The sequence below is a fragment of the Ochotona curzoniae genome, unplaced genomic scaffold, assembly GCF_017591425.1.
Source record: "Ochotona curzoniae isolate NIBS_2020 unplaced genomic scaffold, NIBS_Ocur_1.0 contig_2404, whole genome shotgun sequence".
In the NCBI taxonomy this organism is placed as follows: Eukaryota; Metazoa; Chordata; class Mammalia; order Lagomorpha; family Ochotonidae; genus Ochotona; species Ochotona curzoniae.
The window spans coordinates 2945889-3177085 of record NW_024465451.1 but is presented as its reverse complement, the minus strand read 5'-3'; the positions used below and the strand labels follow the sequence as shown (position 1 = coordinate 3177085).

The window sequence follows — 231197 nt, the reverse complement described above, 5'->3', positions numbered from 1 at the left end:
TTTGTTTTTGAAAAGCTCAGGATTACCTCCAATGTTGCTATCACATACCCTCCAACTTCCCCTCATGCCGAGGGACACCTGCTTTGTCCCCTGCTGCTGGCCTGGCCTCCTCCCACGCAGACTCCTTACTTGGCCTGGGTAGCCAGGTCAAGGTGTGGCAGATCCTGCGTCTCCTTACATGGGAAACTAGGCACAGTTCTCAGCCTGATGGTGTTGGGAGGAGAGTGGAACAGTCCTACAAGGTTGAAGACCCCCAGGCACCCTGGAGGTGTGGGGAGGGAGAGGGCATGCAGATCCCCTCCCCACAGCCAGCCTGCATTCCTGTGTCCCCTAATCTGTGACTCCTGGCATCTACAGCAGCCTGGTTCAAGTTTCAAACAACCTCCCAACCCAGGGCGTCTTTGATCCTCCCAGCATCTTTTAGAATCAAGCCCTGAGCCTAATTCCACCCATTTGCCTGCCTGCTGGGCTGAGAGGTGCAGTTCTCCCCCAGGGTCAGTGGCCTGTGGCCAAGCTGGAATCTCATGGCTCCTGGCTCTGAGTTGGTGCCAACTTCCAGGGAGCTGGAGTAGAGGAGATGGGAGGGGAGGGGGAAGCAGCGTGTGTTGGGGGCCGGTGGCTGTGATCCTGCCCAGGCTGCCCCAGGAAAACGGGTCAATTCCATGCATTGTTTGTCCCAGTGTCTCTGAGCACAGCTGCGTGTGCTGGGCACACACAACACAACCACCCACCAAAATGGACCTCAGATTGCCATGGGTCACACTATCACTCCCTGAGTTGTACTCTGGGTAGGAACGTGGTGTTCAAACTTCTCCTTTTAGAGCTGGAACTTGTTTTTTTCTCTCCCTCAAACCAAATCTACCCAAAGTTCACATGGAGAAAAGCAGTATTGCAGAGGTACAAATGGGTCTTCTCCATCCGAACTCACTATTCTGACTTAGGGGAACTATCAGTGGAAAGAGTGATGCAGTTCTGATGGACTCCGATTGGAAGCCCTTCCAAGGGACGCTAGGGGTGTCTGAGCCAGTGCCAGCGCCCCTTCGGTGACTGCACCAGTTTGTTGTGGTTACAGAGCTACTGGAAAACCCGGAGTCCCTAAACACGCAGGGACAAGTGGAACAAGTTGATGGAGATGTCACCACCCGGGGGAAGTAGCTTCTCCAGCTACCTCTGCTGTGTGACAGGTCACAAGTTAGCCCAGCCGTTTTTCATTCCTTTGAGACGGGAGTTCCAGAGGAAGGAGACCAAGTGATGAAAAAGAAGCCTGTGGCTCACCAGGTTCTGCCACAACCCGCTGGTTGTCCTTGGCCGATGCACTCACGCTCTCTGAACAGCCACTCTTCCTGTCTCAACATCATCCACTTTTCCCTAGGAAAGGAGTGTATATGCAGGGGTACTGCAGTGTGTTGGGGTGTGAGGGTGCAGAATCCATACATAGACACCTCCTTAACATCCTCACCACCCACCCCCATCTCAGCGCTGGGTCCAAAAAGGGCCAGGCAAAAACCACCGCAGAGGAGGTTGTCATGGAGACTGGCTTTGTTTCCCTAACTGTTGGGCTGCCTCTGACAAGCACACAAAGCTCAACCAGATGGACACTGACCTAGGCTGCGAGAGAGGGGTTTCCTGACCTTGTGGTTCAGTGGGCTGACTGCCGTGCAAGCAGAGGGCTTCCGGTCTCCTCAACAGGGTTATCTGCAGCCTGGTGCTGGTTTGCCCGCACTAGGAGGCTTCAGGCAGGGGCTACAGACTCCTTCCTACAGACCTCACTCCACCACAGCTGGCCCTGTGCCCAAGAGTGGGGCTAGGAGATCCACACTTACCCTTTGGGCCTCCTGGAAGCAAAGGGAAGGCCCAGGAGGTGTGAGCAGCACTCCCTGCCCATTGCCTGAGGGAAACAGCTGGATGTGGATTCTCAGAGCTCTCCACCTCCCATGGCTACACAAGCACATGTTAGCACACCCAATAGACACCGAGATCCACTGGCACCTCAAGACACATGGATACATACACTGAAACACAAATGCAGATACACATGGACACAGCTGGATACCCCCATCTGGAGGTTAATACCCTGCTTGGGGTACCCATGTCTCTTATCTAGGACTTGGCTTCTGATTCCAGCATTCCTGCCAGTGGGCACCCACCCGGTGAGGGCGGACCCTGTGCTTGGGTTCCTGCCACCTGCGTGGGAGACTTCAGATTGAGTTTCTGGTGTCTGGCATGAGCCTGGCCCATCCCAGACTATTAAGAGCATTTGAGGGATAAACCAAAGCATGGGAGATCTCTCTACGGTTCTCGTTTTCTGACCTTTTGCCTTAGAGAGAGAGAGGGAGGGATATCCACAGGCCTGGCACCTTGGTACAGCAGGTAAAGCCACAGCTTGCAATGCTGGTATCTCATAGGGGTGTTGATTTGAGTCCCAGCTGCTCCACTTCTGATCCAGCTTCCTACCAATGGCCTGGGAAAAACAGCACAAGGTGACCCAGGCACTTGGGCCCCTGACACCCATGTAGGAGACCTGGAAGAAACTCCTGGCTCCTGGTTTCCACCTAGATCAGCCATGACCAATGCAACAATTCAGGGAGTGAACCAGTGGGTAGAAAATGTTTGTCTCTTAGACTCTATAACTTTAATTTTTCTTTCTTTTTCTTCCTTTCTTCTTTCTTCTTTGCTTGCTTTCTTCTTTTCCTTTTTTATTTTTAAAATTTATTAATTTCCATTGTAAAGACAGATTTACAGAGTGAAGGAGATACAGAAAGATTTTCCATCCACTGGTTTATTTCCTAAGTTGCTACAATGGCCAGTGCTGAGCCGATCCAAAGCCAGGAGCCAGGAGCTTCTTCTGGGTCTCCCACATGAGTACAAGGTCCCAAGGCTTTGAACCGTCCTCAACTGCTTTCCCAGGCCACAAGCAGGGAGTTGGATGGGAAGTGGAGCAGCTGGGACACAAAGCACAACCCACATGGGATCCCGTCACTTGAAGGGGAAGGATTAGCCAGTTGAGCCATTGCATCGGCCCCTCCTTCCCTTTCCTTCCTTTCTCTCTCTCTCTCTTTCTTTTCTTTCTTTTTAATTTTATTGTTAATGTTGTTTTCCAACCCTAAATTACAAATAAATAAATATGAAGAAGACACAGGCGCAGCATGGTAACCTAGTGGCTAAAGTCCTCACCTTGCATGTGCCAGGATCCCCAAAAGGCGATGGTTTGTATTCCAGGTGCTCCACTTCCCATCCAGCTCCCTGCCTGTGGCCTGGGAAAGCAGTCGAGGACGGCCCAAAGCCTTGGGACCCTGAACTCACATGGGAGACACAGCAGCTCCTGGCTTCTGACTTTGGACTGGCTCAGTGCTGGCCATTGTAGCCACTTGTGGAGTGAACCAGCAGATGGAAAATCTTTTTTTCTATCTCTTCTTCTCTCTGTAAATCTGCATTTCCAAAAAAAAAAAAGAAGAAGAAATAAATCTTTAAAAAAAAGACATCTGAGCATTAGTGAACAAACATAAATACTGCAACATACACACCAACACATAAGAATCTATTCCCACCCCTACAGACACACACAGACACATGCACACACATTCCCAGATACACAAACATTCACTGACACAGAAACAGAATACACACAGGTGGTCAGCAGTCCTTACACGACAGAGAGGGACACACAGGCTGGTGACACAAATACGGAGCCCCAGAGACAAACAGTGGGTGTGGAAAACACAGATGCAGGCCAGGGGAGGGGAAGCAAAGTGAACCAGCAGCACCTGCTGAGCGCGGACTCCATGGCAGGCAGCGGGAAGGTGTTTATCTGGAGTATCTTTCTAAGACCCTTGAAGTTATCCATGTGAAGGTGGTGGTATCACACTTGCTTTTGGCAAATAGGATCATGTCAAACACGCACACTTATAAAAGATCCACATGGGGCACAAGTCTACAAGGTTGGCACCCACATCTGCCCTGCCCTGTTCCCATCACTGCAGCCTTTGGCCTTTTTTTTTTTTATTTGTGGGTTGTCTCCTTGCTAAGCTCCTGGAGATGCACCCCCTCCTTGCCCACCCAATACTTGCCCCAGACTGACTCAGGGAGGACCGAGACATCTGCTCAAGGTCAGACTGCTAGTTTGCAACAGAACAGAATGGGCCTGTGGAATTGGCTCTGACTCAGCCCACGGACAAGCTGAGACACAGGCCCAAAGGGGAGGCCCGGGGCGGGGGCGGGGCGGCACCACGGGCTGCAAAGGAAAGGAAGTGACAGCCTGGCGCTAGGGCCCTGACAGTCCCCAAGGCGTTGTCCCTGTACATTCCTATCAGAGAAAGGGCACATTCCGGGCACTGGGACCTTTGGATCCTGGATGTACAGGTGAGCAGCCAGCAGGTGAGAAAATGTGAAAACACGGGACCAGAGTACCTGCTCCCCCCAGTCCCTTCTACCCTCCTTCTGTCCCCCACGCTGTCCCAGGGGGCTCCTGTCTCAGGCTAAATCTGAGCCCAGTTTTCTACCATGGAACTCTCTTCCCTAGGGGCCATAGCTGCTCAAGTTGCAGCCTGTGATACCAGCACCCTCTTGGATCCCCCAGTTTGTCTCCCAGCTGTTCCACTTTCCATCCAGTGCCCTGCTAATGGCCTACACACAGCAGCAAGAGATGACTCAACTGTTTGCACTCATGCGGGAGACCTGGATGAATCTCCTGACTCCTGGCTTCACCTTGGCGTAGCCCTGAGCCACCTGTGGCTATTGCAGCCATCTGGGGAATAAACCAGCCGATGGGAGATCTCTTTCTCACACATTCTCTCTCACAGTATCAAATAAATATAATAAATTATTTGTTTAAAATTCCTTCCTGCCACTTCTAGGATAAGTCTGAGTTCTTGGGCCTGACGCATCCTTCACTGTCCTTCTGAGCCTATCTGCTCCTTGGCGGAATGTTGCTGGGCAGTCAGCAGTTGTCCACCAGGGACTTCAAAGTCACCACACCTGCTGCCAGGCCCTGTTGCACGTGCGTTATCTACTCCTCCCCTTCAATTTCACAATAGCTCTAAGGAGGGAAGAGCTCTCGCTCCCATTTCACAGATGGTTAAGTGGCAGTTCAGTGAGTTGAAGTCCATGCCTAGAGGCCTGAGTTTTCCTGGAAAGTCAGCCCTTGGCCAATCCACATAGAATCACATTGTAGCAAATGTATTGTCCATGGCTCTTCCAGCCAGCCTTGGGGTGGGGAGCATCTTGGAGGGCAGGGCTACCCCATGTCCTTTCTGATAAACCCCTGGTGCTGACATAGGCTTGGCAAGGCAGGGAGAGGCTCAGAGAATGGTTGTGGAGTGAGGGTGTCTGTTTGTCCCTGAGTAGCAGAACGAGAGAGGATAGGAGACATAAGCGTGTGTGTGTGTAAGGAGGGGCAGGGGTGGGGTGGCTGCTGGTCACTGGAGGACAGCGTCCCCTCCCCAGCTGGCTGGGGAAGGCTGTGCAACCCTGCCACAGGTATCCCTGGCTCCAGCATGTCTCCCTTCACTCAGAAGCGCTCAGTCAGATGGCTACCTCTCCCCTCTGCTCTGTTCCATGCTAGACCCTAGAGGAGGGGACAAGCCGCTGGTCTCCCCATGGCCATCACTCTGCAAGGATCCAGGATCAAGTGTGTGTCTGCATCCCCTGGCTGGGAGGACGGGTGGGCCCAGCAGGCAGGAGGCTCCAGGAGGCTGTGTTTGAGGTGGGGCTGGAGCTGGAACGCTGCCGGCCCTGGTGGATTCTCTGCAACAACAACAGCTTGCGGCTCCCAGGCACTTCCCCTCCCATTAGCTGTCAGCCCCATGGGTGCCTCTTATTGTCTTCATTTGACAGGGCCAGGGAGGGGCGGGGAGAAGGGGCCGGAAGTAATTCTGCCAAGGTTGCATAGGCTGGGCCTGGCAGGACGGGAGCAAACATTCAGACCCTGATCTTCCTCCTGGTCTTGCCGCTGTCTCCACTTCCGCTCCGGAACATCCTTCACGTTGCCCTAAGGAAGCTCTGTGAGGCTGGCTGTGAGCATCCAGTCCTGGCCCTCGGGATCTCACACTGCCATACTTTTGCCTCTCTGTGATGACTCCTCCTCCCTCGCTCTGACTTGTCCACTTTCCAAGCTCCTACTCAGCCTGCAAGTGCCACCCTAAATGCCACAGCCTCCAGGAAGGCTTCTAGGGTTGAGCCTGTCAAACTGAAACACTCACCTAATGTCTTCAGGACAAACCTCTGTGAGTGATTATTTTTAAAGGTTAATTTGTTTTCACCTGGAAGGCAGATTTACAGAGAGAGAAGAGGAGACACAGAGGTACAGGTCTTTCATCTGCTGGTTCACTCCCCAGATGACCTCAATAGCAGAAACTGGGCCACTTCAGAGCCAGGAGCCAGAAGCTTCTTTTGGGTCTCCCATGTGGATCCAGGGACCCAAGGGATTGGACATTTTTTCCCAGACATATCAGCAAGGAGCTGGATAGGAAGTGGAGCAGCCAGGACTTGAACCAGCACCCATATGAGATGTCAGCACCATAGCAGGAAGCTTAAATTGTACGCCACAGCACCAGCCCATTTTATTGTGTTACATGTAACTCTTCTCTTTCACCAGACTGAGCTGTTCAAGGGCAAAGTCTGTGATTTTTCAAGTTCTGCCAGAGTATCAGCTGAGTACTTACCCTGTGGCCGACCAAGTGCCAAGCACCCTGGGCATCATCACATTTGCTCCCCGGGAGGTGGTGAGTACCAGTCCATCAGAAGGAGCAGTAGTCTGAGACTCACAGAAGTAGGCTAACTGACCCACGGTCATACAGCTGGTAAAAGGCAGGGCCAGGGTTTGAACCCAGGTCTGTGTGATGCTCAAGTCTGTTTTGGAAGCTAGGAAATACTGATCAGACAGAACACATAGCGCTAAGAAGAAAGATCCAGGAGCTAGAAGGGCAACGGCCAGGTGATGACTGAGGACTGTGAAAGGCCTGGAAGAAGGGCCAGGTTGGAGGCGCGCTCATCAGACTGGAGAATGGGCTTGGCAAGCTGAACGGAATCTTCCAGAGAGCTGTCTCCACCTGCTTGAAGGCGTCTGCAACCGGCTGTGGAGTGGGAGGGGGGTGGTGCAGGTGGTTGGCTGGGAAGAGGAGGAGAGAAAGGGGAAGGAAGAAGGGAGGGCCCAGGAGGGCAGGACAAACAGGTTTGGACCGGCCTAGAAATATTGGGGATGCCAGCAGGTGGAAGGTGGGGCATGCATTTGAGCAGGTGGACAGAGACCCTCCAACTCCACCTCTAACGGAATGTGGCTGTCCCACCTCCTCTGTCCTTCCCCACCCTGCAGGTCAGGCCACACTCTTCCCCTCCCCCTCCCAAGGCTGCCCGCAGGTTGTTCAGCACCAACCACCCCGCCCCCAGTCCCTGGCCAGCCTGGAGAGGCAGCAGGGAGGAGACTCCAGAAAGGAAAGCGCTGAGTCACCCCGGGCACATCTACTCTCAGATCTCCCAGCTGCAAGGAAAGGGGCTCCTTCCTGCCTGCCTGCTCTCCTGGACTGTCCCAGACTCACCAGCTGTGTGTGTGTGTGTGTGTGTCTCCAGGCTGCAGAGAGGACAGCCTCTGTGGTGTCAACAAGCAGTCCATGCTGGGCTCTGTACCCACCCAGCGGGGGACTTTTCCCACTCTGCTCTCCCTTGGTGCCCAGCACAGCCCTGGGACATGGCCACCTGATCTTCACAGGTGAGGTACCCAGGGATGATAGGTGGCTGATGAGCTGGCACATATCCCCTGGGACTCAGGAGCAAGAAGTCATTCAGAAATTGTGCGAAAGGCCCTGAGGGGCTTGGGTACTCCAGTAGTGATCATCACAAAAACTGGGGGACAGGCATGAGGCACTAGGCCTGTGCTGTTACCCAGCCCCCACAAAGGCCCAAGGAGGGGGAGCCTGCCCTGCTCCCCCACTCCTGCTCTGCCAGCTCTGCTCTGAGCCGCACCGCCTTCCTCAGCATCTTTCATCTTCTCCCGGTGGCTCCACGCTGAGCAAAACTGAGAGGAGCAGCAGGTGCCTTGGCTGGAGCTGCACTGCTGTCCTCCAACACACTATTCCCATTGTCTCAGAGAGGTGTCCAGGACCTGGGGAGGGGCAGGCAAATCAAAGCAGGCCTCTGCAGCCATCTCTGGGAGCCAAGCTGTTTGGTTTGGTTAAAAAAAAAAAAAGATTATATTTTTGAAATATTTAGTTCTAGAGGAAGAGGGAGAAGACAGAGCCTCCATCTGCTGGCTCACTCCCCAGATGGTTGCAGTGGCCCAGGTTGGGCCAGCCAAAGCCAAAGAAAGAGCCAGGATCTGGGTCTCCCAGTGGGAGGAGGGACCGTAATACTTGGACCGTCCTCTGCTGCTTTCCCAAGCACATTAGGAAGAACAAAATCTAGATAATGTAGCAGCTGTGTCCAGGGCTGGAACTCCTATGGGATGCTGGAGTTGAAGTCAGGGTCTTAATCCGTGTGCCACAATGCTGGCCCTGTTCTTGCTTAACTTTTTTTTTTTTTAAGATTTATTTTATTTTCATTACAAAGTCAGATATACAGAGAGGAGGAAAGACAGAGAGGAAGATCTTCCATCTGATGATTCATTCTCCAAGTGAGCGCAATGACCAGTCTGTGCCGATCTGAAGCCCGGAGCCAGGAACTTCTCCAGGTCTCCCACACAGGTGCAGAGTCCCAAGGCCTTGGACTGTCCTCAACTGCTTTCCCAGGCCTCAGGTAGGGAGCTGGATGGGAAGTGGAGCTTCTGGGACTAGAACCGGTGCCCATATGGGCTCCCAGCATATTCAAGGCGAGGACTTTAACCACTATGCTATCACGTCAGGCCCCTTGTTTAACTTTACTTTTATTTGAAGACAGAGTTACACAGAGAGGAGAAACACAGTGAGAGATCTTCTACCAGCTGATTCATTTTCCAAATGGCCATGATGGCCAGAGCAGGGCCAGTCCGAAACCAGGAGCCAAGACCTTCTCCAAGATTTCTCACATGGGTGCAGGGGCCCAAGAACTTAGGCCATGACTCACTGCCTTCCTAGACTATCAGAGGGAACAGGATCACAGTAGAGCAGCCAGGGCTTGATGGTGCCCATATAGGATGCTGACAAGGCAGGTCAGAGGTTTAGCTTGCTAAGCTGCAGGACCAGCCCGTGTTGCTGTTTGGGAGGCCAGTGCCGTGGTATAGCACGTGCAGCCACTGGCTGCAACGCTGTTATCCTGTATCATGCCAGTTTGAGTCCCAGCTGCTCCACTTTCAATCCAATTCTCAGTTAAAACACTCACACAGGCAAGAGAAGATGGTCTTAGTGCTTGGGCCCCTGTGTTCTCTTGAAAAATCAGGAAGAAGCTCCTGGCTCCTGGCTTCAGACCAACCCAGTTCAAGCCATGGTGGCCAGCTGGAGACTAAACCAGAGGATGGAAGGTCTTTTCCTCTGTTCTCTCTGTAACTCTGCCTTCTCAAATAAGTAGACGAATCTTAAAACAAAAATAGCTTTTTTGGGGGGTGGAGGGTTCAGGTGTTTATGTTAACAGTTAAGAACTCACACTGGAGTGCCTGGGTTCAAGTCCCGGCTCTGGCCTGCTTCCAGCTTCCTGCTAAAGCAGCAGCAGCGATGAATCCCTGCCTCCATGTGGGAGACCTGGACCGGACCGGGTACCGGTTCCTGACTGAGGCCAGCCCGATTCTGCCTGTACAGGCATCTAGTGGGGGGAAGCAGCAGGTGGAAACTCTGTCTCACTTTTCTCTCTCTCAAAAAAAAATAATAATAACAATAAAAAAGGTGTAGGCTATTACTGAGGGGTTTCTGATTCTGCGGAATTTCTCTTTATAAAATAGATTCATGTTCAAAGAGAATGTGTGGAATGCAAAACAAAGCCTAAGGTTATTGGCAAAAATTCCGGGTAAATCCACCCAGAAATACCTTCTCCTGGTGATCTTCTAGCATGGAGTACAGACCCCCCCGCACCCTCAGGGGCTCCCAACCTGGGTGGGAGTGGTATTGGTCACGGACATAATCTCCACTGCATGTATCTGCTCCCTGCCTCAGTTTCTCCATCTGGAGAGGAAAGGGTTGAACTCCCCACGGCAGACATATTTCCCCTCTCTGCTCACTACAGTGACTTGCCAGTAGGCCCAGCGGGAAGGCGTACCGTGACTGGCTCATCCTGTCTGCTGTGGGTATAGAAAGCAGAGGTGAGAGCAAAGGTCTAAAACACCCTTTGACACCGTTGACCCCCAAAGTACCTCCAGCCTGCACCCCTTCTTATTCTAGCTTTTGTTCCAGGGCCTGCCCTCCTCTGGGCAATGGGAGGGGGATTCTTACCTCTCTCCCCCTCCCCCTGCTGGTACTGTCCTAAGTGTATTTCTGGAATCTTTGCACCCACCCAACCTAACTCCGGTTTAACATTCCTCATCCTTGAACCCTCTCCTGCAGAGCCCAGCCCAGGCTCTCTGACAGCAGACTCCATACAGGGTGACCTTGGGATGGGCATGGCAGTGAGGGAGGGTGTTGGAGGAGGTTCGGATAGTTTCTTCTACAAAAGGACGATATGCAAACAGTATGCAGGGGTGCAGCCAGCGCTCAGGGGTGCAGGCTCAGAGATTTGAATATTAAATGTCACCTGCAAATACGTTCAGCCCAGCCAGAGTGGAGGGGGCCAGGGTCAAGACAGAACTTCCCAGAGATGAAACTGGGTGATGGCTGAATAGCCCAGCCTGAAAGCAATCCCCGGATCTGGTGAGAGAGCTCTGTGTGGGGGCAGGCTCAGAAAGGGGAAGGGGAAGAGTGGGCCCAGCCCTGGAGGAGGAGGAGCTGCTGGGCAGGGAGCTCTAGTCTCCTGTCGTATCCTGACGCTTCTCCGTCCCAGGAATCCGAGGCATGGACTGGGTGCCCACGCCTTCTCCCCATCCTGGGCACAGAGGCTCGTCAAGGACAGCAACCTCAGAGTACCAGGGTGGGGCGTCACAGCCCTTGCCCTGGGCTGCCTGGTTCCCAGGGCTCCAGGTGCCTTGCTGGAAGTCACCTCCAGCCTCCAGCTCCCCTGAGGCAGCAGGCAGCTCCTAGGAGATGGGAGAATTGGGCAGAGCCTCACTTGCCCGCCTGCTTGGCCCGGGCTGGGCCTCTCTCTCTCTCTCCAGAGACAAAAGGCTTGCTCTCTGCCCCAGCCCCTGAGGCCTCACAGCTCAGCACTAAGCAGTCCTTCCCATGTGGGAATAGGAGCCTACTTTCCACCAGTGATCTAGAGGGCCAAGTGGACACCAGGAGGCCCAGTCCTGTCCCTCACAGACAAACTGGGGTAGGAATGTGTCATTATGTTTATTTGCCCCAGGGCAGGTGTTATGGTACAGCGGGTGAAACTGCCGCTTGCTCCTCCTGTGTAGGAATGCTGGTTCGCAACCTGATTGCTCTGCCACCTAGCCAGCTCTCTGCTTATGCACGTGGGAGGGACAGCCTTGCTGTCCCTGTGGCAGATGCAGATGGAGATGCTGGCCCCTGGCTGTGGCCAGATCCAGACCTCACTGTTGTAGCCTTTTGGGGACTGAACAAGCAGATGGAAGACCTCTTGGGGCTTTCCCTCTCTCTGTATCTGTCAAATAAATAAGCGAATATCTTTTAATATTTGTAAGTTAACTTGCTGGGCTGGTATTGTGGTCCAGCAATTTAAGCTGGTGCCTGCAACATCAACATCTTGAATGTGCGTTTGTTAAGATCCCAGCTGCTCCGCTTCTAATCCAGTTCCTTGCCAACGTGCCTGGGAGAGCAGAAGAGGCCCAAAGTGTTAGGGCCTCTGTCACCCACATGGAAGATCCAGAAAAGGCTCCTGGCTCCTGGCAACAGCCTGGCCTGGTCCCAGTTGTGGCCATTTGGGAAGTGAACCAAAGAATGGAAGATCTTTCTCCCCTTTCTCTGTAGCTCTGCCTTTCAGGTAAATCAGAAGAACCACAGAGGAGGAAAAAGAGTTTCCATTTGCTAGTTCACTCTGTACATGGCCACAATGGCTAGGGGCAGGAAACCAGGAGCCAGGAGCTTCTTAGAGATCTCCCATGTGGGAGGCAGAAGCTCAAACACTTGGGCCATTTTTTAAAAAAGATTTAATTATTTTTTATTGGAACGGCAGATATACAGACAGAGGGAGATACAGAGAAAAGATCTTCCATCCACTGGTTCACTCCCCAAGAGGCTGCAATGTCCAGAGTTGAGCCAATCCGAAGCCAGGAGCAAGAGCTTCTTCCAGGTCTCCCACGTGGTTGCAGGGTCCCAAGACTTTGGGCCGTCCTTGACTGCTTTCCCAGACCACAAGCAGGGAGCTGGGTGGGAAGTGGAGCAGCTGGGATACGAACCAACTCCCATATGGGATTCCTATGCATTCAAGGTGAGATCTTCAGTCACTAGGCTATGGCACCAGGCCCAGGCCATTTTTTTAAAGATTTATTTTTTTATTGGAAAGACAGATCAGAATTATATACAAAAGGATAAACAGGGCCCGGCGCAATGGCGCAGTGGTTAAGGTCCTCGCCTTGCACACCCGGGATCCCATATGGGCGCCGGTTCTAATCCCGGCGGCCCCGCTTCCCATCCAGCTCCCTGCCTGTGTCCTGGGAAAGCAGTCAAGGATGGCCCAAAGCCTTGGGACCCTGCACCTGTGTGGGAGACCTGGAGAAGCTCCTGGCTCCTGGCTTCGGATCGGCATAGCATCGGTCGTTGCGCTCACTTGGGGAGTGAACCATCAGACGGAAGATCTTCCTCTCTGTCTCTCCTCTCTGTATATCCACCTTTCCAACACAAATAAAATAAATCTTTTATTAAAAAAAAAAAGGATAAATAGAGAGAAAGAGATCTTCCAACTACTGGTTCACTCTCTAAATGGTTGTAATGGCTAGAACTGAGCCAATACAAAGCCAGGAGCCCAGAGCCTCTTCCAGGTGCAGATTCCCAAAGCTTTGGGCCGTCCTCGACTGCTTTCCCGGGCCACAGGCAGGGAGCTGGAAGGGAAGCGGGGCTGCCGGGATTAGAACCGGTGCCCATATGGGATCCCGGGCGTGCAAAGCGAGGACCTTTAACCACTTGCGCCACCGCGCCGGGCCCAAGAAATTTTTTATAAATAAGCTAACTTGGGTCAGATGCAATGACCCAATGGCAAAATCCTCATCTTGCAAGCACTGGAATCCCACATAGGAACCAGTTCATATCCTGGCTGCTCTACTTCCCATCTAGCTCCTGGCGTGTGGCCTGTAAATATAGCAGAGTATGACTCAAAGCCTTGAGTCCCTGTACCCATGTAGGAGACCTGGAAGGAGCTCCTGGCTCCTGGCTCCTGGCTTTGGATTGGCTCAACTCAGGCCGTTGTGGCCATTTGGAGAGTGAGCCAGCAGATAGAAGATCTCTCTACAAATCTGATCTGGCTTTCTAATAAAAATAAGTAAATCTTAATATATATATATATGTAAAGGAAGTTAAGTTGTCCCAAATCCTGTGTACCCAATTATTCTCACTTCAAACCTAAACTGAGCCCCGCCCTTGCCTGAGCCCCACTCCTACTGAGCCCCACTCACTGGTGTCAGCCTCTGGCTCCCAGAGGGAGTATTTTTCACTGCACTCCCGAGCCTGGGCTGTACTCAGCTAGTCTCAGGCCAGAACCATGCCAGACACATGCTTGTCTTCCTGGTGGGTGGAGCATGGCTGTGAGACAGAGGAGCTGGACCAAGGCAGAGGGGTCAGTCATGTGCTGGGAGGGGTGCCCAGCTAAGGGCTCTCTCTGGCACCTTCCACCTGGGCTCTCTTTCAGCCTGCTCTGCCAGCAGCATGAATGTTGGGTATACGCTGCAGGCGACTCACCTCCAGGCTGCCAAGTGTCCTGCCAGGGGTTGGGGCCTTGAGCAGGCACTGGCCTCACCCTGATACCCTGAACAAGGGTTGCACTGTACAACCCCCACACCCCAAGCTGTCAGGCCATGCCAAGCTTGGAGCCTGGAAACAGGACACCCAAGCCGGGAGGGGTCATAAGGGGCTGGGAGATGGGGGGCAGGCGGCTGGAGCTACAGAATGAGGAGGATGTGGTGGGACCTGTGAGCACACAGAGGTTGTGGATGCACCCTGCCCCTTGAGTGGCGGCGATGGTGGCAGGGAGCCGCAGGACACAGGGGAGCCGCCCCCTGTGAAGAAGCCCAGGCCAGGGGCACAGAGGGTTCAAGGTGAAGGTGGCCCTGGAGAGCTGGGCATGAGGAACAGCAATCCCTGGCCCTAGGTTGTGGCCTTCGACAGAGCCCAGGGTAGAGTGACGAGCAGGTATTGGGCCCAGCACCATGGAGTTGGCTACAATGGACTGGAGTCATGAGAGCAGTTTAGTTTGTGCTTGGAGAGCCTCCTTGTCCACAGTGCTAAGGGCTTTAAACAGGAAGCATGACAAAGACAGGGAGAAAAATTTTTTTAATTAATTTATTTTGGTGGGCTGGGTGCGGTGGCCTAGCAGCTAAAGTCCTTGCCTTGAATGTGCCAGGATCCCATATGGTTGCCGGTTCTAATCCCGGCTGACCTGCTTCCCATCCAGCTCCCTGCTAGTGGCCTGGGAAAGCATTCGAGGACAGCCAAAACACCTGAGACCCTGCACCCGCATGGGAGAACCAGAAGAGCTCCTGGCTCCCGGCTTCAGATTGGCATAGTACTGGCTGTGTGGTCACTTGGAGAGTGAATCATCGGATGGAAGATCTTCCTCTCTGTCTCTCCTCCTCTCTAAATATCTGATTTTACAATGAAAATAAATAAGTCTTTAAAAAAAAAAAGTAGAGCTGGCTAGGAAGTGAGGGGTGCAGGAATGGTGGGGAGGGCAGTGCGATGGCTCACTGGCTAAATCCTCGCCTTACAAGCGCCAGGATCCCATGTGGACGTCAGTTGGTGTCTTAGCTGAGGTCATCAGCCCTCTGGAAATCAGATTCACTGAGCCAAAGGAATCCTGTCCTGGGGAGGAATGGAGCATGCCGAGGAAGGTTATAGGTGGGCTCAGGAGGCGGGAGGAATCAAGGGTGGCAGGCAGGATGTGTAGCCTGGTACTTCAGGGCCTCCGTGACCTCAGCACCTGCAGACAGGCAAAGAGGAAGTGGCTGCCACCCCGTGCCCCAAGCCAAAGGCACAAGGAGGCCTGCCCATGAGGGCCTCCAGCCCTGCCTTCCTGCAGCGCCCCAGTCAGCATGGCTTTTTTTGGTCCTCATCATTACACAGCCCTGGGAGCCAGAGGCAGTTGGGGGGGGGGGGGCGGGTGCGGATGGCACAAGCCCAAAGGCCTCAGTGTTCTCATCAACAGCATGGGCACCACGCCCCCTGGCCCCAAAGGAAAGGGGCAGAAGGAAGCAGTGGGTGACGGAGCACGCTGCAGCCTTCCCTGCACACTTCCTTCCACCCGCATCCCGAAGGCCAGCCCGCACTGTCAGCAGCTCCCACACCTTCTGCTCCACGCAGAACCTGGCCATCCAGGCTGGCTCAGGGATGCCGGACACAGCCCTGGGAGGCTGGCGTGCCAGGCTGGAGCTGCAGATCCTCATGTCCGTACCAGTGCTGAACCTGCTCAAGCTGGGGCCCACTGAGTCACCCCGCCTCCCCTACCAGCTCAGTCCCCTTGGCGTGGGGGCAGGGAGCGGGCTCCAGTGAACAGGAAGTGCTGCCCCAGCTGTGCGGGGGGGGGTGGGGAACTCACATGAGACTGTGTCACCTCAGCTCAGGCGGACACACACACACCATCACATGTTCATCTGTGTTCTGTTTTCCTTCTGTCTCTCTCAGTCCGTCCCTCACGGCGTGAGCTCCAGAGCCGGGCCTGGCTTCACCCACTGGCTCAGCTGTTTCCTGGCTGGGTGACCCTAGGCAAGCTGCCTGGCGTCTCCAGTGAGACTGAAGAAGAATGGCACCCCCGGGGGAAGGGCTGCACGAGGGGCTGGGAGCTCCCTAAGGGGCAGTTCTGCCTCTTTCTGGAGTCCAGCGCCCTGGCCGGGACTGCTGGCGGGGTTGGTTGGAGCTGGGACTCCACCAGCAGCCCTGAGAGCCAGGAGCTCAGGAGCTTCCTCTGGGTCTGCCAGGTGCGTGTGGGGTCCCAGGGCTTTCCAGGCCACAGGCAGGGAGCTGGATGGGGAGTAGAGCAAACAGGACAAGAACAGTCAGCCATATCACTCCAGGCTTTTTTTTTTTTTTTTTTTTGATACATTAAAAAATTGAAACAGGGCTGGAAACAGAACCAACCCAGCAATTGCAACCACCAGCTGATAGGGGCGATGGACTGTACCGGGCCCTGTACTTGCAAGTACATACAAGAATCTGGTTTGGGAACACCTCAGACAAAGTTTCTTTGGGGATCTCCCCAATCGAACTGTTCGACTTAGAACCCACGGTCTGCCATGGAGAGCGAGTGCCAGAGCCGAGCCTCAGACGGAGCAGTGGAGAGCATACCCAGGTGCACATGAAGGATATGGCAGTCCATCAGAACTTGCAGGGGACACCTGGTACCACAACAGAGGACAGAACAAATCAATCAACTACCCCAGCCATGTGTTGGCAGTGAAAATCTAGGCAAACAGAGACTCTCAGGTGGACTATGTCAATCAGCGGATCCTGCAGCGACCTCATAGTGCTTGGAGTGGCAAGATTGGCAGCAACTCATAACTGGTGAACTATCAAAACCACTTGAGCGAGACCCTCGGAGCATGGCCCCCATCGAGGACCTGGGATGGGTGGGAGACTGGATGAGGCTTCTCCGTTTATCTCCCCCTTCACCCCAGATACAGAAAAAAAGAATGTGGAAATAATAGTCTTACCCACTTTCCTATAGCCTTTGAAACTTTGTGCCCTAACTATGTAGAGATTGTCAAAAATAAAGAAAAAGAAAAAAATGCCAATTAATTAGCATAAGAAATCAAACCCAGGGGCCCAGCGTGATAGCATAGTGGTTAAAGTCCTCACCTTGCACGCACCAGGATCCCATATGGTCGCCAGTTCTAATCCCAGCCACTCTGCTTCCCATCCAGCTCCCAACTTGTGGCCTGGGAAAGCAGTTGAGGATGGCCCAAAACCTTGGGAGCCTGCACCAGCGTGTGGGAGACCAGGAAGAAGCTCCTGGCTCCTTGTTTTGGATTGGCTCAGCTCCAGCCGTTGTGGTCACTTGGGGAGTGAACCATCAGACAGAAGATCTTCCTCTCTGTCTCTCCCCTCCTCTCTGTATATCTGACTTTCCAATAAAAAAGGAAGGAAGGAAGAGAGAGAGAGAGACGGAGGGAGGGAGGCAGGCAGGCAGGTAGGAAGGAGGAAGTCGAGCCCAGGAGGGTCGGCACCATGACAGGCTAACCCTCCACCCTATGTTACTGGCATCTCCTAGCAGTGCTGGTTCACGTCCTGGCTGTTTGACTTCCAATCAAACTCGCTGCTCATGGCCTGGAAAAGCAGTGAAAAATGGTCCAAATCCTTGGGACCCTGCCCCCATGTGGGAGACCGGAAGAAGCTCCCGGCTCCCTGCTTGGATTCGCTCAGCTCTAGCAGCCATTTGGTGAATGGAAGGTCTTTTTGTCTCTCCTCTCTATAAATCTGCCTTTCCAGTAAAAATAAATAAATATTAAAAAGACATCTGGGCCAACATTGTAGCGTAAGGAGTTGAACATCACTTACGATGCCAGCATCCCACATGGCTGGTCTGACTCCAAGTACCGGCGCCCCTGCTGTTCACGTGGTCTCTGCCTGGCTCTGGCCCGGCCCAGCCTTGGCTTGTTGTGGCCATTTAGAAGGCGAATCAGCTGAGGACGGAAGAGCTCACCCCTTTCTCTCCCTGTAACCCTACCTTTCAACAAACTCGATCTCAAAAATCAATTTTCAAAACTCACCGACATTCCCATCCCCTCCATACATGTTCACACTTCAACAATTGCCTCACAAGGACACACACCAGCCACTCACACCTGCTCCTGCACACAGAATCGCAACACAAGACCAAGGGCAGACACACACACACACACACACACACACTCAAGTAAGGCACAGTCCCTGCCATTCTCTCAGGGTATCCTTACACACGTTTTCCCACCTACATAACTGCTCAGGCCTGCCTTCTGCGCACACTGGGAGCTTGGGTTGTTTTTTCACGCCGCCTGCACACCCTGCCACGTGCAGCGATGCTTGCTCAGAGACACAGGTGGCCGGGACTCCGGGGTACACATAGCCCCCCTTTTCGACCCCTGCACCGCCTCGCTGCAGCCAGCCTGACTCGTTCTCCCTGCTCACTTCCCCTGCTGTGATAAACTGGGGGTGGGGTTCCTCCAGAGCTGGAGAGGGGACAGCTGGGCCAGGATGGGGCTTGCTCTGATGACGTGGCGCCGGCTCACCTGCAGGCTGGCCACGCCCTCTGCTGGAGAAAGCTTAAAGGAGCCGACGATGCTGACCTCACCAGGGCGGGACCTTCCCTGCTCCTCTGGTGGTGAGTGGGGCTGAGTGGGGCTGAGTGGGGCTGAGTGGGGCTGAGTGGGGCTGAGTGGGGCTGGGAGGGAGACCACCTATTCCAGGCCCCAAATCCTGAGCCAGTCTCCCTAACAGTTGCTCACCCAGACAGCAGGTGAGGGACCTGGGTGTCCCCTGCACACCTCTCTCTCCTGGAACATCACCCTAGCATTTTGCGAGCTGGGCAGAAGGCCCAGCTCTGATTCAGCCTAGTTGTCCCTCCTCTCCAGGTCTCCCAGTCCTTATCTCTACCTGGCTGGTTCACACCTAGCTCCCCCAAGGGTGAGAGAACTAAGGGACATGGTGGGGGCAGAAAGCTGAGGGGGGACGGCAGAGAGTCAGGTCCAGGGAGTTCCAGCTGACTTCCTGGGTGGGGCCAGGCACCCCCTGCTCCAACCTCTCCAATCTTGTCATCTCCCAGAGGACCATACAGAATCAACCCATCCCTGACCACTGTATCGAAGTGGGCTGGACGTCACCATGGTGGGCAGGTGGCAGGAATGGAGGGGATCGGGGAGGCCCCGCGACATCTGCAGGAGCCGCAGTCTGACAGAGAGCTCTGGCTGCGCAGTGGGGCATTCAACTCAGGGCTCCAAGACTAGTTCCTGGGAGAGGCACAGCCAAGCCACCAGGGCTCCAAGTCAGAAGAGGGCACAGTTCCTAGGCTGCAGGGGAGACTCTCCCGGCCTGGGCCACCACACATCCGTCAGCCCTGGGCGTGTGCCTGCCACCTGACTGTCACTCTGCATGTGTGTGCATGCCGGTGCGTACCTGGGTTGGCCTCGAGCCGCTGTTGACGTGACCGTGTGTGTAGCTGAGGGTGTGGGCAATGCTCAGGGAGCAGCCAGGGTAAGTCTCTCCACTTTGTTGCTGGACCGGAATGCCACGGATCTGCAAACTGCAGAGGTAGTGCAGGTGTGGCCGGGTTAAGCAGCATCTTGTGACACTGGCGTCCCACAGTGGAGTTCTGTTCAAATCCCAGCTATTCCACATCTGGTCTCGCTCCCCGACACTGCATCTGGGAAGGCAGCAGTGGTGGGTCCCTGTCACCCATGGAGGAGACTTGAATGGGGTTCCAGGCTCTCGGCCTCAGCCTGGTCCAGCTCTGGCTGTTTCGGGGCCTTTGGGAGTGAACTAGTGGATGGAAGATACTTTTTCTCTATGCTACTTTTCAAATAAATTAATTAATAAGCTTTGAAATGTTTAATTAATTTTATTAATTAATTCAACTGATGTTTAGAGTGAGAGAAACAAGGAGTGGTCTTCCATCTGCTGGCTCACACCTCAGATGCTTGTAACAGCCAGAGCTGGGCCAGTCCAAAGCCAGAAGCCTGGAGCTTCTTCCAGGTCTTCCACATTGGTGCAGGGGCCATTAGCAGGGAGCTGGAATCAAGAACAGCAGAGTGGGCCCAGCGCCTTGGCCTAGGGGTTAAAGTCCTCACCTTGCACAGGCCAGAATCCCATATGGGCTCCACTTCCCATCCAGCTCCCTGCTTGTGGCCTGGGAAAGCAATTGAGGATGGCCCAAGGCCTTGGGACCCTGCACCCACATGGGAGACCTGAAAGAGGCTCAAGGCTCCTGGCTTCAGGTCCGCCCAGCTCCAGTCATTGCTTGCAGCCACTTAAAGAGCGAATTAACGGATGGAAGATCTTCCTCTCTATCTTTCCTCCTCTGTGTATATCTGACTTCCCAATAAAAACAAACAAAAAAACAGAGCCAGGTGCCCCAGTGCAGGATGCAAGGGTCCCTGACCTGGGGCTGACAGCGAGGCAAGGTGCAGGCGGGGACTCTGGGGCCGAGGTCAGGCTCCTGGGGCCTCCAGGCGTGAAGCCGCCCGTGGCCTGGCCACAACCAGCAGCAGCCGGTAGCGGGCGGATGGCGCTGTCATCCTTGCGAAGATCAGGGTGCACTGGAATCCAGCTCTGCTGTGCACACGCCCTCGGTCCCGAAAACTCAGAGCCTGAGCGGCCCCGCGCGGCCGCGGATGGAACTAAATCCCTGGGGCGCCGCGGGGTTGCGGAGGATGGGCGTGGCGGCGCCCCCTGGGGGCAGCACTCGGCATTGCCGGAGGACTCCACCTGTGCAGAGGCAGTGTCCTGCGCTCTAGGGGTTCAGCACCCCAGACTGCGACCCCAGAGGTGGATAGAGAATAACACTTTCCAAATGCTTCTTGTCCAGAACAGAACCTGAGGTTCAGGGAGACTGAGTCAGTAGCTGTGTGACAGTAACCCAAGTGTGTCCTCGCCTAGACCCATGGGAGTGTAAGTCTGGAGAACCTGCTATAAGCCCATTACCACAGGATGCCCACTGGGCTCGGCGCTGTGGGAAGCAGGTGAAGCCACATCCTTTAGCACCTGTGTCACTTATAGATGCCAGTTCAAGTCTTACCTGCTCCAATTCCAATCAGGCTCCCGGCTAATGTGCCTGGGAACCCAGCAGAAGATGGCCCACGTGCTTGGGCCCCTGCACCCACTTGAGAAATTCAGATGAAGCTCCTGACTCCAGCTTGGCCCAGCTTTGGCTGGTAGGGCCACCTGGAGAGTGACCCAGTAGATGGAAAACTGCTCTCCCTGACTTTAAGTCTGCCTTTGAAATACATAAATTGTTAAAAGAAAACCCACAGAAACAAAACCTGAAGCTCATGATAAAACACCATGCATTAATGCAGGCAATGTACTTAATCTTTTTATTTATTTATTTTTTAAAGATTTAGTTATTTTTATTGCAAAGTCGGATAAAAAGAGAGGATGAGAGACAGAGAGGAAGATCTTCCGTCCGGTGATTCACTCCCCAAGTGAGCGCAATGGCTGATGCTATGCCGATCCGAAGCTGGGAGCCAGGAACTTCCTCCAGATCTCCCACATGAGTGCAGAGTCCCAAGGCTTTGGGCCGTCCTCAATGCTTTCCCAGGCCACTGGTAGGAAGCTGGATGGGAAGCAGGACTGCTTGAATTAGAACCAGAACCCATATGGGATCCTGGCATGTGCAAAATGAGGACTTTAACCACTAGGCTACTGCACTTGATCCTTAAGTCTTTTCTTTTTTTTTACAAGATTCATTTATTGGAAAAACAGATCTACAGAGAGAAGGAGAGGCAAAGAGAAAGCTCTTCAATCTGCTGGTTCACTCCCCAAGTGGCAACATGGCCAGAGCTGAGCTGATCCAAACCTAGGAGCCAGGAGTTTCTTCTGGGTCTCTGAAGCAAAACACCAGCTGGAGCAGCCATGCCCCAGTGCCTCCCCAGCCCCAGCCATGCTGACAATACACACAAGGGGCCTTGTTTGCCGGGTCACCTGTGGTGGCATACAGGAGAGGGCTGCACAGCTCCTGTTTCTCACTGAAGAATTCAGATCTGGGGACGGTGTGGTGGCATAGGAAGCTAAGCCGCCATTTGCAATGATGGCAGCCCTCATGAGCACCGGTTTGAGTCCTGGCTGCTTCATTTTATTTTTTTAAGACTTATTTTTTTATTGGAAAGTTAGATATACAGAGAGGAAGATCTTCTGTCCATTGGATGGGAACCGGAGTCACTGGGATTAGAACCGACACTCCATGGGATCTCCCGGTGCATACAAAACGAGGATTCCAGCCGCTAGGCTACTGTGCCAGGTACCTAGGCTACTTCAGTTTCTTTCTTTCTTTTTTTAAGACTTTTTTTTTTTAATTGGGAAGGCAGATATACAGAGAGGAGGGGAGAGACAGAGAGGAAGATCTTCTGTCTGATGGTTCACTTCCTGAGTGAGCGCAACAACCGATGCTATGCCAATCCGAAACCAGGAGCTTCTTCCGGGTCTCCCACATGCTGGAGCAGGATCCCAAGACCCTGGGCTGTCCTCCACTGCTTTCCCAGACCACAAGTAGGGAGCTGGATTGGAAGCAGGTCGGCCGGGATTAGAATCGGCAACAATATGGAATCCTGGCATTCAAGGCAAGGACTTTAACCGCTATGCTATCTCGCCAGGCCCAGTACTTCAGTTTCTATCCAGTTCCCTGCTAATGACGTGGGAAAAGCAGCAGAGAATGGCCCAAGTGCCTGAGCCCTTGCATCCACATAGAAGACTAAGCAGAAGCTCCTGGCTTCAGCTGGCCCAGTCTTGGTTGTTGTGGCCTTTTGGGGTTTGGCCCTGCAGATGGAAGACCCTGCTCTTTCTGTCTCTATTCCTCTTTCTGTAGCTCTGTCTTTCAAATAAAGTAATTTTAAAAAGAAAAGAAAGGACCCAGAGCAATGGCTCAGTGGCTAAATCCTCTTGCCTTTTACACACTGGGATCTCATATAGGTGCCAGTTCCGAGTGCCAGCTGCTCCACTTCCCATCCAGCTCCCTGCTTGTGGCTTGGGAAAGCAGTCGAGGATGGCCCAAAGCCTTGGGACCCTGCACCTGCATGACAGACCACGTTTGCCCAGTTCCCAGATCGCCTATGTGCTGGTTGAAGAGGCTCCTGGCTTCAGATCAGCTCAGCTCCAGCCTTTGTGGCAACTTGGAGAGTGAACCAGTAGATGGATGATCTTTCCGTTTGTCCTCTCTGTAAATCTACCTTTCCAATAAGAATAAATGTATCTTTTAAAAAAAAAAATAAGAAGAACCCTCAGATCAGAGAGAGAGAATGCTTGCTGAGTAGCCAAGTTGACTGAAGAGAGTACACGTGAGTCCGGCTGCCGGCCCTTAGGAACACTAGCTCACGTTCCAGCTGCTCCCCTCCGAATCTAGCTCTGCTTGTGGCCCGAGAAGGCAGTGGAAGATGGCCCAAGCCCCCTGCACCAGGGGGAGACCCAGAAGCTCCTGGCTCCCGGCTTTAGATCAACTCCCCTCTGACTTTTGCGGCCATTTGGGGAATCAACCAGCACATAGGAGATCTCAGTCTCTCTCTGCAAAAATCTGGGTGCAAGTCATGCCAGGCTCGACCACAGTATTCCTCGGCAGGTGTAAGATTGGGACTGGGTGCAGGTTTGGTAGGGGAGTTGTGGGATTAGAACTGGTGGCCATATGGGATCCCGGAGCATGCAAGACGAGGACTTTAACCACTAGGCTACCATGCCGGGCATTCTTTTTATTTATTTATTTATTTATTTATTTTTATTTTATTAATTTTATTGCAAAGGCAAATGTACAGAGAGGAGAGACACCCACTGTCTCATTCCCCAGATGGATGCAACAGAAGATGTGAGCGCCAGCATGCCTGGCAGAGCAGGGACCCACAGACCAGAGAGGCTGCGCTTCGCCGCCTGGCTTGGTGGGGAGGCTGACAGCCTGGCTGTCCTTGGCCTTGATGGAGCAGCCTGTGCCTTTCTCATCCATGCGGCACAGGCTGCTCAGTCCCCCCTCCCCCAGCCTCGGCTGCCTCAAGGCCGGAGCTAAGCTCTCCCTCGCTGCTGCTTCGCCGTGCTCATCGCACCACTCAGCCTGGTGGGGGGATGGCATCATATTCTACTTCAGCTCTCTCCCCGGGAGACGCTTCTAGCCTCCTCTGCACCATGAGTTTCTTGTGGGCCTGGGCCAAATAAGGCCATTTGCTCTGACAAAGGCCTGGCACTGACCCAGCGGGGACTTGCCAAATGATCTGAGTCCTGGCCCTTGCTTAGCTCACCCTGCCTGGAAGATGTCATTGGGGCCCAGGCAGAGGTCGGCTTCCCTGAGCCAACTGGACTGCCTGGTGGTGGGTAGCCCTGCTGGTCCTGTGCTCAGAGGGCATCTACTGTTGCCTGAGCTGGCCTGGGTGAGTTGGGGTAGGACCATTCTTCTTTCCTTCCTTAATTCATTCATGCAATGATTTGCCCCACATGCTAGTCCCTGCCAGCCTCTAGGGACCCTGCAATGAATTAAACACACAAAATCCCTTTCTCTGGAAGGGTTCCCTATTCTGGTGGGGAAAGCAGAGGAGGAAGGAATTGAAACAAAACAAAACAATATTGTGGCCAAACATTGCTGTACAGAGAATACACGATTGAGGGGGCAAAATAGGTAATACAGGCCTGTGGCACAGCGGGCTAAGCCACCGCTTGAGATACTGTCATCCCCCAGTAGAATGCCCATTGGAGTCTGCGATACTGCCTGCTTCTGATCTAGCTTCCTGCTTATGCGCTTAGAGGATGGCCCAGGGACTTGGACACTGCCATCCACATGAGAGACCTTGCTTCGGCCTGGCCCAGCCCCAGCTGTTGGGGCCACTAGGAGGACGATCCAGTGGAGAGACAATCTCTCACCCTATCTCTCTTTGTAACTCTGCCGTAAAGAAATATATGTTAGGGTCTGGTGTGATGGCCCAGAAGCTAAGTCCTGGCCTTGCAAGGGCTGGAAGCCCATGTGGGCACTGATTCATGTCCTGTCTGCTCTACTTCCCATTCAGCTCACTGCTTATGGCCTGAAAACAGTAAAGGATGGCTCAAGACCTTGGGAGCCTGCAGCTGCATGAGAGACCTGGAAGAAGCTCCTTGCTCCTGGCTACAGGTTGGTTCAATTCCGGCCGTTGCTTCTACTTGGGGAGTGAACCAACAGACAGAAGATCTTCCTCTCTGTCTCTTCTTCTCTCTAGAAATCTTTCCAGTAAAAATAAATAAATCTTTAAAAGGAGGAATATATATTGATTTATTTGAAGGCAGAGTGGTGTGGGTGGCAGGGGTGCAGGCACTTGGGCCATCTTCTGCTGCCTTCCAGGCACTCTCACAGGGGGCTGGATCTGCAGTGGAGCATCTGGGACTCAAATCTGTGCTTACAGGGGATGCTAGCATCATAGACAGTGGCTTAAACTGCTGCACTATGATGCTGGACCTCAGGCACTCTGTCTTTTGAATAAATAAATACTTCTTTAAAAAAGGTGGGGCTTGGCATCATAGCATAGCAGGCTAAGCCTTGGCCTGTGGTGCTAGGATCCATATGGGTTCATACCCATATGTTGCTCTGTTTCCAATCCAGTTCCCTGCTAATTGCCTGGAAAAGCAGCAGATCATGACCCAAGTGCTTGGGCCATTGCACCCGCATGGGGGACTTGGAACAAGCTTCTGGCTCCTGGCTTCAGACCAGCTTAGCTCCACTGGGGAAATGAACCAGTGGATGGAAGGCCTCTATCTATCTATCTAAAACTCTGCCTTTCAAATTAAAATAAATCAATATTAAAAAAATCCAAGAAAGGAAAAGCAGACATCCGGGGCAGGGACCTGCTGAGCCAATGAAGCTGGCTGAGAACTGAAGGGAAAAGGAGAGAAGCAGGGACAGGATGAGCTGAGCTGGGTGATCCAGGCTCAGCCAACAGCAGGAACAGAAGCCTAGAGGCGTAGGAGCATCTGGGCTTGGGAACTGAGGTCTAGAACTCAGAGTCAGAGCTTGCTGGGGTGGGGTGGTTAGGAGGGAGCAGTCAGGAGCTGGGGCTGCCCATGGTCTTGGGGAACTGCCCAGGGTCAGCTCCGGGGCTGTGCTGGGGGGCACGGTCAGGCTGACCCTTCCCAGTGCTGTCCTTGCTGCCCCGTTGCCTGGCACCCACAGCAAACAGTGCTGCAGGCAGGCGGGCCCTGCTCCCTCCCTTCCTCCCTCCCTCCCTCCCTCCGGGCTTCTTGTACTGGCAGCAGCTGTCAGAGGACCAGCAGCTGAGGCGCTGCCAACCTCCTCTGGGGTGAGGGGGAGGGAGAATATTTTGGGGGCTAAGTCAGAAAATGACCAACAGCCTCAGAAACCCGAGGTTTTCTTGTGCCTACCTTACAAGGGCGTACTGAGTCCCGGGGGTGTTAGTCTCCCACTCCCTTCTGAGAGCTGAAAATACATAGCCACACGCACAGGCTGATGAATGAAACCGGGCACAGGCCCCAGCCACACGCAGAGGACACCACACACAGCTGCTTGGGAGCACCACCCAGTTCCCTGCAGCTCCCATCGCCCCATCCCACCCCCGCCCGTGGGGTACCCACTCTCATCACACACAGGTCTGTGGGCCAGTCACTGTAGTCCCCAGCTTCCACCGCACAACAGGGGCCACCCTGAGACCCCCCCAGCCACACAGCCCATCCCCTGCCAGCCAGAGTCTCACATGGGCATACAACCCCCTCTACCCACCAGACTCAAAACCATGTTCCTGGGACCCGGATCACACAAGCCCACCTACATCCCACAGCCCTGCTCCCAGCCCACCTGCCAGGCCTCCTGGATCAAACAGTCGGATCCAGTCGCAGCGTTCTTCCACACAGAATAAAAGGCCACCCTGGACGCACAGCACCAAGTGGAGAAAATAAATCAGGTTAGGGGAAGACTGATTTGATCTGGCAGAAGGCGGGCCAAGAACCTGGGAATGGAGTTCTGTCTGGAAGCTGAGAGAACCTCAGCAGGGTAGGGGTAACAGGTGGACCCCCAACGAGAGTCCCCAGGGAAGACAGCGGGAAGCAAGGCTCAAGTTTACATGTCTAACGCCCTCAGTGGGCCTCTCATCATCTTTTCTGAACCCCGCCCCACCAGGGGACCCCAGATTTGTCTCCAGGGACACGAGGGGTGGCCTCTATGCCTCCCCCCCAGCCCCGCCCTCCCAAGGCCGCCTGCGTCCAGCCCCTCCCCTCCGCGACAGCTGCCGGGCACAGCGCTCTTCTGGGAGTCGGCAGTGTGGCCGTGCGCCAACCCCCCTGCACCGGCCGGGGTCCGAGGGCGCCCACCTAGCCAGTCGCCTGCGGGAAGGCGGGTCCCTGGAGACCCCCTTCCTGAAGTCCTGTCCCCCAGGGCTGGAGATGCTCTAAGGGTCCCCGGACCCGAGGGAAGGGAGAGGAGCGAGGTACGGGAGATCTCCGGCCTGGGCGCGTCTCCGAGATGTGGTTCACCGCCCCCTATCCTCCATCCCTCCTGGGTGAGGAGGGGAGAGGAGAGGAGGGGCAGCCTCTTCCCGCCCCTAGGGCCGCCTTCCCCTCACCCCCACACTCCCCTGCGGCCAGGAGCCCTGGCCAAGTGGGCGCGCCCGGCCCGGGGCCGGCGGGATCCGGTGTCGGCTGCAGCTGGCAGTGCGGCGGACGAGGGCGCGCCGGGCGAGCGCCACCGGGCCGCTATTAATAACGCGGCCGCGCAGCCCCGGGGTCGCACAGCCATGGCCAGCCCGGAGCCGGGGCGCACCGGGGAGGGCGCCGCCCAGGCCGCGAGGTAGGACCGTCCAGTGGGAGAGAGGGGTCCCCTCTGTCGGGAGCGGGTCCTGGGCGCATCCACACCCCTCGCCGCGGGCGCCCCCTCTGCTCGCCGGTGGGTGGGGTGGTGGTCCAACCTGGGTAAGGCTGGGGCGGAGCCGCGGGGAGCTGCTAAGGGTCCCCGGCACCTCCGCCCCCCTCCCCCAGCGGGGTGTCTACGTCCCTCCCCCTCCAACGGGGAGCGTGAAAATTAACCATTTAGGGCCTGTGGCATCTGTCCCTCCCCTGCCACTAGGCCCATGGACACTAACTACCAGGTTCCCTTCGTCCTTCTTGGCCAAAGGTGCCTGGTGCTGAGGTCACCAGCTGCCGGATCCGCCCTGTGGAAGCCACTTGGTGTGAGGCTGGGCACCTGCCTGCCTTAAGGCCTTAAATGAAGTGTCTGCTGAGACAGCCGGCTCTCTCCTGGGAGTGGAGTGCAGGGTGATCGGCTGTCCAAACCAGCTTCATTCCCCAGCTTAGTAGGGAGGCACCTGTGGCCCAGGAACTGGGGGGAGAGCTTTTCCTTGTCTTCAGATCAGACAGAGGTGCTGAGAGCTCCTAGCATACCAACAGAGGTGGAGGTACAAAGATCTAGTGACACTAGGTCACTATGATACAAGGGGACACAGGGGTACGCGACAATCACCCCGATAGCTGAAGGGGCAGTCGTGGACACACATAAGTAGACACAGCCCAGCCATGGTCCTCATGGACCGCGCTGGGGAGCCACTGGTGTCCTCTGGGGACAGGGACAGAGTGGCAGAGGTCAGGAGCCCCAACTAAACAGGTCCCGCCTTCCCTGGTCCTGGCTGGAGAGGCAGCTGTCAGGAGGGGGTGGCCTGCAGCTCCAGCTGACGCCCCAGGTGGCTGACACAGGGGCAGCTGGATGGTCAGCGCCCTGCTTTCCACCTCCACCCAGTGTGGCCACTCAACCTTGGGCCAACTTTCAGCCTGCAGCGCAGCGGGCATGCATCTGCCTGCCTTCTGTAAACCCCACCCTGGGGTGCCCTGAGACCGGAGACAGGAGGCCTGGGAGACACTGCAGAGCAGGGCTGGAGGAATAGTAGGCATTGCTGGGTCAACAGACATGCTGAGCTGTGTATATTTTTTTAAGGATGTATTTATTTGTTGCAGTGAGAGAGGGAGGGAGAGCAAGCTTTTTGTCACCTGCTGGTTCATTCCCCAACAGCCCCAATGGCAAGAAAGTGGGAACCTGGTATTTTCCTTTTTCTAAAATATAGATTTATTTTATTTATTTTTAAATGTTGTTTACATACTTGAGAGGGAGTCTCAAACAGCCCACTGATTAGAGTGGGGAGGGTTGAGGTTATATAGGAAGGTGGATGGGACAAATGCTTCCTTTTTTTTCTCTCTCTCTCTCTTTTTCTTCTATATCTGCAGGGCGAGAGGTACAAGGGGAGAAGGGAGAGAAGAGGAGGGGACTGCTGTCAAACTACATCAGCACCTGGGGATGGGGGACAGTCATGTGATGACGCCCTAGAGACCCCGAGAACGGGGAGTGTTCCGAGGGTGTTATTTGAATGGCTTTTGCAATTCTGAGATGTTGTTGGTTTCTTTGCTTGAGGGTTGAGAAAATCTTTCCAAGGTGTGTTGGCTGACAACGTCCATCCAGTGCGTCCACATTGCAAAGCTTGGCCAGGATAACGATCCAACCTGTTCTACTGTCCGTCCTCTGATGAGAAACTTGACGTCCTTTGCTGGCGTAGATGAGCTGGCCGTCATGTCCTCTGTGAGGAACCTAGAATTGTATCCGGGTCTCCCACATGTATGACAGGTGCCCAAACACTTGGCTCAGCTCCTGTTGCTTTCCCTGCTAATGTACCTGAGAAGGCAGCAAAAGAGGGGCCCGTCTGTTGGATCTCTCCATGTAGGAGGTCCAGGTGGAATTCCTGGCTTTGACCTGCTGATGTTGGTCATTTGGGGAAGTGAACCAGAGGATGAAGTTTCTGTTTCTCCCAATTTCTGTCACTCTACGTTTCAATTAAATGAAGAACGCCAGAGAAAGAGGGAGAGGAGTCTTTTCTAAGTGAGAATCCTGTGAAGTGCTTGGAGCAGTGCCCAGGTGGGGGCCTGGGCTGGAACAGGACCCCAGGGAGTGTGGGGTGTGGGGTGAGGGTCTGATGCAGGGAGCTTCACCTTCTTGGCCAGCGCAGGGCTGTTTTCCAGCCAAGTGGTGCTCCAGTGGCTGGAGCATTGAGACACAGAACTCAAGAGTTGCAGGTGTAAAATGCGAGCAGATGAGTCTGCCACAGTGCCATGGCAAGCTAACCCTCTGTGGCTCTACATCCCATGTGAGCTCTGGTTCATGTTCCAGGTGCTCCACTTCCCATTCAACTCCCTGTTAATGGCCTGGGAAAACCTCAGAGGATGGCCCAAGGCCTTAGGATGCTGCACCCACATGATGGAAGACCTGGAAAAAGCTCCTGGCTCCCAGCTTTGGCAGCTCCTGGCCATCTATGGCCATTGCAGCCATTTGGGGACTCAACCAGTGAATGGAGATCTCTCTATGTCTCCTCCCATACCTTGTAACTCTGAATTTCAAGTAAGTTGAACTGAATCTTAAAAGAAGAAGCTAGCAGGTGTACTGCGGTAGCAAGCCTTGGGTGGGCTCCAGGAGTAACACACAGGCTGAGGTTAGGGAAAATGGGCTGGAGTCACACATCCGAGGGAGGCGGCAAGTGGAACCCCATGATTTGCTTTATGCCGCAACAAGCCACTGGGGGCACTGCAGAGAGAAATGGACCAGGAAAAGAAACAAAGTGTCTCATTCGTGGGCTGGTACGAGAGTGCCAGGGAGAGCTGATGGCTTGGACGAGGGCCCTGGCAGTGCCCTGGAGAAGGCCGGCATGGAGCCTGGAGGCGTTTTGAGAGCAGTTCTGTTCTCAGTGCGTTGGCGCTATAGGAGAGGGGAGGAGCCGCTGAGGGCTTTCTGGCCTCATCTGGGGAGCTTGGCGCTTGTTTCCTCGAGCTGCAGATTGCAGATCCTGGCAGCGGCTGGGGCGGCAGAGAGAACAGAGCCTGGCAGCCCTGGAGCTCGTGGTGATGACCCCCTTTTGTTTGTCTTTAATATTTATTTTTATTTAAAAGGCAAAATTTACAGAAAAGGAGAGGCAGAGTGGTCGTCCATCTGGTGGTTTACTCTCCAAATAGCTACAAGGGCCAGAGCTGTGCTGGTCTGAAGCCAGGAGCCGCGAGCTTTCTCAGGGTGTCCCACATAGGTAGCAGGAACTCGAGTACTTGGGTAATCTTCTGTTGCTATCTCAGACACATCAGCAGGAAGTTGGGTCAGAAGTCAGGACTTGAACCAGCACCCACATGAGATGTTGGCACTGTAGGCAGAGGCTCAGCTGGCTACGCCACTGCACTGGCCCCTAACACTCTCTTCAATTGGAAAAGCTGAGAAGATAGAGAATGTTCTAGTCTGTTGGTTCACTTGTCAAATGCCCTTAATGGGCAGGTCTGGGCCAAAGTGTGGAACGTATAATTCAGTAAGGATGGAAGCACCTGTAGCTTCTGGCACCCACACAGGAGCCAGTGCCACACGGATACCGGAAGGATGAAAATGTTTCTTGAAAACCATGCTAGAGGCTGGCACCATGCTTGGTTAAGTCTCTGTATGCCGCACTGCCATCCCATTGGGGCGCCAGTCCAAATCCTGATTGTTCCCTCCCTTCCTTCCTCCTTGCCCCTTCTTCCTTCCTTCCTTCCTTCATTCTTCCTTCTTTTTTCTTTCTTTTAAAAAGTGCATTTTTATTGGAAAGGCAGATCAGATTTATGGAAAGGGGAGACAAAGATCTTCCATCTACAGTTTCCCTCCCCAGATGGCCACAGTGGCCAGAGCTGAGTCAATCCAAAACCAATAGATTTTTCCAGGTCTCCCACCCAGGTGCAGGGGCCCAAGGCCTTGGTCCATCCTCTGTTGCTTTCCTAGGCCACAAGCAGAGAGCTAGATGGGAAGGCAAACGTTGGGAACAGGAACAGGTGCACATTGAGGATCCTGGCACTTGCAAGGTGAGGATTTTTTTTTTTTTTAAGATATATTTATTTCTTGGAAAGTCAGATATACAGAGAGGAGGAGAGACAGAGAGGAAGACCCTCCGTCTGATGATTCACTCCCCAAGTGAGCACAACGGCCGATGCTATGCCGATCCGAAGCCAGGAGCCAGGAACTTCTTCCAGGTATCCCATGGGTGCAGGCTCCCAAGGCTTTGGGCCATTCTCAACTGCTTTCCCAGGCCATAAGCAGGGAGCTGGATGGGAAGTGGAGCTGCCGGGATTAGAACCAGCGCCCATATGGGATCCCGGGATGTTCAAGGCGAGAACTTTAGCTGCTAGGCCTCGCCGCCAGGCCCAAGGTGAGGATTTAGTCATTGAGCCATCACACCAGACCCAGCCTGCTCCATTTCTAATTCAGGTCTCTGCTAAGGGCCTAAGAAAAAGCAGAGGAGGGTCTGACATGGTAGCCTAGTGGCTAAAGTCCTAGCCTTGCATATGCCAGGATCCCATATGGGTGCTTTTTCATATCCCAAAGCAGTTGAGGACAACTCAAAGCTTTGGGACCTTGTACCACGTGGGAGACCTGGAAGAAACTTCTTGCTCCTGGCTTCAGATCAGTTCAGCTCTGGCCATCATGGTCACTTGGGGAGTGAATCAGCAGATAGAAGATCTTTCTGTCTCTCCTCCTCTCTGTATATCTGACTTTCCAATAAAAATAAATAAATAAAAAGAAAAGAAAAAACAGAGGAATGTGGCCTGAGTGCTTGGACCTCTGAGCCCACATGAGAAACCCAGAAGGTGTTCGTGGCTCCTGGCTTCAGCCTGGTCTACCCCGGCTGCTGTGGCTATCTGGAGAGTGAACCTGCAGAAGCAAGATTCTCTCCCTCTCTCTCCCTCACTCTGCCTTCCCTCTCTTTCCAATAAAAAATAAATCCTTAAAGTAAACGAAGACCCTGCTACACTCATGTTTAGTCTCTTTTATAAGTGATGCACCCTGAATGTCTGAATACCTTGAGCAACTTAATTCCTTTTTGATTGTTATTTATAGTTTATTTGAAAGGTGAGTACAGCACAGACACACCCGGGCCATATGTAGGATGGAGTGGGCAGGAAGGGAAAGGCGGGAGAATTTTTTTTTTAAAGATTTATTTTTATTATTTTTTATTGGAAAGGCGGATATACAGAGAGGAGAGAGAGAGGGGAAGATCTTCCGTCCGATGATTCACTCCCCAAGTGAGCGCAACGGGCCGATACTATGCCGATCCGAAGCCAGGAGCCTCTTCCGGGTCTCCCACGCGGGTGCAGGGTCCCAAAGCTTTGGGCCGACTGCCTTTCCGGGCCACAGGCAGGGAGCTGGAAGGGAAGTGGGGCTGCCGGGATAGAACCGGCGCCTATATGGGATCACGGGCGTGCAAGGCGAGGACCTTAACCACTTGCGCCACCGTGCTGGGCCCATGGGAAAATTTTTTCTGCCTGTGCCTGGGAAGGGGAGCTATTAAACAGTACTGCCCCCAGGGAAGAACTTCCTGGGGTAGGGGTCATTTAACTGATAGATTAGGCAGGTAGAATTCCAATCAGGAGGTGTGGCTTCCGGCTCAGGACTCTAAGCTGGCTAAACCTGGTTACCCGGCTGTCTCATTTCATTTATTCCTCCGAGATTTCTGACCCTTAACTTTTTCCTATTGGAAAGTCAGATATACAGAGAGAAGGAGAGACAGAGAGGAAGATCTTTCGTCTGATGGTTCACGCCCCAAGTGACCGCAACAGCCGGAGCTAAGCTGAACTGAAGCCAGGAGCCGAGAGCTTCTCTTGGGTCTCTCATACAGGTGCAGGGTCCCAAGGCTGTGAACCATCCTTGACTGCTTTCCCGGGCCACAATCAGGGAGCTGGATGGGAAGTGGGGCTGCCGGGATTAGAACTGGAGCCCATATGGGATCCTGGCATGTTCAAGTCAAGGTGAGGACTTTAGCCACTAGGCTATTGTGCTGGACTCTGGTTTGTTTTTTTTTTTTTTTAAGATTTATTTATTTTTATTGGAGAGTCAGATATACAGAGAGGAGGAGAGACAGAGAGGAAGATCTTCCATCTGATGATTCACTCCCCAAGTGACCATGATCGCCGGTACTAGCCGATCCAGAGTCAGGAGCCAGGAACTTCTTCTAGGTCTCCCACATGGGTGCAGGGTCCCAAGGCTTTGGTCTGTCCTCGACTGCTTTCCCAGGCCATAAGCAGGAGCTGGATGGGAAGTGGAGCTGCCTGGACTAGAACCAGCTCCCATATGGGATCCTGGCGTGTTCAAGGTGAGGACTTTAGCTGCTTAGGCCACACCGCCGGGCCCCGGACTCTGTTTTTAATTTTTAACTTTCCTTTTAATATTTTTTACATTGTTGAGAAGGCTGCACACCCATGTGGGCTAGGCCTCTGTTAGGGTGGGAAGGATCAAAGGATGGAATAAAATGGGTAGGTCAAATGATTCGGTAAGGAAAAGGGGTTCTTCCTTGCTGTCAAACTACATCAGCACCCCGGGGATGGGGGACAGTCATATGATGACACCCTAGAGACCCCGATATGGGGAAGAATGTTCCAAGGGTGTTACTGGAGTGATTTTGATAGTTCTGAGATGTTGTTGGCTTCATTGCACCAGGGTTGAGGAAATCTCTCCAAGGTCTATTGGCTGGCCAAGTCCATCTCAGTGCATCTCCAGCCCCACGAGGAACATGTGGCAAAGCTTGACCAGGAGAGTGATCCAACCTGTTTTGCTTTCCTTGACATCCCCTGCAGGTGTAGATGAGTTAATTGGCATGTCTCCTGTGTGCATCTGGGTATGCTGTCCCCCTCACAGGCATCAGTAACTCAGGAGGCCCATGCCATCCAAGGTTGGACCACGTATATTGTGATTTTCCCTGTGGCCAGGGTTTGAGTCCGGTGATCTAGTTGAAGAGTCCCCTAGAAAACCTCACCTGGAGTGACCTCAGACTTTACCCATGTGTGCCAGCCAACTAGTGCAGTGTCAGGTTCAATCTGACATCTACACCAGCCAATACACATACTGGTGGATGCAGCTGCCTGGTCAGCTCTGCTCCAGCCCATCTCTTACACGAACTGATGGGTGCTGCATCTTAGCTCAACCCAACCCACCCCAAGTCCTGGCCCTCCAATATGCCAATGGGTACTGCTGTCCTGTCCAACCTGGCCTGCCCCCAGACCTGGTTCTCATGCTCACCAGCAGGAATAGGGCAGTGCCTACAGTTCCCTTACCAGGCTTGTTCCCAGTCCCAAATCTTGCACCTGCCATGGCTCACGTCTAGTCCCAGCACTTGCCAGCTGTTGCAGCAGCCTAGCCCAGCCTAACCTGCCCCAAACCAGCCCAGATGCCACCTGATGGGTTCTGTAGCCCTGCCCAGACCAAACCACCCTTAGTCTCAGCTCTCCTGCTCACTAGTAGAAGCAGCTTCCTAGCAGGGGATTCTGAAATTCTCTCCCAGCCCTGGGTATTATGAGCACTGAGAGGTACTGCAGCCCAGTCTGACAGAGCCGGCCCCCAGGCGTGGCACTTACCAGAGGGTACTGAGGCTAGTCTAACTGGCCTGCACCCATTCTGACTCTCGCCAGTGGGTGGTACAGCCTAACCAAACTTGCCCACCCTCAGATCCGGCTCTCATGTAACCTGGCAGGTGCTGCAGCCTAATCTGGCCTGTTCCACACCCATTCTGGGTTTTGCAAGTGCCAGTGGCCCCCAGGATTGGTTTCGAGGTCATCATGAGATGCAATCATAGGCTGCTTGCTGACACGAGAAGTCAATAGTGTTCCGGGCCTGGCGCGATGGCGCAGTGGTTAAGGTCCTCACCTTGCACGCCCGGGATCCCATATGGGCGCCGGTTCTAATCCCGGCAGCCCCACTTCCCTTCCAGCTCCCTGCCTGTGGCCTGGGAAAGCAGTCGAGGACAGCCCAAAGCTTTGGGACCCTGCACCCGTGTGGGAGACCCGGAAGAGGCTCCTGGCTTCGGATCGGCATAGTATCGGCCGCTGCGCTCACTTGGGGAGTGAATCATCGGACGGAAGATCTTCCTCTCTGTCTCTCCTCTCTGTATATCCACCTTTCCAATAAAAATAAAATAAATCTAAGAAAAAAAAAAAGAAAGCCCAAAACCTTGGGACCCTGCACGCTTGTGGGGACCCAGAAGAAGCTCCTGGCTCCTGGCTTTGGATTGGCTTAGTAAAGCATTTACCATAGGGTCTGGCACAAGGTGAGCCCTTCATAGATGCGATTCAGGGCTGGCATTGTGTGGAGTGAGCTGAGCCATCACTTAGGACACAGGCCTCCCTTGTCGGAGCACCAGCCTGAGTCTCCGCTGCTCTGCTTCCTGCTGTGTGCCTGCTAAAACTGCAGAAGACAGCCCAAGTGCACAGGGCCCTGCCACTCACATGGGAACTTCTAGCTACTGGCTTCCGCCCGACCCGGCTCAGAAGTTGGGACCATTTAGGGAACGAACCAGCAGAGGCAAGCTCTCTCCTACTGTGTCTTTCACTTTGTCTTTCAAATCAATAAATGCACAGATTGTTTTAAATACATACATTTTTAAAATATTTATTTATTTTTATTGGAAAGTCAGATATACAGAGAAGAGGAGAGACAGAGAAGAAGATCTTTCATCTGATGATTCACTCCCCAAGTGAACGCAATGGCTGGTTCTGTGTTGATCTGAAGCCAGGAGCCAGGAATCTCTTCCAGGTCTCCCACATGGGTCCAGGGTCCCAAGGCTTTGGGCCGTCCTTGACTGCTTTCCCGGGCCACAAGCAGGGAGCTGGATGGGAAGCGGAGCTGCCAGGATTAGAATCGGCACTCAAATGGGATCCCAGTGCATGCAAGGCAAGGACTTTAGCCACTAGGCTACCATGCCGGGCCCACATTGGCTTCCAACAAGAGAACATTTCATAGGAGTGAGAGATGTGGTTTAACAGCACTTGATGTGAAAAGGCCTGAAGAATTTTAGCTAAAATTAGCACTTGTCAAGAATAAGATGGGGTTGGGAGGGGTCGGTGTTGTGGCACAATTGTAGTGTCCGCATCCAATATCAGAGTGTCTGGGATGAAGTTCTTCCTCTATTTCTAATCCAGGGTGTTTTTTTTGTTAATTCACCTGGTAGTCAGCAGCACGTGAAGGCTCAAGTGCTTGGTCCCCTGCCACCTACATGAAGACTGGAATGGAGTTCCTGGCTTGTGACCTTGGCTTGGCCCAGCCCTGGCTGTTGCAGCCATTTAGGGAGTGGACCCAGGATGAAAATGTCTCTGTCTCTCCCTCTCTCTCTCTTTTTCATAAGAATAAAGTCAATGGGACTCCCAGGCAGCCTGCAGGGGAGCCCTGGGCGCCTCAGTGGAAAACAGCACCCCAGGTTTTTGCCAAGGTACCACTTTTCACTGCTCATCACCAAGAGACAGTGATGACCTGGAGACTTCTGGAGGCATTGGACAGTGTGTCGTGTGTGGAGCACCTGGAGGATAAGCTTGGTACCTGGAGGTTGGCTCCCTGGTGATGCTGTCAGGACTGGGGGCGTCTAGAAGGGAGCACGGAGCCCAGCAGGTGGTCATTGCAAGGAAGGCTTTACTTCAGCGGCAGAATCTTATCAGGACCTGGCACACAGGGGCACGACTGCCAGTGTGTGCGTGGTGGGGGAGGTTCCTGTCCTGGAAGGCAGGCCAGTGACCCATGGGGATGCTGTCAGCATGTCGGGGTGCACTCTTGGGTTTGCGCCAGGCCTCTGGCTGCCATAACCAGTGCCAGCCGGTGGTTGCCCTTTTCACTTGGAATCTTCTCTCTTGTAGGACAACAGGAGCAGGGGAGACTCCCGGATCCCTCAACAAGATAGAGGCCTCGAACCCAGAAGCTTCTCTCTCCCTGAACCTAGGTTCCGTGAACCTAGAAGACAGTCTCTACCTGGGGGACTCGGTTGACTGGGATGAACCCCTCCTTGGGGAAGACACTGAGAGGCCAACCGCACCCCTGTTCATTGAGGAGGCACCAAATGGGGAAGAGCGTGAGGGCGCAGAGACCGCGCTGCCTGAGGAGACTCTGAGGCCCAACGATGAAGTGCAGCTGCCGGAGGTGCCGGAGGAGCCGGAGGTGCCGGAGGAGCCGGAGGAGCCGGAGGAGCCGGAGGAGCCGGAGGTGCCCGAGGTGCCCGAGGTGCCAATGGAGTCCGGAGAGAGGCCATCTCAGGCTGTCGAGGAAGCAGAGGCAGAAGCAGAGGTCACCGTGGAGGGAGAGCCCAATTCCGAGCAGAGCGAGGCAGCCGCGCAGCAGCCCAGCGGGGCGCAGAACCTGGGCGCGGAGGAGCTGGAGGTGTTGGAGCAGCGCTTCCAGGAGTGTGTGCAGGCCGTGGCCCAGCTGGAAGAGGAGAGGGACCAGCTCATCCACGAGCTGGTGCTGCTCCGGGAACCAGCCCTGCGTGAGGTGCAGCAGGTGCACGGGGACATTTTAGCCGCCTACAAGCTGCACGCGCAGGCCGAGCTGCAGCGGGACGGGCTCCGGGAGGAGGTGCGGCTGGTCAAGCAGAAGCTGTTCAAGGTGACTAAGGAGTGCGTTGCCTATCAGTACCAGCTGGAATGCCGCCAGCAAGACGTGGCGCATTTTGCCGACTGTCAGCAGGTGCTGACTACGCGGGCGGCCCAGCTCTCGGAGGAGCTGGCACAGCTCCGGGACACCCACCGAAAGCAGAAGGAGGAATTGCAGCAACAGCTCGAAGCGCCCCCGAGCCAGAGCGACGGGCACTTCCTCCAGGAGAGCCGGCGGCTCTCTGCGCGGTTTGAAAGTCTGATGGCGGAGAGCCGCCAGGGCCTGGAGGACGAGTACGAACCACAGCTGCTGCGGCTGCTGGAGAGGAAAGAAGCCGGGGCCAAGGCGCTACGGCAAACGCAGGCTGAAATCCAGGAGATGAAGGAGGCTCTGCGGCCCCTGCAGGCCGAGGCCCGGCAGCTGCACCTGCAGAACAGGAGCCTGGAGGACCAGATCATGCTGGCGAGGCAGAAGCGAGACGAGGAGGTGCAGCAGTACAGGGTAGGTGCGGGGCTGTGCGGGGCCATGCGGGGCTGAGTTCTCATAGTGGGGGAGGACGGATGCATCAGGTTTCTGCCCTGGGTCGGAAGCACTGTGTGCGCTGCGCTCTGCACTTGTTTTATTTTAAAGCTGATTTATTGGGGCTCAATGTGCTAATCTGCTGTCTGCAACTCTGGCATCTCATGTGAGCACCACTTGGAGTCCCAGCTGCTTCGCTTTTCACCCTGCTAATATTCCTGGGAAAGCAGCAAAGGATGGCCAAATTCCTTGCGCTCTTGCACCCACGTGGGAGGTCTAGATGAAGCTCCTGGCTTTGGCCTGACCCAATGCTGGCTGTTGCCATTTGGGGAGTCACCCAGGGCATGGAATCTCTCTCTCTCTCTCTCTCCTTTTCTCCCTCTCTTGGTCTCACTTTCCAATAAATAAATAGAAGTAAAATATTTGGGGGCCCGGAGCTAGCACGCACTGGGATCCCATATGGGCGCCAGTTCTCTCAGCTACTCCACTTCCCATCCAGCTCCCTGCCTGTGGCCTGGGAAGGCAGTCGAGGACGGCCCAAAGCCTTGGGACCCTGCATTCGTATGAGAGACTCAGAAGAAACTCCTGGATTTGGATCAGCTCAGCTCTGGCCATTGCAGCTGCTTGGGGAATGAACCAGTGGATGGAAGATCATTCTTCCTGTCTCTCCTCCTCTCTGTATATCTGACTTTCCATTAAAAATAAGAACATCTTTTAAAAAAACTAAAATATTTTATAAATAAAGTATTTAATTATTGGAAAGGCAGAGTGACAGGTTTGGGAGAGAGGGAAAGAGAGAGAGACATCTTCCATCCAGAGGTTCAGTCCCCAAGTTGACTGCCACTGCCTCTTGTTTCCAGGTCCTTGGCAGGGAGCTGCAAGTGGAGCGGCTGGCATGCAAACGGATGCTTGATATGGGATACCCATGTTAGCTTCCTCTGTGGCACGCCACCACCCATCCTCTGCTCTCCTGTCTTCCCTTTTTCCCTTGCTTCACTCATTCAGGCCTGTGGCAGGGGCCGGAAGTGATCCATCCATAACCTTTACTTTTGCACAATATCAATATTTGGATACGAGTGATCTCATTTGATCTTCATATTAATCCTATTAATCCTTCCAGTCTTTTTTTTTTTTTTTTTTAAAGCAGGTACACCTCTGAGGCTCAGGAGGCGGGGAGCTTTTTGCGGCCCCAGGTCCTCCAACCTTCTTTCTTGGCACCGTGTCTGCCTGAGTGGTGACTCACACTGGGGCAGTTGGAGAGGCGGGGCTGGCTGGCAGGACGCCAGCCCCATCCCCCACCTTCCCAGTCCCTCTCAGCACCCTCCTAGCCCATCTCCATCTTAAAGGTTCCCAGACTTGAGCCTGGCTGAAATCTATCAACCTCTTCTTCACTTTCCTTTTTTGTGCATTCCTCACCATCTCCTTCGTATTCAAGTTACTGGTAATTAAGTGTGAGCCGGTTCTAATCCCTTTTCAGAACACAGTAGGATATAAATACTAAGTGAATAAACAATGACGTCTGACCCAGACAGGAGCTCCCAGAAGTGGGCCGCGCATTGTTCTCCCGCACCCAGGGCCCAGGCCCTTTCCAGCAGTATTTCTCTTTTGAGACTTGTGTTCCTTGTGGAGAAACTTAAAAAATTCATGCCTTCTGTTCTTTTCTCTTTTAAGATGTATTGATTTATTTGAGAGAGAGAGAGAGAGAGAATGCTAGATCTTTCATCTGCTGGCTCACTCCCCAGATGGTCCCAACAGCTGGGGCTGGGCAGGCTGAAGCCAAAGTCAGGAGCTTCCTCCAGGTCTCCCACATGGGCGCAGGGCCCAAGGATTTGGGTGGTCCTCTGCTGCTTTCCCAGATGCATTACAAAGCAGGACAGCTGGATGACAACTGGAGCGTTGAGATATGAGCCTGCACTCACGGGAGAAACTGCCTTTACATCACAATGCCAGCCCTAAGTTAGGTTTTTTTGAAGATTTTTAAAAAGATTTATTTATTTTTTTATTGGAAAAAATAAATTCTCAGTTCTACAGAGAGGAGAGACAAAGAAAGATCTTCCATCCACTGGTTCACTCCCCAAGTGACTGCAACAGCCGGAAATGAGCTGATCTGAAGCCAGTGCCAACAGCTTCTTCCAGGTTTTCCACGTGGGTACAGAGTCCAAAGACCTTTGGGCCACCCTCAACTGCTTTCCCAGCCCACAAGATCTCTTGACTGGGGTAGTTGATCAATTTGTTCTGTCCTCTGTTCTCTGTTGTGGTACCAGGCATCCTCTGCAGGTTCCAGTGGACTGCCATATCCTCCATGTGCACCTGGATATGCTGTCCACTGCTCCATCTGAGACTCTGAGGAGGCTCAGCTTTGACACATGCACTCCATGGTCAGACCATAGAACCTGCACTTCTCTTCATGATTGGGGTTCTGAGATCAGCAGCTCAATTGGAGGGATCCCCAAAGAAACTTCTTCTGAGGTGATCCCAGACCTGATTCTTGTATGTGCGTGCCAGTACAAGGTCCAACACAGTCTGTCGTCGCAATCAACTTACGCACATGCTGGTAGTTGCAATTGCTGGGTCAGTTCTCTTTCCAGCCCTGTCTTCCACATAAACCAATGGATATTGCAGTCCAGCCTGATCCTGCCCACTTCACGCTCAGCCCTCACATAAACCAGTGGGAGCTGCAGCCTAGTAGGAGTGACCTGCAGTAACTCCCACCAGGCCCTCCCCCTGCCCCTGGTTCCTGTGCTTGCCAGTGTGTGCAGCAGACTGGTCCAGTCTGTCCCACATCCCATTCAGCTCTCCTACACGTCAATGGGTATTGAAGCCTAGTTCAACTCAACCAGCCCCATTATCCAGGCCGCACACATGCTTCTGGGTGCTGTTCTGTCTAGCCACGTCTGCTCCTGTCCTAGTTTTCGTGCTCTCCAGTGTAAGTGGTAACCCAAGAGGGAGGAGCCCACTATCTCCCTCCTGGGCCCACTTCCACTCCTGGACCATGTACTTTCTAGGCAGTTCTGCAGTTTAACTTGACAAAATTAGCCCCCGGTGCCAGCCTCTGCCAGCTGATGCTGCGGCAAAACCCAACCATCCCTCACCCTCTCTGATTTATGTTTGCACCAATAGGGACAGTCAGCCCAGCCTGGCTTTTCTCTGATCTAGCTCACATGAGGCCAATAGGTGTTGTAGCCCTGCCCAGTATGTTCTGTCTGTATCACATCTAATGCTCTCCAGTAGTCCAGCAGGGGAGCCCTCCACATTCCCCTTACCAGCTTTGCCCCCTGCCCCCCAGTTCTCTCATGCGTGCTGCAGCCCAGTCTGTCATGGCCTGCCTTTCCTCGGCATTTGCCAGTGGGTGCTGTAGCCTGGTCTGGCACAACCCACCCCTAATTTCAGCTCATGCTGGTGAGGGAACCCAGCCTAGCCCGATTCAGCTGGTACCCAGTCCCAGCCCTTATGTGTACTGGTATATGTTATGGCCAAACCCGACCTGACCCACACTCTATTCTGGTGCTCGGATTCTCCAGCAGGTGATGTGAACTGGTTCAGTCTGGTCTGCCCCCGACCTATGCCAAATGTATGCCAGTGACTACCATTCCCTGGCCTGGTCTGAGCTGCTCCCTTTCTTGGTTCTTGTGCTCACCTTCAGGGACTGTGTCCCAACAGAGGAGTTTCCTCAGCTCCTCCATCAGATTCTTTTTCAATGTCAGATCTCATGTGGGTGCATGGGCCAGCCCTACTTACTCCACCTTCTGTCCTAGCAAGAACAGTGGCCTTTCCTGACTGACCTTCAGCCCATTTCGGTTCTTTCTGTTGGATGTTTCAGCCCAGCCAAGGCTGGTCCACACCCAGACACAGCTCACACATGGCTCAGTAGGGGCAGAGACCTAGCCTAGCCTTTCCTACACTTACCCTGGTCCTCCAGAGCACTAGTTGGTGCTGGAGTCTAGCCCAACTCGGTGTGCTCAACCTGTCCACACTTGTGCCAAGGGACACTTCAGCCATATCCAGACCAGATAGCAACCCCCACTCCAGCCCCCACACTCACCCATTGGTGGGAACCCCAACCCAGCCAGGGTGTCCCCTTAGATCCCCAACCAGGCCTATTCCCAGACATAGATAATGCATGTGCCAGTGGTTGCTCTGACTCAGCTTGGAATAGACCCTCATCTGTCTTGGCCTTTGTCTTAGATGCTGTAGCCTGGCATCCCTGGCTCATACAAACCAGTCAGTATAAGAGCCTAGCTTGGCATGATCTGTGCTCCAGCCTGATTTCTGTTCTCGCTTGACCCTAAGGTTTGCTCGGCCCTGTCCGGTCCACCCCCTTCCATAATCAACCAACACCTTAGCCAACAGTTGGAACTACTTTGCCCAGCTTGCCCCCCAGCCTGGACCATGTGATCATCAGTGAGAGTTATGACCCATTAGGGGAGTTTTCCAAGTTCCCCCACTCTATCCTATGAGACCCAGATCTCATAGATGCCAGCAGGTGTTAGGCCAGTGCCCGGCTTAGCCTGCCCTTCCATCTTTGCCTTGTATGAGCTGATGAACGTTGTGGCCTGGCCTGCCCCATATCCTAAAAGGATGCACATGCGGGTGCTGCAGCCTGGACCTGCCCAGACTATTGTTGTTCCCTTTACCCATGTCTGATGGCAGGTTCCATGATCACACTTAGCTCAGCCCATCACTACCCCAACACTTGAGCTAACCAGAGGGACTTGTATTTTCACAAGGTTGGGTCCTCACATCTACCACAGAATCTACCCCCAGATGGCCCTGCCTAATGTGATCTGTCCCCTGATCTGACATTCTGTCAGATACTAGGATCCAGCCCTGCCAGACAGGCCCCCAGCCATAGCTTTTGCATGGACTGGCATGTGGTGGTCAGCATTGTTTGGTGGTTACATGTCCTACACAGGACTCACAAATGGGCTGGTGTATCAGTCTGACCCATCAGATCTTCTGATCTCTCCCCTCCAAACCACCAGGTCTCAGTAACCTCGCTTATCTTCAAGGAAAAGTTACCCTGTCATTGGGCGTCCCTCAGGATTGATTCCTCACCAACACACACAGTTGCCTCATTTATGGATTTATCTTGGCAGCAATTCCACCCCCCTAGGCTCCAGAGCTCTCTATTGGGTGGCCAGAAGATGGAGCTTGGCACCAAATGGCGACAAGCTGCCCAGGACTTGCTCACCACATGGCAGTGGTGGCTACAGGCAGGGACCCAAGCATTGAGTCCGACCTGGCTTGGGTGCTCCTAGCAGCCACCAAGCTGCTGGAAGTCCTCTCCACCCAGGCCCCAAGGTCGCACTCCCCACCACCATGTGGCTAGGCCTGCCTTGTTCCCAAGAGATTCCCCTCCCAGCCCACTCACCAGGAAGGGAGAAGCCTTTTGAGTCCAGGCAGGCCTAGGACTCCCTCTCGGCGTGGCAGTAGCGCTACAAGCCTCTGGTTTGAGTCGTAACTGCTTTGTTTCCAGCCCAGCTTCCTGCTACCGGCGGAGGGAGGGGGGAGGGCGGGGGGCGGCAGAAAATGGCCCAAGTACTTGGGCTCCTCCCATGTTCATGGGAGACCTGGATGGAGTTGTGGGCACCTATCACTCTGCCTTTTAAACTTCTAAATCTTTTTTTTTTTTTTTTGTATCTAAGGCAGAGTGACACAGAATGAGAGAGAGAGAGAGCTTCCATTGACTCCCCAAAGCCCACAACAGCTGGGCCTGGACTAAGCTGAAGCCAGCAGACAGGAATTCCAATCATCTCACGTGGTGGCAGAGACCCAAGCATTCGGGCTGTCAACCGCTGCTCTGGGGGTGGGGGGATCACTAGGAAGAATGTTGAAGTGGAGCAGGACTGGCTCCCAGGCACTGTGACTGGGGGTGACTGTGCAACTGGCAGCTCAGCCCTGCAGCTCGCAATGCAGTCCTTTTAGTATTTTAAGATTTATTTATTTTTTATTTGAGATTTATTCATTTTTATTGGAAAGGTGGATTTAGAGAGAAGGAGAGACAGGGAGAAATATCTTCCATCCTCTGGCTCATTCCCCAAGTGGCCATTATGGCCAGAGTTGAGCCAATCTAAAGCTAAGCTAAGAGCTAGGAGCTTCTTCGGGGTCTCCCACACAGGTGCAGGGTGTCAAGGCCTTAGGCCGTCCTCAACTGCTTTCCCAGGCCACAAGCAGGGAGCTGGATGGGAAGTGGGGCTGCTGGGACAGGAACCAGAGCACATGTGGGATTCTGGTGGCTGCAAGGTGAGGATTTTAGCCACTGAGCCACAGCAGCCACAGCAGCCACAGCACTGAGCCCTATTTTATTTTTTTTTTCAAAGGCAGATTTACAGAGATTAGGAGACACAGATCTTTGCTGGAGTCCAGCTCCAGCTGAGTTCAGAACTTGGGAAGGATGCGTGGATGAGGCGCAAAGTGGAAAGAAAGAAGGACCGCTAGGGTTTCATGATCATAATGCACAATGTGGGAAAGCTGTCCCCTTGATTTATACAAAATCAGTCCAACTCTGGCTCAGACTCTGGCTCATGGTCAAGTGGGTATTTCTAAGGATAATTCTGCCATTTGTTTTACCTAGAAACAATAGAAGTTCCTGCTACAATTCTTATTCTACAACTTAATCTTGTATCACAAAGAAAAGGAGAACTTAAAGAATGAGGAAAGAATGAAAGCCTAAATATAGCTCCCTTGATTAGCATAAGGTCAATGGGGACAGCCAAGACAGTAGAAGGCCCTTTTGCAAGACGCTGTCACCGACATTAACCTCCAAGCTCACACTGAGCAAAAGGCCAGCCTCACAGTAGCAAACAATGCCTGGATGGATTAGAGTTCTTCCGCAGGGTGGTCCAGTGTCCATGCAAAAGAAGGCGGAGCTGCATTCAGTGGGAAGTTCCTTGTGGCCCTGCCTGCAATGCAACAATACTCTTCACACCTTCGTGTCCCCCACATCCACTGCACCCAACAGATCTTCCATCTGCTGGTTCACTTCCCAAATAACCCCAATGGCAAGAGCTGGTTCAAAGCCAAGACACGGAACTCCATGTAGGTTTTTAAGATTTATTTATTTTTATTGGAAAGTCAGATATACAAGAAAAGGAGAGAGAGAGAGAAAGATCCTCAATGGTTTACTTCCCAGGCAGCCGCAACGGCCAAAGCTAACTGATCCAAAGCCAGGAATCTGGAATCTCCTCCAGGTCTCCCACACAGGTGCGGGAGCCCAAGGCTTTGGGCCGTCCTTGGTTGCTTTCCCAGGCCACAAGCAGGGAGCTGGATGGGAAGCGGGGCTGCTGGGACATGAACCAGTGTGCATATGGGATCCTGCTGCGTTCACGGCAAAGACATTAACCTCTAGGCCATCGAACCAGGCCCAGGGGCCAAACTCTTAAGCCCACCCTCTGATGCTTTCCCAGGCCAAAAATAGGGAGCTGAGTTGGAGGTGGATCAGCCACAACTCAAATCGGTGCCAATATGGGGTGCCAGTACCATAGTCATAGACTTAATCCACTATGCCACAGCACTAGTTATTTTATTTCTTTATTGGAAAGGCAAATATACAGATAGAAGGATCTTCCATCCTTTGATTCACTCCCCAAAAGGCTGCAATGGCTGGAGCTGAGCTAATCTGAATCCAGGAGTCAGAAGCCTCTTCCAGGTCTCCCATGCAGGCTCAGGGTCCCAAGTTTTGGGCCATCCTCTACTGCTTTCTCAAGCCACAAGCAAGAAGCTGGATGAGAAGTAGAGCACCTTGGACATGAACTGGTGCCCATATGGGATCCCAGAGGATGCAAGGCAATTATATAACCACTAGGCTACTGCACTGGACCCCTGAATCCTCAGGTTGTTTTTTTTTTTTTGAGATTTATTTATTTCTTTTATTGGAAAGTCAGATATACAGAGAGGAAGATCTTCTACCCATTGATTCACTCCCCAAGTGACCCCAACACCAAGTGCTACACTGATCTGAAGCCAGGAGCCAGGAACTTCCTCTTCTGGTGCAGGGTCCCAAGGCTTTGGACCATCCTCAACTACTTTCCCAGGCCGCAAGCAGGGAGCTGTATGGGGAGTGAGGATACTGGGATTAGAACTAGTGCCCATATAGGATCCCAGTGTGTGCAAGGCGAGGACTTTAGCCACTAGGCTATCACACTCAGTGTGAACCCTCACTCTTATGAGAACATGTTCTTGTTGAAAGTGACTGCATGGCCATCACTTCAGATTTTTCAATCTCATTGTTAGGAAAGCCTGAGGGTTTGGTTGATACTGAACATCTTCAAACTGTGTATGCCACTCTTACCCACCCTCTTATATTCCTATTCTTCTTCTTCTTCTTTAAGACATTTATTTTATCTATCTGAAAGACAGAGTTAGTGGGTCTGGTGCAGTAGCCTAGTGGCTTAAGTCTGCCTTGCATGTGCCAAGATTCCATATGGGCTGTTCATATCCTGGCTGCTCCACTTCCTTCCAGCTCCCTTTTGAGGCCTGAGGAACGAAGCTCTTTCTTCTCTGTCTCTCGTTCTCTCTGTAAATCTGACTTTCCAATAAAAAAAATATAATAATAAATCTGGGCCCAGCCCTGTGGCCTAGCAGCTAAAGTCCTTGTCTTGAATGTGCCGGGATCCCATATTGGCGCCGGTTCTAATCCTGGAAGCTCCACTTCCCATCCAGCTCCCTGCCTGTGGCCTGGGAAAGCAGTCAAGGATGGCCCAATGCTTTGGGACCCTGCACTCGTGTGGGAGACCTGGAAGAGGTTCCTGGCTCCTGGCTTTGGATCAGCACAGCACCAGCCGTTGTGGTCACATGGGGAGTGAATCATCAGATGGAAGATCTTCCTCTCTGTCTCTTCTCCTCTCTGTATATCTGACTTTGTCATAAAAATAAAATAAATGTAAATTTTTTTTTAATCTTAAAAAAAAAAAAGGAGCGGGAGAGACATCGAGACAGACACACAGAGACCTTGCACCTGCTGGCTGATTCCCCGGATGCCACAGAGTGTGAGGGGCTGGACCAGATAGAAGCTGGAACTTCATGTAGGTCTCCCACATGAATGCAGGGCCCAAACACTTGGGGCATCTTGTGCTATTCTCTCAGGCATATTAGGGAGCTGGGTTGGCAGTGCAGCAGCCGGGACTGGTACAAGTGCCCATATAGGATGCCAGCATGGCAAGCAGGAGCTCTACCTACCTGCTACAGCACAACACTGGCCCCTCATGCTTTTATGCGTGTGTGTGTGTGTGTGTGTGTTTGATTGGCCCACAATCTTATGAAAGGGCCGTTACTTATTTAACATAAACAGTGTCCTTCACAGCTAATTCTCAAGTAAACCTTACGTTAGCAACTGTGACTCAGGGTAGAAAGTAATGTGTGATTTAAGAAGTGCGGGTGAGGGGGGAGTTTTGGGAAAACAAGATTATTTCTAGCCACGTGGTAAATCCAAGAACACTAGCAATGGAAAAAGAGGTGGAATTTGACTTCGGTATTATGGGCAGGCTGCTGGCCCTGCAGGTGGCTGCGCTCGGTCCCTGTCGCCCTGTCTTCTTGTAAGAGCCCCAGATGGGAGGCCGCACTTGGCAGTGTCACCGAGACTTCCTGCAGATCACGCCCCCCGACCCGCCGAGGTGGGGGTCTCGCACAGAGGGCGCAGGCTGCATTCAGACTGGCGTTCTGCTGGGGCATTCTCTTCCCACTTCTCTTGGGGCATTGCTGTGTTCATGGGCAACTTAGTTCACGGGGGCCCCCCCCGCCGGGCAGCTCTCCCTGTGGTGTGCTCAGGGGAGGACACGACTTGTGCCATGCCAACAACTGGCTGCTCCCAGTGCCTGCTTCTACGTTGCTTTCTTCTTTCAGCCACACAGACTTTCCGTGTTTGTCCTTGGGCCCTTGTACACACAGAGGTGACTGTCTACCTTCCTGTGTGTCAAGTCTACATCAGTGTTGGCCAACAAAAAAATGAGAGTACTTCTGACAGCTTGTGGGAAATGGGATTACAACATTGATTTGGGTGCCAAAATCTTTTTAACTTATTTGAAAGAAAAAAAAAACAATAGGAAAGAAGGAAACAAGGGTTAGAGTGAGAGAGAAAGAGATCTTCTATCTGCTGGTTCACTCTCCACGTGGCCCCAATGGGTAGCGCAGCGCTGGCTGAAGCCTGGAGCTTCTGGGTTGCCCGAATGGATGCAGGACCCCAAGCACTTGGGCCATCTTTTGCTGCCTTCCCAGGTACACTAGTACGGGACTGAATTGGAAGTGGAAAAGTCAGGACATGAACCAGGGCCCATATGGGATGCTGGGAGTTACAGGCAGCATTTTTTTTTAACCCACTATGCCAAATGGTCCTGGTTCAAAACTGTTTGAAAATCCATACATGGGCCTGGCGCAGTGGCCTAGCGGCTAAAGTCCTTACCTTGAACGCGCCAGGATCACATATGGGCACTAGTTCTAATCTCGGCGGCCCCACTTCCCATCCAGCTCCCTGCTTGTGGCCTGGGAAAGCAGTCAAGGACAGCCCAAAGCCTTGGGACCCTGCACCTGTGTGGGAGACCTGGCGGAAATTCCTGGATCCTGGCTTCAGATCGGCACAGCACTGGCTGTTGTGGTCACTTGGGGAGTGAATCCTTGGACAGAAGATCTTCCTCTCTGTCTCTCCTCCTCTCTGTATATTTGACTTTCCAATAAGAATAAATAAATCTTTAAAAAAAATGAAAGAAAATCCATACATAGGAGGTGTTCTTCAAGATGTTCTTGAAAAATGCATGCTGTGCGAAAATGATACATGATCTAAATCAATTTCCATGAATATTTTGAAGTACCCTTGCATTTTAACACAACATTATCAGAAATACAGTTGGTATCTTGGCTGCAGATAAAAAGCTGCTGCCTGGGATTCATGCATCCCAGATCAATGTGCTAATATGAGACTCAGCTGTTCTGCTGGGTACCTGGTACTCACATGGGAGATGCAGACGGAGTCCCGGGCTCCTTACCTTGCCTTGGCCCAGACTGGCTGCTGCAAAGTTACAGACTGGAAATTCTGTGCTTCATTGTGCCTTTCAAGTAAATGAAAATAAGTGAGACAATATGTTTTTAAACATTACATTGAACTGTAAAAGTAGGTTGGAGGTGAATCACACTGAAGGCTCATTCCCAACCCATGCTGAGTTTGGACTTGATTCAGTAGTCCTTTAGCCTCAGGGAAGGAATTTCACCAGGGGGAGTGATGTGATTGGCTGTCTACTTTTAGAATGCACTGGTGGCAGGTATGAAAAAGGACCACAGGCCCAGGGGCAAATGAGACGAATTAGGAAACTGAAGTGGGTTAGTGGGCAGGAGAGGCAAGCCCGAGGAGGATGGTAATGCCATAAATAGGGCGTTTCTGGGTTAGTTTTCTGATTTGGGACCAGAGTTGTGGAACTCTTTGCCCCAGTGATTTCCATCACAGTGCTGGGCATAGTTCAGAGCTGATGATTTTGTGACACCCAAGTCAGGTGGTCTCCTCCTATCCCCACACCCTGGGAGCCAAGGGCTGAAGGACCCCCTTCTTCTGTCTGAAATGGCTCCCTAAACGGTGCTTGCCGAATTCCTGAGGACTTGCCTGCAATGCTCCTTTTGTCCTTAGGCCAGGCTCCATTCTTTTTTCTTTTTAAGATTTTATTTATTTGAACCATTCCAGAGAGAGGGTTCATCCCCCAAATGGCCACATTGCCTGGATTTGGGAGTGTCCAAAGAGAGCAGTCAGGAACTTCTCCATCTCCAAGGGCCAAACGCTTGAGCCATCTTCCACTGCTGTCCCAGCACATTTGCAGGGAGCTAGATTGAAACTGGAGCAGCCAGGACTTGAACCAGTGCCCATACGGGATGCTGCTGCCACAGCTTCAGGCTGCTCTCTTTTAAAATATTTTTCTATTTTTTATTTGAATGGTAGTTAGAGAAGGGAAGACTAAGAGATCTTCTCATAACAAACAAGGAAACAAAGGCAGAGTTAGAGAGAGGGAGATAGAGATTTTCCATCTGCTGGTTCATTCCCCAAATGACCCCAATGATAGGAGCTGGGTTAGTCTGAAGCCAGGAGCCAGGAACTTCTGGTTCTCCTACATAGGTGCAAGATCCCAAGGCTTTGGGCCATCCTCGACTGCTTTCCCAGGCCACAAGCAGGGAGCTGGATGGGAAGTGGAGCTTCCGGGATTAGAACCGGCGCCCATATGGGATCCCAGTGTGTTCAAGGCGAGGACTTTAGCCACTAGGCCACAGTGGCAGGCCCTAAAAATAAATCTTAAAAGAAAAAAAACAGCCAGGGCTGTGTCTTGCCAAAACCAGGACCAGAACTCCATTCTGTTTTCCCACCTGGGTGGCAGACTGGAATGCTGACATTTAAGATGCAGGCACCCCAAGCAGCGCTGATGGTGAACGTGCCACATCATGGTCATGACAGCCCTGGACTAGCCAGGTGCCCAGCGGTTTCCACAGTGGACAGTGCAACGCTGTCAGAAAATGTAAGACCAGGTAGGGAGATTGAAGTTGTGGGAAGTGGTCCAACTCAAAGAGGAGGAAAGCTTTGGAGATTTTGAGTTAACTGAAGTTTTTCATGCCTAACCTAGCTGTGTCCTTGCTGTCTCTCCACTGCAGTGAGGCTGGGCTGTCCTTTCAGGGGCCGCAGGCTGCTTCCGCAGATGTGTAGCTAGTGGAGTTTGGCAAAGTGGGACAACAGGGAGCACCTGTTTACCTTCAGATGTGATTATGGTATCAACACATGGCTGGGCACTAGTTAAAAAAAAAAAAGACACCTTTAGACAACATTGATTAAAGTTGAGAGTCAACCAGTTATTAAACCTTGCAGATTAATGTGCTCCAGGTACAAGACCAAGAATGACTCAGAGAACACATTTAGATGCTTCTAATAATAGCATGTACCCGGACTGGATGGATTCTTCTTGGCATCCAAAATCTGAAGTGAAGTCATCGCCCCTCTAAATGTACTCCCCACCCCACCTCACGCATCCCTCCCCACTCCTGGCAACTAAGCCAGAGGCTGACTTGAGTCTTACCTCATTCCTCAGGCATTAGCCTTAGATAAGAACAATTTAGAGGATGTATGCTAGCTAGTTTTGAACCATTATTTACCAGCTCAAAGGGCCTGCTGTGCAGAGCATCCCATCTTCCAACTTGCAGCTGCTGAACATGTCTGGGGTTTCTGGGTAATGAGTAAACGCGGTGGGAAACTAACCATTAGGACAGTGACTGCCCTGACGAATAAAGCATCTATCTGCACCAAGTATGGACGAAGCAGAGGTATTAGGACATGGGAAATTCGTTTTCCTATAAACCACCCAGGTATTTTCTGAATATAGTTCATTAACTGTCCTTCCAGAATTCCAGTATATATTATATATATAAAACCAAGATTTATTTTTTTATTGGAAAGTCAGAAATACAGAGGAGAGACTAACAGGAAGATCTTCCATCTGATGGTTCACTTCCCAAGTGGCTGCAACAGCTGGAGTTGAGCGAATCCAAAGCCAGGAGCCCAGAGTCTCTTCGGGGTCTTCCACATGGTGCAGGTTCCCAAGGCTTTGGGCCATCCTCAACTGCTTTCCCAGGCCACAAGCAGGGAGTTGGATGGGAAATGGGGCTGTCAGGATTAGAGCTAGCACCCATATGGAATCCTGGTGTGTACTAGGTGAGAACTTTAGCCACTAGGATGCTGTGCTGGGCCCTTCAGTCAATATTGTGTTCAATGAAGACTGACTTTTCTTGTCTTCAATTTACCTGTTAGGATAAAAACTAGCAGTATCTTAATGGAAATGAACTTTGCACAAGGGGCTGTGTGGGAAACAAGGCATCAAGTAAAGGACCAAAGTCCTTGGCAACAGCATGACGCTGAAGGGGTGAAACTAAACAGTCCTTTGAGGACCTGTTTATTCTTGACAAGATCTGTTTTGCATCACCACTTTCAAAAGCAGCATCCGTTTGTCAGGGGCGGCCTCCCCAAACCTCCATTTCCTAGCATGAAGTCATAGTGGCCTCAGGATTGCCATGAAGACTAAACACTGTCTAAGGAGGTGCTTTATGAACTAGTGGATGTGAGGTCTGTGTGCTGCTGGGCTCATCAGCAATGTTCTTGGACATCTCATGCAGGAACAGCTGGAGGAAATGGAGGAACGACAGAGGCAACTGAAGAGTGGAGTCCAACTCCAGGAGCAGAAGAACAAAGAGATGGAGCAGCTAAGGACCAGCCTCGCCCAAGAGCTCTCAACTTACAAGTCAGTTTTAACTGCTATTCAAACCTCTATTCCTAGCAACAAGGATGACAGGGCGGGTTTAGAAAAACTGCCTTAACAGTGATGAACAAAATAATGATTTGGGAAATGCTCTTCTGGACAGATGGAAAATGCTCTGTTTTCCCCCAAAGGGCTATGCTCCCCAAGAGTCTGGAACAGGCCGCTGCTTCCACTTCTCAGGCAGGTGGGATCCAGACACATCCTCAAGGTGACCTTGAAGGGCACAAAAGTGGTATTTGCTATTGTTTCTGCCTTCGTAACAAACTAACACCTACCGCTTAGTGTAACCCTTACCTCCAAAATGCTTCGGCTAAGCACATCGAGCTCATTTGGAGTGTTTCATTTTCTAACTAATATTCACAGTATGCCCCAGTTATCACCAAGAATTCTGTAACTGGATAGAACACCTAGGCTCTGGGCAATCTTACTTTCCTGACCTTACACTACCTTCACTGCCATTTAACCTCTGGTATAGCAGAAGTAGTTCTGTCATCAAATTCAGACTGACAAGAGGTCAACAAGGCAGCTAAATGACTATGCAACATCATTAAAAGCAAAATATCCTGAGAAGGGATGATGTTTAGGCTGGGGAAAACAAATTAATGTTTTTTAAGTATAAAGTACTCAAAAAACAAAAAAGCAAGCTGTGTTGGGACTAGAGAATCTCCTCCTGACCAGTGTGCTACAAGATCCCCCAGTCCTAAAACTATTATACTCTTTATACATGAGCTCTTCACAAATTATAGATGTACATTAAACATATACTCCCCCCCCCCTTTTTTTGGCACCACATGATTTTTTTCTTGTGAAACAGAGAAAGAACTCCTATCTTCTGGCTTATTCACTAAATACTTGCAAAGGGGGCTGGCCATCTGTGGTGCTGGATTCCATGTGGGCATCAGTTTCTTGACTCAGTTACTCTTATTCTAAATCCAGTTCCCTGCTAATGGCCTGGGAAAGCAGTGGAAGACAGGCCAAGTGCTTGGGCCCCTGAATCCACATTTGAAACAAAAAACCCCCCTGGGCTCCTGGCTGTAGGCGGGCCAGGGCCAGTCCACTTTTTTCCCTTTTTCTGTAACTATACCTTTCAAATAAATAAATCTTTAAAAAAAATTTGTATTGGGCCCAGTGGCCAAAGTTCTCGCCTTGAATGCACCAGGATCCCATATGGGCGCTGGTTCTAATCTCGGTGGCCCCACTTCCCATCCAGCTCCCTGCCTGTGACCTGGGAAAGCAGTCAAGGATGGCCCAAAGTCTTGGGACCTTGTACCCGTGTGGGAGACCTAGAAGTTCCTGGCTCCTGGCTTTGGATTGGCACAGCACCAGCTGTTGTGGCCACTTGGGGAAGAGAATCATCAGATGGAAAACCTTCCTCTCTCCTCCTCTCTGTAGATCTGAATCTGTAATGAAGATAAATCTAAAAACAAAAAAGTATTGAGACCTAGCACATTAGCCTAGTGGCTAAAGTCCTCACCTTGCATCCCCCTGGGATCCCATATGGGCACTGGTTTGTATCCTGGCTGCTCTACTTCCCTTCCAGCTCCCTGCTTATGGCCTGGGAAAGCAAGTGAGGACAGCCCAAAGCTGTGGGACCCTGCACCTGTGTGGGAGACCCGGAATGGGCTCCTGATCGGCTTGGCTTTGGCCATTGCAGCCACTTGGGGAGTGAACCAGCATTTAGAAGATCACTGTCTCTCCTTCTCTCTGTAAAAATAAATCTTAAAACAAGAACCAAACCAACAAACCACCCATGTACTTATTTGAAAGGCATAGTGGCAGAAAGGGGAACAGACACCTTCTAACTACTACTGGTTCATTCAAATTATTGTGAAAGCTGGGGCTGGGCCAGGCAAAGCTGGAACAGAAAACTCTACCCAGATCATCAGAGGCAGGACATGATCCCAAGCACTGACACAGGATGCAGGATCCAAGCTAGCAGCCTAAGTCCTGGCCCACATGCTGGCTCCAGCATTGCTGTTCTTTGAATGCTATTACATTCCCCTCTTAGGATTTATTTTATTGGAAAGGCAGATCAAATCTACAGAGAGGAGAGACAGAAAGATATTCTGTCCACTGGTTCACTCCCCAAATGCCTACAACAAAAGGAGCTGAGCCAATCTGAAACCAGGAACCAGGAGCTTCTTGCAGGACTTCCATGCTGGTGCAGGGTCCAAAGGCTTTGGGCCGTCCTCGACTGCTTTCCCGGGCTACAAACAGGAGCTGGATGGGAAATGGAGCAACTGGGACAGGAACCATCACCCATATGGGATCCAAGTGTTCCAAGTTGAAGATTTAGCTACTAAGTCATTGGCCATGCCTGCTGTTAACTTTCTGAAGTACTCTCATGAATTTTTTAGATAAATAAATCCGACTACAGAATCTGAGGCACTTCAATTCTTGTTCAAGTTAACCTGGTCAGGGATAGTTTCATTCCTTCACATCAACTAGATTGCCTTTCAGTTCTGCAAACACGAGGCATCTAAGTGCTTGCCAACAGAAAGCAATCCTTTACCAGATGGATGTCAATTGCCCTGCTGCAAGCTTTTTTAAATACAGTCGTGTGCACCTTTGAAACTTCACTATTACAAACCTTCTACTGTATTATTTAAAGTTTCAGTAAGTGTAAACTATTTTTCCTTTCAACCTTACAGGGGCTGTTTAGAACTGTACTGCAGAATCTGTAATCCAGAAACAACAGATAAACCATCTTAGCAAAAGATCACCAAGTATTCTTTTGGAGATACTCTTCCAAACAGACACGTGATTGTCAGACTTGGCAAGCCACTTGCCCAGTTGCAAACACTGGCTGACTATTTACAGAACATCAGTCCACTCCGAGCTGGATTCTGTCTCACTGGCTGCTGGTTCTGATGTCAGTGCACTGAGGACTAGAAGATGGGTGTGAATGTATGGACACATCTGGTGGTACCTATGATCAATGTATCTTTCCTGGTGTTGATCCAAAGGGGGGAAAAAATCTGGGAAGGCAGAGGTGGGATCCCCAAAGGAGCCTACTTCCACTAAGTGGACTTATTTTGTGCTGTTTAGTGTTATCCACTCCTCTTGCAAAGTTTACTTTTTCCTAAAATTGTGTCAAGATAATTTTTAGGATGTTCTAACACTAGATATGGAAGAACCAATACTGTTTTGAACCCAGTGTTAAGACTGCAGATTTCCAGAAAGATCTTAAGTGGTTTCAAAGTGTCAGAGCAAACTACCGAGTTTGAAAAACCAAAACAAGAATGGAAAGATCCAGGCTTTTTATCTGGTTCTAGTATTTGGTGGGAAAGGCCCTCAGAGCTGATTCCTTCTAGCCTCTAGGTAAGAGCCCAGGGAAGACACTGGGGACCCAGCTTCTCTGAGAAAAAAGGTCCCAGTGCCTTTTCCAAATTAAGCTACGCCTTAAATTCTACCACACTGCCTTGGACACTCCTGAAAACCTATGTAACTCTCTAAGGATAGATTTTAAGATGTTATTTTACCAAAGACTGATCTATGCACTTCCAATTCAGTATTTCATGTCTTTCACTTTTCTGGAAGAGTAAAACTCTTTTCTAGAGATCTGAGTCTATTATATTTAATTTTATTTTTAATAGTCAAAGACCATGGGAAAGAACTCATTTAAACTACTCTTCTTAAATACAGATTCATGTTTGATGGATGTTATGTATTAAATAAAACCCACAGCATGGGGTTATATAGAAAAGCCATTTATTACATTATAAGCACTTACACAGTTAGTCATGGAGAGTACAGGCCTGCTGGTAAAACAGGTCACTCAAAATGGAGATGGTATTAAACTAGTGGTCAAGGACTAACCCCTAAAAAAAGAAAAAAGCAACTTTTATCAAGGATTAATTTAATTTTAAAAACAAATACAAGCTATCAATTCACTCTTTTTCAACCTGACAGTCTACCTACAGTACAACTGCCAGGAAAAAACATACATCTTTACAACTTGGTGGTCCCAAGTTAAAACAAAACAAAATAAAACCATTTCACAGAAAGGAAAGGAATAATATGAAAAACAGCTCAAGAAATACACTAATGAGCAAAAATATACGGAGAAAGAGGAACATGTAATTTCGACTTAAATGAAGAAACCAAGAGGAGACTGGTCTATGCAGGAAAATGTGCATCCTGGAAAGTCAGTGTGAAGATCTGAGCAGGAACCTGTGACTCGAACCTCCCCTATTTCCTGAATAAAAATGACACCTTGCATTATTTAAACTTCATGGCTCAGACACCTAACTCAGTTGGCTCTATTCCTTGCTCATTCTAATATTAAATCAATCTGAAAAATGTGGGGATATAGCATTAAGAAGGAAACACACCTAATATTCCCCTCTGTAGCCACTTTAGACCTGGACTTGTTACTAGAAAATTCCTGAAGAAAATTTAAATATATGTTTGTGACTTTACTGAATCAAGTCCGGCAGTTACTATTTAGAAAACACCCCTGTTTGGGCTAATAGCATTGTTGGTGGTACCTAGTACAGAGGCTAGCAGAACAAAGTCTGTGTGTCTCAAAAACAGTGTTAAAGTCAATCTTGGGGTTGAGAGGGAAAAAGGGGAGCCTAAAGTCACGAGAAGTGCAGACATGTCTAGGATCCTTGTCCTTCTGGATCCACACTTCCTTCAGGATCTTCATCATTGTAAATGTTCTCGGCCTGCCCAAAAACAAGAGAAAGAGAAAGTATTTAGTAAAATAGAAAAAGGGAATTTATTTTCAAGTCAGCATTCCCACAACAGAACTGGGAACCAGATTAACAAACACTTTCAGCCTGTGGGCCATTTATTCTCTGTTGCAACTATACAACAATGGTGATACTGGATAAAGGCAGCAAGATATGAATTATAATGGGCACGAATCATAAATGAATGGGGACAGCTGTGTTTCAATAAAAAGTAGGCATCTGTCCCACAGGCCCTTCTGAGGACACCCATAAAACTGTAGTCACAATTTTGATAGACAACATCCCTGAGCCTTTTAATCCAACAGTAATAATATTCAACTGCAATCAACTTATCAATGGATACATGATTTATGCATACAATGGAGTATATGCCAATCAATAAGAAGCCCACAGCATCCAGTATAATTTCATTGTTTAAAGTGTCCAGAACAAGCAAATCCATAGGAAAGTAGACTGAGAGTTTACTAGGAGTTTGGGGCTAGGGCAGGCTACGAGTCAAACAGTGATAACTTATGGGTATAGATTTTTTTTTAGAAAGCCAGCGTGGTGTTACAGCAAGACCAAGCCTATGTCTGTGGCACTGGCATCCCTTACAGGAATTGGCTCAAGTCCTGGCTGCTCCATTTCCAATCCAACTCCCTGCTAACAGCCCATGAAACCAGCGGAGGATGGCCACTGGGGCCATTTGGGGACTGACCTAGCAGATCTTAACACTGCCTTAATCAAACAAACAAAAAACAAAACCTTAAAGACCCAAAAGCTTATTGTTAGGAATTGTTACAATTTGTTGCAGAATGCTAGTCAGACACTCAAAATACAGCACATGGACATCCTTAAGCAGTGACTTAACATGATGTGCCATTAACACCTGGCTAGGATTTTTTTTTTTAATGTTTAGAGAGGTTTCCATCTTCTTGTTCTCTCCCAGATAAATGCCACACAGGGCCACCCAAATACTTATAACAACAATAATGGACTACACAAAACTATCAATTTAAAAATCACATCTAGGCCCGGCGGCGTGGCCTAGCGGCTGAAGTCCTTGCCTTGAGCATGCCGGGATCCCATATGAATGCCGGTTCTGCTCCCGGCAGCCCCACTTCCCATCCAGCTCCCTGCTTGTGGCCTGGGAAAGCAGTAGAGGATGGCCCAATGCTCTGGGACCCTGCACCCGCATGGGAGACCCAGAAGGAGGTTCCTAGCTCTTGTTTCTGGATCGGAACAGCACTGGCCTTTGCGCTCACTTGGGGAGTGAATCATCGGACGGAAGATCTTTCTCTCTGTCTCTCCTCCTCTGACTTTGTAATAAAATATAAAAATATATCTGACTTTGTAATAAAAATAAATATAGCAGCTAAAGTTCTTGCCTTGCATGAGCTGGGATCCCATAGAGATGGTGGTTCTAATCCCAGCAGCCCCACTTCCCATCTAGCTCCCTGCTTATGGCCTGGGAAAGCACTGGAAGACAGCCCAAAGCCTTGGGACCCTGCACCCAAGTGGGAGACCCAGTAGAGGCTCGTGGCTTTGGATTGGCTCAGCTCTGGCCATTGCGGTCACTTGGGGAGTGAACCATCAGACAGAAGATCTTCCTCTCTGTCTCTCCAGTAAAAATAAATAAAACTAAAAAACTGAAAAAGTAGAGGTGCTGGGACTCAAATCAGCATGCCTGCATTCTAAGGAGTATCCGAACCTGCTGCTCCACAAACACCAACCAGCTTCCAGAGGTTTACTCTGAAGTCATCCAGGGGGTTCACTGAGTAACTCAGAGGTGGCCCATAGATCATTATGAAGAACCAGTCACTGGGCTTGGTGCAATGGCCAAGTGGATAAATCCTTACCGTGCAAGCACTGTGATTCCACATGGTCACTGGTTTATGCCCTAGCTGCTGCGTTTCCCACCCAGTGCCCTGCTTGTGGCCCAAAGCCTTGAGACCAGTGTGGGAGACACAGAAAAGGCTCCCGATTAGCTCAGTTCTGGCCATTATGGCCACTTCGGGAGTGAACAAGCAGACAGAAGATCTTTTTGTCTCTCCTCCCCCTCTGTAAATCTGCCTTTCCAATTAAAAACAAAAACAGTTATCATTCCAGAAGTTTTGCTCTTTAAAAAAAAAAACAAACCGGGATGAAGTAAAAACTAGAATAAGAGGTGATGGCCTTGCAAGGCTTGTGCACATTCCGACCACAGCCCCTCAGCAATTGCGGGCAGCGGTAGCCTGATACTAAGACAGCCATGTCCTCCAGCAATAGTGCTTGAGTTTTGGCTCTGTTCTAATTCCAGTTTTCTGCTAATGCTTAACCTGGAAGGCGGTAATAATGACTCAAGTAACTGCATTCCCACAATCTATGTAGGAGACCTCTACTGGGCCTGCAACTCAAATTTTGGAGTTTTGGCCTGACCCAGCCTGGGTCATTGTGGAAATGTGAGGAATAAACTAGCAGATGTGACCTTGGTTTTTTTCAAATTCATGATTTTAACATTTTAGCCTTCTGTTTATATTACACTATTCTAAGCATTCTGACAACATGAAGGGCAAGAACCTAAACTTGGGGCAGAGTACAGTGTAATGTTTTCAATGTCCAGGCATGCGGCACAAACTAGCACTGATGCTGTGAGATGCCATCTACCTCCTCTGGTATGTGTGCTTACATCTGTTCAAAGAAGGCAAGGGAGAAACCTGCAGAGAAGAGTATGCACAAAGTGACAAGTGAAGTAGATCTCAACATGAACAGACACAAACTCTTCGGGGCAGGTTTTATGGCACAGTGGGTTAACCTGCTACCCGCAATGCCGAGTCCTGGCTGCTCTACTTCTGACCCAGCTTCCTGTTAAAATGAAGTGTATGAAGCTCCTGGATTCTGCCTCAGTCATCAGGGGAGTGAACCAGTGAATGTAAACCAATCAACTAGTTGATCTCTGTTTAACTCTCTCAAATAAAATAAAATGTTAAAAACTTCCACAAATAAATGGCCCAACACTCACCATCTGCCACACTTGCATGATATTATCCTCTGACACAGAACAAATCACCCATGGTTCATTGGGATTCCAGGAAAAATCAGATATCTTAGCAGTGTGACCACCATGAATGAACTGAAAAGGAAAAACAAGGATGTAAAATGCAGACCTAGGACACTAACTTACAAGCTATTTCAGTAGGATTCAAAGATCTCAACATACCAACAACTCTGGTGGCCCATCTTCTGCATCTTCTGGAGATTGCTCTTCTCCAATTTTACTAGCATAAAAAGAGAACAATGTCAAAACAGTTGATTTAACTACCTGTGCAAATAAAACTAAACAGAAATGAGGTGATACAAGACTGACCTTAAGTCCCAGACATTCAGTCGGCGATCAGTACCACTGGAAGCCAAAATGGTCTCGTTATGAGGTGACCACTGGACCTACACAGACATGAAAAGAGGAAAGCCATGAATTGGACAAATCAAGGGAAAATATAAAAAAACCTAGTAATTTTGAAATTTTGTAAATAAATAAACACTACAGTTTAAACTGACAGCTCTTTAAATGAAACGAACTTGTATTTATTTGAAAGGAAAGATAGTATATACAGAAAGAGATCTCTCATCAGCCAGTTCACTCTTTAAAAGCCTGCAGGTTTCAGAGCCAGAAGCTCCATCTGTATTTCCTAAGTGGAACATATCGCACATTTGGAGAAAGTGGCTCATATCTTTACAGACTACATCTTACCTATTATTATGGTGTCTGGCCAAATGTAATCTAATTCTGAACGAAGAACTATAATCATACAGATGGCATATATGTGATAAGTACTTTTCCAATTACTTATGGATGAATTCCACATCACACACAAAGATCAAAAGTGGTTCCTACTGGGGCCAGGGCTGGGGCACAGCAGCTAAGCTGCTGCTGGCGATGTCAGTGCCCCATGTCAGAGCACTGGGTGAGGTACTGACTACACTATGAGCTTCCTAAGAATGGGCCTAGGGAACAGAAGGTGGCCCGAGTACCTGCACAGCTGCCCCTCCAGTGGGAGACTAGGATAGAATTCCTGGCTCCAGGCTTCATCCTGGTCTAGTTTGTGGCTGCTGTGACCATTTGCACAGTCAACTGGTGGACAGAGATTCTTTCTTCTCTCTGATGCTCTGCCCTCAAATTAGTAGTTAAAGAGGATGAATATTCTTCAGGCAAGGACATGATTATGAGCAAAGGGTGAAGATGAGCATACTAAAGTAAAAATAAGGCAGCAGGCTCAAGTTCCCTGAAGTCCAGATCAGATGCCATATTCAGCAACCTGATCACATGACAGGTTTTATTATAACAAATGTTTAATGTCAGTATCAAATTTAAAACAAGGTAAAAACTAATGTTATCTCCCTCAGAGTATCTGAACAATAAACTTCAAACATAGTAAAACAATGAATTTGTTGAACTGAGCCATATAAGAGAAGCAGGGACTGGCAATGTGGCACAGATCATTAAGTGCTTGGTACAAGGCACTCACATGCAGTGTCAACATAGGTCCTATTTACTCTATGCTTCTGGCTCAGCTTCCTGTTAATGCACATGGGAGATACTGGATTACAGCCCATATAGTTGGATTCCTGTAACTTTTGGGGAAGCCTATATGAAGTTCCTGGCTCTTGGTTTTTCCTAGATCTGACAGCAGTGGGAATTCAGGGAGTGAAACAAAAGTTGAAAAATCCCTCCCTGTCATTCTGCCTTTCTAATTAAGTACTTTGACATATGTTGTGGTGCAACATGGGAAAGCTTTCACCTGACGCCAGCATCCTGTTCGGCTGCTGGTTTGTGTCCTGACTTCCGCTTCTGACCCAGCTCCCTGCTAAAGGCCTGGGAAGAGCAACAGAAGATTGCCCAAACATCTGGGATCCTACCACAGACGCAAAAAACCTGATGAAGCTTCTTAGTGCTCGTTGTTGTTGTGGCCATTTGGGGAGTGAAGCAGAGGGTGCAAGACTCTTCCACCAACTCTATGACTCTAATTTTCAAATAAATAAATCTTAAAACACATACACACACACAAATACTATTGAAGCACAAAACAAGAAGTTATAACAGAAAAATGGCCAGTCTGAAACAGTAATGGGGCGGTGGAGATGTGAGAAAGCAGTGGACAATGGCCCAAGTGCTTGGGCACTTGCTATTCATGTAAGAGACCCGGAAAAACCTCCCAGCTTTGATCTGGCCAGTCCTGCCCATTGCAGCCCATTGCAACTGACAACTGAACCAGCAGCTGGAAGATCTCTCTCTCCTCAATACAACTCCGACTTTCAAATAAATAACCCATTTTTAGAAAAGGATTTATTTATTTCCTTGAAAATCAGAGTTACTCACAGAGATGGGAAAAAAAACAGAGAGAGCACCTTCCATTAGTTGGCTGACTCTGAAGCCAGGAGTTTCTTACACACGGACAGAAAAGCCCAAGTACCTGGGCTATTCACTGCTTTACTAGGTGTGTTAGTACGGAGCAGGATTGAAAGTACAGCCACAAAACAAATGAAAAATATTTCCTTACTAAAAAGAAAAAGGAAACACAGTAGAGAAAAACAACACAGTTTCCACAGAAGTTAGCTCTAGCTTACAGAAAGACCCCTATTATTTTAAGCAATGGATAAAGCACAAATGTGCCCAATTACACATGCAAGTCATCCTTTAAGAAAAAATGAGTACCACTGATTTTTCTTACCTGGAATATCTCATCTTTGTGTGATTCAAAGGAATGCAACTTCAGTTTTAGATTTCTCAAATCCCACAAGGCAACAGTCTACATACAAAGCAAAAGGAAAGACCAACACATTTTTTTTTAAAGTAAGAAAAATTCATATAACTGAAAGATCCATTCCACCAAAATGGAGAAACACATCCTACATATTCTATTAAAATAAACAAAACTGAGCCCGGCGCAGTGGCGCAAGTGGTTAAGGTCCTCACCTAGCACGCCCAGGATCCCATATGGGCGCCGGTTCTAATCCCGGCAGCCCCGCTTCCCTTCCAGTGGCCTGGGAAAGCAGTCGACGACGGCCCAAAGCTTTGGGAGCCTGCACCCGCGTGGGAGACCCAGAAGAGGCTCCTGGCTTCGGATCGGCATAGTATCGGCCGTTGTGCTCACTTGGGGAGTGAATCATCGGATGGAAGATCTTCCTCTCTGTCTCTCCTCTCTGTATATCTGCCTTTCTAATAAAAACATAATAAAAAAAAATAAAATCTTAAAAAAAAATAAAAAAAATAAATAAATAAACAAAACTGGGCCCGGCACGGTGGCGCAAGTGGTTAAGGTCCTCGCCTTGCACACCTGGGATCCCATATGGGCGCCGGTTCTATCCCGGCAGCCCCACTTCCCTTCCAGCTCCCTGCCTGTGGCCCGGGAAAGCAGTCGAGGACGGCCCAAAGCTTTGGGACCCTGCACCCGTGTGGGAGACCCAGAAGAGGCTCCTGGCTTCGGACCGGCATAGCATCGGCCGTTGCGCTCACTTGGGGAGTGCATCATCGGACGGAAAACCTTCCCCTCTGTCTCTCCTCTCTGTATATCTGCCTTTCCAATAAAAACATAATAAAAATCTTTAAAAAAAAGAAAAAAAAATAAACGAAACTGACCTTGTCAGCTGATCCCGTGGCAAGGATGAACTCACTATATGGATTGAAAGACAGGCAATTCACTTCAGCAGTGTGAGCATCCACTGAGTGGCTTGGCTTGGAAGTGTTGTTTGAACGAGTATCCCAGCTTTAGTTAAAAAGCAAAAAGAAGAAGAAAAAAAATAAGTTAGTAAAACCTTGAAATTGTAAATGCATGATTTAGATAGTACACAAAGAAAAAAACAAACAACGAATTCCACTTACATCATTAGTTTCTGATCATCAGCAACTGACCCAAACAGAGACTCATGCAGCAGATGCCAGGAAACATCCTCTACTACGGCCGTATGTCCCGTAAAGATGGTCTTCGCATCCACTACCTTCCCTTCCTTTGGAACGGCACTGATGTCCCACAGGCAGATAGTCTTAAATGTGAAAGCAAGCATTACATGCAAGATGTCCACCTCCTCACAAATCCCCCAGAGAAACCCAGCCAGTGCTTAGCCCAACGAGGAAGGATACGCACATGGTCATCAGAAGCACTCAGTAAGTGTCCACTGAGATTTGGGTTCCAAGAAAGCCCATAGCCTTCCTTCTGATGTCCACGGAGACGTAAGTCTGGGTTGCACTCACCAGAAGGGTCTGCAGATGTAAGACACGTGTGGGCTATTTACTCTATTGTCTCTCTGGGTCTACTCAGCATAACAGAACTCGATTAACCAAATACCTATATTCAAAGTTACTAACATTTATAAATTACTCACGATCAGATAAAATTACATATTAATATAAATCACAAAACGTGAATTATACAAACAGTAACAAGTAATGAGTGGTACTAAGTATTTCCATTTTGACTCATTACCTATTTGACAAGAAAAGGGCAAGTACCTGGCTTAGAAGGATGTTTTGTATAGTCAAAGACTAGAACATCGCTGGATGGAGTCTTTGTTGCAATGATGCAAGGATTCTGGGGCATGTAACGAGCCCTGTTTACTTCTCCTTCATGGTTGATCTTGATTTCTATTTCAATTTTCCCACTAACTGAACCAAAACCTCCAAATTCTGTAAATAAAATAAAAAGCAAATGAGGAAAAAGCAGGAAGCACTCCAGATCTGTCATTCAGAGCACACAGACTTTTATCAACAAGCTGGTGCAGAGGTTAAGTTAGAAATGTTAGCTCTTCATATAAAGTGCTTTCAGTCTTCTGACTATATACATAAACACTTAACAGACATCATATCACTATTTGAAATTACTGAAGATTAGCGATTCCACCGGAAAAGGAGCTTCTCAGTAACTTTAAAGTATTATTTACACTACAAGCATGTTGAATAAATAAAACTAAAGTCATTATTGAAACAGCCTCCCACAACTATTTTCTAACATGAGGTTGGCACTGTGGTACAATGGGTTAAGCCATGGCTTCCCACATAGGACTAGTCCTAGCTGCTCTGCTTCTGATCAAGCTCCTGCTAATACGCCTAGGAAAGCAGCACAAGATGACTCACGTGAACCCCTTTCACCTATGTGAGAAACTGGATGGAGTTCCAGGCTCCTGGCCTTGGCCCAGACTAATCCCTGCAAGTATGGACATTTTGGGAGTGAACTGCTTTTCAAATAAACAAATATTTAAGAATACAAATCCTGTATTAACAACAACAAAAATACTAATTAAAAAAAAATTGGGACCCAGTACAGCAGACTTTACTCCTCGCCTTGCACGTGCTGGGAAGCCATATGGGTGCCATCTGTATCCTGGCCACTCCACCTCTTTTCCAGCTCCCTGCTTTGTGGCCTGGGATAGCAGTTGAGGATGGCCCAAACCCTTGGGACCCCTTATCCACGTGAGAGACAAGGAAGAGAGAGGCTTCTGGCTCCCAGGTACAGATCGATCAGCTCCAGCCATTGAGGCCACTTGGGGAGTGAACCAGCAGATGGGAGCTCTCTGTCTCTATAAACCTAACTTTCCAATAAAAAGAAATCTTTTTAAAAAAGTATATATTAGAAAGGTAGAGTAACAAGAAGTAGATACAGAGATAGCTTTCATGGCTGGGCCACTCCCCAAAACCCTGCAACAGTCAGGACCAGGCCAGGCTAAAGCTAAGGCCTCCATCCAGGTCTTCCACATGGGTGGCAGGAACTCAAGTCCTTGGGTCATCACTGCTGCCCCGCAGGTACATTAGCAGGAGTGCTGGAGAACAAAGACATGCCAGCAGGCTTGAACCAGACACCCCAGTACGGGGCGCAGATGTCCCAAACAGCAGCTTAAACTAGCTGTGCCACAATGCCTGCTGTGGTGTGCCCTTTCTGGAACACCGTCACACTGATCTCCCGACAGCATTTCTATTAGCCCAATGAGGAAAAGCAGAGCCCCAACAGCTAATTCCATTTTCTTAACTTCACTTACACTTGCCAACCAATTTTCCTGGTTGAAATAAACCAGGTAAGAAAGGACTACACAAAAGCATTTTATATTCACATTTTACTACTATACGCATTCAAGAGCTCACCTAAGCATCATTGTAAAGTGCTTAACAATACAATTTGTGATTGTGTAAATGTTGGCAAAGCAATATAAAAACAAAGGCGAAGTTAATGCCAAAGGATTACAGAAGCCAACATGAACTAAGTCCCATAAGTGTTAGACGAGGCCTTGACGCCTAAGAGAAAGGTTTCCGAGCCTGAAATACCTTCTCCACCAGGCAAAGATGCTCTGACAGTACCATGTAAATAAAAATGCTCTGTCAGCATTGCTAAAAAAGTGTTATTTCCTGAAGGACAATGTTCTCAGAACACAAAGATGTAGATAATAACAGTTTTGTATTAGATAAAACTTTGAACTCCAAAACTTTTACAAGCAGAAAAAACATGTTTTAAACAGGCCAAAACTCTAAAAACAAAAGTTAAAGAATGTAAGGGAGGAAAAAAAAAAGTTAATCCCACTCCCATTGTGTCAAATGCCAGGACACTAGCCACTAGCCACAAACATGAACAACCTCCTACCAATCAAGCAGGAGCACTTTCTGGTGAAGCCCCAGAACACCTGCACACACGACTGTTAAAGAGGACATGCCTGCCGGGAGACACACCAGCACGGTGCGAAGCAGCACACAGCAAGAGGTTTCATTACTGAATGTGGGTCACTGAAGCACCGGGCATATTTTAAATGTGCTCCTTCCTTTACTATAAGGCACAGTAGTAAGAATTCAGCATAGAGGTATCAAAATCAAGTTTTAACACAGAGAAAGATCTAGCTATTGAAAATATAAACTGGGAGGGCTCCCAAGTTCAAGTTAGTAGCACTGGCTGAAAACAGTTAAGGGGCCAGGCATGGTAGCCTAGTGGCTAAAACCCTTGCCTTACATGAGCTGGGAATCCCACATGGGCGCCGGTTCCAATTCTGGCAGGCTCACTTCCCTTCCAGCTCCCTGCTTGCGGCCTGGGAAGGCAGGTGAGGATGGCCCAAGGCCTTGGGATCCTGCACCTGTGTGGGAGACCCGGGAGAGGTTCCTGGCTTTGCAACAGCTCAGTTCCAGCCACTGCAGCCGCTTTGGGAACAACTCATCAGACAGAAGATCTTCTTCTCTGTCTCTCCTTCTCTCTGTGTATCTGACTTTGCAATAATAATAAAAAAGGGATATGTGTAACAATGCACAATATTTTGAATGAAAACCAACATCCAACTTCCCTATTCTGTTAGCTTCTCTCCACATAAAACACTACTGAAACAAACATGAGATACAACATTGTGGTGGAAGTGTAGAGATCTGTAGCTTGATGAATTTTTACATATGTGAGCAACAGATAGACCACACAGCTGAAAACATACTCATGAAAGAAATTAATGTGTATTTTGTATCAAGAACAGCACCACAGTCTGATGCAATAGCCTAGTGTCTAAATCCTTGCCTTGCTTGCATTTGCACAGGGATCCCATATGGGCACCATTCTGTGTCCTGGCTATTCCACTTCCCTTCTATACGCCTAACCCCCCCCCCCCCCAATTGTGGCCTGGGAAAGCAGTGCAGGATGGCCCAAAGCCTTGGACCCTGTATCCGGCAGAAGCTCCTGGATCCCTGATTGGCTCAGCTTGGCTGTTATGGCAACTTGGGGAGTGAACTAGCAGACGGAAGATCTTTGTCTCTCCTCTCTGAAAATCTACCTTTCCAGTAAAAATAAATCTTACCAAAAAAATATATAGCACCACAAAGAACCACCATTTTGATTTCCAAGAATGAGATGTTTTTGAGTCTATAAGCCTCCAAATTCTAACATTCTATTTGATCATGCTTCAGTAAGAACAGAGATTTTTTTCCAAGGGTAAAGTCAGGGTTGGCACTAGTGGTCCAGTAGTGAAGACACTGGCTGGGAGGCTAGTGTTCTGTTGAAGAGGACCTGGGCTTGAATCTGGCTCTGCTCCAAACCCCAGATTCTTGCCACCAGAGGCCCTGGGAAGCAGCATGGCTAGAGCAGCTGGATCCCTGCCAGTCAGATTTGGCTCTCGTGGGCATTCAGGGAATGAACTAACTGGCAATCACTATCTGCCTCTCAAAATACAAAACTTCACAAACAAGCTGTTAAAAAACTTGGTCTTGGTAACAGAATATGAGGTACAATTTTACATCTTTGGGTATAATACTTGACCACAGCCAACCTAAATTTAACACACACACAAATTCTTTTTAATGTTGCAGCAGAAGCAGCCTTAGTTCTTTGCACTTCGGAAAGTTCAAGAGTCTGAACTGTCTAACAGCAATTACCTTAAACCAAAGGAGATTAAATAGTATGTAAGATGGTTTTACCTTCCAGGTAGGAAGGTGTCTACCTAATCCTGGCAGCCCCACTTCTCATCTAGCTCCCTGCTTGTAGCCTGGGAAAGCAGTCAAGGACAACCCAAGGCCTCGGGATCTTGCATCCATGTGGGGGACCCAGAAGAGGCTCCGGGCTTTGGATCTGCTCAACTCCAGCCATTGCAACCACCTGGGGAGTGAATCAGTGGATAGAACATCTTCCTCTCTGTCTATCTGAAGAATGGGGGGATAATAACCTGCAATTCTGGGATGAATTACAAAATCTGAGCCATAGGAAATTTTGTGAGGATCTAACAGGGTGATTTACATACTCATTATCACATTACTTTTCACTGCTCTGCTATGAAAAATCACAAGGAAGATAAAGCTCTTGTGTGTTTGTGCCTGTGTGTATATGCACACCTGTGCATGTGAACCCTGTGGCCAGCCCAGCCAGGGGTCCTCCTCACCCACAGCCTGTTTGTTCACCTGTCCTAAGCACCTCCACCCGTGTTGGGCAGCGGTGTGGGGCTGCATGTTCCCACAGCGTGTATCTTAGAGAGTGCTGGGTGTGAGCAAGTGTGCAACTATAGGCGGCACTGCCCCTGCTGACCACAATTCAGGAACTCCCCAGCCCGCCAGGATGCCCTGCTATAGAAGAGTTGGGCCGCTATCCTCAACCACTTAGTTTTGACGATAAAAAGCTCTGAAAAACGCCCAAAAAAACAAAGATCAAGGTGTTCCTGGTGCCTGAAATACAACTGGTTTCATGTCATACATTTCGTACTCCATACCTAACTCCAAAACAAATACTCGGAAGAAAAAAAAAGGTTTTAATGGTTAATAAACCAAGGCACAATGTGTATGGGTGACTACTGTGAAATCTTGGAATTGGAAGCGCTTTCACAGAGTGACAAAATGTAGAGGAAATGAATGGAAAGCTGGACAATTTCAAATGTATAGTTTTTAAGCAATTACTTAAAGGCCAAACGATTGACTTGAAACTACACAACTAGGGGCTAGTACTATGGTCTAGCAGATTAAGCTACCTAGCTAGTTGAGTCCTGGCTGATCTGTTTCTCATCCAGCTCCCTGCTAATGTACCTGGGAAAGCAGCTGGGTCCCTGCCTCCCACACCAAATCTGGAAAGATTTTTCCAGACTCTTTCCTGGCATCAGCCATATGGCAGTGTGAACCAGCAGAAAGGTCTTGACCCTTCTTTCCCGCTCTAATAAATCAATTTATTTTTTAAAAAAGATTTATTTTTATCACAAAATCAGATACACAGAGAGGAAGATCTTCCCTCTGCTGATTCACCCCCCAAGTAAGCTCAATGGCCAGTGCTGCGCTGATCTAGAGCCAGGAACTTCCTCCAGGTCTCCCACATGGGTGCAGGATCCCAAGGCTTTGGGCCATCCTTGACTGCTTTCCCAGGCCATAGGCAGGGAGCTGGATGGGAAGTGGAGCTACTGGGATTAGAACTGGCGCTCATATGGGATCCCGGCATGTTCAAGGTGACAACTTTAGTGCTAGGCCACAGCGCCAGGCCTCAAATAAATCAATTTAAATACAAATAAACAAAGCACAGCTGAATACAGGTGCAATAAGCAGGAACCAATCTCAAGTCAGTTTAGTACTTTCCCCCCCTCTAAGACTTTATTCTTTCCCACTTGGATTCAGGGTCCCAAGGATTTGGGCTATCCTCTTCTGTTTTCCCAGACTACAATCCAGGAGCTAGAAGGGAAGTGGAGCAGCTGGAGCACAAGCTTACACAAGATCCTGGAGCTTGTGAGTGGAGGATTAGCCAATTGAGCCGTGCTGCCGGGCCCAGTTTAGTATTTTTAGTTCCCCCAGATAACTACCTAGAATCATTTCACATCCTCCCCAAATGGCCTAAGTCTGAATGGATTCTTAAAACTGTATATGAAATACATGAAATTCACTGCCTTTATAAGAAAAACAAAGGAGAAAAAATGTTTGAGACAATAGCATTCTTTATTAAGAGTGCCTGTGTCAGCCTCTGTTCTGTTTCCAACTCCAGCTTCCTGCTAATCCTCATGCTGAGAGACAGCCAGCGCTGACTAAATGGCTCTTTCCTAATACTCATGGACAGACCTGAATTTGAGTTTGGCCCAAGCCCCAGCTGTTGCAGGCATGTGTGTAGTGAAATATTGGATGAAAGATTCTCTTGCAGCCTGGTGTTCAAATAAATAAATTTGTAAATAAATAAATAAACAAAACCATACAAACACAAAAAGACACATTAAGCCAAGATCACCACAGACTAAAATTACAATCATGATAAGTAACTTAAACATAAAAATGCATTCTACTGGAACCAGTGAGGTGGCTTATCATGCTAATCCTGGATTGGCACCAGAAGCCCAGAGTGTTGACTGACGCCCAGCTACTGCACTTCCAAGGCGGCTTCCCAACAGCCTAGTACAGCTGAGGGTGGTGGCCCAAGTTTCCAGGCCCCTTCACCCACATGGGAGATCTGGCAGTTGTGGCCATTTGAGGAGCAAACCAACAGATGGAAGAAGACTTCTCAAACTCTTGAGTAAAACAAACCAATCTTTAAAAAAGATTAAGACAATGTTGTCACATTCTAATCAAATAGATAAAAATCAAAAATATGACAACATGGGAACTTGCACCTGATCTAGTCTCTTGGATGCATCCCTAACTTCCCTGCCATGCTCAACTCTGCATCTTATCTTACCTGTGATCTATAATGAAAATTTTTCCTCAGGAAACGGTTGTGAACAATTTACTGTGGTACAGCTGTAACTATCCAAAACACCTGACCATAAAAACAATTTCACAGCAAAAGAAAGACAGTGTGAAGAAAGTAACGGATACAGGGATTTACCTTCCAGCTGCTGGTTCACCCTTCAAGTGCCCTCAACAGCCAACAGCAAACCAGGCTGCAGGCAGGAGCCATGACCTTCACCTGTGTCTCCCTAGTTTGGTGGCAGAATCCCAAATACTTCGGCCATCATTGGCTGCCTCTCAGGCACGCTGGTAAGAAGCTAAATTGGAAGTACAGGTAGCCAGGAGTTCCACTACTATAGAATGGAAGGGGTATTCCAAGCCATGGCTTAACACATCATACCACATGCCTGCCTCTGTATTATGCTTGATGCATTCAAAGAATAACAAGGCTTACACCTACTCACACCTGCAAACCAACCTCCATCATTTCAGGGACAATCGCATCTGTTGAACAGCCACAGGTGATATTTGCTTCTTTTAATTATTCAAATACTGCCCCCTCCCATCTACAGCAAAGGCACAAATCCAAATATAGCAAACTTTTTAAAAGCTTAAGCATTGCTTCTATCTTGAAATAAAAAATTGCACATCTCTTTAATGATAATTCAGATATGAAAAGATAAAGCCTGTACACTGCTTCTCTTTCACCTTTCAGATTCCTACCTCCCTTCTCACTGTCGTAGTGCGACGCATCAAACTGAGCATCATCATTGGGAAGCTGCACACTGGCTATCACAAGGTGGTTCTGCTCATCCGACGTATGCGTTCCCAGGACAAGTCGATGAATGCTGAAATCTTTGCCTTCTGGTCTGTAAATTGATACACAGTTATGATGCAAACATTAAAACCAAGGAACTCACACAGCCAGGTTTTTAGGAGAAAGTGTCATAAAGAGACTTGTTTTCAACTTTTCAAGTTTAGAAAAGGTCAGGATACAAAGGGAAGGAGGAATGGGATGGGGTAGGGTGAGGGAGCAAAAAGCATCCCCCCCCCCACGCTAATTCACGACCTCAATAACTGGGGCTGGGCAGGGCTGACACCAAGTTGGAAACCCAATCACTAGCGCCATTGCCACTGCTTCCCAATCCATGTATCAGCAGGAAGCTGGAGTCAGGAACTGAATTCATGCACTTCCCATCTGCCAATTTATTCAACAAATGCCCACAACAGCCAGGTTAAGGTAAGCCAAAGCCAGTAAACAACTCAAGCCAAATTACTGACCTGGGGATATGGTACCCAACTACTTAAGCTCTCACGTATTATGTTCCAAGGTGCATATTAGCAGGAAGCTGGAACACGAACTCAGACACTGTGACACTGTGCTGTGGCCTAGAGTTCGAAACTCATTCTATGTCTCCCCCATGGGTGACAGGAATCCAACCACTTGAGCTGCCACTGCTGCTTCTCCCCCAAAGTCTGCACCAGCAGAAGCTGGAGCCAGGGTTGAGAAGCTCATCGTGTCTTTATGCCTGCCTTTATTTTCCACTTGTGATGTGTTATCTACAGGCCAAATATAAGAATTACATGAAAATAAAATTTCCAAGTACTTCTAAACATCTCATCAATGGGCCAGTGGTGTGGTACAGTAGACTACATGGCTCATAGCCATCCATATGGGGGCCAGTTTGAGTCCCAGCTATTTCACTTTCAATCCAGTTCCCAACTACCTTTCCTGGTAAAGCTGTGAAAAGTGGCCCAAGTCCCTGTGCCCTTATGTCCACACTGGAGTCTGGAATGAAGCTCCTGGCTTTGGTCTGGCCTAGCCTATGCATTATGGCAATTTGGGGAGTGAACCAGCAGATGAACACCTCTGTCTCTACTTCTCTAACTTTGCCTTTCAAATAAAAGATAAATCTCTGAAAAATCTCATCAGCACAGCTCCGGCCGTTGCGGTCACTTGGGGAGTGAATCATCGGACAGAAGATCTTCCTTTCTATATATCTGACTTTCCAATAAAAACAAGTAATTCTATAAAAAACACAATAAAATTAAAAATCTGATCAAAAAATAAGACCCAGAAGAAAAGGTAAAGCCCATGGGATCATGCTGTGGTACAACAAGTTAAGCTGCTGCTTGCAGCTCTCATACTGCAGTGCCAGTCTATGTCCCGGCTATTTTGCTTCTGACCCAGCTTCTTGCTAAGACTGCTGATGGTCCAAGCACATAGGCCCTGCCACACTGTACACTTTCGCACACGCCCTCCCTGTGCTAGTTCACTCCCTCAATACTCAGGTCTGGGATAGACTGAAGTCAGGAGCTCAGAACTACACCCAGGTCTCCCACAGGCATAGAAGGCGCTCAGTCACTTAAGCCATGATTCACTGCTTCCTACGGTGCATTAGCTGGATGCCAAGTGGCAGGACTGGAAACGAAAGCAATATAGGGTTAGACAACAACTGGCAGCTTAACCTCCAGCACAGCTTGTCCTGGGACCAATACCACCAGCATTATCTGGGGACTGATTAAAAATACTGAGGGGCCCGGGGCAGTAGTCTAGTGTCTGGAATCCTCGCCTTGCATTCTCCAGGATCCCATATGGGCACTGGTTCTAATCGCCTTGCATTCTCCAGGATCCCATATGGGCACTGGTTCTAATCGCCTTGCATTCTCCAGGATCCCATATGGGCACTGGTTCTAATCCCATAGCCCTGCTTTCCATCCAGCTCCCTGCTGCTTGTGGCTTGGGAAAGCACTGGAGGATAGGCCGAAGCCTTGGGACCCTGCACCCATGTGGGAGACCCAGAAGAAGCTTCTGGCTTTGGATTGGCTCAGCTCCGGCCATTGCAGCCACCTGGGGAGTGAATCAGCAGATGGAAGCTCTACCCCCTCCTACATCTGACTTTGCAAAAAGTAAATAAGTAAATCTTTAAAAAACAAGACAAAACCAAAAAGCAACAACAACAAAAAAAACCAGAGCACAACAATCCCACTCCTGGGAGTAGGTCCAAGTAAAGCGAAATCAGCATGAGAAAGTGAACCAGGACCACGTTTATAGCAGCAGAATGCATGATGGTAAGGACCTGGAAACAATCCAGATGCCCGACAAAACAAACAGTGGTGCAACTATCTGTGGACTAATACACAGCTATTAAAAAGAATAAAATTTTACCATTTTCAACAAAATGGTCCCAACTAGAGACCATTATGTGAAATAAGAAAATCCTCAGAGGGTAAACGGTATTCATTCTGATAGATGACAACCTTCGTGCGAAATACAAAACAAATACATTTCTAAGTGCACAAGTCTATTCATACATTGACAGCTGGAATGTGTAATGGAGACCAGCATTCCAAGGAGTAAAGATGCAAATCAGAGGACTCCCAACGAAACAGCTCAACACACTTGGACAATAGGATACTAGATTTTCTACTTATGCTTACAATGTCATGACACACAAACAGAATGTTAAACCAGTAACTATCACTAAAGAATTATATTATTATAATATGGGGGGAAATGAAGGGGAGTGTGGAGAAAAGGGAAGGAAAGGGAAGAATCCCTGTAAATGCAGAACTGTATCATGGAAAATAATAATAAAAAAATATGGGGTAGCAGGTCTGATGCTGTAACATCGTGAGTTAAAACTGTTGCCTGCAGCGCCAGAATCCCACACAGGCACCAGCTTGTGTCCTGGCTGCTCCACCTTCGATCCAGCTATCTGCTTATGATCTGGGAAAGCAGCAAGATGCCCTGGGTCCTTGGGACCCTGAACCCATGTCAAGAGACTTCTGGCAACATTGTTGAGTGGTCCTGCAGGTAGACACCTTCTCTGTGTGGGATCTGCCTTTTAAAACCAACCAACCAACAAAACTCCATGGGCATGCACTGGTGAAGCTTTTACCCTATCAAGATGCTGAAGTTCCACCTGGAATACAGTGCCTTCTTCTTACAGTTTTTTGCTAATGTGCACCCAAGGAGACAGAAGGCAATAGAAGTTCAAGGACTTGGGCCCAGCTGGGGTAGCCTTGCAGCTAAAGTACTCAACTTGCGCATGCTGGGATCCCATAGGGGTGCAAGTTCTAATCCCAGTGGTCCCGCTTCCCATCCATCTCCCTGCTTGTGGCCTGGGAAAGCAGTCAAGGATGACCGGGGGCCTGTGGCCCCGCACCTGTGTGGAAGACCTGGAAGAGGCTCCTGGGCTCAGACTGGCTCAGTTCCGGCCCATACGGCTGCTTTTGGGGAGTGATTCTACAGATCGAAGATTTTCATCTCTCCTCCTCTCTGTATATCTGACTTTCCAATAAAAACAAGTTCAAGGACTCAGGTCCATGGCACTGACGTGGCAGAACTGGACCAAGTTCCTGTTTCTTGGCTGCAGCCTGGTCTACTCCCCACTATTCACAGGCATCTGGTACACCAGCAGATAGGAACTCTCTTTGTCACTTTCTGTGCCAATTAAAACAAGAACAAGGGCACAGTGCAGTGGCCCCAGTGGCTAATCCTCCCCCTTTACGTGCTGGGACTCACAGAGGTGCTGGTTTGTGTCCTCACTGCTTCAATTCCCATCCATTGCTTATAGAATGGTCCACCGCCTTGGGATCCTGCACCTGTGTGGGAGACCCGGAAGAAGCTCTGGGCTTCAATCAGCTCAGCTCCAGCTATTGTAGCCACTTGGGGAATAAACCAGCAGATAGAAAACCTGTGTCTCCTCTCTATAAATCTGTATTTCCAGCAAAAATCAATAATCTTAGATCCATGACAGATTTTGCAAATAAACTTAGGTGTGGGGCACAGCAATGTTTTATAACATCTTCAACTGATCTTGATAAACACTAACATTTGCAAATCTTTACTATAAATACTGTAGAAAAATACTGTAGGGAAAAATATTGTAGAAGTATTATGGCTCTGAAATCAACTGCTTGTCAAGCAGATAACAAATGTTCAAACTATGACACAGACAACTTGGGAGTGGGACCTCTTTGGAACCAATTATTCAGTGTGGACACAGCCAAGTTAGACAAACCAATTCCAGAGGAAATAAGACTCAAGAATTAAGAGCTCAGAAGTTGGGTTCAGAAACACCAATAGGAACTCTTCCACGCAGAAGTGACAGGCAATCCTAAGCCTGTGTCTTGCACAGAAAGGGGGCTGGCATTCGACACAGCAGTTAAGACATGACTCAGGACACTGGTGTATTTAGCAAGCAAGAAAGCTTGGGTTTGCGTTCTAGCTCTGCCAAGTCTGCACAGCCTAGCAGACAGTGGGGATGGCTCAAGGGACTGGGTTCCAGCCACCTGTACAGCAGACCTGGCTGCTGGCTGCTGCCTGCTCCAGTCCTGGCTGCCAGAGGCATTTAGGGGACAAGCCAGTACATGGAATGCCTTGGTGTAGCTACACCTTTCAAATAAACAAATCAAAGTTTAAGAGAAAAACTTTTATTACTGAGTTGAATCATCGTCTACTTAGCCACATGTTCAACTATTTCTCCACTCATTTCTGACAATCTCGCTTTTTACACCGTGTTCACAGGCTTGGTACACTTTAATTTACAAAGGTTTATTTTGAAGAGTTTTGTACAAAATAACTTCGGAGCATAACTGTAGGCTCTAAGTGAAGGCATCCTACAATAGAAACCTCATCATTCCAAGAGGGCATGGCCGGGTCACCTGCCATCCCTTCACCGGGCCCAGTCCCGTACAGGAAGGCGACTCTTGCTTTCCTAGGATCCTAAATGCTCTTGCCACATCAAATAACCAGTCTCTCCGGGGAGGCCTATTCCACAGGACTCACAATGTTGTGTTGCGACACTAAACCCGTCCTATCGTGTTTTGAAAAGCTGACAAGGCTGACATTAAGCGCACTCTGGTCCCTCGGAACAGGGCTCCACAGCTGTTATCAGAGAACAACAAAAGGCCGGTTTGTGTCCTCTATCTGCAACAGGACCCAACAATGTTGCCTCTTGCCTTTTTTTTTTTTCTGGGAGGGAGAGGGTGAAGGAGGGGGAGAGACCCGAGGGTTAAAAAAAAAAAACCCCACCGGCTCTGGCTCACGTGTCCAGTCCGGCTGACCCGAGCCAAATGAGAAACATCCCCGGCAGCGAAAAGCGAGAACCCGTGCAAGGGCCCCTGGTCACCTGGTGACATCTGGAAGCCACTGTGCGGTGAGGCTGGGCCACTCGAGCGCGTGGGTCATCACCAGGTCGTACAGAAAAGGCGTGTTCTTCTTCCATATCTTGTACTCTTCGTTGATCACGCGTTCTTCCACCGCGTCGTCAAAGGCGGCTGCCATTCGGGATCAACACACGCCCGTTAGCCGAGCGAGGAGGCCGCTCCCCCCTCCCACCCAGGACTGGACTGAAATGGAGGCCAAGTCGCCTCCACCTCCCCGCCGGGGCCTCCACCTCCCCGCCGGGGTCCTCGGCCGCCGTTTGCCGCTCCGCCCGCGGCCGGAAGTCTCCGGCTCCCTCCGGCCCCGGGCTCCCGGGTCGGGGCGCTGCGGGGAGGCCCGAGAAAGGGAGGCAGACAGGCAGGCAGAGGCAGGCAGAGGCCGGCAGAGGCCGAGCCGGAGCTCGAGCGGCCCGCGCAAGCCGCCGCTGGCACCGGCGGGCATCACACCTGAAGAACCGGCGCGCCGGGGCACGGCCGCTCGCCTCCCGCCACCCGGAGCCGCGGGCTGCGCGCAGCCGAGCCGAGCCGGGCCTGCCTCGTCCGCTAAGCCATATCCAAGCCACGACACCCAGCCCAGTCCCGCCATCCGTCCGAGGCGGCCCCAGCAGCCTCACCTTCCTTGTCGGCCATGGCGGGCAGCAGAACCAGGGGTAGATCCTGGGGTCGAGCGCGGCGGGAGGGGCGGGGAGGCAGCGAGCGCTCACTCGGCGCGCGCGGCCTCTATTGTTTCCTGCGGCCCCTGCGAAGAGTCCCGACTCGCGCCCCTTCGCGCCAACAGCAGCCAATCAGAGCGCGCCGATCGGCGGCGTGGGCGGGGAAAGGCCGCCGGTAGCCTATCGGCTCGCGCGGAGTCGTTCCTCGCGGGGCCGAAGAGCGCTCTCCACCGCTGTCCCCCACCGCCCGGGGGAGATTTTTACCATTGCGCGCGCGCGCATAGTTGCGGGGGGGAGCGGGTTGTACTCGTCTTTAGTCACGTGAGAATCTCAGCTCGCGCCCGCCCGGGGCCGCCATTTTCTTTAATGCTGTTAAGCGTAAGACCCCTTGAGAAAAGCATTGAGATGAGAAATTTAAGGGACTTTGACGTCTTCTTATCAACTCGGGGGACCGAGGCGGAAAGAAAGGCCCGGCCGTCACACCTAGAGGTGTCTAAGGTGTCCGTCAACTAGTTTCCTTCGTATTTAGAAAACACTTAGTGAAAAGCGCCGAAGACTAGGCCGTGGCTTTGATACGGGGATCCGGGCAGCAGGGCCCTGGGTCAGCACACCACGAGCTTAGGGACGCCCATGAATTCTGAGAATTGGAGTCCTGGTTCTTTAAGGATGCGGGCCAAGGGGGCGGGGTGTAAAGCGGAAGTTGTAATGTAAGGGTCGAAGCCGGCAGGTTTTGGGCGGAAGGAGTGTGTCCAAATCTGGCAGTCATGGCGCAGGGCGAGGAAGATGTTAGAGATTACAATTTGACTGAAGAGCAGAAGGCGATCAAGGCCAAGTATCCTCCAGTCAATCGGAAGTACGAGTGTGAGTAGGCGGCTCATTTCCCTCTCCAGAGCCAGGCACACGGGCGCCCCCTTCCTCCCTGCGCCTTTGCCCTGTGGGTGCCTCAGGCGTGTGCCCGTTGCCCTCAGGAGCGTCTCTTTTCTGCTCTTCCCAGCATATGCTGGAGAAAAACAGAACAAAACAAAAAACCTTGCAGGCTTTTGAGAGTCGGGAAGCTTTGGGATCCCGCATACTGGTGCCCGATCCCATGCTCCTGGTGGATGTTAGCTGTGTTAGAGTGGGGTTTAGCCGGGTTCGAGGACCCGGGGAGCTGAGTAGTTTCTCACTTGGAGGTGTCCCCGGCCTATCTATAGACAGCCTTAGTCTTTGCCATTTACTGTTTCAGTGATTCTAAGTAAATGTAACTGTATTTGTGTCTCAGTTACTGTATTAGATGACTAAGTAATGGATGTGAAGGTGTAGTGCAGACTTGTAGCGCAGCTAATCAAGCTGCTTCCTGCCGCGCGGGCGTTTCCCGCGATTGCTCTGCTTTGGAGCCTGCCCCTTGCTCAGCACCGGGAAAGCACGTCCCGCCTTCCCTGAGGGTGACTCCCCTGGAGTCCCTGGCTCCCGGCCTGCTCCTCGCCCAGCTCTGTCCCATCTCCCTCCTTCACTCCGCCTCCCCCTCTTTCTAACTGCCTACCTAAATACATAAATCATAAAAGCAAAACAAGAGTTAAGGTCATCTCTAAAAGTGCCTGTTACCTGGGAAGCAAGAATCTGTCTTTATTTTCTCTGAATTTTGATTTCCTGGTGTCAGGGTGGTGGCAGCGGGTACAAGGTAATTCACCTGTGGCGTTGGCATCCCATCAGGGTGCCGGTTTGTGTCCCGGCTGCTCCACTTCTAATCCAGGGTGCTGCTTGTGGCCTGGGAAAGCAGTGAAGGATGATCCAGGGCCTTGGACCCTACGCTTCCATGGGAGACCCGGAAGAAGCTCCTGGCTCCTGGCTTTGGATCAGCTCAGTTCCAGCTGTTGTGGCCACTTGGGGAGTGAACCAGTGGACGGAAGATCTTTCTGTTTCTCCTCTGTAAAATCTAACCTGCCTTTCCAATTAAAACAAAACAAAACAAAACAGAAGCCAGGAATCAGGAGCTTCTTCCAGGTCTTCCATGTGGATGAAGGGATCCAAGCTCTTAGACCATTGGCAGGGAGCTGGACTGTAAGAGGAGCATCCGGGACTCAAATTGGCTCCCATATGAATGCGGTTGTCACAGACAGCGGCTTTACCTGCTACAGCACAGCACCAGCCTGTTCGCAGTACAGTTTTATTATTATAAGTTAAGTTGAATGGAGTTCAGTATCTTTAGAGCTTTTTCTATTTCTCCTTTTGGGGTGTATATGTTCCTGTTTTTAATACTTTCTTGTCTTTTGTTGTTTTTTTAATATGTAGAAGTTAGTATTTATATTTTGTAATGTATTATCCCTGTCTGTGGTATGTAGGATGTTAATTGAGGAAGGCCTTGCAGACTCAGAGATGGTAAACTCTCACGTGCTTTCTTCTATATGTTTGGCCATAACATTTCTTTTTTTTTTTTTTTAAAGATTTATTTTTATTAGAAAGGCGGATATACAGAGAGGAGAGACAGAGAGGAAGATCTTCCGTCTGATGATTTACTCCCCAAGTGAGCGCAACGGGCCGATACTATGCCGATCCGAAGCCAGGAGCCTCTTCCGGGTCTCCCACGCGGGTGCAGGTTCCCAAAGCTTGGGGCCGTCCTCGACTGCTTTCCCAGGCCACAGGCAGGGAACTGGAAGGGAAGCGGGGCTGCCGGGATTAGAACCGGCGCCCATATGGGATCCTGGGCGTGCAAGGCGAGGACCTTTAACCACTTGCGCCACCGCGCCAGGCCCCCATAACATTTCTTTTAAAATTTTTATTTATTTTTGTTGCAAAGGTAAATATACAGAAAGTAGGAGACACAGAGAAAAAGATCTTCTGTCTGCTGGTTCACTCTCCAAATGGCTGCAAGGGCTGGTTCTAAGCCAATCTGAAGCCAGGAGCTTCTTCCAGGTCTCCCACTTGGGTGCAGGATCCCAAGGCTTTGGGCCATCTTCAACTGCTTTCCCAGACTGTAAGCAGGAACTGGATGGGAAGTGGAGCATCTGGGACTCGAACCAGTGTCCATGTGGGATCCTGGTGCTTCTGAGTGGAGGATTAGCTGATGGAGCCATTATGTTGGGCCCTGAACTAGTTAGTCTTATGAAATGCCAGCTTTTCCTCGAAAGGCTGGCTGAAAGCCATCCTGTGGTTACTAAGTTATTTAGCAGGTATTTTCTTGAAAATAATCAAAGTAATCTATCACATCAAGGAAGTAACTTATAGGATTTGCTGGTTATGATAAAATTTAGGCTTTTAAGTGTAATCAGACATAGATAAGATCCATTCTGAGATTATAATAGATTGATGACTTTTAATATATGGCGTATGAAAAGTTCATTGTTGTGGCATCCAAGACCACATTGCAACTAATCTTTAAATAAACACCCTGTTTAATCTCTTTTTAAAAAGATTTATTATTTATTTGAAAGTCAGAATTACACAGAGAGGCAGAGAGGGAGAGAGGGAGAGAGAGCTCTTGTATTGACTGGTTTGCTCCTGTTGTAGCCAGAACTGATCCAGACTTTAGCCAGGAGCCAGGAGCTTCCCTGTGGGTGGCAGAGCTCGGCGCTTGCAGCATCTTCCACTGCTTTTCCCAGAGCATTAGCAGGGAGCTGGATGTGCATGACTCGCTCCCACGTGAGATGCTGGCATTGCACATGGAAATTTTACCTGCAAAACCCTAACACTGGCCCTGGGGCTTATTCTCTTTAAATGAGCTAATAAGTGTTCAAAATTTTTTTTTCAGTTAAATATTCTAATCTGATTAATAACAGTTGTAACCCTGTGAACAAAGGCTCACTGTGATCCTCAATAATTTTTAAGAGAAATAGATTCCTGAAGCCAGAAATAAAAAATGAGAATCACTGTCCTACATCAATGTCATTTGAAAAGGTATTGTCTTTTTAACCTGATTTTAAAGATGTAAACGTCCCTAAGTGCCCAATGTTTTTTCTTCTTGTTCTTGTTTTATAAAGATTTATTTTAAAAATTTACTTATTTTTGTTGGAAAGTCAGATTTACAGAGAGAAAAATCTTCCACCTGTTGATTGATTCACTCCCCAAATAACTACAACAGCCAGAGCTGAGCCAACCTGAAGCCAGGAGCCAGGAGCTTCTTCCGGGTCTCCCATGTGGGTGCAGGGTCTGGAATCATTGAGCCGTCCTCAGCTACTTTCCCAGGTCAAAAGCAGGGAGCTGGAAGGGAAGTAGAGCAGCTGGCTTACATACGGCACCCATATGCGATCCCAGTGCGTGCAAGGTGAGGATTTTAGGCACTAGGCCACTGCCCCAGGTCCAACTTATTTATTTATTTTTTTGAAAGTCAGATTTTATAGAGAGAAGGAGAGACGGAGAGATCTTCCGTCCACTGACTGACTTCCCAAGTGGCCACAATGACTGCAACTGATCTGATGCATAGCCAGGAGCCTCTTCCGGGTCTCCCACGTGGGTGCAGGGTCCCAAGGTCTTGAGGCATCCTCTACTACTTTCCCAGGCCACAAGCAGGGAGCTGGAAGGGAAGTAGAGCAGCCAGGACAGGAACCAGTGCCCATATGGGATCCTGCTCCATACAAGGTGAGGACTTCAGCCAGTAGGCTATAGCGCTGAGCCCGTTTTTGATTTGTTTTGTTTAAGTTTATTTATTTTTGTTGGAAAGGCATATTTTACGGAGAGAAGGAGAGGCAAAAAGATCTTCTGTCTACTGCTTCATTCCCCAAGTGGCTGCAGTGACTGAAGCTGAGCTGTTTTGAATCCAGAACCTAGGAGTTTCTTCCGGGTCTCCCACATGGATACAGGGTCCCAAGGCTTTGGGCCATCCTCGACTGCTTTCCTAGGGCATAGATAGGGAGCTGGATGGGAAATGGGGCAGCTGGAACAATAACCGGTGCCCATATGGGACCTCAGTGTGTTCAAGATAAGAATTTAGCCACTGGGTCATTGCACCAGACCCTAAGTGCACAGTGTTAAGAGGTAAAGTCCAGTGAGTTTTGATAGAAGATAGATGTTTGCCAATCCTCAGAGCATTCCCACCGTCCCAGACAAGTCTGTTTTGTACTTTACAGCCAACTCCCCATACCTTGAAATCAACACTGCTGTATTTTCTGTTGTGACAGTTTAATTTTGCCTGTTTTAGAACTTCGGCGAAGTGAAATCACACAGTGTTGATTCTTTAGTTCTAAGGTTTTTTTTTCCCCCCTGTATTTGAATTGATTTGAAAGAGAAGGAGAGGGCCCTGTGCCATAGCCTGGTGGCTAAAATCCTCGCCTTGCATACTCTGGGATCCCATGTGGGTGCTGATTCTAATCCTGGTGGCCCGCTTCCCATCCAGCTCCCTGCTGTGGCCTGGGAAAGCAGTCAAGGATGGCCCAAAGCCTTGGGATTCTGCAACTGAGTTGGAGACCCAGAAAAGGCTCTGCCTCCTGGCTTCAGATCAGCTCAGCTCCTTCCGTTGTGCTTACTTGGAAAGTGAATTAATGGACGGAAGATTTTCCTCTCTGTCTCTCCTCCTCTTTGCATATCCGATTTTCCAATAACAAATAAAATAAATATTTGTTAAAAAATGGAGGAATGTTCTATCTGCTGGTTCGTTCTCCTGATGCCTGTAACAGTCAGATGCCGGTAACAGACCAGGGCCGCCAGGTCTCCTATATGAGTGACAGGACCCGAGCATTTGAACCATCATCTGCTGCCTCCCAGGATGCATTAGTAGGTGGCTTGACTGGAATCAAAGATAGGATTCGGTCCCAGATGCTTGAATATGGGCTGAGCCTTGACCAGCTGCAGTAACTGGAGATTCTATTTGTCTGAATTCTTTAGTCCTATTAAGGACGCACATAACTGGATATTGGTTGGAGAGATGAAAAGATATATAACTTTTTCCGTGATTACCAACAAGAGGAAAGAGCCGAGCTTCATTCTGACTTACCTATAGATGACTGAGCGTTTTATAGGGATGATAAAGGAGGAGAGCTCGCAGGGAGGGGCTCATTGGAGAGGTGGGAGGGTCAGGGTGAATGCTCTGAGGCCGGCTGTGTCTGTAACTAAGTGTTTTCTGAGTGAGGTTTCTCTCCTCTTACATAGCAGGAGACAAAAGTCCCCTTTCCACAGGACCATATCTCAGGGCCTTGAAAAAGACACTCTTGAGTTAGAAGAGATACATGGTCACAGTCCATGCTGTGAGAATGGGAAGCTGGCAGCCCATGCCAGGTGTTGACTGGAACACACAGAACGTTCTGGTCCCCAGAGAGCTATTTCAAGAAGTCGTATTCACGGGGTGGACTGCTGTCATCCTGGAACCAGGACTTCCCTTGCTAGGAAGCCAGGGTTGGGGATGGTCAGGTGCATGGGTGTAAATAAATAGTTGCTTTGTGCTGAGAATTCTGCAGTCTCCACCCAGCAAAATGTTTTCTTGTTCATGTTTATGCATGTAGTCATAGTTGATGCTTTTCTTTCCTTTTTTTTTTTTTGGATGGACATTGAATTCTTAATTTTTGTAAAGTTGTCCTGAACACTCTATGTCTTTTATGCACATGTGCTTTCATTTCTCCAGAGTTCATTCCTGTCATAGTTTTAGTTTGTCAACTCCACTGATCATGTCTCCTTAATGCCTGAAACTTGCTCAGTCCTAAGAAATATTTCTGAGCGAATTAGAGATGAATGAGAACCTTGAGTGCCACCAGAATATGATAGGTCATGGTGCAACGCATCAAACTCTTCATCAGAAAACCTCAATCCTGTCCCATCACTACCTCTAATCAACACGCCACACAACCCTCCACATTTCAGGTGTCTTCCTGAAATGATGTAAAACGACATCCAAGATGCCTTCTAACTCTGATAGTCTATAATCCTCAGTGGGAAGAAGTGATGGAGGTCATGATACGAGGCGAGGAATGGACAGTGGGAATGTTACAAGTCCAGTGGGAGCACGCAACAGTCACAGTCACAGCTCCGTCTTCTCCAATGAGGATATCAGGGAAAAGCGCTTTCTAAACTATTTTTATCTAGTTAAGCCACCTGTGTATGAAAACGTAAGGGAAGTCCAGAACTGCTCATGTTTGATGATGACATAGTTCCTAGAATTGGTCACCCACACAACAGATATTTAGAAGAGAGATGGATCTGTTTTGTTGAAGGAAAGTGTTTACAGGAGATGATGTTTGTTTATGGAGAACTGGCTGCACATTTTGTAGATCATCTAGAAGACCCTGACCCTACTGCCTTCTAGAATTGTCACTCACTTAAACATAAACTTTGGCTTTAAAAATAATAACCCCGGGGGCCCAGCCAGTCTGATGTGCTGGCATCCCATATAAGTACCAGTGCATGCCCCAGCTGCTCCCTCTGTGATCTGGGTTCCTGCTTTTGACCTGAGAAAGCAGTGGAAGAAGGCCTATGTTCTCAGGCCGCTGCACCCATGTGGGAGATGTCGGAGAAGCCCCAAGCTCCTGGCTTTACTTCGGCTCATTTCCAGCCTTTGTGGCCACTAGGGGAGTGAATCAGCAATGGGAGATGCAAAGTCTCACTGTCTCTTCATCTCTCTGTAAATGTGCCGTTTAAATATGAAATATTTTTTTAAAATAATAATAACAACCCTCTAAAAGCAGTTAACTTCTTTGGATAAATGGATAACGAAACCTTGAGGATGCCCTCTCCTCCCCCCTAACTCCCTCTTTCTTGTTCTTTAGGGATGACATTCTAAAAGATGAGCTAGAATTGTGATTTTAGACTCAAGTTTAGCAACTTAAAAGTGTTTTTCCTTCTCTCCCCCAGATCTGGATCATACAGCAGATGTCCAGTGAGTACAGCCAGATTGGCTCCTTTCGAGAGGAACACTTAGTGTTTAAGTCTTGGTGTCCCTGACTTAATTCTTTTTCTCTCATTTTGATTCCTTTGAATGTGAAAATGATGATCTAAAAAAACACCCAGTCCCAGTGCCATTGACTTGACTGGGGCCTTTAGTTTTGTGTTTATCATGCTCCTTTTGTTTTGACCTTGATGTTGAGTTTTCTCTCTTGGACTGAATGTATTTTTCTAGGCTACACGCGTGGGGCGACACTCTGGAAGAAGCATTTGAGCAGTGTGCGATGGCCATGTTTGGTTACATGACCGACACTGGCACTGTGGAGCCCCTCCAGACAGTGGAAGTGGAAACCCAAGGTAACTTCTTCAGTGCCAAGGGGGGAGCTGGTACTCCCGTGTGTTCTGAGTGCATTTTTCCAAAAACAATGGCAAAATCGATGATGAGCCTGTTCTCCCTGTTTCAGCTAGCCTATGAAATTCGCTACACTTTAAAATTCAAACCAGTTGTTAGAGAGCAGAATTACTGAACAGCCTCTAATCATGGCTCTTTGTGTTCCTGTGTAGGAGACGACTTGCAGTCTCTTCTCTTCCACTTCTTGGATGAATGGCTTTATAAGTTTAGTGCCGATACATTCTTTATACCCCGGGTAAGCAAGGTTTTTTCTTTTTTCACTGAACAAATGGGTTCTCTGTGTTTTAAAGTGAAATGCCTGACTTGAAACAGAACACAAGCTGTAGAACAACCATGCAAATTTGTGCAATGATTCTGATTTGTAGAAACTGTGACAGCTGTATGACCGTAGCCATTTCTCGGTAATCCTGGGTTCTGGGTGTGTACATTTTGTGTTTAGGTCTTTGTTCACAGCTTCTCAGTCTTGGCTAAGCTCAGGTATAGATCTGTGTTCACTTACTTGTCACTCTTAGGATTCTAGGAGAAGGATGCACCTGCTGTCTTCTTCCACACTGGCTGCGTCTCCCAAGTTTGAGCTGTATTTGTGCTCATCCACATGTTCCTTTTGTTCCATTTGCAGTTTAGTTGCTCTGTCCTGTGACTTCAGGGATTCTCCCAATCCTTCCCCTGCCAGCTCCACTGCCTATGTTCCACCCACTGAGTCAAGTAACCTATAGGGTATCCTATAGGTTTAAGTGTCTGCAGCACTTTATGAAAATGGTCTGGATGGATTGAAGTTCTGTTTCTATCTTCTCTAACAGGTATACAGAAATTCTTTGAAAAAAATTCTTTAGATGCATATTCTTCGACTACGTTTTTTTAAAAAAGATTTATTTTTATTTTGGTTGGAAAGGAAGATTTACAGAGAAAAGGAGAGACAGAAAGGTCTTTCGTCCACTGGTTCACTCTACAAGTGGTCACAATGGCTGGAGCTAAGCTGATCCAAAGCCAGGAGCCAGGAGCATCTTCTGGGTTTTCCATGCAGGTGCAGGGTCCCAAGTCCTTGGACCATCCTTTGCTGCTTTCCCAGGCCACAAGCAAGGAGCTTGATGGGAAGTAGAGCAGCTAGCTGGGACACGGACTGTTGCCTGTATGGGATCCTGGTGTGTACAAGGGGAGGATTTAACCACTGAGCCATTGTGCTGTGCCCTCTTTGACTACTTTTTTGTTTATTTTTAGTTTTTTCACTACATTTTAAAAGATTTCTTTGATAATGTTTATTAAAAGCATTATTTGCCTAAAATATATTTATTATTTTTTTTGACAATCTTTACATAGTTAATTAGGATAAAAAGGTTCAAGGGCTACAGGAAAGTTGGTAAGACTTTTATTTTTTCCATATTGTTTCCTTCATATTTAAAGGAGGGTATTAAGGGAGAAGGCCCACCCAATTTCCCACCATCCCCAGGTCCTGGATGGTAGGGTATGCTCTGAGGTTTTTGCTCAAGTGGTTTTGATAGTTCAACAGCTATGAATTGCTGCCAATCTTGCCACTCCAAGCATGATGAGGTCCTTGAAATATCCACTGATTGACATAGTCCATCTTAGACTCTCTGTTTGCCCAGTTTTTCACTGCCAACATGTAGCTGAAGTGGTTGGTTGACCTGTTCTGTATTCTGTCTTTTCTTGGTTAGGGTTCTGAGTCCAACATTTTGATTGGAGAGAATCCCGAAGAAACTTTGTCTGAGGTGTTCTCAGACCAGATTCTTGTATGTACTCGCAAGTACAGGGCTGGCACAGTCCATCTCCCCGATCAGCTGGTGGTTGCAATTGCTGGGTTGGATCTGTTTGCAGTGCTGTCTTCCAATGGAACCAATGTGTGTTGCAGTCCAGCCTGGTTCTGCCTAGTACATACTCGGCCCTCACATAAACCAGTGGGAGCTGTAGCCTAGTTGAAGCGACCCACAATAACCCCCACCAGGCCCACCCCCTATCCTGTTTTGCCAGTATGTGCAGCAGACTAGTCCAGTCTGTCCCACATCCCATTCCACTCAGCCGCTGTCCTAGTTTTATGCCCTCCCGTGGAAGTGGTAACCCAAGAGGGAGGAGCCCATTATTTCCCTCCCAGGCCACTCCCACTCCCAGATTATGTACTCTCCAGGTGGTTCTGTGGTTTGACTTGACAGAATTAGCCCCCAGTGCCAGCCTCTGCCAGCTGATGCTATGGCTAAGCCAAATCAACCCTCACCCACTCTGATTTATGCTTGCAGTTGCCCAGCCTGGCTTTTCCCTGATTTAGCTCACATGAGGCCAACAGGTGTTGTAGTCTTGCCTAGTCTGGTCTGCCCGCATCCCAGCTCACACTCTCCAGCAGAGTAGCCGTCCAGCAAAGGAACCCTCCCTTATTCCCCTGCCGGCTCCACCCGCTCCCTTACTGGTTCTCATGCTTGCTGGTTGGGCACTGTGGTCCCTTCCGGTACAGGCAACCTGACCTTGGCAGTCTGTATTGTGCACTAGTCTTTGTTGCGAACGAACCTGGCTCGACCCACACTGTTCTGGTGCTTGGGTTTGCCAGTGGATGACGTGGACAGATTCAGCCTGGTCTTCTCCCAACCCCTGCCAATTGTATGCCAGTGGTTAACTTTCCATGACCTGTTCTGGGCTGTTTCCTTTCATGTTTCTTGAGCTTACCTGCTGGGTTCTGTGTCCTGCCAGAGGAGTTGTCCATCAGAACCTCTCCCAATGCCAGGCTCCTCCATCAGAACCTCTCCCAATGCCAGGTTTCACGCTTACAGGTGGGTCGATGAGCCAGCCCTACTCAGTTCACCTCCTGTCATAGCAGGAACAGTGGCTTTTCCTGACTGGCTTTCAACCCAAACTGGTCCTTGCTGTTGGATATTTTAGCCCAGCTATGGTTTGTCCATACCCACACATGGCTCACACATGGTTCAGTAGGGGTTTGAGACCATTGCACATCTATCTGGGTCCTCCAGGACACCAGATGGTGTTGGTGTCTGGACCGGTTCAGTGCATCCAATCCCAGTCCATACTTGTGCGAAGAGAGACTACAGCCGTTTCCCGAACAGAACACAGCCCCCATTCCAGGTCACTCGCCCCTTGGTGGGAACTTCAACTCAGCTAGTATTGTCCCCTTAGCTCCCCAACCAGGCCGGTTCCCAGCCATAGATCACGCGCATGCCAGTGGTTGCTCTGATTCAGCTTGGCACACACCCTTGCCTGTCCTGACCTCTGCCTTAGACACTGTGGTTTAGTGTTCCTGGCTCATGCAGACCCGTAGGTGCGAGAGCCTAGCTCGGCATGACCTCTGCTCCCTCCTGGTCTCTTGTTTCGCTTGTTGACTAAGGTTTGCTAGGCCCTGCCTGATCTACCCTGTTCATTACCAATTGACACATTTGCCAGCTGTTGGAGCTACTTTGCCCAGCTTATCCAACCCCCAGGTCTGCACCACATGTTCACCAGCGGGAGCTATGACTCGCCAGGGGAGTTTCCCAAGTTCCTCCATTTAATCCACTCCCAGACCCAGTTCTCATACATGCCATTGGGTTTAGGCCAGTGCCTGGCACAATCTGGCCTTCCATGTGGCTTTCTATAAGCTGGTGAACGTTACAGCCCGGCCCACCCCACAACTTAATCAGGATGCACATTCGGGTGCTGCTGCCCTGACCAGTCTAGAGTATTGGGAATTCCTTTACCTGTGATTGATGGCAGGGTCCTTGGTCACACCTACCTTTTCCATCACCACCCCAACTCTTGAGATAACCAGTGTGGCTAGAATTTTCACAGGATGTAGCCCACACATCCCTCACAGAATTTACCGCCGGTTTTGGTTCTTGAGTGCTGGTTAATGTAATGGCTTGCGTAATGTGACCCTTCTCCTGATCCAGGATATGATTCTGCAGGACAAGCCCCAAGCCATAGTTTTTGCATGGACTGGTATTTGGTGGTCAACATTGTTCAGTGATTACAAGTTTTACAAAGGAAGAGTTACTGCCAATAGGAATCTTTACGAATGCTTCACGTCCTAGAAGCACAATGGATTCAACCTGGAGCTAACTAAGCAGCGATTCAAAGAACCAAAACCCCAGAGATTCCCGGCGGGTGGCCAGCAGGCAGAGCCTGGCATCAAATGGCACACTGGCTGCTGGGGGACAGCTCACCACGTGCACATGGTGGCTGGCGTCTGGGATCCAGGCATGAGACGCCCCGTCTTGAGACCCACCAGCAGCCAGGAGGCTGCTGGAAGTTTAAACTCCCAGGCCCAAGGTCACGCCCCTCCCCAGTCCCGTTCACTGCCCAATGAAGGCTGCGGAGACCTCCCCCTCGGTGTACTCACCCCGAAGGAAGCAGCCCCCGAGAGCCCAGGCAGGCCCAGGGACAGCTCACCATGTGAGCGTCTGGGATCCTGGCATGAGACGCCCTGTCCTGAGACCCACAGCAGTCAGGAGGAGCCTAAAATATATTTATTGTTCTATTTTAGTTAAGTTTAATTTTCTTTGCTTCACAGAAATTGTAGCAAGTTAATCTGTTTCAGTAATCCATTTCGATCATTTTTTAAATTAAAGTCTTTTTTTCTCTTTCTTTAGGAAGTAAAAGTACTTAATATTGATCAAAGAAATTTTAAAATACGGTCAATTGGGTAAGTTCCACAATTTTTGTTAAGTAGCAGGTCCTAAAAGGTATCCAGGTGGAAGCTTTCCTGAAGACAGTGAGGTGGGCAGGAAGGTTCAGCCGTGTCAAGGCCAAGGACTGCTTGCTTTCAGAGGGGCTCTGCAGGATGAGCTTTGAGAGACGCCCCGGGGGAGGCAGGATCCTCAGAGCCTAGTCACAGCAGAGCTGATTCTGGCTGTCATACCCTGTCTCCAGTTTATTGAGCTTCAGTGGGAGTGAGGTGTGTATGTGTATGTTCTCAGATACACTCACCTAGCAATAGATAATTCTGTTGTAGATGGGAAATGCATATCCTTTGTCATAGATATGCACTTTAAAAAATCTGTTCATTTGTTAAATTAATTTATTTACTGATAAGTCAGAATTAGAGAGAGATCTTCCATGTGCCATTTCATGGCTGCAACAGCCAGAGCAGAGCTGGTCTGAGCCAGAAGCCAGGAGTGTTTTCCAGGTCCTCCACAGGGGAGTAGGATCCAAGGGCTTGGGCCATGATTTGCTGTTTCTCAAGCCATAAGCAGGAAGCTGGTTGGGAAGTGGAGCCCATCAGGACACAAACCAGTGCCCATATGGGATGCTGGAGCTTGCAGATGTAAGATAAGCCTGTAAGACCACTGTGGTGGCCCTTCCTAAGTTTGTTTTTATTTTTTAAGATTTACTTTTTGTTGGAAAGGCAGATCTACACAGAGAAGGAGAGACAGAGAGCAAGATATTCCATCTGCTAGTTCACTCCCTAAGTGACTGCAATGGCTGAATCCGAGCCGATCTGAAGCCAGGAGGAAGCAGCTTCTTCAGGATCTCCCACATGGGTACCAGGTCACAAGGTTTTGGGCCACCATTGACTGCTTTCCCAGGCCACAAGCAGGACGCTGGAAGGGAAGTGGGATAGGAACCAGTGCTCATATGGGATCCCTGCACATGTAAGGCAAGGAATTTAGTCACTAAGCTACTGTGCTGGGTCCTCCAAGTTTCTTTTTCTTTTTAGAGATTTATTTATTTGTAATGCAAATTCAGAAATACAGAGAGATACGGAGAGAGAGAACAAGATATTCCAACTGTTAGTTCACTCCCCAGGTGGCCGCAATGGCTGAATCTGAGCTGATCCAAAGCTGGAAGCCAGGAGCTTCTTCCAAGTATCCAATGAAGGTGCAGGGTCCCAAGGCTTTGGTCTGTTCTTGATTGCCTTCCCAGGCCACAAGCAGGGAGCTGGATGGGAAATGGGACTGCTGGGATTAGAATGGGTGCTGATCTGGGATCCTGGCACGTGCAAAGTGAGGACTGTAGCCGCTAGGCCACTGCGCCGGGCTCCTCTAAGTTTCTTAATTACCTAATAGCTTATAGGTTATTTTTATTATTGGCTTATTCTTTCCACTTTATATTGAATTTCATTAGTTTCTTTTTGTCAAGTGAAGTCTTCTGTTTTCTTGGCCTGCTTTTTTTCCATTTTTTTAAATTATGTTTTTGACAGTATTTACATAGTTAATTAAGTAAAAAGGTTCAAGGGCTACAGGAAAGTGGGTGAGACTATTATTTCCACATTGTTTTTGTCATGTATTTAGGGCAAAGGGGGATATTAAGGGAGAAGCCCCACCCAGTCTCCCTCCCATCCCAGGTCCCCAATGTGGCACATGCTCTGAGGGTCTTGCTCAAGTGGTTTTGATAGTTCAACAGTTATGAATCGCTGCCAATCTTGCCACTCCAAGCACGATGAGGTCCTTGAAATATCCACTGATTGACATAGTCCATCTTAGACTCTCTGTTTGCCCAGTTTTTCACTGCCAACATGTAGCTGAAGTGGTTGGTTGACCTGTTCTGTATTCTGTCTTTTCTTGGTTAGGGTTCTGAGTCCAGCATTTCAATTGGGGAGCTCCCCAAAGAGACTTTGTCTGAGGTGTTCTCAGACCAGATTCTTGTTTGTACTAGCAAGTACAGGGCTGGCACAGTCCATCTCCCCGATCAGCTGGTGGTTGCAATTGCTGGGTTGGATCTGTTTGCAGTGCTGTCTTCCAATGGAACCAATGTGTGTTGCAGTCCAGCCTGGTTCTGCCTAGTACATACTCGGCCCTCACATAAACCAGTGGGAGCTGTAGCCTAGTTGAAGCGACCCACAATAACCCCCACCAGGCCCACCCCCTATCCTGTTTTGCCAGTATGTGCAGCAGACTAGTCCATATCGCATTCAGCTCTCACACATGTCAATGGGCATTGAAGCCTAGTTCAACCCAACGAGCCCAACTATCCAGCCCACACATGCTGTTGGGTGCCTTTCTGTCTAGCCACCCCTGCTCTTGTCCTGTTTTTTTGTGCCATGCAGTGGGAGTGGTAACCCAAGAGGGAGGAGCCCACAATTTCGCTTCTAGGCCACTCCCACTCCCAGATCATGCACTCTGCAGGTGGTTCTGTGGTTTGACTTGACAGAATTAGCCCCCAGTGCCAGCCTCTGCCAGCTGATACTATGGCTAAGCCAAATCAACCCTCACCCACTCTGATTTATGCTTGCACTACTAGGGACAGTCAGCCCAGCCTGGCTTTTCCCTGATTTAGCTCACATGAGGCCAACAGGTGTTGTAGTCTTGCCTAGTCTGGTCTGCCCGCATCCCAGCTCACACTCTCCAGCAGAGTAGCCGTCCAGCAAAGGAACCCTCCCTTATTCCCCTGCCGGCTCCACCCGCTCCCTTACTGGATTTCACGCTTGCTGGTTGGGCACTGCGATCCCTTCCGGTACGTGTAACCTGACCTTGGCATTCCGTATTGTGCACTGGTTTTTGTCACAACTGAACCTGGCTCGACCCACACTCTGTTCTGGTGCTTGGGTTTGCCAGTGGATGACGTGGACAGATTCAGCCTGGTCTTCTCCCAACCCCTGCCAATTGTATGCCAGTGGTTAACTTTCCATGACCTGTTCTGGGCTGTTTCCTTTCATGCTTCTTGCGCTTACCTGCAGGGACTGTGTCCTGCCAGAGGAGTTGCCCAGGCTCCTCCATCAGAACCTCTCCCAATGCCAGGTTTCACGCTTACAGGTGGGTCGATGAGCCAGCCCTACTCAGTTCACCTCCTGTCATAGCAGGAACAGTGGATTTGCTGACTGACCTTCAACCCAAACTGGTCCTTGCTGTTGGATATTTTAGCCCAGCTATGGTTTGTCCATACCCACACATGGCTCACACATGGTTCAGTAGGGGCTGAGACCTTGCCTAGTCCATCGCACATCTACCCTGGTCCTCCAGAGTACCAGATGGTGTTGGAGTCTAGCCCGGTTCAGTGCATCCAATCCCAGTCCATACTTGTGCCAAGGGAGACTATAGCCGTTTCCCGAACAGAACATAGCCCCCATTCTAGGTCATTCGCCCCTTGGTGGGAACTTCAACTCAGCTAGTGTTGTCCTCTTAGCTCCCCATCCAGGTCTATTCCTAGCTGTAGATCATGCGCACGCCAGTGGTTGCTCTGATTCAGCTTGGCACAGCCCCTCACCTGTCCCTGCCCCTGCCTTAGATGCTGTGGCTAAGCGTCCCTGACTCACTCAGAGCCTAGCTCGGCATAACCTGTGCTCCTTCCTATTTCTAATTTTGCTTGTGGGTTAAGGTTTGCCTGCTCTTTTTTCTTATGAGTAAGGAGAAAAGCTTTTGCAAAAGGTACTTAATAAATAGTTAAACAGAATTTTTAAACTGTACCCTTTCTACTAAAACACATTGTGGTCTTCAGCCACATTAATGTTAAGGAGTAAAGCACACTTATCCCAGATTCTAGGAGAGTACCTAGTATACAGATCATGGATGTTTTGGGGAAGTTAATGTGATCCAAGTTCATACCATATTACACAATTGAGTATTTTGCATTTGTGACACTCACACTTGTCTTTTCCCTGGGAAGATATTATTAATTTTCTAGCCATAGTATATTGAAAAAAATTTTTTTATAAGATCTTTTATTTTCAAAGGAAATACAGATACACAGAGAGAAGGAGAGAGAGAGAAAGATCCTCCTTCTATGGGTTCATTCCCCAAATGGCTGCAACAGTTGAAGCTGATCCGATCCAAAGCCAGGAGCCAAAAGCCTCCTCCAGGTTTCCCACATTGGTGCAGGGTCCCAAGGATTTCCCAGGTCACAAGCAGGGAACTGGAAGGGAGGTGGAACAGCTGGAATTAGAACTGATGCTGATATGGGCTCCCAGCTCATGCAAAGCAAGGAATTTAGCTACCAGTCTACAGGCTCCAGGCCCGTATTATAAAACATTTAAACATGGTACTCTATTATGCAATAATACTCATTAAGCAGTGCTTATGGAAAATCCACCTTATGCACATGGTCAGTCTTGAGAGCTCCCAGTAGCTATTGTGTGTAAGTCCCTTAGCACCTGTACCTGCTGGAAAACAAAAATGAGATTTGTGGGGCCTGGCGTGGTGGCGCAAGTGGTTAAGGTCCTCGCCTTGCACACCCAGAATCCCATATGGGCGCCAGTTCTATCCCGGCAGCCCCGCTTCCCTTCCAGCTCCCTGCCTGTGCCCCAGGAAAGCAGTCGAGGATGGCCCAAAGCTTTGGGACCCTGCACCCACGTGGGAGACCGGGAAGAGGCTCCTGGCTTCGGATCAGCCCAGTACTGGCCGTTGCACTCACTTGGGGAGTGAATCATCGGACGGAAGATCTTCCTCTCTGTCTCTCCTCTCTGCATATCCGCCTTTCCAATAAAAATATAATAAAAATAAATCTTTAAAAAAAATGAGATTTGTTTACAACCCCATCCCTCCTACCTCTTGTAGTTTTCAAGCATCTTTACCATGATTGTAAGATTGTACAATCTTTAATTTTAATTTTAAATAATGTAGAGCAAAAATATTAAGTCTTAATCCTTAATTTTGTTTCTTAAGGTGGGGAGAAGAATTTTCATTATCCAAGCACCCTCAGGTATGTTTCTAATCCAGACATCAAAAATATTTTATGTTTCTATGCTATAAAGTCCACAAATGTGCTAATAAACATCAGCTCGTACTGTTAAGTGATATGTGGTAAGCTTTGCTCAGATTTCTTTGATGTGTTGGATATATTGTGTTCAGACATTAGATACTTTTTTACAGAAAGTTTATGGAAAATAGAATTAAAAGATGAACTTATTTTGTCATATTAAGACAGAAGCTTCCTAATTTGACGGTGAGGCTGGAGTGTACGACCTTGAGAATCAAAATTTTTTAAATATTCATTTGAAATAAAAGAAATGATACATTTCAAAGGCAGTGTGACAGAAAGAGAGAGAGGGAGATTATCACTCATCCTCAGTTTCATTTTCCACATGCTGCAGTGGCTGGGGCTAGGCCAGGCGGGGCCAAGGGCCTGGGAGTCCCGCTAGATCTCCCACGTGAGTGGCACGGCCCCAAGCACTTGAGCCATAGTCTACCGCCTTCCCAGGCACGTACGCAGGAAGCTGGATTGGAAGGAGGGCCACTGGGACTCAAAGCACTCTGATGAGATACTGATGTAGGGCTAAACCCACTGAGCCACAAAGCAGCCCTTAAAAATATATTTTTGTATAGATACAATGTTTGCTTTGAATGTATCAGACAATATCTTAAGCCCTTTAGAGGTAGAGAAATAATAGGACATGCAGGATTGCCACCCTCCCTGGGCTTCAGATTCTCTGACAAGCATGGAGACAACTGAACAACCTAATTTGAGTTGGTAAACAGTTTGCTAGTGGGTCAACAGAGAGTAGTGGGGAGAGAGAGGAGAGGGAGATCAGAAAAGACAGTCTGGAGGTCATGTCTGAGGAGCGGGCAAGGAGAGGAACTCTGCCAGGCGGAACAAACAGGTGCGAAGATGCCAGAGAGAGCCGGACGATGTTGCTGTTGGAGCTGAGAGCAAGGGGGAGACCAGGAGATGAGCTTGCACAGGGCCAAAGTGGCGCGTTTACTCCATGTAAGGGGGACCCAGGAGAGAAATTTAACCACAGGGGTTAAATGATCTAATTTGAGTTTGTAAATGACCAAGAATAGACCACAAAGGGATAAGAATGGCATCAGAGAAGCCATTTAGAAGCTTTTTTTTTTTTAAGATTTATTTAGTTTTATTGCAAAGTCAGATATATACAGAGAAGAGGAGAGACAAGAGAGGAAGATCTTCCATCTGATGATTCACTCCGCAAGTGATTGCAACAGCCAGTGCTGCGCCAATCCGAAGCCAGGAGCCCAGATCTTCTTCTGGGTCTCCCACGTGGGTGCAGGGTCCCAAGGCTTTGTGCCATATTCAACTGCTTTCTCAGGCCACTGGCAGGGAGCTAAATGGGAAGCAAGGCTGCTGGGATTAGAACCGGCGCCCATATGGGATCATGGCGCGTTCAAGGTGAGGACTTTAGCCACTAGGCCACAGTGCTGGGACCCACTTAGAAGCTTTTACAGCTATCTACATGGGAAATAGATGATAACATGGATTAAGATTTTGCTGGTAGAGATGATGAGTGGTTAGATTTTTTGTAGAAAAAAATATTTCTTTTTATTTAAAAGCTCAATTACAGAGAAATGGAGAGAAAGAGATCTTGCATTTGCTGGTTCACACCCAAATGGCCACTAAGGCCAGAGCTGAGCTGACCCAAAGCCAGGAACCAGGAGCTTCTGAGTTTCCCACACAGGTGCAGGGTCCCAAGGCTTTGGGCCATCCTTCCTTGCTTACCCAGGTCACAAACAGGGAGCTGGATTAGGAAGTGGAGCAATCAGGATACAAACGCACCCATTTGGGATGCTGGCACTGGCAGGTGGAAGATTAGCTGTTATACTACTGTACCAGCCTCAGGAGTAGTTTAATAGTTTTATTTTGTTTTATTCCGTCCCATCCCCTCCCATTCCCTTCCCTTCCCTTCCTTCCCATTCCCTTCCCTTCCCTGCCCTTCCGCTCCCTTCCCTTTCCTTCCATTCCATTCTATTCCCTTCCCCTCCCTGTCATGGCAGATTCTCAGAGAGGAGAAACGTAGTGATCTTCCATCCTCTGGTTCACTTTCCAAATGGCCGCAATGGCTGGGTCTGAGCTAGGTTGTATCCGGGTCTTTCATGTAGGAGCTCAAGCACTTGAGTCATCCTTTGCTGCTTTTCCAAGTGCATCTGCAGAGAGACAGAAGTAGAACAGGAAGTAGAGCATCTGGGACTTAAAGTGAAGCTGCTTTGCTGGCTGTACCACAACTCTGGCCCCTAAATTTAAGATTTATTTTGAAGATACACACTACTCTTACTGTGTAAGGAGTTAAGAGTATCGCCTAGATCTGAGATCTGAGACTCAACAGCTGAATGAGTCGTAGTCCCGTTGCTCAGTAGCTAAGACTAAGGAAAGGCATACTTTTGAACGTGTGTCTAAATTTGTATTTGTTGTTTAGTGTTTAAATTTTCATTTGTTGGGCCTGGTATAATAGCCTAGGCTAAATCTTCATCTTGCTTGCAGCCGTATTCCATATGTGTGTCAGCTCCTGTCCTGGCTGCTTCACTTTCTATCTAGCTCTCTGCCTGTGGCCTGGGAAAGCAACAAAGTTTGGTCCAAAACCTTGGAACCCTGTATCTGTGTGGGAGACTTGGAGGAAGCTCCCGACTCCTGGTTTTGGATTGGCTCAGCTCCAGCCAGTACACCCAGATGAAAGATCTTGCTCTCTCTGTCTGCTTCTCTCTTTAGATCTGCCTTTCCAATAAAAACAAACAGACAGACAAATAAAAAAAAGAGAGAGAAAGAAACTTTATTTTTATTTTTTTAAAGATTTATTTTTATTTATTGGAAAGTCAGATATACAGAGAGGAGGAGAAACAGAGAGGAAGATCTTCTATCCGATGATTCACTCCCCAAGTGAGTGCAATGGCCGATGCTATGCCGATCCGAAGCCTGGATCCAGGAACTTCTTTCGGGTCTCCCACATGGCTGCAGGGTCCCAAAGCTTTGGGCCGTCTTCTATTGCTTTCCCAGGCCACAAGCAGGGAGCTGGATGGGAAGTGGAGCTGCCGGGATTAGAACCGGCGCCCATATGGGATGCTGGCGCTTTCAAGGTGAGGACTATAGCCGCTAGACCATGCTGCCGGGCTCTGAAACATTATTTTTAATAATGTCATATGTTTATTTGAAAGGTAGATACAGGCAGAGATCTCCTATCTACTGGTTCCTTGCAAATACCCACAATGGCACAGGCTGTGCAAGCCGCTGCCAAGAGCCAGGAAGCAGATTGCAGTCTCCCTCGTGAACATCAGGGACCCACTGTGTGAACTGGTACTTGCTATTCCCAAGGGTAAACATCAGCAGGAAAGGAAGCCAGAATGGAATCCGGACTTGAACCCAGGCCTCTGATACAGACTGCAGGCATTCCCTGTGGTCATTACCCAGCTGTGCCAAACACCCAATGCAACATGTTACACACTACATGGAGAAGGTAGTTAATAGACAGGCTTTGCGCTACAGGATGATTTTGTTCAGGGACAGATGTAACAGAGAATATAAATTTGGAAACTGAATAAACAATTTATAGCTGTAGAATTATACGAGATTGGGCCCGGTGGCATGGCCTAGTGGCTAAAGTCCTCAAACCTTAAATGCGCCCCGGATCCCATATGGGCGCTGGTTCTAATCCAGGCAGCTCCACTTCCCATCTAGCTTCCTGCCTGTGTCCCAGAAAGGCAGTGAGGACAGCCCAAAGCCTTGGGACCCTGCGCCCGTGTGGCAGACCCGGAGGAGGTTCCTGGATCCTGGCTTCGGATTGGCGCAGCACCGGCTGTTGCAGTCACTTGAGGAGTGAATCATCGGACAGAAGATCTTCCTCTCTGTGTGTCCTCCTCTCTGTATATCTGACTTTGCAATAAAGATAGATAAATCTTAAAAAAAAAAAAGAGAGAGACAAGATTGCCAATGAGGAAGTGTAAATGCAGTAAGCCTGGCATACCTGTTGTTGACTTTGCTTCATGGCTTCTCAGTTTAGGGAATGTAGAGTGATGGCATATAGAGTCTGCCATATCCAAATGTGAACACAGAGTAAAGTGCATCCCTTCTTCCAAGTCACAGATGGACTCCCAGTGAAACTGCTGGACACATCTAGACGATGGGATGATGGATTGTCTGACATTGTGTGTGCCAGCAGTGTCGGGGCACACATAAAAATACAGGCTGATGGAATCGTGACTCCTTATGAAGGACTATACTATTGTGATCAAATGGGAAAAATCATTCGGGGGTGTTAATCTGGGGGAGTGGGATCCCAGAGCCTATTTAATTGCACCATAAAATTTAAAAAGAATAATAAGCTCAGGAGAAACAGCTGAGCCCTTGGGTGCTAGGCTTGAAAGAGGAGAAGCCGAAAGGGAAAAAGGAGCAGATGGGGGTGTCCCAGCTGGCACACACTACTGGGGCTAGTAGTGTGTGCATTTGCTAACCAACAGCCTGGTATTTGTAAATATTTGGATTCAGTTAAAGGAGGAATGAGGAGTGGTAGAAGGAGAGGCAGCATATACATAGTTTTCTGGAAGCAATTGCAGAAAACTTGAACAGGTGGATAGAACAGTAGTAACTAGCAGGAGCTGTGCTCAAATGGGAGAAGGTTTTTGTCTTATTTTGTTTGGGAGATTGTGTTGTCCCATTGCATGCTAAGTGGAAATGATGCCAGAAGAAGGAAAACTGATAATGCTGAAGAGAGAGGATAGTATTTTTTTTTAACATTTAAAAGAATGACCTGTTGGTCATTTTAAATATACAGTGCAGGGAGAAAAGAGAGGAGCGTTTAAGAGCAAGAGCGGGTCTGGGATCAAGTGCTCCACTAGGAAAGTGAGCTTTCTGGTAGATGCAGGGCTAGGTCCTTGGTTGTAAGCCCATGGAAAGCTATTTTGAGTACAGATAGAGCAGATTTGCGATTGGGTGGTGGAAAGAGTCACTTCCTGGTTGTGCCTGTGTCTCCAAGAAGCACAATCGAAAGAATGAAAAGGGATGATGCCAGAAGAAATGATAAGAAATCATCTCATAGATGAAGACAGGGACTTTAGTGGTGAGTGTAGGATTACTGTTCAGTTCTGAATGCCTGCTAACCCATTTGGCAGACAGCTAGCTTTGATGTAAGCTGTGGGCTTACTAAGTGATTGATTATCGCAGAGGGAAAGAGGCCTGGGAAATCTTGGAATTTCTTTTGCATTGTAGAGCTAGCAAATGCTGTTTGGTTCTCGCCTTGTTTTGTTTTGTGGCCATGTTGTTGTAGATTGTTTTTAGAGCCCACTGGATTCAAGGGAACATCTAATCCTTGCTTCTAAACTGGAGCAGGGTGGGGGAGTGTCAAGTATCAGAAGGCTGGGGAGAGAGTTTTTGACCTGAGAAGTGATAGGTTATTTTCCAGCTAGACTTGGAAAAAACCAGAATCACAAGAGGTGAAGTGAGTGTTGTCAGCTAAGTAGCATTGAATGAGATCCTGGGGCCTGGGACGCACACAGTGTAAGGAGGAAGTTTGGGCTTGAGAAGGGGGCCTGGGCCCAACAGTGGGGAAATGTGTGTGCCTTGATTCAACCTGCTTCATAAAGGAAGAAATTGAGACAGTGTTCTGAGCCAGGCGAAAGCTGAGCTCCGTCTTCCAGCTCTAATTCAGGGCTCTTCCTACTGGGCACCTGGTCATTTTTATTACATCAGTGTATAATACTGTGCTGATTTGGTAGCTAATTGTTTCATGAGGGTTTTTAGTTTTTCAAGATGATGTTAAACATTTGACTGTCTTAGGAATTGCTGCTAGAGTCACGAATTCTGATTTCATGGTTCTTTCTCCCTATTTTTTCTCTTCCCCAACTTTAGGGAACTGAAGTCAAAGCAATCACGTATTCAGCAATGCAGGTTTATAATGAAGAGAAGCCAGAAGTTTTTGTAATCATTGACATTTAAGACACCAAAAAAAAAAAAAAAAAGAAGAAGAAGAAGAAAAAGACTCCTGCAAAGAACTATTTTTCCTCCCTTTTGGGAAGATACTGTGATTTAAATTGTGTGGTGCCTTTTGATACTTGGAAACTTAACAGAAGCTTTTTTATCTGAAGTAGCTTTCAGAAATGGCCAGTCAGAGCACAGGAGTGATGTGTGTTCCTCTGAATATTGAGCTCTTCATGTGTCACAGGTGCCTGTGGTCCCTCTTGTTCATTTGTTGCTGGGGTCACCGGCGCCTTCTGTCTTCCAGTGGGATGTAAACCTTCTTGCTGGTCCCCAAGGAGCCACGGATGGAAACAGCTGCCTTGGGATGAATCCAGTTTGAAAAAAATGATTTGAGAAAACACATTCCTACACCTAAAATTTTTCTTTTATTTCAAATTAGTCAAACTGTTTTTTTTTTTCCCTTTTCTTTTCTTTTTGAAAGATGTATTTACTTATTTTAAAGGCACAGGGCCTCCCACATGGGTGACAGGGATTCAAGGCCTTAAGCCAACACCTGCCTCCCAGGCACATTACCAGGGAGCTGGATCCAAAGCTGAGTAGCCAGGAATGCAACTGACAGTCCATGTGGGATGCAGACTTCAAAAGCAGCAAATTACTGCCAGCATTACAAGACCTGCCCCAAGTCATGCTTTATCTGTGCACATTAAAGGAGATCGTGGTTTAGAATACTATGGGCAGAGCTATCTTTTATTGTAGTTGATTTTCTTAAATGAGATAAAATTAGAAAACTCACCTAGAAGCAACCCTGATTTTCTGTATTTTTTCCAGTACTGATATTTCTGCATATTCTCACAAGAAACATTTGATACTCTTCCTTACAAATGGGCTCTTTAAAAAATTTTTCTTTCTTTTTTTTTAATTTGCGAGGTACAGTTACAGAGAGAGGGAGAGACAGAGAAAGAAGTCTTCCATCCGCTGGTTCACTCCCCAGATGGCTGCAGCACCCAGGGTTGAAGCTGAAGCCGTGGGTGCGAGGGCCTGAGCCCTCGGGAATCCCCTGTGGCCTTCAGGGGCCTTTGCAGCAGCTGGATTGGGAGTGGAGCAGCTGACTCTCCAACCGGCGCCCACGCAGGATCCTGGTGTGGTCGCTTAACTTGCTATACCACAGGGCCCTCCTGACAAATGGACCCCTCCTTCTGCATGCAACTTTTCTTCTTAATGCCAGGTGTATATTCAGTTAGCAAATAAAGGAAAACAATTTTTTTAAAAAATGGTAAATAAAATAAAAGACATATGTATTTATTTGAAAGGCAGAATTGCAGAGAGAGGGAGAGAGAGTTCTGTCCTCTGCTGGTTCACTTCCTGAATTGCTGCAGTGACCAGAGTTGGGGGCCAGGCTAAAGCCAGGAGAAATTTTTACAAACCTTCTTGGGCCCGGCAGCATGGCCTAGCGGCTAAAGTCCTCGCCTTGGACACGCCGGGATCCCATATGGGCGCCGGTTCTAATCCCGGCAGCTCCACTTCCCATCTAGCTTCCTGCTTGTGGCCTAGGAAAGCAATAGAGGACAGCCCAAAGCCTTGGGACCCTGCACCTATGTGGGAGGCCTGGAAGAGGTTCCTGGATCCTGGCTTCGGATTAGCATCGGCCGTTGCACTCACTTGGGGAGTGAATCATCGGACGGAAGATCTTCCTCTCTGTATATCTGCCTTTCCAATAAAAACAAGTGTTCGATGGAATCAAAGTGTGAGTTAGCAGTACTTTTCAGCAGACTTTTTAAAATGTAGTAAAAATAAGTCAAATGTGATTGTCTAGTATAAATTAGAATACATTCATAATTATATTTAAATTTCAAAATTTATGCCAAAATAAAAATGGATGGAAAATGAGTGTATCACCCTTCTGCGTGGGACTGACATATCCACTCATGTCTATGGCAGTCTCCTTCATGCGCTACTTTGCCCATGCCTTGTAAACAAGGGGCACAGATCCCCACCCAGACCGTCACCGGGTAATGGCGTTGGCTGGGAGTGCTGAGCCAAGGGTTTGGACAGTGCCAGCCGTGACTCTTGCTAGCAATGATTTCATAAGCCTGGTGTCACAATTGCTCATGAAATTCCAGAAATAGAGATTTTTATGTGAAAGTTCTCAGCGTTTTAGAAAACAACACCATGGGCCGTCACAAGAAAGGGTGCTCCTCCAGAGTGGTGTCTGAGTCAGGGCCACAAGCGCGTCAAGCCTGCTCTGCGTTAGCATCCACGCGTGAGCCTCCGCAAGCCCAGATGGCCGATCCCATTGCCACAGGCTCTGATCATTGCCTGTCTAGTTAGTTAGTTTTAAGATCTGCCATCTTCAAGGTTTTATAATTGCTTAAATGCTTGTTAATCTTGTCCTCCTAAATAGGAAGCTAGCTCCCACATGTTGTGTGGTAGGTGTGGTACTTGGTAATAAGTGGATTAAGCACTTTGGGAGTTATGCAATACTCAGAGTCTCTAGATCAACTTCTTGAGCAAAACTTAACAGCCTATGAATTTCAAGTCACAAGACTTCATTTCTTCTTTTTTTTTCCTCCTGCAGCCTTGATTTCTAACTTCTGCTCTGCTGACCTTGGGCCCACTTCCTTATCTCAGTTCCTTTTTGGCTGGAAGTTTCCCTTAACTTTTTTTTTGAAAAAATATTTATTTATTTGCATTGGAAACACAGATCAGATTTGTGGAAGGGAGAGACAGAAAGATTTTCCATTAGATGGTTCACTCCCCAAATGGTCACAACAGCATGAGCTGGTCCATCTGAAGCCAGGAGCCAGGAGTTTCCTCCGGGTCTCCCACGCGGATGCAGGGTCCCAAGGCTTTGGGCCGTCCTCCACTGCATTCCCAGGCCCCAAGCAGGGAGCTGAATGGTAAGTTGAGCAGCTGGGACATGAACCTTTACCCATATGGAATCCTGACACTTGCAAGGTGAGGATTTAGCCGTTGAGCCATTGCACTGTGCCCATGTTTCCCCCATTTTTTAAAATTAATTTTATTTTGGTGTTGTTTATATAGTTGACAGTAATGTAGGTTCATGAGGACCATCGAATAGGGAGTGGAGGGTCACAGGCTGAGGGAAGGTGGGTGGAGCAAATGCTTCCAATTTTCCCCATCTTCCCTTTTCTCCCCTATTTGGGGGGTGGAGTAGGGAGAAGAGGGGCCTGCTTCCTGCTGCCAAGCTACTTCAGCACCAGGGGATGCAGATGTAAACCCAAGCTTGTTTCAACCCCAAGCAGCCTGTATCTAATGCAATATTGTGAAGTAACCAGTGAACCAACAATCGATATGAGTCAGATTGCTTATGATCTACATCAAAGAATTGCAAAACCTAATATACTTGTAAGGCCCTATGCTACTCAGAAATGGGGAGGGAGAGCAGAGAAATCTTACATCACCCTAGAAGGTGTGAGGAAGATGGGGAGTATAACCTATAAGGATCATTACTGGTAACTCATAGACAACAGACTCGAATCAGCATCAGACAATAGCAAAACTACAAAGGCATATGGGGGGAATCAGGAGCGATCCCAACAACCTTTTAACAGGAGGTCATATGCACAGAGCAGGGGGGGACCCCAGAGTGGAGCAGGCAGACAGGAGGAGGCTTGTATCCCAACCCTGAAGACTCCCAGATCCTCACCAAGGACTATCAGAACGAGCACCGAGGACTATATCCCAACTGCCAAGGAGACCATGGAGAATTGGAGTGTCTTTAGAGGTTGAGAACTCTGAGGTCACCCACACCCATTTGGATCTACCACATGGGATGGAAGAAGCCAAAACCCTGCCTTGCAGGATCTAAGGTCATTGGAACGACAACCAGGAGCACTGAGCTGTCCACAGACAGAAGAACAGAAAGCTTCCTTCGGAACTAGAGAGAGGAGCTTTCTCTGGTCCTTGCCTGGTTCCAACTCTGGGTCCCCACCCTCACTGGCAATGACCATCAGGATCGCTCTGGAAACCCCTCAAAACTAACAAACAAACAAACAAATAAACAAAACCTAGAACAGACAGAGAACAACAAGGAAAGCTTGGAAAGAGACAGGAAACGGTCAGCGGGGATGCACTTATAACACACTGGGTGGGACACAAAGATTAGTTACTCCTCACTAGGGTATTGAAGATTTCTCTGCAAACCCCTCCTAAAACTGTTCACCTAAATTGTTGACATATGTCTTGTTAGAGTTATAGAGTTAGACTACCTGAAAAACAGCCAGGTTCTGCAAAATCATACTTCAATGCTATAAACTGCTAAATACTAAAATTAAAATAGACATGAGACAGCTGAATAGTAATCTATAGCCATTTTAAGGTGTATAGAACCCAGCTGTATATAAACTAATAATTGTAATGTCAATATAGAAGTCATAGGATGTGGTTCAGAACTTGCACTCTTTTTTTTTTTCTCTCTTTTAACGTGCTGGTTACACAATACCATGTCAACTAATTCCATTACGTTATAAATTGTTACTGATGTCATGTCGGGGCTTTTAATTGATTGGGATGATACTCTATCAGCTCTACCTTCAGACCAGAGATGGTCTCCCCAAGAAACTGTTGAATTTATCTGGACAATAAGATGCTGGACTCTATGCTTTGTAGATGCTTGCAAGGAAAGAATCTCAACTGAATTTGAACTGTGGTAACGCAACAAGGTGGAAGAATCCATCATGGGGCAGGGTAGGCTTTGGGGAGGAGAGGGGGGAATCCCAGTGCCTATAAAACTGTGTCATACGGCCCAAAGCTTTGGGACCCTGCACCCGCGTGGGAGACCCGGAAGAGGCTCCTGGCTTCGGATTGGCATAGTATCGGCCCGTTGCGCTCACTTGGGGAGTGAATCATCGGACGGAAGATCTTCCTCTCTGTCTCTCCTCTCTGTATATCTGCCTTTCCAATAAAAAAATAATAAAAATAAATCTTTTAAAAAAAAACTGTGTCATATAATGCAATGTAATCAATCAATCAATCCCATTTTCCATTAAAAAAAAAAAGATTTATTTATTTTCATTGGAAAGGCAGATACACAGAGAGGAGGAGAGAGAGGAAGTTCTTCCATCCAGTGGTTCACTCTCCAAGCAGCTGCAATGGCTGGAGCTGAGCCAATCTGAAGCCAGGAGCCTGGAGCTTCCTCCAGGTCTCCCATGTGGGTGGAGGGTCCCAAAGCTTTGGGCCTTCAGCTGCTTTCCCAGGCCACAAGCAGGGAGCTGGATGGGAAGCATGACCGCTGGGATTAGAACTGGCGACCACATGGGATCCTGGCACATTCAAGACGAGGACTTTAACTGCTAGGCTATCATGCCAGGATACATTTTTAACGTAAAAAAACATTTTGGTAATGTAAGTTGCAACTTAAAAAAAATAGGTGGCTTGAGCCTGACACAGTAGTCTAGTGGCTAAAGTCTACCTTTCCAATAAAAACAAATAAATCTTGGGCCCGGCGCGGTGGCACAAGTGGTTAAGGTCCTCGCCTTGCACGCCCAGGATCCCATATGGGCGCCAGTTCTATCCCGGCAGCCCCGCTTCCCATCCAGCTCCCTGCCTGTGGCCTGGGAAAGCAGTAGAGGACGGCCCAAAGCTTTGGGACCCTGCACCTGCGTGGGAGACCCGGAAGAGGCTCCTGGCTTCGGACCGGCATAGCATCGGCCTGTTGCGCTCACTTGGGGAGTGAATCATCGGACGGAAGATCTTCCTCTCTGTCTCTCCTCTCTGTATATCCGCCTTTCCAATAAAATGTAATAATAAAAAAAAATCTTTAAAAAAAAAAACTTGCCTTTTAAAAAAAAATAAATAAATCTTTAAAAAAAGAAAAGAAGGTGGCTTGCAAAGACTATAAATTTTCTTAACATTTATTCTAAACATTCAAAGGCTAATTTATCCAGCAAAGCTATATATATATATAGTCTCTCTCTCTATATATATATATATATATTCTATATATATTCTAAGCACTTTTCAAAAATGTTAATTTTAAATATTTTTATTATTTTTATTTTTATTAGAAAGTCAGCTACACAGAGAGAAGGAGAGACAGAAAGGAAGATCTTCAATCTGTTGACACTCCCCAAGCAGTCACAACTGCTGGAGCTGAGCCGATCTGAAGCTAGGAGCCCCAGACTTTTCGGGTCTCCCACGTGGGTCCAGGGTCCCAAGGTTTTGGGCTGTCCTCGATTGCTTTCCCAGGCCACAGGCAGGGAGTTGAATGGGAAGCAGGGCCGCTGGGGTTAGAACTGGTGCCCATATGTTATCCTGGCATTTGCAAGGCAAAGTCTTTAGCCACTAGGCTACCATGCTGGGCCTAAAAATAGTTATTTTTTTATTGGAAAGACAGATATACAGAGAAAAGGAGAGACAGACAGAAATAATTCTGACAGTTTAACTTACCAAGCAGCTGCAACAGATGGAGCTGAGTGGATCCGAAGCCAGGAGCTAGGAGGTTCTTCTGGGTCTCTTATGTGGGTATAGGGGCCTAAGGATTTGAACTGTCCTCAACTGCTTTTCCAGGCCACAAGCAGGAAGCTTTTGGGAAGCAAGGCAGTTGGGACACAAACTGATGGCTATATGGGATTCTGGCACGGTTAAGACGAGGACTTCAGCCAGTATGCTACTGTGCCAGGCCCACAACTTGGTAATTTTAAATTGCTTCCAAGTGTAAACATTAAGGACATTACAGTCATGGATCGTAATCCTGACCCTGCATTAATTGGCTGCCTGGGTTTAGGAAATTTTCTTAAACTCTCTGCAACTCTGTTTTCTCATCTCTAAAATGGGAATTATAAATACAAACCAAGAGGCTGCTAAGATTTTTATTTGCTAAGACAGAGGGAATAATTTTGGAGTTACAATTGGAGTTTGGGTGTTTTGTTTTTTACTTGTTTGAGAGGTAGAGACCAAGATCAATCCATCTGTTGGTTCATTCTTCAAATGCCCACAATGGCCCGATGTAAGCCAGGCTGAAGCCAGACACCAGCAACTAACAGGTCTTACCTGGTGGCCAGGTCCATGGCCGCCACCTGCTGCTCACACGGTCTGCAATAGCAGGAAGCTGGAATTGAAAACAGTGTTGGTACGTGAACTAAGGCACAGTGATTAGCAAAAGTGGCCATCCCGAATGGCATCTTGACCTATCCTGGATTTAGGGAATTTAAACATGACAGTGATAACATTTTTGTAATAAGGGTATCGGATAGGTACTAGTTGTAGCACCAATTTCAGCCCTTTTGCTGGCGGTTTAATCTTGATTCTACCTGTTGAGCATTTTTACTACAGCTTTGGCCCCAGCCAGGCTTCAGTAAGGAAAGATCTGAGTAGGCCACTGTGCGTCCTACACAAGCCTTGTTGAGTAAAATTGTGTTCCTTTTCACTATGGTTAATTATGGGAACAAGATAAGGGTGGCAGAATGCCTCTCTGGTGGGGCCCCTCTTTGTATTGTACGCACGTGCTGGTGAGAGCTGGGACTTGGGGCATGGCCAGTCTGGGACAGGCCATGCCAGATCGGGCTGCAGTGCCCCCTGGCAAGTGTAAGATCTGTAGCTGGGAGGGGCCTGATAGCGGAACTGTGGGGCACTGTCCTATTAGGTTGTAGCTGCTGCTGGTGAGCATGAGAGCCAATGCTGGGGGCAGGCAAGACTGGGTAAGGTGACAGCACCTCTTGGCATACATGTGGGCCAGGCTGAGCCAAGCCACACCACCCATGGATGTGCATGACAGCCAGAGGGAATGCAGAACAACTTGGGCAATAATACATGCCAGCACACACAAAAACCAGGGTTGGTGGCAGGTTTGGTGGGAGCTTTGGGATCACCCCAACTAGGCCAAGGCACCTACTGGTGTGTAATGACCGGGCCTGTGGAAAGGTGAGCTGGGCCAGGCTACAGCACCCATCAGTTCATGTGAGATGGGGCTGGAGGCAGAGCTGACCAGCCAGCTGAACCTATCAGTATACACATTTGCTGATGTAGGTAATAGGTCAAACCTCACCCTGCACTGGCTGGCACCAGATCAATGGACTCAAACCCTGGCCACAGGGAAAAATCACAAAATATGTGGTCCCACCTTGGAGTGTATGTATCAGGACAGGACCTCCTCAGCTGGTGATGCCTGTGCAATGGACAGCATGGCCAAAAGAACACAGAAGACGTGACAGTCAACTCGTCTAGGCCAGCAGGGGAAGTCAAGGGCATCATCACAGGATGGACAGTAGAACAGGTAGGGCTACTCTCCTGGCCAAGCTTTGCAACATGTTCCTGGGTCTGTAGATGTACTAAGGTGGACTTGGTCAGCCAATGGACCTTGGAAAGATTTTCTCAAGCCCGGTGCAATGAAGCACCAAAACATCTGAAAACCATCAAAATCACTACATCTCAGAACCACCAAAATCACTCCAGTAAAACCCTTGGAACATTCTTCCCCATATCTGGGTCTCTAGGGTGTCATCAAATGACTGACCACCATTCCTGGGTGCTGTTGTGGTTTGACAGCAAAGAGCAACCTCTCTTCCTCCTGCTGTGGAGGCAGAAAAGGGAAAAACCCCCCGAAGCATCTGTCCCACCTACCTTTCTCCATGCCTAGACCCTCTCCACCCTAACCAGAGGCCAGATGGGCGTGTATTCCTCTCAACTATGTAAATAATATTAAAAATAAAACGGGAATGAGAATGGTCCTCTTAAAAATATATTTATTATTTTTATTGGAAAGATTTACAGAGAGGAGAGACAGAAAGATCTTCCAACTGTTAGTTCACTTCTCAAGTGGACACAACAGCTGGAGCTGAGCCAATCCGAAGCCAGGAACCAGGAGCTTCTTCTGGGTCTCCCACAGGCTGGTGCAGGGTCCCAAGGCTTTGGGCCATCCTTGCCTGCTTTCCCAGGCCACAAGCAGGAAGTGGAGCAGCCAGAACATGAACTGGCGTCCACCTGGGACCCCAGTGCCTGTAAGGTGAAGGTTTAGCCACTGGCCTACCACACAGGGCCCGAGAATGATATTCTTTACAAAAATCATATTTTACTATATGTTGCTTTCAAAGGTTTTGCTTTTTTATTTATATATATATATATTTTTTTTAAGATTTCCTTTATTTGAAAAGCATGGTTCTAGAGAGGGAAGGCTAGACAGAAAGAGATTTCCATCTGCTGGTTCACTCCCCAAGTAGCTACAGTGGTTGGGACTGGACCAGGCAAAAGCCAGGAACTTGGAACTCCATCTGGGTCTCCGGCATGGGTGGCTGGAAGGGCTGTCTTCTGCTTTCCTTGGCACATTAGCAATGGGCTGCATGGGAAATGAAGCAGGGGCAACTCCAACTGTCTCATGATATGTCACAACACAAGTCCCTCAAAGCTTTTTTTTCTTGAAGAAGTAAAACAAAGATGATATTTGCTTCCAGTTCTAAACTTCTCTAAAGATTTCTTTAAATAACACATCTTAGTACTGTTCCACTCATACTGAATTGGAATTTCAAAAAATGTTTGGATTTTGAGAATTCTTATGTATGGTAACTGAGCTTCCTACTGTTAAAGTGTTTTGGTTCCTTTATTACTGTTAAAGTGTTTGGTTCCTTTATTAGGGGTCTAATGCAGTAGCCTGGTGGCTAAAGTCCTCTCTTTGCATGTGGCAGAATCCCATGTTCCTATTCATATGTCAGTTCCTATTCTGGCTGCTCCACTTCCATCCAGCTCCCTGCCTGTAGCCTGGGAAAGCAGTCAAGGATGGCTCAAGGCCTTGGAGTCCTGCACTGTCATGGGAGACCTGGAAGAGGTTCCTGGCTTCGGACGGCTCAGCAATGGCTATGATAAGGTCACTTGGGGAGTGAATCATCACACGGAAGATCTTCCTTTCTGTCTCTCCTCCTCTCTGTATATCTGACTTTCCAATAAAAAAAAAAACAAGTCTAAAAAAAATTACACCTGCCAAATTCTAATTTGGGGGGAACACCGAGTTTCCTAAAGCTCTGTGCTGATTTTCGTGTGTAGATACTGTTGAGAGCCCCTGCTCAAGGCAAAAATATTATACCACCTTTTTTTTTCCCTTTATAGGTTGAATAAAAACAAGCGACTGTTTAACAAAGGAATTAAGTAGTGATACGTAATATCAGTAAGGAATGAAAAGATTTTTCTCAACGGGAAGTCAGGCACAATGGGATGGAATTGTGGCTCTAGAAATCAGAGTCCAACAGGACAATCCGAGAGGCCCTCTCAGCTGTCCTCAGTGTAGCCCTGCTTACCCACCGACTCATCAAGACGGAAGGCGGACAGCGGCTGGCATTGCACTAGCGGTTGTTTTCCTATTTGGAGGTGATAAGACAGGTATGCAATTGTTCCTGCTGATGTGAAAGAAGAAGTTTGTCGTGCTACTAAAGTAATTTCAGAGTAATTGTTTTCCAGGAGTCCCTCTGCTTCTCTTGCTCTGTACGTTTATTACCTGGTAACTTTAGGCTCATAGTTGATTGTTGGTGGATTTAATGCATTCCTGTGGGGAGAAGGCTGACATACTTAAAAGTAAAGTTTATAGATCCTCTGTGGATTTTAGTTTTTTGGTAAATTAATATCTCCTTTAGAGTAGATAGCTTTTTTTTTTTTTAAGCTTTATTTTTATTGGAATGACAGATTTACAGAGAGGAGAGACAGAGAAAGATCTTCTGTCTGCTGGTTCACTCCCTAAACGGCCGTAACAGCCGGAACTGCACTGATCTGTAGGCAGGTGACAGGAGCTTCTCTGTGGTCTCTCACATGGATGCAGGGTCCCAAGACTTTGGGCCACCCTCTCCTGCTTTTCCAGGCCATAAACATTGAGCTTGGTGGGAAGTGGAACAGCAAGGACACGAACCGGCACCTATAAGGATCCTGATGCTTGCAAGGTGAGGATTTAGCCACTGAGCCATTGTGCCAGGTCCTAGCATGGATAGTTAAGAAATTCCTGTCAAAAAAATTCATTCTGCATCATAGTGTATAATACAGCTCTCATTTCTGTGAATTACCTGAGTTTTATCATCAAAACTCTTAAAACTAAAATCACAACATTTATGTAACATTTATTTTGTATGGCATTTAGCTATAAAGAATGCTTGAAACAGTTGTTACTTATATAAAATCATTTTATAAAACAAAATCATACACAATAATCCTCAATGAATTTAGCTTACATTGCAAAATTCAGAATATCTGATATTCTACTTCCCAGTTCACTGCTATCTCCCTGGGCTGTCTTAGGTAGAATGATATACATTTCTGTGCCTCAGTTTCTTTAACTCTCACTTGGGATAACTATTCCATAGAGATGTAATGAACAACAGAAATGTATTAAATACTTTGCAAATATAAAGTGCTATATGAGTGATAAGTAGTAATATCCAATCTATCCTAGTGTAACACACAACCTTCCTTTACCATGTCCAGCGTGGTGTCCTGCTCCTATTATTACTGTGAGCTATCCCAGTTGGGCATCTCTTACGGAGCTCTACTGCCTCAGTGATTGTCCATACTGTTACCCGGAGGATTGGAAACTTATCGTCTAAAACCAATATAAGTGGAAATTTCAGTATTTCTTAGCACAACTTGGCAAATGACTTTCACGAATTGATTTCTAAACACATAAATAATGAAGCCACCGAAGTGTTTTCACCCACTGAGCAGCAGCTTGGCCACGTAAAAAGCAGCAACATGATTGTCAATTGTACCTCTTCATCAAAATGTGAAAGATTATTTCTCCAAAGGTCTTGACAGCTTGATAACTACAGAAGGAACATCTTATGCTAAGAGCGTGATTCCCTCACCTTCGGTGATCGGCTCGCCAGCGCAGGCCCAGGCGGGAGACTGCTGAAACTCTGAAAAGGAATTCAAGGTGGCTAGTGCCATGGTTTTCAAGGTCCTGCGGAAGTATCTGGGGACAGCCTGATCCAGAGCAGCTCTGATTTTACAGTTTCTCTCTTGGATGTTGAACAATCATTTGAAGACTTCTGGGGCTGAGAAAGAATCCCTTCGGCTGCTGACTGGTCCATGTTGCCTCCTCCGGAGACCAGACTTGGCTGCACAGTACTTTCTTTTTGTAAAACTTCAGCACACTGCCTCATTCTCTTGAGGACCACAGAGTCAGAAGGGTATTCTGAAGCTGATAAAAAAAAGCATTCTGTAGGAGCAAAATTTGGTCTAACCAACTATTACATCCTTGATGTAAATGAAGAAACAAACAAAAAATGCTTTTGCATAAATGAAGCTTATTTAAACAGATTATACCCAATAGGCTGCACTTTTCCCACAATCACAAGTCAAAGAATTCTATCTTTTCAGGAATCATCAGTAGACAATGACTGGTTTCTCAAGTCTTAGACATGACATGATGACCGGCGTCATTATTTACAACTTACAAGTACATCTTTAAGTACTCTTCTATGATGCTAGCATGGTAAAACACATAGCTGTCTGTCTCAGGCTTGCTGGATACTTTGTTGTGTCAACAATTACAAGGAAGTTCTGAAAAGGTAATTGCAAGAGCCAGCTTGGCATCGAGTTGAGCGGACTTTGCTGATGCTCATGTTGATGTGTGCATGGTTTGCATGCAGAGGAGAACAGCATCGAAACACCCAGACAGCCTAGAGCATCAGAAAGCACACGAGCAAGCAGCGCTTGATTTCTATGAATAAAGCTCGAATCAGGTGGTTCTGACAATTAAAAATCAAGTTATCTTTTTGAAAGGTGTATCACTCTAGTAGGACTGCAGAATGGCAAATATTTCCTCCATTATTTGGATACAGCTTAATTCAGAATCCTGATTTAGGGAATGCTCGTGTTGGGAGAACAATGAACTCAACGCATACCAGGTAGGCTTGAGACAACTTGGAAACGTGGCATCGAGGGGAACTTGAGAAAAAGTCCTTGCAGTATTGTAAAAGTCAGTGATTATTCATCTATTTACAATAAAATTTAGAACAGTATTAACCATTTTAGACCAATTCAGACTAATAAGAGAAAATATTAAAACAAAGGTGTCCTTATGCTGTGACATTGCAAGGTACAGATTAATACAGGGTAGGGAGTCTGTATCACAAATTACGTCAAATTCATTGCAATAACTTGCAGAGACCTTCATGAAGTTCATTCTTGGTACTTTGTCATCTTTAGAAATAAATAACACCTTTCCAATTTAGCTGTAAGTTTGGAATGTGTCATAATTCATACAGGGAAGGAGTTTAAACTTTATATCCTGAGGAAAAAGTTGGTTTGGAAAAGATAAATAAGCAAAAATGCTTAATGTATTTTAAAGAATAATTTATTCAAACAGTTTTATATTTAAAGTTAACATATAAATAATGTCATGTAATATGTATCAATAGGTAGAAGAACATTACTTAACAATATCTGAATAACTCTAGATCAGACATTATATATTGTTTATGAATAAATTCTTTCTGACTTTCTGATTCAGGTTGGCTTATTTTTGTAATTATTGCAGATTTGTGACTTTAATTCTTTGCCATTTTAGGAGATATTCATGGGATAGACATTTGAAAAAGGATTATTTAAAATCAGAAACTGCTTTGGGCTTTCACTGTGCAACAATAAATTAAGCCAGAGCCCACCCTGCTGACATTCTTTAAGGGTGCTGGTTCAAGTCTTGGCTGTTGCACTTCCAATCCTGCTTCCTGCTTATTCACCTGGGAAGGCAGCATAAGATGGCCTGTGTCCTTGGGCCCCTGACACCCATGTGGGAAGGTGTTCCTGACTCCTGGTTTCAGCCTGGTGCAGCCCTGGCTACTGTGGCCATTTGCGAATTGTACCAGTGGATGGAAGATCTCTGAATCTCCCTCTCCTGGTAATCCTGCCTTCCAAATAAGCACACAAATCTCAAAAAACCCAGAATCTGTCTAGCCATCAATTTTGCTGCTCAAACCTTCTGATTTCAATTTTTTGTTTGTAAATCAGAGGATATCTACCTCACTGATAACTGAAAAAAATACACGAGAGTACTAGTACTTCATAAATAACAGAGTACTGCACAAATGTCAAAAACTATGCTTAGAAACTAGTATAAATCTTTTCCCCCTCTGGAGAGCAAGGGAAATATCAGACAGATCCTCACAAGCTACCTGGAGTTCTAAAAGGCAGTATTGGTTTCTGGATTTAGCAAAGTGATATGTGTATACAATGTGTGGTCAACCTCCACTTTTTTTTTTTTCTAACGATACTGTCCACATCACAGTAACTTTTAAATTAATGACAACAATTCAAATCTGTGTGATACAGGACATTTTAGATCTTCTGCCATAATTCTGAAACATTTAGGATACAGGAATAATGCTTTATTGTTTCAAATCTGATACTAATAGGAAAACATAGTAGTTGAGGCAGGTGGGCTGCCAGATCCTTAGAAGTACTCTTTCCTGGCTCCTTGTAGAATTCAGCCTTGATGTGATATATATTTTTGAAATACCCTGAAGTTATGTTACATGAAATCCAGGTATGATAAACTTATTGAAAATATTTTCTTAAAAAAAAATGTTTGCTTAATGGATCTTTCAATAATAAATGAAAAAAAAGCTATCTTTGTGATAAAAGCAAAATAAGAAAAGTAAGAGGCTAACCCATCATCCATCATGCCAACTCAAAGTAGGTCTTTCTTCTCAGTGCAGCAACATATTGTAGGGCAACAAAGTTCAGAATGGATACAACGGTCTGTTCAGAAAGCATGCAAGTTACATCATCAGATCATTCCTTTTGAAGTCAGTGAGATACACTTGTTCACTCCACTCTGACCCTGGGAAGAGAGAGATACACAGAGTCGGCGTGGTGGCACACATGCCCAGCTCTGCTGGTGCCCACGATGGCTACCTAATGTTGGGCTTGACTTCCTTTTCTTCCTCTTCTTCTTCACTATCATCAACCTGCTGGATGACCAGATCTGCCGACCCATCCTCCACGATCTCCACATAGGACTTGTTCTCCTCTTCGCCCAGGTGCCACCTGCCCTCCTTCTCTCCCTCTGCTGTGGACAGCAGATGCTGCTCCGTCTCCAGATCCATGGGGAGGCTGTCTATACCCACGTCAGCCAGGCACTCATTACACAGTCTGTAACGCCGGGTTCCTTCCTGCACCACCTGTCCTGTCACTTCAGTCACATGGCGCTTGCATTTTCTGCAGATGAGTTTGCAGGCCTGGTGGATCTGTGCGGAAATTGAAATGGGAGTTAAGAAAAAAAAAAAAAAGGACAATTCAAAAGCAGGAGTTTGATACATCAGGTATCAGTACCAATTTAAGATGTTCAAAGCTGTGCATTAAACTCAACATCTAATTATTACAGAAAGATCATAGGTTTTATAAACATGTCTATACTGGTTTTATTATTTATTTTCATAAGATTTATTAATTTATCTATTTGAACGGCTTAGAGATAAAGAGAAATCTCCCATCTGCTTGTTCACTTCCTAGAGGGCTGTAACAGTCATGCCTGGGTAAGGCCAGAGCCAGAAGCCAGGAACTACATCCTCGGATCACCCACGGGGGTGGGAGGGATCCACAAACAATCATCTGCTAACTCTCAGCTGTGTTAGCAGGGGACTGGATAGAAAGAGAGTAGCAGGGACTTGAGCTGGCACCAAGCTTTGGAATGCCAGTGTCACAACACTGGTCTGTGATTTTATCATTAATATCATAGACTATGTAATTTCATATAACCTTTAGCCCAACAGTATTTTTAAAAGAGATTTATTTTTATTTTAAAGGTCAGAGTTACAAAGAGAGAAGAGAAGGAAAGGTATCGTCCATCTACTGGTTCATCCCTCAAACTGCCACAACAGCCTTAGCTGACCTGATCCAAAGCCAGGAGCCAGAAGCATCTTCTGGGGCTCCCGCATGGGTGTAGGGGCCTAAGGACTTGAGCCATCTTCCGCTGCATTCACAGGCCATAACCTGGGAGATGGATTGGAAGTGGAGCAACTGGGACTCAAACCAGCACCCATATGGGATTCTGGTGCCACAGGCAGAAGCTCAGCCTTCTAGGTCATAGTGCCAGCCCCAATCCAATAGTATTTGGATATATGAAGTACCTAATGGTTACATTCCCAAGACAATAATAATTACAAACACTTTCTCTGTACCATGAACTACTGTGCTAAGAACTTCATGTATTTTAGTTTGAGGGGGAAAAAAAATCTCTTGCTTGCAAGGCAGGGGAATTTTCTTATTTCATCAGAGAAAGAAAATATATTATCAGAAATCATAATTTACCACAAATATTTATTAAAAGTCACAAATAAAGGGAGAGAGCAAAACCTATCCCTGGTTCACTTCCCAAATGGCTGCATCAAGTGAGGCTGGGCCAATCCTAAGCCAAGAGCCTGGAATTCTATCTGGGTTTCCTAACACATGAGCCATCTTTTGTTGCTTTTTTGGGTGCATTAGCTGAGAACTGGACTGGAAGTGGAGCAGCTGAGACTTGAACAGGCATTCACATGGGATGCTGGTGTCTCAGCTAGGGACTTCCACTGGCTGGCCCTTCTCTGTATTTATGGATGGAAGGATCACTCGTCATCTTTATTAACATATGGTCTGATAGAAAGAGGACCATAGGGCACATGCTTCTTGGACTGCCCTATCCCATATCAAAGGGCCTACTTTTGAGTCCTGGCTGTGTTTCCCATTCCAGCTTCCAGTGGGAGACAATAGTGATGGGTTGAGTATCTGAGTTCCTGCCATCCCCGTGGAAGACAAGGATGGAGTCGTCTGGGCTCTTAGCTTTGGCCTGGCCCAGACCCAACTACTATGAACATTTGGTGAGGGCAATCAGTAGATGAATGCTCACTCTCTTTTTCTTTTCCTCTGTTTCTCCCCTTTGTCTGTTACATATTGTATTCTTACTTTTACCTCTATTTTTAAAAAAGATTTATTTATTTTTATTTAAAAGTCATCTTTGGTGCTGGCACAAAAGCTCAACAGGACAATCCTCTACCCTGAGGCACTGGAGTCCCATGTGGGCACTGGTTCATGTCCTGACTGCTCCACTTCTGATACAGCTCCTTGCTTGTGGACTGGGAAAACAGTGGAGGATGCATCAAGTCCTTGGGCCCACGTACCTACATGGGAGACCTGGAGGAAGCTCCTGGCTCCTGGCTTTGCATTCGCTAAGTTCTAGTCATTGTGGCTATTTGGGGAATGTACCAGTGGATAGAAGATCTTTCTCTCTGTCCTTCTCTCTTTAAGTCTGCCTTTCCAATAAAAACATGAAATAGATTTGGAAAAATACCAGTTTTATGACATTAGCAAAGGCAGAGAGTTTGTCTTTTGGGCTCACTACCATATACCTATCCATACAGAAAAGGATCTGGCCCATGGTAGCTGCTCAATATGTACTTATTCTATTAGTAACTGTAAATCAGTGCATGAAACACCACTAAAATAATTCTTTTGTTTTTAAAGATTTATTTATTTTTATTACAAAGTCAGATATACAGAGAGGAGGAGAGACAGAGAGGAAGATCTTCCGTCTGATGATTCACTCCCCAAGTGAGTGCAATGACCAGTGCTGTGCCGATCCGAAGTCAGGAACCAGGAACTTCTTCCAGGTCTCCCACACGGGTGCAGGGTCCCAAAGCTTTGGGCCATCCTCCACTGCTTTCCCAGGCCACAAGCAGGGAGCTGGATGGGAAGTGGAGCTGCCAGGACTAGAACGGGTGCCCATATGGGATTTCGGTGCATTCAAGGCGAGGACTTTAGCCACTAGGCCACCGTGCCGGGCCCCTAAAATAATTTTTATCAATAGGATAGACTTTGGAAAAAATTTTGCAGCAAGGTGCACAGCAAAACAATTCATTTCATGGTCTTACGAAACCACCAGGGCACTGAGTAGCAAGCACCCTGAAGCTTGTCTGATGGCTGACAGTCCGGGAGAGGAGTGGTTCAATGGCTCATCAAAAGTCCCTTCCCCTTGGGGACCAGAGATAAATATGAGAGAAACCAGGCGGGATGCAGTGGAGAAAGGCCAGAGAGCAGCAACTGGAATGAAATGCTACCAGAGAAAGATGCACTAATCCCTGGTAGGGGGTTGGTGACTGTGGCAGAGCCGGTAAAGCCGCTGCCTGGGATGCCAGCCTCCCATATGTGCTGGGGTCCGTGCAGTAGGTGTGAATAAGACAAAGGTGTGAGGAGAACAGCTCCCTGCTTAGCAGGGCCTGGGGAGCTTCCAGCTGTTGGGCAGGGCCTGGTGGATTTCTCTCTGACCACCGTGACACAGTTTCACCCTTTTTCGCATGGACACTCAACCACCCCACTACGAATTTTGTAATCTATTGAGGCATTGTTTGCTCCTGGGAGATGGCTTTTACAACCAACATGAGCTTAGGAGTTAATGTTACTGATAATGTCTTGGTGAGTGGGCCTTTAACTGCACACAGGAATACAATTAAGCCCATGCTGTTTCTGGACACCTTATTGTGTGCCTACCCATTGCTCTGAAATCTGGCCCAAACATTTAGCATGCTTTCTGGGAAATGGTTTGATAAGAATTTTACAAACTAATGGAAGTGATGAGAGTATGGGCTGAAACTGCTATGACAAAAAATATAGCTACTGGGACCCTAAAAGCTATCCTGTTACTGTGACCCTAAAGGCTATCCTGCTATGGCAAAAATATAGTTACTGTGACCTTAAAGGTTAGCCTGTCCTTGCAACTCTTTAGAACAGAGTAAATGTAGTTGCTTTGGCTGCCTTCATAATTTTTTAACTAGAGGAAATATAGGGTGATTTTACTAACATCATGTATACTTTTGATTATTGTTTAATCATTTATGAGGTTGTAGAACCTGCAGTTGTAGAGGGATTTAATGTTTGAAAGTTTTTGTCTTAAATCTTTATGTTTTTTTCTCTTTTGATGTATTTCTCTCATTAAGTGATGGATAAGTTGTAGAGTAAGAATTGTAGTAGGAATATATTACTGAATAAGATGTGTCATCTACTGAGAAATTTTTGGCTGCAACATCAGAATGGATAACGCCCTGTCTTAAAGTGAAACTATTTGTAGAATTATCTTTGGAAGCATTCACTTGCCCATTGTAGAGTTGAAACTTAAATGGAGTAAACATGGCTCACTGCTAATTACAATTCTTTCCATTGTCATATCTCATGCTTTACTTGTTTAGTTAACAAACTGTGTGAGCTTGCAGGCCTAATGGCCTTTAGTGCCAGTGGCCCCTAATCCCCATAAACCAAGACCCCAGACTTACTAACCCATACATAATTCAAAGCAGGGGTCTGGTTGTCACAGGTGTGCCAAGGATAGAACCCAGACTTGAGGAGAGCAGGTGGGAGCTGGCAAGCTGAGATAAGCAAGGAATGTGGAATCCTTCCTCACTCACCTCTCAAGCTGTTGTAAATTGTGCCCCTTCTTGAAGCTATGTGAAATTGCCCTAAAAGAAAACCATGTACTGTTTCTGTATAAATAAAGCAGACAGCTTCTCGCATGGTCCACAATGATCATGGAATCCTAGTGGTCCGTCTCTCTTCTTTCTACGCCTATTTCATGCACCCTTCTCGAGCTCCGAACTCAGCTGCAGCTGGACTCCAGCACATAGGAGTGCTACTGCTGCTCCACTTCTGATCCAGCTCTATGCTAATGGTCTGGGAAAAGCAGAGGATGGTGGTCCACGTATTTAGGCCCTGCTACCTCTGTGGGAATGGGGATTCTCCTGGCTCCCGCTTTGGCCTGGCCCACCTCTGGGCACTATGGCCATCTGGAGAATGATCCAGCGGATAGGAGATCTTTCTCTGTCTCACACTTTCTTTCTGTAACTGACTTTGAAAATAAAAAAATCTTAAAAAAAAATTCCTAATAGATGCTGACCTAGACTAAAACCTGTGTAGCTAAGGCTCTGAACAGACCAATACCTAAGAATTCAGTAGGTTTTGTGTGAATTAAATTGGAAACATAAAATGATTTATCATTGGGAAACTATTCCTGACTTCACATTCTCAAAGGAGAACTTAGAATACCTATGTCATATTCAAATACACACATGAGATGTGCTATGTGCAAGGCAAGTATCTAGAGTCGTATGAAAAGCATTCACTCAGAAAGCTAGATTATCCTAAAGCAGATGAATGGATGTGTTTCTAAAGAAATGCAATGATGACAAATTGCATACGCACTGTTCGAAAATGGCTACTCAGATGGTCCAGCCGGCTGAATCTTTTCCCACAAGCTTGGCACGGATAGGGCCTCTCCCCTGTGTGGCAGCGAAGGTGGCGCTTGAGGTCTGCTTTCCGCTTGACCACGTGAGTGCAGTAGGAGCACTTGAACCGCATCCGGGGCAGGTCATCTGTCAGGAGACAGTTCAGTTAAGTCACTGGAACCCTCAAAGGGACTACTCTAACCACAGGAAGAATCCAAAAGGAGCTGGATTCTTGGCCACTTTTGGTAAGGAAGGAGAAAAGGAGGAGACAGGTATTTAAGATAAGATTGTCCGTGGGCCCGGCGCGGTGGCGCAAGTGGTTAAAGGTCCTCGCCTTGCACACCCGGGATCCCATATGGGCGCCGGTTCTAATCCCGGCAGCCCCGCTTCCCTTCCAGCTCCCTGCCTGTGGCCTGGGAAAGCAGTCGAGGACAGCCCAAAGCTTTGGGAACCTGCACCCATGTGGGAGACCCGGAAGAGGCTCCTGGCTTCGGACCAGCATAGTATCGGCCCGTTGCGCTCACTTGGGGAGTGAATCATCAGATGGAAGATCTTCCTCTCTGTCTATCCGCCTTTCCAATGAAAAAATAATAAAAATAAAAATCTTTAATAAAAAAAATTTAAAAAAAGATAAGATTGTCCGTGAATCCAGGGAGTAGAACAGTCACTTTAGTTTTTCATGTCAAGTCTGGTGAATTCTGACCTCCATACTTACCTGTTCCCCCAAAGCAGTAGGGACAGTCCAATGGCTCAATTGGTGCATCCTCCCTTAAAAGAACCAGGATCCCATGTGGGTGCCGGTTCATGTCCCAGCTGCTAAGCTTCCTGTCTAGCTCCCTGTTTATGGCCCAAAGCCTTGCGACCCTGCACCCGTTGGGAGAACTGCAAGAAGCTCAGATAAGCACAACCCCGGCCGTTGTGGCCAATTAGGGAGTGAATCAGCAGATGAATGATTTTTCTCTCTGCCTTTCCAAAAAAAAAAAAGTATTTTTACAAAATAATACTAAATTTTAAGACTGTAGATATTATCTAACATAAAAGCATTAATATTCAGAAAAAAATAATTTATTTGAAAGACAGAATGAAAGCCAGAGAGGAAGAGACATTTGGTTTACCCTTCAGACGGCTGTAACAGCCAGGGCTATGATGTCTGCAGCCAGCAACTGCACTGGGTGTCCCATGCGAGTGGCCAGAGCCCAAGCACTTGGGCCATCATCTGCTGCTTCCAAGGAGCTTAAGCAGGACGCTGGGTCAGAATAGCCAGGTCTCGGGCCTGGCATGATAGCCTAGTGGCTAAATCCTCATCTTGCATGCACCAGGATCCCATATAAGTACCGGTTCGTGTCTTGGCTGCTCTGCTTTCCATCCAGCTCCCTGCTTACGGTCTGGGAAAGTAGTGGAGGATGGACGCTGTACCCATGTGCAAGCCAGGAGAACTCCTGGCTTCAGGTCAGCTCAGCTCTGGCCATTGTGGCCACTTGGGGAGTGAACCAGCATTACTATTGTTTTTTTTTTTTAAGAATAAGAATGGCAGGGCCCAGCACGATGGCGCAGTGGTTGGGGTCCTCACCTTGCACGCCAGGGATCCCATATGGGCGCCGGTTCTAATCCCGGCAGCCCCGCTTCCCATCCAGCTCTCTGCCTGCGGCCCGGGAAAGCAGTCGAGGATGGCCCAAGGCTTTGGGACCCTGCACCCGCGTGGGAGACCCAGAAGAGCACCTGACTCCTGGCTTTGGATTGGCTCAGCTCCAGCTGTTGTGGTCACTTGGGGAGTAAACATCAGATGGAGGATTTTCCTCTGTATTTCCTTCTCTCTGTATATCTGCCTTTCCAGTAAAAATAGATAAATCTTTAAAAAAAAAAAAAAAAGGATGGAGAGACACAGAAAGATCTTTCAACTACTATTCACTCCCCAAATGGCTACAATACACCCACATGGGTGCAAGATCCCAAGGACGTGTACTTGGGGCACCTTCTACTCTTTTCCCAGGCTACAAGAAGCAAGCTTGATGGGGGCTGGAATAGCTGGGACATGAACCAGAGCCCATATGGGATGCTGGCACTTGCAAGGGCAGGATTAGCCAACTGAGCCATTGTACCAGGCGCACAAGCAATATTATTTTAAAATGATCAAGCTACATCATCGTCATTTTACTACTATCCTAAGTAAAACATCTTATCTCATATTGTTGCACACTGGCTCACTGTAGAATTAAAGAATCAGTGTTAGAGATTGTTTATTACATTTTTCAGGTTCTAAATTTCTCAATAAACATTCTCCTTTAGGGAATACTTACAAAACTAAGATGCAAATACATGTGTTTTACATTGGACCATTTAGAAAAGAGCTCTAAACTCTTATGAGTATCCAATCACCCACACACAGAGGTTCGGAAAATCATGGATCTTGAGCTTCAGTACTCTATTATTACTATTATTATTATAGATTTATTTATTTTTATTGCAAAGTCAAATTTACAGAGAGGAGAGACAGAAAGATAGATCTTCCATCTACTGGTTTATTCTCCAAGTGGCCACAGGCTTTGGGCCGTCCTCATCTCCTTTCCCAGGCCACAAGCAGGAAGCTGGAAGGGAAATGGAACAGCCAGGATATGATCCAGCGCCCGTATGGGATCCTGGTGCGTGCAAGGTGAGGACTTTAGCTGCTAGAATACTGTGCCAGACCCAGGACTCTGTTATTTTGACTGTTGTTACATTTATCCGTTGTTGTTTTTAATTAAAATGCCCCAGAAACACAAGGAGGAAACAGAAAATTTGGAAAGAATGATCATACCCACTTTTCCCTAACTCTCAATCTTTCCCACCCTGATAACTAAGTAAACATCATCAAAGATAAAACAAAACAAAAAAAATCACAAAAATTTGTTCAAGTTCTATGAAACTAAACTTACTACGAAAGCAGAAATTAAAAAAAAAATCGCCACTGTTGCGGTATTCAGGTTAAGTTGCCGCCTCCATATCAGTGCTGGCTCAAGTCCCAGTAGATCCAATTCCTCCTCTTTTTTTTTTAAAAAAAAAGATCAATTTATTTTTTATTTGAAAGACAAATTTTACAGAGAAAGAGGGAAAGACGGAGAGAGAGAAAGATCTTCTATCCAGTAGTTCACTTCCCCAAATGACAGCAGCAGTCAGAGCTGCACTGATTCAGAGGTGAGAGCCAGGAATTTCTTCTGGGTCTCCCAAATGGCTACAGGGTCCCAAGGACTTAATCCATTCTCTACTGCTTTCTGAGGCTACAAGCAGGAAACTGCATGGGAAGCAGAACAGCTGGGACGCAAACCAGGACAAAAGATGAGATGCCAGTGCCACAGCACACAGGAGTAGCTTGATGTGCCACCATGCCCAGCTGATCCACTTTTGATCCAGCTACCTGCTAATGTGCCTGGAAAGCAGCAGAGGATGGCCCAAGTCCATGGGTCCCTGTACTCATGTGGGAGACCCAGAGGAAAATTCTGGCTCCTGATTTTGATCTGACCATTGTGGACATTTATGGAGTGGACTGAAAATATCGCTCTGCTTCCTCTTTGTAACTCTGCCTTTCAAATAAAATAAATCTTTAAAAAAAAATTACGTGGTTCAATTGCTGATAATATCTAAATTTGAGAGTATTTTGAGCCAGGATTGATTTTATGGCTACTTAAAAAGTTCATGGAAAGAATATACCCTGAAAGGGCTATGCATAGATTTTCAATTACTTTTCAATTAGCTATCTTCTAATTCCATTTTGCCAAAACCATTTTGAACAACCACTGTGGAGAAGTGTGGAACCTGGTTGAGAGGTGTTAGGCTTTTTAGGTACCTGAAAAACTTCTGGATATGACATCAGATCCTTGACCGTACTGATAGCCAACAGGAGTAGTGTCCAGTTCAGCATCAATTGGTGCTTGTTCTTCTGACTGGGAAACATGACTGGCAGAATCGGAGGTCCGGGTTTCTTGATTGCTTGACTTAAAATGAGCAACGTCAGAGGGCTGTGACAGTCGCAAATGTTTGCTCTTTTTAATGGCATCTTTCCTTTGTTCATGCTTGGCCAATGGTGGCTGAGTATTCCTTTGGGATACTGGGTGGTAATTATACGGACTCCAAGGTTTTCCACCTACCGTGCCTGCTCCTTGCTCTGGGGTTAGATGAGTGTGTGGAGAAGTGCTTTCTTCTTGCCAGCCACTGCTATAGAAAGAAGACCGCTCTGTGCCGTTGGATTGGGCATCTTTATCTGAGAGGCTGAAATAGCGATCTTTTTCCTTCTCACTGATGTCCAGGGAAGATTTAATAAAAGTCTTGCACACACTAATGACGTCGGTCATCTGAAGGAAGCTGGCGGCCGACATCACCTCTATGACGTTCTGCCCTGTAAGAGACAATCTGCCCGAATAGACGAAGTCCAGGATGACCGTGAAAGTGTCTGGGGAGAAGGCCTGGAAGGTGGCGGTGGTCGGCTGGCTCGTCTCCTTGGAGTTCTGAGAAAGCAGCATCTTGAAATAGCCGCTGCTGGCAAACAGCACGTTGCGATGAGCTTTGAAGACTTTCCCTTCCACGAGGATGTTGCAGTCACAAAACACATCCTGTCTGCGCTGCTCATTCAGCTGCTGCAGGAGGTGAGACTGGTGCGAGGAGATCTCCATCCTGAAAAGGGAAAGACACGGGTTTTACCACAGGCAGAAACAACGCTTTCCTAAGGAGCAAACGAGGTTCCGCAACAATTATGATTCTCACCCTTGTCCAGGGGCCATCGCCTTACACCTCTGTGTATTCTCGCAGGAGAACACAGTCCCCAGGACGCATTAGGCAGCAAGTTTCATGATGCTATTTAATGCCATGTTGTAGGAAATAGTCAGCAAGCCTCATTGAGCAGCTTCAACCAATCAGGCCTGCCATTTGTTTGAACTAAAACTTTTGACTTTGACTTTCACATAGTTTAAGCTAGAGGGGCTATTAGGTCTTACAATAGCATTCATATCAACTTATGACGACAGCAGCTAAGTGAGAAAAAGGGTGGGAAAGAGTAAATTCATTCAGACTGGGAAGGAGATAGAGAATACCTCTCTGAAATGTAACATTTAAGCTGAAACCTCGAAAGTGAGCAGGAATTAGCAGGTGAACAGTGAGGCTGGGGGGGGGCACGGTGGATTTCTGCTTCCAACAAAGTGAGGGTATAGATGATATAGAAACTCTCCTGGCACAGCATCCCTAGAGATGCTGGGAAACTAGAGCCAAACTGAAAAATGTATGGTTGGGCTCGCAAGGAAAACCAGGAGATCCCAAGATGTCAGTGGAAAGGGAGCTGAGCTGCAACAGCCAGCACAGGCACGTGGCCAGGGATGGTGCTGAGCAGATTTTCATCCACAGCAAGCCCCAGGCTACGAGGACGGAAGCTGGGAGCCACTAGGGAATGAAACTTTAGGGAAAAGGGATTGTTACCTTGCTTGTTCACACCTGAAAAAGGAGGAAAGTTTGTCTTTGCAGGGCCTTGCGTGGGGAGACAGTCCATGGAAGATGTTCAAATCCAACACTGTGTCTTATGAGATGCCAGAGTTCAAATTTATTTAATCTACCTGCCCACGCTGTAAATCTAACAGAAATTCATTCTGCACTGCTGGTACTCCTAGAGTAAATGTAAAACTGCCCACTAGGGATGCTATGTTCTTGGAATCCGAAACAGGCAGGACAGAAGCTATGGCTATCCTGCCTTCAAAAGCATTCTCCTCTTCATACAAAGTGGATTGCTTCCAATGTCACACAAACATGACACCTAATATATACTGTCTTAAAAAACAAAACAAAACTTCCCCCCTTTTTTTACATGTGTCTGTGGCTACTGTTTTCTCTGCTCCTTTATATAGAATTTATAGACAGATTTGTTTTGTGCTTTCTATATACTGTCTTGATCATCAAAATCATTCCTTCAAAAGTTATTAGTAACTCCCATGTTGTCAAAGCCAGTGGTCTTTTTTTTTTTAAGATTTAGTTTTTTTTTTTTTATTGGCAAGGTAGTTTTACAAAGAAAAGGAGAGGGCCCGGCAGCGTGGCCTAGTGGCTAAAGTCCTCGCCTTGCACGCACTGGGATCCCATGTGGGCGCCGGTTCTAATCCCAGCAGCTCCACTTCCCTTCCAGCTCCCTGCTTGTGGCCTGGGAAAGCAGTCGAGGACGGCCCAAAGCCTTGGAACCCTGCACCCGTGTGGGATACCCGGAAGGAGGTTCCTGGATCCTGGCTTTGGATCGGCATAGCATCGTCCATTGCGCTCACTTGGGGAGTGAAACATCGGATGAAAGATCTTCCTCTCTGTCTCTCCTCCTCTCTGTATATCTGACTTTCCAATAAAATAAAATAAATCTTAAAAACAAAAACAAAGAAAAGGAGAGATGAAAAGATCTTCCATTCACTAGTTCATTCCCCAAATGGCCACAATGGTCAGAGCTGAGCTGACCTGAAGCCAGGAACCAGGAGTTTTCTTCAGGTCTCCTATATGAGTGCAGGGTCCCAGTACTTGAGCAACCCTACACTGCTTTTCCAGGCCATATGCAGGGAGCTGGACTGGAAGTGGACAGCTGGGACATGAACTGATGCCCCATGGGATGCGGGTGGTTGGAGGTGGAGGATTAGCCAGTTAGGCATTTGTGCCAGTCCTGCTGCCAATGGCCATTTCTGTGTCCTCATTTTATTGACACAGTTAACTGCTTTCTTCACTGGACTGCCGGGCCACCAACCCTTTGTGGTTTTCCTCCTATCTCACTGACCACTCCTTCCCTGTTTCTTAGACTGGCTTTTTCCATTGTCCTAACCCCTCAGTGTTGGAATGTCCCCAAGCCTCTGATTCCCAATGGGAGTGATAGAAAAGACTGTTGTGTATCCCACCCAGTCTCATTGTTTTGTTTTGAAACATTTATTTATCTGAGAGTCAGAGTGACAGAGAGAGAAAGGGTCTTCCATCCACTGATTCACTACCCAGATGGTTGTAACAGTGAGGGCCAGTCCAGGTCAAAGCAAGAAGCAGGAACGCCAGTCCTGGTCTCCTACACGGCTGGCAGGGGTCTAAGCACTTGAGCTGTCTTTTGCTGCCTTTCCCGTGCATTGGTAGGGATCTGGAGTGGAAGCAGAACAGCCAGGACACAAACCCGCACTCTGATAAGGAATATTAATGTTGCAAGTGGTAGTTTTACAACAAGTCTTGATGTATCCTGACCACGATTTGGTACACTGCTTGCTCACTATGATATTGTTAGCTAATACTGCAGAACTAACGACAAAAACAGTGCTATGCAATAATCAGCATCTATTTAGTTCACATGCCTGCGGATGGCCTGAATTAGGATGGACTTGTCAGGGCAGCTCTGGTTAAATCCTGCCGGAGCCCACTCAACATATCTAGGCGTCAGCTAATTCGGACTGGACATAGGGCTGTTTGTCTGAGGTCATTGTGTTATATATGTCTCCCAACTTTCTCCAGCATCAGCTGTCTAGCTGGACAATTTCTTCCAGTGACAATGATAAAAGTGCAAAAGACCAAGCGGAAATTTGCATATGTGAGATTTTATACAGCTTAGGCTTAGAATTGGCGTATAGTCGTGTCTACAATGTTCTACAAATTAAAAAAAAATAGTCAAATCTAGAACCAAAGGAAGGGGAAACATCTTTCCATTTAATTTAACAGTGGTGATTTTTCTTATTGACTCATAGGAATCCTTCAATATCTTAGTTATTAATCCTTTGTAACTTAACTGCCTTGCAAATAATTTCTCCCAATCTGTACTTTGCTTTAAAAAAAAAAAGATTTATTTTATTGGAAAGTCAGATATACAGAGGAGGAAAGGCAGAGAGGAAGATCCTCCATCCGCTGATTCACTCCCCAAGCCAAGTTAAGGGCCTGGTACGATGACTTAGTGCCTAAATCCTAAATCCTCACCTTGTATGCAGTCGGACCAATTATGGGTGCCAGTTTGTGTCCTGGCTGGTCCATGTCCCATCCAGCTCCCTGCTGAAGGCTTGGGAAAGCAGCAGAGGATGGCCCAAAGCCTTGGGACCCTGCATCTGCATGTAGGAGACCTGGAAGAAGCTCCTGGCTCCTGGTTTTGAATTAGCTCAGCACCAGTTGTTGCAGCCGCTGGGGAGGGAACCAGTGTATCTCTCTGTATTTCCTTCTCTGTAAATTTGCCTTTCCAATAAAAATAAATAAATCTTGAGAGGGAGGGAGGGAGGAAGGAAGGAAAGAAGAAGGAAGGAAGGAAAGAAGGAAGGAAAGAAATGTAAAAAGTCACACTGCAGGAGCAGGTGCAATGGCATAGCAGGCTAAATATCCCCTACAGTGTTGGTATCCCATATGGATGCCAGTTTGAATCCCGACTGCTTCATTTCTGATCCAGCTCCCCGTTAATGTGCCTGGGAAAGCCGTGGAGGATGAACCAAGTCATTGGACCTTAAACTCACATGGGAGGCCTGGAGAAGCTCCTGGCTCCTGTATTAGCAGCAGCCCAGTTCCGGCTGTTACAGCCATTTGGAGAATGAACCAGTGGATAGAAGATCCCTGTGTCTTTCTTTCTCTCTCTGTAACTTTGCCTTGTCACAGTGCTGCCCGCATTTCACCTATTTCTACAAAGCATTTCTTGTATTTGTCCTAACACATAGGCTTAGGACCACCTACAAAATGTAGAATAAACATGATAGTAAGTGTTAGTGGCTAAATAGAAACCCTGCTAAAATTTCAGGAAAGCACTGGAGGATAGACTAAATTCTTGTGCCCTACACCACATGAGAGACCTGGAAGAAGCTCTGGGCTCCTGGCTCAGCTAGACACAGGTCTGGTTATTGCAGTCATTTGAGAAATTAACCAGTAGATAGAAGATTTCTCTCATTTTTTCTGCCTTTCCTTCTCTACAACTCACCTTAAAATACATTTTAAAATCTTTAAAAAACATTTCTCAATGAAGAATGATATTTAGGGTTTGGCCTAGTGGTGCAGCCAGTTAAGCTGCAACCTGTTATAGTGGCATTCAATATGAGCATTGGTTGGAGTCCCAGCTGTTCCACTTCTGATCCAGCTCCCTGCCAATGCGCCTGAGAAAGCAGGCTTTGCACCTGATTCCAGCCTCCTACTGAGATACAACATGGGAGGCAGCAGGTGGTGGCTCCCATAGAGTTGAGACCCTGTCACCTACATGGACTGAGTCTGAGTTCCTGGTTCTGGCTTTTGACTAGAACAATTCCTGCCACTGCAAGGATTTGGGGAGCTCGCTCTGTCACTTTGGCTTTCATAGAAATATAATTTTCAAAAAAATTGAATAATGGGCACTAGCATGGTGGTATAGCAAGCTAATATGCCTGCTGTGCTGGCAGCCCATGTGGGTACCAGTTCAAGTCCTGGCTGCTCCACGTCCCACCCTGCTCCTTTTCTTATGGCCTGGACAAGCAAAAGAAGACAGATTAAGTCTTTGGGCATCTGCACCCACGTGGTAGACCCAGAAGAAGCTCCTGTCTCCCAGCACTGGATCAGCTCAACTCTGGCTGTTGCAACCATTTGAAGAGTGAACCAGTACCTACAAGATCTCTCTCTCTCTGTCTCCCCCTGCTCCATAATTCTCTCAAGTAAAATAAATAAAACTACAAAAAAAAAATTTAAAGAATATTTAGTGTGAGTTTGGCAGTCTTGTGTTTCCAATTTGGTAAATGACTGATAATCAAAAATAAGTGCTAAATTTTCTACATGTTTATTCCTCGTTTCCATAGTTTGAATATGGTTTACCCCCTCACTCTCAGATTTGTGCAGATTAGTCCCCAGAGTGACACGGTAATGGCATGAAGAGGGTAGAAACCTAAGCTGACTACAGTGTGTGAAGTGTCTCTCCTATATTTTCACATTATCCTCTTACAAGACCAACAGTCAAATGGATAAAGGAGCGCCCCATCCCAGTATGATCTCATTTTAAGTAATTACATCTACAATGACCCTATTTCCACATAAATTGCTATAGATCAGGACTTCAATATATCTTGGTGGCAGCGGAAATTCAATCCATAATAATAGGTCAAAATGGCATATTATTGGAGCAGATGTTTGCCACAGCACTTTAAGTCACTACTTGGGACACTCATATCTTATGCCTTGTTAAAATTCCACTCCTGTGAGGCAGCAAATAGCAGTGCAAGTGTTGAGCCCCTGTAATTCACATGGGGGAGTTTCTGGTTCCTAGCTTCAGCGTGTTCTAGGTCCAGCTGCTATGGGCATTTGGGGAATAAACCAGGAGATGGAAGATCTCCTTCCTGATGCTTTTCTAGGTGCCCTAGTAGGACGCTGGACCAGAGGCAATGGAGCTAGACTTGAACTGGCAGTCCAAAATAGGATGTGTTCAATACAGAATATCTCAGGTTGTGGCCTAAAACTGCTATACCATAATATCCCCACTCCTTTTTTTTTTTTTTTTTAAAGGCAGAGAGATAGGGAGAGAAAGATCTGCCATTTGCTGGTTCACTTCCCAAATACCCATCACAGCTGGGGCTGGCCCAAGCTGAAGTCAAGAACCCAGAAATCAGTCTGGGTCTTCCACAAGGGTAAAGGGACCAAGTACTTAAGTACTTACATTATCGCTGACTGCCTCCCAGGTGTATTAGCAGAAAGACAGATCACAAGAAGAGGAGCCAGGACTGGAACCAGGCACTTTGATATCAGATGTAGGCATCCCAACAGCGTCTTAACCACTGTGCCTGCTTCTCTCTCTCTTTCTCTCTCTCTCTCTCTCTCACACACACACAAATTTTATGTACTTTTTATAAAAGCTTTATTTATTTGGAAGGCATAGGAAAAGAGAGAGAGAGGCAGAGGTTGAGAGACTGAAAGCAAAGCCAAAATTGATTTCAATCCCTCCTTCATTCCTCAAATAGCAGCAACAGCTGGGATGGGGCCACAGATGTGAAGATGGAAGCTTGGGGCGGTTGTTGATGTCCTTTCCCCACAAGGAAGGCATCTACAAGATAAGACCAATGCAAAGGAAAGCAATGCCAAGAGATAACCCAGATCCTACTGGTGGCATTTTGCTCCCTAGAGTAAGAGTCGGTCTTTTAAAAATTATTTTTTCTTCCTATGAAGTGCCAGATGGGAATTATTTTAGGCTCAGTGGGCCAGAAGACTCTTTCATCATTACACAACTCAATCCTTGTGTCACTCCACCTTGGCACTGTGGGGCAACAGCAGACATAGACTACATATAAAGGAACACACTTGATTGTCTTCTTGAAAAGCTTTCTTTTCTTTCTTTCTTCTTTTTTAATATAAGACCTAAGTTTGTAATTGGAGTAGATTAATCATTAACATGGGCTCTCATATTAGAATTTTATGATTTTTTTTGTTAGGATTTATTTTTATTGGAAGGGCAGATTTACAAAGTGAAAGACAGAGAGAAAGATCTTTCATTCACTGATTCCTTCCCCAAGTAGCCGCAGTGGCCGGAGCTGAGCCGATCCAAAGCCAGGAGCTTTTTCTGGGTCTCCCACATGGGTGCAGGGTCCCCAAACCTTGGGCATCCTCTGTTGTTTTCCCAGGTCACAAGTAGGGGACTGGAAGGGCAGTGAGGCAGCCGGGATACAAATCGGCGCCCATAGAGAATCCCAGGCATGCAAGGTGAGGACTTTAGCCACTAGGCTACTGCACCTGGCCCAAAGCTGTGTTTGCAAAACAAGTACATGTTACGATCCCAAGCCCTACACCCAACCTCACCATAATCTATATCTGTCCTTGTATCTTTCAGTTACTTGAGCCAATTTGCTCTATTGCTTAAGCCAGTTAGAGTTCATTTTCTTTTTACTTTTAACCAGCAAATCCTGATGGAGAGATACAGTCATTTTTGAAGAGTCTAGATTTTGTGGCTTATTTTTATCTATTAATGCAATTTTTTCTTGAAAATCTAACTCTGAAAGCACGTCCAAGTCATTGTCAGTTCTTTTTCTGCCATCAAGTGCTGCATAATCATTTTAACTCCACTCTTAAAAGCTTAGTAAAATGTTAATTCTGTAAGGGGAAGCATGGCCCTTTTTCTAGTTTCAGCTGCAATGACAATTTGTTTCCTCATGCAATTTGCAGAAGTTGAAAGTGAGCATTAGTTCTGTTGATGTCTCAAACACTAGTCCCTGTGTGTGAATTCTTTCAACAGGCCCCTAATTGGAGTTGACAGTGAGTGGGAGGGTCACATTAGATGTAAAGTGGAATGTTATCTTCTCCTGATTGGCAGATGAGTGGCGGGAGCAGCTCCTGGGCAGGTGCCTGAAAGGAAGGCCTGAGAGCTGTGCACAGTGACTCCATCAGCCGACCATGTCAAGGGCAGCGCAAGTCCTCTTCCCCGATGTGAAATACCTCCACGCTGGCAGATGAATTCTTAGGGTTACACTCTTTGGTTTTGAAAGGGCAGATATATTTCATGACAGGACGAGGAATTTAAGGAGCTTAAGGGGAAAAGGTAAGTAGCACACACCAAGAACTACAACCGGATAACACATGGACAGCAAGGAGAAGAGCAAGATCCACCAAGGATGACTTCAGTGCTCGTGGGTGCTGGCATAACAGAGTCATCCTGTATGGCCTGAAAGCAGCCTGGGAGAGGAACTGACATCTGGAACTTGATTTTGGACAGGTGCCATGTATGCGTCCTGCTATTCATTCAGGAAGAGAAAGCATGTACAGCTGGATTCATGAGTGCAGTGGGAAAGCAGTCCAGGCTGGGAGCTGTCAGCATCAGGATTAAGCCAGTGAACATGGGCGATCCCAGAGAAGCCTCTAGCACTGTCACACTGGAAGGTCGTGGAGCTGAGGAAGAGCAAGCCAAGGTACTTCAGAGGAGAGACAGAAAGAGAAGAAAGAAACAGTGTTTCAGGGAAGAGGGGCTCATCAATTGCACGTGTTTCCATAAAAGGAGGACTAGCGGCTGGCTACTGTTTTATCACTCTGTGTGAGTATGTGTGTGTGCAACGCCTATGTGGAAAGGCAGGTTTGGGGACCACTGGCTAAATGGGTGAGCAGAAATCACAGCAAGTACATATAACTCTTTTCCAAGAGTTTTTCTTTGAAGGTAAAGGGAGCATTGATAAGGTGGTTATAACAGACAGTGGGGGTCGAGAGTGAAAAGTTTATATAAGAGGTGCTTTTTTCCTGTTTATTTTTCATGCTTTTTTGCTTGTTTGGAAAAAATAAACAAACAAATTGCCAGATAAAGTAGGAAGGGATGACACAGACAGCACAATTAACATGGTAAGTCAGGGGCAGGCATTTGGTGTCATGGACAACATGCTGCTTGGGATCCCAGCATCCCCTATCAGTGTGCCTGCGAGTATGTCCCAGCTCCACCAGGGATTCCAGCTTCCTGCTGCTGCACGCCCCGGAGAGGCTCAAGGAGTGGGGTTGCTATCACCCATGTGGAAACTCAGACCGGATTCTCAGCTCCTGGCTTCAGCGTGACCCATCGCAAGTATTCTGGGAAATGGACTAAGGGATGGATGTGTTTCAAGTCAATAAATAACTAACGTTTTATAAATGGTAAGTTATCATTAGAGAGAATTGGTGAAGGTGACGGAAGAGGTACCTTCTTTGAAACAGGAGACTGAAGAAGCATGTACAGACGGCTTTCATAGCTTCATAAAATACCAGTATTGGGAGAAATGTGTAATTACAGCAGTAAGCATGAAAACGTGCATCTCCCTTTCAATCTACTGATCTATTCCTTTCACTTAAATCACAAGATTAAAGCATTTTGGCACAAGCTAAATTTGAACCACAGTAGGCACTCCATGAATTGGCAGTGAGTTTCTATTGGTGACTATTTCATTGACAGAGGAGGGTGAGTGGCAGTTAGGAGAAATTTCCTCTGGCTTTCATCTACCCAGCTGTGGCAGAACAAGTTTACTGCTTGTCCCCGTAGCAAAGCACAGGCCTGATTAGTAAAGCATGTGCTTTTGATGTCTCTACTGATTATTGATCTTTGGTTGCTAGGCCCCACACTGCCTTTTTTCTTTTTACAGATTTATTTCTTTTTACTGGAAAGGCAGAGAGAGGTCTTCCATCTATTGGCTCACTTCACAATGGCCAAAGTTCAGCTGATTCAAAGTTGGGAGCCAGGAGCTTCTTCTGGGTTTCCCATGTGGGTGCAGGGTCCCAAGATTTGGGCCATCCTCTACTGCTTGCCTGGGCTACTGGATGGGAAGTGGAGCAGCTAGAACATGAAGCAGCACTCATAGGGAATGCCAGCCCAATGGATAGAGGATTAACTTGCTATACCACCACACTGGCCCCACAACTGCCTTCTTACAGTCTGCTCTGTTCAGATGGAGCAGGGAGCCTGCAAATTATGGCTCTCAGGCTCTCTTGTCAATTGGCTTCCAAAGGATATGCCCGTAGGTCTTTGGTGGGCCATGTGAAGAAGAGAGGAAAAGGGAAATTTCCTGTTTCTAGCTCTGCCAGTGGCTGCAGCAGCAGCAGCAGATCACCGCGGGCTACAGCAGCTCTGCAGGTACGGGATCCTCGGTGGCTCCGGTTCTGATCCAGCTGGCACCTTTCTGGCAGACCCAAGCCTGATGGTGTCTACAGTAGGGCAGCAGTAGGTAGAGGCTCATGCAGCTTCACAGGGCATCAGCAGTTGGTGATCTCTGAGTAGCATTTACTCCCTTCATTTTATCTCACCAACCCCTGCCCACCTTTTTGCTCTTTTAGGACTTGCTATACTTTGCTACTCCTGTAGCAAATTATTTATGCCTGCAATGGCTCCTCTTTTCTGGATAGGACTTTTACTGTGTAATCTGGTCAAAAAGAAAAGAGCCTAGGAAACAGGATTTGGGGGCTTGGTTCTTTGAACTCGTCTGGACTGGAAATCTCACTGACAGTGGGAAACAGATTGGTGAACTGCAACACCACGCAGTGGCATTGTGATGTCTCTTTAGGAGGAGGTTTTACTGAAAGCAGGGCTATGGGAGACCAACTGGCTGCTGCATTTCACCACAGCGGCAGTGACAGTGACTGCAAAGCCTCTGGGGAGGTTAGTGATTTCTGGCTGTACTGAGCATTCTTTTTTTTTTTTTTTTAAGATTTATTTATTTTTATAACAAAGTCAGATATACAGAGAGGAAGATCTTCCGTCCAGTGATTCACTCCCCAAGTGACCTCAACGGCCGATGCTGTGCCAATCCGGAGCCAGGAGCCAGGAACCCCATGCAGCTGCAGGGTCCAAAGCTTTCCCAGGCCACAAGCAGGGAGCTGGACAGGAATTACAACCAGATTACAACCAGCACCCATATGGGATCCCGGCGTGTTCAAGGCGAGGACTTTAGCCGCTAGGCCACACAGCCGGGCCCTGTACTGAGCCTTCTTACGAAGGAAAAGAGCCAAGTTGTAGGATCTAAACTTTCAGCTCAAGTCACCAACACGGAAGAGAACTTTCAACAGTGGCCCTGAAGGAGACTCTGTGTGAACCCACAGGGTAGATACAGCTAAAAAGTACTCAGACGTAATAGTGAGGTCTGCAAAATGAGAACACTGTTGATTTTGTATCCTGACCACGTTTCTTATGTGATGAACAATGACCATGAAGGACAGGCAACCAGAGGCCTGGAATGTGGGAACATTTGAAAAGATTCAGACAATCCAAGAAACTTGAACTATTAAATTCCTTTTCTTCCCTTTCTTTCTATTAATGATTTACTTATTTATTCGAAAGGTAGAGTTACAGAGAGAGAAGGAGAGAAACACAAAGAGAGATCCTCCATCCACTGGCTCAGGTCCTCAAATGGCTGCATTAGCCAGGACAGGAGCCAGGAGCTTTATAAGGGTCTTTCATGTGCATAACGAAGCCCGAGTACCTGGGCTTTCCCAGTCACATGTTCAAGGACACCCGTATGAGATGGTAGGGTTGCAGGTGGCCACTTAACCAGTGATGCCACGACACTGGCCCCTAGTCTTCCCTGGTTTGACACCTCTATAATAACTCACCTGAAACAACTACCCTGCAGGTGGCTGCCTATCTTCCTCCAGGCGTACCTCACCACCCCTCATTACCACCTAACTACAATTAGAGCACAGCACAGCACAGCCTGGCATGGTCCATACCCCTGTCCTAGCTCTCGTGTGTGCCAATGGATGCTGCAGCCTGGCCCCACCCAGTCTTCTCCTAGCCCTAGTGTCTGATGGTTTCCTGTCAGTTGAGTTCTGTGGTCCAGGTTGGCTCGGTCTGTCACCATCTTCAGCTCTCCATGACAGTTACTGCAGTCACACAGAGGTGAGCCCATAATTCCTCTACAGAATCTGTCCCCAGATCTGGTTTTCTCACATTCTGGTGGGTACCATAGCCCAGCCAAATATAATCCATCCCCTGCTCCAACACTCACAGTGGCTATTATGCCTAGTCCAGCTAGACATGCCCCCTACCACCCAAGTTACAGCTTTCATAAGTGCCAGTGGGCAACAGGGGATGCTATTTGGCCCAACCTAGGTCTTCCATGTGGGAGGGTGCCTTGTCCTGACCCAGACATGCCCTCCAGCTTCCCCCCTCTAAATCACTCCATCTTAGCTCCCTTGCCTACCTGTAAGCACAGTTGGCCTGATCCGTAGAAGACCCCAGAAGTAATTCCTTCCCTGTCAAACAAACCCTCACTTCAATATGTGCCCAGACCCATTTCCCAGGCAATTCCTAGCCCTCTCACCTGAGGGATAGGGTGGCATGCCCCAGCCTAGAGTTCCTGCACTTTCCCAATTACTTTTTTTTAAAGATTTATTTATTTATTGGAAAGTCAGATATACAGAGAGGAGGAGAAACAGAAAAGAAAATCTTCCGTCCGACGATTCACTCCCCAAGTGAGCAAAATGGCCAATGCTATGCCGGTCCGAAGCCAGGAGCCAGGAATTTCTTCCGGGTATCCCACGCGGGTGCAGGGTCCCAAAGCTTTGGGCCATCCTCGACTGCTTTCCCAGGCCACAAGCAGGGAGCTGGATGGGAAGTGGAGCTGCTGGGATTAGAACCGGCACCCATATGGAATCCTGGTGCGTTCAATGCAAGGACTTTAGCTGCTAGGCCATGCCGCTCGGCCCCTTCCAAATTATTTTTTAAAAAGTAAAAGAATGAGGAACTCTCCTGGCATATTATATAGTTAACACAAATTTGGCCCAGAATTCCAGCCAGCTACTGGCTGCTTTTCCCAGCAGTGTAACATATGCCTGGGTACAAGGCAACCTAGGCAGTTGCCTATGGCTGGGATATAAGTTTGTCTTTAACTTCTATTTTCCTTAAACTTATGAAGCATCCTCAGATGATGCTTCTTTATTTCATAGCTAGAACATTCAATTATAGAAATCCACAGATGAAAAAGATGGTGCCTATCACTTTTACATGGAATTAAAAGATAAATTTATATCGATGCAAAAATGTTGCAATCCATGCAGTTTTACATAATGCCCATTCCCAAGAATTTTCTGAAAATCGCTCATTACTCAGCTTCCACACTGAGCAGTTTTGGCTAGTTTTATCTTCTGCCTACACTATTTTTAAAAAGGGCTTATGTATGTATTTGAAAGAGTGAACAGAAAAGTGGCAAGGGGACAAGAGAAAGAAAGAAAAAAAGAGAAAGAATGGGAAAAGAGAGATTTATCCACTGGCTTATTCTCCAAATGACTGCTCATATCCCCTTCCCCTTCCTTGGCTCAGCACAAGATTCCTCTCGTTCTGGAAACTTCCACAGTTTATTTAAGAGCCAGAATAAAGGTTCATCCCTCGAAGGGCACATGACCCAGGCTAGTCAATTGGAGTCCTTTCTGGAGGTATCAGAGATGCTAGAGAATGAGGGTCTTCCGTGAGTGTGGGCTTTATGAGTCACATCCATAACTGCAAAGTTACCTTCAACAAAGGAGAAAGCCCACGTGGGAATGAAGTGAACACAGAAGAAAACCTCATGAAACTATGTAGAAAGAGGTTTCACGACATTTTAGCTCCTGGCTCCAAATGGGCTTAAAGCCAGTTTACTTTGGAATGTTAGTCCAATGAGCTAATACACTTTTCTTTTCTGCTTAAATTTAAGTTGGATTTTCTTTATTTGTGAGCAAGAGTTACTTATTCCTAATTTGTGACACTATTGAGGGTGCAACTAAAGCTTATTCAAGAATACTGTATTTAGTTTGAAGAACACATTTTTATAAAAGGGAAAATTAATGAATCAGTGCAATTAAGGCTACAATGCCACTGAACAAATCTGAGCGCTGTTACCCTGTGAGTTTGCCCCTCCTCCCAAGGCTTGGCATCAAGTTTCTTTCAACTATGCTCATTCAAAGTTGTGAGTCATTTCTTCCCAGGATACAATGACATTTATGATACTTTTCATGATGTCAGAAGTTTTCCACTCATCTCTAATTTTCTGAAGGTGTTTCTGCAGCTCACTCCACTGTGAAAAAAAAAATCCACCTTCATATCAAAGTAATATCGTCATTGAGTGCAGTAATTTTAGGCTTAACCCTTGCACACCTGTGTTAATTCATGCAGGTCAGAATCATTCAGTAGACCATGAAACAACAGCAGAAAGCGATACTGTAGTCTCAAAATAGGAAGACACCCACGAGGCCTCTTCAAATTAGGAACACAGAATCGGCCTGCTTGTGCAGCGGCTCACTGCACTGAAGTGGCTGAACAGTTTTTCTCATAAGACACTAACTGCAGTTCAGTACTACATCAAGTTGCTAAATCTGAGCATCTGTTGACAAGAGGCGCACTACGATACGTGAGTGCCCAAGGACATCTGTTCATAATGAAGTTTCTTCAGGGTTTAATGTGGTTCAGTTTCCAGCTAATCACGGGCTTCAATATTCCAAACCTCTTGGAGATTATGGTATTAAAAACACTGAGTCCCCTGGAATTCACATGACAGATGAGGACTCCCACATGTTCACAGTGCACCCAGAGCTGCAGCTTTTGCCGAGTCCTTGGACCAGCTCTGGATGCAGCAAACCAGGGCTACTGTGTTAACACGTCAGACAAGTGCAGAAACAAGACATCTGGGAATATGGCTAGAGAAGCAGCAAATCAATAACCAATCTTGTTCCATCATAGCTTGTCAGTTAAAACCTAATCATCCTTCAGTTCTCATTCGAAACAAGGCAGTTGGGTCAGGGTTTTACTTTTTTTGGAGATTGATTTACAAGGCCAATGGTGAGGCTGTCCCCTGTGACAACAGCATCCCCGGACTTGAACTGTCACCACCCACGTTGGATGTTAGTATTGCAGGAGGCAGCCGAATCCACTGTACCACAGCGCCCCCGCCCCTCTCCTCCATTTTTAAGGTTTACATTTGCTTGAGAGCCAGTTACTGGTTCATACCTCAAATGCCAGCAATGGCCAGTGCAGGAGTAGGCTGCTTCCCAATCGCTTCCTGGGAGCTGAGGACTCAGTCCCAGGCTCCTCCGGGAGCCATCACTTGGTGCCTCCCCAGGGTGCACAGTAACAAGAAGCTGGATGCAGGAGCAGACAAGAAACAAACCCAGGTGCTCAGATAGGACACGTCGCTGTCTTGGCCATTGGTTAAGCTATTAGGCCACACAGCTGAATTATTTAAAATAATTCAGGTAGGGGCAGGAAGGGAATGGCATTGTGGTATAGCAAGTGAAGCAACCGATGACATCTCACATGGGTGCTAGGTTCAAGACCCAGCTGTTGCACCTCCCATAAAGCTTCCCATTAAAATATGTCTGGGAAAGCAGCTGAAGATGTTCCAAGTGTTTGGGACCCTGCAACCCATGTGAGACCTGGAAGAAACTTCTGCCTCCTGGCTTCTGCCTGGCCCAGCTCTGGCAACTGTAGCCATCTGGGTAGTGAAACAGCAGATGGAAGACCTTTCTCTCTCTTTCTCCCTCTGCTTCCCATAATCCTGCTTTTCAAATAAATATAAAAATCTTTAAAGATATAAAAACTGTGCAAAAGTCCTTTTGCACACAAATCTTTGAGGATTTGTGAGACAACTAGGTCCCTAGAAGTGGTTTTGCTATGATGGTACTGACAGATTACCTTCCCAGAACATTCTAGCAATTTATATCTCTACCACTACCATTTGATACTACCCTTTCCCCCAACACTTTCCATTAATACTGTATAACTTCTCTTTTCCCTATCTTCAAAAAAAGATACCAAATTGGGTGGCCTAGCGGCTAAAGTCCTCGCCTTGAACGCCCCGGGATTCCATATGGGCGCCAGTTCTAATCCCTGCAGCTCCACTTCCCATCCAGCTCTCTGCTTGTGGCCTGGGAAGGCAGTCGAGGATGGCCCAAGGCTTTGGGACCCTGCACCCGTGTGGGAGACCCAGAGGAGGTTCCTGGTTCCCGGCTTCATATTGGCGTAGCACCGGCCGTTACGGCTCGCTTGGGGAGTGGATCATCGGACGGAGGATCTTCCTCTCTGTCTCTTCTCCTCTCTGTATATCTGACTTTGTAATGAAAATGAACAAATCTTTAAAAAAAAAGATACCAAATTGACAAAAAAAAAAAAAAAAGGAAAGATACCAGGAAATACTAATACTATTGTTGAATATTATGCTGATAACTAAATAGGAATCATGAATATTGCAAGATATGGATATTATTGTTATTGCAAGTGATACGGTATGCCTTTAAAATGCAAAAGTAAAATTACAAAACTATTCAAATGAAGTCCTGGGGGTTTTGCCATGGTAGGTGAGCCTGTAGCAGAGTTGGCCTGCTTCCTTACACAGTGACAAAACACTCCCATGAAGGAAGGCCTACTGTCACTTTGGGTTTTTGCATTGGGTGAAGGCAAGGGAAATCAAATTGGATTGAGGAAAAATTAATGTTTAGGAAGCACAAGGGGCCTGGATGTTGTGGGCAAAGCTCCACAGAGGAGGCCACTATGAGGGTGCGGTGATGTTGACACCTGCACAGGAGCCTGCCAGAGCCTGTACCAAACACCATCATGAGTGTGTGTCTACAGGACGGGACTCCTGATGCCTCACTTCAGATCCAGCACCCTCCTAACGTGCCCGAGAAAGCAATAGCAGATGGCTCAAATGCTTGGGTCCCTGCCAGCCATATGTGAGGCCTAGATGGAGTTCCAGGTTCCTGGCTTCAGCCTGGCCCAGCCCTTGCTGTGTGGCCATCTGGGTAGAGAGTTAACAGATAGAAGATCTTTAAACCTTTCTGTCCCTCTCAGTCATTCTGCCTTTCAAATGAATGGAATTTTTTAAAGGGACATTTCTGGAATAGTACAACAGCAGCAAATATAGTTTCCTTTTTAATGCATATCAACATTTACTAAGATAGACTAAATGTTGGGTCATTAATTAACTTCTTAATATATTTAAAGAAAGAAAATCCTACAGAGTATGTTCTTTGATGATATGGAATCAAAATTTTTTTTAAAAGATTTATTTTATTTTTATTGGAAAGGCAGATATACAGAGAGGAGAGACAGAGAGGAAGATCTTCCGTCTGATGATTCACTCCCCAAGTGAGCACAACGGCCCATGCTATGCTGATCTGAAGCTAGGAGCCAGGAACTTCTTCCGGGTATCCCACATGGGTGCAGGGTCCTAAAGCCTTGGCCCATCCTTGACTGCTTTCTGGGCCACAGGCAAGGAGCTAGATGGGAAGTGGGGCTGCTGGGACCAGAACTGGCGCCCGTATGGGATCCCGGCGTGTGCAAGGCGAGGACCTTAACCACTGCGCCATTGCGCCGGGCCCTATGGAATCAAATTTTTAAAAAATCAATGAAAACTGGGCCAGTATGATAGCCTAGCAACTAAAGTCCTTGCCTTGCATGCACCAAGATCCCATATGGTACCATTATGTACCCTGGTGGCCTCACTTTCTATCCAACTCCCTGCTTGTGGCCTGGGAAAGCAGTTAAGAAAGGCCCAAAGCCTTGGGAACCTGCACCCATGTGGGAGACCTGAAAGAGGCTCTGGGCTTCTGGCTTTGGGTCAGCTCAGCTCCAACCATAGCAGACACTTGGGGAGTGAATCATGGATGGAAGGTCTTCCTCTCTGTCTTTCTTCCTCTCTGTATATCTGACCTTTGAAATAAAAATAAAATAAAATTCTAAAACAAACAAACAAACAAAATCAATGAAAACAAAAGCTTACTCTCTTCCTTAATGTTACTGATACATATCAACAAAACTGGTAAACTTCTAGCTAGATAATTCAAAGGAGAAAGAATCTTTCAAAGGAAAGAAGAGACTCACCTAATTTAGGGAAGCAGTTAACATGTGGTTAAGATGCCTGTGATCCATGCCATCATACCTGGTTTCAAAAATTTGCTTCATCTCTAATATATGAAAATAAATTCTATTTCTATATGTTGGGTAATGAACAATCAGATGATATTTTTAAAATAATGCAAATAAATATGATCTTTATAAAAGGCAGCAGTGGCGGTTGGGGGTTCTGGCACTGTGTTGTAGTAAGTTAAGCTGCTGCCCATAGTGTTAGCATTCCATATGGACACCATTCCAGTACCAGCTGTTTCACCTCAGACCCAGCCCTCTGCTAATGGCCTGGAAGTTGGCTCAAGAACTTTGGGCCCCAGCATCCATGGGAGGGACCTGGATGGAGTTTTACGTTCTTGGCTTTGGGCTGATCCAGCACTGGCTATTGTGGTCATTTGGGGACTCTCTAGAACTATTTTTCAAATAAACAAACAAATAAATAAAATTTAAAATGCATTCATAAGGGCATCAAAACAAAACATGAAAAATCTAGGAACTGAGTTAACAAAATTTGAGCAGAAAGCATCATTGTGGTATAGTAGGTTAAGCAGCAGCCTGTGATGCCAGCATTACATATTGGTGCTGGATAAAGTCTCAGTTGCTCCACTTTTGGTCCAGTTCCCTGATAATGTGCCTAAGAAAGCAAGAGAAGATGGCCCAGGTATTTAAGCCCCTGCCATCCATATGGGAAACCCAGATGGAGTTTCTGGATTCTGGCTTCAGGCTGGTCCAGCCCTGGCCATTGCATCCATTTGGAGAATGAGGCAGCAGATAGAAGATCTTTTTATTCCTCTCCCTCTCTCCTCCCCAACTCTGCCTTTCAAACAAATAAATAAATCTTTTTTTAATAAGCTAATCTTGTGCACTTAAAATCACAACATGGTTTGAGAGAAATGTAAAAGGTTAAAATAAGTTGAGAGAAACAATATGCAAGTGCATGAATTGAAGACTGAAACAGTTAACTTAGCAACTGATTTCAAGGTGACCCACAAGGCAATCTCCATCAGAATTTAAGAACATTTCTTTGGGTAGCAATTACCAGATGACTCTAAAACTCATGACAGGCAACAAATATAAATTAGACAAAACATTGAAAAAGAATAAGAGGGGTTCACCTAGTTTCAAAACTTCCTGTATCTATGGTAACCAAGACACTGTGGTCCTGGAAATTTTGAGAGGCACACAGAGCAGTGGGACAGGCAGTGTCAGAAACAGGCACACAAATATATGATCAATTGGTTTTATCAGTTAGGTTCATTTTAAATTATCTTGACAAAGGTGCCACAGTGATGCAAGTGGGGAAAAGGCTAATATATTCAAACAAATGCTGCTGGAATAACTGGATGTCCATTGCAGAAGGAAAAAGCACCTTGACTCTTTACACCACATGTAAACTGTAACTCGAAAAGGATCTCAGAATTGAGTAAGTTTCTGGAAGAAAACAAGGCAAACCTTCAGGACGTTGGGGCAGTCAGATTTCTTTAGACACAAGAAGCACTGATCATTAAGAGGAAAACTGACAAATCACTTCATCAAAGTTCTCTTTAGGGGCGGGCGCCGTGGCTGCCTCCGGCATAGGCATCCCACCTGGGTGCGAGTTCTCTCTTGTTTCATTTTGCTCCAGCTCCCTGTTTACTGCCAGGGAAAGCAACAAGATGGCTCAAGTCCTGGGTCTCCTGCACCAACCTGGGAGACTCAGAAGCAACTCCAGGCTCCTGGCTCTGGATCAGCTCAGCTCTAGCAGTTGTGGCCATTTGGAGAATGATCTGTCTGTCTGTCCATCTGTCTCTCCTTCTTTCTGTAACCCTGCCGTTCAAGATTTTTTAAAAATCTGTTCTTTGGGCCCGGCGCGGTGGCGCAAGTGGTTAAAGGTCCTCGCCTTGCACGCCCGGGATCCCATATGGGCGCCGGTTCTAATCCTGGCAGCCCCGCTTCCCATCCAGCTCCTTGCCTGTGGCCTGGGAAAGCAGGACGGCCCAAAGCTTTGGGACCCTGCACCCACGTGGGAGACCCGGAAGAGGCTCCTGGCTTCGGATCGGCATAGTATCGGCCCGTTGTGCTCACTTGGGGAGTGAATCATCGGACGGAAGATCTTCCTCTCTGTCTCTCCTCTCTGTATATCCGCCTTTCCAATAAAAAAATAATAAAAATAAATCTTTAGAAAAAAAATCTGTTCTTTGCAGATAAGAGGAGGTCTATATCCTGATCACAGACACATCCAGAAACCTCCAAGTGCTTTTGCCACAGAAGCAGTGGATACGTCATCAGGGATTGTCAGTATGGGCACCAAGGACCATCTCCCGACTGCCAAGATCACAGGGAATTTGAATGCCCTCGTAGGCCCACGTGGGATTGAAGCAGCCCAGAACCCTCCACATAGGGTCTGATAACATTAGAGCAACAGACAGGAGCCCTGGGAGGTTCTCAAAGATAGAAGAATTGTAATTTTCCGTCTGGACTCAGGAGAGGAGCTTTCTCTGGTCCTTACTTAGTTCCAACTTTGGCAATGACCAGAGAGGATTACCTCAGATAGACAGAGAGAGAGACTAATACAGAAAGATTTGAACAGACAGGAAAAAGTCAGCTGGCCTATAATTGCTCAGCCTGTACCTTACTGGTCAGGCTCCCGACCTGGCCTTTCCAAGAACTCACTAGGTAGGATGCAGAGTTCAGTTATTCCTCAGCAGCTAAGATATTGGAGATTTCTCTGTGCACCTGCCTAAGACTGTTCCACTCCTCAATTGTTAATATGTGGCTTGTTAGAATTATAAATCTGTTTTGATTATCCTAAAATGCACGGAGTTCTGTAAAATCTCACTTGAATACTATAAACTGCTAAATATAATCATTAAAATAAGAAAGAAATAGCACTCATCAAAGCCAAAGGCAAATGTGAAGATCATCCCAGTAAAATAACAGAAGACTAAATCAAACAATGAACAACCCTAAAATGGCAGGACCAAAATGTCACCTATTCATATTAACCCTGAATGTAAATGGCTTAAACTCATCAATTCAATGGCATAAATTAGTAACTGGATTAAAAATACAAAACCCATCTGTCTGTTGCCTACAGGAGACACATCGCACCAAAAAAGATCAACAGAAATGATATCTCATGATATATATCTCACTATATCTTTGATGTTTTTGTTTTTATTTTCATTTCTTCAAGGCAGTTTTTTTCTCATTAATTTCTTCACAGACTCATAAGTCATACCATGTCTTCAAGAAGGTTCCTGATATTCTTCTTCATTGTTTCAGTTATGTATTAGTCACTCAGTACCACGTTATTTAACTTCATTGTAAATTTGTTTTTCTTCCTGTTGTTGATTTTGTATTGTGGCTTTTCATTTAAGGGGATGTGTAGTAACTGTGTAATGGACACTATCATATCCAGATGTGAGGATACAATACAGTATGCATCTCTACTTCCACATCAAAGATGGACTCCCAATGAAATTGTTGACTATATCTTGACAATAGGATGCTGGACTCTGCCATTGTCCATGCCCACAATGATGGATTTATGATTGTTTATAAGAACTATACTACTGTATTAATATAGGGGAAATCAGTGGGAAGGGGGTAGGATTCTTGGGGATGGAGAAAGGGAAATCCCAAAACCTATGGAACTGCATCATAAAATAATAATAGTAAAAACATCTGCTCTTTGAAAGAGAGAGGGGAAAAAAATCATTAAGGAAACAAAATGGTAAGTCAATAACTAGAATAAAATATTTGTAATCCACACATCTGACAAAAGACTTACATCCAGATTTCAAGAACCTGAAATAACTTAATGTTAGGACAAACAACCCACGGACCAGTGATTTGAATAGACAAGTCCCAAAAGGAGGTAACAAACAAGCACATGAAGAGAGGCTTCAAATCATTAGTCATCAGGGCAATGCAAATTCAAACTGTAATGAGACGCCACATACACCCATCACAACGGCTCAGACTACAAAGACTGACACTGCCCCGCACGGCCAAGGATCTTATTCATTGCCGCTGGGGACGTCAGATATAACAATCACCTTGAAAACTTTATAGCAGTTCAAACAAAGCTAAACCAACTCTATATTACCTAGCAAATCTCCTGGGTAAACAACAGAAATGAAAACATATATCTACAGAAAGACTTGTACAAGAATTTTCATTTGTAGCCTCCATGGAAAGGAAAGGAAAATGTCCACGAATTGGCAGAAAGATATATTGTGGTACATCCATGCCATCTTACAATAATGAGTAATAACAAGAAACGAGCCTATGATACACACAATGGTGCAAATGAATCACAAAAGCATTAGGCTCAATGAACAAGCCAGACCCAACGGACAACCAACGCAGGTTCCAGAGAGGACATTCCAGCACAGCCGAACAAATCTGTCATGACAAAACTAGCCTAGTAACTGCCTCAGGCTGGGGGTACGACAGCAGTGGTTTTCTACATAAACATTTCTGTAGGAAAGGCATGAGGGAAATTCAGGGCAACAGAAATATTCTAGATTTTACTTATGGTGACTGATACACATGAGTATATGTCAGAGCAATCATCCATTTGAAATGAATACATTTTGTACATTTTGTAAAAATTAGACATTAATAAAGTCAACTAAATAACACTTGAATAAACTACTGTATTAGCCTCTTAAAACTGCTTTTTAGAGGTATCTGTAAAATGTGAATGCATTATTTTATATGTGTGTGTATGTGTATGTGTGCATATATATATATATATGTATAAATATTTTTTTTTTGAGAGAGAGACAGAAGAGATCTTGCCTGTTGGTTCTCTCATGAAACACCCACAAGTTGGAAGGTGGGAACTCAATTCCAGGTCTCCCAAGTGGGGGACAGGAACCTAAATACTCACTGTGTAATCTGCTGCCTTCCACTGTCTTCCTCAGCAGGAAATTAGAGACAAGCCAACTTCCTGTATTTAGCCCAAGTACTCTAACATAACATGCAGCGGTTCCAACCAGAAACCCAACTGCTAGGCCAAATACCTCCTCCTCTAGTCTAACCAGACAGTTCTCCACAGAACCTCGTAAGGCTTCCATCTTATTTGGAAAGATACCCCAAGTTGTACCCCAGGTCCAAACAGGCTGCACAATCTCCCCAAGATCTCTACCACTTACAAGGACTTTGATGCTGCCCAAGGTGCAAATGCACTCCTGTGTTTGGAACATTACCCATGAGTCAAAGATTTCCACATAATCTCTACTGTCACTTTACTAAGGGTTTACTTGGTAAAATTCTATTCATTTATTTGAAGAGCAGAGTGATACAGATCTTTTTCATCTACTGATCCACCTCCCGAATAGCTGCAACAGCCAGCTTTGGGCCAGGCCAAAACCAGGAGTCAGGAACTCCACTGGGTCTCCTACTGCCTCCTCTCCAGTTGCACTAGCAGCAAGCTGGATGGAAAACAAACAGCCAGGCTTTGCACTCATATTCTGTTTAAAGTGCTGTGCCACAACCCCAGCTTAACATCAGCTTTTTTTCTTTCTGTTAAAGATTTATTTATTTGAAAGAATTACAGAGAAAGAGAGAGACACAGAGAGATTTTTCCATCACTGATTCACTCCCCAGGTAGTCTTAACAGCCAGGGCTGGACCAAACTGAAACCAAGAGCTAGGAGCTTCATCTGGTCTTCCCCCATGTGGGGGGCAGGGGCCCAGACACATGGGCCAATCTGTGTTGCTTTTCCTAGGCCATTAGCAGGGAGCAGTGGCCGGGATAGGAAGCAGTACCTATATGGGATGCTGACATTGCAGGCAGTGCCTTTACCTGCTGTTTCGCAACACCAGCTCCTAATAACTTCATCTTTACTATGCGAAGTTTTAGTTGATCACTATCTCAAAAGTGATTGTCAAGGAAACCCCCTCACATGAGGCACATCTGAGGAAACAGAGGTGGGGTGGGGGAAGAAATAGTTGTCTTCCAATACTGGAGTATGGGAGATCACCCCTGGATCTCTGCCTCCCTAGCCCTTACGGGAGGCCACAGGCCACATGGAACACTGTTGCCTTGGCTAACAGACCCCAACACGGCCTGTTCACTGGCATGCAATAAGAGCAAGGGGCAGCACCCAAGTCTCTCTTCCTTACTCTGCTAGGATTTCGTTTTTAAACACCTCTAGGAAGTCCAATGTTACATTCATCCTGCTTTTCAGCACATAAACAGCCTGCCCTAACATACAATTTCCTGTGCTTCCTGTGTTAGCCAGTCCCAATATTGTTGTACTGTCAGTACAGCCATTGCCTGCCCCCTTTTCCTATATAAGCTTGTGACTTCTCTCAAATGAATGGACATTCTTTACCACCAGCTTGTTTCCAGCATCTCTGATGCAGAAGAGCACTGCTGCCTCACTCCTTGGTGGTCTCGGGGCCTGCTGGACAGAAGACTCCCGAGACTGGAGGGCAGTGACACAGAAGAGGAACTATACATTTATTTTTTTAGGAGCTGGAGTGGACTCCTACTCTACACTGATCCCTACAATCTAATTCCAAAAAAGTTGTATGACTGTTTCTTACTAACCCTGGCGTCCCTGGCACAGGGCATTTTGTGTACCATGTGGGTGCACAATCAGAATCTGTTCAATGAATAAATATTCAGTCTAGTTCACACAAGCAAAATGGGACAACATATGAGACTAAAGAAAGATTTTAGCGGGCCCGGCGCGGTGGCACAAGTGGTTAAGGTCCTCGCCTTGCACGCGCCAGGATCCCATATGGCTGCCGGTTCTAATCCTGGCAGCCCCGCTTCCCTTCCAGCTCCCTGCCTGTGGCCTGGGAAAGCAGTCAAGGACGGCCCAAAGCTTTGGGACCCTGCACCCGCATGGGAGACCCAGAGGAGGCTCCTGGCTTCGGATCGGCATAGTATCGGCCGTTGCACTCACTTGGGGAGTGAGTCATCGGATGGAAGATCTTCCTCTCTGTCTCTCCTCTCTGTATATCCGCCTTTCCAATAAAAAAAGAATAAAAATAAATCTTTAAAAAAAAAAAAAGAAAGATTTTAGTTCAGTAAGAACTGGCTTTTTTTTTTTTTTTTGGTTATTGTTGTTGTGTTTTTTAAGATTTATTTATTTAATTGAAAGGCAGTTAACAGGGGCATTGTGGCACAGCAGGTTAAGCCATGGCCCATGTCCACATTCCTTATCAGAGCCTCAGCTCCAGACCCAACTGCCCCACATTCCATCCAAACTTCTGCTAATGCTCCTGAAGGCAGTAGCTGATGGCGCAAATACTTAGGGTTCCTGCCACCCACCCAGAAGACCCTTATGGAGTCCCTACCACCTGGGTTCAGCCTGACCTACTGGTGTAGAAATTTGGAAAGTAAACCAGGGAATGAAAGAGGGGTGTGTGTGTGTGTTTCTCCCTGTCTCTTTACCTTTCAAAGAAAATAAATCATTCTTTGAATTCTCTTTCCCAAAGAGGTATAGGTTAAAGGTCTGGTTAGAGAGAGATGATTTGTCAGTTGTCTCTGAAAGAGAGGGAATTTCATTCTGCTTCTGTCTAAAACCAAGCCATTTGCCTCAATTACCCAGACATCCGTGTTACAGCTCCACTTAGCTATCAGAGCTGCAGACTTAGAAATGGCCCAAGAGTTATCATGGCTGTTATCACTGCTGATAAAACAAACTCTAACCTATCCACCACAATTTAGAAAAGCAGTGAGAGCTCAGCTCCGGGATGCAGTAAGCATGGTAAGGCATCACTTATTCCCATGTTTAGGAATGAATCACTTGGCTGGCACTGCCTTCTAGGGAAAGGGAGCGACTCAAAGCAATCAAGTCCTTTGCAGCTACAGAGGGACAAAGCTGAAGAAACCTCGCCTACGCTTGTCAGAGCCCTGTCAACTTGTCACACTTCTACGGGGATAGGGTGTGCTCCTTCGGGGCCAACAGCTTCCTGTGCCCTTCGACCCCTTCCTTTGTCTTAGGCTCACAGTTTGCACATCGGTCTTGCCACACACATTCATCAGCATCCATCAGTGTCCACTGATTCAGGATGAGCTCCCACTGGCAGCACACATGCTAGGACTGGACACATGACGGTCACAAACAAAGCTCAAGAGGGTGGAGTATTTGTTTGCCACTGATCAGAAGTGACCTGGAAAGTCAATTATCAGGAGCTGGTTTTGTGACTCAGTGGGTTAAACTGATTTTAAAATCCTAGCTGCTCCACTTCCAAACCAGCCTCCCACTAATCTGCATGGGAAGCTGGTGGAAGTGCCTGGGCCCTTGCTGCATATCTGGAAGATCCAGATGGAGTTCCCGGCTCCCAGCTTTGGCCTGACCCACTGCTATGGCCATTTAGGGAGTGAACCAAGGATGCAAGATCTCCCAGTCTGTCTCTCCCTGTCACTCTGGCTTTCAAATCAGCACATGAAAAAAATAAAACTTAGGAAGGAAGAAAGCAAATCATCCAGCACTGTAGCATACTAAGGTAAATCTCTGCCTGCAGTGCTACCATTCAATCTAAATCCCAACTGCTCCACTTTCTGATCCAATTCCCGGCCAACGTGTGCCTACAAAAGCAACAGAAGGCCCAAGGGCTTGGGCCCCTGTAACCCACATGAGAGACTTGGAAAAAGCTCCTGGCTTCAGATCAGCTCGGCTCTGGCTACGGTGGCCATGTGGGGACCGAACCAGAGGACGTATCTTTCTCTGTCTCTCCTTCTCTCTGTAAATCTGACTTTCCATTTTAAAAAGTCTTGAAAAAATTTATAAATAAGCTTTCTATTTTTAAAAAAAAGAAACTAAAAACGAATTTTTCTGAAAGCAGAGTCACAGAGAGAAAGAGGGAGAGACAGAGACCTATGCACTGGCTTATTCCTCAAATGAATGCAACAGGTGGGGCTGCACCAGACTAAAGCCAAGAGCCAGGAACTTCATCCAGGTCTGCCAGGGCTGTGCTAGGGACCCAAGCACTTGGGCTATCATCTGCTGCTTTGTCAGGGCCTTTGGCAGAGGAGTGGACAGGAAGCAGAGCAGCTGGGACTCATATTAGATGCCGGTATTACAGAGACTGAACCCATTCTGTTACAACTCTAGTCCTACAAATATTGTTTCAAGTCTGGCATGGAAGCCTAGTGGCTAAAGTACTCACCTTGTGCACGGCAGGATCTCATATGGCTGTGGTTCTAATCCTAGCAGCTCCACTATCTATCCAGTTTGTGGCCTGGGAAAGCCTTGGGACCCTGCACCCACATGGGAGACCAGAAGTAGCTCCAGGCTCTTAGCTTCAGATCAGCTCAGCTCTGACCATTGTGACCACTTGGGGAATGAATCATCGGACAGAAGATCTTCCTTTCTGTCTCTCCTCCTCTCTGTATATCTCACTTTCCAATAAAAATAAAGAAATCTTAGAAATAAAAAAAGAAAGTATATAGTATCTACAATGGAAACAAGCATGTTTTCCAACTAAGGAGGGGGAATCTGCCCTGTGAATTCTTACTATGAGTACATTAAATATCATCATAGAGAATATTTGAACTGATAGAATTTCCTAATTGGTCTCCCTAACTTCTTTCACCTTTCTTCCTTCAACCTACACTGGAGAAATTCTGTTTAGATGTGCTTTTTGAAATTTTGCATCTCCTTCCTGCCCACTGAGTAAAGCTCATGTTAAATGCCTTCTGGGACCAGCTGTATCCACCTCTGCACTGATTCTGACCACCTACCTTGCCTTACATTCTCAAGGTATATGGCAGTGCCTGGGTACAGGACGCCAGATGCTGTCGAGATTCTGTGCGCACAGTAGGAATGCTCATCTTCTTATTCCTGCTGTTGTTATTTGAAAGGCAGAGAGACAGAGAACTCCCATGTGCTGGTTCATTCCCCCAAGATGCCTGCAAAGGCAGGGACTGGGGACAAAGCCAGAAGCCAGGAGAATAATCACAAATCATGTGGATGGCAGGGATTCAAGCTCTTGGGCCAATACCACTGCCTCTCACAGTCCGCCTTGGTAGGAAGCTGGAGTCCCGAAGGCAGGGACGGAACTAAAGCTTCTAACAAGGGACGCAGGAATCTTGACCTAACACGGACCACCTTTCTCAATCTGATGAACTCTACTCCTCCATCACAGTGCAGATGGAGACTTGCTCGGGAAGCTTTCTTCCTGTGACTTCAGGTAGATGGTATTATCTCCTCAAAGCCGCACTCTTCCTTATTCTGTGCTTCTTGGCTGTTACACTGCATTTATGTGCCAATTTTAACATATGTTCCCTTATTACACTGCAATACCCTAACGAATGGAGAGTGCATCCATTCAGTATATAACGTTGGGTACAAAGGAAGCACTCAATATCTTCACCAGAGTCCTCACCAGTTAATAGCCCTTTATGATTCTTCTTATGTATTTTCTCTATAGCAGGAGCATCCTATAATTAATTTAATAAAAATACTTCCACAGCAAAACAAGGTAAGGTTTGAATACTTCGATTTGGAATTTTATTAGGATATATAGGGCGCTAGCCTTTTTTCTATCACCATTTCCCCAATACATAACTTGACTGTGATAACCATGACACTAATTTACTGTCTGTCTATTCCAATAGGCATTTTTAAGTCAGGAGGAATCGAAGTCATCTTATTTTATTTTTTTAAGATTTATTTATTTTTGGGGCCTGGCACAATGGTGTAGTGGTTAAAGTCCTCACCTTGCACATACCCGGGATCCCATATGGCCGCCGGTTCTAATCCCGGTGGCCCTGCTTCCCTTCCAGCTCCCTGCCTGTGGCCCGGGAAAGCAGTCGAGGACGGCCCAAGGCTTTGGGACCCTGCACCCGTGTGGGATACCTGGAAGAGGCTCTTGGCTTCGGATCAGCATAGCATCGGCTGTTGCGCTCACTTGGGGAGTGAATCATCGGACGGAAGTGAGATATACAGAGAGGAGGAGAGACAGAGAGGGAGATCTTCTGTCTGATGATTCACTCCCCAAGTGAGCACAATGGCCGGTGCTGTGCTGATCTGAAGCCAGGAGCCAGAAACTTCTTCCAGGTCTCCCACACGGATGCAGGATTCCCAGGCTTTGGGCTGTCCTCTACTGCTTTCCAAGGCTACAAGCAGGGAGCTGGATGGGAAGTAGAGCAGTGGGTATTAAAACCAGTGCCCATATGGGATCCCGGCACATTCAAGTTGAGAACTTTAGCCTCTGGGCCACCACACTGGGTCCAAGTCATTTTTTTTTAAACATCAGCACTCTGTAGGACACAGAGGCTGGTTCATGATCTGTTCAAGAAAAGCTTCTTGAGTGTCTAAAGCATGAGCCTAGTGGCTAAAGTCCTTGCCTTGCACATGCTAGGATCCCATATGGGTGCTGGTTTGTGTCCCGGCCACCCGGCTTCCCATCCAGCGCCCTGCTTGTTGTGGCCTGGGAAAATCTTGAGGATTCCCCAAAGCCTTAGGACCCTGCACCCACGTGGGAGACGCAGAGAAAGCTCCTGGCTGCTGGCTTCAGATCGGCTCAGCTCTGGCCCTTGTGGCCACTTGGGGAGCGAATCAGCAGACAGAAGATCTTCCTCTCTGTCTCTCCTGTATGTCTGACTTTGTAATAAAAATAAATAACTCTTAAAAAAAAGAAGCTTTTTCTTTTTTTAAAGAGTTATTTATTTTTATTGGAAAGTAAGATATACAGAAAGGAGGAGAGACAGAGAGGAAGATCTTCCATCCGATGACTCACTCCCCAAGTGTCCGCAACGGCCGGTAAGGCGCCGATCCGAAGCCGGGAACCCGGAACCTCCTCCAGGTTTCCCATGTGGGTGCAGGATCCCAAAGTTTTGGGCTGTCCTTAACTGCCTTCCCAGGCCACAAGCAGGGGACTGAATGGGAAGTGGAGCTGCCGGGATTAGAACCAGCGCTCATATGGGATCCCAGCGCGTTCAAGGCAAGGACTTTAGCTGCTAGGCCATGCCGCCAGGCCCAGAAAAGCTTCCTGATAATGAACTACACAATAAACTTTCAGTAAAGCCAGCCACAGGACAAGGAGACTCACTGTTACTGTCACTTCTTATCACAGATCTGAGGCATTATCTGATGCAGTTAGGCTAGAAAGAGAAAGTAGAGATAGGATACTGGAAAATGGTAAAATCATTTGCAAAATCAAGTAAAATGTTCTTATAAATGGTTTCACAGGGGAAGAGGACCATAAAATTAAAATTAGAAATCAGTAACTGTCAGATATAAAAACATCTCTGACATTAGAAAGAGGGATGAGAGATTCTCACAAAAGCATCAAAAACATAAACTAGAAATAAATCTAGCAAGAAATGACTGGGATCCCCAGGAAGAAAACTAAGGGACACAACAGAGAACTACAGGAAAGTAAGCCTTCTGAGGAGGAAGACAATATACCAAGATTTCAGTTCTCAAGTTAGCTTATAACGTGATCAAATAATAGTGCCAGTGGATGCTAATGTGCTATGGAAAAAAAATAAGGACAGCAAGGTTAGCTGAATAAGAAAAGAAAAAAACGCTACTGTTAGTAGATATCCAGTTATACTATACTGCCTCAATCATTCAAACAGCGATGCTGGTGTACCACTACATAGGGATATAGGATGAACCACTGATGAAAACATGAGCAAGTTAAGAAATCACATTGTAGGCACGGCGCAGTAGCCTAGCAGCTAAAGTCCTCGCCTTGGGATCGTATATGGGATCCTATATGGGCGCCGGTTCTAATCTCGGTGGGCCTGCTTCCCATCCAGCTCCCTGCTTGTGGCCTGGGAAAGCAGACGAGTACGGCCCAAAGTTTTGGGACCCTGCACCTGGGAGACCCAGATGGAGCTCCTGGCTTCAGATTGGCGCAGCACTGGCTGTTGTGGTCACTTGGGGAGTGAATCATTGGAGGGAAGATCTTCCTCTCTGTCTCTCCTCCTCTCTGTATATCTGACTTTGTAATAAAAATAAATAAATCTTAAAAAAAAAAAAAAAAGAAAAGACATTGCACTGCGATTAGAAACCTTTTCACCATGATGGCCGTGATGATGAAGAAGGAAGCTCCTGCCCGGCCTGAAGCCGAACCAAGGCAAAGGCTTTGAAGGTTAAGAATACTGCTGAAAGTCGTCCACGGCCACAAAGAAAGGAGGAGTCACACGTCACCACGTTCCCGTGGCCCAAGACACTACACCTCCAGCAGCTCAAATACCCTCAGAGGAGCACCGCCTAGAGAAACAAGCTTCACCATCTTGCCATCATCAGGTTCCCCTTAGACACTGAGTCACTGTGAAGATGTCAGAAGACAACACACACTCGGGCTCACTGTGAATGTCAAGGCCAACAGCATCAGATCAGACTGGCTGGGACGCAGTTCTATGACATTGACCTGGCTGGGGTCAGTATCCTCATCGGGCCTGAGAGAGGAAGGAATGCGTACGTCCCACGGGCTCCTGATCATGATGCTTTGGATGTTGTAACCAAACTGGGATCCTCTAAACTGAGTCCTAAACATAAGCTTTTCAACCAAAACAAAAGAAACAAATAAAAGAATAATTCACATTGGGGCAATACTTAGCTGAATGGGAAAAAAATATTAACTTAGCTTTATATCTGAAATTTCTTTTCAAAAAATGTATTTATTTTTATTTTATTGCAAAGGCAGATTTACAGAAAGAAGGAAAGATAGGGAGAAATATCCTCCATCTGCTGATTCATTCCCTAAATGGACCCAATTGCCAGAGCTGAACCAATTGGAAACTAAGAGCCAGAAACTTTCTCTGGGTCTTCTTCATGGTGCAGGGTCCCAAGGCTTTGGGCTACCTCTACTCCTTTCCCAGGCTATAAGCAGAGAGCTGGATCATAAGTGGAGCAGCCAGGACTATACTATTGTAATAAGTTGAAATAAGTTGTAATAAGTTGAAATAAGTTGAGGGGAAGGAACTTGGGGAGGGGGGAAAATCCCAGAGTCTATGGAATTGCATCATAAAATTAAAAATAAAATACAATAAAAAAAAGAACTGTATTAGACCATGTTATTAGGACACACAAAAAATAAATAAATAAAAAGTAAGTGAACAGCCAGAGCATGAACTCGTGCCACAGGTGGAAGATTAGCCATCATGCAGGCCCTTACACCTACAACTTTGTATGAGACTAAATTCCATATGGCTCAGAGTTAAACAGGAAAACAAAAACATAAACATGTTTAAAGAAAATATGGAAGACTTTTAGAGTGGAAGATTTGACAACCCTGAATCAAAATACATGAAACATAAAAGACTGGTACTTGGATAACAAAAAGACAAAACTTCTGAAGGGCAACAAATATCATAGGTAAAGGCAAAAGGCAAATGACAAAATGACGGAATCATTTGTGAGAGAAGAGGGTAATCTTCACAACATAAACTAAGCTTTAAGAAATCGGTAAAATGCACACACACACACAAACACACATATATACACACACAAACACACATATACACACACACAAACACATATATACATACACACATACACACACATACACTCATACACATATATATACATACACACACAAACACATATACACATACACACACTCACACAAACACACATATATACACACACACACAGAAAAACAGGACAAAGAGGACTCTATAGGAAAAGAAGCAAGGCCTTTTAGTCACACAAAAGGACACGCAACCTCACTTATAAATGCACGTTAAAACCATACTCACAATGCTGGCATCCCCATTCAGACTGCCAGTCCTGGCTCCTCTTTCTGATCTAGCTTCCTCCTGTGCACCTGGGGAGGCAGTGGAAGATGGCCCAAATGTTTTTGGAGCTCCAGATGGAGTTCCTGGCTCCTAGTTTCAGCTTGGCCCAGCCATGGCTGTCACAGTCATTTGGTAAGAGAATCAGCAGCTGAAAGGTCTCTCTCTGATTTTCTGTCTTTCAAATAAATAAATAAATCTTTAAAATGAATTTATTTTTTCTTTTCAGTTCCTCAGTACCTCAAAATTTGATAACACTGTTAAGACTGTAAAAAAAAAATGCTCTTAGTCAATGCACTCAAAATCACTTTGGGGATAAAAATTGATACAATTCTTAAGAGGGCAAGGTGGCAATAACTCTCACAAAATAAAAAATACATACAATCCTGGCCCAGCAGTTTCATTCCTGAGCATTTATTCTACAGGTATACATATGTACATGATCAAAACAACACATTTCGGGTCTGGTAGAGGATCTCTGGGGATGCCCTGTTAGGCTGCAGCACCCCTTGGCGTGTGCAGCATCCTTTGGCGTGTGCAGGCTAGGCTGGACTAGGCTGCAGCATCCACTGACACACACACTAACCAGCACTGGGGGCAGGACAGGCTGGACTAGGCTGCAGTACCTGGCAGCAAACATGAGAGCTGAGTCTGGGGACAAGCCAAACAAGGGTCCTCAGGGGTCTTCTCAGCTAGGCTGCAGAACACACCAGTATAAGAGCTGGGTCTGAGGGTGGGCTGGGCCAGGCAGCAGCACCTACAGGTGCACACAAGAGCTGAGTCTGGGAGAGGGACTATAAGAGATCCTCAGGGGCTGGCTTGCAGCATCCACACACCAGCACACTTGACAGCCAGTTTTGGGAGTGAGCCTGGAAGGGGTCTTTGGCGTCTCTTGATTATACCACAGCATCAGCTGGTACACGTGAGGGTCAGGTCTGGAGGCAGACCAAGCTGGGCCACAGCACTGGCATGTGTGGGGTTCAGGTCTGAGCACGAGCTTGGTTGGGGTTCTGGGAGGTGGTAATCCCAACCAGGCCGCATTACCTGCTGACACACAAGGCTGGGTCTGGGGGTAAGCTGGGTTGGGCTGCAGCAACTGCTGTCTCACGCAAGCAGGACTTAGGGACCAATTCAATAGGGAACTCTTTGGAGTTGGCCCGATGGTCCACTTCACTGGATTCCCAACCTCAAGGAATACCACACAGACGTCTGGTTTGGCCTCAAAGCACATGTTAGGAGACCAGGTTGCCCCTCTTGCTGACTCTGAGTAAGGAGAGACAACTTTCTGTCATGTACATGAAACACAGGACAGCCAGCCTCTCTGATTAAACAGGGAACGTTGAGAACCTCACCAAGAGATGGAAAGAAGAGCAGGCTAAACAACACTACAGGCCAAATCCTCCATCAAGCATCTAAGGCTATGGGACATCCCGAAACAGACATAGCCAGCAAGAATGAGAAGTGGTACCTCATGCCTGGCACCCGATGCCAACACCATGTCAGAACAACCAAGACTACTCAAATAACACCCTCAAGATATTCTTCCCCTCCTCTGGGTCCCTGGGCTGAAACCAGCGGACCAACTCTATCCCCTGGTCTGATGTGATCTGGCAGAGGAAACAGTACATCTCCCCCTCCCCCTGCAAAAGGGTGGGATCTTTCCCTCATCCACCTTGCCCCCACCTCACCCCTTTCCATCCCATCCAGAGACCTACACGGGTTTGCAATCCCTTTATTTAGGTAACGAACATTCAAATATAAATAAATTTAAATTAAAACACACACACACACACGCCCGGTTCTCCACTGTAGCACTGTTTGTGAAGTAAAAATTAGAAGTACATCAATAAGGTATAGTTAGAGAATCACACTCCAGCCACAGAGTGGAGTATTCTCTGTAAATAAAGATAAGGAACCAATATCAATAGAAAGAGGGATATGATACATAATTAAGTTAAAAAAAAAAAGAAACCAGCAGATTGCAGCACAATATATAATCAGAAACTGGGAGGATGAATAAAAACCTAGATCAGTGGTGCCAATTAGATATGAAATGAGCTCCAGGAGACAGCACAGTGACGGGAAGCAGACCTGACATGACACACTTAGTGTTTCTTGAGTTTTCAATCATACTAACATATTCAGAAATAAATTTTTTAAAGTTTGTCAAACAAGTGAGAAATTTTAACAATCAGTGTCACATTTAGCCAGCCCCAGGCTGCCATTCAAGATTAAAATATCTCGGGAGCTGGAATTTGATCCTGGAATGATCAAACTTCATTTCTTAAGTCGAGATCTACGCATTGCATGAGATCACACTGATTTTCTGTAGGACAAGTCAAGACCTTGCTTTTTTTTTTTTTTTTAATTAGGAGAGAGACAAAGAAAGGGAGACAAACCAGACACTTCCAAGTGGACAGCTCTTCTACTGCCACTGTCAGTCTGGTTAAGGGCTTGAACTTGGTGATGACGGCAGGGATGGAAAGGAAGGAACACATCCAAATATGTGAATGAGAACCAAACCCATGCTTTGCTGTCTGATTGGCTGAGGGAGGCTAGAGGGAAACAAAGAAATGATACGGCTGTTTAAAATGGAGGTGTCTGGTGGTGTTACTAAGATACACGGGAAACAGGAAGGAGGAATTGGTTCAGAGGAAAACCAATGACTTCAGTTCCAGGTAGATTGCATCTGAGGGAATGGGAACAAAAGGCTGCTGGGAACGCTGATGCAGAGTTCAGAGGGACACCGGACAAGACAAGAGATGCAGGAGACTACAATGAGGGACAATTAGCCCGTGAGCAGGGAACAAGGGCAAGCGTGAGAGTCAGGGGGAGCACTCAGGACTGTGCAGCAGGATGAGGAGGGAAAGCCCCACAGCGAGGAAATTCCAGTACCGCAGTATAGCCGGTTAAGTGGCTGCTTCTGACGCTGGCACCCCATATCAGAGTGCCAGGTCAAGTCCTGGCCGTTCTGCTTCTGACCTAGCTGCTTGTCAATACATCTGGGAAAGCTCCAGAAGATGGCCTGAGCACTTGGGTCCCTGCCGCCCCCATGGGAGTCTTGAGATGGAGTCCCTGGCTACTGCCTTCAGCCTGGCTATTAAGGATATTTGGACCATGATATTTGGAAAATGAACCGACAGATGAAAGATTTATACCTATCTCTCCCTCTTTGCCTGACACTTTGCCTTTCAAATACATAAATAAATCTTCAAATTAAATTAAATCGCAGGGGAATCAGGAGAGCCTAGTGAGAGGTGACCAAGGCCAGGAGTTTGAGAGGCACCGATAGCAGCAGCCACACACATTAGCTCCTTTGATCCTCACAGGCCACCAGCTCGCAGGGAGGCACTCTCAGATGACAGAAAAGGGTGTTGACCCTGACAGCAACTCCAAAGCTGACCCTGGGAGGTCAGAATCCTGAAGCTGGTTCTACCACTTGATCGGCAATGCAGCGTCCACGGGCAAGCAGGCCACCTTCTCCTCTGAGACCTCATTCCCTTCCTGCAAAGTGAAGTGGGTAGTGCCAAAGCTCTCCAGACACTTGGTCATACATGACTTTATTTTATGGTTGTATAAAGATGTGTTTATTTGTTTGAAAGTCAGAGTGAGAGAGAAGGAAAGACAGAGAGATCTTCCATTTTCTGGTTTACTACCCAGGGGCCCACTTGGCCAACATCGGAGCAGGTGAAAGCCAGGAGCCTCTCCCGGGTCTCCTGTGTCAATGGTAGGGGCCCAAGCACTGGGCTGTCTCCCACTGCTTTCCCTAGGCCATTAGCAGAAAGCTGGATCAGAAGTGGAGCAGCTGGGACATTAGATGCTGACATCTCAGATGGTAGCTCTACCCACTATACTACAACGCTATGCCTAATATGAATCATTCAGTGAAGGAAAACTGAGCCCACACTCAGAAAGATATACTTTTCTTTAAGAGATTAATCAAAATAAAGGGACCATTAAAAAAAAATTAGCAGTAACAACTTGGTGTGATGGCCTGGTGACTAAATCCTTGCTTTGCAACAGCTGGGATACCATATGGGTGCTGCTTCATATCCCATCTGCTTCTCTTCTTATCCAGCTCCCGGCTTGTGGCCTAGGAAAGCAGTAGAGGATGGCTCAAAGCCTTGGAACCCTGCACCTGTGTGGGAGACCTAGAGGAGACTCCTGGCTCCTGGCTTCAGACCAGCTCAACTCCGGCCACTATAGCTGCACGGGGAGTGAACCAGCAGATGGAAGAGCTTTCTCTCTGTCTCTCCTTTTCTCTGTATATCTGCCTTTCCAATAAAGATAAATAAATCTTTAAAAACATACATAGCTGGGCCCAGTGGCTTGGCCTAGTGGTTAAAGTCCTCACCTTGAACACGCCAGGATCCCATATGGGTGCCGGTTCTAATCCTGGCAGCTCCACTTCCTATTCAGCTCCCTGCTTGTGGCCTGGGAAAGCAGTCAAGGACGGCCCAAAGCCTTAGGACCCTGCACCCGTGTGGCAGACTTAGAAGAAGCTCCTGGTTCCCGGCTCTGGATCGGCGCAGCACCGGCCGTTGCAGTCACTTGGGGAGTGAATCACTGGATGGAAGATCTTCCTCTCTGTCTCTCCTGCTTTCTGTATATCTGACTTTGTAATGAAAATAAAACAAATCTTTCAAATATATATATATTTGAAATATATATATATTTGAATATATATATATTGTGTATATACATATATATATATATATACACACATAGCAATAAGTGAACAGGGACACCTGGCCTAGATAGGATTACTGTATGTTTTACAAGGACATGTTAAGCAATCCATCCATCTTCTGAGATATAAAATAAACAGTAACAAAATCCCACACTTTATTTAAAGGTACACAGGTAAAATGTCAAGAATTAAAATTCTTCATACCTGGAAACTGATGAATGATGTTCTTGAAACCCTCTTAACTTGACTGAGGGGAGTAAAAGAGGGAAGGTTCCAAGTGAGACAGGCTGTGTTTGGAAGACTGTCCTGCAGAAAAGGAAAATAGCTATTTTCAATGTGTTTTGTAGTAAGAAACATCTGCTAAGTACAATAAATATTTCTAAATAAATTACTTTGGCGGGGCAACATGCATCATGGTGTCCCGTTCAGATATGCCAATCCAAGTCCCACCTAGTCTACTTCCAATCCAGCTTACAGTCAACACACGTGAGAAAGGAGACAAAGACCCAGGGCTTGGGTCCCTGCCACCCATGGGGGCCCCGGATGCAATTCCAGTCTTCAGACTGGCTCAGCAACGCTGGCTAGTACGGCCATTAGAGCAGTGAATCAGCAGGTGGCAGATCTTGCTCTCTTCTCTTTGTTTCAAATAAATAAACAACTTAAGCAACATATCTTTTAAAGAATGCTTCAGGGCCTGGCGCAGTAGTCTATGGCCAAAGTCCTCATCTTGCATGCTCCTGGATCCCATATGGGCACCAGTTCATACCCTGGTTGCTCCACTTCCCTTCCAGTTCCCTGCCTGTGGCCTGGGAAAGCAGTTGAGGTCGGCCCAAAGCCTTGGGTCCCTGCACTGGCATGGAAGACCCGGAGAAGCTCCAGGCTCCTGGCTTCGGATCCGCACAGCACTGACTGTTGTGGTCACTTGGGGAGTGACTCATCAGATGGAAGATCTTTCTGTCTCTCCTTCTCTCTATAAATACAACTTTTCAATCAAAAAAAAAACTTAAAAAAAAAGTGTTAAAAATTAATTATAAGGGACCCAGAGCAAAGGACTAGTGGCTAAGTCCTCACCTTGTGAGAGCTGGCATCTCATACGGGCACCAGTTGGTATCCCAAGTGTTCTACTTCCCATCTAGCTCCCTGCTTTGTGGCCTAGTAGAGCAGTAGAGGATGGTTCAAACCTTGGGACACTGTGCATGCATGGGAGACCTGGAAGAGGCTCCTGGCTCTTGGCTTTGGATCAGCTCAGTTCTGGCTGTTGCAGCCACTAAAGGAAGTGCACCAGCAGAGGGAGGATCTTCCTCTCTCTCTCTCTCTTTGTAAATCTTTCCAGTAATAAATACATAAGTAAATAAATCTTTAAAAAATAAATTATTCTCTCTGATAGGCTGCAACTCCCACTGGTAAGCATGAGAACCAGGACTGGGGGCTGGCTGGCTGGCTGGACAGGTAGTGGCACCCACTGGCATGAGTGTGGGCTGGAGGGTGGAGTCAGTTGGGCTGAGTTAGGCTTCAATGGCCAGTGAAGTTTATGAGACCTCAATGGGATGTGGGGCAAATTGGACCAGTCCACTGCACATGCTGGCAGGCACAGGAACCAGAGCTGAGGGCTGTCCAATGGGGTAGCTGGGGGTCTGCCCTGGGGCTGAAGCTCCTAATGGTGTACATGAGGGCCAACTTTGCGTTGGGCAGGGTTGGGCTGCGCCACAGCACCCATTGGATTGCTGAAGATGGAGGGCAGAACTACCCCAGTGAAGCTTGACAGCAAATTTCTGGTCCAATGAAGACTCGGAGGTAGATTATGACGGCCACATCAACCCCAGAAGAATTTCTGCATCCTCAGAGTGGTGATATTAACAGCATCTCAGAACTACTAGAGACACATGAGCAGAACCCTTGGAAAATGCTCTACAGTGGGGACCCTGGGTAATGCTGTGGTTGGGAGGCTGGGCGTGGTTTCCCCTCTCCCCCATATACAGGAAGAAGCAAAAGTAAATGTGTAGCAATAATCTCACCCCACTATCCCCTGATCCTTGATCTTTCCCACCCTGATCAGCTATGTAAACATCATCAAAAATAAAATTTAAAAAACAACAAAAACTAACAAAATCTTTAAAAAGAAAAAAATTATATGGAGGCATTTATCAGGTATCATTTTTATACATTAAAGGTATTATTATCTGATACCAATTTTTATTATAATAAAAAATCATTGTTTTACAAGTCACAAATAGGAACCAGCACTGTGAGGCAGGTGAAACTGCCACCTGCAATACTGGCTTATGGGCACCAGATCAAGCACCAGCTGCCCCACTTCCAATCTCACTCCCTGCTACTGGGTATGGGAAAGCAGAAGTTAGTTCAAGTCCCTGGGCCTCTGACTCCAGCACGGAAGAGGAAGGTGGAGTTTCAGGTTCCTAGTTTTGGCAATCCTGGTCATTGCAACTATTTAGAGAGTGAACCAGCAGATGGAGAATCTGTCTCTCTGCCTCTTTCAAATAAATACTTTTATGTCAACTGTGTGGACAACATCAAAAACAAAAGTAAAAATAAATAATTTTTAAATGATACACAAAATATAACACATAAATAACATATACATAACATTTTTTACCTCAATTAGTATTCATGTCCAAAAGAAAAGATTTCAAATACAAACATGCATGACAGCAAATTAAAAGCAAGCCAACTTTTTACCTTTGACAATACAATAAACTTCCTCTGATAGCACACTAATCAAAGGCAGGCCAACAGGTATCTAAAATAGCTACAGAAGTCCAATCTGTGGGATTAGCACGAAGCCCATACAATGGGAGTGAGCACTTTGCCTAGCAGCTAAGACGTCTGCATTCCACACCGGTGTACCTGGGTTCAAGTCCAGCTCCAGCTCTGACTCTGGCTTCCCACCAATGGAGAGGCAGCAGTGCTAGTCCCAGGAATTAAGGCTCCCTCCTTCCACAGGGAAGACACCTGGCTGCTTCTGGCATTTGGAGAGTGAACCAGCAGATGGGAACTCTTTCTGTCTGTCCCCCACTGTCTCTCAAAAACAAAGCAAAGCAAAACAAAACAGGATGGACGATACGGCATCAAAGCAAGTTAACTCACACCTACCAATGCCCACATTCCATATCATAATTCAGATCTCCATAAATTTGCCTCTCCAATAAAAATGAAAGTTTTTCTAAAAATTGTAACAGCAATTAATATACATTCAAATTGTAAAAAATGATCAACATGCATCATGAATGCAGTGAATAATTAAATCAACAAATTAACATATTAATCGTGTCAAATATTTATCATTTTATGCAGTGAGAACACTTCATTTATTCCGAAACGTGCAATGCTCTATGAATAAATACACTATATATATCCTATATTAATGATTTCAAAAGGAAAGAACCAACAAAACACCCAATTCCTCCTGTCTAATGGAGCCTTTCTACCCTTGACCATCCCATCCCCTAGCCTACATTCTACCCCTTACCTCTATGACTTTGCTGGCCTTGGCTTCCACACAATGGGAGAACAGGCTGTGTTTGTCTCCCTGTGCCTGGCTTATCTCATTTAGTATACTGTTTCTCAGTTCCATCTATGCTGCAAATGACACAATTCCCTTCTTTTGAAAAGTTGATGGGGCTGGCACAGAAGTGCAGACTAATCCTTCATCCTGTGGTGGTGGCACCCCATAATAGAGCCACTTCATGTCCCAATCTAACTTTCTGCTTATGGCCTGGGAAAGCAGTGGAGGATGGCCCAAGTCCCTGGAACCCTGTACCCACCCAGAAGAAGCTGAGCTCCTGCCTTTTTCTTGAATTCTAATCTCTATAGGGGCAAGAACCAGGAATAAAGATTAAGATACATAGGCTTAGGGCTGGCACAATGGCCCAACTCCTAACCTTCCACCTCCGGATGTCGGCATCCCATATGCCTGCTGATTTATTATCCATGTTCCACCCAGTTTCCTGCTTATGGCCTAGGAAAGCAGTAGAAGATAGTTCAAAACCCTGGGACCCCCAAACCCACATGGGAAACCTGGAAGGAACTCCTGGTTTCAGATTGGCTCAAGCTCTGGCCATTGTGGCCATTTGAGAAGTGAACCAGCCGATGCAAGTATTTTCTCTCTGTGTTTCCTGCTCTCTGTACATCCTCTTAAAAAAAAAAATCTTTTAAAAATCTTTAAAAAAGAAAATAAAAAACTTCTGGGTAGTAAACAATGGAAAAAATAGCCATAGTGATATGAGTATTTAAAAAAATGCAATGTGGGGCCCGGCGCGGTGGCGCAAGTGGTTGAGTCCTCGCCTTGCACGCCCGGGATCCCATATGGGCACCGGTTCTAATCCCGGCAGCCCCGCTTCCCTTCCAGCTCCCTGCCTGTGGCCCGGGAAAGCAGTCGAGGACGGCCCAAAGCTTTGGGAACCTGCACCCGCATGGGAGACCCGGAAGAGGCTCCTGGCTTCGGATCGGCATAGTATCGGCCCGTTGCGCTCACTTGGGGAGTGAATCATCGGATGGAAGATCTTCCTCTCTGTCTCTCCTCTCTGTATATCCGCCTTTCCAATGAAAAAATAATAAAAATAAATCTTTAAAAAAAAAAAATGCAATGTGATTCCTTTTCACAATTGGTAAAGGTTATTTAAAAAAAAAAAAGGCATAGAGTTTCTATAGCTGAAAAGAATGGGCGAGATAAAAAGGAACTTTTTAAATAAAGGAACGAAAGCTAACTGAGAGCCAAAGGGTACAAAGGTGGGAGGCAGCAAACCTCTGTCAGTGATCAGACAGTTTTCAGTGCTACATTTAAAGCAAAGAATAGAACTGGCTATGAAAAGGAGTTTTAAGAAATACCAGTAATTAAAACAGCAGGATAGAATTTAGGAATAAACTAGGATTTTTGCCACTGAGGGAATAAAATGAATAGTCTTCAGGAGCCACTCATGGCCACATGAAGAGCTCATCTACCACCCACTGACTGAGATGGCTTCCCAGCTTCGCCAGGGCCACGCGCTATCTGACCACTGCGATCACCCGCACAGGGCCGAGCGGAAGGAAGTTCTGCGGCTTTTTATGAGAACTCATTTCCAGACTCAGTGTGCATCCTAAACTGTTTCTACTGACTGATGAAATATCGTTTTTCAGAGACAACCACCAAGTTCCACCCTGGGCAGACATTAAAGCAGATGTGTGGATTCATTCGGTGTCCTTCCCAACTTCCTTCTAGAAAACTAGCAAGCAGTCTGGACTCTTCCGGTTCCATTCCCCTATCAATGATTCCCAGAAGGCAAAAATGAGACGGAAACTGTTCTTCCATGGTTCTGGCTGTTGTGCCGGCAGGCACAGTCATAGCAACCCAGTGTGTCCTCACAGTGGCCTTCAGGAGTCAAGAGACAGTTGTGGGGTCCGGTGGGTGGGATCACAGTCATTGCCAGAGTAGCTGAGAGGTAGTGGTGGGACCAGTACTGTAGCACAGCTGGTAAAGCCGCTCATATGGGCAGCAGAGCATGACGGCTCAAGTGCTTGCACCCACCATGGAGCAGACCTGGAAAAAGCTTTGGGCTCCTGACTTCGCATGGGCCCAGTAACATCATTCGGGGAGTGAACCAGAGATTGGAAGTTTTTTTTCTCTCTCTCCTCTTCTCCATGACTCTTTCAAATAAATAAATAAATCTCCTAAAGAAAGAGATGAAGTAGTAGCTTGCCTTTCTTCCTTCTTTTTTCTCTCACCCCTTTCTTATTTATAGCAGAGGAAAAGAGACAGATAAAACAGAGCTCCCCCATACTGTTTTGCTTCCCCAATACAAGGAACAGCTGGAGCCAGCAACTCCACCCAAGTCTCCCCTGGGGGTAGCAGGAACCATCACCTGGGTAACAGTTGCTCGATCCTCACCCTGCGGCCAGCACTGCCACTGACAGCCTCCTGCTTGCCTCCCTGGTGGGCCTGCTGGGTGGTCTAGTTCTGGGAATAATTTCTCAAGGTCTGACCTGGAATACATGCCTCCTTTTATTTCCTCCAAGTACCCAGTTCCCTTGATTAAACCTTTTCCTTCTTAAAATACAAAAGTTCTCTGTCCTAGCTAGATCCTTACGAGATATTAGGACATCATTTGTCCGAATATTGAAGCAGAAAGATGAGCTGCCTGTCCATGATTGGCAGTATCAAGCAGTGTGCCCAGAGGAACACACACTCAGATCAGACTACTGATATGCACTGTACGAATTCCCTGTGCCTAAATGTTCTCATTTTGTCTTTTTACATCTACTGATCTATTTCAAAGGCAGAGTGGCTTAGTGGGTGCAGCTACCACCTTTGAGGCAGGCATCTCATGTAGGTGCCAGTCTGAGACTCAGCTGCTCTGCTTCCAATCCAGCTCCCTGATGGTATGCCTGGGAAAGCAGCAGCAGATGACCCAACTGCTTGGGCTCCTGCAGCCACAGGGAAGCCTTGAGTGAAGCTCTAGGCTCCTGGCTTCAGCCTCACCCAGCTCCAGCCATTGCAGCCATTTGGGAAACAAACCAATAGATGAAGATTCTCTCTACCCACTCTCTAATGTTGCCTTTCAAATAAATAAATAAATATTTTTAAAAAGGCATTTTTCCAAGAAAATGCCACGTGGTACCTAATGCAGTGCAGCAGGTAGGCCTTGGAACAGGAAGCCAAGGAAACTTCCACAGAGGCTTTGATGGTCAGGTACTATCACGACCAGAGTCAGAGTCGGGGCTGGGGTTGGGGCTGCAGAGACCGCAGATGTGAGGCCAAGCATGAGGAATGGCTCCCATCTCCAAGCACTGACGCCTCAGAGAGAACATGAGAATCAAGGCCCTGGAGAGAGCCACCTCTTCTTACTGCTCATCAGGGAGTCTGAGATTGACTATTTCCTGGGAAAATCCCTCAAGTATATGGTTTGGACCCCCCATTGGCCAGCGGACCAGGTTCAAGGTATTTGTTGCCATGAGAAACCACATGTTGCTTGGATGGTAAGTGCTCAAGAAGCAGCCATCCCTATCCACAGGCCATTATTCTAGCCATTGTCCATTGTGCCCATGCAGAGGCTACTGAGGGAATAAGATAGGCAAGCTGTTTGGGTACCCTGTAAGATGACAGATGATGGTGGCTGTGGGCTGGTACACATCATCCCCATTCCCAAAGATACTGGCATCCTACTGCTGGCCATGATGACCGCTACACCTCAGCCAGGAGCTGCACGGTCACCCTGGGCAATTTTGCCAAGGCTGCCTGTAATACCATTTCCAAGTGCTACAGCGATCTGACCCACAATGTCTGGAAGGAGACTGTGCTCACCAAGTCTCCCTATCAGGATTTCTGGAACCATCTTGTGCAGATGCACACCACAGAAGACCAGTTTCTAGCTGTGGCTACAGCACAGTTTTATACAAGAAAATAACAGAGGCTGGCACCGTGGTGAAGAACTGTACTGGCATCCCATACATGTGTTGGTTTAAAACATAGATGCTCCACTTCTCATCCACTTCTCATCAGCTCCTTGCTAATGCACCCAGTAAAACAGAGGCAGATAGACGAAGTCCTTGGGGCCTTGCCACTCACATGAATAACTGAGGGGAAGCTCCCGGCTCCTGGCTCTGGCCTGGCCCAGCTTAAGATGCTGCGACCATTTGGGGAGTGAACTAGCAAATGGAAGATTTCTGTCTTCTTTATCTGTTACTCTGCCTTTCAAATAAATAAAAACTGAAGTGAATTCAACCTGGGTTTCTTTTTTTTAAGTTAACAAATGGTGAAAAATAAACTAAATGATGACATGGAAAGAAAAAGAAAAAGCCAGAAACCTTTTCTAGAAAATAGAAACTGTCCTATAAATCAGGACCAGTTACAACTTGGTAACATTTACATCTACATGACTGTATTTTAACAGTCCTTTTAAATTTTTTCTAAAAAAAAAAAAAAAGCGGGGGAGGGGAGGTGACTGGCATAGGTGTGGACAGCTAGTTGGCGTGACTCCCTGGGTGAGGGAAGGCCCTGAGCAAATCCCTTGGGCCACTAGCTGTGTGCTTTGGAAATTTGGTGGTACTTACATTTGGTATGCCATCCCCTGGGGATGACACAGGTGGGGGCAAGCAAGGACCTGAGGGTTCATGCCCAGGTGAGGAATGACTTCTGTGGGTCCTCCATGGACAAAACCATTGTACTTGCACTGCTAGACCACGGAACCCAACAGTGAGAGTCAGAACAGGGGAATGTGAGGCTGGTCCTTGACATTAACCATCCCATGAGTGAATCAGGTCTGGGGGCAGAATCTGTGGGGGAGGATGTGGGCTCACCCATGTGGAACAACAATCTCTGTTGACATGCTCAAGAACTGTGGCTGGGAACAGGCCTGGTTGGGAAGCTAAGGGGACACCTGGTTGGGTTGGGATTCCCACTGGTGAATGTGAGAGCTGGAAGTGGGTAACGGGCTGGGATGGATATGGCTGCAGACTCCCTCAGCATGGTTGGGGACTGGATCTGGGGAGTACCAGACTGAGCTAGACTCCAGCACACAGTGGTACTGGTGAGAGACAGATAGGTATAGACAGGCTGGGCTAGGTCTCATTCCCAGCTACACAAGGGCGGCGTCTGGGTGTGGACCAGGTGTGGCTAGGCTACAACACTCAACAGTAAGAGCCAGATTGGGTATGGGCCAATTGGGCAAGGACACTGTTCCTGCCAGAACAAGAGGTGCACAAAGTCAACCTGGGCCAAGGACCCACTGGTGTGCACAAGATCTGCCACAGGGAGGTGACCTGATAGAGGAGCTTGGGGAATTCCTTTGTCAGGACACAGTCCCCTGCAGGTGAGCACAAGAACTAAGGCAAGGAGCATTCCAAACTAGACCAGGCTACAGTACCAGCCAGCACACGTGTGGGTCAGGTCTGGGGTGCACGCCATTACATCCACTGGCAGGATCTGAGGACCAGGATGGGTTGCAGGAGGTCAGGCAGCAACCAGCCAGTTCACACTGATGCTGGGAAAAGGAGTTGGCTAGGCTAGGATAGGCTGCAGCATCTACAAGCAGGAGCTAGAAATGGAGGTAGGCTGGACTGAGCCAGGTTGAAGCACCTGCTGGTAGATGCCAAGATGAGGCAAACCACGCGAGTCTGGGGGCAGCTGGTGACAGGGACTGAGCCCTGGGGTTGAGTGGTCCAGCGGAATCCAGGTGGCCTAGCTTGGGTCCTTGGGCCTGCCTATGTGGTGGGTGTCAAGTTTGTGAACCCCAGGGGTGGGGTCTAGGTTGCCAAGCTCGGGTCCTTGGGTTCACCTGTGAGAACTGGTCCTCCTCAGAGGGCATATGGCAGCCCACTGGGACCTCCAGAAGGCATGTGCTACCATAGCAGAGGAAGGAAAACAGAACAAATTGGACAACTACCTCTGCCCAAATATGACAGCAAATATCTAGGTGAATGAAGACTCTAAGACTCTAAGACTCATTGGACTATGTCAGCCAACGGACATTAAAAGTGTTCCTTCATCCTTGGATTGGCAAGATCGACAACATTCCAGAACTATTGAAACTACCTTGGCAGAACCCTTGAAGCATATGCCACATCAGGACCGTGGGTCAATATTGGGTAGCCGTTCCTCATGCCTAGGTGCTGGGGCGGTTAGGAAGCTGAGTGTAGCTTACTTCCTGGTCTCCCCGCTGCCCCCAGATACAGGAAAAAGAAATGGAAAACTTGCAATCCTTCCTACGCTGATCAACTATATATGCATCATTTCAAATAAAAATTAAAAAGAAAAAAAGAGGGATTGCTTATTTATTTGAAAGGTAAAGTCAAAGAGTGAAAGGTAAACACACACACACACACACACACACACACACACACACACACACACACAGATCTTCCTTCTTCCATCCACTGGTTCATTCTCTAAATGACCATACAATAGCTGAAACTAGGGCAGGCCAAAGCCAGGAGCCAGGAACTCCAGCAGCTCTGCTATGCAGGTAGAAAAGACTCAATTACTTGTGTTATTACTTGCTGCCTCACAAGGTATGCACTAGCAGGCAATGGTTTGAAAGAAGAGTAGCCAAGACTTGAACCAGTGGGCACTCAAGCAGCAATTTCACTTGTGACAATACTCTCTCCCATAGTAGTAGTCTTTAAAAAAAAACTATTATTTTTATTTGAAAGGCAGATGTATAAGAGAAGCAGATGAGAGAAGGATATTGCAACCACTGGTTGACTCCCTAAATGGCTGCATCTGCCAGAGCTGGGCCAGTTGAAAGCCAGAAACCTGGAGCTTTTTCCAGGTCTTCCACATGGGTGCAGGGGCCCAAGCAGCTGGCCATCCTCCACTGCTTTCCAAGGCTATAGGTAGGGAGCTGGATGAGAAGTGGAGCAGCCAGGACTTGATGCCATATGAGATGCCAGCACTGCAAGTGGAGGCTTAAACTATGAAGTCACGCTTCTGACCCCCAGAGCAGTGCTCCTGAGTCACCAAAACAGGTTTAAAATATTTGCAGAATATGTGACTTTTAAACAAGATTTACTTATTTGGAAGGCAGAGTGAAAGAGAGAGAGATCTTCTGTCTGTTGCTTCACTCCCCACGTGACTGTCACTGGGAACCAGGAGCCTAGACTCCCATCCTGGAGTCTTTCATATGAGCAGTGGAGGCCCAATCACCTGGGCCATCTTCAGCTGCGTTTCCAGATGCTTCAGTGAGAAGCTGGATCAGAAGCAAAAGCATTGGGACTTGAACCAGTATTCTGATACAGGATGCAAGTGCTGTAAGCAGAGGGTTACTGTGTTGCCCCACAAAGTCAGTCCCCAGCGTACACGGTTAAATTTTTGGCAGGGGAGATGGATGCTGCTATGTTTCAGATTTTTTTTTCTCTCAGTAGACTGACTTTTTAAACTGAAACAGCAAGTTAGACTAATATATGTGGGACATGCAAAAATGAATTAGAAACAATTTAAGTTTCTGCAAGAATTAAATATCTATAAAAGTCCTAAGAATATTACAAAGTTCAAGATTTCCATCAAGTTCAATGATCTTTTAAAAGGTGGATAGAAAAGACAATTACTTATTTTAGAAACCATTAAGTTTGAAGGTCTTTGGAAAATGGAAAAGACATGTATTTTTACAAGCAGACTGAAGATTTAGGTAACAAGTGTAACCTGAATTAAGGTTGTGAGCTAAAACATGATCTCATCAAAAATATCACTGCAACACCCATAGGTGTACATGAGAGCACAATTGGGATGCAGTACAGACTAGAATAGTCTGCGGTACATACTAGCATTACAGGAACCACAGCTGAGAGCGGATCTGGTGAGGGTTATTGTGGGTTGCCCCAACGAGGCTGTCATTTCCGCTGCTGTGCATGAAGACCAGGTCTGTGGCAGGCTGGGTTGTGCTGGGCCATAGCACCCACGGGTTTGCAAAGGACATAGGGCCAGGGACAGAAATGACCTGACAATTACAAACACTAGTGTGCATAGTCTGAAGTGAGTGATGGACTAAATTAGACCCTGTGCTGGCTGGCACATGCAAGAATCAGGTCCCAGGTATAGTCTAGACCACTGGACTAAAAACTCTGGCCACAGGGAGGTTCATAGGAATCTATAGTCCAACCTTGGGAAGCATGGGTTGTGAGTGGGCCTGCTCAATTGCTGATGCCTGTGCAGTATACAGCATGCCCGGGTACGTATCGGGGACAAGACGGACAGCTCTTTAGGGCCTGCAGAAGATGGTGAATGCCATGTTAGAAGATGGAAAACAGAACAAGTTGACAACAAGCTTCTGGGTGAGTGGATGAGCTGGGGTGGACTCTCAACCTTGGAGCAACGAAACCAACTGAGTCTCAGAACTATCAATACTATTCAAGCAATACCTTTGGAACATTTTCCCCCACATCAGGGTTTCAAATGGACATCTCCCATCCCCAGGTATTAATGTAGTTTGGCAGACAGGAGCAACTCCCCTCATCATCCTCCTAGGAATAGGAGAAAAGGGAAGGAAAGAAAAATTGGAAGCTTCGGTTCCACAATTATGCCCCATGCCTCAACCCTCTCCACCCTAATCAGTGGTTCTCATGCGTGTGTATCCTTGGGGGGAAAAAATAGGATACGGCCCTCTCTGTTCTACCTTTCAAACAAATACATCTTTGAAACACTGCTCAACATGTCTGCATCTCTTATCCAAGTTCTAAGATTCAAGTCCTGGCTCCATTCCCAATCCCAGCTTCCTACTAATGTGCACTCTAGGGAAGAGCAGGTGCTAGCCAGCACAAGGGCTCTGTCTCTATGCCTTCAAAAAAATTAAAAACACAAATGCGAGGGCCTGGCTGATAGCCTAGTGACTAAAATCCTTCCTAGCATGTGCCGGGATCCCATATCGGTGCCTGTTCTAATCCTGGTGGCCCCACTTCCCATCCACCGCTCTGCTTGTGCCCTAGGAAAGCATTTGAAAACAGCCCAAAGCCCTAGAACTCTACCCACGGAGACCCAGGGGAGGTTTCTGGCTTCTGGTTTTGCATCCGCTCAACTCTGATCGTTGTGGCACTAGAGGAGTGAATCACTGGATGGAGGAGCTTTCTCTCTGTCCTTCTTTCTCTATCTACGAACCTGCCTTTGCAAAAAAAAAAAAAAAAAAAAAAAAAAAGGACTAATGTTGGGCCAGGCACAGCAACCTAGTGGCTAAAGTTCTAGCCTTGTACATGCCAGAATCCCATATGGCATTGGTTCTAATTCTGGCAGTCCCGCCTCCCATCCAGCTCCCTGCCAGTGGCCTGGGAAAGCAGTGGAGGACGGCCCAAAGCCTTGGGACCCTGCACCCACGTAGTAGACCTGGAATAAGTTCCTGGCTCCTGATTTCAGATCAGCTCAGCTCTAGCCACTACTTGGGTAGTTAGCCAGCAGACATAAGATCCTCTTCTCTGTCTCTCTTCCTCTCTGTATATCTGACTTTCTACTAAAAAGAAATAAATCATGGCAAAAAAAAAAAGAGAAATGCTTCTTTTTTAAAAAAGATTTATTTTTTCTATTTTTATTGGAAAGACAGACTTACAACAACTCTTCTGGCTGAGCTTTGAGAGCAGATACAGAGAGGAAGATCTTCCATCCACTGGTTCACTCCCCACGTGGCCACAACAGCCAGAGTTGAGCCAACCCGAAGCCAGTAGCCAGAAGTTTCTTCCAGATCTCCCCCATAGGTATAGGGTCCTAAGGTTTTGGGTCATTCTTTACTGCTTTCCCAGGCCACAAGCAGCGAGATATATGGGAAACAGCACTCACATGGGATCCTAGTGCATTTAAATTAAGGATTTAACCACTGAGCCATCACACTGGACCTAAGAAAAATACTTCTAATCATACTTAGTTGGGGTCGGCTCTTGGTCTAGCAGTCAATATTAGGATGCCCACATTCCACACTAGAATGCCTGGGTTCAGATCACAACTCCACTCTGATTCTAATTCCTAACAATGCACACAGCAAGAGGTCCTAAGTACTAAGGTGGGTTCAGCACTGGGGTACAGTCAGTTAAGCTGTTGGTTCTAGTGCCAGCTGCTCCATTTCTGATTCAGTTCCCCTGCTAATACTCCTGGGAAAGCAGCAGAGAATGGCCAACGTGCTTGGGCCACTGTCACTCCTGTGGGAGACCCATACGGAGTTCTAGGTTTTGGTCCTCTACATACTCAGCCCCAGTCATTGCAGCTATTTGGGGAGTGAATCAGAAGAGAGAAGATTTTCTCTCTCTGTCTCAGTAACTCTGCCTTTCAAATAATAAATAAATAGATAAATAAATAAAATATGCTTCAGTTCTTGCCACCTGTGCAAGAAGCCTGACCCAGCCCCAGCCACATTATAGGTGTTCACAGAGTAAGCCAGCAGAGAGGAGCTTTCAAATAAATACATTATATGTAGCAATTAATTTAGAATTGAATGTGTCCCATCAGGGTCACCAAATGAATCTCATTAATCTCCATAAAAATCCCTACATCATGGGAGGCAAGGGTTGTGGCAAAGCAAATGAAGCCACACAGTGATACTGACATCCTATAGGGGAGCCAGCTCAGGTCCTAGCTGCTCTGCTTCTAACCCTGCTCCCTGCCAATGCAGCTGGGAAAGTAGCAGAAGACAGCCAGAACCCATGGGCCCCTGTACCCACATGGGAGACCTAAATGGAATTCCAGGCTCCTGGCATCAGCCTGGCCCAAGTCCAGTCATTGTGGTTAACTGCAGAGTGAACCAGCGGATGCTAAGATCAATTTCTCTCTAACTGTGCCTTTCATATAAAGTAAGCCCCTTCCCCCCTTTTTTTAAATATCTGGGTCATAAGAACCTTTAGCTAACTGAAATGATTATCATATTCTTTGGTGGATGGCATTTAAAAAAATAAAAGATTCACTTATCTTTATTTGAAAGGCAGGTTTTAAACAGAGAGGCGCAGAGAGATGTGATGCTTCCCTTCCCAAACAGCCATACAGCCACAACTGAGCTAATTGAACCCGAGTTCCAGAAGCTTCTTCCTGGTCTCCCATGTTAGTGCCGGGGCCCAAGAATTTGGGCCATCTTTTTCCGGTTTCCCAGGCCATAAGCACAGAGCTGGATCAGAAGTGGTGAAGCTACTGGCATTCACACAGGATACTGGTGCCACAGGTAGAAGATCAGCCAGCCATGATACCATGCCTATCCTCAAGAATATCCTTCATCAGGGAAATTTTAGAACTAAACATTAAAAAAAATCAGGACTAGCTCTGTGATATGGCAGCTTGAGCTTCTGTTTACGATGCCAGCATGCCACGTGAGCACCAGTTGGAGTCTTGCTGCTCTACTTCCAATCCAGCACCTTGTGACGTGTCTAGAAAAGCAGCAAAAGATGGCCCAAAACTTTGGGTCCCTGTACCCACATGGGAGACCTAAAAGCTCCTTGCTCCTGGCTTCATACTGGCCCAGCCCCAGCAGCAGCAGCCACTTAGGGAGTGAGCCAACATATGTACAATCTCTCTCCTCTTTCTACAATTCCGCCTTTCAATTAAAAAAAAAAAAATCTCTTGGGCCCAGAACGATAGCCAGTTGCTAAAGTCCTTACCTTGCACGCCCTGGGATCCAATATGGGTGCCAGTTCATATCCCAGCTGCTCCACTTCCCTTCCAGCTCCCTACTTGTGCCTCAGAAAAACAGTAGAGGACAGCCCAAAGCCTTGGGACCCTGCACTGGCATGGGAGACCTGGAGGAGGCTCCTGGCTTCAGATTGGCTCAGCTCTTGCTGTTGCAGTCACTTGGAGACTGGATAGAAGATCTTTTTGTCTCTCCTTTCTGTAAATCTGACTTTCCAATACAAATACATTTTTAAAATCTCTTAAAAACATTTAAGAGAAGGCTTGGTGGCGTGGCCTAGTGGCTAAAGTCCTTGTCTTGAATGCCCCGGGATCCCATATGGGCGCCAGTTCTAATCCAGACAGCTCCTCTTCCCATCCAGCTCCCTGCTTGTGGCCTGGGAAAGCAGTCGAAGACAGCCCAATGCTTTGGGATCCTGCACCCATGTGGGAGACCTGGAGGAGATTCCTGGCTCCTGGCTCCTGGCTTCAGATTGGTACAACACCGGCAGTTGCGGTCACTTGGGGAGTGAATCATCAGATGGGAGATCTTCCCCTCTGTATCTCCTCTTCTCTGTATATCTGACTTTGTAATAAAATATACATATATATGTATTTAAGCGAATAAAAGTGATGGTTGGAAAAATCTCACTAAGAGGACTTTTTTTTTTAAGTGAAGGACAAGAACAAGAGAGAAACAGGGAGAGTCAGGAAAGCCTGTGGGAAAGAAAGGTAGTTCAGGGGACTGGCCCAGCGAGGTCAAGGCCTGTGGTGGAGGAGGAAGGCCAGATTGGCCCAGCCTTGGGAGAGCAAGGGAGAGCAAGCCGACCAGGCAAGGGGTAGAGCCTGGAGGAATTCTTTCCTATAAGGCTCCATAGCCTCTCTGGGGGCCCTTGGTTCTCCATCTGTGAAATATGGGGAGCCTCTGACCAATTTTGAACAGCAAAGTACTTCCCTCTGTGGCACGAACAAATTGTACATCAAACCATTCAACAGTGACAGACATTACGGAAACGGTTAAGCCTATCAGAAATTCCACTTTACCTGAAAATGATGCAGGGAGCATTCAGCACTATTCTATCTTACACAGTTTGTTTGTTTTCCCGCATCCCAAATCATTTCCAAGAACAAGACAGATGGTTTGAGGCTATAAAGTGTGACCCCTGTCCTTTCTGGGGAGGAGGGATGAAAAATTTATACGCCAGGCTCCCTGGGCTCACAGTATCCCCTGCTGGCGTCTGAGAGAACATTCCATACCATGGGCCAGGGGTCCCAGGCTTGACTTTTTCATTCACTTGTGTAGCCAGGGCGCGTTCCCCGGCGTATCAGTGAAGGACTCTTGCTACAGGTCCCACGCCTTCCAGCGGGCTTTCCTGATAAAGATCAGGTTTCTAAAGCAGGAAAGCCAGAAAGACTCCTCTAGCCTTGCCCTTGGGAGGCAAGGCAAACCTGGGGAGAAATGCGACCCGCTTGGTCGCTATCACCAGTCACCTCCAGGCCTGCAGGCGAAGCTCATTCCCGCCACGGGAGCGTTTCCTCTGCAAAGTGGAATTAACTCTCACTCTGACGGGGTGGTTATTTTGGGGGACACTGGGTGAAAGCGTTCTTACAGGGGGAAGCAATCCATCCACTAAAGTTCCGCAAATATACAGGCTTATTATGGATTCAAGCGATGCCGGCAAGTGCGGTTGGGGAACCCACTAGATGTGAATTCAGGGCTTCCACAACCAGTTCGGGAAGGCTGTGGCTACTGCCGCCGCCAGCCACGTAAACGAGCACATCCGAAGGAGAAGCGGCCAAACCGCTGCCTAACTTGGGGGAAGAGGCGGCTGCACGGGCAGGGGATGCGCACGAATGGCTCTGGCAGTTCACTAAGCGTTAGGTGCAGGGAGTCCGCCCGGGGTTTTACGCCCAGTTCTGTCGCAGCGGGACTTGAAAGCCAAGGGAAGGAGGAGGAGGCCCCGAGAAATTCGGGCTCCGGCCCTGGGGAGCCATGCACCCGAGGCAGCTCCTCCGGTCGGCGCCCGCCCGGCGCCCCTCAGGCGGCCGCCAGCGCCTCAGCCGCCGGCCCTGCGCAGTCCGCGGCGCCCGACGGCTCCAGACACGCCCGGCACCGTTCCCTCCGGCTTCCCGCCGCCGCCGCCAGGAGGCTCCGCGCGCCTTCCCGCCTTTCCCCGGGCCGGAGCGGGCCGCGCCGGGCGGCAAGGCGGGCGCGGGCGGCGACGGCGCGGCCATTGTCCCGCAGCCCCTCCCGGGCGCCCGGGCGGCGCTGCTCGCGGTGGGCGAGAAGGTGCCGCCGGGCGCGGGACGGAGAGGCGCGGACGGGGAGCCGGGAACCAACCCCCCCCCCAAACACACACACACACACACACACACACAGTCGCCCGCCGTTTCCCCCGCGGGGTCGCCCCGGCCGCCGCCCGAGGCCGCAGCCGCCCGCGCCTCCTTTGTGGCCGTCTTCAGCCCCCCTCGAAACCGGCCCCCGCGCTGCGCCCCGGGCTGCAAATGGCGCCCGCTCACCTCGCGCAGCTCTCCCGGCCGCGGACGTCTGGGGGCGGCGCGCCCGGGGCCCACATCCCGGCGCCGCCGCCCGCCGCCCGCAGCCGGGCTCAGGCCGCTCCCGGCAGCCCCGACGCCCCGCCCGCCCTCCGCCCGCGCCGCGCCGCGCGCAACACTCACCGCGGGCCGCGGCGCGCCGGCCGGGCTGGGGGCTGCTTCCCGGGTCTCGGCAGGGGCTAGGACCTTCTTTCGAAGCCGTTCCTTTACGCCCTAAAACAAGTAGCCCCAACGTGAGAGAAACAAAAGGTATTTGCTGACGTGGGCGTTGGGCAGAAACGCCCGAGGGCTGGGGACACAATTAAAGGGGCAACGCACAGATTTCAGGCACCAACCAGCAGCCTCACCCACTCCCCCTGCCCTTGCCCACTCCCTCTGCACCCTCCAGAGGCCCCGGGTGGGTGCCCGGGCTCCCCGGCGCTTGGCTGCGGATCATTATTTTTAGTCAGGAGCTTAAATTTTTAAATTGTACTTTACGTTGGGAAAGGCACCTCCGGAGGGCAGCTGGGCTGGATTTCGAGGATCCGGAGATTTGGGTTTAGGAAAGAGGGAGGGACTTAGGCGTGCCCGCAATTACTGTGTGAGTACATGTGACATTATTGTCCTGAAGTTGAACGACATCAAATCTAAGAGATTTCCAAAGAATCTGTCCCTTTATTGAAGCAGTTTTATTTTAGTCCGAGATAACCTTTTCCAAATCTCTCCATGTCACCAGCATTTCGTTCTACGAAGAAAACCCAGAGAGGCTGAGATCAAAGGACAATTTGTAGTTCCGAAAAATACAAAATTGATTGAAAACAAAAATAAAAACAACAAAAAAAGTGATTTTGGTGTTTTCTGGTGCAACAATTCATCATGCATCGAGCCTGTCTTCTGACATATCTAAGTCTTTACTATTTAGAGTACAAAGCTCAGTGAATCCCCAAATTTTTACTGTGACTGCAGAAACATTCATTGCATAAACTGGTTTCCTGGTTGGTCCTAGGAGGTTGGGTAAAGACAGATACTGTATGACAGTGCAAGGCAGTGAAAGGACGCAGGTGTTTAAAGCACTTATGTCTCTTTGGTTTCATCCATGATTAACTCTCTGTGGGACAGGTGTGGTGGCTCAGTAGGTTAAACAGCCAGTGGAACGCTCACCGGGATCTCTTGCCTGCATCCCATCCTGAGTGCTTGCCTCCAATACAGCTTCCTGCCAATGCATCTGGGAGGTGTCGGATGATCTCCCAAGCGCTCTCGTCTCTACCACCCATGTGAAAAACCCAGATGAAGCTTCTGGCTCCTGGCTTCAGCCTGGCCCGGCCTATTGCAGGCATTTGGAGAAGAAACAAACAGATAGAAAATATTCTTTCTTGGAATGGCGAGACTGGCAGCAATTCAGAACAGTCGAACTATTGAAACCACTTGAGCAGTGCGCTGGGAGCATGCCCCACGTCGGGGACCCTGGGCTGGCTGGGTGGGTGTGTGGCTTCTCTCCTTATCTCTCCCCTTTCCCCAGATACAGGAAGGAAGAAAGAGAATGTGGAAACAATGGTCTCAGCCACTTTCCTGTAGCCCTTGACCCTTTGCGCCCTAATCAACTATGTAAAGATCATCAAAAAAATTTATATATATTAAAAAAAGAAAATATGCTCTCTCCCTCTTACTCTGTGTCCTTGTCACACGACCTTCAGATCAGTAGATCTCAAATACAATTTCATTAGCGATGCATTCTGAGGGTCAAACTTGCCACAAAGTGTATGCAAAACCTTCCCATCTGCTTCTTAACATCAGTTCACTCTCACTGCGAAGGGATCTGCATTTCCTCACGGCTGGAACAGGTAAAGGGAGAAGCTATTTGAAAATCTCTCTGGCACTCTACACCAGAGCCCACTGAGTAATCCCCCAGGAAATACCTGTTCATGGTTACAGCAAAGGTTTTATTTTACCCTTAGTGAATTGAGATGCCAGGAAGAGTTCTACAGATATGTTCCTCCCGAAGTGAGTGATGTTGCAATTCAGAAGTAATGAGAGTTTTTTCTTCACCCTCACACTCCAAGTGCCAGGAGTCCATGCCTTTTTCTGTGTGTGTATTCATACATGAAGCGGAGAGAGGAGTGGTATTTGGGGAAGGACCGTCCTGATAGCAAACAGTAAACAAGTGTGAGTAGCCAGGAGCATCTTGGATAAGAGAAAAGGTGTAAAGATGCTTGATTGGAGGGTGCTGACAAGACAGGAGAATGGAGGGGTGCAGCACAGAGAGGCGAGGTGAGACAAGCAGATAGACGACTGACCGACAGACCGCCAGGCCCTGTGGACCACTTAGGATCACTGGAAGCTGTTGGTGAGTCTTAAGCTGGGGAGACAGGTGCAATGCTGTGAGGTAAGCATTTCAAACAGATGGCTGTTACAGAGAATAAATTAAAGGCAAGACAGACAAAATTACTGTGGCCCCACTAAGGAGTGATGGGATCAGATGGATAGATGTGGATGATCAAGAGATATGGGGGGATAAATGTCAGAGGTATTAGCTTGACTGTGGCGGATGAAGCCCCTTGGCTCATGAAACTGGATGGACATTAGCTCTGTTCACAGAGAGAAAAGATTGGAAGAGGATCGGATCATCATTATCTACTAATTTATTTGAAAGTCAGAGTTACAGGAAGAGGGAGAAACTGAGAGAGGTTGTCCTTCTGATGGTTCACCTCCCAAATGGCCACAATAGCTGGAACTGAGTTGATTTGAAGCTGGAAGCTATTCCTAGTTTCCCACATGGGTGCAGAGGGCCTAGCACTTGGGGCATCTTCTCTTGCTTGCCCAGGTGCTTTAGCTAGGAGTTGGATTGGAAGTACAGTGAGTCAGATATGTGGGATACTGATACTGCAGGTGAAAGCCTTACCTTAATGCTACAGCACCAGCCCCCAAAACTGTTTTATGTATATATCTATTATGGACAGTCAGAAAGCAAGAAAATTATACATCCAGTTTGGGGGAGTCTGGCATTTTGATGCAGCAAGTAAAACTAATGCCTGTGATCCTACCATCCCATTTGGGAAAGTGTTCCTGTCGTAGCTGCTCCATTTTTGTTCCAATTCCCTGCTAATGACTTGGGAAAAGCAACAGGAAATGGCCTTGGCCCCTGCCACTCACATTGGAGACCCAGATGAAGTTCCTGGCTTCAGCCTGGCTCAGCCTAGCCATTGGCCATTGCAGCTACTTGAGGAGTGAACCATTGGATGCCAGGGGTGTGTGTGTGTGTGTGTGTGTGTGTGTGTGTGTGTGTGTGTCTGTCTGTCTGTCTGTCTGCCTATGTGTCTGTCTCTCTGTAACCCTGATTCTCAAATAAATAAATAAATGCTGCTTGGGCCTGTTGAGCAAGAGGTCCTTAGGATACAGTTTGGAAGTTTTTATTACTTTTGGATACACATTATGTGAAATTTATAAATACATTTGCAGAACTTCTTACATTGATGATTAATTTGTGGGAGATAGAATCTGCCTCCTGCAACAGAATCTGGAAATGCCAGCAACTTATTTCCCAGAATCCCTTGCAGCTAGGGCAATGAATTTACATGTTGTGTACTTATGACCATCACAGGCTAGGGATTTTGAAGACAAAGCTATAACACCATGAAGCAGGACCCTTAGAAACTCGTTTCTGGCAATAGTGACAATAAAATCTCCAGATGCCACGGGAGCAGTGCTTCTGGTGGCAGTACCCACTATCTGGCTCCAGGGCTCAGTGGGACAAACAGCTATGTTGGTGTTCTTGCCAAGCCATTTTGGCAGCATGACTTTGACTGTTATTTCCGGCTGCTTAGCACTGGTTTCATCTCTTATACTCATTCTTTTTTTTTTTTTTTAAGATTTATTTATTTATTTTGAAACACAGAGTTACAGAGATTTAGAGAGACAGATCTTCCATCTGCTGGTTCACTACCCCAAATAGCCACAATCACTGGGCTGGGCCAAGCTGAAGCCGAGACGCTGGCGTTTCTTCGGGGTTTCTCTCATGAGTGGCAGGGGCCTAAGCATGTGGACCATGGTCTGCTGCTTTCTCGTGTACATCAACAGGAGGCTTGATTACAAGTGGAGCAGGTGGGGGCTTATATAAATGCCAACACCACAGGATGTTTTGGTTATTTTGTTGTTGTTTCTCATAACTTTTTTAAAGATTTATTTATTTCTATTGGAAAGTCAGATATACAGAGGGGATGAGAAACAGAGAGGAAAATGTTCCATCCATTGATTCACTCCTCAAGTGGCCAAACAGCCAGAGGTGCGCCAATCCAAAACCAGGAGACAGGAGCTTCTTCCGGGTATCCCATGTGGCTGCAGAGTCCCAAGGCTTTGGGTCATTCTCTACTGCTTTCCCAGGCCACAAGCAGGGAGCGAGATGGGAAGCAGGCTGCCGGGATTAGAACCTGCACCCATATGGATTCCGGCATATGCAAGGCAAGGCCTTTAGCCACTAGACTATCGCTTTGGGTCCTGTTTTTCATAATTTCTAACTGCATAACAGTTAAGATACCGCTTAGGACACTCATGTCTCATATGGAGGTGCCTGGGATTGAGTCCAGCTCTGCACTTGAAGAACCTAGGCGTTTTCTGCCTTTTGTGATTCTGCCTTAATGGCTTGGCTGGGGGCTGTGTGAACCTCACGCCTGATAGTCTACGTGACACCCGGCAGGACACCTGGCAGGTCACGTAGGCAGACCACTCCTCAGGAAGGAGGTACCTGGTGTTTGATAAGATTCACAGCCCAATAGCTTATCAATTTGTACTTTTTAAAAGTTGCTTGTTTCAAACCCACCAATAGAAGCCTGCTAAGTCATGACTGCATAATTAATAGCCTGAAATGTATAAGAACTGGGGGGCTTCCCTTGGCTCTTCTGGCTGGCGCTTCTTTTGTCCTCCTTGTGGATCCATGCAGCCTCGGCTGCAGCTGCCCCTCCCCCGCCCAGCCATGCTGGGCTGGGGGAGGTGGCTGGGAGACCTAGGCTAACCTGAATAAACCACCTTTTTGCCTTAGCACCGACTTCAGACTTGATGATTATCTGGGGGTTTCAAAAACCGGTACAACACACTCACTTCCAGCTTCCTGCTAGAGCACACCCTGGGAGACAGCAGAAGATGGTTCAAGTTGGTGGATTCCTGCCACCCATCTGGAAGAAATAGATTAAGTTAAGGACTCCTAGATTTGTCCTGGTCCAGTCCAGGCTGTTATAATTGCTCACAGGTAGAACCAGCAGTTGGAGAGCACTCTCTGTCTCCCTACCTTTCAAATAAAATTAACACAAGTAATTGAATATCTATTTTTAGAAAAAGGTGAAATGCTAATGTGATACAGTGGGTTAGCCTCCTTGCCTTAGCCACAGCATCCTATATCAGAGTACCACCTGCTCACTCTGCTTCCCATCTAGTTCTAGTTTGAATTCCACCTGCTCACTCTGCTTCGCATCTAGTTCCCTGCTAATGTGAGAGGAGAGGAGGATGGTTCAAGTGCTTGGGCCCTTGCTATTCACATGGGGAATCCAGATCAACTTCCAGGCTTCTAGCTTCAGCCTGGCTCAGCCCTGGCCATGGTTGCCTTTTAGGGAGTGAACCAGTAAGTGAAAGCTCTCTCTTTCTCTCTTCATTCTACCTTTCAAATAAATCAAATATTACTTTTTTTTTTTTTGGAAAGAAGAAAAACATTTTCTAAAACATGTATTTGAGAGGCCGCCATTGGGGTGACGCCGGTGTTCCATACGAGCATGGTTCAAGTCCCACTTCCAATTCAGCTTCCACATACTTACACCTGGAAAAGCAGCAGGAAATGGTCCAGCAAGGAATGGGCTCCTGCTGCCCATGTGGGAGACTGTTAGTTATTTAAAAAGAGTAGTTATTGTTACCAGAAATGCCCGGTGGGTTCTTTCCTCAGCTTAGTATAGAAATAAAAAGCCAGGAATCTGTTGCAAACAGAAAAGTTTATTTGCCAAGGGACCAGGGAGCAGGGAAGGGAGGGAAGGGGAAGCACCTCCGGAGAGAAAGCCAGGAGGTGGGGTTCCTCTCGAAAGAGGAGGAAGAGAGAGAGACACCAAAGGGGCCTTTGGAAGTGTCTCAGGATTTTAAGTATTTCCTGACCTCCTCCTTGTTGGGCGGAAGCCTACAGGTAAGATGTTTCCCATTGGTGGTTTCCTAATTAGTTAAGAAATGGGTGGGCAATGCTAGTGCCACCCACCTGAAGGTGTGGCCAAGACCTCAGAGGACCTGGATGGTCTCAGTTATTTAAAACAATTTGAGTTCTAGTTCATACGATATTTCGATATTATTACGCGCAGCTAATTCCGGCAACCTGGTTCTTTACCAAGAGCTGAAAACCCCAGACACTATGAGATATCTTAGGAGGGGCAGGAACAGCGGGTGGGGTGGCAGGGGGTGGAGTGGGGGGGTGGAGAAAAGGAAGGAAGGGGGGAGGGTAAGCGAAGCCGGAAGGAGAACCGAGCACACCTGGGGGCCTTTTTGTTTGCAAGGTGTGCGGGGGTGGGGATGGGGAAGGATTGAGGGCAGGCCCCAGGGGATTGGTGCCTGCAGGTGAATGCCTAGGGAGGATTGGTGAGTGAGCTGGGTTGGGGAAGGGGTGGAAGATTGGGGGTGGGATTTTCAGGTGGAATACCAGGTTACATCTGATTGGTGGATGCCTAGACAAGCATGAATTTTCATGAGCTGTGAGGAACAGGAAATGGCGCCAGGGTCCAGGGTGGGATATTCAAATAACTCCTTACAGAGATGCTCTACAGAGTGTTGAATTCTTATCTTAGGCCTGGTCCAGCCCTGGCCATTGTGGGAAGTTGAAAAGTGAACCGAAAGATGGAAGATTTCTGTCTCTAACTGCCTTTCAAATAAATACATCTTTAAAAAATTTTTGCTCGGGGCCCTGCACCCATGTGGGATACCCAGAAGAAGTTCCTGGATCCTGGCTTCAGATCAGCACAGCACCAGCCGTTGCACTCACTTGGGGAGTGAATCATCGGACAGAAGATCTTCCTCTTTGTCTCCTTCTCTCTGTATATCTGACTTTCCAATAAAAATAAAATAAATCTTTAAAAAAATTTTTTTTAATTTTTTGCTTGAACGGCAGAGAGAGACACAGAGACGGATACACGAGGCAAGGTCTCCCATCCTCTACTTCATTTTCCAGGGTCCTCAACAGCTAGGGTGGGCCAGGCTGAAGCCAGGAGCCCAGAAATCAGTGTAGTTCTCCTACATGGGTAGTGGAGATCCAGCTGCTTGAGCCAACATCTCGGCCTTCCAGGTTGTACATTAATAGAAAGTTGAAATCAGGAGCAGAACTGGGACTTGATACTCCTATTTGGGTTCTGAGTGTTTTAATTGTTACATCGAACACCTGCCCCATGAATTTTTAATATGTTGATTTCTGTTTAAATCACCCAAAACCAGTCTTTGTGCAACTAAGAATCATTACTAATACAAATAATTAAAAAAAAAAAAAAAAAGGGAGCCAGGCATAAGTCCTGCAGCTCAACAGATAAAATTAATTTTGTGGTCAGTGTCCTGTGGATGGAAAAGGAAAGCAAGTGTGTTGGGGCAGATGATTAAGAGGCTCCCTGGGCTGCTCAGACTCCTATCAGAGGACCTGCATTCCAGGCCAGGCTAGTGTGCTCCCTGGGACACAGCAAGTGATGGCTCAACTATGTGGGTCCCTGCGCCCCATAAGGGGGCCTGGGATTCATTGCCAGCTGCTGACTGTGGCCCGCTCTGCCCTGCCCTCGCTGTTGCATTTGGGGGAAGCAAAGCAGCTTGCTTTGAACATTTCCGTCACTATTTCTACTTCTCTCCCTTTCAAGTCAATAAAACAAAAGAATAAAAAAATTTAAACATAACTATAGATCTGAATGGAGAGAGGCTATAAAGACAAGAGAAAGCTTAGGGCCAAGTCTTGAATAACCCGATGTTCGAGGTGCTGCTAGCGGAAGGAGGTTGAGTAGCGGCTAGAGGGAGGGAGAGCGCGTGAGGGAAGGTGTTTCAAGAAGAATCGATCACGGTGTCAGGTACTGCTAGGAGAACACAGTTAGAGAAGGTATCTGTTGGATATAACAATGTGCAAATTGTTGACTTCAGAGGATGTTATTGTGGTTGAAGATAGGGGAGAGTGAAAAAGAGAAGAAAGTCAGGTGCTCCCATGATCTCCCTCAGCTGTCAACGCAGAAGGCTCACAACCGATTCTCACACACCCAGAGAGCAGTTCTGCGCAGACACCAGCTGGGCATCCTCTGATGCAGTTTGGCTCTGACACTGTCTGCCTGGAGATAGCCTCGGCCGCCACAGCTGCAGAGCTCCACCTCTGCTGCCTCTCCCCACTGAGGCCGCCAGCCACAGCCCCAGGCTGCGTGACCCACGGTTCTGACTGATCCCTCTCATGAACCCCCTCCTGGAATCCCATTCATTAGTCAGCACAGCTCCTAGAGCTCAAAAATGTTCATGTTTACTGGTTTTGGGGGGTGCTTTTGAAAAACGATTTATTTATTTGAAATGCATAGTAACTGAAAGAGGGAAAGACAGAGATCTTCTACGCACTGGTTCACTCCCCGGATGGCCACAGTAGCCAGGGATCAGCTGAAACCAGGGTCTCGCACGAGGGTTGCAGGAGCCCCAGTACTCAGTAATTGGCCCATCATCAGCATCCACTGCCTTGCAAGGCTCTGGGATTCTGACGTGGGGTGTCAACACTGTCGGCAGCGCCTAAACCTACTGCGCCACAACACTGGTTCTTATGTTTACTTTTTTTATTTATGTTTACTGATTTATTCAAAAGGATGCTCATGACCACCAGATGCAGAGGTGGACAAGTGCACTGGCTTTCAGGAAGGTGCCGAAGTTATCAGGATCCTGTCCCCTTGGATTACCGAGAGGAGATTCATTACAGACACAATCGATTTAATCATTGACCACTTGAACCTTCACTTAGAGTGGGCCTGGTGTTTGCTGAGATAAATCTCCATTCTCAAGCTACCTGGGGGCCACCAGCCTTTAACCATCTCATCCACATACCAAAAATACTTACCATTTTCAAGATTCTAAGAATTTTAGACATTGTATGCCAAGAAACAGGGACCAAGATTGAACATTTCATTTCACAGTGTCATAGCAGAGAATCAGACTAGAGGAAGATTTTCCATCCGATGATTCACTCCCCAAGTGAGTGCAACGGCCGATGCTGTGCCGATTTGAAGCCAGGATCCAGGAACTTCTTCCGGGTCTCCCACGTGGGTGCAGGGTCCCAAAGCTTTGGGCCATCCTTGCCTGCTTTCCCAGGCCACAAGCAGGAGCTGGATGGGAAGTGGAGCTGCTGGGATTAGAACCGGCGGCCATATGGGATCCCGGGGCGTGTTCAAGGTGAGGACTTTAGTCACTAGGCCACGCCGCTGGGCCCGAAGTTTTTCAATAAGAATAGAAAATTCTGGAGAAACTTGAGTGTAATAAACTATCCTAATTGTAACCCTATAAAAAAACCCTATTTTATTTAACATTCTAAAACTTTTAATTAAAGATTTAAGTATCTTTATTGGAAAGGCACTTCAGATATACAGAAAAAGGAGAGACAGAAAGAAAGACCTTCATCCGCTGGTTCACTCCCCAAATGGCCACAATGGCCAGAGCTGAGCTGATCTGAAGCTAGCAGCCGGGAGCTTCTTCTGGGTCTTCCATTGGGTACAGATCCCAAGGCTTTGGGCCATCCTTGACTGCTTTTCCAGGCAGTAAGCAGGGAGCTAGAAGGGCAGTGGAGCAGCCAGGACGCAAACCAGTTCTGACATGGGATCTCCGTTCTTGTAAGATGAGGAGTTCAACATTGAACCATCATGTAGGACCTGTATTTTATTTAACATTTTAAAATACAATTATTTTGAGAGGCAGGCAGAGTTAGCTCTCATCTGCTTGTTCGCTCCCTGGGTATCTGCAGGGACTGAAGTTGGGCTGATCTTAAGCTGGGAGCAGGGAACTCAACGCAGGTCTCCCACACGGGCAGCAGGGAGCTATAGTCAGCCATTCCCTGCTGTCTCCCAGGGTCTGCATTAACAGAAGACCAGCAAGAGGAGCCACGGTTAGGGATAGAACCCACACACTCCAGTATGGGATGAAACATCCCAACCAGCATCTAAAAAGCAGGGCAAACACCTGCTCCTCAAGAGTTATTTTTAACAACTGAACTTGAACTTGAACTGTGGCAAGGTGGAGGAACCCACCATGGGTGGAGGGGTGGGAGAGGGGTGGGAAGAAATCCCAGTGCCTAAAAAACTGTGTCACATAATGCAATGTAATAAAAAAATGAATAAATAAAATGAATTTTTTTTTAAAAAAAGAGAGTTATTTTAAATTTTTTTCATGGATTCCAAGGGTCAGGAGCTTCACAGGTCAAAGCAGGGATGGTTTGTTTCTTTTCCATCATGTTTGGAGCCTCAGCAGGAAAAGCTCCAGCAGCTGAGGTTGATTTAAACTGCTGAGACCTGGAGCCATCTGGAATTTTCTTTGCTCACAGGCCTGGGACTTAGGATGAGAACACTTGGAGGCCAGTCTTCACCTGAGATTGCTTTTCAGACCTCAGATAGACTCTCCGGGAGGCGGGCGCTCTTGGCAGCAGGGAAGCTCGTATTGGAGGGGTTATGTCCAAGACAGAGTCCACCAAGGAAACCCTGAGGAAGCTGCATCCTTTTTATACCTATCCACTAATTATATACCTCACCAGGTCATCTCCTGTTTTATAGGTATTCTGCTTTTTTAAAAAAATCTTTATTTATTTTTATTGGAGAGTCAGACATACAGAGAGGAGGAGAGACAGAGAGGAAGATCATCATCCAGTATTCACTCCCCAAGTGGCCGCAATGGCCAAAGCTGAGCCAATCTGAAACCAGGAGCCAGGAGCCATTTCAGGGTCTCCCATGCGGGTGCAGGATCCCAAGGCTTTGGGCTGTCCTCAACTGCTTTCCCAGGCCATAAGTCCCAGGCCTGCTGGGCAGCCAGGACATGAACCAGCACCCATATAGGATCCTGACTTGTCATGCTGAGGACATTAGCTACTAGGCTACTGTGCTGGGCCCAGTACTCTGCTTTTTCAAGTTTTTTCTTATTTATTTGAAAAGCAGAGTTGGAGAGACAGACCAAGATTTTTCATCTTCAGGTTAAGCTCCAAATGTCTCACCAGTCAAGGCTAGCTCAGGCTGAAGCCAGTTTTCCCATGTGAGAGGTTACGGATGCATGAAGTTGAGATACCACTTTCCATCTCTAGAGTGCCCATTAGCAGGAAGTTGAAATGAAAAGTAGAGCCAGGTCTGAAACCCAAGTACTTGAGCACCAAGCATAGAGAGAACAGAACCAACAGCCATGAGTAATTCATTCCAGCCCCTGAGTCCTAACAAGCTTGGCACTGTCCGTCTTACAGGATCTTAGAACTGCTGTGGACCAGTGAATGATCTGTGCCTGCAAGTCCCCCATGGTTGAACAGGTAAGTCTGTCTGTCCCACGGCTGCATTGGAAGCAGGTGACGTGTCTCTTTGATTCACAGATCATCACTACCTGGGACTTCTTAAAAGATGTGAGTTAGGAATGATCAGAGATCGGGTGACATGGGGTTTTAAACCAATGCATGAAATACCAACAGGAGATCAACAGAGAAGACAGGTGAATGTATTCTGAATTTGGAGAAAGATGTATTAACTGATTCATTTGAATAATAAGATTTGGTTGCAAGGGATGGAAAATTCAAGACAGCAATGACCTAAACCGTGGAAACTTTTTACCTGTGAAAATCAAGAGGACTGTTGTGGTAGCCCAATTCTCTGAAGGCGTGAGGGGGACCAGTTGTCAGCTCTCACTAACTTTATTCAGCGCCGTGCTGAGGGGGTGGCTCTCATCTACTGTCCCAGTCGACCTCTGGAGATGAGCCTTTGAGGCAATGGTTAGGATGCTGCTTGGGACAAACACGTCTTGTCCCACAGTGCCTGGATGGGAGCTCCAACTTTCCTCGGATGGCAGCACTGTGGGCAGCAGGCCCATGGCTCAAGAGGCTGAGTCCCTGTCACCCAAGAGGGAGAGAGAGACCTGCACTGAATTCTGGATTCCTGGTCCCACCGCAGCTCAGCTCAGCTCAGCTCTGTGGGCACTTGGGGAGTGAACCAGAAAGTGGCATACTCTCTGTCTCTCTTCATCTTTTCTTTTTTTTTTCCCCCTTCTATCTCTCTGTATCTTGAGTAAATAATTTTTTGAAAAGATAAAGAAAATCAACATAGAGATATCAATGAGGAACCTTCCCTAAGTTCATGGAGATGACTTAAACTTTAAAACTATTTATTTACTTATTTGTTTATTTACTTATTTATTTATGTAAGTAGCCAGAAAAAAACCAAAAAGGGCTCCCATTACTTGTTGAGTTTCCAGAAGCCTGCGACAGCCAGGACTGGGTCAGGCCGAAGCTGGGAGCTGGGAACTCAGTCCAGAGCTGTGTGAACAGCAGCGACCCAGCTGCTTGAGCCACCAGCCACTGCCTCCCAGGGTGAGCAGCAGCAGGAAGCCGGAACTGAGGCGGAAGTCCGCACTCAGACCCAGGCACTCTGCTGTGAGATGAGGACACCTCAACTTGGCATCTTTGCTACTACGCTCACGTCTGTCTCTATGCTTGTTTGCTTGTTTATTGACCATTTATTTTTTTATTGGAAAGGCAGATTTGCAGGAGATGGAGAAAAAGATCTTCCAGCTGCTATTTCACTCCTCAGTGTCTACAATGGCTGGAGCTGAGCCGATCCAAAGCCGATCCGTGCTGGTGCAGGGTCCCAACGCTTTCGGCCATGGCTTTCTCATACCATAAACAGGGAGCTGGAAGGGAAGTGAAGCAGCCAGGACGTGAACCACTGCTCATATGGGATGCCAATGCTTGCAAGTGAAAGATTAGCCAGTTGAGCTGTCACACAGAGGGAGTTGCTGCCTAAACTTATTTTTTAATTCCATGTTGGGGGCCCGGTGTGGTAGCCTAGTGGCTAAAGTAATTTCCTTGCATGACCTGGGATCTCGCCTTGCATGTGCTGGGGAGTGAAGTATAGAGGATCTTCTCTGTCTCTCCTCTCTGTATATCTGACTTTGCAATAAAAATAAATCTATCTTTAAAAAAAAAATTCCATTTTTGATCCAGGCATGATGGCCTAGCGGCGAATTCCTTGCCTTGCATGCGCCAGGATCAAATATGCACACCAGCTTGTGTCCCGGCTGCTTCACTTTCCACCTGAAAGAAGCTCCTGGCTCCTGGCTTCAAATCAGCTCAGCTGCAGCCATGGCAGCCACTTGGGGAGTGAGCCAGTGGACAGAACATCTTTTTCCATATCTTCTTCTCTCTGTAAATCTGCCTTTCAATTAAAAATAAAATAAATAAAGAAATTTTTTGACAATCTTTACATAGTTAATTAGGTTCAAGGGCTACAGGAAAGTGAGTAAGACTATTATCTCCACATTCTCTATTTTCCTGTATCTGGGGTAAAGGGGGAGATAAAGGGAGAAGCCCCACCCAGTCTCCCACCCATCCCAGGTCCCTGCTGTGGGGCATGCTCTGAGGGTCTTGCTCAAGTGGTTTTGATAGTTTAATAGTGATGAATTGCTGCCTGTCTCACCATTCCAAGCATGATGAGGTCGCTGCAGAATGCACGGACTGACATAATCCATCTTAGAGTCTCTGTTTGCCCAGATTTTCACTGCCTACATATGGCTGGGTAGTTGATTGATTTGTTCTGTCATTCATCCTCTGTTGTGGTACCAGGTGTCCCCTGCAGGTTGCGATGGACTGCCATATCCTCCATGTGCACCTGGTTATGCTCTCCACTGCTCCGTCTGCGCCTCTGAGGAGGCTCGGCTCTGGCACTTGCACTCTATGGCAGACCATGGAGTCTGTACTTCATGGTTGGGGTTCTAAGTCTCGCAATAAATCTTTTTTTAAAAGATTTTAAAACAAAACCCAATTAAATTGTACTCCAAGTCTAGAATATGAATTGAGTTTGAAAATTTAGAAAAAAATTCATTTTCCCTGAACTTCGTGAAGTGCCTTCATACATAGATATATAGGTACCTACTCGTGGGGAGTAGAATCCATTGAGAAGATTTAAACAACAAGGCATTATCAGGCAGATGAACCTCCAGCTGAGCCAGGGAATCGTGGTTAGAGGCCAAAGATCCAGGGAACAGCATTTGGAAAAGAATCCCCAGCCACGCCATACCAAGTCCCTGATGCTGTGAACCTAGGAATATACCTTGGACTCTAAAGTACATAACTTTTTCTAAATCTTTTAAGATTCATTTTAAGGTTTATTTTATTTTTTTTTTCTATTGCAAAATCAGATATACAGAAAGGAGGAGAGACAGAGAAGATCTTCCATCTGATGGTTAACTCCCAAGTGACCGCAACAGCCTGAGTGAGGCAATCCAAGGCCAGGAGCCAGGAACTTCCTCCAGGTCTCCCATGTAGGTGCAGGATTCCAAGGTTTTGGGCCATCCTTGCCTGCTTTCTCAGGCCACAAGCAGAGGGCTGGATGGGAAGTGGGGCTGCCGGGATTAGAACCGGTGCCCATATGGGATCCTGGCACATTAAAGATAAGCACTGTGCTGGGCCCTTAAGATTTATTTATTTATTTATTTATTTATTTATTTTATTGGAAAGGCAGATATACAGAGAGGAGAAGGGACAAAAAGGAAGTTCTTTTCTCTGCTGGTTTACTTCCCAAGCGGCCACAACAGCTGGAGCTGAGCCAATTCAAAGCCAGTAGCCAGGAGACCCCTCCAGGTCTCCCATGCAGGTACAGGGTTCCAGAGCTTTGGGCCATCCTTGACGGCTTTCCCAGACCACAAGCAGAGAGCTGGATGGGAAACAGCGCTGCTGGGACACAACTCAGCACCCATATGGGATCCTCACGCATGTAAGTAGAGGACTTTGGCCACTAGGCTACTGTGCCAGTGAAGAACCTAGGCATTTTCTGCCTTTTGTGATTCTGCCTTAATGGCTTGGCTGGGGGCTGTGTGAACCTCAGGCCTGATAGTCTATGTGACACCCCACCCGACAGGATACGTGACACCTGGCAGGACACCTGGCAGGTCACGTAGGCAGACCACTCCTCAGGAAGGAGGTACCTGGTGTTTGATAAGATTCACAGCCCAATAGCTCATCAATTTGTACTTTTTGAAAGTTGCTTGTTTCAAACCCACCAATAGAAGCCTGCTAAATCATGACTGCATAATTAATAGCCTGAAATGTTTAAGAACTGGGGGGCTTGGGCTCTCGGGGCTTCCCTTGGCTCTTCTGGCTGGCGCTTCTTTTGTCCTCCTTGTGGATCCTTGCAGCCTCTGCTGCAGCTGCCCCTCCCCCGCCCAGCCATGCTGGGCTGGGGGAGGTGGCTGGGAGACCTAGGCTAACCTGAATAAACCACCTTTTTGCCTTAGCACCGACTTCAGACTTGATGATTATCTGGGGGTTTCAAAAAACCGGCACAACACCAGGTCCCAATTTTTTCTAAAGCTTAAACACAAGAACATAATGAGATAGAAAACACAAAGATTACCTTAATATAAAAACTTTCAGACAAGAATTTGCACACTGGTCAAGACTGTGCTGGCTGTCTAGGAAAAAGTGATATATGAATAATATCCACTTGACCTTTTTGATTAGAAATTTGTCCTCCAGGATTTATACCTGTGCGATGAGAAGCACAGATGTGGCATTGAGACAATAGCAGGTTTTAAGTCTGTTGTTCTTCTGCAGACACAAATTGAATAGGATATTGGCGTTTTTGTAAACTCTTTGAGGACTTGTACACTTGTCTGGGACATCAGGCTGGATTCCCCCAGGAGTTTCCTGGCCGCAGGCATTGGCCTTTTGGATCAAATTTAGATTTACATTCTTTTGCCCAATGCCTTGATGGCATTTGGGACATATTCCAGGGGAGTGACTGTTAGAAGTACTAGTGCAGTATTTTTTAAAGAAGGCACCTGGCATTGCTTTCAAAGGTGTCCAGGCTTGCCACAATTAAATGCTAAATGCCACATTTAGTGTTCATTTGCTTTTGAATAGCAAAGGTTTCAAGTGCTGCATGAAGTTTGAATGTCCTTACGTTGTGGCAGGCTTTTAGATAAGATCTTCAATCTCTGTTATAGGACTGAAGCTTGGCAGTCTTCCTTAGCATTATCCAAAGGCTAATTGCTTTAATGACACTTTCCTAGAGCTGTCTCCACTAACTTGTTTTTCTATGGAACCAGTCAAATGTCCTATAAAATCAACCTAAGCTTCTCCAGCTCCCTGGATGACTTTTCTACAACCGCCTGCAAATTCAGACCCAGTATCCGTTTCCTGGCAGACCCACAGCGCTGCCTCCTGTGTATGGGTGAGCACAGTGTGAGTGCTTGTATTTGTATCTGCTGCTCATTTACAACCAGCGAATTGTAAGTCAATTGACTGCGAGTTTTCCTTTAGCATCCTCCACCTTTTCCGTTGTAAATATTGAGAAGGAGAAAGCCCCTTTTTTGTTTTTACTTCCAAGTTATAGGAAATCTAGTTTGCTTCCTGGTTCCAACCATTTAAATATTCCCACACATACAAATAATTGGTCCTCAGTGTTGCAGGATTTTTGACTCCGAGTATGGCAGCAACCTCAAATTCTTGTCTCGCAGGAAAGAAGAATTTTCATGCGGACACAGTTTAGTTTTAACGCAAGATTTATTAGAAAAGTTGAGAAGAGAAGACTCCCGCCCTAGTGACGGGAGGGGGCTTTGAGATAGAAAGGACCCTTACCTCCTGCCATAGTGGCAGGAGGACAAGAAGCCAAAACCCTCTGACATAGTGGCAGGAAGAGAAGAAGAACCCAAAACCCTAGTGCTCTGCCATAGTGGCAGGAGGACAAGAAGCCAAAACCCGAATGAATGGTGGGGAATGCACCTTTTAAAGGTTTCCCTCAAAGATGTTTCTCCTTAAACAAAGAAAATTCCTGGTTTCCAAGGTACCTGGCCTTGGGACAAAAGGTCACAGAGATACCAGACATAGGACATTCCAGGCCTTAGGCAGATGTGTATTACTCCTTTCAATGATAAAGAGATCAGCCTGAGGCCCTCCCACAATGGCCAGAGGGGATGGCCGATACTTCAGGTGGGGAATTGATATGCTAATAGCACTCGTCCCTTGGAAGAGACGTGCCCTGGTGAGTCCAAGACATGGTGGGGAAATTCTCTTTTACTCGGGGGACCCAGAATACCCTAACTGCCTACTACCCACTCTAACTCCTCTCTCATCAGGACACACAAGACTTTTATAAGTCGTGATGGTGTTGAAATCGAGACCTGCATATGTAGGTTGATTATCTTCTTGAACTGAGAGAAGCAATCATAACTCATGAGGTCTCTGGGGAATATCAAACGTTCAGGAATATTCTTGATCACATTTAAGGGTGAGATGGCACGGGCTGATACTTAACTGTTGCTTTAACCCATCATGGTCTTCCTCACTAGAAGATTCTGAGAAGTCCTGCAACTTTGCTGTTTTAACACAGGAATTTTTAGTTTCTTTTCTAGCCACATCACAGTGGCATCTCCCATTCAAGGAGTCTCTCCTGAGTTTTCTTATCTTCCTTATTTGTGATATAAGGCCTTTCTCTTTTAGCTGCATTACAGGGGTCTCGTGTTAGGAGGGTCTGTCACACATGGCTCCTTTTTTATCTTCCTTATCTGTAGGCATTTCTTTTTTTGCCACATTATAGGGACATCTCCCGTTAGGGAAGTTTATCACGTGTTCTGCTTTTCCGTCCTGCTCACCTATACTATGAGGCATTTCATTTTTAGCCACATCTCAGTGGCATATCCTCTATAGGAGTTTTTGCAGGTTCCCCTTCTAAAATTATAATAATAACAATTTTAATTAAACTCCATGTAATCAAAACATTAACATGAATATCTTCTATCCTTCAGGACTTTTCACCGTTTTTCTGGGCACAATCCTGTGTCCCTTCATACAGGAACCAAAGTTTATATTTACAGATGCTCTCTAAATAAAAATATAATTGCTGCCTAGTTACTTTTGCTTTACTTTTCACTAAAAAGTTTTGCACAAGAGCTAAAAGGCTGTGCTCTACACTGATTCTGGCCCATTGTTCTCACTTACGTCTTTCTGTGCTAGGTCTCCATCTCACTTTCTGCTCTCAAGTCCCTATTTGTTTTTTTTTTTGTTTTTTTTTAAGATTTATTTATTTTCATTACAAAGTCAGATATACAGAGAGGAGGAGACACAGAGAGGAAGATCTTTCGTCCGATGACTCACTCCCCAAGTGAGCGCAATGGCTGGTGCTGTATCAATCCGGAGCCAGGAGCCAGGAACCTCCTCCAGGTCTCTAACACAGGTGCAGGGTCCCAAAGCTTTGGCCTGTCGTCCACTGCTTTCCCAGGCCACAAGCAGGGAGCTGGATGGGAAGTGGAGCTGCTGGGATTAGAACCGGTGCCCATATGGGATCCCAGTGTGTTCAAGGCGAGGACAACCCATTGCTAAGATGACAGGACCAAATTGCCACCTATCCATATTAATATTGAATGTAAGTGGTTTAAACTCATCAATCAAATGCCATAGATTGGAGGAATGGATCAAAAACAAAACTTATCTATCTGTTGCTTACAGATGACACATCTCATTAACAAAGATCAGAGGAAACTGAAAGTGAAAGGTTGGAAAAGATATTCTAAGCAAATGGTAAGGAAAACCATGCAGGGGTAGCCATTCTTATATTAGATAATGTAGACATCCATGTGAAAAACATTAAAAGAGATGAAGAAGGATCCCATATCATGATCAAAGGATCCATTCAGCAAGAAGAGATCAGCATAATAAATATATTTGCACCAAATGCTAAGGCATCTAACTATGTAAAACACACATTAATGGACTTAAAGGGAAAAACAGACTCCAATATGATCATAGTAGGTGACATTAATACCCCTTTAACATCAGTGGACAGATTGAAAAGACAGAAACTCAGCAAAAAAAACAACATAACTCATTCAAACTCTAGAGCAAATGGATTTAGTTGAGATCTACTGAACCTTTCATCCTACAGATAGAGAATACACTTTTTTTCATCAGTGCATGGAACCTTCTCCAGAAATGACCATGTTACAGGCCTCAGCAAATTTTAAAAATTTAAATTATATCATGCATATTCTCAGACCGTCATGGAGTGAGACTAGAGACCAAGAAGTCAAAATACCCCAAGAAGACTTGCAAACAAGCACGTGGAGACTGAATAATATGTTACTAAAAGAGCTACTCTAAGAGTTACTCTAAGAGATTAGAGATGAAATCAAAGGGGCATTTAAAAATTGCTTGCAACAAATGAAGACATCAACACAACACTTGAAAACTTATGGAACACAATCACGGCAATGCTAAGAGGAAAGTTCATCTCAATCAATGCTTATGTTAAGAAACTGGAAAAGTGTAAAGTAAATCAGCTAACCTTACAGTTGAAGGAACTAGAAAAACAATAGCAAAGTAATCCCCAGATTTGTAGGAAAAAAGAAATAATCAAAACAAGGGAGGAAATAAACCAAATAGAGACCATAAATCAAAGAGCTGATTCTTTGAAGAAATCAACAAAATAGACTCCCTACTAACCCAACTAATCAAAAAGGAGGGAGAAGATACGCATCAATAGCATCAGACAGGAGAAAGGAAACATAACAACAGATACCTCAGATATACAGAGAATTATTAGGAATTATCACAAGCAACTATATGTGAGCAAATCAGAAGACCTAGAAGAGATGGATAGATTTTTGGATGCATACAACCCACCAAAATTGAATCAAGACACAATTAACAATCTAAATAGACCAATAACATGGATTGAAATTGAATCAGTAATTAAAGCCCTCCCAACCAAGAAAAGTCCTGGACCAGATGGCTTCACTGCTGAATTCCACCAAGCATTTTAAGAGGAACTTACCCTAATCCTCCACAAGCTTTTCCAAACAATAGAAAAAGAGGCAATTGTTCCAAACTCTTTCTATGAAGCCAATATCACCTTAATACCAAAGCCAGATAGAGAAATGACAGAAAAAGATAACTACAGACCGTTATCCTTGATGAACATAGATACAAAGATCCTCAACAAAATACCAGCCAACAGGATCCAACAACACATCAGGCAGATCATTCACTGGACCAGGTGGGATTCATCCCAGGCATGCAGGGATGGTTCAACCTTTGCAAATCAGTAGATGTGAAACATCACATCAACAAATTGAAAAATAAAAACCATATGATCCTCTCAATAGATGCAGAGAAGGCATTTGATAAAACCCAACACCACTTCATGCTGAAAACCCTAAGCATGATTGGCATAGAAGGAATATTCTACAACACAATCAAAGCAATTTACGAAAAACCCAATGCCAGCATCATAATAAATGAGGAACAACTGGAAGCCTTCCCACTAAAATCTGGAACTAGATAGGTATGTCCACTGTCACGACTACTTTTCAGTATAGCATTGGAAGCCCTTGCCAGAGCTATTAAGCAAGAAAAAAGAATTAAATGAATCCAAATTGGAAAAAGAGAAAATGAAATTATCTCTATTTGAGATGACATGATTCTCTACATAGAAGAACCAAAAGACTCAGTCAAGAGACTTTTGGAACTTATAAGAGACTGGCAGGGTAACAGGATACAAAAGTAATGAACACAAATCAATGGAACTAGTGAACACAAATAATTCCATGGATGAGAAAAAAATTGTAAGTACAGTCCCCTTTAAAATAATGGAAAGGAATCTTAAATACCTAGGATAAGCTAACTAAATATGTAGAAGACCTCTATGATGAAAACTATAAAACATTTAAAAAGGAAATAGAAGAAGATATTGAAAAATGGAGAAACTTACCATGTTCCTGGATTGGCAGGAGTAACATCATCAAAATGTCCATAGTACCAAAAGTATTAGATTCAACGCAATCCCAGTCAAAATTCCAACAACATTCTTCTCAGAAATAGAAGATACAAAAGTTCATCTGGAATCACAAAAGACCATTATTAGCCAAAGCTATCCTGAAAAATAGAAATCAAGCTGGAGGAATCACAATTCCAGACCTCAAGACATACTACAGAGCAGTGGTCATCAAAACAGTCTGGTACTGGTACAGAAACAGAGAAGATCAGTGGAACAGAATGGAGACACCAGGAGGGAACCCACACATGTTTAGTCAACTAATCTTTGACAAGAAAACTGAAAACAATCCAGGCAAAAAGCCTGGTCTACTCAACAAACGCTGTTGGGACAACTGGATAGCAGCCTGTAGAATTAAGAAGACCCACACCTGTCACATTATACAAAAATCAGCTCTAAATGGATCAAGGACCTAAATCTACACCCAGAAACCATTAAACTATTAAAGGAAAACATAGGAAGCACTCTCCAAGAAATAGGAATGGGGAAAGATTTCTAGAAAATATGCCAAAAGCACAGACAGTCAAAGCCAGAATGAACAAATAGACTACATCAAACCAAAAAGCTTCTGTACAGCAAAGGAAACAACTAACAAAGTGAAGAAGCAACCAACAGAATGGGAGAAATTTTTTTGCACACTGCACAAGTGATAGGGGACTAATATCCAGGATTTATAAAGAGCTTCAGAGACCCAGGGACAGTTAAAAAAAAAAGTGTGAAAAAATGGGCAAAGGAAATGGACATTTAAAAAAAAAAGATTCAAATGGCTAGCAGACATATGAAAAGATGCTCAGACTCAATAACCATCAGAAAAATACAAATGAAAACCACACTGAGGTCCTGCTTAACTGCAGTCAGATTGGCCTACATTCAGCACTCAACTAACAACACTTGCTGGCGAGGATGTGGGGAGAAAGGTACCCTCCTTCACTGCTGATGGGAGTGCACACCAGTACAACCAATATGAAAATCAATATGGAGAATGCTTAGAGAATTGCAAATAAACCTGCCACATGACCCAGCTATCCCACTTCTAGGAATATACCCAAGTGAAATTAAAACTACATATGAGAAGGGGATCTGTAATCCTATATTTACAGCAGCACAATCTACAATAGAAAAGACATGGAAACAATCCAGATGCCCATCCAAAGAGGCGTGGTTAAAGAAACTGTGGTACATCTACTCCATGGAATGTTACTCAGCCATTAAGAAGAATAAAATTATACCATTTGCAACTAGATTGTCCCAATTAGAGACCATTATGCTCAGTGAAATGTCAATCCCCAAAACACAAATACCATATGTTCTTTATGATATAAGGAATCCATCATATAAATTGGGATGTATAGTGATGGAGTAATGGAGACTACCATTTCCAGATGTGAAGACACAATGCAGCATGCATCCCTACTTCCAAACAAAAGATGGACTCCCAATGCAAGAGTTGGACATACCTAGACGATGGGATGATGGACTGTCTGACATTGTCTGTCCCAGCAATGTTGGGTCACACTTAAATGGAGAACTGATGGAATTGTAACACCTTATGAAAGAATGTACTGTTGGGACAATATGGGAAAAAATCAGACGGAGGGTGGAAGATGAGGGGAAAGAAATCCCAGACTATACAGAATTATATTAAAATTAAAAATTAAAAAAAGAGAGAGAAAGAAACAGTAACTAAGACTTGAACCAACAATCCGATTCGGGATGCTGGCAGTCCAAGTGATGGCTTAGCTTACCACGTCACAATGCCCACCCCTGCCCTACTTTTTCTTCTGCATGTATATCTTTGAGGAATCATTTTTGGAATTTTTAGAAATCTGGTCTGTGAATCTCTCTTGCCTTTCAGCTTTGCATTTAGCTCATTTTGTATCTGGTTTCTATTTCATTCCTATATGTGTTTTTCCCTATAGTCATTGCCTTAATGGAGTTTTTTCCCCTCTATCCATTTGTATTTTGTTTTATTGTGATTTTCCTTAATTACTTACTCTCATGTATTTTTGCTCCTTATAATAAATGTATCAATATCTATTTCCTCCCCTTGACAAGAATGTACTTAAGCAAAAACACATGCGCTTTTCTTTACTACCCTAACACTCATGTTATTTGTTATTGGTGCATTCTACCTTTTTATTTTCCTTAAAGTATTTTTTTTTTTTAAACCAAAGCAATGGACCATTTCAGTCTTCGCTAATTCTTGCAGTATCTCCTGGGTTTGTTTCTCACTGTCCTTTCTTTCTTTTTCAAAGATTTATTTATTTTTATAGAAAGGCAGATTTACAGAGAGAAGGACAGACAGAAGGATTTTTTGTTCCTTAGTTCAGTCCTCAAGTAGCCACAACTGCTGTAGCTGAGCCAGTCCAAAGCTAGGAAGCAGGAACTTCTTCCTGGACTCTCACATGGGTACAGGGTTCCAAGGTTTGGACCATTCTCTGCTGCTTCCCCAGACCACAAACAGGGAACTGGATGAGAAGTGGAGCAGCTGGACACGAACCTGAGCCCAGATAGGATCCTGGTTTTTGAAGGGGGAGGATTAGCCAGTTGAGCCATTGCACCTGGCCCTCTCATTGTACTTTCTTCAAAATTTTCATTCTCTTTGTGTGGTAAAACCTTGGAGGCTTCATGAGCTGGAACATATTTTTCTTTTGCTCTATATTTGCACAATTATTTGAATGGATGTAAAATTCTAGAATGAATTACTTCTTTTTAAAAAAATATTTATTTTTTATTGCAAAGTCAGTTATACGGAGAGGAGGAGAGACAGAAAAGATCTTACTTCCACTAATTTACTCTCCAAGCGGCCGCAACAGTTGGAACTGAGCCAATCTGAAGTCAGGAACTTCTTCCGCTTCTCCCACACGGGTGCAGGGTCCCAAGGCTTTGGGTGGTGCTTGATTGCTTTCCCAAGCCACAAACAGGGAGCTGGATGGGAAGTGGGGCTACTGCGATTAGAACCAAGACCCATATGGGATCTTGGCGCATTCAAGGCAAGAACTTTAGCTGCCGGGACCAAGTAAATGATTTCTTCTTTTGAAATTTTAAAGCATATTGTGTATACTCTGGTTTCTCTTCAGATCATATAAATCTTTCGCCTTTTTAAAGCACATTGCTCAGTTCTCATCTTGCATTTAATATTGCTCTTTCTGTGTGACCCAATTTTCTCTTTGTATTTTATTTCATTATTTTCTTTTAATTCAATTTAGTTTTTTTTTTTTTTAAAGATTTATTTTTATTATTTTTTATTGGAAAGGCGGATATACAGAGAGGAGATACAGAGAGGAAGATCTTCCGTCCGATGATTCACTCCCCAAGTGAGCGCAACGGGCCGATACTATGCCGATCCGAAGCCAGGAGCCTCTTCCGGGTCTCCCACGCGGGTGCAGGTTCCCAAAGCTTTGGGCCGTCCTCGACTGCTTTCCCAGGCCACAGGCAGGGAGCTGGAAGGGAAGTGGGGCTGCCGGGATTAGAACCGGCGCCCATATGGGATCCCGGGCGTGCAAGGCGAGGACCTTTAACCACTTGCGCCACCGCGCCGGGCCCTCAATTTAGTTTTTTTAAAGATTTATTTATTTATTGGAAAGTCAGATATATAGAGAGGAGGAGAGACAGAGAGGAAGATCCTCCGTCCGATGATTCACTCCCCACGTGACCGCAACCACCGATGCTATGCCGAGCCGAAGCCAGGATCCAGAAACTTCTTCCAGGTCTCCCACATGGGTGCAGGGTCCCAAAGCTTTGGGCCGTCCTCGACTGCTTTCCAGGCCACAAGCAGGGAGCTGGATGGGAAGTGGAGCTGCTGGGATTAGAACCGGCACCCATATGGGATCCCGGGCATTCAAGGCAAGGATTTCAGCTGCTAGGCCTGGCCGCCGGGCCCTTAATTTTATTTTATACAAGAGCCAGGTGGGGACCTGTAGACACACGGCACTGCTCAGTCCACTTTTTTTTTTTAAGATTTATTTATTTTTATTGGAAAGGCAGATTTATAGAGTGAAGGGATCTTCCATCCATTGATTCTCTCCCCAAGTGGCCACAATGGCCGTAGCTGAGCTGATTCAAACTCAGAAGGCAGGAGCTTCTTCCAGGTCACCCATATGGGTGCAGGGTCCCAAGGCTTTCGGCTGTCCTTTACTGTTTTCCCAGACTACAAGCAGGGAGTTGGAAGGGATGTGGAGGAGCTGGGATGTGAACCATCTCATATATCGGGTCCTGGGTGTGCAAGGCCCTTCTCTGTGTTTTTAATATGGCTATGTTTTACAATGGATATTTTAAAAACTTAAAACTTATTCTTTATGGTCCAACATTGTGGTGCAGTGAATTAAGTTGTGCTTGTAAAACCAACCTCTGTTATTGAGTTCTAGCTGGTTTGAGTTCTAGCTGTTCTGCTTTCTATGTGGTACCTGGGAAAATCACAGAAATATCCCAAGTACTTGGTACTCTGCCACCCGTGTGGGAGACCAGGACAGAGTTGCTGATTTCAATTTGGCCAAGGCCTGGGTATTACAGTCTTTTTGGGGAAACTGGAAGGCATTTGGGTCAAATCTCTCTCTCTGCTAAATAACAAAACATTTTCCAAAAAACATTTAAAATATTACATATTAAAATAAATATTTTTAAAATTTTATTTTATCTGTGAAGAGTTACAAGGACAGTAAGAAAGACAGTTGCTCTGTCACTGGTTCACTCCCCAAATAGCTACGAAGGTCAGATTAGGCCAGGCTGAAGTCAGGAGTCTGGAAATGCATCCAGGTTACCCACGTAGGTCCAGGCATTGGGGCATCTTCCACTGCTTTCCCAGGCACATTAGCAGGGAGCTAGATCTGAAAAGGAGCAACTGAGATGAGAATTGTACTAGTGGCACTGCTCTCTCCAAAGTGAGTTGAACCAGCTCATATGGGATGCTGGCGTTTCAGACAGCATCTTAACCTGTTGTCTTACTTTGGCCCAATGGTGGTTGTGTTTTGAGCTATGAACACATGCTCCTGGCCATGATGCCTTGCTTCACCCTGTGTTGAAGAATCGTGTTGCTTTTGTTCCCAGTATATTGTGGATCTACTGACTGCTGCAGTATTTAATCATATAAAGCTTTTTGATGCCTGCTATCATTTTCTGTACTTACAATGGGCCAGAGACATTGATCCTAAACCACACACTTAAAAAGCAAAAACCTTATTTAAAAGACCGAGAAACAAAAAAAGAGAGAGAAGGATCTTCCTTTCACTGGTTCATGCCTAAATGCTTCACTAGCTAGAGCCGGGAGCTCAATCCAGGCTTTTCATATAGGTGGCAGGGAGCTGAGCACTGGAGCCATCGCCTCGTACCTTCCGGGTATACATCAGGAAGCAGAATTGGAAGCAGAACCAAGAGTCAAACCCATGTGCTCCAATGTGGGATACAGGCATCCCAAGCAGTGTCCTGGCTGCTGGGCCAAATGCATATCACCTCCCTGCATGTGGGCTCTGCATGGCAGATTATGTCACCACCTTTAATGCTGGCATCCATTCCCAGCTATTCCACTTCCCATCCAGCTCCCTGCTAATGCACCTGGGGAAACAGTGGGAGATGGTCCAAGGCCTTGGGTCCCTGCATATATGTGGGAGACCCTTACTGAAGCTCCGACTGAAGCCTGTTCTGACCTGACCCTTACAGCCATTGGAAGAGTGAACCAGCAGATGCAAGATCTGTCTGTCTTTCTCTATCTCTCCCTGTCCTTCTCCGCTAACTCTGCTTTTCAAATAAAGAAATAAACTTTAAGAAAAAGCTTATTTGAAATGCAGAGAGCTAAACCACACTGCAGCTAGTACTGTCCGGATGTGTGTTGGCAAAGGGAGTTTGTCAGGATGGTGCACTATATTCATCTTTCTGACTGTTTCCTTCCTTCTCCAGAGGATTACACATCCCCACCCACTGCTTCTCCGTAATGCCCAGTGTACTTCCCTGCCCCACTCGCTGGTTGGGTCTCGTGACCGGCTTCAGGCAATGAGATGCATGCAAACAGCCAACCTTTTCTTAGCTGTAGCTTTGAGGAGCATGGAGCATTCTCACCAGTTCTCTCTGTGAGAACAGCATGACCCCATCAGGGGTTGTTTCTACTCTCTGTCTTGGAGTGAGCCACAGAGCTGATCTGCCATCGTTAACATGTGACAAGAGCAAGGAATAGATGATGGTTACTATAAGCCCAGGGTGGGCAAATTACTGTCCATGGATCAAATCCAGTCCACAGTGTGTTTTCTAACTAAGAATGGTGGGGGAATGGTGGCCTTTTTCCCTTCATTTTTGAAGGCTTGAAATGTAATCAAAAGAATACTACTTTGTGTGACACATGAAAACTACAGAAATTCTTTTTTTAAAAAATTTATTTTTGAGATGACATATCTTTAATTTATAGTCAAAGTCTTCTTGGTTCCAAAGGGATTCTAATTTTAGTGTCCATAAAGTTTTATTGGAACAGATGCATGCTTGCTCATTTGCATATTATCTGCATCTGTTCTTGGCTACAACATCAGCGCTGATCAGTTACAGCCCATCCCAGAGAGTCAAGATACTTACTAGAAGGGTTGATGTAAGGCAGGCTAAGCCTCCTCATGTGGTGCTGGCATCTCAGGTGGATTTAGGGTTCAATTCCTAGCTGCTCCATTTTTTCTTTCTTTCTTTCTGGAAATCCAATTTCTTTTTTTTTTTTCTTTAAAAAAGATTTATTGATTTTATTTAAAAATCAGGGTTTCAGAAAGAGACAAAGAGGAAGAGACAGAGTTCTAGCTGCTAATTCACTCCCCAAATGACTGCAACATCTAGAGCTGGGCTGATCCAAAACTGAGAGTCAGGAACTTTTCCTGGGTTTCCAACATAGGTGCAGGGGCCCAAGGTTTTGGGCCATCTTCTGCTGCCTCCCCAGGCCATTAACAGGGAGCTTGCTTGGAAGTAAAGAAGCTGGGACTTGAACTGGTACCCATATAGGATGCTGGTGTCACACACTGAGAATTAGCCTATTACACCATAGTGCTGAGCACCTGCCGCCCACCCCATACCTCAACACTCCCTGGATGACCACTTCTGACCCAACATCCTGCTAATGACCTGGGGAAGCAGAAGAAGATGGCCCAAGTGCTTGGGCCCCGTATCCATTTTGGAAACCCAGAAGAAGCTCCTGGCTTCTGACTTTGGACTAGCCCAAATCTACTACTACTGATGGAATGTGAAGTCTTCAACAAGGCTGCAAACCACTTGGAGCTGGAGCAGATAGATAGAGTCAGACAAGACACTTTCAAATAAGACCACCCGTCCTGGTGATTGCAAGGCCAAGTTGCTGTTACTAGAAGCTTGTGAAGGCAGCCATGGTATCTTCAGGTGGTGAGAAGCCAAAGTCTGGCACCCAGCACAATAGCCCACTAGTGGCTAAAGTCCTCACCTTGCATACACCGGGATCTCATATGGGCACTAGTTCATATCCTGGCTGTTCCACTTCCCATCCAGCTCCCTGCTTGTGGCCCAGAAAGCAGTAGAAGATGGCCAAAGCCCTGGGGTTTTGCACCCACATGGGAGACCTGGAAGAAGCTCCTGGCTCCTGGCTTTGGATTGGTTGAGCTCTGGCCGTTGTGGTCATTTAGGGAGTGAACCAATGGATAGAAGATCTTTTTGTCTCTGCTTCTCTCTATAAATCTAATGTGCCTTTCTAATAAAAATAAATCTTATTTTTTTTAAAGTAGACACTGTTTTAGGTAGTGCGACTAAGGAAGCAGAAAGCAGAGCATGCAGTGATTAAATAAAGTTAAAACAGGGGCAGCAAGAAGATAAGAAGTGTTGAGAAGAGGGCTAGCAGGTGCTGGATGTGAGGCATAAAGGTGGGAGTGGCAAGAGCAGAGGAGCTAAGAACAGAATACACAATGGCTTAAGCAAAGAAGCAAGAAGACGGGGCAGCAGCGCCCCAAGGAGGACGTTGCTCAAATCCACAATGACCAGAGAGCCAAGGAGCAGGCATGGAAAAGACTGAAGGTCTGGTCAAAGTGGGGTTCAGTGGTGCCTTTCAGGAGCTGAAGCCTCACAGACCTGGCTTGAAGGCTGTTGCTCTGTACCCCCAGCGATGCAGAATTCCTCCCAAAGAGGATCATGTGCTCAGGAAAAGCAGTCTGCCGCCAGGAGCAGGAGCCCGCAATGCCCACAGAGAGGAACCCGCAAGAGCCAGGCTGCTAAGGGGAACAGGAATGCAGACACACTCTCTAGGACCTGTGCTGCTGAAAGCTGCAAGCATCCACTTACATGAAATGTTCTGATTGGCAAATATTGTGAAGGTTAAGGAAGAATGGAACAGAGTCTGTGGACTATCTACATCCCAGATGGCCACTTTCTAATACTTTACCCAATGATTGAATTAACATTGGTTATAGCTAAAAACCTATGAAAAAAAACCAAAACATCAACAGCAATGAAACAACCAATGCAGTTAGAAAAAATAGGCAATAAAACCCACTGGCATTATATGAGAACTGGGTCAGGGAGTGAGTCAAGTGGAGGAGCTTGGGAAACTCCCCTGGCGAATCATGGCTTCTGCTGGTGAACACATGGTCCAGACCTGGTGGTCAGAGAAGCTGGGCAAAGTAGCTCCGATGGCTGGCTAATGTGTAGGTTAGTAATAGAATGGGGTAGACCGGGCAGGACTGAGCAAACCTTAGCTCACAAGGTAAATTAGAAATCAGGATAGAGCACAGGTCATCCTGAGCTAGGCTCTTGTACCTTCTGGTCTTCGTGAGCCAGGGATGCTTAGCCACAGCATCTAAGGCAGGGGCAGGGACAGGTGAGGGGCTGTGCCAAGCTGGGTCAGAGCAACCACTGGCATGTGTGCAATCTATGGCTGGGAACAGGCCTGGTTGGGGAGCTAAGGGGACACCCTAGCTGGGTGGAGGTTCCCACCAAGGAGCGTGTGACCTGGAATGGAGGCTGCATTCTGATCAGGATACGGTTGTAGTCTCTCTTGACACAAGTGTGAACTGGGACTGGACACACCAAGCCAGGCTCGACTCCAAATCATCTTGTGCTCTGGAAGACAAGGGTAGATGTGGGACGGACTAGGCAAGGTCTCAGCCCCTACTGAACCATGTGTGAGCTGTATGTGGGTATGGACGAGCCATGGCTGGGCTGAAACATCGAACAGTAAGAACCAGTTTGGGTTGAAAGCCAGTCAGCAAAGCCACTGTTCCTGCTAGGACAGGAGGTGAACTGAGTAGGGCTGGCTCATCGACCCACTGGTATGCGCAAAATCTGGCATTGGGGGAGGTTCTGATGGAGGAGCCTGGGCAACTCCTCTGGCCTGACACAGTCCCTGCAGGTAAGCGCAAGAGGCATGAAAGGAAACAGCCCAGAACAGGCCATGGAAAGTTTCCCACTGGCATACATTTGGCATGGCTCGGGGGAAGACCAGGCTGAATCAGTTCACATCATCCACTTGCGAATCCGAGCACCAGAGCAGTGTGGGTTGAGCCAGGTTTGGTCGCGACAAAAACCAGTGCACATTGTGGAATGCTAAGGTGAGGTAACCTGTACCGGATGTGGCCACAGCACCCAACCAGCACATGTGAAAACCAGGAGGGAGAGGGCAACGTCAGCAGGGGGAGTATGTGGGGGCTCCCCTGCTGGATGCTACTCCCACTGGAGAGTGTGAGCTGGGATGCGGGCAGACCAGACTAGGCAGGGCTACAAGACCTGTTGGCCTCATGTGAGCTAGATCAGGGAAAAGCAGGCTAGGCTGACAATTCCTCCTGGAGCAAGCATAAATCAGAGTGGGTAAGGATTGGTTGGGCTTTGCTGTAGCATCAGTTGGCAGAGGCTGGCACAGGGGGCTAACTGTGCCAAGTTAAACTGCAGAACCACCTGGAGAATGCATAATCCAGGAGTGGGAGAGGCTTAGAAGGGAAATAGTGGGCTTGTCCTTCTTGGGTTACCACTCTCACTGCAGGGCACAAAAAACAGGACAGGGGCAGGGGTGGCTAGACAGAAGCCACAACAGCATGTGTGTGGGCTGGATAGTCGGGCTCGTTGGGTTGAACTAGGCTTCAATGCCCATTGACATTTGTGAGAGCTGAATGGGATGTGGGACAGACTGGACTAGTCTGCTGCACATACTGGCAAACCAGGACAGGGGGCGGGCCTGGTGGGGTTATTGTGGGTTGCTCCAACTAGGCTGCAGCTCTCACTGGTTTTGTGAGGGCCGAGTAAGTGCTGGGCAGAACCAGGCTGGACTGTAACACCTATTGGTTCCAGTGGAAGACAGCACTGCAAACAGAACCAACCCAGCAATTGCAACCACCAGCTGATCGAGGTGATGGACTGTACTGGGCCCTGTACTTGCAAGTACACACAAGAATCTGGTCTGGGAACACCTCAGACAAAGTTTCTTTAGGGATCTCCTCAATCAAACTGTCAGACTCAGAACCCCAACCATGAAGAGACAGAGGACAGAACAAGTAGGTCAACCACCTCAGCCATATGTTGGCAGCGAAAAACTGGGCAAACAGAGACTCTAAGATGGACTATGTCAATCAGTGGATTCTTCAGCGATTTCTTTGTGCTTGGAATGGCAAGAAGGGCAGTGGTTCATAACTGGTGAACTATCAAAACCATTTGAGCAAGACCCTCAGAGCATGTCCCACATGGGGACCTGGGATGGGTGGGAGACTGGGTGAGCCTTCTCCCTTTACTCCCACTTTACTACAGATATATGAAGAAACAATATGGAAATGATAGTGTTACCCACTTTCCTGTAGCCCTTGAACCTTTTTGTCCTAATTAACTATGTAAAGATTGTCAAAAATATAATTTTAAAAATGGGGAAAAAAATAGGCAAAAGACCTGAAAAAAAAAAGAAAGAAATATAACGGAACTGCAAATATTTTTAAAAAGCTCAGCATCACTAGCCATCAGGGAAATGCAACTCAAAACCACAACAAGAACAGCTATGTTCAAAAAGAGAGTAAGGAACAAATGCCGGTAAGGGTTGGGGAAGGGAGATCTCATATGCTATTGGTGGAAATGCAAATTAGTGCAACAACTGTGGGAAACACTATGGAGAATTCTTAAAAAAAAAAAAACTAGAAATGGGGGTGCAGGCATTGTGGTACCCTGGGTCAAGCTACTGCCTGCATATTGTTATCCCATATAGATGGCAGTTTGTATGCCAGCTGCTCCACTTCTGATCCAGCTCCCTGCTAATGGTCTAGGAAAAAAGCATTGGAAGATTATCCAACCATTTGGGTCCTTGTGATTGGCCCCCTGCCTCTCAGCTGGGAGATGTAGAAGTTCATGTCTCCTAGCTTTAGCATGGTCCCACCTGGGCCAACCATCTGGGGAGTAAGCTCTCTAACAGAAAATCTCTCTGTGTGTAACTCTTTCAAATAAATAAGTATTTTTAAAACCTAATAATGGATCTGCTGTGTTAACAGAAATCCCACTACTAATAAACCTAAAGAATATTAAATCACTGTATCAGAGATTGATACCTGCTGTAGCAACACTGTTCACGGGAGCCAAAATATGAAATCAGTCGAGTTGTCCATTATCAGATGAATGAATGAAGGAAATGTGGTTTGTACATGCAAAATGGAATATGATTCAACTATTTAAAAAAGAAGCAGATGGACCGGTGCATGCTGGAATCTCATATGGGTGCCAATTCTAATCCCTGCTGCCTTACTTCCCATCCAGCTCCCTGCTTGTGGCCTGAGAAAGCAGTCGAGGATGGCCCAAGGCCTTGGGACCCTGTACCTGCGTGGGGGGTCCTGGATGAGGCTCCTGAAATGTTCTTCCTCTATGTAGAAACTAAAATTAAAAACAAACAAAAAATACATTAAATATGAACATAGTGTTCTGATGAGCAGAGGCTGGGAGGGTTGGAACGTGTGAAAGGTTTTGGATTTACAAACATAAGGGAAGCTGGGTATGATTCATTAATAATGACAAGGACACTTGGGACCCTCATTGTGATTTAGTGAGTTAAGCCAGTGTTCAAGTCCTGGCTGAGCTGCTTCTGACCCAGCTGACTGCAAATATGCCTGGGAAAGCACTGGAGAGTGGCACAAGTCCTGGGCCCCTGCACCAGATGGGATTCACGGCAGCTGGCTTTGGCCTAGCCCAGCTGTTGTGCCCATTTGGGAAGCGAATGAACCAGCAGCCACACGGGCTACAGTTCATACACCAGGCGTTCGAACTTCCCATCCAGCTTTCTGTTTATGCCTGGGAAAGCAGAGGAAAGTGGCCCAAGTCCCTGGGAAACCTGCACCCATGTGGTTCCTGGCTATGGATCTGTTCAGCTCTAGCCATTGTGGCCATTTGGAGAGTAAACCAACGGTTAGAAGACCTTCTCCCCTTGTCTCTCCTTTTCTCTCTCTGTAAAATCTTTCACATAAAAAATTAGAACAAGGACACTAATATGAGATGTGAGTAGGGGAAATGAGGTGAGAGGTATTTGGAAATGCTATGTGGTACTACCTCATTATTTTGTAAATTTAAACTATTCTGTTGAGGGCCTGGTGCAGTAGCCTAGTGACTAAAGTCCTCCCTTGCATGCACTGGGATCCCATATGGGTGCTGGTTCATATCCTTGCTGCTCCACTTCCAATCCAGCTCCCTGTTTTGAGGCCTGGGAAAGCAATCAAGAATGGCCCAAGGCCTTGAGACCTTGCACCCGCATGGGAGACCCAGAAGAAACTCCTGGCTCCTGGTTTTGGATCAGTTCAGCTACAGCCATTGTAGTCACCTGTGGAGGGAGCCAGTGGACAAAAGATATTTCTCTGTATCTTCTCTCTATATCTGCCTTTCTAATAAAAATAAGTAAATCTTTTAAAGAAAGATTTTTCTAATTTTTATTGTAAATGGTACCCAATGAGCTGTTGTTATATTCTCCATGTGCATCAGGGTCTGCATTCATTGCTCCACATTTTTCACTCATAGGTGGGACCCAGGACCCAAGTCAGGGGACCCGAGCTCCACTAGATCCACCACCCCTGGAGCCTCACAAACCCGGCACCTACCTCATGGGTGGGCCCTAGGACATGAGACAAGCAACCCAAGTACCAGTGGTTCCCCCGGGGCTCATGAACCCAGGTTGGCCTGGCTCACCTCACCGCAGCATCCTCCATCACGTTGTGCAGCGTGGCTCAGTCCAGCCTGTCCCTACTTCTAGTTCTTGTTAGTGGGTGCTAAAATCTAGCCCAGTTCAGCCAGATCCCTGTCCTGGGCACGTTGTGAACTGGCTGGTATGGCCTGACCTGGCCCCCTTGCACCTTGTCCTGCTTCTCAGATCTTATGATCTGGCCCACCTTGATTTTTCCCCAGATCTGACTCACATCTGTCCTGGCATGTACTGTAACCTGGCATGGTCTGGGCTGCTCCTGCCATGGCTGTTGTGCTCACCTGCAGGGCCTGCATCCTGAGGAGTTTCCCAAGCTCCTCTATCAGGTCTCTTCACAGTAGTAAATCTCATGCACAACAGTGGTCCTTGGCCTAGGTTGACTTTATCCACCTCTTGCCCTAGCAGGAACAGTGGCCTTGCTCAACCAGTCCACACCCATTCTGGTTCTTACTATTGAATGTTGCAACCCAGCCACATCTGGTCCACACCCAGACCCAGCTTTTGTGTGGTTCAGCGGGAGTCGACATAGCCCAGCCTGTTCTATACCCACCCTGGCTCTCGTGAGTACCAGTGGGTGCCGGAGTGTAGGACAGTTTGCCATTCCCCAAACTCAGTCCTCACCTGCGCCGAGAGAGTCTGTAGCCACGTCCAGCCCAGACTCCGGTGGTGCATCCCCTTAGCTCCCCAGCCAGGCCAGTTCCCATCCACAGCTCGTGGGTCTGCCAGTGGAGACTGCAATTCCGCAGGGGTGACCCCACATATCCCCATAAATTCTGCTACCAGAAGCCATTCTCACACATGCAGTTATTGTCATGGCCCATCCTTTTTTTTTCTTTATTTTTGACAATCTTTACATAGTTAATTAGGACAAAAAGGTTCAAGGGCTACAGGAAAGTGGGTAACACTATCATTTCCATATTGTTTCTTCATATATCTGTAGTAAAACGGGAGTAAAGGGAGAAGGCTCACCCAATCTCCCACCCATCCCAGGTCCCCATGTGGGACATGCTCTGAGGGTCTTGCTCAAATGGTTTTGATAGTTCACCAGTTATGAACCACTGCCAATCTCGCCATTCCAAGCACAAAGAAATCGCTGAAGAATCCACTGATTGACATAGTCCATCTTAGAGTCTCTGTTTGCCCAGTTTTTCGCTGCCAACATATGGCTGAGGTGGTTGACCTACTTGTTCTGTCCTCTGTCTCTTCATGGTTGGGGTTCTGAGTCTGACAGTTTGATTGAGGAGATCCCTAAAGAAACTTTGTCTGAGGTGTTCCCAGACCAGATTCTTGTGTGTACTTGCAAGTACAGGGCCCAGTACAGTCCATCACCTCGGTCAGCTGGTGGTTGCAATTGCTGGGTTGGTTCTGTTTGCAGTGCTGTCTTCCACTGGAACCAATGGGTATTGCTGTCCAGCCTGGTTCTGCCCAGCACATACTCGACCCTCACAAAACCAGTGGGAGCTGCAGCCTAGTTGGAGCAACCCACAATAACCCCACCAGGCCCGCCCCCTGTCCTGGTTTGCCAGTATGTGCAGCAGACTAGTCCAGTCTGTCCCACATCCCATTCAGCTCTCACAAATGTCAATGGGCATTGAAGCCTAGTTCAACCCAACGAGCCCGACTATCCAGCCCACACACATGCTGTTGTGGCTTCTGTCTAGCCACCCCTGCCCCTGTCCTGTTTTTTGTGCCCTGCAGTGGGAGTGGTAACCCAAGAGGAAGGAGCCCACTATTTCCCTTCTAGGTCATGGCCCATACTAACATCACCCATCCACTGTTTCAATTCTCACTGGTGGGTATTTTGATCTTGCCCTCCAGAGACTTGATTTTAACAATGTTTTCGATACCTCTCCAGGTCAGTATATACAAATCACAATATTTTAAATATAATTTATCAATGATAAACAAAATAATTTTACAGTGTTTAGTAAACAAGCAGCCTCTGTTCACTCACCACCTGGATATTTGCGTTAATACTTTACTGGCTTTGTTTTATGTCATTAATTATCCCTCCGTCCAGGCATCCATTCACTTTCCTTTTTTAAGAAGAACATTCTAAAAATGTACCCAGCATGGTAACCTAGTACCTAAAGTCCTCACCTTGCATGCACCGGGATCCCATTTGAGTGCCAGTTTGTATCCCAGTGGCCCCATTTCCCATCCAGCTCCCTGCTTGTAGCCTGGGAAAGCAGTTGAGGATGGCCCAAAGCCTTAGGTCTCTGCACCTGTGTAGGAGTCCCAGAAGAAGCTCCTGGCTCCTGACTTCGGATTGACGCAATTCCAGCTGTTGCATCTGCTAGGGAAGTGAATCATTGGATGGAAGATCTTCCTCTCTGTCTCTACTCCTCTCTTTATATCTGATTTTCCAACAAAAATAAAAATTTCCTTTTAAAAATGTTCCCTTTAAAAATAATATTTAGGGCCCGGCGCGGTGGCGCAAGTGGTTAAAGGTCCTCGCCTTGCACCCCCGGGATCCCATATGGGCGCCGGTTCTAATCCCGGCAGCCCCGCTTCCCTTCCAGCTCCCTGCTTGTGGCCTGGGAAAGCAGTCGAGGACGGCCCAAAGCTTTGGGAACCTGCACCCGTGTGGGAGACCCGGAAGAGGCTCCTGGCTTCGGATCGGCATAGTATCGGCCCGTTGCGCTCACTTGGGGAGTGAATCATCGGACGGAAGATCTTCCTCTCTGTCTCTCCTCTCTGTATATCCGCCTTTCCAATGAAAAAATAATAAAAATAAAAATCTTTAAAAAAATAATATTTAATTTTTCCAAAGATCAATTTTTTTATTGCTGAGTATGTATGAGAAAGCACTCCACAGTTGCTTAGGGCAGTCAGAGCCTCTACCACACTGAGCATGTGTTCCCACAAGTTCTGTCTACCACTGTTCCCGAGATCTCCATCTCTGCCGTTATTAACTCAGTATCTTCCTTCTTCACTGTGACCTTTGCCAGTTCCTTCTCCCACTCCTGTTTCTTTCTGTTCCCTGGACTGTCTGTCTCTGATGACCAACATGGCCTTCTCCAGACTGTTACTCTGAGTACCCCTCTCCTTCGCATAAATGGTGAGCGGCTCCAGGTTTTCTGCTCTACTGTCATTCTTTCATGGCTTCTCGGGAGGCCACTCTCGGCCACTAGTCTCAGTCTCCAACTCTTTAAAAACAATTTTTAAAGATTAGTTTCATTTAACAATTGAAAAGCAGAGTGACAAAGAAAGCAGAAAAAAACAGAGATTGTCCATCTGCTAGTTCACTCTCCAAATGGCCAAAACAAAGCCTGGAACTCCATCCTGGTCTCCCATGTGTGGGGTAGGAATCCAAGTACTTGGACCATCTTCTGCTGTCTTCCCAGGCACACTAGCAGGGAACTGGATTGAAAGCAGAGCAGCCAAGACTCAAACATGGTACTGCAACATGGGATGATGCCACTGCTGATGTCCCAAGCAGCTTCTTAGCCGCTGCCCCGAATACTCTCCCCAAATAACTTTGACGTTCATTTTCTTGTGATTCGTCCTGTTGTGGCATGTGGCATAGTCATCATTTATACACATACTGTTCTGGTGTACAGAGATCAAAGAGTGTGTATGTACATGTTCTGATGATGGACACCTGACCTGTCTCCAGGCTTTGACAATGATGCAAAGAGCTGCCATGTACAACCTCAGAAATCTTCATGGGCATGTGTTTCATTTCCCCTCAGTCAACACCTAAGACTGGAATTTTGGATTCCTAAGGCAATGTGTATTTCATTTTATAGGAAGTTTCCACATTTTTTCCCAAAGTGGCTGTAATATTTTACATTCTCAAAAGCAATGTATGGTGGGCCCGGCATGGCAGTTTAGTGGCTAAAGTCCTTGGCTTGCATGCTTTGGGATCCCAGATGAACAATGGTTGGTATTCTGGCTACTCCACTTCCCATCCAGCTCCCTGCCTGTGGCCTGGGAAAGCAGTCAAGGATGGTCCAAAGCCTTGGGACCCTGCACCCACGTAGGAGACCCAGAAGAAGTTCCTGGCTCCTAGGTTTGAATCAGCTCAGTTCCGGACATAGCAGCTGTGACATTGGGGAGTGAACTAGTGAATGGAAGATCTTTCTCTCTGTATCTCCTTCTCTGTGTGTATCTCCTTTCCAATAAAAGATAAGTAAATAAATAAATCTTAAAAAAAAAAAAAAAAAAGCAATGCAGGCCCAGCGGCGTGGCCTAGCAGCTAAAGTCCTCACTTTGAACACCCCGGGATCCCATATAGGCACCAGTTCTAATCCCGGCAGCTCCACTTCCCATCCAGCTCCCTGCTTGTGGCCTGGGAAAGCAGGCAAGGATGGCCCAAAGCTTTGGGACCCTGCACCCGTGTGGGAGACCCGGAAGAAGTTCCTGGCTCCTGGCTTCAGATCGGCATAGCATCGGCCATTGCGGTCACTTGGGGAGTGAATCATCGGACGGAGAATCTTTCTCTCTCTCTCTCCTCCTCTCTATATATCTGACTTTCCAATAAATAAATAAATCTTTTAAAAAATAGCAATGCATGGGAGTTCTAATTAATACATGTCCTTTCCAACATTTGGAGAAGTGGCAATATCTCAGTGTGGTGATTGCATTCGTTACAAACACTGCAGAGTATCCATGTGACTGTCTAGCTAGCTAGTTAGCAATAAAACTGAGGTATTCAGATAAAGGACACAGCTGAGGCAGCTTAGTGGATGTCCTAATCACTAGCTCAAGCAAATGAGTTTTGTCTGTTGTTTAAGAAACAACAGAAAAAAATTTTTTTGGAAAGCAGAGAGAGAAAGAGATCTGCCATCCATTGGTTCACTCCCCAAATTGTGATGGGAGCAGCTGATTGACTAGCTAGCACCTGCCTGCCGGGTTAATTTATACTGCAGACAGCATAACATCAGAGATTCTGCACCCCACCCTTCCTACCTTCTCTCCTGCCATTCAAGTAATTGAATGTGTGAAGCCGGCTCTAGAGGTTCATGGGGAGTGGGGGGTGCCCTACCCCTGTTGCTTCTGATACCATTCAAGTTAATTGACTGTGCAGAAATGGTTCCCCATACTCAGCATACCCAGCCTTTCCTGCCTTCTACTGCGCTACTTTAGACCAATTAACTACAGGGAAACTTTGGGTTCTAGTAGCTCCCCTCCTGCCAGGTAGTTAACTGAATGCATGGTAACTTTGTATTGTACAGCTCTCAATCTGATTGGAGGATGAGAGGGTAAGATCCCTTGACTTTGACAGCCTGGGTCAGTGGCTGCTGGAGTATAAGTGGGAGCTGTTGTTGCCAAGCTTGGAAAATCGGCTCCTCCTAATATCCTACACTTGTGTCCCGTGTGATTTCTCTCTTGCCCTCTGCAAAAAAAAAAAAAAAAAAAAAAATGTTTACGACAGCTAAGAAATCAGTCTGAGTCTCCCTCATGGATGGAAATGGAAAGACCCAAGGGCTTGAGTCGCCCTCTGTTGTCTTTCAGGATATGCATTAGCAGGAAGCTGAAATTAAAGCAGAGCTGAGACTTGAAGCCAGGAACTCTGATCTGAGATGCAGATGTCTCAAGGCAGAGTCTAGCCACTGCACTAAGTTCCAGCTCTCCAAAGCCTTTTTTTTTTTTTTTTTAAAGAAAAAAAGTCAGTACTCTTGCTGGCTACTGCTACAGTCTCTTGCTCCTCTCTTTAGAAATGTCCCCTTTGAGGGCAGCATTATGACACATCAAGCTAAGCAACCCCTGTGACAAAAGCATCCCCTGTGAGCATTGGTTCAAGTCTTGGCTTCTCCACTTGCCAGTCAATCCAGTTCCCTACCAAGGTACCTAGGAAAGCTGCAGAAGATGATCAAAATACTTGAGCCGCTGCCACTCACAAGGGAGACTCAGGTTCCCAGAAGTTCAGGCTAAGCACACACAGAACTCACATGCTGACAACCAGTGACTTTCTTTTTTTTTTTTAAGGAAAACAGAAAGAATCTACCTCAGAAGCTGCTAGGAGCAGGTGGCCTCCCCAGCACCAAGCCTAGAGTTCTTCTAGATGCTTTCACAGCACTGTGCCCTTGCATTTGGCCACCTGCATGGAAGTGCCAGGCAAGGACACTTGGGTGCAGAGCTGAATCTCAGACGTACTGGGATCCTTAGCACCTAGAAGTGCTCAGTCAGTATCAGCGGAAAGATGGGCGCTGGGAGTCCACCCTGTCGTGATGAAAGCATGGTCCCTGGCCTCCGGGAGCAGGGATCTAGGGGAAAGGAAGCCTGCAGCCTGGCAATGAAAGAGTGAGCTTTCTCCAGGGTGGAGACTGGTACACGGGTGTGTGGAGAGCAGAGGAGATAAGGCAGCAAAGGAAACCCAGGGCAAATGCAACATGAAAGGGAAGGCGTTCTCAGGGAGTGTTCCAGAAGAGGTGAGGCAGAGGGGAGACCACCTTTGAAGACGGTGCCAGCAGTCAGATGCATTGGCAAGGATCCGACTCCTTTGAGTCAAGACTCAGATAGCTTCTTATTACAACTGTGTCATTTTTTAAAAAGAGTATTGTCACTTTAAGTAGCTCCATTCTAGTTGGTGGAAGTGTTCTGTTTATCTGGTTCCTGCTTAAGGCTAGAAACTCTGACCTTCGCACTTCTTTCGGATTGTGACCCAGCTGTGTGCGCTTCCTGCACACCTGACATATGACCTCTGCCAAGGAAGACATCCTGTAAGTGAGAACACCCCCCACTTCTCAACCCCCAGTCCAGCCAAAGGAATGTCAAGTGTTTCATTCTTCATTTAGTATATTGATTATACATTGACATGATCATTTTTTAAAAATGGTTTCTTTTGAAAGGCCAAGAGATACACCATTTGCTGATTCATTGCCCGAATACCTGCAACAGTCATGACTGGACCAGGTGGGAGCCAGGGACTCAGCTAGTGCCCCGTGTGCCGGGCAGGACAGGGGACACCTGGATCATCACCCACTGCCTCCCGGGGAGTGCATTAGCAGGAAGCTAGAATAAAGAGCAGAGCTGGGACTCAAACCCAAGCCCTCTAATACCAAATGCATGGGCCCTAAGCATCATCATAAGGGCTGGGCCTAATGCCTGTCTCTAAAAAAGGACCATTTTCAACACACATAAAGACAGACATAGTATTATAGTAATAATATTGACTTTACTAGTTACACTGTCTAATCTTTTTCCAATGTGGCCACTAGAAATCTTGCCATTCTACTTTAGACATGTAGTAAAAATTTTCCCTTTTTCATGTTTTATTCTGTGAATTCAGGCAAAGGTATCAAGTTGTATAACCAGGACCAAAGTCAAGAGACACAGTTGTTGGGGTAGGTGTTGTGGCACAGAGGCTGTCACTGCTTGGGATATCTACATCCCCTATTGGAGTTTGTGATTTGAGTCCTGGCTACTCTGTGTTCTGATTGTGTTTTCTGTGAATGCCCCGGGGAGGCAGCAGTGATGGTCCAGGTGCATGGACCGCTGCTACCCACATGGGAGACCCAGAGGGGGCTCCTGACTCCTGGCTTCAGGCTAGCCTAGCCCCTGGTTGTTGTGACATTTGAGGAGTAAACTAGCACATGGGAGGGCTCTGTCACTCTGTTGTGAAGAGAAATAAAACTTAAAAAAAAAAGTGATTCTCTCACTTATCTCCTTATCCGCCCCCCCCAAAAAAAACTCCTCCTTTTTTTTTTTGAAAGATTTATTTATATTAGAAAGGCAGATCAGATTTACAGAGACACAGAGAGAAAGAGAGAAAGATTCTTCAACCACTGGTTCTTTCCCCTAGTAGCCACAATGGCCAAAGCTGAGCTGATCCAAAGCCAGGAGCCAGGAGCTTCTTCCGGATCTCTCACATGTGGGTGCAGGGTCCCAAGGCCTTGGATCATCCATCCTCAACTGCTTTCCCAGGCCACAGGCAGGGAGCTGGAAAGAAAGTCGATCATCTGGGGTACCAACCGTCGCCCATATGGGATCCCGGCACATGCAAGGCAAGGACTTTAGCCACTAGACTATCAAGCAAAGTCCAAACCTCCTTCTAAAGATGCTAAATTCTAAGGTGCAAAACCTCAGTATTCAACTCTCTTTTCTCCCCTCTCTTCCCCCTCCTCTGGCAACTGACAATATCTTATTGGTGTTATGGACTTGAGACTTTTGGCGAGGCTTCTAGCAGGTTCTTCCCTCCACATATGAAAGAATTCAAAGTGGAGATGCAATGATGTCCAGGAGAGCAAGATTTACTTGGAGTAAAACAAAAGTGCAAGCTGAGGTACCAATTTGTGCATGAACAAAGAGCCAAACTTGCAGAAAGTCCCTAAACAGAGAAAACCCCCTCTCTCCAGAGAATAACTTCCAAGAGTGAAAAAGTCCTGACAAAGGGAAAAATTAAAATCCCTGACTAAGCAAAAGCCTCCCCATCAAGGTCAGGCCCACCCTTTACATCCTCCTGGAGGCAGAGGGGATGATGTCCAGTGTGGAATCTCATGGAATATTCGGGAGGTGGCAACATTTGGGGTGGCGCTAGAGCACTGCCCATTTACATACTTTTATTAGGAAACTTCAGAATTGTCAGGGTGTCAGGTGTATGATGGGAGGGGGAATGTCCCCGTGGTAATCTCTTTATAGTGATGTGTTTATATCGTTTCTTTTTAACGACTTATTTGTTGGAAAGTCGGATATACAGAGGGGAGGAGAGACAGAGAGGAATATCTTCTGTCCGATGATTCACTCCCCAAGTGGCTGCAAAGGCTGGAGCTGAGCCAATCCGAAGCCAGGAACTTTCCTCCAGATCTCCCATGTGGGTGCAGGAACCCAAAGCCCTGGGCTGTCCTCCACTGTTTCCCCAGGACACAGGCAGTGAGCTGGATGAGAGACGGGCTGCCGGGATTAGAACCAGTGCCCATATGGGATCCTGGAACATGCAAGTCAAGGACTTTAACCATTGCACTATCGTGCCAGGCCCAATGTGATTTTATCTTAAAGGTCGTTGGAGGAACACATCCTTCAGCCACATTGGATGTTTCCCTTGTGAAACCTGTGGTCCCCTCTGCTGGTGCACAGAGGGTGTCCTGTAAGGTGTGTGGAAAGGGAGGCTTAACTTGCGCAGGACCAGGCTGTCAAGCTGGCAGCAGGGGTTCTACAGTGAGTGGACCATGGCTGTCAAAACCTGAATCACTGAGTGCTGTCGATTACCAACCCCAAGGTCCGGAACGAGCTGTGAGTAGCAGCTTGACAGTCACAGATGTCGCCATTTGGAGGTCCAGAAGGAGCTGTCCACCAGCAGGTTGGCTGGAGCTGGGAAGTGGGTGGGTTAGAAGCTGCCAGATGTCAGCTGCTCCTGTGCCTACCTCTGCCCCTACTCCTTTGGCACTAGAGTAATGTCTATTCTGTCGCCACAGCTTTGCTTTCACCACAACGACATGTAATCCAATTCCTATGTATGTAGCCTCATTCTTAAAAATTATTTTAATTATGCATATACATGTATATATAGAGAGTATATATAGAGTACACATTATTTTACTCAATGTGTGATGATCAAGTTTTAACTCTTTGGGTTCCTTTCCTCTACCAAATCATAAAATAATTATGGGAACTATAGCCACCCCACTGCTCTGCTGAACACTAGAACTTGTATTTTGGTAAACCCATGATCCACCCATTCCTGACCTCTAGCAATCACAGTTCTATATTCAGGTAAACACATTTTAGCTTCCACATATGAGAGTGTGTGTCTGACTTATTTCACGTACTGCCATGTCCTCCATTGTGCATATGTATCGTACATTTTAAAAGATTTATTTATTTTTATTGGAAAGGCAGATATACAGAGAGGAGGAGAGACAGAGAAGATGATCTTCCGTCTGATGGTTCACTCCCCAAGTGGCCACAAAGTGTAGCCTCATTTTTAAAAATCATTTTTTAAATAAATCTTTTCTTAAAAATTTATTATTTCTATTGGATAGGCAGATATACAGAGAAAAGGAGAAACAGAGAGAAAGATCTTCCATCTGCTGGTTCACTCACCAAGAGGCCACAGTGGCCATAAGCTGAGCCAATCCAAAGCCAGGGGCCAGGAGTTTCTTCTGGGTCTCCTGTGTGGGTTCAGCGTCCCAAGGCTTTGGGCCGTCCTTGACTGCTTTCCCAGGCCACAGGCAGGGAGCTGGAAGGGAAGTAGAGTAGCTGGGATAGAAACCAATGTCCATATGGGATCCTGGCATGTGCAAGGTGAGAATTTTAGCCTCTAGGATACCGCGCCAGGCCCTCCGCTGTGGTTTTGAAGCGCTTGGGCATTGTGTGTAGCAATGAAAGTGAGACACAGCAGAGAGAACAGAGACACTACCACGCCGGAAACAAAATTTGCCATTTTTTTTAAAGATTTATTTTTATGATTTTTTATTGGAAAGGCGGATATACAGAGAGGAGAGACAGAGAGGAAGATCTTCCGTAAGTGAGCACAATGGCCGATGCTATGCCGATCCAAAGCCAGGAGCCTCTTCCGGGTCTCCCATGTGGGTGCAGGGTCCCAAAGCTTTGGGCTGTCCTCGACTGCTTTCCCAGGCCACAAGCAGGGAGCTGGAAGAGAAGTGGGGCTCCCGGGATTAGAACCGGCGCCCATATGGGATCCCGGGCGTGCAAGGCGAGGACCTTAATCACTTGCGCCACCGCGCCGGGCCCAAAATTTGCCATTTTAACCACCAGTAATAGTAGTGTTAGATGATGACCACCAACTGCCCACCCGTTGGTGGAATAATATCAGCAAGTTATCCATAGTTGTAACAGAAACTTTATTGGAAAATCCGCTCCTGGGCCCCCTTTGCGCAGAGGGGAAGGAAGATGGAGGTGAAAAGGGCAGCTGAGATACGTGTCCAGAGTTTTGTACTCCTCTAATCACGTGGGCAGCGAAGGGGCTGTCTGTGCCCCAACTATGTAAGGAATGTCCATTCAGGTGTGCCATTGGTCAACTGTGGCCCCTCCTATTCCAGGCTGAAGCCTGGGAGACATGCCGGTCCTGGAGCAGACCAGCCCCTCGTCTCAGTGCCCTGGGCAGCCATCAAGTAGAGTGTATTTTGTTTGTTTGTTTGAAAAACAATTTATTTTATTTAGGTTTACTTATTTGGTCAGTGAAAAAGCACATATCTCTCGCTTGATCACTCTCTTCTCTCTCTTCCCTGTAATTTTGCCTTTCAAATCAAAATAAATATTAAAACAAAGACTGAACCATGTTTTTGCATGTAACAGTGCCTTATTTTTTCTCATGCTTGAGTAACAGTCCATCACATGAATCCCATTCGTTTACCCACCCACTGAGGAACATTTAGATTGTTTCCCTTTTAGGGAATGTATGCAAAACAACTGCTATAAACATTCATATATGGATTTCTGTGTGAACATAAGTTTTCATTTGCCTTGGGGAAAAGCGAAGGCTTGGGTGTTTGGGTCATATGCTAAGTGTGCATTTAAATTTAGGAGATGCTGCCACAAGGTTTTCCTAAGGAAGGGTGCCATTTCCACTCGCGCAGCAGCCTCAGGGAGCCCCCTGCTCTGGATCCCGCCTGTGCTTTTGCCTTTTCTCTTAGCCTTTCTCAAGGGGTGTTTGCTTCCACCTTTTCAGGTTTGCACCTGTATGTCCTTGGTGACCAATGCCGTGGATGTCTTTTCATGCGCTTATTTGCCATGTAAGTTCACGTGTTTCCTTCAGGACTAACATTGTGGCCCAGGGGATTAAGCTGCTGCCACAGAGGGCAGAGCTAACACCAGTCTTCCCAACTCATCTTTCAGGTCTGTACTTACACAGGCTGTTCTCCTACACGCATTACATCCATTCCAATGGCGTCTTTCAAGTGCACCGATATTTATGTGTAAGGATAATGTCTTGCTTTCCACAACTGACTTGGCCTTAAATTTCCTCTGCCTCCAGAGAGTACATGGGAATGATGGGAAAGGCATGAATCTTAGTCTTAACTCGTTGAGATCTTGAAAAGGTCATTTCTATTGAGCTCAATCCTCCCATGGGCAAAATGAAGACATTGGCCATATGTGACTCTGGCTACAATGAAACTGCTTTTAAGCTAAAGTGGGAACAGGACTCGAAATGGAAATAATGATCAACATTATCCTAAGTCGTTGTCTTCGAAATTAAATTATCTTAATTACCATGTGTTGTGGCAAAGATGGCTTTTGGTCAATCCTAATGGGAGTTCTGTGCCCCTCCTGTATGTTGTTCCCCAATCCTTTCTTCATATTATGAAAGTTTTCATTTATTATTTCATTGAATACATCTTTAAAACCAGCTTCTCTTTCTACGCCTTCTGGAACTCCCATAACTCTTGTATTTGTCCTTTTAATGGTGTTCCTTAATTCTTGACTCCTTTTTTTTTCTTAGCTTGATGCAGCTGCCTTTCAGCTTTTTGATTGTTTCACCATTATGGCAAGAAATATCTTCCAATTCTGCCTCATTTATTCTACTGTTGAGGCTTTCCACTGAATTTTTAATTTGCTCCATTGTTTCATTCATTTCTAATCATTCTTGCACTCATTAAGCAGGGCTACGTCTTAACAGGGAAGTTTCCCAAGTTCACCTATCATACCAGCTCACAGTCACGAATCTCGCACACACCCGTGGGTGTTTGGCTCAGCCTGACCTGGCTCACCTCCAGTCCCAACTTCACTGGAAGGTACTATGGCCTTGCCAGACCAGCTTACACCTGTTCTGGCTCTCACCGGTGGGTGCTACAGTCCAGCCCTGCCTAGCTCACTCCCAGACCCAACTCTCATGTGGAATAGCGGGTGCTGCAACCCAGCTCAGCCCATTCCACACCCACTCTGGCTCTCGTGTACTTCAGCAGGTGCTGAGCCTAGCCCAGGCTGGAGCATCCCCAGACCCTGTCTACACCCATGATGAAAGATGTGGTAATCATGTTCATCCAGGTCCGTCTCCAGTCCTGGCCTTTGTACTCACCAGTGTCAACCACAACTCAGCCAGGGCATCCCCTTAGCTCACTGGCCAGTTCAACCTGACCTTGCCCAGTCCACCCTCCAAGCCAGCCCATACACCTGCTGACAGGTGGAGCAAGCTAGCTTGATCTGGCCCACACCCATCCCTGACTCTAGCATTTACCAGCAGAGCTACAGCCTAATAGAGGAGTTCCCCAAGTTTCCCACCAGACCCACTCCCAGACCCAGGTCTCTACCTGGTATATTCCACCCATCCAGCCCCCACCCAGTCTTGACCTTTGTGTGTGCTGGTGAAGGTTTCAGCCAGCCTGCCCCCACAGGAACTGAAGTCTTGCTTTTTATGTTTTTTTTTTTTTTAAGATTTAGTTATTTTTTAGTTGGAAAGTCAGATATACAGAGAGGAGGAGAGACAGAGAGGAAGATCTTCCATCCGCTGATTTACTCCTCAAGTGACAACAGTCAGAACTGAGCCAATCTGAAGCCAATTGGGAGACAGGAGCTTATTTTTATTGGAAAGGCAGATGTACAGAGAGGAAGAGAGACAGAGAGGAAGATCTTTAGTCTGATGATTTACTCCCCAAGCGGCCACAACGGCCGGTGCTGCACCGATTTGAAGCCAGGAGCCAGGAACTTCTTTCCAGGTCTCCCATACAGGTGCAGGAACCCAATGCCTTGGGCCATACTTGACTGCTTTCCCAGGCTACAAGCAGGGAGCTGGATGGGAGGCAGAGCTGCTGGGATTAGAAGCGGTGCCCATATGGTATCCCGGCGCGTTGAAGGCAAGGACCTTAACCACTACATTATCTCGCTGGGCCCTGAATGTCAATTTTTTAAAGAGTACATGGGGAAAATTTCACCTTATCCATACATGAATATGTACAGATTCCAATTTTTTTAAAGATCTATTTTATTTACTTAAAGGCAGAGTTACAGAAAGAGAGATCTTCCATCTAATGATTCACTCTCCAGATGGCCACAGTGGCCAAGGCTGGACCAGACAGAAGCCAGGAATCAGAGCTGTACCTGGGTCTCCCAGCTTTGTGACACGAGCCTGAACACTTGGACCATTGAACCATCTGCTGCTGCTTTTCCAGTGCATTAGCAGGGAACTTGACAGCAAGTGGAATAGCCAGCACTTGTACCTGTGCCTACACAGAATGCAGATGGTGTCTTAACCTATTACATCACAGCAGCAGGTCCCAATTCCAGAATTTTAATAAGTAAGCTTATCAATTCATTCCATGTTCCACTGGCCTTGTGAAATACTCTTGAATTTCCCAAAAATTGCAGCGTGGGAGAAGAGAGTGGATCCTGTGGTGTTGCAGTGGAATTGGAGTTGAGCTCCAAACCACGGATTGATTTCTCTATAAATAGTGCTGCGTCTACAGAAGCATCCACTGAGTGTGAGCGTGGTAATACTTTAACAGCAATGAGCATCCTGAGCTCCCAAAACTTGGCATCAACTGACTACCAGGAGTATCAGATTCCAGGGATGGGGCAGGAGAAGTGTTCGAGAGGAGCCTGGGACAGCCCTCCTTTTAATACTGCCTAACCCATTATTGGAAAGGCAAATATACAGAGAGGAGGAAAGACAGAGAGGAAGATCTTCCGTCCAAGGATTCACTCCCCAAGTGTCCATAATGGCCGGTGCTGTGCCATTCTGAAGCCAGAGCCAGGAACTTCCTTCAGGTCTCCCACACAGGTGCAGGGTCCCAAGGCTTTGGGCCGTCCTCGACTGCTTTCCCAGGCCACAAGCAGGGAGCTGGAAGGAAAGTGGGGCTGCAAAGATTAGAACATATGGGATCCCAATGTGTTCAAGGTGAGGATTTTAGCTACTAGGCCACCAGGACAGACCCTGAATAAACAAATATTTAGGTTTTTTTTTTTAAAGATTTATTTTTTTTTATTGGAAAGGCAGATATACAGAGAGGAGGAGAGACAAAGAGGAAGATCTTCCATCCGCTGATTTACTCTCCAAGTGCCTGCAACAGCTGGAGCTGAGCCAATCCAAAGTCAGGAGCCAGGAGCTCTTCTGTGTCTTCCTTGCGGGTGAAGGGTCTCAAGGCTTTGGTCTGTTCCCAACTGCTTTCCCAGGCCAAAAGCAGGGAGATGGATGGGAAGCAGGGCCGCTGGGATTAGAACTGGCAACCATGTGGGATCTTGGCGCAAGCAAGGCAAGGACTTTAACCCCTATGCTATCACGCCAGGCCCTAAACAAATAAATCTTAAAAAAAAAAAAAAAAAGTAAATGAAAGCAACAGAATAAAACCCCAAAAATAAAACAATACCAGGAAAACCCAACATCCTATATAAATACGACTCTGTACGGTATCTTAAAAATCATGTAAAATTTAAAAGATGTGCTGAAAAAAAGGTGTAATTTGTATAGTTCCAAAGCACTTCCCTACCAAGCACTCTTTTTAAAAGGATTTTATTTATTTTTTTTTTTTATTGGAAAGACAGATATACAGAGAGAAGGAGACAAGGAGAGAAAAATCTTTTC

General features: G+C 47.2%; 4 protein-coding genes and 1 long non-coding RNA gene across 13 annotated transcripts; 3 read left to right on the top strand and 2 right to left on the bottom strand.

Annotated features, from left to right (window-relative positions):
• Nucleotides 1-27517: 27517 nt before the first annotated feature.
• Nucleotides 27518-55765, top strand: SYNC (syncoilin, intermediate filament protein). Its single transcript, XM_040974146.1, is given in 6 exon segments — nt 27518-27605; nt 37448-37626; nt 37678-38664; nt 52807-52931; nt 55601-55649; nt 55652-55765. Coding segments are annotated over 6 exon segments (1536 nt in total). The 3' UTR covers nt 55760-55765.
• Nucleotides 55766-56643: 878 nt separating this feature from the next.
• On the bottom strand, nt 56644-78639 carry RBBP4 (RB binding protein 4, chromatin remodeling factor). Of its 2 annotated transcripts, none has more exons than XM_040974148.1 (12): nt 78515-78639; nt 77867-78014; nt 72453-72598; nt 65112-65285; nt 64747-64862; nt 64485-64645; nt 64242-64368; nt 63334-63411; nt 60972-61048; nt 60825-60882; nt 60627-60737; nt 56644-57619 (listed from the first exon to the last, which is right to left on the bottom strand). In XM_040974148.1, the coding sequence occupies exons 1-12, from the start codon at nt 78528-78530 to the stop codon at nt 57554-57556; spliced, it is 1278 nt and encodes a 425-aa protein (XP_040830082.1). In that variant the 5' UTR covers nt 78531-78639; the 3' UTR covers nt 56644-57553. The 2 variants fall into 2 exon arrangements, with proteins under 2 accessions (XP_040830082.1, XP_040830083.1); XM_040974149.1 differs by having other exon boundaries at nt 56644-56770; nt 78515-78619.
• Nucleotides 78640-78967: 328 nt separating this feature from the next.
• Nucleotides 78968-103133, top strand: ZBTB8OS (zinc finger and BTB domain containing 8 opposite strand). 8 transcript variants are annotated; one of them, XM_040974163.1, is made up of 8 exons: nt 79225-79414; nt 79548-79649; nt 86306-86330; nt 86571-86692; nt 86900-86982; nt 91331-91383; nt 96278-96314; nt 102183-103133. In XM_040974163.1, the coding sequence occupies exons 4-8, from the start codon at nt 86620-86622 to the stop codon at nt 102267-102269; spliced, it is 333 nt and encodes a 110-aa protein (XP_040830097.1). In that variant the 5' UTR covers nt 79225-79414; nt 79548-79649; nt 86306-86330; nt 86571-86619; the 3' UTR covers nt 102270-103133. The 8 variants fall into 8 exon arrangements, with proteins under 8 accessions (XP_040830095.1, XP_040830094.1, XP_040830096.1 ...); XM_040974160.1 differs by lacking the exon at nt 79548-79649 and having other exon boundaries at nt 78974-79414; XM_040974161.1 differs by lacking the exons at nt 79548-79649; nt 96278-96314 and having other exon boundaries at nt 78968-79414.
• Nucleotides 103134-109396: 6263 nt separating this feature from the next.
• On the top strand, nt 109397-115536 carry LOC121152219. The gene is made up of 3 exons (XR_005883249.1): nt 109397-110484; nt 112308-112577; nt 113765-115536. It is a non-coding gene; the product is annotated as an uncharacterized LOC121152219 (long non-coding RNA).
• A 1460-nt stretch (nt 115537-116996) lies between these two features.
• On the bottom strand, nt 116997-181656 carry ZBTB8A (zinc finger and BTB domain containing 8A). The gene is made up of 5 exons (XM_040974147.1): nt 181631-181656; nt 164260-164361; nt 126246-127069; nt 122403-122572; nt 116997-117427 (listed from the first exon to the last, which is right to left on the bottom strand). Exons 3-5 carry the CDS (start codon nt 127066-127068, stop codon nt 117092-117094), a joined length of 1329 nt encoding a protein of 442 aa, XP_040830081.1. The 5' UTR covers nt 127069; nt 164260-164361; nt 181631-181656; the 3' UTR covers nt 116997-117091.
• Between the last annotated feature and the right edge of the window lie 49541 nt (nt 181657-231197).

Coding starts and splice junctions, on each gene's coding strand:
- RBBP4 (XM_040974148.1), bottom strand. Junction 65,286..72,452: donor CTACGACAGTGAGAAGGGAG/GTAGGAATCTGA, acceptor TTTTATTTACAG/AATTTGGAGGTTTTGGTTCA. Junction 57,620..60,626: donor TCATGCAAGTGTGGCAGATG/GTGAGTGTTGGG, acceptor GTTTTTGGGCAG/GCCGAGAACATTTACAATGA.
- ZBTB8OS (XM_040974160.1), top strand. CDS start 79,318: ATGGCGCAGGGCGAGGAAGATGTTAGAGATTACAATTTGACTGAAGAG. Junction 91,384..96,277: donor TTTAAAATACGGTCAATTGG/GTAAGTTCCACA, acceptor TTGTTTCTTAAG/GTGGGGAGAAGAATTTTCAT. Junction 96,315..102,182: donor CATTATCCAAGCACCCTCAG/GTATGTTTCTAA, acceptor CCCCAACTTTAG/GGAACTGAAGTCAAAGCAAT.
- ZBTB8A (XM_040974147.1), bottom strand. CDS start 127,068: ATGGAGATCTCCTCGCACCAGTCTCACCTCCTGCAGCAGCTGAATGAG. Junction 122,573..126,245: donor CATATCCAGAAGTTTTTCAG/GTACCTAAAAAG, acceptor GTCTCCTGACAG/ATGACCTGCCCCGGATGCGG. Junction 117,428..122,402: donor TGAGTAGCCATTTTCGAACA/GTGCGTATGCAA, acceptor ATTTCCGCACAG/ATCCACCAGGCCTGCAAACT.